This window comes from Pelophylax lessonae (assembly GCF_965119305.1).
Source record: "Pelophylax lessonae genome assembly, chromosome: 8".
In the NCBI taxonomy this organism is placed as follows: domain Eukaryota; kingdom Metazoa; phylum Chordata; class Amphibia; order Anura; family Ranidae; genus Pelophylax; species Pelophylax lessonae.
Window position 1 is genome coordinate 215,280,525 of NC_138775.1, and position 202,189 is coordinate 215,482,713.

Here is a 202,189-nt window from a genome sequence, read left to right on the forward strand (position 1 = left end):
TGATAATAAAATCTGGAAGCTGATTAGTTACTATGCACAGCTGCACCATATTGTGTGTGCCCCAGTTTTAGTAAATTCCCCCCCATAGTAGCAACCTTTATCATTGTTTCCATGATTATACCAACAGACTTGTCTCAGCTACACATTCGTTCATGTACATTTCTGAATATAAATGCAAGCAATAATACAAACATACAAAACTACCTGTAATGCACGTGCACTGCAGATTGTAGGTGGGCAGCTCATCCTTTAAACTGTATAGATGTGGCTAAATTATACTTTCCAACATAACTCCTTCTGCTGTATTCGTCTTCCACCAAAAACATTTCTTGTTTGAAAAACACATTACAGTACAAAATATTAAAGTGAATTCTTGAAAAAAAATGTCCTTTGTCAGGTTTGGGTTAAAGAATTATGTACAACAGCCCAACTACAGATAGCAAAATGTAATACCCATCTTTATTGGATGCATACACGAGTCCTGCAGCTTTCAGTAACAACAACTCTTAACACTGTAAGCCTAGGCCTGGGGTCTCCAACTTTTTTAAACAAAGGGCCAGTTTTCTGTCCTTCATTCTTTTGAAATTGTCCTTCCAGTATGTAAAATAGTGCCCCATCGTTGGTTTCATTGGGAGGAATATACTATCCATATTCCCATCGCACACACAGACATAGAACTAAATGGGTGCTGCAGGAACAACCAGCTGGGAACTGGTAACATCACAGATCAACGTAAATATTTGCCAGCACACTATGAATCTTCAAGTAAAGAGTTTACTACTGCTTTAATAAGGCAAATGAAAACCAACAATTATGGTTACCTAACCCAACACACTGCATAGTTAAAGAGAAAGGGTGGGGCATAAATTATTTAATAGACCCAAATCAGCATAAACAATAGCAGCGCCACCCAGAGTACCCAGCAGGCAGTGAACAGATCTTATTTAACAGTACTGGAGCTATGCTGCCTGCGTGTCCTAATGATGGCTTTACTAGGCCTTGACTGTTTGGGTGAACAGCATAAACAATGTAAAGAAAAAAAAAGAGAACGGCACGAATAAACTTAGTAAAAGGGGCAATCTCTAGAATGGATCTTCTGCTGGCTAAAGTTGGGGCCCTTAGAAGACCATTGGTGCACTACAGGTCATTTTTATATTCTGCAGACAGTAAGAGATGCACCTTTAACAAGGTAAGGTGAAACACTCAAAAGCCAGAGGGTGCATGGCAAAGTTGTAATACAATTGCACCAAGAGGTTGCAATAACATGATGTAAACTGATGTAGCACCCTCCTAGATAGGTGCTAGGCAAAGCATATATGTGACCCTGTTCTGCTTATCAGGAGGGTCTGATCTGTTAGTTAGCCTGTCTCGTGCTTCCAGGTGTGACCTGTTGAGTCTGGGGAGTCTCCCCACTGTGTCCAATGAGGGACCTTGTTGAATAGTGGAGGAAACCTATCCAATAGCACACCCAGATTTATTACTGTCCCAGTGGGTGGGCATTGCTGCAATGCATCCTGGGATTGGGAATAAATCTGGAGGGGCATGTGACAGGGTGTCTTTGGGCGGGAAGTCAGGTCCCAGGAGGAGTGTGATGGCTGTCTCTCTTCCTGCTGCCAAGGAAGATGGTCCAGGCAGTCAGCCTAGGGACCAAGGGTTGAGCTGTGCTACAGAAGGATCCAGTGCGCTGACCAAGTGGAGCTGCTGAGCAGAATACTTCTGGAAAAACAGTATCATGAGTACTCAAGCATCTGCTCAGGGGTCTGCCTAAGAGGGGGTACCACTCCAGAGAGGTCAAGGGGATCAAGGAGCCAGCTAACCCGGAGTGTTACAGTAAAGGGGGTGCCAAGTTGTAAAGCCCTGAAGATTAGGGGTTAAAGGGGGCGCCAGGAAGGGCCCTGAAGTTGCTCAGCAGTGCAGTCTACTATTAAAGTCAGCTACCTCAGGAAAGGAGTGTCTTAGGAAGCTAATAGGACTCTTTCTCAGTCAAAGGTGAAATACAGTAAGCGGCCTAGTCGTGACTAGCTCAATCAGTGTTAACCAGCATCAGTCAGCCTTAACAAGCATCAGTCCTTGCCTTGTTGTGCATAGTTCAGTTGCTGAAGTATCCCACTCATCCCTTCTCCTATCCAAGTTACAAATAAAAACCCAAAAACCAAAGTAACTGGACTGGTCCTCGTCTGAGGTAAAAACACTTGGAAATATGTCAGAATGGTCTACTGTTGCTAATGGTAACCCAGACAGAGATGGAGGGTATTGCCAGAAATGGGTGTTTTTTCAAACCCTGAAAATTATTGCAGTATTTCAAGCTTGTTTTTATCATACATGCAGCAAGCAAGTGCTGTAAAATGTGTATTTTGCCCAAAAAGGGTGTTTTTTTACTAACACAATATGACAAAAGCTTGAATTCTACACGTACAGATGCAGTAAGCAAGGGCTATACAATTGTGGATTTTAGCCCAAAAAGGGTGTTTTCAAAAACCCAGAAAATTATAGCTATATATAGCTTAAAATGCACACTGAATATGCTGGTGCACTGAGCTTGCATAAAATGCCCCCCCGCCGCCCACCTAACTAACAGACAGATAAAAGTATTTTTTCCCTGTCACTGGGATCAGGGCAGGGTAAAAAGATTGTGCACTGCACCCACACAACAAAATCTATGTAGACCGCTGTGAGTTCTGATTAAAGATTCTGTCCTCCTCCTATTCTCTCCCTCAAAGCAGCAGCCGTAGCCTTTCCCTAGTACACAACAAAATCTATGTAGATCACTGAGTTCAAGTTCTGATTAAAGAATAATGAATATGATTCTGTCCTCCTCCTATTCTCTCCCTCAAAGCAGCACCCGCAGCCTTGCCCTACACTAGATAGAGGAGAGTCACGTGCAGCGCTATATGACTCCAGCTTATATTGAGGCTGGGTCACATGCTGCACTGGCCAATCACAGCCATGCCATTAGTAGGCATGGCTGTGATGACTTCTAAGGGCACACCAGTTAAACACTTGTGGATTGGCTGCCCTGCATCTTTTTTAATGTGCCATTAAATTGCCAAACACCAAATTCGATAACGAACATACAGTAAGATGTTCGGATTCGGGTCCGGGTACCAAAAACCCTAAAGTCTGGTACGAAGCTGAACTTTACAGTTTGGGTTCGCTCAACCCTAGTCATTAGTTGATGTCAGTACTACTACTACTAAAGGGAAAGCTGGCCTAAAATACCTCTAATCCTAATGAGAGATTGAGTAATATAGATACCAGTAAACATGCCCCCCTAAATAGCAAAAGGGTAGTGTTCTGAATATAAGGCCTTAATTATCTTCGCCTGCAGTTGAAACTCAGAGCATCAAAGTATCCTTAAGTATGGCAAAAATGGTCAGCAATCAGTGCAAATATACTTGGTCTGACTAATGACAGGTCCTCTTGGCAATCCAAGTCTGTGATGTCTGTGCATAATGTTCAAACATGATTTGCTAGTGGCTGGCAAATGGACTTTGGGCATGTGCCTGCTTACCAATCCTGATGACCACAAACGATTATCCTGTAAACAATGCAAGTCGGTCCTTCGTCTAGCAATCAGGTCGAGACGGCTGTTCGGTCAGCTGGTGCAGCGGTCTGCCTGGCACCTCTGCTGTCAGCGATGATGCAAAGATACCCCTGGCGTGGCGGAGCAGAGTTCGCCCTATTTGAGCTGGAACAGCGATGGCAGTGTGTGGTCGCCTGGAGGAATGTAGGCAGCAATCCTCCAGACGGAGCAGCAGACCAATGCTCACTTGATGGATCCTGGGAAGCAAGAGAGCGTGGGCCTGTTCAGCAGATCCCTCTAAAGCCTCTCCCATAATTATCCCCTGTATAGGATGGCCTGCTGGGAGGTTTAGTCCATGGATAATTCAACAGTTCAGCGATGGCTGTACAGAGAGGACTACAGTTCCCAGGATGCTCTTCCCTAGGCTCAGAAATGGGATGCAGAAAACCTGAGCCAAACACTAGAGGGATACAGGAACAGTCTGAAGAAATGAAGGATAAGTCTGTAATATCAGATAACCGTAGTCCGCTCCCAGCTACATTAAATAAAGTGAATCAAACACAATTATAAGCGATGTGTCTCCAAGAATCACCTAATGATTAGGTGCAACCTATTATAAGTTCCACATCAATATATTAAGTGTCCTAAATGTGTCTCTCAACTAAAAAACGTCTGTGAATTCCACAGAAATAATCGACAATCATGTGACAAGTAAACCCACCAATGCCAACCAGACAGTCTCTTACCGAGTCATGAGACCCCCAAATTATGGGTGGTCTAGTATGGCATTAAGCTGCCTAAGTCTTGCTGCATGGATTCCTTAGCATAGAGGAGACCTGCTACATATCTCTAGCGTGTTTCGCTTGCATCTCTCCCTTTCAGCTTCGCTATAAGGCTCAAACGAAAAGATGAGACCCCAGATAGTGTAACACCGCCAAGTATTTTAATTTGAGCATAAAAACAATTCTACTTACAAACATCAAAAAAATCTGAGTATGTATCTCTTAAAACAAACACCACTGGTGCTGGCTGCAGACAGGTGTGGGTGATGTTCGAACAAGCCGTATCCTGTCCTGATGTACGTTTCATTTAAACAAACATTGTCATGGGAATGTAGGCCGCACATTTACCCCCTCTTAAATATAAACCATGAATAAAAATACCAACACAAGAAATGGTAATAAAACGGCCGCGGCACCTTTAATGGTATAAAAATAATTTATTAATACAATCTTTATTAAAATTCAATAAACAAACAGATATTAAAACTTTAAAATTCGAATATACATATCTCTCGCTCAGTCATAGAACTCGAGTGAATATCCTCAAATAAATAAATTAATCAGAGTCCCCCCTTTATTCAAGGGTGACATAACCACATAACAGGTGCTGCGACAGGGTGGGGGGGAGGGGAGCTCGCCAAGCCGTTCCAGATCAACTGCGATGGGAGTCTTTACGTGATGCTTTATATAGCTCTTCTTCCACGTGATGAGAATCTTCCAGAAAGGCACGTGTTTCCCACCCAACTTATCCGCACGTGTTTCCCACCTCAATTCATGTGACAAGCCTGTAAAGGCTTAAAGCCAGAGAAACACAAGAAATTATTTTCTCTTACGTCCTCCGACAGTCGCCGCCTCTTCATATTCGTCACAATGGGGTATTAGACTTTGCTCCGAAGGAGTAGCTAGGCAACAGAATATGTTAACATTAAAGCTTTTAACATATCCCACCCACAGGGGGTGGTCCCCTCAGTCAATACCCTCCTACTTCCTGCAACCATATCTCAGTTTCAATGTCTAGCTTGTCAGGAGTAGCTGGATCTCTCTATGCTGGGGCTTTTTGCCTCAGCCTTTCTCTTCTTTTTTGATTTTTTGTTTGAGTTTTTTTCTCTCTCTTTACTTAGCTGTTCTTTTTGTCAGCGTTAGTTAGTTCTTCTGATGAAGAGGATTCGTGCGGGCTGGGTCTCGGGCTGATCCCCCTGGTCGCAGGTCGTGGGTCAGTGGCTTCCCAGCCTGCCGTCGAGCGTTCAGCCAGGTAACGCTCCTGGCGCAGTGAACGACCCATCCCTGTTCGGTGCAGGGATGATTGGTGAGGTGGCTACCTCACTGGACGCTGTGCGGTTTCTTAACCCCGATTTTGTGCGTCCTGGATGCGACTCTCCCTGCCTCATGTGCAGCGGCTTGTTCGCCTGTGCGGGTTCCCCACGCCATTATGAGGTAAGTGTGTCTATGTGGGGACCTGTCTGTCAGGGGGGGTGTCAGTCTGGGACTGTGTAACCTGCCTCTGTTCACACTGTTTGTCTCCCTATCGCTCTGGCTGCATGCTGTGGGCTGCAGGGGGGGGGGGGCTGTGTGGCACTGTCTGTGTCAGCCTGTGTACAGTGTGAAGGGCTGTGTGCTGTGGGGCATGTTTTTGTCATGTTTGGGGCACGATACAGCGTGTTTTTTTACATGGGTGGTGTTATATGCATCACAGTAGTGGGGGAGTGGCGGTTTCGGCGCCAAACGGCGCCACTTTGCCTGCGCTCGCTCCAGCCGCATGTTTTCACTGCGGGCGGCCATTTTCTTGTAGCCTTCCATAGGCTTTAATAGAGCGCCCTGATTGCATCACTTCCTCTTTCCTGGGTGCACCGATCGAGGCGGCAGCAGCAGCAGGGGTCTCCTCAGGTTTTATCCTTCTGTTCCTTCCTATATCCATTGCCTGTGTTCAGTTTTATCCCTGTGGGGGTCTCCTTGTGCTTGTGTGTGTGTGCGGTGGGCTGCGCTCGCCGCGCTTGTTAAAGGGGCAGTTAACCCTTTATTCTCTGGCATATTTTTTGGGGCAAATGGATTCTCAGGAGGGCAAATTTCCTGCCACCTTGGTGGGAAGCCAGGGGACTGCTGTTTCCCCCCCAGGGGGGGATTTAGCCGAAGTGGTGGCTAACCTTGCTGCTCAGGTGCAGATGCTGGTGGTTGCTCAATCCACTAAAAGACCCAGAGTTTCTATTTCCTCTGATTCTGAGGGTGAAGGTGATGGGGCTGCTATGGCTGGGGTCTCCTTATCAGGGTCCCGTTCCTCCCTGGATCTCGTGGGGTCCGAGGTGGAGGCTGAGGTTGAAGGGGTTGATAATTCTCCCCCTGGCTCGCCTGAAGAGCTTGCAACCATGGATGAATTGGTTGCTTCTATAAAACAAACGCTGCGTTTGCAGGATGAACTGTGTCCTCCCGCGGCCTTAGCGGCTTATGGGACGCAGAAAAGACGCAAGACATCGCAGGTCTTTCCATGCACTGATGATTTTCAGAGCGCTGTTAAGGATAATGGCGCAATTTACGCAAACCTTTTGCTGTGCCAAGTAGGTTCAGGCTGCGTTATCCTTTCACGCCTGCCACTGATGAACGGTGGTGTGTGCCACCCCCGGTGGATCACGCCATTGCGGTTTTGAACAAATCCACTGCGATTCCTGCAGAAGATACCCCGGTGTTCCGAGATGCCACGGATAGGAGGATGGAGTCTCTTGCCCGTCATACTTATTCTGTTACGGGTCGATGCTTAAAGCTCTGTTTGCCTCTCTGATGGCAGCCCAGGCTGTCGCAAGTTGGACGCAGGTGCTTAGGCGCGTCCTAGTGGCTGATTCGGCCTCACCGGCGACATTGGATATGGTGGATCAAATCCATCAGGGTGTCATGTACCTGTGTGATGCGGACTTGGACTTAGTGCCGTTGGCTGCACGTGTACAAAGCGTGGCGGTGTTGTCTCGCCGCCTGGTTTGGTTGAAGTGTTGGTCGGTGGACCAATCTTCGCGCAAGACCTTAGCCAATCTGCCTTATGATGGATCTCGCCTTTTTGGGGAGTCCTTGGATACGTTGATGAAGGGGATCACGGGCGGTAAGAGCACGCTCTTGCCCCACTTCCCCAAGGCTAAGGGGGCTCCTGGTAAGAAGCATACTAATTTTCGGCCTCCTCAGGGGTCCTTTCGTGCCTTTCGGTCGCACTACAAGGGCAAACCGTTCAAGGGTCAAGGCTCCCAAAAGAAGCCGTGGTCTGGTAAACAGAAGTCCGGTCAGTCCGGGCCCTCTACCCATAACAGTGCGACCTGAAGGGGCGCCCTCACCCAGTTCTGGGGTGGGGGGACGCTTGCTCTTTTTTCTTCAACCCTGGCTGGCCCGCGTGCGGGACCGGTGGGTTCAGGAAATCGTTCGATCTGGCTACAAGATCGAGTTTCTCTCTCGGCCGGAGAGCAGATTCTTTCCCTCAAATCTTCAGCTGTCTCCGGAGCGTTTGCGGGACCTGCACCTAGCGGTGCGAGACCTGAGGGCTCAGGGAGTGGTGGTTCCGGTGCCTCATCGGGACAGATTTCAGGGGTTTTATTCAAATCTGTTCACCGTGCCCAGGAAGGAGGGCAAGGTTCGTCCAATTCTGGACTTAAAGGCTTTGAACCGCTTTGTGCGGGTTCGCAAGTTCCGCATGGAATCCCTGCGGTCGGTGGTGGCTGCCCTGGTTCCGGGGGAATTCATGGCCTCCATCGATCTGAAGGATGCGTACCTTCACATCCCGATTTTCGAGGGTCACCAGAGGTTCCTTCGATTCGCCATTGCGGAGGATCATTACCAATTCGTGGCGTTGCCTTTTGGTCTCGCCTCGGCTCCTCGGGTTTTCACCAAGGTGCTTGCTCCCGTTCTGGCTTTGTTGAGAGCTCAGGACATCTCTGTCCTGGGATATCTGGACGACATTCTGGTTCGGTCTGCGTCCAGCCAGGGTCTGGAGAAGGACCTGTCCGTCACGATGCAAACTCTACAGGAGTTTGGTTGGACGATAAATTTTCCAAAGTCGACGTTGAGTGCGTCGGTTCATCTTCCCTACCTGGGAATGATCCTGGACTCGATCCAGGCGAAGGTCTTCCTGCCGGAAGACAAGCTCGGGACTCTTCAGGAGGAAGTCAGGTCCCTCAGGGAGAGTCCGTGCTCGTCCCTCCGGACGTGCATGAGATGTCTGGGATTGATGGTCTCGGCTTTCGAGGCGATTCCCTTTGCCCAGTTTCACAAGCGGGGTCTCCAGGCGGAGATCCTGTCCAAGTGGGACGGGCGGCCGCAATCTCTGGATCTTCTAATTTCGTTGAGCTTTCGCAGCAGGAGGGATCTTCTGTGGTGGCTCCAGTCCCCGATGGTATCGGGGGGCAAGTCCTTTCGTCCTATCTCATGGACAGTGATCACCACGGATGCCAGCCTGTCGGGCTGGGGTGGTGTTCTGGGCGTTCTGTCCGCCCAGGGAACTTGGTCGGAGGGGGAGTCCTCCCTTCCGATCAACATTCTGGAATTGCGTGCGATAAATCTCTGCCTTCGTCGCTGGACGGACCGACTGCAGGGCTGTCCGGTTCGGGTGCAGACGGACAATGCCACGGCGGTGGCCTACATCAACCACCAAGGGGGCACCAGGAGTGCCCGAGCGGCTCGGGAAGTGGCCGACATTCTGTCTTGGGCCGAGACTCATGTCCCGGCGATAACGGCAGTTCACATTCCGGGGGTGGAGAACTGGCAGGCGGACTATCTGAGTCGCCAGACCCTGGATCAGGGGGAATGGTCTCTCCACCCGGCTGTCTTCCAGATGTTGTGCGCGAAGTGGGGTCTTCCAGATGTGGACCTGTTCGTGTCTCGTCTGAACAACAAGGTGAGAAGGTTCGTGGCAAGGACGCGCGACCCTCGGGCAGACGCATCAGACGCGTTGGTAGCCCCGTGACATCAGTACAGACTGATGTATGCGTTTCCACCGATTCAATTGCTGTCCAGGTTCCTCCGCAGGTTGCACTCGGAACGCAGCACGGTGATTCTTGTGGCACCGGACTGGCCTCGCCGGTCCTGGTACGCAGACCTCGTGAATCTGGCGGTCGACGCCCCATGGCGTCTACCTCTTCGAGACGATCTCCTGTGTCAGGGCCCGATATTCCATCCTGCTTTACAGTCGCTGGCTTTAACGGCCTGGCTGTTGAGACCGAGGTCCTGAAGGATAGGGGTCTCTCCCCTGAGGTCATTCACACTTTGATCAACGCGAGAAAACCTTCCTCAGGGAAGGTCTATTACCGTACTTGGAAGGCCTATTTTGCCTGGTGTGAGTCCAGGGGGTTTTCACCTCGCACGTACTCGGTTTCTCGAGTGTTGTCCTTCCTTCAAACGGGTGTCGACCAGCGTTTGGCGCTGGCTACGGTCAAGGGTCAGGTGTCTGCGCTGGCCGTTCTTTTTCAACGTCCTGTGGCTTCTAACTCCTTGGTTGCCACTTTTGTTCAAGGAGTGCGGCATCTGGTCCCTCCTAGGAGGGAACCTCTGCTTCCTTGGGACTTGAATCTCGTTCTATCTGTGTTACAACGTGCTCCCTTTGAACAGATCAGGGAGATATCGTTGTCCATGTTGTCCAAGAAGGTCGCCTTTTTGGTGGCGATCACTTCGGCTCGCAGAGTGTCGGAGCTGGCGGCTTTGTCCTGCAAGTCTCCGTATCTGGTCATTCACTTGGATAAGGTGGTCTTGCGACCTAATCCTTCTTTTCTTCCGAAGTGAGTTTCGGCATTCCATCTCAATGAGGATATTGTCTTGCCTTCGCTGTGCGCCAAGCCTACACATCCGAAGGAGGTGAGGTTGCACTCTTTGGATGTTGTTCAGGCGATAAGACTGAGACTGAGACTGAGACTAAGACTGAGTCTTTTCGCAAGACGGATTCTTTGTTTGTCCTTCCGGAGGGTCCTCGGAAGGGTATGGCGGCGTCGGCTTCTACCATCGACAAATGGATCAGACAGACCATTGAACAGGCATATGCTTTGCAGGGGAAAGTTCCTCCTGTGCCTGTGAAGGCGCACTCTACTAGATGTCTGAGTACGTCTTGGGCCTGTCGTCATGGGGCTTCTGTGGCCCAGGTGTGTAAGGCGGCGACCTGGTCGACCGTACACACTTTCACAAAATTCTACAGAGTAGATGTTCAGGCATCGGCAGATGCTTCCTTTGGCCGCAAGGTTCTTAGTGCGGCAGTTCCTTAGGGTCCTTTTGTTTTGGACCCCTGGCTGTTGGGATACGTTTTTATCCCTGGGTTATTTGTTTTATCCTGGGTTGTTGCTCCTGTTGAGCAAGTTTTTTTCCTGTTGCCCAGCTGGTGTCCTTACTTTGGTAAGGTTCCTTTCTTTGATGTGGAGACTGCGTTGCCTTGCGGCGCGGCTGCGTTTCCCACCCCTCATGTTTGCACTGCTTTGGGACGTCCCCATTGTGACGAATATGAAGAGGCGGCGACTGTCGGAGGACGTAAGAGAAAACGGAATTTTTGTAAAATCTTACCTGTAAAATTCCTTTCTCTGAGTCCTCCGACAGTCGCCGCCCCCGCCCCTCTTTTGGGGTTTGGTTGTATACTCTACTGCTATTCCACTGAAACTGAGATATGGTTGCAGGAAGTAGGAGGGTATTGACTGAGGGGACCACCCCCTGTGGGTGGGATATGTTAAAAGCTTTAATGTTAACATATTCTGTTGCCTAGCTACTCCTTCGGAGCAAAGTCTAATACCCCATTGTGACGAATATGAAGAGGCGGCGACTGTCGGAGGACACAGAGAAAGGAATTTTACAGGTAAGATTTTACAAAAATTCCGTTTTTTTTTTTAAAACAGAGCTGTGGCCACCACAATCCCATGTAATGGGCCCTTAATTGTGCCCACTCGCCAAGGGGATCAAGTTCATATAGTTATGTCTAATATTTAACACCTGTGCAATAATATAAAATCAATATGGGGAAGCAGCGCTCTCTCAATGTATACCCATTGGCTAGATAGATAAAGATGTAATAATAGCACGCTAAACCTCTATTACCTATGTAAAGTATGTACCCAAATCAATGTGAAAACACTGTGAATTATTAATACTAAAGATCAGCAAAAAGTATTAAAGGATAAGTCCACCTTAAAACTAAAATCCCAGCATCTATAGATCCCCACGTTCTAACACTAACCTATCTAACCCTGTAAAGAAAACAAATCAGTATACTTACCTTATCTGAAGCCGATCCAACCCGATCCTAAGCTGAGCTGAGCCGCGGCTTCGCTGTGGAGGCGGGTGCAGAAGACACAGCCGACAATGGAAGCCCCATAGTAACTCTATGGGTGATGTCACATCCCATTCATTTCACAGCTGTTGTCGGACGTGCCCTCTGCAGAGCTTCCGCCGCTGGAGATCGGGTCGGAACGGCTTAAAAAAAGGTATGTATACTGATTTCTTCTTTACAGGACTAGATAGGTTAGAGTTAGAACATGGGGATATATAGATGCAGGGATTTTAGTACAATAAAAATGTGCAAAAATACAATAGGATTCCAAAAGTTTTTAAAAAAGTGCTCAAAACATTACAAATCTTCTGTAACAAAAGGTGCCAGTGCTCAAAGTTCTTATCCTGCTGCAATGCCAATCCACGCCAATCCACTCTGTGCAAGTCTGTGCCCCTCTACCAATGGGTGCAAATTCACCAGATGTAATTGATCTCCTTTAGCCCATGCCAAAAAAAGATCAAAACAGGCTTACCACAGCTCCGTAATGCAAGGCCTAGCACCCTTCACTATATCCCGTCTTCCCCCCACACAAACCAGATACAGGCTCACATACATAAAGGGGCCAAAGCAAAAAAGTAAATTCATTGTGCAAAACATTTTATTGAAAACTTGCTTGTCTGGCACCCAGGAGTCATCTGCTAGCGATCAAACAAATGCTGCCTGCTGCTCCAGTCCGTGAGCCGATGGTGTAATGTATGCTGACTCGAAGACCAGAGAGGACCTAATCGCCTGAGAGCTTCACTCTTTCCCTGTTTTCTTCATTAACCTTAACCCTTCTTTTCTGTATTCTGCAACAGACTACCAATATGACAAAATCTCAGTCCTGTCCTGTAACAAGCTAACAAGCTCTGTCTGACACCAGAAGTCTCAAAAAACATAGCTATACAATAAAAATGCATTGCGGAGTAAGACTAAGTCCCAGCAAGACTCCACCTAGTATAAATTCACCCTCCAAAAATACAATTCCTGCCTCCACACTGCCAAAAAGACCTTTTTTTTTACACTCTCATTAACACCCTCTCACACAGTCCCTGTCAAGTCTTTTGTAACTCTCTACTCATCCTTCACTACTTCCACCTACTAACTCGCTCACTGCTGAAGAGATTGCAAATCACTTTAAATATAAGACCGATATAATTTGAGATGAGATCTCCACTGTAGAGAAAAATTCTCCCATGCTATGTTCACCTGCATACTCAATGTTTTCCTCATATAACCCTGTTAATATAGAGGAGGTCACTCAAATTTATTTTTCTAATGCCCACCTAACCACCTGCTCCTAGACCCTGTTTCCTTTCAAATACTACAGTCACCATCTTGCTCTATCCTACACACTCTAACACACATCTTCAATCTCTCCCTCTCTTCTGGCATCTTCCCCAACCCTCTAAAACAGGCACTGGTCACCCCCATACTTAAACTACAGCTAGACCCACCAATCTTAACAACCCAATCTCCTAAAGTGTTACTAAACCCAGGACCCAGCATTCACTATATCATGTCTCCCACAGTACACAGAACATGGACATGCACGATTTACTAACAGGTAAAACGAATGGTCACTATTACTCTAGAATTTCTTTGCTGCCTTTAAAAGAGTTGACCATGCACTCTTCCTCAAAAAACTCAATTACCTTGGTCTCTGTGACTGTACTCTTCATTGGCTCATCTTACCTATCTCAGAACTCTACCTATGTCCCAACTCTACCTCCTCCTCATCTCTTCCTTTTTCTGTAGGGGTCCCCCAAAGTTCTGTCTATGGACCTCTTTTATTCTTGATTTACACTTCCTCGCTGGGTCATCTGATTGCCTCCCATAGCTTCCAATACCATTTCTATGCCGACAACACCCAAATCTATCTTTCTCCCCCTTAGCTCAACGAATCTACTCAAGAATATTACAGATATATCAGTATTGATGTCACTCTACTTCCTAACACTCAGTCATTAAAAAACTGAGTTCATAATATTTCCTTCCCTATGTCCCCCTTGCCCTGACTTCTTTTTCGAGATTGATGGCAGAACTATCAGTCTGCTCCCACAATCCGGGGTACAAAGAGTAATCCTGGACCCTGAACTCTTCTTTTGGCTCCACATCAAACCACTGTCCAAACCTTGCCGCCACAACCCCTTCAAAATGCGCTACTACCTAACCAATGACACCACAAAGCTTCTAATTTACTCCCTGATTAATCTCCTGTCTGGACTATTGTGACTCCCTCCTCATTGGATTACCTTTACTTAGGCTATCCCCATTCAGTTCCTCATGAATGCTGCTGCCAGACTCATCCACCTTACCAACCGTTCAATGTTCACTAACCCTTTCTGCCAACCCCCCCATCGGCTTCCACTTACCCAATAAATAAAATTCTAAATACTAACAACAACTTACAAAGCCAGCCATAACTCTTACCCCCGTTACATTGCCAACCTTGTCTCAAAATACCAACCAAACTGTTTTCTACACTCCTCCAAAGACCTCCTGCTCTCTAGCTACCTTGTCACCTCCTCCCATGCTCACTTCTAGGACTTCTCCCGAGTCTTTCTCATTATCTGGAACTCCTTACCTCAATCTGTCTGACTATCTCCTACTCTGTCCACCTCTAGGCAATCCCTGAAAACCCATCTCTTTAGAGAAGCCCGTCTCCATTTAACAACTAAACTTTTATTATTTTCCATCAGCTTATCCCGTACCTTTATTAACTTTTGTATCACTTGACCCTACCTTTAAGATAGTAAATTCTAGCCGGGCACTCTGATTCCTCTTATATTGAATTATAATTATATTATAACTGTACTGTTTGCCCTCATTTTGTAAAGTGCTGTGCAAACTGTTGGCGCTATACAGTGTAAATCCTGCATAATAATATATAATGTCAGGATCAGAGGGGTAAACAGGTTCTTGGCAGTAAACTTAAAATTAGTTTTATGTGTCAGTAAAACAGAAAAACATCAGACTTTGTCTTCAGCTTTAGCTCTGGTAAGACAGGTAAAGCTTCCCATCTGTACATTATACAATCCCATATGTAAACATTCCAGTGTTCCCAGCTACAGAGCACACAGTGTTTCAATGTCCCCATTAGAGACAGGCTCACCAAGCAGGTAAATCTCAGACTCAGACCAAGCAGGTAAATCAAGTCTTTCAGGTTTGCATCATATCTCCTCTCTGGGCACGACACAAATTGCTAATCAGCCAAACAAATGGTAGCAACTCAATGCACATCTAGATGTGGAGAAGACGACTTGCTGCAGTCTAAAGTCGTGCTTCAGAATAAGGAAAAAAGGGTATTTAAGGGACTTCGAACGTGACATGGTTGTTGGTGCCAGACGGGCTGGTCTGAGTATTTCAAAAACTGCTGATCTACTGGGATTTTCTAGCACAACCATCTCTAGGGTTTACAGAGAATAGTTCAAGAAAGAGAAAATATCCAGTGAGCAGCAGCTGTGTGGTCAAAAATGCCTTGTTAATGTCAGAGGTCAGAGGAGAATGGGCAGACTTTTTCCAGAGAACAGAAAGGCAACAGTAACTCAAATAATTACTAGTTACAACCAAGGCATGCAGAATACCATCTCTGAAGGCACACCACATGGAACCTTGAAGCAGATGGGCCACAGCAGCAGAAGACCACACCTGGTGCCACTCCTTTCAGCTAAGAACAGGAAACTGAGGCTACAATTCGCACAGGCTCACCCAAATCGGACAATAGACGATTGGAAAAATGTTGCCTGGTCTGATGAGTCTTGATTTCAGCTGCAACATTCAAATGGTAGGGTCAGAATTTGGTGTAAACAATATGAAATCATGGATCCATCCTGCCTTGTATTAACAGTTAAGGCTGGTGGTGTAATGGTGTTGGGGATATTTTCTTGACACACTTTTGGCCCCTTAGTACCAAATGAGCATCGTTTAAATGCCACGGCCTACCTGAGTATTGTTGCTGACTGTGTCCATCCCTTTATGACTACAATATACCCATCTTCTGATGGCTCCTTCCAGCAGGATAATACACCATGTCACAAAGCTCAAAGCATCGGCGGTCTGGGATGGGGGATCAGCTGTAAATCTTCTCTCTTCTTCTCTCTCTCTTATCTTTATTCAACTTTTCTCTCCTTCTTCTAGCGTCTATATTGACTACCTCTAGCCTAGTCTAAGCATGGAAGCATAGTGTTCCTCTAATTAGTACTGGTCATTTTTGTTCAGTTTTACAGAATCAGTTTTTTTAGTACTCCCTTCTTTTTTTTTCTTTTAAGAATAATACATGCATAATAGTTCTGAATTACCGCATATGCAAGTATCATCTTTACAATACCTATAGTGAGTGGACAACCCCGAACCATCACAGAACAACCACTTTGTGCTTTTCATACATCTGCATCTTAGCCCTCCAGGTAGAGTTGGTTGTGGATAGTCACTCTAATATTGTTAAAGTGATTACAAAGTCTTGTTTTTTTAAATAAAAAATAACAAACATGTTCTACTTACCAACTCTGTCCAGTGGATTTGCACAGGACAGCCTGGATCCTCCTCTTCTCGGTTCCCTCTTCGCTGCTCTTGGCCCCTCCCTCCTGATGAGTGCCCCCACTGCAAGCTACTTGCTATGGGGGCACCGAGCCGAGCTGCAGCTCCATGTTTCCATTCCGACACAGGGCTGCCATTTGGGCCGGGCCCGGCCCCCCCATCTCCTGATTGGCTAACTGACTTTGATTAACAGCCATGGGAGCAAATGGCACCACTGCTGTGTTTCAACCAATCAGGAGGGAGAGTCCCGGACGGCCAAGGGACTCGTGGACATCACTGGATAGAGACCTGGCTCAGGTAAGTATTAGGGGGTGCTGGGGCAGCTGCTGCACACAGAAGGCTATTTATTTTAATGCATAGAATGCATTAAGATAAAAAAACCTTCTGCCTTTACAACTCCTTTAAGTTGTAGTGTTTAAGTTGCGGTGTGATCAGCATACCTGCAGTGTGATCAAAGCATGGCTTTGTCATTTCTCAATGTAACACTGTTGTTCGATATTCATTTGCACAACTTAGTACTTTATTGTTTGTCTAAACCTCTTTTCAATCAAAACTATTGGAAAATATCCGGGTGCAGCTGTGCATGGTAGCCAATCAGCTTCTACCTTCAGCTTGTTCAATTAAGCTTTGACAATAATACCTGAAATCTGATTGGTTTCTATACTGAGCAGCACCTGATTTTGATGAATGATGTACAATAAAAGCACATATTCTATTTCCAATAATGGTATGAATTATTCCTGGGGTGCGTATTTAAAGTCGTCTATCTAATTTTTCTCTGTGGTTTTGATTGATATCATATAATCTACTTGCCCTTTCCCTCAGAAATAGTGGACTATCGGAAAATAATTAAAAGCAGTGCAGCAAACCTGTTAAACTGGTCCTTCAGCTTATAAAAAAGAAATCCAATTTCTCATTGCAAAATGCAATCTGTTTAATCGCTCCATCCTAAATTGTGACCTATTCAATCAAGGCTTTAACTGTGTTTTCAAATCTGTACAATGTTTAAACCTTCAATAAAAACAAAAACCTATTTTTTTTTTTTTTTTTTACAGATTCATTATGTCTGCTCAATCACTCAGAAATGATGGCCTGTCCATACAGGGTTAATAGCTGTGATGTAAAACTGTTGATTTTTCAAGATAAGTCATTCTGGAGAATTCAATAAAGCTCTAATGGTACTTTTCTGGCAGTAGATTCCTTAACCACTTGCCGACTGCCTAACGATGATTTACGTCGGCAGTCAGCCCCTCACAGGCAAAGCGACGTAGGTCTATGTCGCTAGCCTGTGAGGGTCTAGTGAGCGAGCGCGCGCCCCCGGAGGCACGCTCCCGCTCGGTCACAGACCCCCCTACCCCCCGCGCGAGTGACCGGCGGACCCGATGTCTGCCGGTCACTCGCGATCGTCGGTTACAGTGGGAGAAAGGCAGGCGGCTAATGTAAACAAAGCCGCCTGTCAGTCTCCCCTGTGTAACAGCACAGATCATATGGTCCTGCTATGTAGGTCCGTTGATCTGTGCTGTTACACACACAGCCACATCCAATCACAGTAAGAATCACGCCCCTAGGGACACACTTAACCCCTCCCTCTCAAATAAAGTTAACCCCTTCACTGCCAGTGTCATTTTTACAGTAACAGTGCATATGTATAGCACTGATTACTGTAGTAATGTCACTGGTAACCCCAAAAGTGTCAAAAATGTCAGTCAAGGGTCTGATCTGTCCGCTGCAATGTCGCAGTCCCGCAAAAAAAAATCGCAGATCGCCGCCATTACTCGTTAGAAAAAAAAACAATAAAAATGACAAAAATCTTTCCCTTAGTTAGTAAACGCAATAACTTTTGCGCAAACCAACCAAAATACGCTTTTTGCATTTTTTTTTACCAAACATATGTAGCAGAAAACAAATTGGCCTAAAATGTTAAAAAATTTTGAGTTTTACATTTTCTTGGGGGGGGGGGGGGGATTTTATATAAAAAAAAATGTGAAAAATATTGTTATTTTTGCAAAATTGTCGCTCTTTTTTTGTTTATAGCGCATGATCAAAAAATCGCACAGGTGATCAAATACCACCAAAAGAAAGCCCTGTTTATGGGAAAAAAAGGACGTTAAATTTGTTTCGTCGCACGACCACGCAATTGTCCGTTAAAGTCACGCAGTGCCGAATTGCAAAATAGGCCCTGGTCAAGAAGGGGCTAAAATCTTCCGGGGGTTAAGTGGTTAAAGGGGTTGTAAAGGCAGAAGGTTTTTTTTTTTATCCTGATACATTCTATGCATTAGGATAAAAAACCTTCTGTGTGCAGCAGCCCCCCTAATACTTTCCTGAGCCCCATCTCGGTCTAGCGATGTACATGAGTGCCTTGGCCATCCGGGACTCTCCCTCCTGAATGGCTAAAACAAAGCAGCGGCGCCATTTGCTCCTGCTGCTGTCAATCAAAGTCAGTTAGCCAATCAGGAGAGGGGGCGGGGCAGCTCCGTGTCTGAACAGATATACAGAGCTGCTGCTCGGCTTTGGTGCCCCCATAGCAAGCTGCATAGCAAGGGGCACTCAACAGGAGGGATGGGCCAGGAGAGCCAGCGAGGGACCTGAGAAGAGAAGGATCTGGGCTGCTCTGTAAAAAACCAACTGCACAGAGCAGGTAAGTATAACATGTTTGTTGTTTTTATAGAAAAAAAAACAGACTTTACAATCACTTTAGGAACTACCTGCACCTAATTAAAGCCAGCATATCAATAGCATTACTGACTGTAAATAGTTCTTACTACCACCACATTAAGAACCTGTTACCAATGCAGTGACAAATTCTATTATCTATTAGCCCAGAAAATGGTTATTACTGGTTTCCAAGGTTCAGCTTCCATTGTTTCTAATTGGGTTAGGATTCAGCATTTAATTTTCTTAAATTTGTGAACCCACCCCTAAATCGAACCCCAGCTGAATGGCTCACCACTACCTAACACATAGGCTGAAAGGCTTTTCCCTGTTTTACTGCAAATTTGAAACCTTTTCTATATTCTTCTACTCTCAAGTGGAAAGTGTCGCAAGAAATCTTTAGTAATGTTGGCAACTATGAATTTACTTTTCAAAGTTCCCACAAGTAGCAAGGAAATCCATATAAATAGTAATGAAAAAAAGTGTGAAATTTTCCCTCTATAGCACAGGTGTCAAACACAAGGCCTGCGGGCCAAATGTGGCCCCCCAGGCCATTTCATGTGGCACTCGCTCCTCTTCTGCGGCACTCCCCTTGTCTCTGCCCCCACCTTATCTCAGTAGTCGGCGGCAGAGAGGACAGAACTCCTTTGTCAGATCCTGCACTCCTCTGTGCAGCTGCAGAAAGGCTCATCTTTGCCCACCCCCCTCTCTTCTCAGCAGTCCGCAGCAGAGAGGAGGGTGGAACTCCTCCTACAGATCCTGAACCTCTCTGTGAAGTCGCAACACCACCTTGCCTCTGCCTCCCCTGGTCTCAGCATTCAGCAGACTCTGGAAGCTGACTCCAGCCCTCCTCTGGTTCTCCTCCAGACCCTGCACTTTTTCCCAGATCCACCCGCATCTTCTTCCTGGCAGCAGCTTAAGGTTAGAGGGTGCATTGTGATGTAAGGAAGGCTGGGTGACTCTTGACTTCTAATGGTGGGGGGCTCTTAACATCCCATGTAAAGGTGTAAAAGGGCTTGAGGTGCTCTGGACATCTAATCTTACAGATATAACCGGCCCTTTAAGGGCAACCATAATGCTGATGCGGCCCACAATGAAATTGAGTTTGACAAACCCTGCTCTATAGTAAAAATCATAAATATTATCTTCAAGTGGAATGAAGGAAAGAAGGCCTGAAGGTCCCAATGCCATTAAAGTGCTTAGTACTGAAAAACATACTATAGGCCCAGCAGAAAAATAAATCTTGGTTCACTGAAGAAGCCAGATAAGTCATTGAGTTCATTACTATGTACTGTATGTACAGTAGCTATAGTCATAACCTGCAAAAGTTACATCAGGCAGAAACATGCTATCAATAAGTTGCTAATATACACAACACCACCCAAGTCCTGTTCCTTGTCTAAAAATGCACCATGCCACAAAGCTCAAATCATCGGCGGACTGGGATGGGGGATAAGCTGTAAATATTCTCTTATTTTCTCTCTCTCTTATCTTTATTCAACTTTTCTCTCCTTCTAGCTTCTATATTGACTACCTCTAGCCTAGTCTAAACATGGAAGCATAGTGTTCCTCTGTTTAGCACTGGTAATTTTTGTTCAGTTTTACAGAATCAGTTTTTTTAGTACTCCCTTCTTTTTTTTTTTCTTTTAAGAATAATACATGCATAATAGTTCTGACTTACCGCATGTGCAAGTATCATCTTTACAATACCTATAGTGAGTGGACAACCCCGAACCATCACAGACAAACCACTTTGTGCTTTTCATACATCTGCATCTTAGCCCTCCAGGTAGAGTTGGTTGTGGATAGTCACTCTAATATTGTTAAAGTGATTACAAAGTCTTGTTTTTTTAAATAAAAAATAACAAACATGTTCTACTTACCAACTCTGTCCAGTGGATTTGCACAGGGCAGCCTGGATCCTCCTCTTCTCGGGTCCTTCTTCGCTGCTCTTGGCCCCTCCCTCCTGATGAGTGCCCCCACTGCAAGCTACTTGCTATGGGGGCACCGAGCTGAGCTGCAGCTCCATGTTTCCATTCCTACACAGGGCTGCCATTTGGGCCCGGCCCCCCCATCTCCTGATTGGCTAACTGACTTTGATTGACAGCCACGGGAGCAAATGGCACCACTGCTGTGTTTCAACCGATCAGGAGGGAGAGTCCCGGACGGCCAAGGGACTCGTGGACATCACTGGATAGAGACCTGGCTCAGGTAAGTATTAGGGGGTGCTAGGGCAGCTGCTGTACACAGAAGGCTTTTTATTTTAATGCATAGAATGCATTAAGATAAAAAAAACCTTCTGCCTTTAAAACTCCTTTAAGGTGTAGTGTTTAAGTTGCGGTGTGATCAGCATACCTGCTGTGTTATCAAAGCATGGCTTTGTCATTTCTCAATGTAACACTGTTGTTTGATATTCATTTGCACCACTTAGTACTTTATTGTTTGTCTAAACCTCTTTTCAATCAAAACTATTGGAAAATATTCCGGTGCAGCTGTGCATGGTAGCCAATCAGCTTCTACCTTCAGCTTGTTCAATAAAGCTTTGACAATAATACCTGAAATCTGATTGGTTTCTATACTGAGCAGCCCCTGATTTTGATGAATGATGTACAATAAAAGCACATATTCTATTTCCAATAATGGTATGAATTATTCCTGGGGTGCGTATTTAACCACTTGCCGTCTGCTCACTCAAGCACTACTGCGGCAAAGTGGTTCGTTATCGTCTGGCGACGTAGACCTACGTCGCCAGACACTCCCCTTTCTCGGCGGCGCCCGCACGCCGCTGGAGGCTCGCTCCCGCTGTATTCAGTCACAGCGGGAGTCGGGCCAGGGGAGGAGCAGCGGCGATCGCCGCTGCTTTTCCCCGATCGTCGGGGAATCGAGTGTAAACACAAGCGGGCGGATCTCCTAAGTGACAGGCAGGGACAGATTGCAGGGTTCAGCATAGCTGAACCCTCGATCTGTCCTTGTGTCACACAGTCACCTCCCCCCACACACGTTAGTAAGCACCAGGCATACATTAACCCCTCCCTCTCCAATAAAATTAACCCCTTCCCTGCCAGTGCCATTTTTACAGTAACAGTGCATATATATAGTGTATGTATAAATTGGTTCCTGCGCTATCTTGGGAATATAGTTCAATTCTTAATGCTGCACCACAATACTGACACTATAGACCAGTCTAGATTAAATGGAAACGGGGGAGGGGGGGGTGCGCTTCAAGAATAAATTATAAATTGATTAATAAAATAAATGTAAATATTAAATAATAATTAATTAATGTGAATATTAAATAATAATTAATTATCATAAATATTATCTTCAAGTGGAATGAAGGAAAGAAGACCTGAAGGTCCCAAGGCCATTAAACTGCTTAGTACTGAAAAGCATACTATAGGTCCAGTAGAAACGCAGAAAAATAAACCTTGGTTCACTGAAGAAGCCAGATAAGTCATTGAGTTTATTACTATGTACTGTATGTACAGTAGCTATAGTCATAACCTGCAAAAGTTACATCAGGCAGAAACATGCTATCAATAAGTTGCTAATATACACAACACCACCCAAGTCCTGTTCCTTGTCTAAAAATAAATAACATTATATGTAAAGAATAAGAGAATGATGACAAATTGAGGTATGATATACTCTATTATATGAAAACTGCTATCTCTCAAATGTAAATGTTAATCACCTCCTGCATTCTAGGATTTTTATCTAAACCTTTTTTTTTCTCATTACAGACATGGGCTGACATAGTTTCTAGAATTTGGTGATACAGAACAAATATTAGTCCACTATTTTGATTTCTTTGTAATAGGTATATTTAGGCGTTCAGTACCAAGTGCAGAATTTGAATTGCATCAGAAAATACCTGGATGCATGTGAACCAGGGCAGGTCACAGGTGACTGCGACCCACAGTGCTTGCCTGTGATTGCTGCTCATTTAAAGGGACCACTTTTTGTTCTGCTCATTGCCTGTAATAAAATGTAGTTTGCTGTCTTTTGTTGAATTTTCCACCAGTTCCGACTTTTCATCCAGCAAGGTTTGTTCATATTTTATTAGATATGAGAGTAAAATCAGCGCAACACAATGGATATATAAACTGAAATTATTGTGAGGTGAAATCACAATTAATTTAAAGTAAAAAGAGTAAAAATAATGTGCTAGTGCTAATAAAAGTGCAAAAATTGAATATTAAGTGTCAAGTGAAATCAAGCGGCTGCTAGCACTATAAATGCTTCCACTGGATATCTAAGATCATTAGTGAAGAGAAGTGCAACACCACTTAAAAAGAGGTGAATGTTAAATGTGCAACATTATAAGTGCAAATAAAGTGAGGAAGTGCCATACATAGATATACAAAATCACAAGTCATATGAATATAAATTGTGCATAAAAAACATTGTTCATTAAAAACCGCACAAGAAAAATATATATAAAAAAACAATTAGAATATTCAAACTTATGCAAAAATCCCAAAACCTTGAATATATATAAAATTAAATATATGAAAGTCCAGTGCAAAAAAGAGTCTTTGTGCAAAAAATGGCAAGATGTGGACTACAAAAGCCAGAAAGTGCTGGTGCTTCAGAGTGAAGCTTCAGAAATCAAAAGTCCTCCACCACACACAATTGGCTGCTCACCTCGCGTTCTGACCCCTATGTTATCAGTGGGTCAGAGCAAGCTGTTCTCAGAAAGGGACACAATCTTGTGGATAATAATCAGCCAATATCCTGTGAAATGCGATCTCCACACTCACTGTCCTTAGCGATTTCTCCAATACGAGACAAAGAATAGGGACAAATTTAGTGCTCTCTGTATGTATAGCTTTATTGGGGCAAAAAATACAATAGATATCCAACTCTTATTTTCAGGCACAATAAGCTGTGCGGGCTTGATAACATGATCCTCTCAATAACGAGATGCAGAGCGAGGAGACATCCTATAGCAGGCTCCGTCCCCTAGACATCCCCCTAGATGTCCCCCTAGAAGTGACTCCACATTTATACAATTTTGTGGAAAATTACGGCCATTGCTGGTGGGAGTTCCCCTGTGAGGAAACAATTTTGGCGTCCGGACGTCATGGTTTTGTTCTTTGTTTTATGTTTTTGTCTCGTGTCGATGTCCCTTTGGAAAGGTGATCCTTACATTTTTTGTATTATAGTGAGTTTACACACTATCCGGGTCCATTTCGGATCAAATTGCAACAAGTACTGTATTTTCTGGCGTATAAGACTACTTTTGAACCTCAAAAAAATCCCCCAAAAATGGGGGGTCGTCTTATACGCCGAGTATAATATCTCCAAGGTAACCCAAGTATAAATAAGTATTACCGGTAGATGTAATCTCTCAAGACACTGGCTGTGTGGGAATCCTGTACCGGTATACCGTATGTACCGTAGCTTCGGCTACATACAGTGTACCGCACTGAGCCAATCAGGGAGAGCGATGTATTCTATTATTGAATGCAAAGCCTGCTGGGATTGGCGGAGTAACATCAGCCCGCCTCTCTGACTCTGCCAATCCGAGCAGGCTTTGCATTCAATAATAGAATACATCGCTCACTGTGATTGGCTCAGCGCGGTATACTGTATGTAGCCGAAGCTACGGTACATACGGTATACCGGTACAGGATTCCAGCACAGCCAGCATCTTGAGATTACATCTACTGGTAATACTTATACTTAGGGTACCTTGGAGATATTATGAGAGATTACATGTATTACAGTACTTGGGGTACCTTGGAGATCTATGAGAAATCTGATGTTTTTCAATGGTGTTGCCTTGCTTCGGAAGGGGGTAGTCTTATACGGCGAGTATAGCCCAAAACCTATGTTTTAACTTGAAAATTAGGGGGGTTGTCTTATACGCCCAGTCGTCTTATACGCCGGAAAATACGGTACATGCACTGCTGTGAATTATTTGCTATTTTGAAGATTACTATTCTAATTTATTAAAGTAATTCAATAAAACGTATATAATGAAAGAAGTAAGGATTAATAGCCGATAGACTTCTATAACTCAATTACCCAGCGCAATGGATATATACAAAAAATGTCACAAAAAATTAAATGTTTAAAACCATATATTAGTATAGCAGCTGCTATTAATTGCACATAGATCAAATAATGAATGTGTGAAATATTTCAAAAGATCAGGTATCCCCTAAAAGAAACAAATCCACACTAGTAGCGTTAAGACTAAAGACCCGTACACACTATACGAAAATCGGAAGGGAAATTTCGTCCGACGAACGATCTGTCGATTTTCGGATTGTTAGTATAGTGCTTTCGACAGCCGATTACGGATTTTCTGGATGTGCAGGCTATAAAATGTTTATCGTACATCAATACAACGTCCGATTTTCGTTTAATTAGTACAGTTTTCATCTGAAAAAAATCTTAAGAGCAAGACTAGGCATGCTCAGAAACGAAAGAACACATACAAAGCAATCCAACACATGACATCACTTCTGAAGTTGAATTCGTATGGGAAAATTTGTATGAAAAAAACCTCTTCACTTTCCACATGAGACTAGCATGCAACAAAAAACTTAGGACAGATCGTTCGATAATCTGAATATGTGTACGGGGCTTTAATCTCTCAAGTCCAACTAAATTCAAATACAGGAGGTCAAAATTGGCAATACTGCAGTCAGTGGGCAGGATAGGTGAAACAGTCCTCCGTGCTCAATATTCAAAAGAGTGTACCTTCAACGCACCTTTGTGATCCTCCTAGGTAGTACTCACTTACCAAATGTACACTGCGCCTTTCAAGGGGGCCTGTAGATTTAAATGCTGGCGTGTCTCCAAAGAACAGATCCTTTTCTCAACAGCACCGTACCCAGGAAATGGTCCACTTGCCACAGATCACCAAAATTGTACACCGACTCTCCAGATAACTCCCAAACCATGGAAGTACCATGCGATTAAAAGGGGGGACTCATAGTGTAAATCCTAAAAAACTATTTATTAAACACCAAACCCCACTCAATATACATTGCACTCACATTTCATATGTAAACTAAAGGCGTAGCATAAATATAAAGCACCCTTACTGCCATGTAGTCAAACACCGCTTGTATCCCTCTTGCATCCCGCGGCGGAGTTCAGGGTTCCAGGTGTGACGTCAGACGTTTGGGTTGCCAAAAAAAAAAAACGCTTATATTTATGATTTGTCAATCTGTTATTATTTTGTCAACATTATAGCCATCTTTAATTCCTGTGCTTTCAAAGGAACCTTTTTTTGCTGTTGGGTTTCAAGCTATGTTGACAGGCACGCAAACGGTGATATACAGGTTCCAAATTACCGCATATATTGCCATTTTTTTACGTTATTTAAAATATATTGGGGTGGAGGCAAGGGCCAAAATTCGAGTTTGTAGCCCATGGATGCATCTTTCTGGACCCAATCATCTGAAACATTCTAGGACCAGATGGCTGCGAAGGCCAACAGAAATGCCCTCTGGGGAAAAGGAGCACTCTTTCCCCAAATGACTTCCTCAGTGAAGTTGCTCAGGGAGTTGCCAAAGGGGCATTCCCCCCTAAAAGAGCATATGCAAGAGGGGTTTCTTGCATTTATGCTATGCTGAACAATATTTGAGCCAAGGGGTCCATCAAATTTGTACAGAAAGGGGGCTCATTTTGAATATTTGACTTATAATATCTGCTAGCCAGTCAGCACAGTATGGTCACAGGCATTAGCTCCAGTTGCTGAAGAACAACAGGATCCATCAGGATGAAATCAGGATCCTAGGAACTAATCTTGGAGCAAACAGCTATGGTGTGGCAGATGGAATGTTAGCAATAGCAGTCTGCAGGGCAGGACCTGAAATGGAGAATAAGGCATAGGAAAGGCTTCTAGCCTTTTTACACTAGTTGTTTAACATAGGGAAGTCCTCAACAGGGACAGTCAGAGTCCTGTCAGGACAGGAAATTCATGGGTCCACAACAGGGTCATACCACTTCTTTTTAGAGTATTGCTGGTCAAGATGTTTACTTTGGAGGAGCAAAGACCTTTTCCTGATTAAGGCAATCGCCATACAGGGCCAAGTGCAATGGGAAATGCGCTGGAAAGGTCCTAACCTGATGAAGGCTCTTTAGAGAACCCAGGCTAGTCACTTTAGGTGTAGATGATGCAGACAGCATTAAATCTATGCATGTGCAAACTCCATCAATAGGGACCAAGATGGTATACTTAAATTTTGGAGTAATGTCTTCAAACTGTGACTCCTTAAACAAGTAAAGGGCACTCTCCCCATTAACCTCGGTGGACTGTGTTGAAGCAATCACAGCCTCAGAGATGAACTCTGGAGAAGAAGGGGTGAAAGCACACTTGTGGCTCCTGCCTTCTGTGTTAGCTATCATGGCTGTAAATTTTCATATTAATGTAGACATAATATCTGAGAATTCCTCCCTCCCTTAATCTCTAAAACACAGATTTAAAGACCTGTCACTGTTTTACCACAGCCTTAGAAACTTTCCCAAATTCTTCTATGCTCATGGTTTGCAATTTAGTTGCAAGACAAGAACAGGAATGTGTCCCAAGAAATGTTTGGAAATGGTGGCAACTATGAATTTACTTTCAAAAGTCACCACTTGTAGCATAAAAAGCTATATTATTAATATATTGATGAAAAAATATAAAACACATTTTTTTTTTTTAGCTAGTAAATGTCATAAATATACTCCTTGAGAGCAGTGAGGGAAAGAAGGCCCAAAAGTTCCAAGGCCATAAAACTGCTTAGTACAGAAGAAAATACTGCAGGTCCAATTATAAGGCAGAAAAGTAACCCAATATTTCAAACCCTTGCTCGCAGTGGAAGCCCTACAAATCACAGAGTTTTTCCTTTTATCTGCATAACATTAGTCACAACATAAATTATATTATCAAGACTTATCAAAACTAAAATTACAACAATACAGCGCTTGCATCATATACAACATATAAAAAAACTGAAATTCAAAAGTCCACAAATGTCCAATAAAAATCAATATTCCAAAGAAAATTTCCATATGAAGTGCTTTTGTGCTCCAATCTTCTTAAAAGTGCTAGAGTGCTCCATATAAATTCACTCCGTGATGTGACACACACCCCTTCTGTGTCCCTACTTACCAGAGATAATGGATTCCCAGCTTTTCAGCCTGGGAGTCAGACAGGCTTGATTCTAAGGATCCAGTCAAGAACTCCAAAGTATACCTCTCAGATAATCCAGATATTCCTCAAGTTCAGAACAGAAAAAAAGGAGCCAATAGTGAAGTATTGTAGGTTGAAGTTTTATTGCATAGTAGAAAACATGCTTACAAAACAGATGATATGTAAAATGCAAGGATACTTCCACAAATGCCGTAACCAGCATGCGTTCCACGGCAACCGGAAGTGACGTAGTTAAAGCTCGGAACCGGAAATTACGTCAACTCGTTTCGCCCTCCCACCGGGCATCATTAAGGACCTAATTTCCAGTAGATGAAGACCTAGAATTTAGATCTTATAATTATTATATAGGCTTTATATAGCGCCGACAGTTTACACAGTGCTTTACAACTTGAGGATAGACAGTACAAATACAATACACTTTAATACAGTAGGAATCAGAGGGCTCTGCTTGTTAGAGTTTACAATCTAAGATTAGATGTATACCATCGATTTCATTGCTTACAGTATAATATACTAAGGATTCTACTTACTAATCGAGGATAAATGTGTTGTAACGACATCACTTCCAACTTAGTGCACGTAGCTTAAAAAACGTTATTACAAGAAGCAAAACCATTATAATATTCTCTAAACACGAATAATAACAACTAATTTGAATATTACTAGTTCAATAGGTACCAAGGCATACTAAAAATAAAATTAAATGAAAATAAAAATAATGGCTGTAGCACCCTACAGGTAGGTGCTAGGTAAATGTATAGTGGGCCTTGTCTGCCTAACAGCAGGGCTGTGATTTATTTAGCTAGGGTGTCAGGGCTTCCAGATGTGCCTGCTGAGGGGAAAAGTATCCCCACTGGCTCCTGTGAGAGGCTTCTCATAGGGCAGTGTGGGAAGCCCAATCAGGGGACACATCCCAGCTTGTAACTACCCCAGAAGGCAGATTATGCTGCAAAGGATTCTGGGAGTGGGTATAAGTTTGGGGGGAAGTGCGTGGCACGGTGTCTTTGGCGGGAGCAGAGTCCCAGGAAGGAGAGTGCAGCTGTCTCTCCTCCTGTCTGAGGAAAGTGGATGTCTCGGGGTGTCGCCTGAGTATCCAGAGAGTGCTGAGTTGAGCTGAAGGGATCCGGTGTGCCGAAAGCCTGCGGAGAGCGAGAGGGGTCCAGTCCCAGGAAAGCCTACACAGGTCGTGAGTACTAAAGATTGCCCCTGGGGTCTCCCTGAAGTTAGAGGGGACCACTCCGGAAGAGGTTCTGGGATCCAGTGTCAGCTAGCTGTAAAGGGGGTACCTAGGTTGAGGACCCTGAAGTTGCAGAGGAGATACATAGTCAGTGGACCCTGAAGAGTTCAAGGTTAAAGGGGGCACCTGTAGTTGGGCCCTGAAGTGTACAGAGTGTGTCAGTTAAAGCTACAGTCATACAGAATTCTACAACATACTACCTCAAGCCAGGCAAGGCGGAGGAAAGTATTCAGTGACTTTCACAGTACAACAGCGTCAGAAGTTCTACAGTTCTCAGTCCTGGATCTTCTGGACTACAAGTCAAGGATTCAGCGAATCAGCACTTCTATTGTTCTACAGAGTGTTCTCAGTGTTAGTAAGCGTTGGCTGGCGCCAGATGGCATCAAGGAAGCGCCAACGGGCATTTTTCAGCAGCAAAGTCCCAAATGTAATTTGTTGGAACCTAAAGGAGTATCCCACTCATTCCCTTCTCCCATCCCCTTAAATTCAATAAAAAAAAACACAAATAAAGATGCCGGAGTTGACGCTGCTTCAGTTCTCACACCCAAGGTAACAGCTCACATGGGCTGGAGAGGTTACCGGTACTGATGGCAGACCCACATCAGGCCATAGGCCTGGAAAACTTGCTACGTAATATAAATAAAAATAAGTTTAAACATAAAAATTTAAATAAATAATAATAAAATAAAAATTATAAACAAAAAATAAACAAAAATAAATAAAAAGTAGGGACACAGAAGGGGTGTGTGTCACATCACGGAGTGAATTTATGTGGAACACTCTAGCACTTTTAAGAAGATTGGAGCACAAGAGCACTTCATATGGAGATTTTCTTTTGAATATTTATGTTTTATTGGACATTTTTAGACTTTTGAATTTCTGTTTTTTCATATGTTGTATATGATGAGAGCGCCGTATTGTTGTTTTTTTACGCTTGTAGAAAAAAGAACAATAGTTGTAGGACTTTAAATTATTTAAATGACTTATTATTTAAGTCATTTACTAGATATCAAGATAATGTGGAATAACTGAATAATAAGTATTTTATTAAATATTTCATGGTTTACATAATATAAATGCAAATAAAAATGGATATACACAAGTCAAAAAGCAGACATGGAGTATATAAATTCATATAAATTATTTTAAATAGTAATGAATATAGTAATAATAATAGTAATAAATACATCTGTCAAAAAATCATTATATAGCATAAACAACATGTAATTGATCTCCAAATGGTAAGTCATCATATCTTGTAGGCTCTACGCGTTTCGTGGCTTTATGTCCATTCGTCGGGAGCTAGTTAAAAATTGGATCTGTAAATGTACACTATTGGAATGCAACAATCTCAAATACATATAAGGAATATAACAGATTGCTCCGAGAATATAAATATAAGTATAAGATCCATCTACTTACTATAATAACCCAAGGACTCTGGGAGGAAATCAGACCACCCCAGTAGCGACTGTCTCACCTGGGACTGAGGCGGGTATTGGCTGAGGTCAGCAAAAAAGGGGGTGGGGAGACGGGGGGAGTTGGTGGAGTAGCCCCGCAGAGGGGGCAGATAGGGGCACCACCAGGGTTTCCAAAATTGTGAGCACACATTGTGACTAATTGATCTGAGAAATAAATAATAAATGAATTCATAAATTTAAGTAAAATATTGGTTTTTAATAATGTGTGATTATTTAATATGAAGATGTCATTTAGCGGAGAGGAAAGTGGTCATATGTGTGGAAAACACAAGAAAAAAAAAGGCCAGGGGATCTTCCACCATGTGAAAAAAAATAAAATAAAAATGAATGCCCAAAGTGTAGCAGGTGATAAAGGAGTGAAGGAGAGAAACCCGAAATGAAGATGAGGCAGAAAAAACCTCAAAGAAATAGAGGAGTATTAAGCCATACCAAGTACCCAACAAGTGAGATTTCACAGTGAAATGTGCTGTATAAGTAAAGTGAGCCAACTTACCAAAGGTAGAGAAAAGTGGGGAAAAGAACTGCATGGAAGACAACAGATGCAGACCGACCAGCTGGGAAAGACTGAGAAAAATAGATGGTGTCCTGGCCCCTCTCAACTCAGACTCCCACTGACCAAGGTATATTCCCGCCAACGCCATGTAGACGCACTCAAATAGGTCGGGGAGGGATAATCTCATATCCTGGCAGTGCCTGAGACGAGACACCAGCTCAAGTGAGGTGTCAGGAAGATGGAAAAGGTTTCCCGGACAATGCCATACAAAGAGATCGCGGGTGAGGCAACTGAACATGATGCCGATGCATCATGTGACCACACCCCACCCACATCCCGGATGAATGCAGAGACGGGGCGGGGGAGGGTGTGCCAAGCCGTGCATCGCAACCCTGAGAAATAAAGGGGATAAGAGCCTCCCTAAATAAACTTTTAAGAAGGTTGGTGTAACGGACCGTTTCAGCAGACAAGGGGTTAAAATCCGTTTAGGCGATATGCCCCTTTCTGAGAGACAGGCTCAGCTACTTTCAGGACACCAAACTCCCGAACTGGATACAAAATAGCACTCCAACCTGGAACCTCACGAATAGCTGCTAGCAGACGAACAGGAAAAGCATACATCAGCTTACACTCCTAGCAATCAGTCTCCGACAGCATACAGTGAATCCCCCCAAGAACGAGACAAAGCTCCGTGTTGTGGGTCAAGCAGTGGTATATTTATTGAGGGCTCCCTGCCCCTGTATTTATGCAGGTCTCCCACCTGCTGGACACTCCCCTAGGGGACCAGATGGAAGACTGTAACACAAACAGACATGTATCACATTACAGACTCACAGAAGACATTCCTCAGGAGGGGGCTGCTGGAAACCATCCCCCTCTCTAGACAAAAGCACTCAGTTTAAATCAGTAGACATTCCTCAGGAGGGGGCTGCTGGAAACAATCCCCCCTCCCTCTCTCTGCAGCTAAAACTAGTTTGCACAGAGACCTCCATTAGCCGCATGGTTAGAGAAACACAAAAAGACCAAAAAATGCATAACTCCCAGTCTACTGAACAGAACCCCTACATTCAACCCATCCCCAGATAGCCTGGATCTGAGCGCTCAACATATCCAAACAGCGCTCAGATGCCACAAACAGTCAAATTGCCATGGGGTTTACGTTTAGCCTGGGCTGATGAGAGGGTCCATAGTCCCATTGCAGGAGGCGAGCAACCAGGCTTCTCCAACGCCCAGTGGCGAGATTGGTCTCGTCACATCTCTCCCCCTTTCCAAAAAGACTAACAGGGTACCTGACCTCCTGCCGGTCAGTGCCCTTGTTAGTCCAGCAGTTCACCCACAAAACAGAAACAGCAGTACAGCCCACCCAAAAGAACTGGCTACTACACCTGGGTAGAAGAGAAATTTGTCCATGTCCAGGTGCCTCACCTTGGCTGTGTGGGGGACTGGTAGACTGCCTTGGTGGGTTGCTGAGTGGGCAGAGACCAGCGGTACTCTGCCCTGGTGCCAGCGCTACCACAGAAGTAGCCTGGTTGGAGACGGGTTGTTGGAGGGGGAGACCGCCTGTCTCCCCTTTAGATACACCACCATGCTGCTGTGGGGGAAGACCGACTGTCTTCCCTTTGGCTAAACAGCCCTGTTGCTGGGGGTCAGGACCGACTGTCCCTACCCCCTGTGCTGTGAGTGCAGAGACCACAGTCCCATCTGCACTGTTGGGGGGCTTACTGTCTCCCCCTGGTATGTTAAGCTGCTGCTGTGGGATGGAGACTGGGCTCCCAATTCCCAACAAATCAAACTGTCCATGGGGAGAGGGGGTAACAAGCTCCTCTCCCAAATATACTTCCAGCCCCTGGGGAGGGAGACCGTCTGTCTCTGCTCCCAATACAGTGTCCTGTTGCTGGGGAAAGGAGACTAGGCTCTCTGTTTCCTGCAGGACACTCTGCTGCTGTGGGATGGAGACTGGGCTCCCAATTCCCAACAAATCACGCTGCCGCTGGGGAATGGAGACTGGGCTCCCAATTCCCAAAAAATCACGCTGCCGCTGGGGAGGGAGGACACTGCTCTCCTCTCCCTGTACTTCACACTGCCTTCCCGGCATATAATTCTGCTGCTGGGGGGCAGGAACAACTACCTCTGCCCCCTGTAACTCAGCCTGCCGCTGGAGAATTTATTCCCAATAAATCAGGCTGCCGCTGGGGAATGGAGACTGGGTTCTCCTCTTCCCTTAACTGTACCTGCTGCTGGAGTTCCTCCCAACATGCCAGCTGGCCCTCTCTCTCTGCCCTGTCTAGCAGAGTCCCGAACACTAAGTTCTTCACGAACCGCTTGGATCTCTCCAGTGGATTGGGTCCGAAGAAGTTCAGCCGTAACCACACCATACGGTCATATTCTTTCAGAGAATATCTGTACTCCACTGCTGGTTCCATCCTGTTGCTTTAAGGGTTGCTGTACTGAGACATGCGTTGCCCCCAACTTGTAAATCCACGGAATGGTGTCTCCTGTAGCTGTCCTTCTGGCTGTGGGAACGATCCCGCCGCTTGCCACCAAATGTAACGGACCGTTTCAGCAGACAAGGGGTTAAAATCCGTTTAGGCGATATGCCCCTTTCTGAGAGACAGGCTCAGCTACTTTCAGGACACCAAACTCCCGAACTGGATACAAAATAGCACTCCAACCTGGAACCTCACGAATAGCTGCTAGCAGACGAACAGGAAAAGCATACATCAGCTTACACTCCTAGCAATCAGTCTCCGACAGCATACAGTGAATCCCCCCAAGAACGAGACAAAGCTCCGTGTTGTGGGTCAAGCAGTGGTATATTTATTGAGGGCTCCCTGCCCCTTTATTTATGCAGGTCTCCCACCTGCTGGACACTCCCCTAGGGGACCAGATGGAAGACTGTAACACAAACAGACATGTATCACATTACAGACTCACAGAAGACATTCCTCAGGAGGCGGCTGCTGGAAACCATCCCCCTCTCTAGACAAAAGCACTCAGTTTAAATCAGTAGACATTCCTCAGGAGGGGGCTGCTGGAAACAATCCCCCCTCCCTCTCTCTGCAGCTAAAACTAGTTTGCACAGAGACCTCCATTAGCCGCATGGTTAGAGAAACACAAAAAGACCAAAAAATGCATAACTCCCAGTCTACTGAACAGAACCCCTACATTCAACCCATCCCCAGATAGCCTGGATCTGAGCGCTCAACATATCCAAACAGCGCTCAGATGCCACAAACAGTCAAATTGCCATGGGGTTTACGTTTAGCCTGGGCTGATGAGAGGGTCCATAGTCCCATTGCAGGAGGCGAGCAACCAGGCTTCTCCAACGCCCAGTGGCGAGATTGGTCTCGTCACAGTTGGAGCACAAGAGCACTTCATATGGAGATTTTCTTTTGAATATTTATGTTTTATTGGACATTTCTAGACTTTTGAATTTCTGTTTTTTTATATGTTGTACAGTGGGTACGGAAAGTATTCAGACCCCCTTAAATGTTTCACTCTTTGTTATATTTCAGCCATTTGCTAAAATCATTTAAGTTCATTCTTCTTCCTCATGAATGTACACACAGCTCCCCATATTGACGGAAAAACACAGAATTGTTGACATTGTTGCAGATTTATTAAAAAAAAAAAAACTGAATTATCACATGGTCCTAAGTATTCAGACCCTTTGCTGTGACACTCATATATTTAACTCAGGTGCTTTCCATTTCTTCTGATCATCCTTGAGATGGTTCTACACCTTCATTTGAGTCCAGCTGTGTTTGATTATACTGATTGGACTTGATTTGGAAAGCCACACACCTGTCTATATAAGACCTTCCAGATCACAATGCATGTCAGAGCAAATGAGAATCATGAGGTCAAAGGAACTGCCTGAAGAGCTCAGAGACAGAATTGTGGCAAGGCACACATCTGGCCAAGGTTACAAAAAGATTTCTGCTGCACTTAAGGTTCCTAAGAGCACAGTGGCCTCCATAATCCTCAAATGGAAGACGTTTGGGGCGACCAGAACCCTTCCTAGAGCTGGCCGTCCGGCCAAACTGAGCTATCGGGGGAGAAGAGCCTTGGTGAGAGAGGTAAAGAAGAACCCAAAGATCACTGTGGCTGAGCTCCAGAGATGCAGTCAGGAGATGGGAGAAAGTTGTAGAAAGTCAACCATCACTGCAACCCTCCACCAGTCGGGGCTTTATGGCAGAGTGGCCCGACGGAAGCCTCTCCTCAGTGTAAGACACATGAAAGCCCGCATGAAGTTTGCTAAAAAACACCTGAAGGACTCCAAGATGGTGAGAAATAAGATTCTCTGGTCTGATGAGACCAAAATAGAACTTTTTGGCCTTAATTCTAAGCGGTATGTGTGGAGAAAACCAGGCACTGCTCATCACCTGTCCAATACAGTCCCAACAGTGAAGCATGGTGGTGGCAGCATCATGCTGTGGGGGTGTTTTTCAGCTGCAGGGACAGGACGACTGTTTGCAATCGAGGGAAAGATGAATGCGGCCAAGTACAGGGATATCCTGGACAAAAACCTTCTCCAGAGTGCTCTGGACCTCAGACTGGGCCGAAGGTTTACCTTCCAACAAGACAATGACCCTAAGCACACAGCTAAAATAACGAAGGAGTGGCTTCACAACAACTCTGTGACTGTTCTTGAATGGCCCAGCCAGAGCCCTGACTTAAACCCAATTGAGCATCTCTGGAGAGACCTAAAAATGGCTGTCCACCAATGTTTACCATCCAACCTGACAGAACTGGAGAGGATCTGCAAGGAGGAATGGCAGAGGATCCCCAAATCCAGGTGTGAAAGACTTGTTGCATCTTTCCCAAAAAGACTCCTGGCTGTATTAGATCAAAAGGGGGCTTCTACTAAATACTGAGCAAAGGGTCTGAATACTTAGGACCATGTGATATTTCAGTTTTTCTTTTTTAATAAATCTGCAACTATGTCAACAATTCTGTGTTTTTCTGTCAGTATGGGGTGCTATGTGTACATTCATGAGGAAGAAGAATGAACCTAAATGATTTTAGCAAATGGCTGCAATATAACAAAGAGTGAAAAATTTAAGGGGGTCTGAATACTTTCCGTACCCACTGTATATGATGATAGCGCTGTATTGTTGTTTTTTTATGCTTGTGCACAGCTGTGCACAGCTGCTGCAGACATCTTTTCACCTGTTCATCTGTTTTCACCTTCTATTTGATATCCACCATAGCGCGAGTATTAATTATTTTATTTTATATTATATTATCAAGTCTGACTACATTTAAGCTTATTATTTGATACATTTACAGGTGTCTCAATTACATTGGTACTCAGGAAGACAGTACAGCGATATTGGGCACAAGCATTATGCAAATGTAAGCTTTTGCAAAATTCTGCACTGAATAGGACCCAGCACATGGCACAGTACATTGGATTGCTAAACAACCTATTGGGATGCACCCAGCCTTACACTATGGGATGTGATGAAGGTGTTCCTTGCTGCTATTGCTGAATTTTGGAAATCACATCTTGCGGGTGACTCAAATCAGAAGCTGTAAGAACACCCTGCAGCAACAGGTTTTTCAGTAATCCCTACTGATCTGCACTTTGTGGTTTCAATTTTATATTTATCTGTTTTTTTCTACCTGTCACCTCTCGTGACAGGTTTCCTTTATTTGTTTCACAATGTAAAATAAGTAGTCCTCTTTAACTTAACCGACTGTACTGTACATTTGGATCTGTTTGGCTACTATGGGTTACTGCACTTCATCATTCTCACTCTTTTGTCTTACTGAATGTGTCCACATCTCTTAGCAGACACATACAGGAGGGTAGGGTCAGATTCTTGTAAATGATCAAAAAAAGGTGGTGCTTTTTTTTCCTGGCAACATTTGTTTAACACTTATCAACCGGAAACTCATAATTTCAAATGACTTTACCATTTATATCTTATAGCATGAAAGTCAAACATTGTGAAAGATTGTGTCAATAGTTTAGTATAGAATATAACATGAAGCCAATGATCTTTAGCATAAGTCAACATAAATCAATATTATAATATTTAATACTCCTTACAAAGCACAGAAATCAGTGTCACAAAGCGAGAAAAGGTCGCATGTCTGCTGATAAATTGTTCAGATTGTCTGCGTATGTTAGGTTTACCAGTTGGAAACGTTTCGTAAAGACAAAGCACGGTATTTTCAATGAGTACTTTTGAAAAATTATGATAACGGTGTTTACCTTGAAGTCATTTCTAATGTGACCTTCATATTTTACACAGTTGATTTTCCATATGTTTATTATTGTATGAAATGTATATATTTAGAGATTAGAAACTAGAAGGAGCTCTACATTTGACATAGTTTCAGCAAGCCTCTGAGATAAGTCACATATGGAACTCATGGAATTAATTGTTTTCAATGGGTTGGTCAGCTCACAGACATACAGTGGGTATGGAAAAGAATTACCCCCCTTTATAATAATCACGTTGTGTTGCTTTGAAGCCTGAAATAAAGACAGACACAGTTTTTGTTTTATCCAGCTGTATTTAAAAGTGCAACTTATAACTTCCAAGTGAAAGATATAACACCAACATGTCAGAAAAAAAATAAAAATAAATAAAAAAACAGAATCACTGAGCTGGAAAAAGTATCACCCCCTTGTGTCAGTATTTTGTTGAACCACCTTTTGCTTTAATTCCAGCCTTTAGTCTGTTGGGAAATGTCTCTACTAATTTTGCACATCTAGACTTTGCAATATTTGCCCACTCTTCTTTGCAGAACTACTCAAGTTCAGTTACATTTGATAGTGACCGTTTGTGGACTGCAGTCTTCAACTCATTTCACAGATTTTTAATGGGGTTTATGTCTCGGCTTTGACTAGGCCATGCAAGGACAGTCACCTTTTTCACCTTCAGCCACTGTGTGGTTACTTTTGCTGTGTGCTTTGGGCCATTGTCATGTTGGAAGGTAAACCTTCTTCCCATTGACAAATTTCTGGCAGAGGGTAGCAGATTTTCCTTGAGAATTTGATGGTATTTTTCCCCATCCATTTTTCCTTCTATCCTTCTATCCTGACACGTGCTCCAGTCCCTGCTGCAGAGAAACACCCCCATAACAGGATAAAACTACCTCCACGCTTTACTGTAGGAATGGTTTTTTTTGGATGGTGAGCTGTATTGGATTTCCACCAGACATATCGTTTGGTGTTGTTGTCATTCAATTGTAATCTCATCTAACCAGAACCCCTTTTTTCATGTGGCCTCAGAATCTTCAAGGGGTGTTTAAGGTGGTCAGATGAGACTAAAATTTAGTGATTTGACCTTAATAGCAAATGATATGTCTGGTGGAAATCCATCCAAATAACACCATTCCTAAAGTAAAGCACTGAGGTGGTACGGCCTGTTACAAAACATACTAATATAAGTGCTAGAAGTGCTCCAAAATGTCCACAAAGTGTGTTAAAGTGCTTGAAAATGTAAAATGCTTCAAACAAATCAAATGGTGTGGGGTTCTTCACTCCCCTTCTTTGTCCCCACTCACGAGAAGTAATGGACCCTCAGCTATTTCAGTCTGGAGGTCAATAAGGTTTAAACTGGTGAGAAGAAATGCCAGTACACCTGCTCGATGCTGCCACACTGCTGCTGTACACCGACTTGCAAAGGGTCTTTGGGGCTCAAATAAAATAGACAGCCAACATAGTGAAGTCCGTTTTGAAAGATTTATTGTGCATATCAAAAAATGTACTCACAAGAAATATGTACAGAATCAGCTTGTAGATGAATAAACAGAGCTCTTCTGGGAACGCCGTCTAGCATGCATTCCATGGAGGACAGGAAGTAACGTCAATGGTTCAGCCTAACCGGAAATACATCAACGCGTTTCGCCCCACCTTCCAGGGCGTCATCAAAGGACATCACTTCCAGTACTCCAGCTTATTATATTTATACAGCCCAGAAGTAACCTCACCCTATCCAAACACCAATCACTAGTGAATAAACTGAATAATTAGATAGCTAAGGTAAAATCCATCACGTCCTGTTTACATAGAAACTGAAGAACGATTAAAATACCCTCTACCATCAAACATTAGTAATATGATGACATACAGATTCCATATAAAACAACTACACATATGCAAGATATTAAATTGAATAAGATAAAAAAAAACTAAATGACGCATAATGAAAAAGAAAAAAACGAAAAAAAATGAAAAATAAGAAAAAAATGCAAATAATAATAAAAAAATCAAGATAAAAATAAAAATAGAATTGAAAATAAATATAAAATTAAAAAATAATTAAATTAAACAAAGATAAAAAATAATTAGGAATAAAAAAGAAAAAATAGAAAAACAGAAATAAAAATGAAAATAAGAATCTGAAAATAAACTAAAAAAAACTCTTGATAAAAAGCAAATTGTGTCTAAATCTATAATCAAGCCTAAAGGGTAAGGAGTACCCAACCAATGTATCCATTGTGTTTCATTCTAGGAAATCAATTTTTTCAAATTACTACCCCTCCCTACAATCTGATTGTGCAGTCTTTGTATAATCAACCTCAGATTTATTAAAACAATGTAATATAAAAAGATCTAAACTATCCAATCTATATCCATTCAGGTGTTCAGGTAGGCCCTTGTACCTTATAAGTCCTTATCGGTTGTCCAATTTAATTTTCTTTACATAATTGGACATTTAAAATGAAAGTAGGTCTTTGTCGACATTCACTTTGAAGGAAATATTAACTGTACTAAATGAACGACTCTGATCCTTTCGTAAATGAACCCTAATGTGTTCATAGAAGTAACTCAATATTGAGCCCTACGGACTAAGACTAGGATGCCATTAAAGTTCATGTGTGTGTAAAGGCAGATGTCCCAATACTTTTGACAATATGGTATATATATATATATATATATATATATACTATATTGTCAATATATATATATATATATATATACATATATATATATATATATATATATATATTGTTCCAGACAAATCTATACTCCTGGCTGTACATCATTGTACTATAAAAGAACGGGTTTATTCACACCAATTGCGTTGGGACGTTGTCCAGTGCAAAGACAAGGCACCCAAGCGACGCAGCTACTGGTATGAATCATCCCCCAGTAGGGGATACCTAGACCTAGTTTAAAAATATTTTAAAAGTTTAAAAAAATATACAGTGATTTTAGCATTTGCAAAAAATCTAACTAAAAAATATGGCTGCGATATGGCTTTCAATAAATCTGGCAATGTGTAAAACCACCAAAACTATTTATGTAGAGGAGTTTCAGCAATTTGTATTTCCATTTTGGATAGAGTATGGTGGGGGCTTATAACCCCTGTCATATTTTTTTGCAACCTGTCTGTGTCCTGTTGGGGATATTTCTTTTTGCATCCTGTTCCATAGCCAAAACAGAAAGTGAAAGGAAATCCGAAAGTGAGGGAACCCCCTGTTGTCACCAGGATCTAGTGTCACTACCGGAAGATTTCCCCCCTGTTCTCCATAACAGAGACACAGACACAGACAACAATACCAACCCGATAGGTGTTCTCTCATCCCTCTCCGCTCTATCCAAAACTAAAATACCAGTTTTGCCTTTAGTTATAGATTAACTACATTTACACATTAGCAAATTTTGCATATCATCGAAAAATGCAACAATGACACACCAAAAAAATAAAACCCACATTAATATGCTGAACAACAATTGTATGAGAATGAGATATGTCTTAAAATGTATATAATGTATATGTACTGTATATTTAACGTATACAGTATCTGGTGAGTTTGTGCTGCCATCTATTGGTAACGTGAATTTTTTTTCTACATATGCTTAATTTTATTTTTTCTTTGCACTTGGCACGTAAAGATTTTTGCTTGAAAGCATGATGACTGCACCCTATTTGTTTTTAATGATAACCAATTTTAAAATCTGATTTTTCAAAAGTAAATAAGACAAATTTTTTCAATTTTCCTTGCACTATTTACATCCAGCATAAAAAGGACAATATACAGTCCAAACCATTAATAGTATTTAGACATATGCAGAACTCAACTTTATATACTAAGCAATCTTATGAAAGGTTCTTGCTCCAAATTCTGTAATATTTTCATATACTATGTTGCTCTCTATTCTTTAATCAAAGCATATATCTAGCTCCAAATTTTTTAGATGAATGCTAAAATGAAATACTCACCAGATCTACTGACCCCACAGTGTAACAGAGGCCAGGTCTCGCTTATTAATAACACTCCCCAATCTTCCCCCCTTTTACCCCTGTACCCGATACAGGTACAATTCTAGGGTGCTGGTCACTGGTGATGATAACAGCAACCCTGTACCCACTACAGGTAATAGGGGGCACAGTCATTATCTGATTTATGGGACCACTGCACTGAAGCCCTGTCCCCTTTTGCCAACACAACACAGTTAAAGTGGTAAACCCATAATCAAAAATGTAATATATTGCAACTTACCAATCATTACATGGGGTTGCTGCATTCATTTTCTTTCATAGGCGTTTTTTCCTCTGTTTTCACCTTGTGACATTACAATGCCCATGTGTTTTCTTATACAGAATGGGTATCGCCATTTTGTTCCTCTCTGACTCCGCTGTGCGTTGGTTCATTTTCTCCCTCTCCGAATGATAAATTCATCTGTTGGATGTTCTCAAGGATCATAGGTCGAGTATGGTGTAAAAGCAACTTTTTGGTGTTCATTTATTATTGTTACCAATTATGACAAAATATAATTGTTCGATTGTGGTGATATTGTTCCTTAGTGTGATACTTCCCCGATGAAGAACATGTTGGATAATTCTTTTTTTTTTTTTATATTTCTTTATTAAATTTTTCACATATTCCAATTAAAAGGGCAAAACAAAACATTACATCCCTCCAATCACTGGAGGAATGTCCTTACAATACACATTTAAACATTTTACCCGTATCCCTTTACCCATTTTCCCCCTTGTTTATTTTCCCCTATAACCCCTTAAACCTCTATCAATCCTTCTCCTAATATTTCTTTATATTCTTCTGTCTCTTTAAAGCTCTGCCGTTCATCCCAAATTTCTAATTCGATCCTTTGTTCCTCCTCCTCCCAATTCCTTAGAGACTCTAGTTTTCTTGTTTTTTCAACTCTGATCACCCATTCTTTACTTGATGGGGGCTCTTCTTTTTGCCATTTTAAAGGTATTAGGCTTTTAGCTGCATTTAATAGATGGGGCACTAAAGTTTTCCTATAGTGTTTTACTGACATATTAGTTCCATGGAACAAACATTTCCAAGGATCTTCCGGAATATGTTTTTTTGTTATTTTTTTTATCAAGGATAAGACTTCTTTCCAGAATATTTTAATTTTTGGGCAATTCCACCAAATGTGTGATATTGTCCCAATCATCTGGCACCCTCTCCAACAATCTTTAGATCTTTCCCTTTGGAATCTACCTAATTTATCGGGAGTGATGTACCACCTAGCAAGTAACTTATAATTAATTTCTTCGGTATTAGAATCACTCGCAGATCTATGTACGAGCTGTAGGCTTTTTTCCCAGTTAATGTCCTCGCTGCAAGGGCCAAGATCTCTTTCCCAATGTTGGATAATTCTAATTGAAAATTTACTGGGGAAATACCATCTCTGATGTAGATCCTCTGTAATCTGTATGATAAACCTCCATAACATTAGGGCCCCTACGACCAGAAAGTCGTGTGACTTTGCCATGACTTTGATGCGACTTGAAGCAATGCCTGTGTAATCTATGGACCTCAAGTCGCATCAAAGTCGGACCAAAGTAGTGCAGGGACTACTTTGAAGTCGCACAGAATGTTTATCCTTATGTGTAATTTGTGTGATTGTCGACAAAGTCCTATTAGAGGCTAGTGTTTTAAATTTGATGTTTATGTAACAGGGATGGTGGCAACCCATACCTGTATTTGAAGCTATACAACAATATTCTGCTGTCCATTCCCTGACATCCTCCGGATTGTACATGGCCTATGCTTACTCCGATCCAATTCTAGGCACTGCTATGAATATTGTGCTTACACAACGCCCATACCCCGGGATGAACGGAAATGGTACTATGCCCAAATAATGCTCTATTATGTGCTTTCTTTTTGAGTTTGTTGAAAGACATTCAATCATCATTTATACTGTCCATAATTTTATGTATGTTTCTTTGGTGTGGATTGTTGCCAATTGTAAGACAGATGCACATTTACTGTTCTTACACATTTCTGTATTCCATTCTTTTTTCTCAATAAAATTGTTTAAATTGAAAAAACAAAAAAACAAAACAATATTCTGACACCAGAGAATGTTCTGTACATTTACAACGCTAACATGACAATGCTAACAGCAGAGACCAGTCTGTATACTGACAGCACTAACAGCAGAGATACTGTATATCTGTACACTGAGTTTTGACAGCAGAGGCTGGTCTGTACTCTTTATAAACAGGATGCCTCTGTCAGTACTCCTGAAACACAGACCTTGTCCCAGTGTTTATTTTGACCAACAGGTCAGACCTCTGTTGTGACTGAAAGCAATGGCAGTGGCTCTTTTTATACTGGAGCTGTTGTCAATGTTGTCATTTTACAGTCCTTGACCCAGCTTATCCAGCAAGAGGACCCCTGGCATGAGTATACGTGCATTATAGGGCAATGGAAACTACAGCATACATACTTGCCAACTGTCCCGTTTTTGCCCGGACAGTCCCGGCAAAAAGGAGCCTATCCTGGGTAATTTACATTGTCCTGGCAATGTACTTATTTACACTTTGCACTTTATATTTACATATTACATTTTTTGTATGGTCACACCTGAGCACATTTGACACTTTAGAATTGCAGGGAATTGTGAGGAGAATTTTAAACTTTAGGCAGAAGTAGTGCAGTTGAATGGGAGAATTATTCCAACTCTGCTACTTTGGCCTTAGGTTTAAAATTCCCTTTTCAATTTCCTGTAATTCTCTCTTTATTGAGTAGACCCTATAATCTGTTGGTAAGTAGGCGGAGAATAATTATGTGGAGTGGGCTGAGCTTCAGGTAAGGGGGTGTGGTAAGATTGATAGCTGTGCTGCAAAGTGTCCCTGGAAATTTTTTTCAAATATTTGCAACTATGCAGCATACAGTTAGGCCCCTTTCACTCGAAAAACAGAAGGGGATCTGTCCTCCTCCCTCTAGGTTTAGGTGGATCGAATATAACAGTCCTTAATTGTAGTGGATGCATTTGTTTTCATTGTTCAGCCCAATAACTTTCTGAGCAAGTACAGAAAATAACTGTTGATCTTGTTGGAAATGCATTGTGCCTTTCACTTCCTGTGAGCTGAACTGAAAGCACAAAAATATTATCTTCCTAGATGACAACCATGGATCCTTCCAGAGATACAGTGGAGTTAGTGAGCATGGGTACCCTAAGACAAGGAAAAGTCAACTAATTTAGCCACCATAGTTAAGCACTGGTAAGCTGCAAATTATTTTTTTTTAGGTTTAGATACACTATAAAACTTCACACATCATTATCAATCAGTACCAATACATCAATATCAAGTAGCCCCTAAAATCCTATATCTGCTTATCTGCTTAGATTTACTAAAACTGGTGCACGCAGAATCTGGTGCAACTGTGCATAGTAACCAATCAGCTTCTAAGTTTAGCTTTTTCAGTAAAGCTTTGACAATAAAACCTAGAAGCTGATTGGTTAATATGCGGAGCTGCACCAGATTCTGTGTGCTCCAGTTTTAGTAAATCTCCCCCACAGTGTTTAAGCCCTGGTTCACATTAGTACTGCTTTAAAGTTGCGCTACTTCCCCACGACTTCAAAGTTGACTGTCGGTGCAGTTTCATGTTCGGCTTTCCCAAATCTGTGCGACTTTTAACAGATGTCAAGACGCACTGATGTCAAGACGAACCTTTTTCAAAGCAATTTTGCAGAGGTTTTATTGGTTCCATTGCCACAAATAGGGTGCGACTTGTCATGTGACTTTGAACTGCGAAGTTCCATGAGAAGTCGCACTGGTGTGAACAAGGGCTTATACTGGAAAAAGCTTGCAAAGCAATCTTTTTTTCTCAGAATAATTTAATAATTGTAGATGAAAAGTTATGAAATTGTATCTAGTAAAAGTCTGAGTGTACCCTATTATACAAATGTGGCTTATTTAAGTCACACATTAGATTAGGTAAAAACTCACTGCCTGCAGGTATGAGATACTCCAGTGATCACAGATCTTGGCTGAAAGTACCTCTGGCACCATTCCTGAGATTACATTTGAGACACATCATTGATTATTAGATATTCAAAGGAAACCTGCAGAAAGAATTATATTCAAAAGGGATATGCACTGCCTTTGCTGACTGAAAGGTAAGAATATTGTAAAGGTCACAATAATTACTTTATACAATTTACTTTTTAGGTGACTTGCACACGGATGTAATCCTTTATTCTTGTTGACAGAAAGATCCAGAGTTAAATTGATCCGTAAAGACCTTGTTTAGTGGCACGTAAAATCCTCTTCTAGCTCCCAGAGTGTTCTGTTTTGCATATCATATAATATTATTCGAATAGATAATCTTGGTGCCTTTTCGTTGCATTTTATCACTCCCTGCTCTTGAGAGATGTGGGTTATCTTGCTGTTTTCCTTGCTTTTGGGAGTATAATGGAGTTTGTGATGTCATTGACTAAACTATTCTGCTGGCCATGTGGAGGAGATAAGATGACAGAGGGAAATTGAGGAAAAGAGGAGAATCAGGCTTCACTACAAGGGAGAGTATGGAGCTCCAACTTTGGCTGGGTTTTGGGAGCCTATGGGTGTGTAGCACCCTGCTCCTAAACAAGGGCTACTATGCAAATTTAGTTTTTGGCTAGCCTGTAGACAGATAGTCAGATAAAGTAACTCAGACTGATTGTACAGTTTATATCTGGTCTCTCCCTGAGCTCAGTCAGGTTGTGCATTTCTCACTGTCGCCAGTAGGTGTCAATGGTACCACAGGCCAGTATTAGATAGTACAACTAGATTGAGTTATAAATATTTACATTTCTTTCAGCCAGCCCAGTAGAAGGTTCTTGGCCACGGTGCATTCTGGGAGAGGACACATATTTGGGCAGGGCCATGTGATCGCTCTCTTGCCTTGGGGAGGTGCTGCCGAAATGAGCTCTGCATGTAGGTCCAGAAGCCTGTCTGGGACCTACTAGTTCTGAGGTGGTCCTTAGGCTATCTTGCCTTGCATGGAAGAAGCCAAGCCAAACTGACAAGGCCCAGGGGGGGAACCTTGCGGGAGAGAGCCAGGATAAGGGTTGGTCTCACAGGAGGGCATGGTGACTCGTTTGGAGGATGCACCTAAAAGGAACAATGTGCTTACATTGTTGCCAGGTCGGCTTAAAGGTTCTGACACTGTGAAGCTGGATCTTGTTCTACATCTGCAAATGTGTTGGCTGTATACCCGGGTTGGCTTAAAGGTCCTGGTACTGTGAAGCTGTACTTTTTCTGGATTCAAGGAGTCTGTAAGTGATCTGCTACTGGTATCTAAAACCCCTCTCTCCTACTACCTTCTTTCAAGTTCCACATTAGAGTTTTGAAAAGATTAAAAGTGACTGTCTCCCAATTTCTGTTCAAAACTCCCCATTATCGCCATACGCCATGGACTCAGCCCTGGGGTAAATGCTAGCTCGCTCCCTTTCTCTTGACCCTGCCTTTAGAAGACCCAGGGGAGCGCTATAGGTGATGTTACCACTCCTGGAATTCCCAGCCAGAATAGAGTCAAAAGAACTAAGTTCAAAAAAAGAAGGCAGGTTAAATGGACTTGGGCCTATTTAATCTAAGTACAGCTACACTTTTTCATGAAGAGAAAACTGTTCCTAATCATTATTTAAAGTTTGCCCCATCATGCCCCCTTAATAAATTCAAGACCTTTATTGACGTTCATAAATAGGTCCGGAAACATAATGTTCAGAGATACCTTATTTCTAACCCTTTTCGCAATGAGGCCATTGTGTCATGTGAGTTTCAGCATACTACACTATCCAATGCTTCTCTATTTACGCCCCTGGCAATTCAGATCCTTTAGATGGAGTTTTCAGGGATCTAGTATTGAATGATCTAGAGAAAATGATTGTTAAGAAACAGAGAATGGATCTGACTTTCAAAAAAGGACTGGATGCGCTTAAGAAGCGCAATGATATTATAGTTTGTCCTGCTGCTGACAAGGGAGGAGGTATTGTCATCTTGGATCATGACGTTTGTATCAATGAGATGAATCGTATTTTGTCCAATAGAGATACATACCTCCTCCTTTGTAACTGGACTCAAGGGTACAAAAGGGAATTACAAGTGATCGTAAAATAAGAAAGAGAGATCATTCTCGGTTCCAGTGGCACCCCATATTCTGGATATACTATATATTTTTTACTGAAGGTGCATAAAAACCCCCTAAATCTACCAGGCAGACCCATCATTAGTGGCATCATAGATAATGTATTACAACCCTTGGTCTCTAGGACTACTTCTTATTTGAAGGATAGTACTCAGGTAATTATTACTCTTGATGAGGTTATATGGAGAGATGGGTATATATTGACCACTGCTGTTGTGGCCTCTTTATACCCCATCATCTCGCACCGGCACGGAAGAGAGGCCGTGGAATATTATTTGGCCAAACATTCTAGTATTCCCCTCTCACAACAGCAGTTTGTACTCCAACTAGGGATGCACCGAAATGAAAAGTTTGAGCCGAAACCGAAAATTCAGGATGCCCTTGGCCGAAAACCGAAACCGAAAATGACTTTTTTCCCCCAAATGATTTTAAATTAGATCAGCAGTGGTGAGTTGCCTGTCATTCATCTAACAGCTCCACATACATAGTGGGCCAGCTAGTTCAGATGACGGCGTCCTGTGCAGCCTGCAGGAAAGGAATTGTGTATGCCTGTATGGCTGGAGCAATGCTGCAAAAATGTATGTTGTGTTGTGACAGTGGGACGCCACCCATACCAGAACACTCCAATCAGCGATCTGGTTTTCCAGAATGCTCGTCTGACTTCTGTTGGACAGACCTATCAGATTCTGCAACCTAAAGGGACGTTCGGCCAAAAACAAACTTACTGCACATGTGCCATGTGTTCCAACATGGCCGTAATGCATTGCAATAGGTTTCCTAATGTGACAGAACATGTAGCAGCGGCGGACATTTCCTTACACCCACGCAAGACTTGAATTGTATATATATTGTAACAGAAAATGCTGTGAATCGCATACTCCACACAGCGGTGTGTGGTGCAAATTCCAAGAAGTAGATAGTAATAAAATGTGAACAGCAATATTCAAATGAAATATAACAGCATTATTCGCATACTAGACAATGCTCAAAAAAATGTGCAAATAATGCAACAGATCAAGAATAAATTCTTAATAGATGTGCAAATATGACAATAAGTGCTGAAAAATTGATATAATAATTTGATACCCATTTTTCAGCACTTATTGTCAAATGTGCACATGTTATGGTTAGGAATGTATTCCTGAATCTGTTGCATTATTTGCACATTTATTTGAGCATTGTGTAGTATGGGAATCGTGCTGTTATATTTCATTTGATTATTATCAACTTTTTGGGATTTGCATCACATATGCGTGGAGTATGCCATTCACATCATTTTAGAAAGAGAGCGCTTTAATGGGAAATTGCATTGAAGAGTTATTGCTGGACCTTAACACACTGTGGGAGAGAGAGAGAGAGAGATTGCATTGAAGAGTTAATGCTGGACCAAAACACACTGTGGGGGAGGGGGAGAGAGAGAGAGATTGCATTGAAGAGCTAATGCTGGACCGAAACACACTGTGGGGGAGGGGGGGGGGGAGAGAGAGATTGATTGCATTGAAGAGTTATTGCTGGACCTAAACACACTGTGGAGGCACAACTGCAAGCAATGACAGAGAAATCTCTCTCCAATGGCAAGCTGCACTAGGCTGTGATTATACATTTCATCCGTTCTAACTACCCACGCTTTTGGAGGAGAAAAGGGGACAAGCTGTTTTTTACACAATCAAGATATCCACGTTACCTTCCTCCGAAGCGAACAACACATGAAGGGAGGAGGTGGGTGGACCGATTCAGCAATAGGGTTGGAGGAGGATGCGCTGTGCATTCTGGGTCCCTCTCCCCCAACACGTCACTGGTTGCTAGACGCTAGTCGGCTGGTCGTCTAGCAACCCCTGTAAATCACAATGAAGTGCCGGCTTAGGATCGCAGCGGTCAGCAGAGATACCCGCAAATGACATGGAAGTGAAGGGCTCACTTTTTACTGATATCAGCGGCCATACATTTTTGGCATCCTTATCCCCTTATCGGCCGAAATTGGATAGTCACATTTTCGGCTGAAATTTCGGTGCACCTCTAACTCCAACTCCTCGACTTTTCAATGAGCCACAATTATTTCTGGTTTAATGGTTCATATTTTTTACAGGGCCTAAGATTTGCCATGGGCACAAAATTTGCGCCAAGCACGGCTAATCTATTTATGGCCAAATAGGAGTAGGATGTCATCTATGGCCAACACAGACCCGAGTTGGTTCTGTGGAGGAGATACATAGATGACAGAATGGGGATTTATATTACCTTTACTCCTTCATTGAACAACGTAATGTAAATGATAGGGGCATAGTTCTCCAACATGAGACTAGTAATGTCGAAATTCACTTTTTGGATCTCAGAATTAGAGTACATGATGGCAAGTTGGTTACCTCTACCTTCTTCAAGGCCACAGATCGGAATGGTTTTATAGATACCAATAGCTGCCATCATAAGTCCTGGTTAAAGTCGGTACCTTCTTCAAGGCCACAGATCGGAATGGTTTTATAGGTACCTTTAGCTGCCATCATAAGTCCTGGTTAAAGTTGGTACCGAAAAGTCAGTTTCTCAGACTAAAAATAAATTGTACCTTCCAGGATCACTTTCTAAGGGAAGCCAAGTTCCTTAAGAAGTGTTTCCTTTATAAGGGCTAGAATTCTGGGGAATTAGATTGGTTCATAAATGAGGTAAAATTAGGAATAGAGATGACATTTTAAAACCTAGAGATAGGACAAATGATTCTGAATTTTCTTCCAAATTTTCATTCTTTACTACTTACTCCAATCAGCATTTTTCCATCAAAAATATTTTTAAGAAACATTGGAGTGCTTTAAAGAATGATAGAATTTTAGGCCCTTTACTTCCTGAGGCACACATAGTTAGCTACTCAGGTTACAAATAGCACCAAACATAGTTAGGCCTCCTGAAAAAAAAAAAAAAAAAACAGTTTTTTTTAGGTACTTAAAGGTTTTTATCCATGTATGAAATATGAGGTTTGCAAAATCAATTGCCTCAAAAATAGAAAATATCCTTCTTTTTGTTTTCCATAAATGTTTTATTGAAAGGACAAGTTGCAAGAAAGAAAAATTAGTTCAGTTGAACTTTCTTTTGATGTAATAAAAAAAGGTAACAATTATAATAGCATACATGTTGCAAAAAGAAAAAGGTTCAGCATTTCTCAATTGCCATACATTTCTGCAAGAAAAGTCTCTAACTTGCCTTTCGGTCATACTAAGTTAGAAACTTAATTTTTAAATTATAAGGTGTACAGGAAAAGGATTAGGTAAAATGAAAAGAGGGGATAGTGGGGATTGGGTGAAGGAAGGGAAGAGGAAGAGGAAAAAAAAAGGGTGGAGGGGAGGGGGGTTGAGGTTTATCTAAAGTCAGGTCAAGGGTTATCTTTGTGCTTGGTATAGGCATATGATAGCTTGAGCATATTCCCGATATCATATAGTGGTCTTAAAGTTGGACCAGCAGGACCACGTGACTGTAAATTTATGTAGTCGCTAATATGCAATGTGGAAAATATCCTTCTTTTTGTTCCAATACTACTTGTTCTGTTCTCACTACACGTATGCCCCAGGCGTGTGCAGCTCAACATACAGTTAAACCTTTAATCCTGCAATAACCAGTCCTTTTGTAACTTAAGGCTTTATTCCAGAGATAGAATAGTGGTCACAGGTTACAAGTCAGAATAGATATGCGAATAGGATTATGAATATGGAGTCAGGACTGATTAGATAGGATTGAGAATATGGTGAAACTGGAAATAAACAGACAAAGCATACAGTCAGTATACAAACATTAACAAACATATGCATTGAGTATATAACTGACAGTTCTGAGCATACCAGCGATGCTACAAAGGGGGGTTCAGAAATCTTCCCACAGGAACCTCAGATGCTGACTGGCTGTCTCTATGAGGTAAATCTTAGAATGGAAATTCTCCTCAGAGAAGGGTTGAACTAATCCAGCAATAGAGTACAGGAAGTACCATAAAGTGCTGTATAACAGTCTATGTCACAGTGGCATCTTGTGGACAAGATTGGTAATACAAGTTCCAATAGAATTAATTACTTCCTTATGCTGGAGGCATGAAACTACTTCTCATGTTATTAATACTTTTATGACATGCTTTATGAAGAACATAGTATATCTTATTACATGTCCACGTGGGCTACACTACTTAGGTCGAACTGTACGCAAACTTCAAGTTAGGTTAAAATAGCATCTGGCTATCATACGTAAAGGTTTCCCAAATCACAGCCTTTCCAAACATTATGCGATGTGCCACGGAAGGGATCCGAAATTTAATCCTAACTAGAGAGGAAGCCATATAAGGAGAGATATTTCTAAAATCGAGACCTGGTCGATTTTTTCTTTAACCACTTTACCACCGGAGGATTTTGCTGTCTTCCGTCCAGGCCACTTTTTGCGATTCGGCGCTGTGCGACTTCAACTGACAATTGCGCGGTCGTGCGACGCCGTACCCAAACGAAATTTACGTCCTTTTTTTCCCACAAACAGAGCTTTCTTTTGGTGGTATTTGATCACCTGTGCGATTTTTACTTTTTGCGCTATAAACAAAAAAAGAGCGTTTATTTTGAAAAAATAACAATATTTTTAACATTTTTTTATATGAAATTCCCCCCAAAAAAGATGTAAAAACCAATTTTTTTAAAAATTTTTGGCCAATTTGTTTTATGCTACATATGTTTGGTAAAAAAAATTGCAATAAGCGTATTTTGATTGGTTTGCGCAAAAGTTATTGCGTTTACTAACAAAGGGAAAGATTTCTGTCATTTTTGGTGTTTTTTTTTTAATGCGTAATGGCGGCGATCTGCGATTTTTTTTGCGGGACTGCGACATTGCGGCGGACAGATCGGACCCTTGACTGACATTTTTGACACTTTTGGGGGTACCAGTGACATTACTGCAGTAATCAGTGCTATATATATGCACTGTTACTGTAAAAATGACACTGGCAGGGAAGGGGTTAATTTTATTGGAGAGGGAGGGGTTAATGTATGCCTGGTGCTTACTGACGTGTAGGGGGGGAGGTGACTGTGTGAGTCATGGACAGATCGGATGTCCAGCTATGCTGAACAGTCCGATCTGTCACTCCCTGTCACTATGGAGATCCGCCCGCTGTGTTTACACACAGCGGGCGGATCTCCAGACTCGATCCCCGACGATCGGGTAAGAGCAGCGGCGATCGCCGCTGCTCCTCCCCTAGCCCGACTCCCGCTGTGAATGAAAACAGCGGGAGCGAGCCTCCGGTGGCGCGCAAGCGCCGCCCAGAAGGGGGAGTGTCCAACGACGTTAATACTACGTCGCTGGACGATAACAAACCACTCTGCCGCAGTAGTATTACTGTGAGCGGTTCTAAAGTGGTTAAAGACATATAGACCCCACGGCTTGATCATTGAATGCGACACCGATGCCTTTATTAATAATAGCTAGGACTAGGTTGTTTAAACATTTTTTGTTGAAGCTCAACTGATGTATTTTGGAGTGTTTAGTTCTGGGTACCATATATGTCTAGTGTAACATTAGAGGGAATGGTCTAGTTTTTTTTTATCATTGTTTTTTCTGAATTATATATATGCTTTCTAACCACAAGATGGCAGTAGTATCCTGTAAATGGTATTGGCATATTAGCCTTATGATATGAGGTGATTATATGCATCGTTTCTAATTTTATAGATGTTTTTAATTCACATCTAAGGCTGGCCATACATTATACAAATTTCTTACAATTTTCTGTGCAATTTTCTTTAGATTTACCTTCAACTATGTAGTACAAAGGCCTGCCTAATTGGATACAATTAAAAGTGTTGTTTAGATTTGACCTCATATTATGTGGTTTTTGGTAAATCTAACAGAAAATTGTACAAGAAAATTGAACATGTATGGCCAGCCAAAGTGTTGATTTTGCCTGGTTTCCTAATATAGCCTTGTGGAGCAGGACACTGATGCTTGTGTGTCATTTTTTGTCTTTTGGCTCCAATACAATAGCCGCCGGTGGCAGGTCGGACGTAAATTCCGGCCTGGACAGAATTACTACTCTTCCAGTTATGATGATATTTCTGTTTCCAGCGCATGGTATAGAGCAGGGGTGTCAAACTCCATTTCATTTTTGGGCCGCATCAGCATTATGGTTGTCATCAAATGGCCGGTTGTATCTGTAAGACTATATAAATTTATGCAGGGCCTTTTTTCCCAGAGAATTGATGCAGGAGCTCAACCATGCCCCCTAACCAAACCACAACGAATGATAGGTGTGCCCAAATTGCACAGTGGGAGGATCTTAAAGGGGCAATAAATACCAGGAGTGCATTATGTTAGAAATTCAGGAATGACCAGATGTACAGAGTGCAGAGTTCAGGGGTGCACTACGTACAGAGTGCAGAGTTCAGGGGTGCACTACGTACAGAGTGCAGAGTTCAGGAGTACTCTATGTACAGAGTGCAGGTTTTAGGGGTTTGCTATGCTCAGTGTGCAAGAAACAGCTCCCTTTCACTGGCTGTTCACATCTCACTTTCACCCCTCCCTCTGCGTGCGAGGGCCACATGAAATGGCCTGGAGGGCCAGATTCGGCTTGTGGGCCTTGTGTTTGACACATGTGGTATAGAGGCTTGGAACGCAATTATAGAATGGTGGTCCCCTCCAGCCCATTCCCTATATATAAAGGAAGTGACAGCCAGTAGACAGGCCCCTGACGACATTCTGCTTGGACAAAACACGTAGGGTGCAGCCTGGATACTACAAGTCACGTCACAGCATGTGCAAACCATGGCCATCTTGTTGGTTAGACACCATTAGGCATTTGTTACTTGACATGCTCCTTCTGGCATCTTCATGCTCCTCCAAACACTCGCTGCACATACACACAGTACGGGGAGCCAGGCACATGTGGTGGGTGAGGAAGGTTATGTCAGCAGCGCTCTACTTGGATAAAGGGAACAAGGCTCTGCAGTGTGATGTAACCTCTGATTGGCAGAGTGTGTGGTGGGTGGGGTGCAGTGTCCAAGCAGCCGTAAACAGTGGAAGGGGTGCCTGGGGGAAGCCAGTTCTTGTTCGGAAGTGTAGACACTGATTGGGGGACATTCCCTTCCACTCCCACACACACAGTAGGCAAATAAGGCAGCTAAGAGGCCCCTCACCAGGGGTACGGCAGCGCAGCGCACCCAACTGCGGTGCCCCTGACTGATGTGCACTCTAGGCAGTCACCTACCTTGCCTATAGGTAGCCCTGGCTACATCATAGAGATATATTAATGATAACATTGTACTGTATTTAAATGCAAACATCCATGGAGGAAAAAAAATAGATTTTAGTGACAAATATATATATATATATATAGTATCTCACAAAAGTGAGTACACCCCTCACATTTTTGTAAATATTTTAATTGTATCTTTTCATGTGACAACACTGAAGAAACAACACTTTGCTACAATGTAAAGTAGTGAGTGTACAGCTTGTATAAGGCCCCTTTCACACAGGCGGACTGTTCAGATCCACCTGTCCGGTTTTTTGGTGGATCTGAACGGATGCCCCATGCATCTCTATGAGGCCTCGGATGTCAGCGGAGACATGTCCGCTGACATCCGATCCGATCTGACCCTATTTTCCATCCGTCCAGCGGATCGGATGGGATCGGATGAGAATGGACAGGCGGTCTGTTCTCATCCAATTCCCCCATAGAGAACAGCGGGGACCTGACAGCTCTGTCTCTGCATTCGCCGATCTCCCACTGAGAAAAACGGAGCTGCCGAAGGACTCCCCTGTGTGAAAGGGGCCTAACAGTGTAAATTTGCTGTCCCCTCAAAATAACTCAATACACAGCCATTAATGTCTAAACCGCTGGCAACAAAAGTGAGTACACCCCAAAGTGAAAATGTCCAAATTGGGCCAAATTAGCCATTTTTCCTCCCTGGTATCATGTGACTCGTTAGTGTTACAAGTTCTAAGGTGTGAATGGGGAGCAGGTGTGTTAAGTTTGATGTTATCGCTCTCGCTCTCTCATACTGGTCACTGGAAGTTCAACATGGCACCTCATGGCAAATAACTCTCTGAGGATCTGATAAAAAGAATTGTTGCTCCACATAAAGATGGCCTAGGCTAAAGGAAGATTGCCAAGACCCTGAAGCTGAGCTGCAGCATGGTGGCCAAGACCATACAGCCGTTTAACAGGACAGGTTCCACTCAGAACAGGCCTTGCTATGGTCGACCAAAGAAGTTGAGTCCAGTGGTACCCTGTGAAGCTCTGGTGAACTCCATGCCCAAGAGGGTTAAGGCAGTGCTGCAAAAAATAATGGTGACCACACAAAATATTGACACTTTGGGCCCAATTTGGACATTTTCACTTAGGGGTCTACTCACTTTTGTTGTCAGCGGTTTAGACATTAATGGCTGTGTGTTGATTTATTTTGAGGGGACAGTAAATTTACACTGTTATACAAGCTGTACACTCACTACTTTACATTGTAGCAAAGTGTAATTTCTTCAGTGTTTTCACATGAAAGGATATAATAAAATATTTACAAAAATGTGAATGGTGTACTCACTTTTGTGAGATACTGTATATAAGAGCACATACCTGCATGTTAAGCGGGAAAATTGCACCATGGCCTCCTCTGATGTTGTTGCAAAATTTGATTAAAGGCTAAGTTCTCCTTTGTGAAAAAAAATAATAAATGCACCCAATTTTGCAGGAAAAAAATGCCTTTATTTTATTTTTCGCAGAAGAGCATTGTACCCATGATCAGTGGATAACTGGTGCAAAATTAGACTCCTGCAGACAAGCCCTACCGCTCTATTTGAAAGCTGAAATGATTGTGAATGAACTATGATGGTGCTCACAAACACCCTCACACAGTTCATTGAAAACTACAAGCCCTCTGCCGTGGTGGTAGTTTTCTCATTCACAAATTCCGATAAATGATGACGCAGCTGTGCAAGCAGAGCCCCGCACAGCAGTTCTGATTTTGAAATGTGACAGCAGGTGTAGGAAGGAGAACCCCAGCCTTCTGTCACGTGGTGATTCTGGCAGAGGGAGCCATGTGAATATAAGCATGTTACATGTTACACCCCAATAACAGATGTACATATAACATGCTCTTAAACGTGAACTCATCCTTTAACCTTCATCATTCTCCCAGTCTTCCTCCTCTACATCACCCCAGTTATTTGTTGCCCTAACAAACTAAAAAAAAATTAACATTTCAAACAATACACTGTAAAATCAACATAGGGATGCCGCACACCCACAGCTCAGCATGTGACATGGATGGATATGGCCTCAGTTCCTCCGTGACCACTCCCCCTAATGAATTTAACTCCACCAGTGTGGCTGCGGGGCAAAGAATACCACCACTATGATTCGCAGCCAGCTTTGTTGACTTTCCAGTGGGATAGCTCAGGCAGGTTCAGTCTCGTGTCCAAACATGCCTGAGCTCAGTGGCAGCCCATCCATTGGGGGCACAGGGGCCCTGCCCCCCTAATCTACATGCAGGGTGCCGGACGCATGGATTCCAATGGGTTTTTTTTTAAGCACTTGATTAGAGCCAAAGGCCATAATAGGCTTCAAGAAAGGGTGGGCTCAGGGGGGCCTGACCCATGGAGGAGACTGAGGGGGAAGCCACCACATGTCAGTCCAGGGACCGGGGGGGGGGGTGTGCGGACTGGAGCTGGTGCGGTCCCAGGGGGGGGGGGTATGGTGCCCAGGCTGGAGCTGGTGTGGTCCGTCTGACCCCTCCCCCCCTGCCCATAGAGCACTAGCCGCCACTGCCTGAGCTCATCACTGGTGGCCTGTGCCCCCTGGTGGTCAGTGTCTGTGCCCTTCTTGGTTGTCATTGAGAAAGGGCACCCTCTGTGGGGTACTTTTTCTGCCATCACTTTTCTAATATCATTTCGAATATCATTTCTAACAATGCATCTGTGTTCAGATCACTAAAAATAAGGCTTTACTAGCTTATTTTTACGCTCCTAGGAGCTACTTATGAGATTTTTTTATTTCTGCTTCTAAAAGTAATTAGTGTTATCCTATCTGTCCATGCACATTATTGTAGGCTAGAAATGTTTTTCAAGTTTCAGCTTCTAGGAACACAAAAAAAAACACTTTTTTTTTAGTTTTTGGGAGCATTTTGCCAGCAGAAGAAAACGCTGAATGTTCCTAAATGCTTTTTATTTTTTTTTATTTTTTTTATTCAGTGAATACCTGGCTCAAGGGGCGGGCCAGCAAGTCAGCCGCTGCATCCCTAACAATGGATGACTCATCAGCTGTCACTGGGATTCCCCACTGAGTGTTAACAAAATAATTGCCAATAATTTGAGAAATAAAACCACGTGGGGGTCCCCTCCCCAAACCCATACCAGGCCCTTCTAGCCTAGTATGGATTTTAACTCCATGCCGAAATTTAAAATAAAATGTTGTGGGCCCCCCAAATCCATACCAGGCTCTTATCCAAGCATGCAGCCTCCTGAACCATACCAGGCCACATGGCCTCAACATGGGGGGGGGGGGTGCCTCTTCCCCACAACCCTGGGCAGTGGTTGTGGTAGTATGCGAGCAGGGGGCTTATCAGAATATGAAAGCCCTGTTTAACCAATTCCATACCCCCTTCCTTTTAACACTGTTGCATTTTGATTGACTGTACCTAAACAAAATTTATGTCATTTTTTTCCCCACAAATAGAGCTTTCTTTTGGTGGTATTAGATCACCGCAAGGTTTTTTCTTTTTTGCTAAACAAATAAAAAAAGACTGAAAAGTTTGAAAAAAAAAAAGGTTTTTTTTGTTTATGTTAGAAAATTTTGTAAATAAATATGTTTTTTCCTGCACTGACGACCACTGATGAGGCCGCACTGGCAGGCACCAATTAAGAGGCACTGATGGGGGTGGCACTGATGGGGTGGCAATGATGATGAGACACTAATATGCAGCACTGATGGGCACTGATAGGCAGCACTGATATGCAGCACTGATGGGCACTGATATGTGGCACTGATAGGTAGCACTGATATGCAGCATCGATGGGCACTGATAGGTGACACTGATGGGCACTGATAGGTGGCACTGATGGGCACTGATAGGTGGCACTGATAGACGACACTGATGGGCACTGATAGGCGGCACTGATGGGAAACGATGGGCACTGGTGGGCGGCACTGATAGATCGCAATGATGGGCAGCACTGATAACAGGCTCCCTGAGCACTGATTGGCATCCTTGGTGGCCATGGGTGGGCAATCCCTGGTGGTTCTAGTGGCATACCCCAAGGGTCTGCACTGGTAATCAATGCACGCAGAGCAGCCTATCCTGCTGGACGTCATATGACGCCCGGCCGGGATGAGACAACCACTTTGCGGCCGTCATTTTACTACTTGACAGTTGGGAAGTGGTTAATAAGGGCCCCAAGATCTCGGCCCCTCTTATGTGAATGATTATGTGGTACATTGTACCCCTAGTCATTCACCAAAAAAGTGTTAAACATAAATAAAAACACAGAGACATTTTTTGGCAAGTCCTTCATTAAGAAAACAAAAACAATGTCCCCCAAAATAAGTCAGTCACGATGGATGCTGACCCGAACAAAAAAAAAAAAGCTCTGCGCCCGATGCTTGCTCCTGCTGTCTGACAGCTCTGCCACCTCCATCCACTCAATAAACTAAGGGGTGGGGCTACCCGATCATTTCACTGGGTGACCTTGCCCCCTTGTGACATCATTGAATGGTGCATGCTGGACTGATGATGTCACAAGAGATGGGCCTTGGGTAGCTCTACTACTTTGTTTATTTAGCAGTGGGAGGTGGCAGAGCTGTCAGACGGTGGGAGCTAGTGTCGGGTAGACCTTTTTTTTTTTTTTCAATTCATTGGCGGTAGCGTCATCATGATTGAGGCTGGATTTTCTTCAGGGGACATTGTTTTTTGTTTTTTTTTTAAAAGGACTTGTCAAAAACTGTCTCTGTGTTTTTATTTACATTTGACACTTTTGTGGGTGATTTAGTATGAGGTATATAGTGCCCCATACTCATGGACTGGGATCTAGGGGCCCCCTTGGCAAGGGGGGCTTCTATATTCTGATAACCCCAACACCCACAGGATCCCACAACCACTGCCCAGAGTTGTGGGGAGGAGGCCCTTGTCCCCATCAACTTAGGTACAAGGTGCTTTGGGGGGAGCCCCCCTCCCCTACAGTTCCCCCCAAGTTGAAGGAATGTGAACTGGTATGGTTCAGAGGGGTGCTCACTTGTCTCCTCCTTCCTGGCCTTATTTTTTTTATTTTGGAGTGGGGTTCCCCTTAAAACCCGCTGCCAGTGGAGAAGCCCATTGACAGCTGATGACCTTTTGGTTGTTAAGGATGCCGCGGCCGGCATCCCGACCCCACTAATTAACAACCAGCTTTTACTGCAACCTGATTGGGCAAAGCTTTGCCCAATCAGGCCGCAGAATGCACTGTGCAGTGCACAGGGCATTTCCTGGGCGTTTGGTCCCTGCAAATTTGGATGTTCCCTAAAAGGGTCTAACAGCCAACGTTTGGGCCAAACTCATGCTTGCGCCAAACCGTTCACCCAACACTATATATATATATATATATATATATATATATATATATATATAGATATAGATATAGATATATAGATATAGATATACAGAAAAAGAAACAAATTATGACCAACCCACAGGGGGTGGTAAATAAAGCACCGACAAAACAAATCCCAGAACAATCAAACCCAACAATGCATACCAAAAAATTCAAGAAAATTGATTTTTATATTTTAGATCAAGTTTCTGATTTCTGCTATTTGGATGTTCAGACATAGCATTATAGTTTTTAAAATATTTGCAGCAAGCCTATTAGAGACAACATAGAGACAAAATAACTGCCATTTCTCTGGCTCCAGACTAATTCCATAACTTTTGATAGAGGACATAATCCACTTTTTCTAACTTGGAAAAATATGCAAGAGATAAAAATTCATCCACACAATACATATTACTGGGTTATTTTTAAATGTTACAGTATCATGCTTTGGTGAAACTTAGAGCAGCAAATTACCCAGAGAAGGTTTATATTTAAAGCAAAACTGATTAAATTGATAGTTTGGTGATAGTGGTGATATTTGGGTTATATTATTTACACATAAATTCTAAAGTGCTCTTTAGTTAATCAAATTTGTCATTGTCACATTCCATTCTGTGCTCTCCACTCTTCATATTTTTTTCATAATAAAACATGATAAACAATTGTCACTAACTCCTCCTTGCTACCTTATATACATAATGATAGAGACCATTGAGTTCATTGGCTCCTCTATATAATGTTATCTCTTGGGAGGCCAGGACCTTGTCCTAGCTATAAAAAAAAAATGATTCTTTTCACATGTTCTATTATATATTTGTAAGTCATAAGAACATAAGACAGGATTTGTTTCTGCATTCTATGGAAATGTAAGTATTAATAGTTTTTACTGGGCTAAATGACTAATGACTAATAGATGCATGATATTAGATATATCTAATATATTGAAAATACTGGCTAGCATAAATTGACTGTGAAAGCTTAGTATGGAAATAGATATGTTGTCATTAACAAAAACTGATCCAACAACTAGTGGCACCATTTGTTGCAATGATAAAGCTATAGAACTTGCAATTATTCAATTCTTATGATAGAAACATCCATAAACATATGTGAATAAGTGCATTTTATGAATTTAATGGGGGATGATAGAATTAATCATGTTTTAGAGGCCTCTTTAGATTCATGCTTGGTTCATTGCTTTAAAACAATCTGATGTTGATTTACATATTAATTTCATTTGTTTTATATGTTATACTGTTGAATTGATACTTCTGATCTAATTATGTGTGATTAGTTACTATCAGTGGCGTAGCGTGGGTTTTCAGCGCCCGGGGCAAGGCAAGTAATTTGCCCCCCCCCCAACCTGCGGACTTTTAACACTCCCTGAGTACCTTCCTACAATATTACTGACCAGCCTGATTCCTACACTGACCACTACACTAACGTACCTGATTCCTAAACTGACCACTACACTGACCTACCTGATTCCTAAACTCACCACTACACTGACATACCTGATTCCTAAACTGACCACTAAACTGACCACTACACTGACCTACCTGTCCACTACTACTACACTATCCATTACACTACGTTGACCACTACAGTGTAGTGGTCAGCATAGTGGACAGTGTAGTGTAGTGGTTAGCGTAGTGTAGTGGACAGTGTAGTAGTGTAGTGTCACTGTCTACACTACACTATACTGTTCACTACACTACACTACACTGCACTACACTGCCCACTACATTACACTGCCCACTACACTACACTGCCAACTACACTACACTACACTGCCCACTACTCTACACTACACTGCCCACTACACTACACTGCCCACTACACTACATTGCCCACTACACTACACTACACTGCCCACTACAATACACTGCCCACTACACTACACTGCCCACTACACTACACTACACTGCCCACTACACTACACTGCCCACTACACTACACTGACCACTACACTACACTACACTACACTACACTGCCCACTACACTACACTGCCCACTACACTACACTGCCCCCTACACTACACTACACTGCCCACTACACTACACTGCCCACTACACTAACCATTACAGTACACTGTCCTACCTACAGTATTCCTATACTGATCACTACACAGCGTGACCCTAACTGCTCTCCCCTAACTCACTCTGTCTGGCTGCTGACTTACTTGAGATCCAGGTTTGAGGAGAGGAGGAGGAGAAGACCTTTGCGGTTCACATTCAGAGGCGGAGGCGGGACTCACGTGCGCATGTGCCACCCGGGATCTCAGACAGGCCAGGCCCCCTGCCACACATTACCCTATTCGCCCAATAACAGGGCGCAGCCTGACAGGGGACATGGCAGCCTGGAGTGCGGGGACACCATAAAAAAATTATGACAGAGGCAGCTCAGGAGTGAAACGGCGACGTGGGATTTCGTCCCCCTAAATTTTGTGCCCGGAGCCACCGGCCCCCTCCGCACCCCCCACGCTACGCCACTGGTTACTATAGTAATCTTGGAGGACATTTGTCATATTGTGGAGCACAAGCAGAATGGTAGAGATTTTTTTTAAAAAAAATTGTCACTTTTTTTGTAATAATTGGTCATTCTCTTTGGAGGATTGTTTTGTAAACTAAATTTTGATGTAGTAAAGGAAACTGATACAATATAATTGTTAATCCAGTATGTACCTTTGAATATTCTTTAATATGTTATTTCATGAAGAGTTGAAAGGATATTTTTATATGATCTACAAAATCATACAGCTCTGTGCTGACAACCTGGGGCATTTAACAATAAATCTGAAAATTTGATTTTCCCTCCAGCTTACCTGTAAAATACCTTTTCTTGGAGTACATCAGGGGACACAGAGCAGCCATATTAATTACTATCTGGGTTATACGCCACCTATAGGTGAATGGACACTGACAGCCAAAAAAAAGGAAAAGTCCCCCTCTATACAATCCCTCCCATACAGGAAGTACCTCAGTTTTGTAGCAAGCAATAAACATCCCAGACAAGAGAGGAGGAACCTCTTTGTCCCATGATGTTCTTGGATGTACTCCAAGAAAAGGATTTTACAGGTAAGTTGTAGGAAAAATCAAATGTTCTTTTGTGCATCACGGGACACAGAGCAGCCATAATAATTACTATCTGGGACATCCCAAAGCAATGCACTTGAGGGGAGGGGGACACTAAATAGGAAAAGACTAAAAAAACATCAGACCGAAAAGATCTACATAGCTGCCTGCAGCACACTGTGGCCAAATGCAGAATCCTCCCGGGTCCTATCATTCACCTGATAGAATCTAGTGAATATATGTTTGAAGACCAAGTAGCGGCCTTGCAAATATGAGCCATAGAAGCTTGATGGCGAACTGCCCAAGAAGCACCTACTCTTCTGGTAGAGTGTGCCTATACTGGAAAAGGTGTAACCTTCCCCTTTAAATCATATGCCTGGATAATGACCTTGCGAATCCACTGAGAAATTGTAGACCTAGATGCTGCCTGCCCTTTCCTGGGCCCTTCTGACAGCACAAACAAAAGGTCGGTCTTATCTTGATGTAAGGTCAAAAATGGAAAGAGCCGATAACTCTGATACTGTTGTAGCTGAAGTTACTGCAACCAAAAAGACTAACTTTCTGGTCAAAAGAACTAGAGGAATATGCCGAATGGGCTCAAAAGGCTGTTTCTGTAGAACCGCCAGGACCAAATGTGAATCCCAAGGACACAACGGTGGCCTAACTGGCAGAAGCATACGTAGCACCCCTTGTCTTTGAAAAAAGACTGACAAGGCTAAAATTTGACTTTTAACCACTACTGGACTGAAAGGATTTGCCCCCTTAATGACCAGGCCATTTTTTTGCGATTAAAACAATAAAAAAATATTTTTCACATTCTGCTACATAACATTCCAAAAAAAAATTTAAAAATCTAAATTTTTCATCCTCTTAGGCCAACTGGTATTCTGATACATATTTTTGGTAAAAAAAAATTGCAATAAGCGTATTTTGATTGGTTTGTGCAAAAGTTATAGCATCTACAAACTAGAGGAAAGATTTATGTCATTTTTATGTCAGGATAGGATGTGACCCACCTCCTTCTAGGCTGACTGACTCTTAGTGCCCCCCTGATAGTTGATATAGGCCACAGCCGTGGCATTGTCAGATTGTCCACTAACCCTGAAATCTGGGAGTCCAGTACCTTAATGCCCGACAAACCGCTCGAATTTCCAGGATATTGATGGGGAAGCTCCTTTCTAACCAGGACCATTTCCCTTGGACAGTGTCTTTCTCCAGAACTGCTCCCCAGCCAGAGAGACTGGCATCTGTAGTCACCTTGCAGACTACTGGAAGAAAGGATTTCCCGCTCTCCAAATTCCTGGCTACCAACCACCAACATAGACTCTGACGTACCCCATCTTCCTTAGCAACCTCATAATAAGACGTGCAGAAGGATACTTTTTCCCTCTTAAAATCCGAACCAGATCCTTCAGGGCTACGACCTTTCTTGGCAGCAAAACACCTTTGCCTGTACTGTGTCCTCAAGGAAACCCAGATACTCTAGACTCCGAACTGGTTGCAATGCTGACTTTGCCAAATTCAGTATCCAACCCAGACATTCTAAGAACTGAACTGCCCAAAACACATTCTGTCTTAGAGTAGACCGGTCTATAAGTAATAGATCCTCCAGGTATCCTATCACTGCCATACCTTGAGACCTTAGAATAGCCAATACTGGAGCTGGGTTTTTGTGAGCACTTGTTGAGCCGTGGCTAGCCCGAAGGGCAAGGCCACGAACTGAAAATAGCGGTCTTCTACCGCAAAGCGCAAAAACCTTTGATGGGCCTGAAAAATTGGCACATGAAGGTATGCACCCTATAGTAGAATGTGAAAAATATTTTCATTTTTATCCAAACTGTCGCTCTTTTTTTGTTTATAGCGCAAAAAATAAAAATCACACATGTGATCAAATACCACCAAAAGAAAGCTCTATTTGTGGGAAAAAAAGGACATCGATTTTATTTGGGTACAGCGTCACACGACTGCGCAATGTCCGTTAAAGTAACGCAGTGCCGAATCGCCAAAATAGGTCCTGGTCATTAAAGCGGAGTTCCGGCCTGAAAAAAAACAATTTTGATAAAAATACCCCCAGGACAGTCAGGGCTAGTGCATTTCAGAATGGATAGCCTCTGAACTGTCCCAGGTTGCACTTACCTTTTAGAAGAAATACTTACCTTGAAAATTTCTTGTCCAGCGCTGCCATCTCAGGTGTGGGCAACTGAAGCCAGGTCGTCCTCTTCGGTCCCAGAATGCCCTGCACTTGCGCCGCTCATCAGTTCAGGCGCAGGCGCGTAATCCCGGCACCACATCAACCCCCTCCGGCATGCACCCCTGAAGAAGCCATAAGTGAGTCCTGTTCTCTTCACACACTGTGATATAGAGCAGATTGGGAAGGGGAGGAACCCCTTTAATTTGAGGGTAGTGTTACCATGAATTACTTACTATGGTGTGCAATATCAATTTTATGTCATTTTTTATGACTTATATTTTTTAAACTGTCTATGGTCAAAAAAAGTAATATTTTTTACGATATGTATGTCTATTTATAATAGCATTGAAGGGGGAGATTAACACCTAGAAAGTCCCAGTTTTCCAATTTTTTAGGTCTCTATCTCTCACTGGGATGTGGTGTTGACAGGATTGGCCAGGTCATTTGCTTATAGAAACCCTGACATATACCCACCAAAGTGAAAAGCCTCCGACACACAGAGATAAAACAAATCATGTACCTGTGTATCTGCATCCCCGTCTTCTCTTCAGCCTTCCAAAACACACAAATCAAAGAATATTTCTTCAGCAAGTAGGCAGTGGGGATCTAACAGCACACACTGCGGGGGGATGAGTATAATCTGAGACCTGAGTGGAAGGAAAGGACACAACCCCCTCTATACTCACTCATAGGAAAACATGCACAGCTAATGCTGTCATTCACATTCTTTGTGCTAAAGGCAGAAACAGGGCCTTCTTCTGAGATACTGCGGTGTTGGCATAACCTGTCAGAAGTGAGGTATTTAGAGAGCAGAGGACACAGAATTCACACTCTGTGCTTTGGATTAAGACTTATACACACTATAGAGGCATATGCTATGTTCATTATTCATTTCTGAGGTTTACAACCACTTTAAGTAGCGATGTGACTACATTTTCAGCAGGAAATAAAGTACTAAAATTGTTCTAGACAAGTTAAGGATAGTCTGGAGAAGTAAACTGAAACTTGCTTTAAACATAATATCAAGAATTTAAGTACTAGGTTTGTCTCCTGTACAGTGCTGTGAAAAAGTATTTACCCGCTTCCTGATTTTTCTTTTTTTTTGCATATTTGTTAAACTTTAATGATTCAGATCATGAAACAAATTTTAATATTACTCAAAGATAACCTAAGTAAATACAAAATGTAGTTTTTTAAATGATAATTTCATTTATTAAGCTAAAGCTTAATATTTAACAAATCTTGGCCTTTGTTAAAAAGGAAAAAAAAAAGTGAAACCTAATAACTCGTTGTGCCACCGTTAGCGGCAACAACTGCAATCAAGCATTTGCGATAACTGGCAATGAGTCTTTCACATCGCTGTGAAGGAATTCCGGCCCACTCTTCTTTGCAGAGTTGTTTTTAATTGGAGGGTTTTCGAGCATGATTGGCCTGCTTAAAGTCATGAAGTCATGTCACAGCATCTTAATTGGATTTAGGCCCGGACTTTGACTAGGCAACTCCAAAACCTTAATTTTATATTTTAGTTTTTGAGCCATTCAGAGGTGGGCTTGCTGGTGTGTTTTCAGATTTTATGTCCGACTGCATAACCCAAGTGTGCTTGAGCTTGAGGACCGGATATTCTCCTTCAGGATTTTCTGGTAGAACGCAGAATTTGTGGTTACATCAATTATGGCAAGTTGTCCAGGTCCTGAATCTGCAAAGCAGCCCCAGACCATCACACCACCACAATGTTTGACTGTTGGTATGATGTTTTTTTCACGAAATGCAGTGTTAGTTTTATGCCAGATATAACAGGATGCACACCTTCCAAAAAGTTCAACTTTTGCCTCATGAGTCCACAGAATATTTGTCCAAAAATCTTGGGGATAATAAATAATAAAAATGTTTTTAATGGCAAATGTGAGGTGAGCCTTTGTGTTCTTTTTAGTCAACAGTGGCTTTCGTCTTGGAACTCTCATGGCATGGATGCCATTTTTCTCAGTCTCTTTCTTATTGTTGAATCATGAACACTGACCTTAACTGAGACAAGTAAGGCCTGCAGTTCTTTAGATGTTGTTATGAGTTCTTTTATGACCTCCTGGATGAAATGTTGTCCACCTGGAGTAATTTTGTTAGGCGGCCACTCCTGGGAAGGTTCACCACTGTTCCAAGTTTTCTCTATTTGTGGATAATGGCTTCCACCCTGGTTCACTGGAGTCCCCAAGCCTTAGAAATGGATTTGTAACCCTTTCCAGACCATTCTCATCTGCTCTTGAATTTCTTTAGATTGCAGCACAATGTGTTGCTTTTTGAGATCTTTTAACGTGCTTTACTTAGTCAGACAGCTTTTATCTAAGTGATTTTTTGATTCAACAGGTCTGGCAGTAAGCAAGCCTGAGTGTGGCAAGTTAAATTTAACCTGTTACTGCCCAATCTATAGCCATATGACGGCTACAGCGCTTGCTTACTTTGCGTCTATTGACGTCCTCCTAGAATCTCGCTTCCCGCGGCCTTTACCCTGTGATCAGCTGTGCCCCATGACAAGTGATCACGGATGTCAACCCAAGCTGGATATTGGCTGTAAACATGAGGAGAAAAAAGGCCAATAACCGGTTTGTGTTAAAGGGACATTGGCACTGATAATCAGGGCACTGATTATCAATATCCTGATTATCAGTGCAGTACGAACAGTTCACACTAATGCTGCCCATCAGTGCCCACCAGTGCTGCCAATCAGTGCCCACCAGTGTTGCCAATCAGTGCCCATCAGTGCTGTCAATCAGTGCCTCCTCATCAGTGTTACCTATCAGTGCTGCTTATCAGTGCTCATCAGTGCCATCTATCAGCAGGCCTAACAGTGCTGCCTCATCAGTGCAGCTTATCAGTGCCCATCAGCACAGTCTCACCAGCGCATATCAATGAAGGAGAAAAGCTACCTGTTTTGAAAAATTTTATAACAAACTATGAAAAAAACCCAGTGGTGATCAAATGCCACCTTAAAGAAAGTTCTATTTGTGTGAAAAAAATGATAAAAATGTTGTTGCGCAGTGCTGCATGACCGCGCAATTGTCATTCAAAGTGTCACAGCACTGAAAATTAGCCTGGGAAGGAAGTGAGAAAAAGTGGCCAGTAGGAAAGTGGTTAACTCAGCTTTTAAAATAAAATCACAGTTCATTCACGATTTAGCAGTGGGGTGTCAATTACTTCACATATGTTCAGACAGATTTGGACATCTTTTTTTCCTTAATAAATGCAAACATTTAAAAACTGCATTTTATATTTACTCAGGATATCTTTGGGTAATATTAAAATTTGTTTGATGATCTGAATCATTTAAGTGTGACAAATACTGCATGCAAAAAAAAATCAGAAAGGAGGGAAATACTTTTTTGCAGCACTGTACACGATTGCTTGTTCAAAATTCAGAGATCCTAACACAGGAATACTGGTCACACTATATTTGAAGGATTTATAAAACAAATGTAAAGCCATTTTCTGACATGTAACTCATCTCAGATCTGTAGTAAAAAAAAAAAATATATAAATTTATAGTGCCATGAGAATGTCACTGCAGGCACACAGAGGTTCTATCACATGCCTTGTTTTCAGAGGCACTACTATGGGAAGGCATTATGGAGCAATAACTCCCCCAGGGGAGCTAACTGTTTAAGTTTGGTATAGCAGCTACAAATCTACCCACTTTTTGTACCTCCAATTTCCTAGCACTCTCTTGCTTCTCATTTTTATGGGAAGAAAACATGAATTCTAGTGTAAAAATACTCATGCATCTTTTTTCTTTGGTGTTTGATGCACATATGAGGAGTGGCCGGGTCTCAGGGGGTGCTGGGGTGGGCTATGCCCTCCAGATTTCACTTGCACTCCCCGACGCCAAGGAAAGCTGCCTCCCGTCACTGAGCTATAACCATTTGTGAACAAAATAAACAACTGTGGTTTGTTAGTAGAACAGCCCGGTGTCCTGGCAGCCAATCCACATGCTTGCTCTACCCCCCATCATGTAGAGGAGGAGAACAGAACTTTCTCCTATAGACCTTTTGCCAGTGCCCCTCCTCCCAGCCTTCCCCTATAGCTGCATTGTGACTATGAACTCTGATGCAAAGAAAGTAAGGAAATTCTTCAGACTATGATTCAATGTTGGGAGGAGGCTCTGGGAACCCTGATACAAGAAAGGGAGGTTCTGGGAACACTAATAAGGAAGGGGAGCTTTGGGAACCCTTATGTAAGGTGGGGGTCTGGGAACCTTCATTCAAGGAAGGGGTGGTTCTGTAAGTGTAGGTAAGATGAAGCATGCAAGGAGCCAAGCGATGTACCTGGTTGTGTAACTACAGTATTACCTTGGTTTGCGAGTAATGTAGTATACAAGCGTTTTGCAAGATGAGCAACATTTCTATAAAAAATTGTAACTTGATAAATGAGCGCAATTACACTCACAATATACTGTATATCTCGCGTTAGGGAGTCTGGTGCTCATCCATGTAAAGCTGCTGGTGTATACAGTAAAGCTGCTGGTGTATACAGTACTGTATATGCTCCGGGGGTGCTGGTGGCTCCCAGTGCTTCCTGGAGAACTCAGAGACACCCGGAGGACTCCCAGCTGGGTGGGGAGGGCGTAACGCGCATTTGGAGCACCCGGAAGTGTCAACAGATCCCAAGTGTCTCTGAGTTCTCAAGGAAGTGCTGAGAGCCATCAAAAAAAGGTGCACTCCTTAAAAGTATTAAAATAAAATTAAATTAATAAACTCCTCTAGAGTCCACTAGCGGCGCTGCAAGTATAAGTTCACCATATACTGTGTATATAAGTAGATAGACCAAAAAGTCCAACACCAAAAGTGTAAGGGTAATCCAGGAAATAACAGTCCAATCGACAACCAATTGTAGTATGTCTGAACTCCTGAGGGTAATAAGGATGAAGGACCTCCACCTCACCACGGTGTACACCCCGAAGGAAATGCACTTACCAGAAGTGGCTGAACCACAGGCTCATAGTGATAAGACCCTGCCAAGTCCTCCTCAACCCGAGTTTTCTCCAACTAGCAAGCAGGCTGGTATCACCACTCACAAGGTGTACATGTGAAAATAAAGCGTCATAGGCACATAGCGTAACCCCTCACGCCCTCGGTAGAAGTCCGCAGTGACGAAATGCATTAGGGCGTGAGCACGCGGTTTCTATGGTTACCGGTACACGTCAGACGCCGCACCCGGAAGTTCCCCGCCTCGGTACCCGGCGGTGTTACATGATCGGTGCTGGGAGAACGACTGCACGGTAACAGCTATTACCCATGTTGATTATGCTTTTGATCAAGTCTTAACATGTGAGTGTAATTCTTAAAGAGTTTGGTGTGATGTTGAAGTTTTAAATAAAGTGAAAACGGGGTTACGCTATGTGCCTATGACGCTTTATTTTCACATGTACACCTTGTGAGTGGTGATACCAGCCTGCTTGCTAGTTGGAGAAAACTCGGGTTGAGGAGGACTTGGCAGGGTCTTATCACTATGAGCCTGTGGTTCAGCCACTTCTGGTAAGTGCATTTCCTTCGGGGTGTACACCGTGGTGAGGTGGAGGTCCTTCATCCTTATTACCCTCAGGAGTTCAGACATACTACAATTGGTTGTCGATTGGACTGTTATTTCCTGGATTACCCTTACACTTTTGGTGTTGGACTTTTTGGTCTATCTACTTATATACACAGTATATGGTGAACTTATACTTGCAGCGCCGCTAGTGGACTCTAGAGGAGTTTATTAATTTAATTTTATTTTAATACTTTTAAGGAGTGCACCTTTTTTTGATGTTATTATTTTTATAGTGGCAGCTATCCGATATATATTGTCCCTCATTGTAGTTGAGAGTGCATTTATGTACCTAGTGACAATATTTTTATCCTTTTCTGTTTGATTATTTTTGTGCGCTGGGTGAGCAGAATTTTATTCTTCTCCTAGTTCATTAAGTGCTGAGAGCCACCAGCGCCCCCAGACCTCTGGCCACATACAGTAATGTATACACCAGCAGCTTTACTGGATACACCAGCAGCTTTATTGTATACTGTACACCAGCGGCTTTACATAGATGACTCCTTAATGTGGGAAATAGTTTTTAAAATAGTGTAGTTCCACTTTTTTTTACATTAAAGCTGTGATCCTTCTACTGCTCACATTTTCCCCAAATATCTGGCCCCGTACTGTATACACCAGTGTTTCCCAACCTTTTTCAGTCAAGGCACCCTTTAAAAATTATGGACAACCTCGAGGCACCCTCCAAAAATTATGGAAAGTCTTGAGGCCCCCCATTCTAAAATGTAAAAAGTAATCTAAAATATTTACATAATAAAGCAACATCCACACACTTGGGACACCCAACATTAAAAGGGGAGTTTATTCTTCCAAAGCAAATACATTTTTGCAAACTGGTACTGACTAGTATTCCAGTGTTTCTCTTCTCCCTCTGTTTTTCTCCCTCACTCAGCTAATAAGACCCCAGCTCTGGTGGAGAGGGGCAGGGGAGGGTCAAAAAAAGATGCTGTGCAGGCAACTTACATCCTCCTTATGAAATGATGATGTTATTGGTTCTTAGAACACCAGCAGCTACATGGTCGTAATGGTGCACAGTGAAAACCTGTGGCTTTTACTAACTAAAAGGCGGGATTTATCCACACGCCGTCTTGTAAACAATTTGATGGGCAATTTTTAGGTATTTTGCCAGGGCAGCCCTAAAGAAACCCCAAGGCACCCCAGGGTGCCTGGGCACACTGGTTGAAAAAGGCTGGTATACACCATACACTTTATACTGTACTGTATTTTGTCTTGCCCTAATTAATTTTATATGAATAAATGGTTGTGGAACGAATCATCTGAGTTTCCATTATTTCCTATGGGTAAATTATCTTTGATATACGAGTGATTTGGATTACAAGCACGTTTCTGGAACAAAGGATGCTCACAATCCAAGGTATTACTGTATATAAATACACTCGGTGAATGAAATATTATGCAATATCCAAAAATGTTGTGCTGTATCTTTATATTTTAATCATATACCATTATAAACAAATATATCCACCCCAAAGTGTAAAAATCATGATATATAAGTCCACTAAACAATTCAATATATATTTTTTTTTTCACACCAAGGGCAAAAAACCAAGAATCTAATTTCAATGTATAACCAATGACTACAGTGAGATTCACTGACCAAATGTATTAAAATCTAAACCTTGGACACCCAGAGGTTAATTCACCAATAAATAAATGCTGCATGAATTTTTACTTTAATCACTTAACCACTTAAGCCCCGGAAGATTTTACCCCCATTCCGACCAGGGGGTATTTTGCGATTCGGCACTGCGTGACTTTAACGGACAATTGCGCGGTCGTGCGACGCTGTACCTAAACAAATTTGGCGTCCTTTTTTTCCCACAAACAGAGCTTTCTTTTGGTGGTATTTGATCACCTGTGCGATTTTTTGATCACGCGCTATAAACAAAAAAAGAGCGTCAATTTTGCAAAAATAACAATATTTTTCACATTTTTTTATATGAAATTCCCCCCCAAAAAAAATGTAAAAATCAAAATTTTTTAACATTTTCGGCCAATTTGTTTTATGCTACCTATGTTTGGTAAAAAAAATCGCAAAAAGCGTATTTTGATTGGTTTGCGCAAAAGTTATCGCGTTTACTAACAAAGGGAAAGATTTTTGTCATTTTTGTTGTTTTTTTTTAAACGCGTAATGGCGGCGATCTGCGATTTTTTTGCGGTACTGCGACATTGGGGCGGACAGATCGGACCCTTGACTGACATTTGTGACACTTTTGGGGTTACCAGTGACATTTCTACAGTAATCAGTGCTATACATATGCACTGTTACTGTAAAAATACACTGGTGGTGAAGGGGTTAACTTTATTTGGGAGGGAGGGGCTGTGTGTATCCCTAGGGGCGTGCTTTCTACTGTGATTGGCTGTGGCTTGAGCTGTAAGGACACTGATCAACTGATCTACATACTAGATCCGTATGATCAGTGTCTTTACAGCGAGGAGAATGACAGGTGGCTTGTTTACACAAGCTGCCTGACATTCTCCCTCTCCCTCGCCGATCACCGAGTGACCGGCGGACATCGGGTCCGCTGGTCACACGCGCGGGGGGGTCCGTGACCACGCGGGAGTGGGAGCGCGCCTCCAGGGGCGCGCGCTCGCTCCCTAGACCCTCACAAGCTAGTGACGTAGCCCTACGTCACTTTGCCTGTGAGGGGCTGACTGCCGACGTAGATCGACGTTAGGCAGTCGGCAAGTGGTTAAGGACGGAAGGTTTTACCCCCTTAATGACTAGGCCATTTTTTGCGATATGGCACTGTGTTAATTTAACTGACAATTGCGTGGTCGTGCAACCCTGTACCGCATTAAAATTGATGTGCTTTTTTCCCCACAAATAGAGCTTTCTTTTGGTGGTATTTGATCACCTCTGCGGGTTTTATTTTTTGTGCCATAAACAAAAACAAAAAAGAGCGACAATTCTGAAAAAAAAAACAATATTTTTTACTTCCTGCTATAAAACATATTCAATCAAAAAAAATGTAAAAATCAAATTGTTTCATCAATTTAGGCCAATATGTATTCTGCTACATATTTTTGGTAAAAAAAAATCCCAATAAGTGTATATTAATTGGTTTGCACAAAAGTTATCACATCTACAAACTAGGGGATAGATTTATGTAATTTTTATTTATTTTTTACTTTTTTACTAGTAATGGCGGCGATCATTGATTTTTAGCGGGACTGCGACATTGCAGACAGATCGGACACCTAACTGACACTTTTGACACTTTTGAGGGGACCAGTAACATTACTACAGTAATCAGTGCTAGAAATATGCATGGTTACTGTACTAATGACAGTGGCAGGGGAGGGGTTAACACCAGGGGTGATCAAAGGGTTAAGTGTGCTCAGAGGGGGTGCTTTCTAACTGTGTGGGGGTTGTACTTATTAGATGAACACAGAAACCTGTGTTCTTAAATAGTAGGAACACAAGATCCCTGTGTTTATCTGTGACAGAACCAGGGCCGGTTTTAGATAAAGTGTGGCCCTGGGCAAACCTAAAAGTGGGGCCCCAAATTTTTTTATATTCTACCAAAAATATAGGCGCATTTAATCATTTAGCCAAATAAAACATACAACTACATGAAAATATGCTTTAATTAAATAACATTAAATAGAATAAATAAGAAATCAAGTGAGCTTTTGCACACCTTCACAAATCAGATCACCCTAATTCCTGCACTATCACACCTCAGACCACCCCAATTTCTGCACCTTCACACCTCAGACCACCCCAATTTCTGCACCTTCACACCTCAGATCACCCCAATTTCTGCACCTTCACACCTCAGATCACCCCAATTTCTGCACCTTCACACCTCAGACCACCCCAATTTCTGCACCTTCACACCTCAGACCACCCCAATTTCTGCACCTTCACACCTCAGACCACCCCAATTTCTGCACCTTCACACCTCAGACCACCCCAATTCCTGCACCTTCACACCTCAGGTCACCCCAATTCCTGCACCTTCACACCTCAGATCAGCCCCTGGTAGGCCGGCACTGGCAGCAACAATTTTATTCAAATCAGGATTTCTTCTGCAAATAGGCTGGCATCAGAGTCAGACAATTACCAAAACCAATGTCATCATGACACATGATCAAAAAAATGAGGAAAAATAAGGATTTCTTCTGCAAATAGCCTGGCAGTGACATCATCAGATCAGACAAGGCACTGGCAGGCATTGTACTAGACTAGTACTATGCCTGGCTGCCAGTGCCAGGCCAGCCTATTTGCAAAAGAAATCCTGATTTGAATTAAATTGTTGCTGCCAGTGCCAGTATATTTGCAGAAGAAATCCTGATTTCTTTGAATAAAATTGTTGCTGCCAGTGCCAGCCCAGCCTATTTGCAAAATAAATCCCTAAGTAGAAGTCACTCCTCTCTCCAGTCCTCCACTTACCTTGGGTGTGCTGTGCGGTGTGGCTGCAGAGTGTTCCCGCTGGACATAGTACAGGAGATGGTCAGAGACTGCAAACATGATACAAGAGATGGTCAGAGACTACGGACCTGATACAAGAGATGGTCAGAGACTGAGGACATGATACAGGAGATGGTCAGAGACTGAGGACATGATACAGGAGATGGTCAGAGACTGAAGACATGATACAGGAGATGGCCAGAGACTGAAGACATGATACAGGAGATGGTCAGAGACTGAGGACATGATACAGGAGATGGTCAGAGACTGAGGACATGATACAGGAGATGGTCAGAGACTGAGGACATGATACAGGAGATGGTCAGAGACTGAGGGCATGATACAGGAGATGGTCAGAGACTGAGGGCATGATACAGGAGATGGTCAGAGACCGAGGGCATGATACAGGAGATGGTCAGAGACCGAGGGCATGATACAGGAGATGGTCAGAGACCGAGGGCATGATACAGGAGATGGTCAGAGACCGAGGGCATGATACAGGAGATGGTCAGAGACTGAGGGCATGATACAGGAGATGGTCAGAGACCGAGGGCATGATACAGGAGATGGTCAGAGACCGAGGGCATGATACAGGAGATGGTCAGAGACCGAGGGCATGATACAGGAGATGGTCAGAGACTGAGGGCATGATACAGGAGATGGTCAGAGACTGAGGGCATGATACAGGAGATGGTCAGAGACTGAGGGCATGATACAGGAGATGGTCAGAGACTGAGGGCATGATACAGGAGATGGCCAGAGACTGAGGGCATGATACAGGAGAAGGCCAGAGACTGAGGGCATGATACAGGAGATGGTCAGAGACTGAGGGCATGATACAGGAGATGGTCAGAGACTGAGGGCATGATACAGGAGATGGTCAGAGACTGAGGACACGATACAGGAGATGGTCAGAGACTGAGGGCACGATACAGGAGATGGTCAGAGACTGAGGGCACGATACAGTAGATGGTCAGAGAGTGCAGACGTGATACAAGAGATGGTCAGAGACTGCAGACGTGATACAGTAGATGGTCAGAGAGTGCAGACGTGATACAGTAGATGGTCAGAGACTGCAGACGTGATACAAGAACTGGTCAGAGACTGCAGACATAGTACAGGAGATGGTCCAGAGACTGCGGATGTGATACAAGAGAAGGTCAGAGACTGCAGACATGATAGAATATAGAAGGACACTAGGGGGGCTGGAGAGCACAGGGAAAGCAGATAGCACTGGAGGAGCTGAAGGGCAAGGGGGGGGGGGGGACTGGAGAGAATTAAGGGGGGGGTTTGGAAAGCATTGCAGGGGGGTTGGAAGGCGCAGGGTGTGGATAGCACTGGGGGGGGGGGGTTGGTGGGCAGGGAAAACCAGGGGGATGGAAAGCATGGGGGGGGGGCTGGAAATCACTTAGGGGGGAGCCAGGGAGCACAGGGGGGTGGAGAGCACTGGGGGAGCCAGAGAGCATAGGGGGAGATGAAAAGCACTGTGGGGACTTGAAGAGCACGGGGGGGCTAAAGAGTACAGGGGGTTTAAGAGCACTGGGGAGGGGGGCTACGATCACTTGGGACGGGGGCTACGATCACTGGGGAGGGGGGCTACGATCACTGGGGAGGGGGGCTACGATCACTGGGGAGGGGGGCTACGATCACTGGGGACGGGGGCTACGATCACTGGGGACGGGGGCTACGATCACTGGGGACGGGGGCTACGATCACTGGGGAGGGGGGCTACGATCACTGGGGACGGGGGCTACGATCACTGGGGACGGGGGCTACGATCACTGGGGAGGGGGGCTACGATCACTGGGGAGGGGGGCTACGATCACTGGGGACGGGGGCTACGATCACTGGGGACGGGGGCTACGATCACTGGGGAGGGGGGCTACGATCACTGGGGACGGGGGCTACGATCACTGGGGAGGGGGGCTACGATCACTGGGGAGGGGGGCTACGATCACTGGGGAGGGGGGCTACGATCACTGGGGACGGGGGCTACGATCACTGGGGAGGGGGGCTACGATCACTGGGGAGGGGGGCTACGATCACTGGGGAGGGGGGCTACGATCACAACACTGGGGGGGGGGGGGCTAAGAACACGGGGGGGGCAGTAAAAGAAGTTGAATAGGAGGGGGACGGGACAGCTCAGCTGCATATAGAGAAATTGATATTTCCATATCTCTCCTGCAGCCGCAGAATGCCTGCAGAAGGGAGGAGAAGAATCCATCCATCCAGCGGCATAAGGAGACATCAAATCCTCTCTATATGCAGCCGAGCCGCCCCACCCCCCTCCTATTCAGCACAGGCTGCAGTGGCAGTCACTTACCTTCTCTCCCCGCAGCCGCCGCCCCCCCCCCCCGCGAGCAGCCCGAAGTCGGGCTGAAGGAGCTCCCATCTACGGCGGCTTCAGTGATCATCGGCGGCCGCGCGGGAAGGAACACACAGACACACACTGACTACTTGACTTCCGGACCGGCTCCGCGGCCAATCAGCCTTCTGCTCAGGGGGGGGTGTGACCCACACCCCCCCTGAACAGAAGGCTGATTGGCCGCGGAGTCGGTGTAGCTGGCAAGTACACCGGGAATGTCTTCTAGTGTCTGTGAGTGAATCTGATGACTCTGAGCGCTGTCATCAGATTCTGCCCGGTCCGGCCCTGGCTGACAGTGACACGGGGCCCCTGGACATTCGGGGGCCCTGGGCATTTGCCCAGTTTGCCCCCCCCTAACGCCGGCCCTGGACAGAACGGTGGTCTGCCTTGTTTACATAGGCAGACCACCATTCTGTCTCCATGGGGAGCGATCGTGGGTGGCCAGCGGACCTCACTTCCGCTTGACCCGCTGATTGGCTCCCCCTCTGGCCAGGCAGCCCGTGCGCGCCCCCCACTGTCTATTACATGAAACGGCATACTGGTACGTCATTTTGCATAATAGAGCCGACCTACCGCCGTAAAACTACAGCGGCTGGTCAGCAAGTGGTTAACCGGTTGCCGACCGCCGCACGACTATATACTGCGGCGGTCAGCCCCGGCCAGGCAGAGTGACGTAGGGGTATGTCACTCGCCTGTCACTGACTTGTGAGCCAATTGCGGGCGTTCACTGACAAGTCAGTGCGTGTGACTCACGATCGCTCCGGTGAAGGGAGAAATTCAGGCGGCTACTGTAAACAAGCCGCCTGTCATTCTCCCTGGTGTAAAAATGAAGATCAGACGGTTCTACTATGTAGGACCGTTGATCTCTGTTTTTACACCAATAGCCATGTCCCTTTACAGTTAGAATCACGCCCCTAGGACACACTTAACCCCTCCCTCTCCAATACAGTTAACCCCTTCCCTGCCAGTGTCATTTTTGCAGTAACAGTGCATATGTATAGCACTGATTACTGCAGTAATGTCACTGGTAACCCCAAAAGTGTCAAAAATGTCAGTCAAGGGTCCGCCGCAATGTCGCAGTACCACAAAAAAAATTGCAGATCGCCGCCATTACGCGTTAAAAAAAAAACCGCAAAAATGACAAAAATCTTTCCCTTTGTTAGTAAACGCGATAACTTTTGCGCAAACCAATCAAAATACGCTTTTTGCGATTTTTTTTACCAAACATATGTAGCATAAAACAAATTGGCCGAAAATGTTAAAAAATTTTGATTTTTACATTTTTTGGGGGGAATTTCATATATAAAAAAATTTGAAAAATATTGTTATTTTTGCAAAATGTACGCTCTTTTTTTGTTTATAGCGCAAAAAGTAAAAATCGCACAGGTGATCAAATACCACCAAAAGAAAGCACTGTTTGTGGGAAAAAAAGGACGTCAAATTCGTTTAGCTACAGCGTCGCACGACTGCGCAATTGTCTGTTAAAGTCACGCAGTAAAAAATCGCAAAATACCCCCTGGTCTTTAAGCAGCCAAATCCTCCGGGGCTTAAGTGGTTAAAGTGGTATTAAACCCAAACCTGAAAATGTAATACATCGCAGCTTACCAAGCCTTAGATGTGGTAGCTGTATTCCCTTTCTTTTTTTACCACTGTTTTCTCCTAGTGATCTGGCCAGTAACATACCTCCTGTAGAGGTGTGTACAACGGAAATATTTGTTCTGTTTCATTTTAGATTAATTTGTAAATTATTTTGTTTCGTCATATTCGTTATGTTAGAATGATTCATTTTTGAAATTTGTTTCATATGTTCGGAATTGTTTTGTATATTCGGATTTGTTTGCGTATTCATGTTCCAAATCGATTCATTTTTTCAGAAGTGATATCGAAAGATTGGCTTTATTCATTTGAATGTGTTAATTTGTTATTTTGGGAGATTACCTATGCACTTTGAGTCACCCCTGCTAGTCCAACCCACAAAGAGAAATGGAACGACCTAATTGGTTGATATCAACTGGAGTCATGTACATCCGAACGTAACAAACAAACCAAATCAATTTTGGATTAATTTATTATGTTACGATTTGGAGATTCTGATTAATCCTCCTCCATCCAACCCAAACACAATAAGTAGGGATCATCAACATATTTCCCTTTTATACTTTACTGTATTAATTGCAATTTGTTTCCATTTCTAATGTGTTTTTTTATAATAATGAAAAATGTTAAGGCAAAATAAAAATGAAATGCGTCTGAATCAATTTGGATCATTTGTTAAAAGAAAGGCCCAAACTATCGCGTCATGTCAACGGAGTGAAGCAAATGAATAGTAATTAATTTGTTGTTTTGTTATAATTCATTTTGGATTCACTGAAATTTGTTACTATTGTGATTTGAAAATTCGGATACAGCCAAATCTCCGAATAACAACATTTTCGTACAAATTTTGATTCATAACGAAATGCATCACACATCCACCTTCATTAGAGTGCCTCCAATCTGGATGAAGGAGCACTGGGGAACCTTTGGACAGCAGCATTGTTAGTCTGGGGGGAGGGGAGTGTTAGATGTACTAGCAGATTTAGATATACCAACAAACTGAAGTCAAATTCCAGCTCACACTGCAGTTACACAAGCAGTTACGGCAATATTTTTTTCTTATGGTATAAAGGTTTTACATGAATAAGAAAAAGGTGATCATTGTAAGCACCCCTGTCAGTGGTAAATGGTTTGTCTCAACACTCTAAACTGCTACATTTTCAGGAGAGTTTGTTCTGTTGAAATAAAAACTGATTTACTGGCCAGATGATCAGGTGAATATAAAGGGAAAAAAACAGCCTACCAAAAAGGAAAACTAATGCAGCCAACACATCTAAGTATTGGCAGGCTGCAATATAATAAATGTTTTCTTTTGGGTTCAATACCACTTTAAAATAATCCATGCTGTTACTATTGCCATCCTCAGTGTTGGATTTCCTGGGCATTCATGAGGATGAGAAGAGACCCCATCATACTAAGCTGTTAATTTCTTATTTATTGTATTAAGTTAAGAAAGAAATTCTTTATTGATAGAATTCTCCTTTGCCACATACGGTGTCCTCATGGGAGCACACTGTTAAGGCTGCATTACCTATATACAAGTTGACTTATATGAATAGAAACTATCCAGAATAATCAGTAAACTCTCTGCTTATATCTCCTTTGGTTTATTAAAGCCCCCTTTCCTTCTTATTTCCCTTCCTTTCCTTCTTCCCTCTTTTTTTCTTCTCCCCTTATGATTTGTCTGGTATGGACCACTCAGATTTGATCACCCACTAGGTATAGTACATCATGGTTGCTGTTTTGTGCTCATAGGTATATCTTTACTGTTGTTTGGTTTTATTTGCTGTTTATACCATGTGTATCATTAACCACTTCTGGACCGGAAGATTTTCCCCCTTAATGACCAGGCCATATTTTGGGATTCGGCACTGCATTAATTTAACGGACAATTGCGCGTTCGTGCAACGCTGTACCTAAATAAAATTGATGTCCTTTTTTTCCCATAAATAGAGCATTCTTTTGGTGTTATTTAATCACCGGTGCGATTTTTATTTTTTGCGCTATAAACAAAAAAAGAGCGACAATTCTGAAAAAAAAAACCAATATTTTTTATTTCCTGCTATAAAACATATCCAACAAAAAAAATAAATAAAAAAAAACAATATATTTTATATTTCCTGCTATAAAACATATAAAAAAAACAATATTTTTCCCTTTCTGCTATATGACATTCTCAAAAAAAAAAGTAAAAATCAAAAATGTTTTAACATTTTAGGCCAATTTGTTTTCTGCTACATATTTTTGGTATAAAAAAAAAATCGCAATAAGCGTATTTTAATTGGTTTGCACAAAAGTTACCACGTCTACTAACTACGGGAAAGATTTATGTCATTTTTATTGTTATTTTATTTTTTTTTACTAGTAATTGCGCCGATCTGCAATTTTTAGCGGGACAGATCGGCCCCCTAACTGATATTTTTGACACTTTTGGGGGGACCAGTGAGATTACTACAGTAATCAGTGCTAAAAATATGCACTGTTACTGTAATAATGACACTGGGAGGGAAGGGGTTAACATTGTGGGTAATCAAGGGGTTAAATGTGAGCCTAAGGGAGTGATTCTAACTTTGGGGGGGCGTGGCTTGTGAAATGATCATAGAGACCTGTGATCCTTTATAGAAGGATCACAGGGGCTCTATTATCATTCCTGGGAGAAGAACGGTCAGCTGTGTTTACAACAGCTGACCATTCTTCTCTCTCAGCGGGGAGTGATCGCGGGTGTCAGGCGGCAATCGAAGCAGTCTGCCTCATGTATCGGCCTCCCTGCATCCGAGTGGGGGTGGTAGCTCGCCCCCTAGCTGCCTGCACGCAACCAACGCAGGTCTACGTCGGTTCGCGCAGGAGGGTCGCACTGCCACAGGCCTGGAAGCGGTTAAAGTGTTAATAATCCCACAACAGTAAAATCAGTCTGTATATGCCGTAAAGCATGCTTGTTATACTCACTGTGGAACCTAAGGGGTTAATTTTCTGCATTGTGTAAAACGGCTGTTTGATCCTGTATGCACAGATCCTCCTCTTCTTCCCCTGACTCCAAAACAGGTCTGGATAAGACAGGGTCTATGAAATTATGGCACATGCTCAGTTTTTTCTTGGGAGAGGCAACTGATCAGCACAGGGCCAATCAACACTGTCCAGAAAGAGGGTCAGGGGTTCTGGATCCTGATAAGACAGCTCAGTGCAGTATGAAAACTCCTCCTATAAGCTTTAACTAGGCACTGCTAGAAGTCACAAGACTGCTATATACTACTGATGAGAAAAGGTATTTAGCAGTTCTAAAATGATTGCATTTCCATGTTGGGTGTACTGTGGGAGACAACAAGATATAGTGAATGCAGGGTTCTGGGTTCAAGAAATTCTTTAAAAGAAAAAGCATCTTGTATCTCTCTCAAAAGTATTAAAGTCACAAAAAAAAAAACATGCCTTGTTTACCAAATAAGATAAAATTTTCTTTTTTTTTTTTTTTTTTTTGCAAAATTTAGCACTGAATTTTGTGATTTTCTTTTTTTTGGCGTTATCTAGTTTTTTCACAGACTATAACATGCCAGAGTGAGATCAATGAAGATGATGGTGACACACTAATTGTGAAACTTTCAAAACATTTTAGTGTTTTCATTCATAAAATGATCTCCCTCTGGTGCAATATTAAAATGATTTACATTCCTGAACTAACAACTTTGCATTATTACATGGATAAGATACCTTGTTTTTACTTACTGCCCAGTGAAAAGTTCTCCTGATTTTTATTTTCTACATTGTTAAAAAATCAAATATCTCTACAATGAGATAAATGCCTAAATTTTTTGTGTGTGAATTTTTTACAATATAGCTTTGTTGTTATTTATCTCATATATTTTTTATTCATGAATTGGCTGTTAAATATTTGCATGCTATAAGTTATGCAAATACAGTAAGTCATGTGGCATTTATGACATTTATATAATACATTTTAGTGAAGCCACCCTCTACCTTTCAGTGCTGTTCACCTTAACACGTATCTAAAATAAAAATATAAAAAAAATATATAAAAGCTTTAAAAAAAAAAGAACAAAAAAAAAAAAATATACAAAAATAAAAAAAACTCGGAGCGGCAGGGCTGCTACAGATTTGACTGGCTGGATATAGACTTAGTACCGGTCAGAAAGCACTTTTAAATGTGAGTTGGCATTTGTTTTTGTACTGAATATGTTTTAAACAAAATAAATATGTTGCGCAATGATAGTATTTCTCTAATTATGTGATTGAGTGGTAAAGGAGAGGTAAATAATCTCATCTTACTGTAATATGGAGGGAATATATCCCTTAGATTGTAAGCTCTAATGAGCAGGGCCTTCTGATTCCTTTTGTACCAAATTGTATTCTGTAACTGTAATGTCTGCCTTAATTTTGTCAAGCACTGCACAAACTGTTGGCGCTAAAATCCTAATAACAAATATATAACAAAAAGTGCAGCCCTGTCAAATATGGGACGTAACGCATGCGAAGGGGGAGGGGCCGGTGACGTCACCCGCCATCCATTGCGGTCGAGACCGCTGTGTGTAATTCGATCTGCTCATCACATGCACTTGTATAGTGCTTTACAAGGTAATTTTATGATTTTATGCTATGCTCAATAAAGTAATTTATTGCGGTAATGCACTATGTCCGGACGTTTTCCAATGGACCTGTGACCCGCTTTATGGACCTGTGATCTGTTACCTGTGAGCCTTATTTTCTTAAGAAGAGGAATACTGATCTGATCTATATTGGTGATATCCTTGGAGAAAGTTTTTATGTCTTACTAGCCCGTCTGGTGACACAGGGGCTAAGTGTGAGATAAGAGGCTAATGAGACTGAGTGGAGGATTACCAGCACATTGAAGAGCACTGAATGTTTATATTTTGTGCATGCTTCACCATAATTTGCACCTGTGGACTGCTCTCCTCGATATCATCTTCATAATCCATATTTGACAGCGCTGCACTTTTTGTTATATATTTGTTATTGGGACTTTTGGTTTATTGATCCTTTAGTGCATAGCCGCTTTCTATTATTATTTTATACAGTTGCGCTGAATTTTTGATTTATTATTATTTATGTAAATCCTGTATAATAATAACATATATAAAAAAAAGCTTAAAGCGGAGTTTCGCCTCCCCCCTCCAAAAATTAAGTCAGCAGCTACACATACTGTAGCTGCTGACTTTTGATATTAGGACACTTACCTGTCCTGGAGTCCAGTGATGTTGGCACCGCAGTCGATGTTTCCATCAGCTGTCGGGTGCTGCCACCGCCATTGCCGCTAAGGGAACCCGGCAGTGAAGCCTTGCGGCTTCACGGCCAGGTCTCTACTGCGCATGTGCGAAGAGTGCTGTGCATTCCTACTGGCTCGGTGGCAGAGGAGGGGGCAGAGTTTCCGAGGGACGGCAGCACGGCGCCATATCCCAGAAGTGGGGAAGGGTACCTGTCAAAAACAGGTACCCGTTCCCCCCTCCCACCTGAAAGGTGCCAAATGTGGCACCGGAGGGGGGGGGGGGAGAAAACAAAAGAGCGGAAGTTCCACTTTTGTGTGGAACTCTGCTTTAATATTAAAAGTGATCTGGTGAGTGTACAGTTTGGATGGTGGAGGATCTCACACTATTTGGTGGTGAATCACAGAAGAATGATTAAAGCACCAGCAATTATTGTTTACATTTTCTAAAATTGTGGATGCGCTTATAAACAGATAACACAGCAGTGTTTATATTTCTGTCTTATATTGAGCACAGTGTTAGCGAGGCTATTGATACTTGTTATTGACAAAAATATATTGAAGCTTAGCAGTCTTTAGATGCAGTGACTACACCTGTTTTCTTTTTCTGACCAAGAACATTTTCATAGATTACAAAACATACCTGTTGATCTTGGATTTTCAGTATTCTTGCCACTTCCTGTGAGCTGAAATGGACGCACAAACTCCTTGTGTAAACTACTGGTCCCATCAATTCACCATGCAATGGTAGACATGTTTGAAGTCAAGCCTGTGTTACAGCCAGGGCTCCTTCCATAGAAATAGTAAACAAACCATGAAAGGACAGGAAGTGTAATTTGCAGGACAAGGCTTCATTCACGTGAACATAGTCCATCAAAGGTTAACGTCAGTGTACATTAGCTGCAGAACCTCACAGACTGAAGATAAGGGAACACAAGAGGGTGCAAAGTGTACCAGTAGGAAATCCTTATTAGATAAAAAAGATAGAAGCAACTCACTCAAAACGATGACAGCCAATGCTTATCATAAATATCATCAAGCCATCAGCTCAGATGTGCCCCAGGGATCTGTTATTCCAGGCAAGAGTGCTCTATGACCCCTGCCAGCCATGAAATGGAAAAAAACCTGGAAGTGGAACTACCTTGGAGCACAGGGCAAGACTTGAAATAAATCGCAGGCAGATCAGCCGTGAAGAGGGAAAGGCTATGCGTTTCAGAGCCTCACAGCTCATTTCTCAATTCTAGGTTTCCTATTGCTACACTTTTGCAATCCCTTTACATAAAATATGTGCCTAAAGTACTCATGTTTAGATGGATACAATCATTCTAATGACCTAAGCATGTATGCATTTATGCATTTACATGCATTTACACACGTAAAATCTGCTGATATATATTGCCCTAGGTTCTGCTGTGTCCTACTTTTTTTTTTTGCACATTTTTGTTTGTGGACGCAGCTGTGTATATGGCCATATTGATTCTTATGGGCCATACACACTATAAGATTTTCTGAAGACTTTTTCCTTTAGACTTACCAAAACCATATAATATGAGGTCAAACCTAAACCCTTTCAATTTGTATGCAATCTGGCAGGCCCTTGCACTACATAGAAAAGGTAAATCTAAAGGTAATCTAACCACAAAAGTTGGATAGCGTGTATCCAGCTTTAGAGTGCTGCATTTAGATGTGTACAAAACTATGGTCTGCATATATCTAAACACGGTGTTTTAGATGCGGGTGTGAATGAGCCCTTAACAGGTACAAATAAAAGGAAAAGGCCTGATAAAAGCAAACTAATGCAGCCACTACATTTAAGGACAGGCAAGCTGTAATATATTACAATTTTGCTTTTGGGTTTAGATACTCTTTAAACTAAAACCAAATTAAGCTACTGAATTGATCATAAACAAAGTAACTAATCATTCTGCAATAGTTGGGCTATCTAATGTGTATTTGTGCCTTTAACAACTATCTTTATAAGATATTATTATAAAAAAAAATAAAAAAAAGCCTATTTCATTTTCTATTTATTTTATATTTTTCACAGATGAGAATGATTGACTTAGTTTTCCTCATTTTTGGAGTGCTAACCACACCTGTTGCCAGTTACAGCAATGGGTTGGTGTCTGCCGCATGTGGCACCATGATACCAAACCATAGAAATACTTCGTCAGACACAACAGAACCACCATACACAGTGTCTGCTTCTAACTATTCCTATAGTCCCGGAGATCACATCACAGGTATTAATTCACTATTCATTATTAATTCTGTAAAACACCAACATTGTTTAGTTAATGCGATACAAAATAGAAAATTTACATTTCAACTAATTTGTCAAGACACAGTCAAGTAGGCAATTTGAGAAAGAATTGATACATAGCAGAAACCATAGCTTCACCATCTACAGGTCCCAAACACCATAGTGTACCGGTTTATCTTTATTTGCTAAGCTGTCAGGGGACCCAGGTCTGCTTTATTGCCTTAAAGTATTTCTAAATGGAAAACTTTTTTTAAGGATGTGTGACCAGGCACCAACCTCCATGTAAAAACTTGAAATCAGTGTCCTTCATTCTCATGCTTCCATAGTTGCACATTACTAATGATACATTTATACCAGAGTATTAATTGGTCATGGCAACTATATTTGAGAGGTTGACTTTGAGCTGGAACACATCAAAGAACCACGGTTGTGCAAGGATTAGTTAAGCCCTAAAGTGGGGAGCAGATAATTCTATGTGTAAGGACAGTGATTTTTCACTTAGCTTATTGAATGAGATGAAGCTGTGCTTATTCAATCATGTGAGCAATTTTTTTTTAACATTTGTAACTAATTGGCAATTCAAAGTGAACATGCTCTACCTCTTTGTGAAACAATCACATAGCGAGAGTTGAGTTGGCCATACAAGGCTCTGTTTTTTTTGTTAATTTTTTTTTTTAACGAAAAAACATGAACTGATTTCTCCATCCACATATCCGAGGTGGATGGAGAAATCCTCTCTGCTGTGTCCTTGTATTCTGACAGTGAGACTCCCCTGACATCAGGATACATTGATCAGCACATGCAGCCAATTGACTGCGTGCACTGATCGATTGCTGGTTTTCCAACAGGAGCATTCGACAGAAGCCAGTCCTTAGAACAGTCTTGAACAGAAAGGGCTACACACAGATTGAAATTCGGCTAGTCCATGCTGAATTGGCCAAATTGTAATCCATGTATGGCCATCTCTCCTAAATAGTCATTTTTATAGGTGTGAAATCAACAAAGGTCTAATACTTTTTTTGATATAAAAAGGAAAAAGGAAAAGTAGTGCTTTAAACTAGGGATCGACCGATTATCGGCAAAGCCGATGTATCGGGTGCCGATATGCACCCTCCCCGATATATCGGAATCGGCCCCTGAGGTTACCGATATTGCCGATATTTTGGGAAAGTGCATGTACCGGAGTGATGCCTGCAGCTAGATGTATCACACCGGTACTGCCGCCCATAGCCGACGGTCGGCTGTCTTGTAATGACAACCGATGCAGCTGAGAAGCCGCTCGGCTGTCTTTACAAGGAGTGGGAGGGGACGTCCCCCCCCTCCTGCCGCCTTCCGTGGCTCGCCTGGGTCTCCCGTCCCACCGGGAGACCCAGGCAACCAGCCTGCACGGCTGCTGAAGACCCGATCAAAGCCGCACTCTGCTCAGGTCTCCATGTAAAAACCCGGAAGTGATGTCATGACATCACTTCTGGGTACTCGGTGCCAGATTAAAAAAAAAGACAGCATTCAAAATGAATGAATGCTTTTAAGTGCAGAGGAAGGACCCCCAGATCCCTCTATAAGAGTACCTGTCAAGTGATTAAAAAAAAAATTAAATGTACAAAAATATGGGCCAATATCGGCCAATATCGATATTCAATGGCCGAAATATCGGCAACAAAAAAACAATATCGGTCGATCACTACTGTAAACACACAGGCAGAAAGTTAGATTTCTGGGGATGTTTTGTACATAAATTCATTAAAGAATGCCCATTTGCCATATAGCAATTTAGCATTTTGTAGCAATTATAGGTGTTTGTTTAATCTTTGTTTAGCAAATGAGGAGTACTGTTTTAGGGCTCTTTCAGACGGCCGCTTCGCTTGTCCCCAAATCATCCTATTTTTTTGCGGATGATTTGCGGACATAATGTATGTCAATGGCACTGCGGATGTCAATACCATCCGCTGACATCCGACTTTCTTCCTTTCAGTTCTGTTCCGTTTTTTGGAACGGAACAGAACCCTATTTTTTCATCCGTTCAAAAAACGGAAAGGAAGGAAAATCTGATGTCAGCGGTGTCATCCGCTGACATCCGCAGTGCCATATACTTACATTATGTCCGCATATCATCCGCAAACGGATGGGATGATTTGGGGACAAGCGAAGATGCGGGCATACGGAGCGGATGACACAAATGTCATCCGCGCCGTGAAAAAAAAAAAAGTCCCGCAGCGGACAGAAACAGCGGAGCGGCCGTCTGAAAGAGCCCTTAAAGGTTTCAAAATGTAACTGATGTAATTATGTTTGTTTTTCAATCCCAGTTTCTCTAGAGGCAAAGAATGGATCAGTTTTCAAAGGCTTGCTCTTGCAAGCTCGATCAGTCCCAGGGGATGAAATTGTTGGTCATTTCATTGAAATAGATCCCAATACTCAAGGTCTCACGTGTGGTAGCAATGTGAGTATACATTAAATATATACATTACAACTTAGATGGATAAACTGTAGAGGTTTGATTCGCAAACTTTCAACCCAAGGATAAAGATCTGTATTTTAGTCACATGACTGTTTGAAATGTTATAAAAATGAAGGTCCCTTTTTTTAAATAAGGATTCTCATACTGAGTACAGTATTAGCTATGTGAACAAAAGTGGTATCAAACCAAAAAAACAACATATTGCAGCTTACCAATACCAATCTTAGATGTGGTCACTACATTAGCTTTCTTCTTTATGATTTATTGCTTCATGATTACCCAGTCATCTGGCCAGTAACAGACTTCATGCCTTAGGATGACTCCACTCCACTGGAGAAGCGATAGAGACACCTTTGGATGGCAGCTTTGTCAATCTGTGGATGCAGTGTACAAACAGATACAGACAAATTTACACCTTTGCCTATATCTATCTACCCAATACTCTTTGTACACAAAAATGCCGTGCAGTATAGGCCCTTACCCCTGTTAGAGACTAGTAAAAAACATTGGGATAGAAAAAAGATGGGGCTTTACGGGCCAGTGGGAGTAGGAGGATCAGAAACAAAACCAATTGTAAAACCAAAAATACATTTTATTGATATAAAGAGTAAAAAACAAGCATGGGCTACCATGCATATATACTGGTAACAGACTGACATACAATAATAAAATCAAACATGTAACGTCACTGGTAATATAGAAACATATCCCATAAAGGGATTATAGCCAAAACAAAGCCTGTATAAGGTGGAAGATGGGTCTCAAGCTGGATTCGGTCACGGAAGGTCCCCAGCAAGCCGACGCGTTTCGCTTAAGGCTTCCTCAGGGCCTGAGAGACCATAACAGACCGATGTTTCCTTCTTAGCAGTGACTTGTGTTAAGCGACAGGGCTGTAGCGATACAGAGGCTGTCCGGAAGATATTGCTTCCGTATTCACCATACAAAATCTATATAGACATCAAAGACATATTTCTTGCACTGGATCCGGTATATTGGGTCCCAACTGTGTCATCAAGAGCAGGGCTTCTGGGGATAGCTCCACTGTAGCCTCTTGGGGTAGGTTACCCCTCAAAGGGTGGATGTCCTCTCCCTGGTTTATTCGTCCTTATATGTGCAATCACCCCCAGATATAATAAATCTAGTATATATATTGCAATAGTTTGAGCTGGGCGCAAAGCACCTTTCTCTATGCAGTTTATCGGAGGTATATCCCCAGCCTAAGGGTCCTTGATGGCGACAGAGTTGACCTCTCCTCAGTCTAAAGAGTGCTCCAGGCAGGAAAAGAGGACCTATATAAGCATATATTCCAATTAGGTGGACCAACGGTCCGGGGCTGCCCAAGCCCTCTGTGTTTCGTACGCTCACCACCTGCCTCATACTCATCAAATCCCATTTCTAGATGATGTGCTGGACAAGTTGGAAAGGCTTTTTTGTAGGAGGGAGGATTGAGTGACTTGACTCTTTTGTCTGAAATCTGCTATTTTCTTTACAGTCTTGAAACATTTTTGAAAAACATTGCAATTCCTCTATTTGGTAGATTGCTGAAGATCTATTCCAGCCTCTCAAATTGACTATAGTTATTTTTCAAAGACTCATAAAATCTATTGAATTGAATTATTATTTATAGACCAGTTCTATCTGGAAACACTAGGCTCTACTATCGAACAAATCACTCTGTCAAATCACACGCCTATTACCATCACATTTTATCTCTATGCTAATGTTGATAAATCATGGACTTGGCGCTTCAAGGACAGTATCTAACATGATAGTTGTAATTATCATGATAATTACAATACAACTGATGATGATGTGTTAGCTGCTGTTGCAGACGCCAATAAATCCTATTTTGAACTCAATGTTGCAGCACAAGTGTCAGAAGGCTTGGTGTGGGAAGGGACATAAAGTGGTCATTAGAGGAATCCTCATTTGCCATGGTTCTAGGCATAAAAAGCAGAGGCTCAAGGAGACGCATCAACTACTAGCAGAGATTGGCTACTAGAAAATAGACACCAACATTCTCAGACTTCTGAATAAGAGAGGCAGTCGGAGGCCTTAAAGGAAAACTTGTCACATCACTTGGATCAGCAAATTCTAAAGAAAATTAGATTTTAGGTGCACAAATTCTTCGAGAGTGCCAATAAGGTGGGCAAATTGCTTGGCAGAGCTTTACATAAGAGACAGGAGATCTGTTATGTTCACAAATTCACTTCTCTCTTAGGCCATCCAATTTACCAATGTAAAAAAGAAATAAAGATATGTGCTAGCCTTACAAATATACAAGTAGTTCAAGAAAATACAAAACTTCAAATCAAATAATTGTATCACATCCATAAATTAAACTTAACATGTGCATTTGATCATAGTACCAATAAAGTCCAAAATACAGTATATGTGTATGTTTCCAATCACCGTGTTTGTGAAAAATATAACTGGGTGACAATATCTTCTTATACACAATGTGCTCCACCACATGTAGATAAATTCCACACTCACCAGACTATGCAGCCTACAAAGCAACCTGCAAACAGTGGGAATTACATCCATGATGTGGAGGAACTGCAAACAATCTGCTTGTTAAGTCCACTGTTAACTGTTAATTCTCATTCACCAGAAAGGAACAATTAAAAAGCCCAGAGGGAATTTATATAGTGTAGTATACTTTTTAATATTGCAGGAATTTTAAAATGATAAAATGTGCATTTACATAAAATAGTGCCAGGAAAGGCAGCAACACAAAGAGCTCACTTGCCAAGGACTTAGCCCAGCACCACCGCTCGTAATCACAGAGCTGAGGTACGTTCCAAGAAACCAGAAGTGATGTCGGAGATGTCAGCGGCTTAACCCTTAATGCATTCCATGCTTCGGGTGTCTTAGGGAAACAGGATTTACCATTCGACCCAGATCCCACAATAATTTGGTGATTGTACAATTTGATACTGAATGAAGCTGCACAGGCCCTTCAAGAACTTAGGGATCACAATAAACAATACTTGAATCCAGTCCAATGCCCTAAATTTTCCTCAAAGGTGATCGCTTACCTGGAGAAGCCAATCACTCCTGAAGAAATTGAATTCACAAATAAAGAACTCCCTTATGGGAAAAGTCCAGGACCAGGTGGATATGATAATACTTTTTACCATAAATGCTTGACCCTTTTGACCCCTCACATGTGTAGATATCTTATTCCTAAACTAAATGTAATGGTATTCCCCCTGAGGCTCTTACGACCTATATAACTGTTATTCTAAAGGGAGAAAAGAACCACACCCAGCGTGAGATCTTTTGATTTGTATCTCTTTTGAATATAGATGTAAAAATTCTTGCTGGTGAATGGACTCAAACCCTTGCTCCCTGGTGTAGTGCATTTTGATCAGAGAGGGTTTATTATGGGCAGAGAAGCTAGAGATACTGTAACTCATTGCAAGCTTTACATTTGACTCACTAGGTGAGAGCCCAGCGCTCACCTCCTCACAGTCTTCTCTTGACCGCTGATGGTGAAAAAGTGTTTGACAGGGTAGACTAAGTTTGAGATAGAAGCTTTACTCTGTAAGATCCTGAGGAACCCAAATATACATGTAAGTACCGTGGGGTCCACGGAGCATAAACTATCTGCTTATGCAGATGATATTCTTTTTTATATCTTAGACCTGCTGATTTCACTCCCCAACTTAATATCAGAGTTACAAGTATCTGGAGTTTTGATTTTTCAAAATTGAAAATATTACCTCTACACTTGTTGACGTTTTGATAATGCTACACGTGCTGATGTTTTTAATCACGTTTGAATCTTTATGGTCAAGCTGTTGACAGATAGTATACCACTATGAATCCTCATACGATCCTGGACCAGAATAGCTCCCCTATGGCCTTACTGTATTTTAGAGAGTGGGAAACTGAGATGGGATGTACACTGTCAGAGTCTCAGCAGGTAACATCTTAAAATGTATACATACCTCCACCATAAGCTCTAAAATGCATGAAACCAATTATAAATTACTAACAAGGTGATACAGGGTGCCTAAGACTTAAGCCTTGGCATAGCCCTGAGGTTTCGGACAGACGCTAGAGAGGCTGTGGCATGCAGGCTTCTCATCTTCACATCTGGAGGGACTGGAAAATCATTTTGGACTGAAATCAGACAGTTGACTTTGGGCATTACCACTTTCCAGATGACTCATCACTATGTTTGGTAAATGCCATTTTGGCTTCTGTTGGGGTTTATAGAAAGAATGTAATACCTCATTTACTAAATGCCGCCAAGAGTTTGATCCCACTCAAACTAAAAACAACAATGGAAACAACTGTGGACACCCTCTGTTGCAGAATGGATTAGGAAAGTAAATTCTATCATGGAAGCTGAGAAACAGGTACACGTTTGTCAAGACAAGCATGATGTTTTATAAGATGTGGGTCACTAGAATGCCTTTTGTGTCTTTCCAAGCCAGCCATATGGCCCGCAAATAGATGCTAATTGGAGAAACTGATTTTTCTTTCATTTCTACTGCTCTAATGCCTGATGTGCAATATCTGGTATTGTTATTGATTCCAGCATTGACCCCTCCCAGTTTTTATGGGTTCATGTTTTTTTGGTTTTCCTTCCCTTTCCTATTTCTACTCCATGCTATTTTCCCCATACTCCCTTCATTTTGTTCTACTTATATGTCTTTATGGCGGTGTTTTATACAGAGGTTGAATGTGGAATAGTTTACATACTGCCTTGCTATTTCTGGATATATAACACTTGGCTTCTTTTGTGTAATGTCTGCTGGGATTGTACTTTTCACAGCATTTTCAATGTTTTCATAATATTTACTGATATGATATATTGCTCATTATCATATTGTGCATGTGATGAATATGTATGTTACTTATATCATGTTTTTCTGATTTATCATCCTACTTCTTTCTCCAACTTTTGTATTTGTACTTCTGTATATACAAACTGAAATTAAAAAAAAAAAGGTTGTGTGTATAATTTTTGGGTTCCTATATAATGCCTTTATTTTTTAACATCTTAGGCATTATGTTACCTACTCATCTAGTTTATTTACTCAGACATTATTTTAACAACCGGAATGATAAGATATGATTGAAATGCAATTCACAAAGAAAAAAGGTCCTTTTATTACTCGTTATCAAGGTATAGAATTATCACCTCTTTCAGAGTGACATTATGACACAATTACGGAATTACCTGATTCTTGCTGCATTTCCTCATTTCCACAATATCATATTATTGCAAGACCCAGAAGAAGAAAGAAGCATGCAGGTGTAGTTTGTACACAATTTTTTTTTTTTTTACACTTTAACCTCCCTGGCGGTGGCTCGGTGTGGAATTTCAGTGCCATTAGCGGTAACCCCGAGCCACAATCGGGGTACCACCAGGGAGAAATCGCTGGATCCTGGAAGAGGTTACTTACCTTGTCCCCAGGATCCCACGATGTATTCCGGCAGTGTACGGCGGCCAGATCTTACGCCTGATGCTGTGTGCCCCGGCTTCCGTACCCTGCGAGCGCCGCGTCGCAGAGGGTGGAACCGGCGGCAAATTCAAAAAGTGAAACACACTGATATATTGTAATCCTATTGGATTACATTACTTAATAAAATAAATTGACCTTAGTTTGCCCCCCAGTGCCCTTGCCTGCAGTTTTACTGTATTATATATATATATATGTCAGTGAAACTTATATATATATATATATATATATATATATATATATATATACACAATATATATACACATATATATATATATATATATATATACAGTATATATACATATATGTATACACATACACACACACACACACATATATACATATAGACTTTTACTTATTTATAGTTATTTATTATATTACAATTTATGATTTTGTGTTTCAAACTTTATCATACCCGAGATGTTATAAAGAAGAATGCACAGAAAAAAAAATCATATGTAAATAGTTGGTTTGGGCTGCTCGTCCTTAAGAATTACTAGCAAAATAATGGTACTGCTTTCAGCACCTAAAATTGGAAACAATCATACCGCCAGGGAGGTTAAGGTTATCAAAAAGTTTGCCTGACATGAAAAATTAAATGTCTCTGAACACCAAGCAATGTAGTAGAAATGGATTGCTCCATGTCACAAATTTAAAGTGTTTTTTAACCCAGAGAATGTTCCCATGTCTAAAAGAAGGGGGCCCTGTCAGTGGTTCATTTTATAGGGGAAAGGATTTACCAAAATGCTCTGAAAATGTGTTAAAATAATACCCAAAATTTTTATTTTTTTTTACAGAAAAAAATAAAATAAAGTCTGTGATGTTAAAATAACACCAGCTTAACATACACATACAGTATCACGTGATGAGTATGCAAAAATGGTTCCAGCTTTTGTGAATTGCCTGTTTTAGTAAGGAAAATAACGAACAGTAAAATAAGAACAGATTAATTACTCTCATAACACTAAACTATGTGAATTGGTCCTATACAGCAGTCCCATTTTGGTACTATTTGACAACATAAAATATATGGATGCAATCATTAATACATACAACATTCAACTTTGAGGCAACCTTGGCGAAAATTTAGCAGTTTATTGTTCCTTCAGCTGTACAAAGGGAATGAAAAAAAAAAAAGAAGCTTTTGGCAGATCATTCAGTAGCACGTATAAACCCCATATGGCAAGCTGGTTTTTATGTATTTTTTAATCTCTGTGTAGTTCAGTAATGTGCTTACCTGTAAAATTTTAACATATTTCCTTTGACAATGTGAAAGTAAGTTATCAATATTAACAGCAATGAATCTAACTACACAGGTCATATAAACCAGCCAGTTAGGTTGCTGAGCAAGGGTTACTGGCAACGTCTGAACTATATTATTTTATGGGAGTATAGTTTTGCAAATGCAAATGCTAAAAAACACTGCAAAAGTCATTCTACAGCTACAGCTTTCTACAGTTAACACTACTGGTGTTTTTATAAAGTCCAGTGTGCATGAGGCCTTATGGTAACAAGAAAAGTATTTGTCGCAATGCTCAAGACATAGCAGTAGCTTCCAACTTTCTGAACCCCCGCTTATTTATCACTGCTGCATAAAACATTTGTTTCTTTTCAGAATTCATCCATTAGCCACAAAAACTCAAGTAATAAAACCAACATCACAGCTTTGTGGGTGGCACCATCATCACATGCCAGTGTTCTTTTTAGGTGAGTAGTGAGTACCATGCTAATAATTCTAACCTAAACATTTTACTGTTCGGGAGGAAGGGAGGCCAGGAATAGAAAAAAGGTTATAATAACATATATGAATGTATTGGAATGTACAACAGCTGATCATTTGCTATTGGACACCATGAATATTTCAAATTTATAAATGAACATGAACTTGCTTTACAGTTTAAAATTTGACAGTAAGGTATTTTGCATGTTTCGGGAAAATACTTTTTGATTTTTTAGTTAATGGGATTAAAAAAAAGACTAATTTCATAAGTAGTGCAATTAGCTATGATGTGACAAGTACAGTAAACCATTTTAACCATTTAAATCAAAACCTATCCTTTACTGATCTGAATAACAGAACAATAAATGGGATTAAGTAGTATCTACATGTTACTTGCTACATTGAATTAGAGTGACAATAGATGGCCATACAGTATGTTTTCCTGTGAACAAAGGAAAATGACACATTAGCCTATAATTAAAAAATGGTTTGTCTTGTAACTGCATGTCTTGTGGCTGGGGCGATGGACATTGGAATGGAATGGATGGAATTGGTCAATTAATGCATTCTTGTTTGTCACTGATTATAGGTAAGGGTCAGCTCTCATTGACAAGTATTTATATAATATAATATAGATTAATATATAATATATTATATAATATAAAAAGTTAAAATGTCTCTACTTGCACCAACAAGCACTTCTGAGGTGCCCCTTTGGGGAAACCTACACTGGCCAGTCCTCCCCTAAATAGTGAATCAGACTATAGTTCTGAGTTAAATAGAAAGAAATTATTCAGCGCTCACATCTAGCAAAAAATGGTATGTATGCAGCTGAACACTGGAATAGGTCAACCCTATCAATACCCAACACAAACAATAAAATCAAATAGGTTCAGCGCTAAAATTGCATACAATAAATCGCAATACCATCAAGGTGACTCTCAGCCAAACATGTCGACCACCAGAGCTTGCAGTGTGTATGTATAGCACAGGAGATCGGGTTTTTACAGGAGTCCATCTGGTTATTTACCCTGACCTAAAGTGCAGTGACCTTTAGTGGTCGAGTGATGGAGGTGAGAGGCTTGTACTAACTTTGGTGATGGATTCACATTTCAAGTGGTGCCTGCATTCATCTTAACAGCACGGGTCTCCTTAGTACTTACTTATGAAGTTGGAGGAACTACTCTTTAAACCTTACCACTGATATATGGACATTTTTTGTATACATTTAGCAGATATTGCGATTTATTGTATGCAATTTTAGCGCTGCACCTATTTGATTTTATAGTTCTGAGTTACATTTTATATTTATTATTAGAAATGGTATACAAGAGTACAAGTTTCCAACCACTGATGAGAGAAATACTACCTAAGCTGAAACTCATACATGGGAACTTTTGAAAATGATAATTCCTGAGAATGGGGGCAAGTCAAGGGGTGGATTTGTTGGATTGGTGGGCGGGGCTAATTGCAGTGCATAGTCCACGTGGATTAGCCAGTACAGTAGGAGGGGTTAAACTTGAATTGCATGTATTAAATTAATAGGAAAGATCATGAAAAATGTATTAAAAATAAGATCAAGTGGACTTATTAGAAGACACCCGGACACAGCTGTTGCACACATATTTAGATATGTGTGCAATGATAGATATTTTCTCCAATTACAAAATGATTCAGTTGAGATTCTTACATGAAACCTTCTATACCCAGTGAGACTGTAAGACTGATTCAAAATAAAAAAAGAGACGGTGCTGTATGCCAAAAGTATAGGCTGACTGACGAAATATTTATCTATATGGTGTGGGAGTGCAGCAAGATTAGGCCTTTGTCGTCACTGGTCATACCGGATAACTTTCATCTCCCTAATGTGTGTAATCCTGAGGTGTGTCTTCTAGGTGTAATAGAGAATTATGAGATGAACAATGCTACTAAGAAATTCCTGAGGGGACACTTCTTTTACTAATTATATGAATATTGATAGCAACACAGTAGATATGTATTGAGACTTTAGGGAAATCAGGTGTGGAAAAAATGAATCAAAGTTGATTAATCAATACTGCCTTTCCTTAAAATAGAATAATGTATGAGGCTTGTGGATGCCCAAAAAAAAAATCACTAAAATTTGGTTTAAATTAGTAGAATTCTTGGATACCCCGATGGATAGGTTGAGTGTAGATGATATTATTACATAATATTTATTTTTTAGTACATTGATAGTTGGGTGTAAAGTGAAGTGGCCCCATATCTATCAGACGTCGTTAACCAGGACATGAAATCAAAGTCATAGAATTCTGCTTTGAGATAAAGTAAAAAAAAACGAAAAATAGAAAACACAAAAAAACAAAAAAAAACCCAACACTTTAAGGAAGTTTAGTTTGCTTCTTAGGCCTCTTTCACACGGCCGTTCAGTTTTCTTTTTCCGATCTGGTGCTTTTTTTTTTTTTTCTTACACGGAGCGGATGACACTTGTGTCATCCACTCCGTATGTCCGCATATCATCCCATCCGTTTGCGGATGATATACGGACATAACGTATGTCTATGGGCACCGCTGACATCCGATTTTGCATCCGTTCCATTTTTTAAACGGAACAAAAATAGGGTTCTGTTCCGTTCCAAAAAATGGAACAGAACTGAAAGGACGAAAATCGGATGTCAGCGGATGGTTATCCGCTGACATCAGCAATCCCATAGACATTTATTATGTCCGTAAATCACCCGCAAACGGATGGGGTGATTTACTGACATACGGAACGTCCGTGTGAAAGAGCCCATAGTGTTATGTAACTAACTAAAGAAATAAACAGTAAGAGCCGGTTCACACTGGGGTGACTCAAAGTCTCCCCGACTTTGAGCCGCCCCGTGCAGCACGACTTTATCACGGCTTGCAAACGACTTCTATAATAGAAATCAATGCATGCCGCTCCGATGTCGCCCCGAAGTAGTGCAGGAACCTTTTTCTAAGTCGGAGCGACTTGAGTCGCTCTGATTAGAACGGTTCCATTGCACAGATAGGCTTTGCCGGCACTCGCATTACAGTACGAGTCAACTCCTTCACCGCCAGTAGCCGAAAATGCTTCTGCACTGGCAACAGTCTCTACTGTGAAGCAGACATTTTCCCTTCTAGCACACACACTGATGGTGACTCTGCCTGTCCCTAGGCAGACCTCACTGGCACTCTCGCTCCTACGCCCTGAGCTAACTCTTTCAGGAAATGCTTGTGCACTGTCAGCTTTTCCCACTGTAGAGCAGATATTCCCCACTGTGACCCAACACTTCTCCATACTGATTGCCTCCCTCCTGCAATCTTAATGGTATCTAACAAAATCACTAACAGTCTCTTTTACTGTTACCTCTGACTGTTGCCAGTAGCAACTGCTGCAATATGGGAAAAAGTCCTTTACAAGCCCTTAAATGTAGTGCAACACTTGGAGGAGCTGCTGGAATTCTGCCCAGGTTTTTCCCCTGTGACAGCAAGGCCCACAATCTCAGCCATACTTTCCTCCAATGACCAGTCTAGGGATGGTATTTTTGTTGTTTTTATTTTCGTGGAACTTGGATAGGGATGAGAGAATTGAGTGGGATACTCCAATAACAGAAACTATATACAATTTGATGGCAGTGGATTCCATTCTTTTGGAAAAGCTGTAGTAGAAACCCTTGCTTGTATTAAACAGTTGACTTAGAATTGAGGTAGAAACAGTTAAATGCAAATTCCTTTCATTAGAGCCCCTTCAGAACACCAGCCAGTGTCCCCTTTAACAAGCTCACAGCTAGCTTTCTCTAGCACCAGAGGGGTGGCAGCAGCCCAAAAGTCTCTAAGGTCCCTCAAAACCGTCTGTACTCACACAAGGCCCAAGGAAAGCTGGTTGCCTCCTTCCAAATTCAAAGCAGCACCTTTCTCCTGTGATACCAGAGCAGATCTTCAGCAGATAGCCCTTAGCCAGCTCTCTGGGGTCCAAGCATCTAGGCCCTCAGGTTGCCCAAATTTACCTATCAAATTTAGCTCCACAAAACACAATGAGCCAACTCTAAATCTGTCTACTAGGTGCTGCTCAGATGACCGCAGCCCTGGATCAAGAAAGGTCTCAGTAAAAATAAGGGGGGTAAGGGGCGACACAATTATTAGGACTTTTTTTTACCTTCGTGCAGGGAAAAAAAATGTCCAGCCCCTACAACCTTTTTAATTCTATAAAGTTATGCATTCTGCAAGTCATCCCTGACCAAGTCATTTGCAGTGTACAAAGGTTAATCCATAAGTATCACTTTGACGTATTTATTAACTCATAAATACATACTGAAAACTGTTTAACTTTCAATGTCCTTTTCTTGTTATCTAATTTTAACAGTCTAAGGCATTGGACATTGCACACGAGTAGAAGAGATTGTTAGAAAGACAATGGTCACGCATGTGTTATGGGTTTGCACAAGCACATGCTTAAGTACCCAGCATTATTTATATGCAAAATCTTAGACTTATGTTTAATAGTTACATTTCATGCCCCAGAGTATGTATTGGATATTAACGTAATGCTGATTCTGTGCTTTATATGATGATAAGGTGCACTAAATGTGTTCAGATTCTGTACTGTAAAAAAAACTGTAGTGTCCAAAACACCCTGATTGCTTGCTAGGATATAAAGCACACATGCACCAAACAAAGGAGCATCTCCTGTTTGTATTACAGCATGCATTCACAAGCAGACCACATAAAATGATGTACAAGACAAACCAAATTTGGCATATACTGTAAGCGCATGTGGCTTGTGATATCACAGCAAAGCTTGTGCTATTCCTATTTTTACTTCTTTCTGTGTTTTATGGTCAGATTTTGTATTGTCACAATGCTCTTTATGCAGTGCTGTCCTGCAGGAAATGTGAAAATTATCTGATGGAGGTCCCACAAACATTAGAAAAAAATATCTAATTTAGGTACATCCTTACTTAGCAAGCATATGAATAAAAGTACATGAGGAAGGCAGCGCATGAACCACTCCGGGACGCAATAGATAAAGGAATCAGGTGAATATCCAGTATAGAAAGGGTTAACAGTTTATTGGTATTGATAACCGGAAAACAAAGTACATAAAATGCTTACATCCCCCTGGGCTGGAGTGGACAAGGGCACCTGACAGCAAGCAACACGAGTGCGAAGAGGTCAGTCTCCCAGGACCCGCGCTGGTGCAGATTGGTAATTCAATTTGGTTTGAGGTGCATTGATGCAATGTCATATGTGCATTTTCTTAAGTAAATCAGAACTTATGAAGTAATGCTACTATCAAATAAAAATTAAAGGGAAGGAGATTAAAATTCCCAATCAAATTTCATGGAAGTGTGATGTCCAGAGGAGATAGTTTTTAATCTGTTCACCTGGCCACACATTCTTAAATCAACACATGTGCAATCTATTAAAGGATAAATTTACCTTTCTAAAAAAAATATATAAATTCAAATTTTTTTGCAGACAATATGCATTTATTTATTTATTTTTTGTTAGGAGCCTGTAAAGAAATGCACCAATGATCAGAGGATCGTGGGGGTAATGCCATGCCCAGCAGACTGTTTGAGTGGCTGTCTGCCCATACTTCAGATACAGGCCGGCAGGTACACTCGAAGCTCAATGAACTACCTAGAGTGCTCAACAGCTCCCTGGTACCTAATTGAGAACTACAAGCCAACAGCCACAAGGCTGTCGGTACTTGCAGTTCTCACATTCACAAATACGGTTGTGTGGGCGGGCCCAGCACGGTCACATTTTCCTTAGATTGTGACAGTGAGCTGGGGGAGAAGGTCTCCTGCTTGTTGTCACATCAGGGGATTGGGGGAGTGTGGGGGCCAGTGCATCTGTAACATGTTACATCCTGAATATCATCTGTAACATGTTACAAAAGCTGAACTTGCTTTAAGCTTATATTGAGGCTAGTCGTAGGAAAAACATGTTTTATTGCGTGTTGCTGCAACACGTTAACACGTGGGTATACAGTATATGCCTTGTTGTGTGCTGCTATTCTTTTAAAATGAAACCTCAATAAATTATATGATGTTAATATACTTGTGTTATAGTGCACCTCAGCACCATGCATCATGGTCTGCACCATTGCCAAAAATAGTGCTGATACCTTTCAATAAAGCATACAAGGGTACAAAGAGACTTCAAAGAATATATATGTCACATAATTAAATAACTTTTGTTTAAAAGAAAAGATTGTAATGTAACTGGGCTACTTCCCAATCTGCAGAAAGCAGAACTCCAGGGAAAAAAAAACAAATATCCATGTAGTAGGGCTCCCCCCTACTTTTGTTTTTGCATAGCCTACCAAGAAAAAAAACCTTTAACTTACTTAACTCCTTGCTGCCGCATGCTTACAATTCAATGCAACCGGTCCCCTTTAGTCTGCTCCATAAGGCGCTCTGGGCACAGCTCTGATATCATCAAGTACAATGTTATGATGACCATTAGTCCTGTATTGTAAGTGAAGACATTGAGGCATCCCCCCCAACCTGGAGCATCAAAAAGAAGAGGTGAGAACTAGACATGTGCAGAACAGAAAAACACTTTATGTTGCTAATTTTGTTTTTTGGATTCATTTCAGAATTCATTTTATTTTGTTTTGTTTAGTTTATTCATTTTCTAACGAATTCCAAACTTTTAGAACGATTTTAATTTGAATCGGTCAAAACTGTATAGACCGATCCCAATTCTGTGTGAATAATAAATGGTTGTTAAGGAGTGGGCTGGGAAGCAACTTAACAACCAATGACTCATCAGCTGAGGTTTCCCTACTGACAAATGAATGTAAACAAAATAATGCCGCCAATGAAAAAACAGATTGCCCCCCCCCCCATCCATACCAGGCCCTTCGGGTCTGGGATGGATTTTAAGGGGAACCAAAGTAAATCCACCATCAACCAGGATGAAGACGGGAATACTCCACTGCCAGGACATTTTTTTCTTTTCCCTGGAAATGAGATTTCTTAAGGAAAAAAATGTGCTTAGTGTAATGTGATGATGCATAACATTATCTCCAATAGCCACATCCAAATTTTTTTGAGCATTGTAGTTTCTGATTAATATTCAACCATCTTAACAAAACACACCTCTAGATATGACACAGCCAAAGCGAGGTGGCAAAGTCAAGTCACGCCCTAACCCTGAGTGTGCAGAATTTGAATCCATATACAGTAGTTTATTAATCACTTCTAGACCAGAAGGATTTACCCTCTTAATGACCAGGACAATTTTTGCAATTTGGCACTGCGTGACTTTAACTAGTAATTGAGCGGTCATACAGTGCTGTACCCAAACCTTTTTGTTTCCCTACAAATTGAGCTTTCTTTTGGTGGTGTTTGATCAACTCTGCGATTTTTATTTTTTGCGATATAAAGGAAAAAAAAAAAACGAAAATTTTGAGAAAAAATTAAATTTACTACTTTTTTTTTTTTTTTATAAAAAATATCCAATAAACTCAATTTTGTCATACATTTAGGCAAAAATGTATTTAGCTACATGTCTTTGATAAAAAAAAAAAAAATCAAAATAAGTGTATATTTATTGGTTTGCACAAAAGTTATAGCGTCTACAAACTATGGTGTATATACTGGAATTTATACAGCTTTTTCATTCTGACTGCCATCTCATTTCTTGAAGTGCTAAAATGGCAGGGCAGTACAACCCCCCTTCCCCCAAATGACCCCTTTTTGGAAAGTAGACACCCCAAGGGATTTTCTGAGAGGCATGTTGGGCCCATTGAATATTTAATTATTTTTGTCACAGGTGTTTGGATAATGTTTGAAAGTAGATACCCTAAGCTATTTGCTAAGAGGCATTTTGAGTATTTTGCAGATCTCGCTTTTTTGTCACAAAGTTTTGAATATATAAAAAAGAAAAAAAAATCCTTTCCTTTCTTCATTTTCCAAAACAAATGAGAGCTGCAAAATACTCACCAAGCCTTTTAGCAAATACCTTGGGGTGTCTACTTTTCGAAAAGGGGTCTTAGGGGTGAGGGGGGGTTTCATTTCATGGCCTCAGAAACTTTGATAGGTAATGAGGAGTGAAACCAACAATTTACGCCTTACAAAGCCTGAAGGTGGTGATTGGGTTTCGGGTTCCTGTACGCAGCTAGACTGCTCAAAAAGTGTCACATATGTGGTATCTCTGTACTCAGGAGAAGCAGCAGAATGTATTTTGGGGTGTCATTTCTCATATAGCTATGGTGTGTTTGAGCAATATATCATTTAAGTGACAACTTTGTGTAAAAAAAAAAACAAACAAAAAAAAAACACATTTTTGCTATTTTCCCAAAACTTCTGGCAAAATAAAAAATATTCCATGAACTCAACATGCCTCACCGCAAATAGTTTGGAGTGCCTACTTTATAAAATGGTGTTATTTTGGGGAGGGCCTCCAAAACTGTGATAGGTAGTGGGAAAGTAAAACACGCAATTTATGCCCTTAGAAAACCTGAAGGCGGTGATTGGTTTTCGGGGTCCTGTACACAGCTAGGCTCCCAAAAAGTCTCAAACATGTGGTATCCCTGTACTCAGGAGAAGCAACAGAATGTATTTTGGAATGTCATTCCACATACACCCATGGCATGTGTGAGCAATATCATTTAATTGACAACTTTGTGTAAAAAAACAATGGTAATTTTCCTGAAACTTGTGGCAAAGTATAAAATATTCCATGGACTCAACATGCCTCTCAGCAAGCGTGGGGTGTCTACTTTCCAAAATGGTGTTATTTGGGGGGGGGGGGTGGTGTTTAAACTGTCCTGGCATTTTATGCCCAATAATAGAAGCTTATGCCACACATCACCCACACTTCTAACCACTTGAAGACCAAGCCTTTTCTGACACTTTTTGTTTACATGAAATAAATATTTTTTTTTTACTAGAAAATTACTTTGAACCCCCAAACATTATATATTTTCTTAAAGCAGAGGCCCTGCAGAACAAAATGGTGTGTGTTGCATTTTTTTTATCACCCAGTATTTGCGCAGAGATTTCCCAAACGCAATTTTTTGGAGAAAAAAAAAACACTTTTTCAAAATGTAATGCACAAATACACTATTTGATGCCCAATTGTTTGGCAAAATATAACAATAATATATATATATATATATATATACAGTGAATTGCGAAAGTATTCAGTCCCCTTGAACTTTTCGACCTTTTGCCACATTTCAGGCTTCAAACATAAAGATATAAAACTGTAATTTTTTTGTGAAGAATCAACAACAAGTGGGACACAATCATAAAGTGGAATGAAATTTATTGGATATTTCAAACTTTTTTAACAAATAAAAAAACTGAAAAATTGGGCGTGCAAAATTATTCAGCCCCCTTAAGTTAATACTTTGTAGCGCCACCTTTTGCTGCGAATACAGCTGTAAGTCGCTTGGGGTATGTCTCTATCAGTTTTGCACATCGAGAGACTGAAATTTTTGCCTATTCCTCCTTGCAAAACAGCTCGAGCTCAGTGAGGTTGGATGGAGAGCGTTTGTGAACAGCAGTTTTCAGTTCTTTCCACAGATTCTCGATAGGATTAAGGTCTGGACATTGACTTGGCCATTCTAACACCTGGATATGTTTATTTGTGAACCATTCCATTGTAGATTTTGCTTTATGTTTTGGATCATTGTCTTTTTGGAAGACAAATCTCTGTTCCAGTCTCAGGTGTTTTGCAGACTCCATCAGGTTTTCTTCCAGAATGGTCCTGTATTTGGCTCCATCCATCTTCCCATCAATTGTAATCATCTTCCCTGTCCCTGCTGAAGAAAAGCAGGCCCAAACCATGATGCTGCCACCACCATGTTTGACAGTGGGGATGGTGTGTTCAGGGTGATGAGCTGTGTTGCTTTTACGCCAAACATAACGTTTTGCATTGTTGCCAAAAAGTTTGATTTTGGTTTCATCTGACCAGAGCACCTTCTTCCACATGTTTGGTGTGTCTCCCAGGTGGCTTGTGGCGAACTTTAAACAACACTTTTTATGGATATCTTTAAGAAATGGCTTTCTTCTTGCCACTCTTCCATAAAGGCCAGATTTGTGCAGTAAACGACTGATTGTTGTCCTATGGACAGAGTCTCCCACCTCAGCTGTAGATCTCTGCAGTTCATCCAGAGTGATCATGGGCCTCTTGGCTGCATCTCTGATCAGTCTTCTCCTTGTATGAGCTGAAAGTTTAAAGGGACGGCCAGGTCTTCGTAGATTTGCAGTGGTCTGATACTCCTTCCATTTCAATATTATCGCTTGCACAGTGCTCCTTGGGATGTTTAAAGCTTGGTAAATCTTTTTGTATCCAAATCCAGCTTTAAACTTCTCCACAACAGTATCTCGGACCTGCCTGGTGTGTTCCTTGTTCTTCATGATGCTCTCTGCGCTTTAAACGGAGACTATCACAGTGCAGGTGCATTTATACGGAGACTTGATTACACACAGGTGGATTCTATTTATCATCATTAGTCATTTAGGTCAACATTGGATCATTCAGAGATCCTTACTGAACTTCTGGAGAGAGTTTGCTACACTGAAAGTAAAGGTGATAATAAAAGATTCAGCGCTGAATGAATATAAAACTGGACCAGCAGCTAACACTCAAGTGTAATCCAACACCCTCAATGAATAAATAAATACTAGTGTAGCGCAGTCCGGTATCTGAGAATTATGACAATTAAATAAATTCTTAAAACGTCACAAACATTTTTAAAATTGTATAATAGTAAAAAAGTTCATAAAGGTAAAATTCAAAGATGATAGGAAGAAAAAACACACAGTCCACTGGTGATCCGGTGAAATAGTTAATATGTGTGACTTGAGTGCTCATAAAATCCCTTCACCCGGCATTCTCTGCCTCTCACCTCCAGAACTTGACCCCACAGGGTCTAAAAGCATAGATCAATCTCCACGATGATCAGCCAAAACGATATTAACAGGACCAGATCGATACCTCCAGCATACCGATGTCTCAAAACCACAGGGGATAATCTTTCCCAAAATGCTCCACAACATAAGGGTAAAAAGAAACAATCTAGTGCTCTCTGTTGCGGTAATCACATATTTATTGCTCATAGTATGATATTGCACTTACATTGTGTCCCGGTTTATTTAGCAAAATGATAGCAGAGCATGCAGCGTGCTGTGAGGTGTCTGGCTTCCGCGTTGTATGACCCTCATGAGCAATAAATATGTGATTACCGCAACAGAGAGCACTAGATTGTTTCTTTTTACCCTTATGTTGTGGAGCATTTTGGGAAAGATTATCCCCTGTGGTTTTGAGACATCGGTATGCTGGAGGTATCGATCTGGTCCTGTTAATATCGTTTTGGCTGATCATCGTGGAGATTGATCTATGCTTTTAGACCCTGTGGGGTCAAGTTCTGGAGGTGAGAGGCAGAGAATGCCGGGTGAAGGGATTTTATGAGCACTCAAGTCACACATATTAACTATTTCACCGGATCACCAGTGGACTGTGTGTTTTTTCTTCCTATCATCTTTGAATTTTACCTTTATGAACTTTTTTACTATTATACAATTTTAAAAATGTTTGTGACGTTTTAAGAATTTATTTAATTGTCATAATTCTCAGATACCGGACTGCGCTACACTAGTATTTATTTACTGAAAGTAAAGGGGCTGAATAATTTTGCACGCCCAATTTTTCAGTTTTTTATTTGTTAACAAAAGTTGAAATATCCAATAAATTTCGTTCAACTTCATGATTGTGTCCCACTTGTTGTTGATTCTTCACAAAAAATTACAGTTTTATATCGTTATGTTTGAAGCCTGAAATGTGGGAAAAGGTCGCAAAGTTCAAGGGGGCTGAATACTTTCGCAAGGCACTGTATATATATATATATATATATATATATATATATATATATATATATATAAAACTAAAGATAAAATGCTTTAAACGTGTGCACGCCCTTGCAGTGGCAACAAACTATGTACATTTTTAAAAGCCTTTAAAGGTTACCACTACAGAGGAGGTCTACAGCAAGAATTACTGCCCTCGATCTGTCACTTGCGGTGATACCCAACATGCATGCTGCAATTGCTGTTGACATATGACACCAGACCGTTGCATGTATTCACCTTTGGGCGCAAACACGGGGCGACAGGGGTGCTTGAATTTTTTTTAAAAATGTTATTATTATTTACATTGCTTTTTATTTTATTTTGACACCTTTCCTTTCATTTTATTTTTTTATCATTTTTATTGTTATCACAGGGAACTTAAATATCCCCTATGATAGCAATAAATAGTGACAGGTACTCTTCCTTTAAAATAAATTGGCGTCTATTAGACTCTAGATCTCTCCTCTGCCCTTAAAGCATCTGACCACACCGGCGGAAGGGGAGGGGGGCGGCTAGCAGCTAATTATCTGCTAGGATGGCTGTAAAAAACAAGAAATTGTGCGGTATACCCACCATTAGACCTCCCAGCATCCACTCACTTCTAATGATTGGCATACATGCAATGATCTTTTTTGACCAGCCCCATAGGCTGAACGAAAAAAAAAAAAAAAAGAACATAGCAGATTTCTCCATTCACATCAATCGATGTAGATGAAGAAATCTCTGCCAAGAAAAGTGTTAAAAATATATTGCGAAGCATAGGGGAGATCCGCCATCTGTGTCCACCCCATCCCCTATGCTTTTCCATATACTGTATGTTCTTCTTTTTAACTGCGCTGCAATCATTGATTTACGTATATGCTGAGAGCAAACTCTGTTGCTATCAGAATAAACAAATCAGTGATGCAGCTGATGGGCATACCTGCAATGCAAACAATGGTTAGCAATAAAACACAGTAACAATAAAACATTACATTATAATAGCAAAAAGTACAGTAGAATGGTGGTATCTGCAAAGAAAATTATGGTTAACAATGAAAAACAGTAACAATAAAACATTACAGTATAAGAGTATAATATAAAGTACAGTAAAATTAGAAAGAGTAGAAAAGTAGAGTAAGAACATAAAATTACCTCAATAAAACGACAACTATTTTTGGATTTTTTATTATTTTTTTTTTTAATTTAAAAATAATTTTTTTTTTACACTTTTCTTTACACTTTTTTTGTTACCGTAAAAAAACTGTTCCAGGCTAGGGTCTCTCAAAATGTGTGAAAGTGTGCCCTAGACTGTGCCGTGCTGTACCTTATACTAATACTCTACTAGTGTCTGGTAGCGACGAAAACAGTCCCCGATGCAAGACCAGGTTGGCCAGCGTGACGTGAGTCACTTTGGTTGGGGGGCTTGTGGAACCCAGATTGCTTTAGGGAGCTTGGGAGACTCCTTGTCCAGCTTCCCCAGCCCCTCTTATGTGTAAGTCACCCTGTGTCTATTAGAGGCACAGGGTGACCAAGAACCCCAGTTGGGTCTGCACTAATCAGACTCGCTGCACAACCACACTGGACTCAGCATTTGGTGTTACCCCGGTTATCCTGGGTTCTATATGTGTGGTTTGTGTTGAAAGAGTGAGAGGCTCTTTCACGTGGGACAATAATATTTCTGGACAATATCCCTCAGGAAATATATAAAGATAAATGGTTTGACTTAACAGATTGCTAGAATATTGCAGGAGTGTCTCATAGACCCTGGCTAGTGGGGGGGGGGGTTTGTTATTGTTAAGTACCTGCATCCCATTGTTCTTCTATTGTTTCTGTCTGCCTTAAGATAAACTTATTATGGGATGTATATGTGTATGTGGATTGGCTGCTAAGGGGGAGGGGTTGTCCCAGAGTGTATATCTGTATGTGCACGTATTTGAATAAACAGTTTGATTCTGGTTGACTCCAAAACTTGTACTGTCGAGTTCTTGGGGTAACTATAGCCAGATTCACAGATCCCGGTCGGGGGTGTCCGGATTCCGTCACAGCCAGGACAGGAGAGACAAAAATAGCGGGTGTTACACCTATATCCTTGTTTTCTATTCAATAATATAAGCCAAAAAGTCCAGTGATTAGTGTGTTAAAAGTAAACAGAGAAGCAGCACACTGATTACAAAAATTAAAATATACATAAACACAAATAATTGGTGCACATTCTCTTTAAGTAAGTGAAACAGTAATCAAAAGTTTAAAATCAACATATTTTATCAAAAATATTTCCTCAATTGAAATAGTGCTAATGTAAAATAAATCCCCAGGTTAAATCTTTTAAAATCTTGAGTCTTATAAATAAACTGTGCCAAAAACAACTCCACATGTGTAAGCAGGTAGAGTTTTATGCAGCCCCAGCTGGGAAGGTTAGTGTTAATGGTAGTTCCCAGTTCTTTCCTAGTGTGCTTTTTTGGGTCCAACCCACGAGTTCTGTGTATTAGAAAAGGGACAGGCGTCTGGACATGAAAGAGCGTGGCCACTGCTAATGTTTGTGGTACCATTGCCAAAGTCCTGCTAGCCTTCTGAAATATATTGAGACTGGAGTGCCTGTTAGTGAACACCTGGCTTTAAGGGCCCTCTACAGCATAGGGGGATTGCTGGGACCTGCAGTCCACCTTGAGGATTTAAATCCTGGAGACTACCATCATGGCCAGTTATGTACTTTTTTTCTGTACAGGTATGCTGCGGCAGTCACAAGCCTGAGTTAGGGATTAGGGATGTTAGGAAAAGACTTACTATTGTTATCTGAAATGACAGCCCTGGTCAGTTAAACACATTGGAGTATGAAGATAACAGTACAAAAGGTATTAAAGTAGGACGATACACGTGGTTACCAAGGGTAACAAAGGTTTCTCTAGTAGACGATCATAAGAGTGTACATGTGGAAGGTGGGATCGTTTTTTACAGGAAGAGTTGTTGTTGGCACTCTCTCAGTGAGCAGGTCCTTCTCCCATAGCAACAGGAGCAGATCAGCACTGCAGAGGTCCTCAGCCTGTACACAGGTACAGAAGAGGTAGAGTGAAGCAAGTGCACGTATAGAGTCTGTGCTAGGTGCATGGCAGGGTCCCATTCCGTTACTGGGAGTGAGGTAGCGGAGATATGCTGGATTGGGTAGAGAGGACATTGGCTCTGCGTGTCCCTCCTAAATGCATCAGTGACCATGGTGGTGTATATTAATGTCAAGAGAGTTTATTAGAATTTATTCATCTGTGCAAGTAAAGGTACCCTAGTTGTAAGGAAGTGACCCTATCTAAAGTGCCTAGTGTAGCCCAGAAAAAGCTGGAGTAGGCCTCCTATGTGACCCTAACTTGATGCCCAATGAGGAGGGAAACATGGAGGATATGACAACCATCCCATCACCCTAGCACCCCCACCCCCCATTACACACGAGTGCCAACTTCTGTGTGACACACCACCAAATTTGCCCAGGCTCCTAACCAGATGATTATGATCCATCAACCTCCATCAGGAATGAACAAACCTAGAAACTCAAAATTCCCATGGAGACAACAAAAGGATTTGCCACATAGTGTAGTGCTAATAAAAGCGCACTGCATTTAGAACTATTTTACATGTATTATGTTGATTTTGACCTTTTGATCATTGTGTCACTTACTTAAATGGACTACACACCTATTATTTGTATTTATATTTCTATTCAATTCAAGATATGCATTAAGTAAATAGAAGTCCAATAGTTCAGCTGTTAGTTAAAGTGGAACTATAGGCAAAATAAGAAAATTACATATACGACACAGTTTATAACTAGTATCAACTACTTGTGTTTCTACTGTAGGTATCCCTGCATTTTAGCTTTATTAGGTGTTCATCCTGTAAGCAGATCTGTTAATTTTCCACTTCTTTAAACAGTATGACAACACTGTTCACTCTGCAGTAACATCACTGCAACGTTGTCACCCTGTGGTCAGAGCATAGGTGTGCGCAGCCTATTCCATTAGGGAGTGCTCCCCAAAACTCAAGCACACATGCCTTTACTCTGCAGCCTCAGCTGAACTGGACAGTGAATGAATGGGAAGTGCTCTGTGCGAAGCAGCTTCCTGTTCATTCACAAACTGTGGCATAGCAAACACAGTTTTCTATGCTTCAGTTATGAATAGACACGGTGAGAGAGTGTGATCACTGTGTTCATTTAGAAAAGGAAGAGGCCGGTAAATTACATATTTACTATCCATTTCCCCCACTCTACAGAGTGGTCTTGAACCATGGACGTCCGCAGGTAGGGGCAAGGGGGGGCAAATGCCCCCTCCCCCCTGGAATCTCAAATTCCCCTTTCAAGTGGTTGTTAAGCCACTTTATACCATCCTGTCTGGTCTGTTTAATTATCCTATGTGCCTGTGTGTCTGTGTATGTGTTTTAAAAAAATAAGCCGTTCTTTACCAGTTTTCAGAGGGTCGAGCACCGCTCACGTGACCCATCAGCTCTCTCCTATCCCCGTCTGACAGCTGATTGCAGCGGGTGGGGCCAAGGATTCCTCACTGATGTCAGTTGGGAGGGGAGGAGGAGGAGAGGAGGAGAGAAGCGGAGGGTCACATGAGCGATGAGTTGCGCTCTGATAACTTGTAAAGAATGGCTTATTTTTATAAAACACAGACACAGGGGCACACAGGATTATTAAACAGATTGTACACAGGATATGGAACTTTAAATGAAACTACAGCAGCAAGAGGGGGGGGGGAGCAGGAGCAAACAGGTAGGGAGAGAGGGGGGAGAGAGGACAGAGGAGGACAGGAGGGCTGCGGATGTCGGAAGCACGTAAGCTGACCACGCTTTCAGGGCTCAGCAGCCATTATATACCATGGTCAGTTTATAGAGGGGAGGACATAACCAGGCAGGATAAGCCAGGTATTTCAGCACTGTGCTGTATAACATGCTTTAAGGGAACAGGATCTTTTTTTTTTTTTAGGTAAACAAATTATTTAAAAATAAATGCTGCTGTTTGCTCTTTAAAAAAAATACTCAAAATAAGTATATGACTAAGCCCCTCCCCTCCATGACATTGTTGAAAAGGGGCGGAGCATGGGTGACCTTAAAATGATGCCCCCTCCCTGAAAAAAGTTCTGCGGATGCCCATGTCTTGAACATTGATTATATTGTTTTAAATTGATTTTTTAAGTAGCTACAGCACTAGGTTTTAATTCTGTTGGAAAAAGGATAAAATACATGAATAAAAGCTGACTGTTGTAAGTGTGAAGTATGGTTGGTCACAATCCCTGTTGTAGGGCTTGTCACAATCCCAATCCCTGTAGATATCACTTAGACAACTAGGTCTAATAACAATCTGTAATATCCCTTCATAACCAGGCCATTTTCCTGTTTTTAGCTCTGTGATACTTTTTTTTTTTCTATTTTAAAAATGTTTATTTTTTTTTAATTGAAAAACTATAAAAATAAAACACACAACAAAAAACGAGACAACAATTTCAGCCACGCAGGGCTCAGTACAAAACAAAATCTTCCGCAAAAAAAAAAAAAAAAAATTCCAGCCCCCCAATTCGGGCACCACCCCAGGAAGTATTTTCTCACTGTCAAATACTATGTGTTCCTCAAGAGCGAAGATCATGCACTTACATAGCAATATTATGACCAAAATACACCGAAAGGAAGAAGAAACACTTGAGAGGGGATATGATATCAATGTACAAATACCGTACTGGTGACCCTAGCATAGGGAACAAACTATTCAGTGAAAGGGAATATAAAAGGATTCCCGGGCATTCACTGAAATTAGAAGAGAAGCGGTTTAACCTTAAACTGCGTAAGCGGTTCTATGCCATCAGAACAGTATGCCTATTAGATGGGCACCTTGACGACCACTACATACAGGGGTATACAATGTATTTTGACATGAAAACACACACACACTCATCATAGGTTGAACTGGATGGACTGGTGTCTTTTTTCACCTCACTATGTAACTATGTTACATCTCTTATTATATAGGTATAGGCAATCAGAGCACATCCCCTCAGGGGAGGGCATCTCAAGCTAATGCAGACCCAGGAGCAGTGGAGGGGACTGGCATCAGGTAGGGATATTATATTGCTAGGTGAGGAGGAAAGATTTGCAGTGGCCTGATGCTCCTTCCATTTCAATATTATCGCTTGCACAGTGCCCCTTGGGATGTTTAAAGCTTGGGAAATCTTTTTGTATCCGGCTTTAAACTTCTCCACAACAGTATCTTGGACCTGCCTGGTGTGTTCCTTGTTCTTCATGATGCTCTCTGCGCTTTAAACGGACCTCTGAGACTATCACAGTGCAGGTGCATTTATACGGAGACTTGATTACACACAGGTGGATTCTATTTATCATCATTAGCCATTTAGTTCAACATTGGATCATTCAGAGATCCTCACTGAACTTCTGGAGAGAGTTTGCTGCACTGAAAGTAAAGGGGCTGAATAATTGTGCACGCCCAATTTTTCAGTTTTTAATTTGTTAAAAAAGTTTGAAATATCCAATAAATTTTGTTCCACTTTATGATTGTGTCCCACTTGTTGTTGATTCTTCCAAAAAAATTACAGTTTTATATCTTTATGTTTGAAGCCTGAAATGTGGCAAAAGGTCGAAAAGTTCAAGGGGGCCGAATACTTTCGCAATGCACTGTATATATACATATATATATATATATATATATATATATATATATATATATATAAATAGGGCTTACCTTTAGTGATATTTATTTATTTATATATATTTAAGGGAAAAAAAACACCAAAAATGTTTGTACTTGTAGTGCACAGTGGATTTGCCTTTAGTAAATAAGCCCATTGATGTGTCAGAGAGGAGCTGGGTTGGAATGGTTAACACAATGATCCTGCAGTCAGTGAAAATTAATGAATGGTTCATCAGCTGCAGATTCATTCATTACCCATTCATAGATTGCTATAGTTCCTAACAATGTAAACAGTAATATGTGATTTTTGTAACTGGTTATTACAGCGATCATATGCTACAGAGCCGCTGAGATTGGCTTGGTACACCGTGACTGTAAACCAAGCTGTCTAATGTCAGTGGTGTTCCTGGAAGATTTTCTAGGAAGTAATTTATTTTAATTAACCTACTCCACCTTTTATAGTATTGCTCACTCCATCATGTAAAGCTTTAAAATTCTGTGAATCTGCATGGACAGCATGGAACAGAGATTAATAAATAACTGTCCTCAGATTAATAAATAACTTACATAATACATGTATCCGCATTCACCTCTTTTTACATCAGCTGGAAATCAATGCAGCAGTAAAACACTAATTAAATAAATGCCTAAGATAGTCCATACATTCTTTGTACCTTTAAACATATTGCTATCTGCCATCTGATAAAACAGCTTTATATTTGTCATTAAACGAACTGCTTCCTATATTCTTTCCCCTGCTGTGTGCAAGGCTTTTCTCCAAGCAAAATCATTTAACATTGTAATTTCTGATTTCAGTCATGAGACTTCAATTGTGGAACTTTCTTTGTGAAAATGTTTATTGTCCAACAGCCATGTTGACCCTCTTGCTACAATACTTTGAGTCAATGACCTGCAAAATAATTTTAGTTAAAGAGTTCAGACTATACTCAGAATTTCCTGGTTTGTATACCTGTTGTGGGTCAATGCCTCACAAAATACTTAAGCTAGATGATGGGCTATCATTTTCAGAAAAAGTGTTGTTTGAGAAGCCCTGGGATGCAGCTGGCAGGTGTTGATATTTCTGTAACCAAGATAATATTGAGAGCTAAAGCTGAGTCAATGCAATATTTCCCACAGCTAGATCCATTTGAAGGATTTAAAAGCTTTTCCTCTGTTGTGACGCTGAGATGTTCGTAAAAAGGCGTCGGACTTTGATGTAAGTGCTCTTGCCGGGCATTAAACCTTTCTATTCTGCGTGAATAACCATAGGCAGAGCCTTCATTAAGCGATTAGCGAGACGTTTGGCAATAATTTTGACACTGGCTTTTAGTAAAGAGATAGGGCGGTAAGAAGAGAAGAGTGTCAGGTCTTTTCCAGGCTTGGGAAGAACCACTATACAAGCTTCTGACATGGACTCTGGCAATCCAGAATGATGGCGACAGGTCTTTAAAGCAGTTGTATACTCAAAAAAAAAAAAAAAACCCTGCAGGAGAAAGGCATAAAGAGCTAGTATGCATCGCATACTAGCTCAATATGAAATACTTACCTTAAAACAAAGCCCCAACACGGTCGCCCGGACACCGCTGAGGGAGCCGTCATGTTCCCTCGGCTTTTCTTCCGGGTTCAGCGGCTCTGGCGCTTATTAGTGGCCGGACCCGCGATTATGTCACTCCCGCGCATGCGCACGGGAGTTACCTTCCGGCACGGAGCCGGCAAAGAGCTCTGAAGGTCCGCTGGACTGCAGAGAGTGGATAGCGAGCTGGGATTCCTCCAGGGTGATTGGGGAATCAAATTGTACCCTCAAGGAAGAAGAGAGAATAGGGAACTCTATCTTGTCCAGGTAATGGATCAACTCATCAAAAGTATAGGTCACTTTGGAGGAATAATTGGTCTTGCAATAAATGGCAGCTCTGGGGCAGTTGTCAGTGTATCAGACTAATCAATTATAGTGGCTATGGGGTTTGCTCTTTGGCAATCCATGCTAGAAGCCTCCAAGTTTTTTCTCCCTGTTCCAAAATGCATTATGATTGATGCAGTAACTGTTTTTGGGTGGATGCGATACGCAGCAACATTACTTCCCTAAGGGCCACTTGGAGATCAGAGTAGGCATGTGGATCCTTCATACCATCATACCGAAGCTCAAGCCATTGCACCCTGTCTTCTGCTTGGTCCAGATCCCTGCGGAGGTGTCCAATAGTGACCACACAAGGCGGCCTTGAAGGTGTCTCAGAGCATGCCCCGGAAGGATGAAGTCACATTTAAAGGCCAGAATTAACTTAACCTATTCTGAATCTAGGGTTCAAACACAAGAACAGCAATCCAGTAACAGGAAAAGTTCCACCAAGCTTGTTCCGGCGCCAACATCAATCACAACCGCAGTGAGACTGGTGCGTGATCAGATATCAGAACAAGGTCTTTGATTATGCTTCCAGCCCATAGCAGGGAAAACCCATAAGGGGGAAAAGTCCAATATAGAGCAAACTCATATATTCACTCTACATGGCTGCTTTATTCCCATGCCTACTAAAGGTACGCAGCAGGGCATTTACTTGCTCCACTGGAAAGGGAGCCCACTCAAGGCCTACTCAAAACTGTAGGTTGCACAATATTTTGCCCCTTCTCTCTCCCGTGCAGGACTGAGCTCACATGGCATGGCACATAATACTGTATATACAATATATCACAGCCATGCCAAAATGGCCACTCAAATTTCACAGAATTTTAATGCTAAAAAGTAGGCACTGGCTTCCTCAAGATGTCTTCCCAGTGCAGAAGACAAATCAATCCTTCACTAGGCTTCCCTAGTGCACAACAGCAGTCAGATGACTTTTCTGTGCTCCATACAGTAACACCTGTTCTAAAGCGGAAAGGGAGAGTCATAGAAGCCAAAAGGGATCGTGTCTCACCAACAGTAATGAGAAGTAATAGATAAATACTCCTGTTTCTCATCTATCTACACCAGGAGAGAACACAAGCAAGGAAACTATCAATACAGAGGTCAGAAATGAAAAGTAGCAGCAAAGAAAATGACAAAAATCCTGAGAACTATAGCAAGGTCAAACACATCCTCATCTCCATCTAAATAATGGCCCCAGTAATTTTGGCATAAATAGAAAAGAAATGATTGATAGTCCAGTATATTCTGTAAAACAGATTTAGATAAACAATTTGTTACCTTTGTTGAAACACAATAAACATATACATCGAGACAGTATGAGGGCATGCCACTGGGAAAATGGTTGGAAAAAGAACAAAGTGCTCACGTATGTGTAGAAAGTTTGATTTTTGTGTGAAGAAAACTTTTAAAGCTTTCTCCAAATTTTGGTATTCCCAGATTGGGTTCCATATTTTGAAATACAAAGTATGGGCATGGCGCTGTCTACTGGAAAATATATAGATAATGAGACAGGAAAGGTATGTATAAAGAATGCACCCAAAAATAAATAAATAAATGAATATCAAAACTGCACAAAGCTAAATATCACAAAATAAACTAAAATATGATGCGGCAATAAAGGTGCAAACCTTATGAGGTATTTAAATAAATAACAAAATGCAATATATAAAGTGACTAGGTGCAAACAAAGAATAAAAATTAACGGGTCCAATAAGGTGCAATGTGTAAATGAAATGTCAAATTTGGGTAGATAAAGTGACCAGTGCAAATAATTAATGAGATCCAAAATAAAGTGACTCAGTGACAGCAAAAATTGTGTTGCATTAATCTGGTGTGTCAAGACTGATAAAAGTAAAATGAACTAAGTGACAAAAACTGGTGGTCCAATAAAGTGACAAAGTGATGTAATTAGTTCATATAAGTGACAAAATTCTTCATGTAAAAAATACTGGAAGCAACCCCCGTGGTGGGTGGTAGGTGAGGTGTTCGGTGACCCCTAAGGCAGGTAGCCCACTCACCGCAAATACCTACCCCACACAGGGGTGAAGAGCGGGTATATAGATATAGAAGGTATCCCACTTTACATGAATGAAATTATGTTTGTATAAAGTCTCCTTATCCATTCATAAACTGACAGTCTGACACTCAGTAACACTCAGTTTACTATGATCAGCTATCAGTGGACACAGGAGCCATTGGTAGCAATGCCTCGGTCCACTGTACTACAGGGAGGGGGCCAGTAAACACATGTTTACCAAGCCCCCCCCCCCCCCCAAGCCCCAGCTTCACCCGAAACCACCTCCCTTTCCCCGCTAAACCTGACAGCTCACCGGAGTGTCAGGCAGCAGCTTCAGGCAGCGGGAGGGAAAGGGAGGGATGGATGGATCAGGGGTGTGGGGGCCGGTACAGGAGGGGGGGGGGGGGAAATTGGCCTGGCAAAGGGGACATGCTAAGATCCCCTCTAAGCCTCTGCAACACCTGAAGCTGGTGGGGGTGGCAGAGGAGGGATGCCTGCTTCTAGAGGTAGCTACAGGGATTGGGTTTTGGAGGAAGGGAGGGGGGTAAATCAGTGCTGGGGGTGAAAAAGGGGGATGAAGGGGCTAGGAAAGGAGAGTGGGTATAGGCTGGGGACAGGGAAGTAGCAGCATGGGGGGGGGGGTAGTCACATTTTAGGTTAATAACTCTGATCTCAGCGGGTTGTAATCCGCTGATCAGAGTTATAGAACTGTTTAGCAGAGTCTGCTGAACAATTCTGTTATAATTTCATGTTCATTGAAGTGACCATGAGCTTATAGTAGAGGGAGAAATGAGGTCTGTACACTGCACGGACCTGGCAGCAAAAGGGTTAATAGGAGCAGAGGTACTCCTGAAGAGAAAGCCAGGGGGCTTGATATTTTTGTTACCTGTTTATGCTGCATGCAACAAAAACCCCTGCGTGGGCAAGTTTGTGAACTTTACTTTAATCTGTTTTTAAAAAGTGGACTACCAGGCCCCTAAAACACAATTCCGACTTGCATGGACTTCACTAAAAAATGCATCTACCATTGAGTCTAATCACCCCAATGTCACAATACATATACATACATACATACTGTGCGTATATATGTATGTATTTCAACCTTTTATAAATGGACCCAAGAGGTTGCATTTTTAACAAAATAATTTTGCTGATTCATTTTAATCATCAAAGCTATGGTGTGGATAATCTATATGCCTTTCCTATTCTTTCCACAGAGCAACATTTGTCCAGACACGAAGCAAATACTGGGTGGGAGTTGAAAGTCCTGTGCTAACAGTAGGTGTAAATTCTGTATTTAATGTATCTTTAAGTAGGAATAAAACTAGATGCATGGGCCTGTGGGCAGGACGGGGACCACGGAGCGAGCAGCCTCAGTGGCAGACAGAGGCTGCGGTCACGTGAAATCAGTATTAAGGCAGTGCTCAAGGTTAAAACCAAGACTCTTCCAGGAGCACAGTTGTCTCTTTCTAATCCGTGGCCAAACTTCTAAATTGTTAACAGTATGGACACACTTTTGTTAGACTCCCCCCAGGTGTGAAGCATTTATGAGCTGGTACAGCAGAGCTTGTACCAGTCTCCAACAACCCAACAGTCCTGTCACCTCACTCCCAATGACTATAATCCATATGTTGCTATTGGATACAAGAAGCTCAATATTCATAAACACATGCTTGTTCTCCTTCCGAGACCTCACTTCATTACTCGTGACTCCTAGGTCCCTAGGAACTCCGTGCCGGGAGGATAGTCCAAGTAGGCGGGGAACCAGTCGCCAGTAAAAGGGCCGAGCATCAAACCCCTTAACTCTGTCTCCCATGCCATGTCACCAGCTTACTGGCTTGTTGTGTGCTTAAGCACTTGATATAAGTATGGTAGCCATTAGCAACAGCAATATAGCTATTAGCTTCCTTAGGACAGCTTTTCTGCTTGTTAGACCTCTGTACTGTATATTCTCTAACTTCTCCCACCACCTTAATTAAGCACTGTTCTTTTAAAACACCATGCATGTACCCCTTTAATGACTTAAGACCAGGCAGCTAAACTGAACAACAAACCCAAACAGAATGGATGGCATCCTGGCAGAGAGGTAGCTTACATCTTAGCAGTTCAGTCCCCAAAGAGCTCCTGATTGGTTCCGTTCCTTTTTATATGTTTTGTCCAGCAGGGAGCAGAACTCTTCTGAAAAGCCCGGGAAAACCTGACCAGCAGAGGTAACCCTTACTTACCAAACAGCAACACCTCTGCTGGGCAACATTAACTAAGCAGTACAACTTACACAGCTGAAAATACATTGAACCCCAAAAAGTACTGAACATACCTACTACAGAAATATCTCAGTCATCACCTGCTTATAGACCCAATGTATACAATATCCAGCAATGAGCTCTTCATATTGCTTATGATTACAGTATAATAGCTATAACACAGGGGTAAATGCATGGGAGTTTACATCCACTTGTATTTTAAAGGTGGACCATCTTTACCAAATATTCAATCAATTCACTAGGACATCCGTAGTGGCCCACTGTAGTGGCCCACTGGTCCATTTATTGGCCCACTGTAGTGTTTTAAAGGATATATTTTTTTATAGATAGATAGATAGATAGATAGATAGATAGATAGATAGATAGATAGATAGATAGATAGATAGATAGATAGATAGATAGATAGATAGATAGATAGATAGATAGATAGATAGATAGATAGATAGATGCACATTTTTTGCAGGTAAAAATCAGGCTCAGACTCATTACAGCTGTCTGCCCATACCTCCCATACAGGCATACAGTTACTGAAGGCAAAAAGAATCAATGAACTACGAGCACTCAACATTGTCCTCACAGTTCATTGAGAAAAACAAGTTGTTCGCCACAGTGGAAGAAGGTATTTGTAGTTCATTCATTCACAGAACTCTGTGAATGAATGGCACAGCTGTGTGGGTGGAGCCCCATCGTGCCACACTGTCTTTAAACTGTGACAGTAGGTGTGGGCAGAGGAAGGGGGGGGGGGAGATCCCCCATCCACTGTCATGGGGAGAGAGGTTGCTGAACACGTTACACTCTAAATATGGGTGTAATATGCAACGTGTTCAGAAAGATGAACTTATCCTTTAAGCTATGTGTGGCAAGGCTCGCAGCACGGGGTCCAGTGTGTCCTCGTTCACTGTTTCAGATCCGAATTAGGTCTGAATTTTCGCCTGAATTTAGACCTGAAACAGAGCTAAAGACACATAGGACCCTTTTGTAGTGCGCTCCGTGGCCGCCCCAGAGATGTGTGAACCTGCTCCATAGAGAGCCGGTCACACTCTCCTGTCATGCGTATTGGAATGTGGGGAAACCGCATCCAGTTAGCAGTTTACCGGATGCTGCTTGGTTTGACAAGATAAGATGCTTTCTTGATATAAGTGTGCATAATGTGTAATAATGCTGTTAACGATAAAATGTAAAAATATATCATAGCTCATAAGCCATCCATTTATCCTTGGTAAAATTACACCGTCTAAATAGCTTGAAGACTTATTTATTTAAACCAGTTTCCATATGACATTTACTATTGGTTTAAAACTATGTATGGCTTACTTATTGACAGTATTAAAGACTAAATTCAAATTTTTCAGTAAATGGCCTATGCAGTCATGGAGCCCTAGCAGATATTCAGATATGAAAAAAAAAAAACTGTGCAGCTTTGTTATATAATGTTAATCTTTATTGTCAAGGATGTCTGCCCCCCCCCCCCCCAACACTATTCCCACCTCGCAAGGGTAACACAAATCGTACTTTTACTATAAATTGCAAAATATCGTTTTGGGTTATACACGAACTATATAAAATGTTATTCAAAAATGAAACCTTTAAAACCAAACATTGAATGTTTGATTTACATGAAAGAGAGATTTAGAATATTTATTCTCTTAAGCTGATCAGTCTCAGTAGCCATACCACGCTGCATTCCTGGGCAATTTTGGAGTCCCCAATTATCTACAAAAAAAAAAGTTGTTTTTTTAAAGGCACATCACTTCCCACTGAGCAGATATTCACAACATTTTCATTACAACAGACAATAACATACATTAATAGCATACACAATGGCAACAGTAGGTCTGCAGAAAAGTCTTGCTCATCAAAACGATTTTACTGGATACATCATTATTCTCAAGCTAAAAGAATATATGCACTAGTGCAAGGGTCTTCAAACCATGGCCCTCCAATTGTTCAGAAACTACAATTCCCATCATGCCTAGTCATGTCTGTGAATGTCAGAGTTTTATAATGCCTCATGGGATGTGTAGTTCCACAACAGCTGGAGGGTCGTAGTTTGAGGATCCCTGCACTAGTGTTTCCCCATCTTTAATCTTTAGACAGGCTAGGAACCCAACACTCATGAAAATACATATGAGGACAAAGAACAGCTCAGTAGAGCATTTCACATCTTTTGTACAGTATATTATTCTTTTTTACAGTAATATGTAATTATTTTCTGACTTTAGAACATCAATAGTCCTAGCACATCCAGCAGTCCGAATGCTACTGCTCCCTCAAGCACTGCCACGTCTTCAACCTCATCTGCAACCTCAAGCACTGCCACATCTTCATCCTCATCTGCAACCTCTATTACCTCTATTTCTCCATCCACTCATATAACCCGGGACACCTGTGGAATCCAGAAAATTTGTCTCAGCAGCCCTTCTGACTGTGACCCCTCCAAAACCACTAACTGCCACTTCATGTCTTCAACCAAGATAAGTGATGGAGGCTATCACTATGAGATTAGTGGGCCAGCCGCTGGATATGTAGCCTTTGGATTTTCAGATGACCAAATGATGGTGAGAATGACCTCATTCTAACATTGTATAGCCATCTGTGTCATGTCTTCATATTATAATTGTGTGTAACAAAGACAACACCTCCACTGGTAAGAATCCACAAAAATCTAATTTTCTCAGTGAGACGTAAAACAAGGGTTTGTTATTTCTAACATATGTATCAAATTATTGCTTCATTCATTTCTGTGTTTTATATGATTTTTTTTTTCTATTTTTGGGATAGAGTGGGGAAGAATTAGAACTCCTTTCAAACCATTACTGTTATCCAGGGCTCTGTTAAGGTGACTTTCGGGCACTTTCTGTCCTGTTGACAATGGTTTCACTAGATAGGTACTGAGAGGCAGTGGCGTAGTGTGGGGGGTGCTGGGGGGGCCAGCCGCACCGGGCGCAAAATCTGGGGGGGGGGGCGCAGTGTCATGCTGCCATTCAGGAGCCTGCTTAGCCATCCTGAACAAGCCCCTGCATTGACGGCAGGACTCGGGAGGCAGGAGGTTGATATTAATGCCAGTACAGCTCCGGATGGAAGGCGGGACTTCAAGTTAACTCGCAGGTGATTGGTTGCTAGCAACCAATCACAAGCTGATTGGAAAAGTTGTACAGATCCCGCCCTCCTTCCAGAGCTGTCCTGCTTCTGATGTCAGCTTCATGCTTGCTGCCATCCATGCGGAGCTGTCCACTCAACTGCGGTCTCCTCTGTGAGTAATTTGGATTGTGGAGGAAGCTGAGGGTGCTGTGAAGGTGGAGCTGAGGACAGGGAGTTGAGGACAGGAATCTGAAGATGGGGGATGGGAGGTAGGGCTGAGGACAAGAATCTTAAAATGGGGGATGGGGGGGGGCTGAGGACAGGAATCTGAAGATGGGGTAAAGCTGAGGACAGGAATGTAAAGGGGTAGTGGGGGACAGGAATGTAAGGGGGTAGTGGGAGACAGGAATGTAAAGGGATAGTGGGGGACAGGAATGTAAAGGGGTAGTGGGGGTCAGGAATGTAAAGGGGTAGTGGGGGTCAGGAATGTAAAGGGGTAGTGGGGGACAGGAATGTAAGGGGGTAGTGGTGGACAGGAATGTAGAGGGGTAGTGGGGGACAGGAATGTAAAGGGGTAGTGGGGATGAGGACAGGAATGGAAAGGGGTACTGGGGATGAGGACAGGAATGGAAAGGGGTACTGGGGATGAGGACAGGAATGTAAAGGGGTGGCTAAGTGAAACCAGGAATGTAAAGGGGTACTGGGGATGAGGACAGGAGTGTAAAGGGGTGGCGAAGTGAAAACAGGAATGTAAAGGGGTACTGGGGATGAGGACAGGAGTGTAAAGGGATGGGGGGGGGACAAGACCAGGAATGTAAAGGGGTAGGGGATGAGGACAGGAATGTAAAGGGGTACTGGGGATGAGGACAGGAATGTAAAGGGGTGGGGGGTGAGGAAAGGAATGTAAAGGCGGGAGGGGGGTGATATAAAGGGGGCTAAGGACAGGAATGCAGAGGGGGGCTGAGGACAGAAATGTGGAGGAGGAGGGGCATGATATAAAGGGGCATTAGGATAGAAATGTAAGGGGGGGTGATGACAAGGATCTGAGGAGAGGGGGGATATGAAGGTGGGCTGAGGAGAGTAATGTGAAGGGGGGTGGTGATGTGCAGGGGGCTGAGAACACTGATGTAATGACAGGATTGTGATGTGAAGGATATGAGGCTAGCTTTATAACATTGCTACCTGTGTTCTGTATCTAGGCAGCCCATTAATTTCATTTTGTGTAATTGTCAGTATAGTAATCAGGTAGGTCTGTGTAGGAGTCAGTATAGTAATCAGGTAGGTTAGTGTAGGAATCAGGTAGGTCTCTGTAGTGGTCAGTGTAATTGTCAGGTAGGTCTGTGTAGTGGTCAGGTAGGTCAGTGTAGGTGTCAGTATAGAAATTTGGTAGGTCAGTGTAGTGATCAGGTTGGTTAGTGCAGGAATAAGGTAGGTCAGTGTAGGTGTCAGTATAGTAATCAGGTAGGTCATTGTAGGAATAAGGTAGGTCTGTTTAGGGATTAGCTAGGTCACTGTAGTGGCCTGTATAATGGTCTAGTAGATTTGTGTAGGGGGCGCAAATTACTTACCTTGCCCCGGGCGCTGACAACCCACGCTACGCCACTGAGGAAAATCTTAACAGGGACCCAGACAGAAAAGAAAATCTGGCAGGAGTTCTAACCTTCCCCTCGTCTACCTAATAAAAATATTTGTGTAGTACCACTGAGAATAACCCAGGTTTCCCTTACCTGTTCAGAGCCTGCCAGACCCAAACACCAGTTCTCAGACAAACACAGGCTCAGTCTAGGAAATGTCTTTTTGTAGATTTATTGCAGTGCTTTAAACAGAAGAGAGGAATGAAGGTATACTCTAAAATGCAAAACAGGGGTAGCAAGGTAGATTCTTGAGCAAAAATCCTTTAACCACTTGCCGATCAGCCGCCGCACATATACTACAGCAGGTCGGCTCTATTACGCAAAACGAAGTACCCATACATCGTTTGGTGTAATAACCAGTGGGGGGCATGCTGATTGGCCAGAGGGGGAGCCAATCAGTGGGTCTGGCGGCCACAATGTCCACTGACCACCTGCGATCACTCCCCATAGAGACAGAAGGGCGGTCTGCCTATGTAAACAAGGCAGACCACCGTTCTGTCACAGATGAACACAGGGATCCTTTGTTCCTGCCATTCAGGAACACAAACCTCTATGTTCATCTAGTGAGTCCATCCCAGACACAGTTAGTAAGCATCCCCTAGGGACACACTTAACCCTTTGATCGCCCCTGGTGTTAACCCCCTTCCCTGCCAGTGTCATTACTACAGTAACAGCTCATATTTTTAGCACTGATTACTGTAATAATGTCACTGGTCCCCTCAAAAGTGTTAAAAGTGTCAGTTAGATGTCCGATCTGTCTGGCGCAATGTCGCAGTCCCGCAAAAAAAAAAAAAAAACCTGATCGCTGCCATTACTAGTAAAAAAAAAAGAAAATAAATAAAAATGCCATAAATCTATCCCCTAGTTTGTAGATGCGATAACTTTTGCGCAAATATACACTTATCACATTGTAAAACTGTTGGCGCTATATAAATCCTGTATAATAATAATAATTGGGATTTTGTTTACCAAAAATATGTGGCAGAATACATATTGGCCTAATATTTATGAAAAAATTAGATTTCCTAATTGTTTTTTTTATTTATTATTGGCTGTGTTTTATAGCAGAAATGAAAAAATAATGCTTTTTCTTTTCTTCATAACTGTCGCTCTTTTTTTGTTTAGAGCGCAAAAAATAAAAACCGCAGAGGTGATCAAATACCACCAAAAGAAAGCTCTATTTGGGGAGGGGGGGGGGATAGGAAATCATTTTTTTTTTTGGGTACAGCATCACACGACTGTGCCATATCGCAAAAAATGGCCTGGTAATTAAGGGGATAAAACCTTCTGGTCCAGAAGTGGTTAATACAAGCCTTGGTTGGAGGTAGAGGGGATAGGCATATAATCTAAGACCAGTGGTGGGATTCAAAAATTTTAGTAACCAGTTCCGACTTTCCCAGTAGAATGACCAGCATGCCCCCTTTTAATTCAGAATGACCAGCAAGCGCCCTTTCAATGCACAGTGACCAGCGTGCCCCCCTTTCAATCCACAGTGACCAGCGTGTCCCCCTTTCAATGTACAGTGACCAGCGTGCCCCCCTTTCAATGCAGAGAGACCAGCGTGCCCCCTTTCAATGCACAGTGACCACAGCATTACCCCCAATGATTGCAGAGTGCCATAGCATTGCCCTCAATCATTGCAGAGTGCCACAACATTGCCCCCAATCATTACAGAGTGCCACAGCATTGCCCCCAATGATTGCAGAGTGCCCACAGCATTGCCCCCAATGATTGCAGAGTGCCCACAGCATTGCCCCCAATGATCATTGCAGAGTGCCCACAGCATTTCCCCCAATGATTGCAGAGTGCCCACAGCATTGCTCCCAATGATTGAAGAGTGCCCACAGCATTGCCCCCAATAATTGCAAAGTGCCCACAGCATTGCCCCAATCAATGCAGAGTGCCCACAGCATTGCCCCCAATAATTGCAGAGTGCCCACAGCATTGCCCCCAATAATTGCAGAGTGCCCACAGCATTGCCCCCAATGATTGGAGAGTGCCACAGCACTGCCCCCCAATAATTGCAGAGTGCCCACAGCATGCCCCCAATAATTGCAGAGTGCCACGGCATTGCCCCCAATAATTGCAGAGTGCCCACAGCATTGCCCCCAATAATTGCGGAGTGCCCACAGCATTGCCCCCAATGATTGCAGAGTGCCCACAGCATGCCCCCAATGATTGCAGAGTGCCCACAGCATTGCCCCCAATAATTGCAGAGTGCCCACAGCATTGCCCCCAATGATTGCAGAGTGCCCACAGCATTGCCCCCAATAATTGCAGAGTGCCCACAGCATGGCCCCAATGATTGCAGAGTGCCCACAGCATGCCCCCAATGATTGCAGAGTGCCCACAGCATTGCCCCCAATAATTGCAGAGTCCCCACAGCATGCCCCCAATAATTGCATTGTGCCCACAGCATTGCCCCCAATAATTGTAGAGTGCCCACAGCATTGCCCCCAATGATTGCAGAGTGCCACAGCATTGCCCCCAATGATTGCAGAGTGCCCACAGCATTGCCCCCAGTAATTGCAGGGTGCCCACAGCATGCCCCCAATAATTGCAGAGTGCCACAGCATTGCCCCCAATAATTGCAGAGTGCCCACAGCATTGCCCCCAATGATTGCAGAGTGCCCACAGCATGCCCCCAATAATTGCAGTGCCCACAGCATTGCCCCCAATAATTGCAGAGTGCACATAGCATTGCCCCCAATAATTGCAGAGTGCCCACAGCATGCCCCCAATGATTGCAGAGTGCCCAAAGCATGCCCCCAAAGATTGCAGAGTGCCCACAGCATTGCCCCCAATAATTGCAGAGTGCCCACAGCATTGCCCCCAATAATTGCAGAGTGCCCACAGCATGCCCCCAATAATTGCAGAGCACCACAGCATTGCCCCCAATAATTGCAGAGCGCCACAGCATTGCCCCCAATAATTGCAGAGTGCCAGCGATCCCCCCGCGAGACCCCTGCACTTACCTCTCGGACGGTCACACAGCTTCTCTTCAGTCCCCGGCTCCCCGCATTTCCGAGTCCTCAGTCCTCCCGCCTCCTCATCCAATGGCACGGAGTTTGCCTTTTGGCCAATACGGAAGCGGGAAGACCCGCTCCCTGATTGGCCAGGAGGAGGATCCAGTCATCGGTTCTCTGCAGGCTGTAAACCGAGTGCTGAGCGATAATCCCATACTTCTCTTTTAATTTCAGGAACAAAGCCACTTTGTAAAATGTGCTGCATTCCTAGGGGTCAAGTCCAATGCGGTGCATGCCACCTTGTGGACGTATCTCTTTAATTTACAGTTGACATTTTTACTGAGCACTGGGAGTACAGCTATCACTATACTTCTGATGCTCAGACACTGGAGCTTCTAGTCTCAGCTCCAGCAGATGCAGAGTCTAATGCAGCCACTGTGTCTTTCCTGCCTCTCCCCTCCTCCTGCCCAATCATAGGGTGCTTTGTAAATGGTGAATCCATTCACAAAATACAAAGCCTTCTGTGAATGAACAGCAGAGGGGAGGGGGTGGGCAGGGACGCGGTGTGTGCATAGACAGCATCCCTCTTGTCAGAGCGCAGAGAGTGTAGTGATAGCTGTACTCCTGGACCTCCATAAAAGTCAGTTTTACAGCATCTCACAAAAGTGAGTACACCCTCACATTTTTTTAAATATTTTATAATATCTTTTCCTGTGACAACACTGAAGAAATGACCCGTTGCTACAATGTAAAGTAAAATCCTCCGGGGCTAAAGTGGTTAAAGATTATTAACGTACTGAAGACATGCACACGAACAGGCAGTTCAGTGTAACTGAAGTGTGCAGGTTGACTGGCACATGTGTTTCATTTGCGGCATTTTGCACCCTCTAGTGGCAAGAAGTTGCTCTGCATCAGTTAATTTATACTGCGGATATATTACCATTTGCCAATTTTGAACTTAATGACTTCAGCTCCTGAAGATTTACCCCCCTTCCTGACCAGGCCATTTTTAGCTATATGGCATGCGTGCGACGCTGTGCCCAAATAAAAACATTTTTTGTCCTTTTTTTCCCCACAAATAGAGCTTTCCTTTTGGCCAATATGTATTCTGCTACATATTTTTGGTGAAAAAATCCTAATAACCATTTATTGGTTGGTTTGCGCAAAAGTTATAGCATCTGAAAATGATGGGATGTATTTATTGAATTTTTATTTATATATTTTTTTTACTAGTAATGGCAGTGGTCAGCGACTAGTAGCGGGACTGTGATATTGCGGCGGACAAATTGCACACTGACACTTTTGACACTTTTTTTGGGGACTATACTGACACTGGCTGGGAAGAGGTTAACATCAGGGGCAATCAAGGGGTTAACCGTGTGCCTATCTGGTTTTTACTGTATTGGGGGAGGTGCTTGTACTAGGGGAAGGCATAGATCCCATGCACAGGATCCATGCCTTTTTTACCGACAGAACGTCGATCTTCCTTGTGTACATAGACAGATTGCTGTTCTGCCTGTTTCCTGAAAAATCAGTTCCCGCTGTGTAGAATCCCAGCGGGAGCGGCCAATACCGGGAAATGCAGGATATAACATTATATATATATATATATATATATATGTGTGTGATCCTGCACAGTGCAGCCGCCCTGTAGCAGTAAAACTGCTATAGGCCGGTCGGTAGGTCGTTAAGGGAATTCAATAGCAAAATTTGTTTACCAAATGTAAGTTGCGCTCACCTTTCTTTGTGCACTGGTGCACAGTCCTCTTGGAACAGGAAGGGGACATCCCCAAACTGTTCTCACAAAGTTGGAAGCATGCAATTGTCCAAAATGTTTTGGTATGCCGACTCCTTAGGAGTTCTTTTCACTGGAACTAAGGTGCCAAGCCCAACCTCTGAAAAGCAACTCCACATCATAATCCCCCCCCCCCCCTCCACCAAATGATTTGGACCAGTGCACAAAGCAAGGTCCATAAAGACCATAAAGACATGGAGCACGTTTGAGGTGGAGGAACTTGACTGGCCTGCAGAGTGTCCTGACCTCAACCCGATAGAACACCTTTGGCGTGTGAGACAGGCCTTCTCGTCCACATCAGTGCCTGACCTCACAAATGGACTTCTGGAAGAAAGATCAAACATTACTATTGACACACTCCTAAACCTTGTGGACAGCCTTCCCAGAAGAGCTGAAGCTGTTATAGCTGCAAAGTGTGGGCCAACTCAATATTGAACCCTATGGACTAAGACTGGGATGCCATTAAAGTTTATGTGCGTGTAAAGGCATCACACACTGTTCTTTGTGAATGGAAAATCAGAGGTAGGGGGTGGAGGCATAGCACTGAAACTGGGGTCTGCCAGTCATTGTTCCAATCCAGCAGAGAGCCAGTAGTGCAGCTCCTGATGTACCTACAAAGGACTATACAGTTAAACATACACCTAGAAAAAAAATATATATAGCTTATGAAAAATAGTATTATTGTTATCATATCGCATACATGTGAAAATCGTAATTTTTGGCAATAAAATTACTTAAACCCTCAGAACATTATATATTTTCTGAAAGTAGAGGCCCTGTAGAATAAAAGTGGGGGGTGTCATGGCGCTCTTCTAATATCCCAAGGTGATACAAGGAATGTGGGTGGATGGGAGGGGGGGGGTTATGGGGCTGCGTGGGGGGTAACAAAGTTTGGTACTGTAGGGAAGCTATAGTCCGCGGCAGCCGGCTGAAGCGTGGAGAAGCCCTGAGAGATGCAAGAAAGGAGAGAGCGGCGCCAGCTTAGTATAGTACAAGTTTATTTAACACTGTTAAAATTGGTGACTCACTGTCCGAGGTTGGGTGAGACCGGTACACAAAGACTGTTAGGGTCATCCATCTTCCTCTTCCAGGATAGTGGTCATAGGAGAAGGTGGTGAGGTTCCAGAGGTATAGCCGAGCCGCTGTGGGGCTGCTAGTTGTCACTGACCGCTGCGGAGCATGCACAACAGGGCTCCGGCTGCCGACTTCTGATCCCTGATGACATCACTTCCTGGCAGGAGAAAAATAGGGGTTGCACGCGTTCAGAGCATCCGTGCTCCTTCGTCAGGCGATCGACTGACGAAGGAGCACGGATGCTGTTGTGCATGCTCCGCAGCGGTCAGTGACAACTAGCAGCCCCACAGCGGCTCGGCTATACCTCTGGAACCTCACCACCTTCTCCTATAAAAGGTGATAGTTGCAAATTTTTATGTCACGTGAATTTGCTCAACTGTTCCCGCTCCAGAAAAGGCTGGAGAGACAGGGAACCACAGGAAGAGGGGGGTGCCACCTGCAGGAGGGGGGGCGGGGGGGAGGCACCGCACTGCCGGCTCTGTGGAGCTGTCGCATCACTTTCAAGCTGGGACCGGCTTGTGGTTATGGTTAAAGGTTCACTCTATGAACGTACTTAGTACGTCTAAGTGCCGATCCACACATATGCAATGTCGTATGTGATTCGCACCGCACTGCTATGCAAACCACATGCGATGTCTGCACGTTGCAAATTCAGCCATACAGATTTTATGGCTGAATACGCATCGCGTTTGGACCAAAGTCGCACAGGACCTTTTTTTTTTTTTTGGTCTGCACCAGAATCGGATTGCATGGGTGTTCACACCGATTCAATCCGATTCATTAACATCAAGAAGGAAGGTCGGGACTGAGAGACATAGACAATCTATCAGAGTAACAAATGCATTTATTGATGTCAGCAATTGTACACATAGTCATAAATCAATAAGATAAAAACTCAAAAGTATTGCATAAAATGATAGGGATTGCTCAGATCCAGTGTTAGTAAAAATTCATTTGCAGATGTTAGAGTGGTTAGATGAAATCACCACGGATAAAACCATGTTGCAACGATGTAAAGTTAATATATTGTGATTGAAACTTCAAAAATCCGACGCGTTTCGTGGACTTATAATGCCACTTCTTCAGGAAGATTGTTGGTTTCATAGGTTGCGATTGATAAGCCTGCTCACACAAGAGGTAGAGACATGGGGCCAGAGGTCTCCCACGGGAGCTGAGGGAACATAAGGCAGCGGGCAACGGCAAGGGCACCACACATCGGGAGATATGGGCTGAGCTAAATAAAGTAAAATGGTGCATGTGAGCAGCAAAGAAAAAATGTATATAGTGATAAGAAATAATGATGTTGCACAGTATACAAACTCGTGCAGTTGTATAAAATATATTATGTAATATATACATAGTGCTGCTTATCAAGTTAGGAAATATACTAATAGAACAGTGGTACCCAAAGGAATAGTAATAAATAGTGAAGTATGAGCCAAAGTGAAAGGTAAGTAACGGGATAGAAAAGGGAGCACCAATCGTGAGGACACACAAGGGGTGAGTTGGAAAGTGTAAACCATTTGAGGAGGTAAGGAAGTGAGAACTAGGGAGGGAGAGGAAAACCAAATCCAATAAGAATATGAAAGAGGGTGAGGAACTAAAAAGTGAAGGATTAGAATAAGTACCAAAGATCACAGCCCAGGTTTCCGATGGGTGAGTCACAAGGCATCGCCTCAACATGGTGTCCCCAGCGTCACGCCAGTGCATACAATGGATCAACATGAGGGTCCGGACCCCAGGCGAGCCGGCCCGCAGGTGATCCGAATGCCCTGAGAGTGGATATATATCGCCGGCGCTTGGCGCCAAAAATGACGTGTTGCGTCGGCGTAATGCGTGGCGCCGATGCGCGGAGGTCACTCCCACCCGATCCCCCACGCCGAGAAAGGCGAAGGGAGAGGGGGAGGGCGTTCATCGGGTATCGCAGCTCCCGGGGAGAACGACAGGCAACCAGTCAGCCATGTCAGAATTGACAGTTTGCACTGCAATATACGAACTTATCTGGGGTAGTAGTTAAACCTGTATTGACACCCCCAACGATTCGCAAATGGCAGTGTGAACTGCCTGCGAGTCGAGTGTGATGCAGTGGATTCGCAGGGCATATGTGTGAACCAGCACTAAAGAGCTAAACTGGATATTATTATTTCTAATAGAAAACACAAGATACATTTTTAAGAGAGACAAATGAATTGGATTCAGTAGAGGACTAGTGGTCACTGTATTTTGTTTGAGACTCTGAACAATTGTTGTGCCTGTATAATCATCACCCTGTGATGTCAGCACTGTTGTGTTTCTGTGTTTCAGGGAAATGATGATATTTACATCTGTGGGATCAATGCTGCGGGTCAGGTTCACATTCAGCATGCGTTCTCTGAAGGAAGAAGTCGTCCCCAGATCCTAAATCTGGTAATTTCTGCTTTTTACATTCCTTTGTCAACAAGCATAGAAAAACATTTCTTTGATGCACAAAATGTCCCAGTTTTCAGATCTGATTACAATTTAAACTCTACTGCTTAAAAAAATTAAAGTAACACTTTGAAAACACATCAGATCTCAATGGGGAAAAAATCTCATGCTGGATATCTATACTGATATGGACTGGGTAATGTGTTAGGAATGAAAGGATGCCACATCGTTTGATGGAAATGAAAGTTATTAACCTACAGAGGGCTGAATTCAAAGACACCCCAAAAATCAAAGTGAAAAAATGATGCAGCAGGTTAGTCCATTTTACTGATATTTTATTGCAGCAACTCAAATGGTACTTAGTAGTCTGTATGGCCCCCATGTGCTTGTATGCATGCCTGACAACGTCGGGGCATGCTCCTAATGAGACGACAGATGGTATCCTGGGGTATTTCCTCCTAGATCTGGACCAGGGCATCACTGAGCCCCTATACCAGTGATGGCGAACCTTGGCACCCCAGATGTTTTGGAACTACATTTCCCATGATGCTCAACTACACTGCAGTGTGCATGAGCATCATGGGAAATGTAGTTTCAAAACATCTGGGGTGCCGTCTCGGCGGCAGGCTATCCTCGGTGTTCCCCTTGTCGAGAGGTACGCGGCAGGGCTGCCCTCTATCTCCGGCCTTATTTGCTATCGCCATGGAGCCGTTGGCGGAGGCGCTCCGCGTCTCCCCCCACATTCAGGGCTTACGGGTGGCGTGGCTGGAGGAGCGGGTGGCCCTGTACGCGGACGACCTTCTGCTGTTTCTGGGCGATGCTGGTCCCTCTCTGGGGGGAGCCCTGCGGGTGTTGAATTCCTTTGCAGTTGTATCGGGCCTGAGGGTGAACTGGTCCAAGTCACAGCTCTTGGCCATTGACCCTGGGGCAAAGGCTGGGGCCCCCCGGGATTTGCCCTTGCAGTGGGTGGAGACATTCACCTACCTCGGGGTGCGGGTGTCTCGGGACCCGATGGACTTCATTGCTCTCAACCTAGACCCGGTGGTACTGAGCCTTAGGGCCAGACTAAGGGCATGGGAGCGTCTTCCCCTTTCCCTCTTGGGTAGGATCAACCTTGTAAAGATGAAGGTTCTCCCTAAACTTACCTACTTGTTTCGCCATTCCCCTTGCTGGATTCCGAGGTCCTTTTTTTGTCAACTTAACAAATTGTTTTCTGGCTTTCTTTGGGGCGCTAGTCCTCCCCGGTACAAGTTTGCTACACTTATGCGCCCTCTGTCACAGGGGGGACTGGCGTTCCTCGATTGCCACAAATATTTCCTGGCATCTCAGTTGGTCACCGCAGGATGGTGGCTGAGCCCGGAGGCGTCTAATTCCGCTGTTGTGGTGGAGGCCGCGGTGCTGGGATCGGTGGAGGCCTTGACTCATCTGCTCTTCAGGGGTCCTCGGGCCCCTCACAGTCTCACTACCTCCATGGAAACGACACTCCGGGCCTGGCGGCAGGGGTTGTTGTTGGAGGCTTATCCGGACACCACTGTCTCCCCCAGCGCCCCCTGTGGCTCAACCCCGCCCTGCCCCACCTGTATGGACTGCCGGACCCGGTTCTCTGGGCTAGACGCGGCATTAAGAAGATCTCGGACCTCACAGGTGATCTCTCCCTTCCCTCCTTTGCGCAGCTGGCTTCGGATCGTAACCTCCCGTCCTCCTACTTTTTCCACTTTTTACAACTGTCTCATGCTTTTGGAGCTCAATTCTCTGGCCCGGACTCCCAGCTGGTGCAGTCAGATCTGGAGAGGGTGCTGCGTCATGATTGCTCTGCGCGAGCGATGTCGGTGCTGCAGGCTCATCTCCTCCGTGTCTCGTCTCCGGAGCTCTCTGGCCTTCACGCACGTTGAGCCCGGGACGTCCCGGACCTGGACTCAGTGGATTGGTTGCACATCTGGGACTCCCCCTTCGCTATTCTGGTCTCTCTCCGGGATCGGTTGGTGCAATACAAGATTGTCCACAGGGCCTACCTTACCCCACATCGCATGAATAGGATACATGCCTCCCACTCCTCGGAGTGTTGGCGTTGTGGCCATGCCCCGGGTGATTTTATGCACATCTTCTGGCAATGTCCTGAACTTCTATCGTACTGGTCTGAGGTGTTTGCGGTGTCCTCTGCTGTCCTGGGGGTCCCGGTTGCCCCGTCTCCTCGACTGGGTCTTCTGGGTCTCCTGGATGACATTGTCCCGAGGGTGGCAGATCGCACTTTACTAGGACTTTTACTCTTCTACGCTAGGAAAAATATTGCCCTCCGCTGGAAACAGAGATCCTCCCCCACGATTCCTCAATGGAGGGCTCTGATAGACGCAGCCATCCCACTGTATCGTGATACATACTACCATAGAGGTTGCCCCAAGAAATATGATAGGGTGTGGACGCGCTGGCTCGAGGAGTCTTCCTCCGCACTGCTGCTCTCACGGCCCATGGGCCCCTAGCTCACGGTCTCTCTGTACGGTCGCCCTGGCGTGGCTGCTGCGATTGGGCGCTTTCTGTGTCCTGACATTTGATTACTGCTGTGTAGTAGCGGTGTTACAGTGTAGATGTTGAAGTATCATGTATAACTATGCTTGCTTACTGTATTGACCCCGCCTGTGGCGGGCAGCTCACCGGTACTTGTTATCCCTACATGTTTCCTTGAAGAGTTTCCCGCACCAAGCTCTGTTCTGTTTTTGTTGTTGTGGTTTTTTTGTGCATAACTCAATAAAAAGATTTTCAAAAAAAAAAAAAAACATCTGGGGTGCCAAGGTTCACCATCACTGCCCTATACAGACTGAGGTTCAACCTGGCATCATCGGATGGACCGAAACATAATGTGACAGAGGTGTTTTGTTGGATTTAGGTCAGGCGAACCTGGGGGCCATTCAATTGTATCAATTCCTCCATTCTCCAGGAACTGGCTGCATACTCTCGCCACATAAGGCTGAGCATTGTCGTACACCAGGAGGAAACCAAGACCCACTGCACCAGCGTAGGGTCTGACAATGGGTCCAAGGATTTCATCCTGATTTCTAATGGAAGTCAGGGTGCCATTGTCTAGCCTGTAGAGATCTGTGTGTTCCTCCATGGATATGCCTTCCCAGACCATCATTGACCCACCACCAAACCAGTCGTGCTGAACGATGTTACAGGCAGCAAAACGTTCGCCGCGGCTTCTCCAGACACTTTAACGTCTGTCACATGTGCTCAGGATGAACCTGCTCTCATTTGTTAAAATCACAGGCCGCCAATGTCAGACCTGCCAATCCTGGTGTTCAAGGGCAAATGCCAATTGAGCTCCACAGTGCCGGGCAGTGAGCACAGCACCCCCTAGAGGACGTCTGGCCCTCAGGCCACTCACATGAAGTCGGTTTCTGATTGTTTGGTCAGAGACATTCACACCATTGGTCTGTTGGAGGTCATTTGGTAGGACTCTGGCAGTGCTCATTCTGTCCCTCCTTGCACAATGGAGCAGATACTGGTCCTGCTGATGGGTTAAGGACCCCGATTCCACCATATTGTGCCCACATCCAACAACCACTTGTAACATGGGGGACCAGTAGCTGTAGATGCGTTTTCAAGTGATTCACGGTAGTTAGGAACTATATTTTAAGGGCCTGGTAACTCATTTTTATTAAAAAGTAAATAAAAAGTCTGTAACATAAAGGTTTCCCATGCAGGGCTTCTTCTCCTGCTAAATACACAAACAGAGAATGCTAGCACACCTGGCTCTTTAGGTTGGTAACCCTGATCATAGGTGCCTCTGTGCAGACCGCTTTACTCTAGCGTCCACAGCTCCGCTCTGCCCTTAGTCCTCAGGCCATTTATTGCCTCTTGCAGATACACACTCTGGCTGCCACCTGCAGCCTCTAACTCCTTGAGAGGATGGGAATCCTCTTGACTCCCATGCACAGGCCTCCTGTCTGTTGGGTGGAGGAGTCTCCAACGGGAGCCCTGAGGTATTCCTAAGCCTCCATTATATGGGCTGTGTACACCTGAGCACACACCCTGCTGGTCCTGCACAAAACCCAAACACAGGGTTTGAGATTCTGTCCCACCCAAACACTATGGAATCTCCCAACTACAGAGCCCCATCCAGGTATACCATAACCTGGAAAGAGCTGCAAAAGCAGTTTTCTCCACTATACATCTACATGCTGTAGTCCTGCACTGAGCCAATGTGCACTCCCTGTTTCCTTTAATACTCCTGCAGTTCCGCACTGGATTACAAGTAGGGTTGCCACCTCATCCCTTTAAACCAGGACACATATTAATTACACAGGTTCTGAGGCTAATATAATGTACATAAGGCACCAAGTGAGTTTAATTGCCACCTTAATCAGCCACAGAACTTGTGTAATTAATGTGTGTCCTGGTTTAAAGGGATGAGGTAGCAACCCTAACTACAAGGCAGTGGGGACAGCATTTATTGACATTCTAGTGGAACATTGTCTTTGCTGTCACCTGTTCTGAGAAAGTGACATAGCAGCAAATTTGTTGAAAGATTAGCTGCTATTTTTGTAAGAGGTAGTGGCGATGGGTTAGAGCTCTTGTCAAGTAATTATTGCTGTGTCTTTGCTACAGAGATCCACTCTTCCTTTTCTGGTAGGCATTGTCATTGGAACTGAGAGTAAAGGGGAACTTTGAGTTGTCACTAGAATAGAAATTGCAGGGAAACTGTCTAAGGGGGGGGGGGGGGGGACACTTCTTTCATTGACAACTGTCTAAGGAGGGATTTTCCATACATTCAAGATTTTTCATTTTCCTTCCTGTTATGTACTGTATGTCAGTGCTACCAAAGGAACACTGCAAGTAAAAAAAAAGTTTTTTTTTTAACTATTTACTGCTCTATCCAAAACAAAACGTACTGTGCTAATTTGGCATTAGATAAACTTTAAGAAAATAAATGATCCATGCACGTGTTGCATTTTCTCTGTGTTTTCTGCTCCTAATAAAGAAAATGTCAGAAATGCTTACTGCAGAATTTCAGTGATGTCAACTTAACGGTGGACTGTTAAGAACTCCACACTGATATATTTTCTGTGATTTGTTCCCTTTGCCAGACTAATGTAGATGCCAGTCTTTTGTCATACAGTGGTGGTGTGATACAATGTGCGTTCTCTTCAAAGAACCAAATCTCAACACAAAGGCCCACAGTGCAATCTCGGTCCAGTAACAGTTCTGATGTTTACTATGTTCTATTTTGCTACGGGTCCTCTCTTAATGGTGAGTATCATTTACATTATAACACACAATTAGGCCAAATTAGGATAGGTTCACACTGCTGCAATAAAATTTTGATCCGACTTTTAGTGCAATTATGTAGCACTACATAAACTAAGGTTTCTATATTCTATAGGGAAAAAACTCACATTGGAATCTCACCAAAGTAGTACAGAAACCTTTTAAAAAATTGCTCTTTGCAGAATCGCATTGCTTTGAATGGACACCAGAGAAAACATAAAACCAATAACACTCACGCAGTACTTGCTGTCCCTCAGCACTCAAATATATCACTTGTTTCTCTTTGGTACTGGCTCTACCGCACAACCTGGTGCGATCTCGGTCCGTGTGCGGGATGACGTCGCATAACTCTGCCCTGATGTGTTTCATCTATCCAACCTCTTCAGCGAGTGCTCCCTGATATACAGGAGAAGGGTGGGACTTTAAATGAGGTTACAAGATTAATTGTACCTCCATCCCTAATTCGGTAGCAAAAGGAGAGGGGTTTGGGACTTTTAATGAGGCGTGTGACCAAATAAGACCATATGACCAAAAAATGTATCAAAATATAAATTTAATTGTATACCATGGATGATAAAATCATGTAACATGGCAAAGACAGTAGGTAGCATCTATATATGGTCCAACGTGACCAAAGCATATTAAAAAAGGACAATGGTAGATACTGAGGTAACAATATAAAATGAGTTGGTTATAAAAAAACAGAAACATTGTGGATCATGGTACAAATTCATAGAGACTGCATCCATAATGCTCTATGCGTTTCGTGTATCAACACTTCTTCAGGAGCTGGTACAATCGATTATCTACAAAGAGATGTGCATGAAAGTAACAATATATCTAAAAATATATATAAGCGCCTAAAATGAGCAATGTCTACCACAATTCATCAATTGCTTACAAATCTGTCTAAGCTGATGCCTCATGGAACTTATGAAGGAGGGTCCTCTGGTGCCATCTGACCCGGGAGCTGAGGGAGCAATGCCGTATGCACGTGTGGTAAAAAGACAGGTGTGCAATATAGAAGCCATTATTCAATTTCCAATAGAGGGATAACAGTCTCCTCAAAGGCCAGTCCAATATTGTTTCTGAGGATATGAAATGAGTCTTATATGATAATACAGTAATGTATATAATATAGTATAATATATTGGCTAGATGGCCAGTATTGAGAGACTGGTAAAATCCCAAATCCAGAAGGAGATACAAGGAAGGGAAAAGGACAAATGCTAATGATTGTATAAGAGCTTGAAAATAATAATGGTGACTGAAGAGTGAGAGAGGTGCAAGAGAATAGATAAGGAAAAGATATGTACCCAGGTGGTGTAGAGAAAAGTTAAAAAGAAGTGCGGTAAAGTGAGTACAAGGTGGAAGCCTAAAAAAGGGGAATAGGAAATACGTGTGGCCTGCAAATAAAGGCAGGTCACTGGGGTGGGAAGGTGGAATGCACAAGAAGTGAGTGATAACCATGAAAGTGAACATTGTGAGTAAACACCAAAATAATTACCAATAGGAGCGAGTGATTCCATGCGAGGGATAAGGAAACAAATATATCCAAGAAAGGTATAAAGTAATGATTCCCCAGATGAGGGGGTAAATATATACCCCCTGCAAATGAAGTTACCTGCCAGTGGGGGCAGGTCATTAAGGTAAAGAAGTGAAATGAAAAAAAGGTGAGTGATGACCATAAGGGTGAATAGAGTGAATTAACACCAAAATAATTACCAATAGAAGCAGATGGTTCCATGCGAGGGATCAGGAAACAAGTATGTCCAAGAAAAGTGCACAGTAGCCGTTCCCCAATTGAGGGGTTAAATATATACCCCCTCAAGACGTGCATCAGGATACTCCCAGCGTGTTTCATCTATCCAACCTCTTCAGGGAGTGCTCCCTGATAAGGAATCCCCTAATGAAACACATATGCATTTCCCAGAAAGAGAGTGGCCTTATGCCAGGGAAGTAATTTAGTGCAAAAAAGGAGGCTACGTCTGCCTGAAGCTCAGCCTGAGATTGCTTGTCCTGTCAGATGCTCTCATTACGGTGCCATCTCTAACGTTGAGGAGATTGCGAGGAAAAGTAGATGGGTATTGTAATTGGAGCATTATCGGAAATTACCATGGGTTTGATAGTGGTTTTCAAAATGTAATCAAGGTGAGCATGAGACACACAAAAAAAAAAAAAAATCAGACATGGAATAGGATAGAAGCACAGAAGAGAAGAAGCTGTAATTCCGACAGTTGTGGTGTTGGAGACGCAAGGCATCAACAAGTTGGGCTTTATGAAGACACTGTTTGAATCTCCTCAGGTACAGGAAGAAGAAATTAGAGGAGCCCTGGGATAAATCTATCAGGGGATCCAGGGCCACCTTTAAATTTACACCCAGAATAATCTTCCCTTCAGCAAAGGGGGAGATATCATCCAAGTAGGTTCCAGGAAGGTACGCTGTGACGCATTTGGTAGGTGCAGATTGTCTACCAATCCTGCCGCACAGTAAGAGATACCTGCCTAGCAAGTCACACAACTGATTCTCAAATTTCCACAGTAGGGATCTGCCCAGTAATAATGGAAACACCTCAGGAGTTGGAATTATTAGTATAACTCTGATATGAGGTAGGAAACCTAAAATCCCTAAGCACTGGATGCTTAGTGGGGGTAAAGTAAAGCATCCTCACCCATTCCTGAAGGACTCGCAACCACGTTTCATGAATGTTCAGTCCTCTAACATTTAGGGATAGTATTTCTACCATGCCTGTGTCGGTAGCAGCAGAGAGAGGGGCCTAATGGAGAAAGGAAGAAAAAAAAGTGAGGTTAATACAAAAGGAGAGGGGATAGGTTAGAAGGGAAGAGAGAGAAAAGAGAAAATAGAAAAGAGGTTGGAGAGAGTGGAAGAATAGAGGAGGAGGAGCTTCAAACGCAAAGTGGAAGCCTGTCTATGAGGGAGAGTTGTAGGGAACTAGACAAAAGGGACTAGAGGTGTCAAGCAACAGGACATCGTCAACCTACCAGGGGAAGAGGAGTATTCACTAATTGAGATTGGTGGCTAACTACGGGTGAGAGCAGAGGCTGTCAGCCAGTCCAATAAAATTCACCAGTTACATTTTCAGAGACTGGGGGATAGAATTAAATGCAGTACACACATTTCATAAATGGATCTTAAAGCCAGAGATTTGCTACTACGGTTCAGCAACTGAAATGAGTATTTAAAATCAGCAAGACAGAGAGGACTAACTCCATCAACCAAGTTTAGGATGTATATACTGCACAGGGGACATGTGCATCATAGGCATGTGAGAGGAGCGTTAAAGGCTCAGGCTATCCACATGTTGTAGGAGTCCCAACGCGTCTGCTGAATAGCCAAGAGAGGCATCAGGTAGCCAGAGAGACTGTAGGACTCTTTAAGAGTGCTCAACTAAACTAGACCAGCAATTTGCGTCCCTAAAGGGAAGCACCATATTGGACATGAAGTTACATAGTTACATAGTAGTTGAGGTTGAATAAAGACATCAATCCATCCAGTTCAACTGTACGTGTGTGTGTGTGTGTGTGTGTGTGTTTATGTGTTTGTGTGTGTGGCCTGCTTATTTCCCATAACCCCGGATGTTGTGATCTGTGAGATGCAAGTCCAAGAGTCGCTTAAAAGTAGCCATACTCCCCGCAGCTGTGTAACGCTCCTGCGTTTTATGTATGATGTGGATTTTCAGCTGCAGAAATATTCCACTTCAGTAGTCATGTAGAGAAACGCTGAGACACCAATCCCAACTCCCAATGACTCATCATGTGTGGATGATCTCAATTCAGCAAGTAAATACACAAACTCAAGATGTTTCCTAGAGTGACTTATGTATATAGTAACACAGTGATGATAGGCTGAAGAGACAGGTTGGGTAGAGATGGTAGATGACAGACACTTGAAAGGAAATGTTCTTGAAAGTAAGATAGTAGCAGATGGGATGCAGATAGGTTTAGCAATCATGTATGGTAGCAGATGACAGAGTAGCAGGTGGACATACAAGAGAGATCAACCCAGTGCAAGAACAGGTGGTAGTAGGCTCAAGAGCTAGCAATCTTAGATAATGCAGATGTAGTAATAGTCCTTAGTATGCAGAGCTAGATAGTGTAAGCTTTGGTATGAAGGTTATAGAGGTTTCCCCTGTGGGGTACTTATCACTAATAGCAATGTAGCAGAGGAGAGGTTCGGCAAGAGCGGATGATCCGGTAGCGGGATACAGGGATCAGCGCAGCGTGGTTCCGACAGCGAGGTATGCTTGCAAGCATGAGAGCTTCAAGACAGGTTTAAAGCAGGTTGAACGAACACATGTGAGTGAGAGCCGGCGATCTAAATAGCCATCCAGTCCGGCGCTCAGTGATGACAGCATCAGTCTTAAAGGTGTATGCGCACCTTACCAAAAGAGAATGGTGGGGCGCATACACTTATGAAAGAGTAATTAGGGTACCCAAAGGTACCAGAACATTACAGTACCCCCCCCCCCCCTTAAGGCCGGCTCCTGAAGTCCTCTGGAGCTGGTTTGTCTGGGTACTTCGCATGAAAATTGCGGATTAATCTAGAGGCATGTATGTCAGAGGTGTTTAGCCAGGTGTCGTCTTGGGGCCCATAGTTCTTCCATCGAACCAAGTACTGAAGTCTTCCTCTGTGGATACGAGAATCCAGAATCTCTTTTATCTCATATTCTTCTCCACCTTCAACTTGTACAGGAGGAGGAGGTGGGATAGTAGGCCTTATTCCTTGGTCAGGAACATGGGGCTTCAGTAGCGACACATGGAAAATGGGATGTATTTTGAGGTCTATTGGCAATGTAAGCTGTACTGCAGCTTTTCCAATAAGTTTCTTGATTGGGAAAGGTCCCAAGAACAGAGGTCCAAGCTTTTTGCTAGGGATTTTCAGTCTTAAATTTTTTGTTGAGAGCCAAACGAGGTCCCCGATAGCGTACTGAGGAGAAGGTCTTCTGCGAAGATCATAGTACTTCTTTTGTTGACTATGAGCGTGTGCAATGGTAGTATTAAGCAAACCCAGCGAGTCCTTTATTTGGGTAAGATAGTCTGAGGCTACTGGGTTATTTGAAGGAAGGATGCGTGGTGGAAGAATAGAGGGATGAAACCCATAGTTCAAGTAGAACGGACTCTGCTTGGTCGTACTGTGGGTTGCGTTGTTGTAGGCAAATTCTGCCAGAGGGAGAAGATCCACCCAATCATCCTGTTGGTAAGAAGTGTAACAACGTAAATATTGCTCGATGCATTGGTTGACTCTTTCAGTCTGTCCGTTGGTCTGCGGATGGTAAGGAGAAGTGAGCTTCCGCTCAATCCGTAGTATGTGACATAGTTCTTGCCAGAACTTGGAAATAAATTGTGATCCACGGTCAGACAGAAGAGTTTTTGGGATACCATGTAACTTAAAGACATGTTTCATCAGGAGTTCTGCTGTTTGTTTGGACGAAGGTAGTCTGCGAATAGCAATGAAATGTGCCATTTTTGTCAGATGGTCCACTGACACTAAGATGGTATTAAATCCTTTGGAAGGAGGTAATTCTACTATAAAGTCCAAGGACACAACTTCCCATGGAGTTTGGGGTATTGGTAGACTGCATAGTAGACCGGATGGTCTCGTAGTGTCAATTTTGGACCTGGCACAGACATTGCATGAAGAGACGAATTTTTGTATAGATGTTTTCATGTCAGGCCACCAGAATTGCCTGGTAATCAGATTAAGAGTCTTTGTCATACCCATATGTCCTGCCATAGGCACATCATGCGATAATTCCAAGATCTTGGTGCGTATGGTAGGTGGTATGTAAAATTTGTCGTTGTAGTAGAGGAAGCCTTCTGCATCAGTATTTAGTTGTGGTGGGGGTGAATCCAAACTTATACCATGCAAAACCTCTTCCTTCAAGGAACGGACAACTCCAATAATGCGTTTGTGAGGTATTATAGGAACGGAAGGGATTTCGAATTAGTTTTCTTCAGTTAGTCGTGATAGTGCATCCGCCTTTTTGTTCTTATCTGCAGGTGTGTAGGTCACTAGGAAGTTAAACCTTAGAAAGAATAGTGACCATCGTACCTGTCGGTGAGAGAGAGTTTTGTTAGTCTGAAGATATTGAAGATTTTTATGGTCTGTGTATATAAGTATTGGTAATTGGGTGCCTTCGAGTAGATGTCGCCAATTCTCCAGAGCCAATTTTATAGCAAGCAGTTCCTTTTCACCCACGGGGTAATTTACCTCTGGACTGCTTAAGGATTTAGAAAAAAAGGCGACTGGATGAAGTGGTGAAGTGTGAGTTGGTCGTTGGGAGAGTATTGCTCCTACTGCCATGTTTGACGCATCTACTTCCAGAATGTATTGGAGGGATGGGTCTGGATGGCGTAGTATGGGAGCAGAAGTAAACCTTGTCTTTAACAGGTGAAAAGCTTTATTTGCTTCATCTGACCATTTGAATGGTTTTTTAATGCTAGTGAGCTGTGTGAGGGGTCTCACAATGGCAGAGAAGTTTCTGATGAACTTCCTGTAGAAATTCGAAAATCCAAGGAATCGCTGTAGCGCCTTGCGTGTGGTTGGTGTAGGCCAATCCTGAATGCAGGATATCTTACTCATGTCCATCTTGATTCCTGTTTTGGATATGATGTAGCCTAGAAACAGTACTTCTTCTTTATGAAACAAGCATTTTTTCAGTTTCACATAAAGGTTGTGTGCAAGCAATCTCGATAATACTAGTCTTACATGTCTTATGTGTTCAGACAGGGATCGTGAATATATAAGTATATCGTCCAGATATACCACAACACAGACATCTAGTAAGTCTCTGAAAATATCGTTTATAAATCGTTGAAAAACTGCAGGGGCGTTGCATAGCCCGAATGGCATTACAAGATATTCGAACAATCCGTATCTGGTTCTGAATGCAGTCTTCCACTCGTGTCCATCACGGATTTGAATGAGATTGTATGCTCCTTTCAGGTCCAATTTTGAAAAATAGGTAGCTCCACGCACCTGCTCAATGAGCTCAGGGATAAGCGGTAGAGGATAGCGATCTTTTATTGTAATAGCATTCAATTGCCTATAGTCGATGATAGGCCTGAGACTTGAGTCCTTATTGCGGACAAAAAAGAGTCCTGCTGCTGTGGAAGAAGTGGAAGGTCTAATAAAACCTTTTTTCAAATTCTCATCCAAATAGTCTTTGAGATGGGAAAGTTCATCCTGCGAAAGAGGATAAACATGACCGAACGGCAATTTGCTATTTGGGAGTAGATCAATACTACAATCATAGTCTCGATGGGGAGGTAGTGCTTGAGCATTTTTCTCAAGAAAAACCTCAGAGAGATCCTGATAACATAGTGGTGCAATCTCATCTGTCACCACAGACAGGATCTTCCCGGAAGACAGGAGGTTACACGTACCCTCGCAATAGCAAGAGAGGAAGGCCAGGGTCCGTTCCTTCCAATCTATGGTTGGTTGATGTGTGTGCAACCAGGGAAGTCCCAACACAATGGGAAAGTGGGGTGAAGGTATTAGATCGAAGGTAGTGGTCTCCATATGAGACCCGTTAGTAGTGACTAGGAGTGCCTGTGTCTGATCAGTGATCGGACCAGAGGATAAAGGAACACCGTTAATAAGACTCACTGAGACAGGTTTAAGTTTAGAAATAATAGGAACTTTATTTAAAGCAGCAAAACGTATGTCAATATAATTTCCACAAGATCCTGTGTCAATCATGGCCTTAGTAGTAATCCTGTTCTGGTCCCACTGTAATGTTAAGCAAACAGAAAGGTAAGGGTTAGTAATTGAAGTTGTCAATCCCCGTAGGAGGACATGTGAACACTCACCCTTCTTTTTGTAGACTAGGGGACAGACGTTTATCTTGTGATCCGGGGATGCACAGTACAAGCAGAGATTACCAGATCGTCTTCTGGCTCTTTCCATAGTTGATAGAGGTGGGCGTATGGTTCCTACCTCCATAGGAAAGGGGTCAACGGCCGAAATCCGAGAAGAACTGGATAATGGCATTCCCATTTTCTCAGCCTTTCTTTCTCGTAGTCTTCTATCTATGGTGATACTGAGTTGTATCAATGCATCCAGGGTTTTTGGCAGATCCGCTCGGGCGAGCTCATCTTTAACGGCCTCTGAAAGGGCAAACGCTAAATTGGGTTTTCAGAGATGCATCATTCCATTCTGAATCAAGGGTCCATCTCTTGAATTCTGCGACAAAGTCTTCCACAGGTCTCCTACCTTGTTTCAAGGATCTTAATTGAAGATCGGCAGTACTCTGCCTATTGGGATCATCATATAGGCTAGTGAGTTCTGCTAGGAACAAGGCATAGGAGTTGAGAAGCTGATCGCTTTTCTCAAAAAGAGAGTCTGCCCAGGCCCGAGGATCGCCTGTTAGGTAAGAAATAATAGTACAAACCTTAATGTGATCAGTAAGGTAGGTACGGGGTTTTAGCAAGAAAAGTAACTCACATGCGTTTTTAAATTCACGAAATTTTTTGCGATCGCCTGTAAATACCAAAGGAGGATTTATTTTGGGTTCAGGGGACTGAGCAGTGGTAAGTTGTGTCAGTCTAATTACCTGCTGCGACAGAGCCTGATTGTCTTCTTTTAATTCAGCAAGTGCGTGTATTAACACAGTTACTTGCTGTTTTAATTGTGTCACCTGAGTGGTTATTTCTGCTGAATCCATTTGAGGTTCGTTCAATCTGTAACGCTCCTGCGTTTTATGTATGATGCGGATTTTCAGCTGCAGAAATATTCCACTTCAGTAGTCATGTAGAGAAACGCTGAGACACCAATCCCAACTCCCAATGACTCATCATGTGTGGATGATCTCAATTCAGCAAGTAAATACACACACTCAATAAGATGTTTCCTAGAGTGACTTATGTATATAGTAACACAGTGATGATAGGCTGAAGAGACAGGTTGGGTAGAGATGGTAGATGACAGACACTTGAAAGGAAATGTTCTTGAAAGTAAGATAGTAGCAGATGGGATGCAGATAGGTTTAGCAATCATGTATGGTAGCAGATGACAGAGTAGCAGGTGGACATACAAGAGAGATCAACCCAGTGCAAGAACAGGTGGTAGTAGGCTCAAGAGCTAGCAATCTTAGATAATGCAGATGTAGTAATAGTCCTTAGTATGCAGAGCTAGATAGTGTAAGCTTTAGTATGAAGGTTATAGAGGTTTCCCCTGTGGGGTACTTATCACTAATAGCAATGTAGCAGAGGAGAGGTTCGGCAAGAGCGGATGATCCGGTAGCGGGATACAGGGATCAGCGCAGCGTGGTTCCGACAGCGAGGTATGCTTGCAAGCATGAGAGCTTCAAGACAGGTTTAAAGCAGGTTGAACGAACACATGTGAGTGAGAGCCGGCGATCTAAATAGCCGTCCAGTCCGGCGCTCAGTGATGACAGCATCAGTCTTAAAGGTGTATGCGCACCTTACCAAAAGAGAATGGTGGGGCGCATACACTTATGAAAGAGTAATTAGGGTACCCAAAGGTATCAGAACATTACAAGCTGCCACCAATTGTGAAAGAGTTCCCCATTATTACAGGGAAGAACCCCTTACGCAGCTTAAGGTTAAACCGCCCCTCCTCTAATCTCATTATGTGGCCACGTGTCTTCTTGCACTCCTGGGGACTAAATAGTTTTCTACCTATGCTAGGATCGCCATTGAGGTATTTGTGAATCAATATCATGTCCCCTCTCAGGCGTCTCCTCTCCAAGGAGAATAAATTAAGAGCTTGTAATCGCTCCTCATAATTAAGGTACTCCTCCAATCCCCTTATTAGTTTAGTTGCCCTTCTTTGGACTCTTTCCAGTTCCAGCACATCCTTTCTGAGGATTGTCGACCAGAACTTGACAGAATACTCCAGGTGTGGCCGGACCAGGGTTTTATAAAGTGGTAGGATTATAACTTTATCTCTGGAGTATATCCCCTTCCTTATGCATGCTGCAGCTTGACATTGCATGCTATTACTTAGTCTATCTTCCACTAGAACCCCCAAATCCTTCTCCATTCTGGATTCCCCCAGATTTTCCCCCCCTAGAGCATAATTTGTGTTATTGTTTTTAGCCCACAAGTGTATTACCTTACACTCTACATTAACTCTCATTTGCCACGTAGTTTCCCACTCTGTTATTTTGTTCAGGTCATTCTGTAAGATTTCTATATCTTGATGAGAAGGTATTGCCCAACATATCTTTGTGTTATTCGTGAAAACTGAGATTGAGCTGATTCCGTCCTCTATGTTATTGATGAAAAAAATAAACAAAATTGGTCCCAGGACTGAGCACTGGGGGCCCCAGTTACCACTCCAGACCAGTCTGAGTAGGTGTTATTTATCACCACACTTTGGACATGCCCATGTAACCAGTTTTCTATCCAAGAACAAACCTTGAGGTCGATGCCTGCAGACCTAAGCTTGTAGATTAAGCGTTTGTGGGGAACAGTGTGGAATGCCTTAGCGAAATCCAGATACACCACATCCACAGGTCTAGCCCTATCTAGCTCCCAGCTCACCTCCTCGTAAAATGTTAGCAGATTGGTTTGGCAAGAACATCCTTTTGTGCACCCGTGCTGATTACTGCTGATGATACTGTTGTCCTTAGCAAATTCTTGGATGTAGTCCCTTATCAACCCTTCCAATAATTTACATACAATTGATGTCAGGTCCCTTACCTTCTTTTCAGGGCATTTTTGATTGTACTTCCTCCTTCTCCCCCCTCTGTGGCCGCAGCCACCGACATCACTTCCACCTTTGCATTGCATCCTGGGAGCTGTTTGTCATCACTCCCAGGGGGCTGGAATCAGGAAGAACTCCCAGAACACTCCCTGGAATCAGGAAGAAGGACACAGCAGATTACACTGTGGCTTCAGATGCCCACGTCTAAGATGGCCGCGCCCAGACAGCGTTTTTAAAAGTGAGATTTTGACTAAAATCCAATACCGTACACCTTGTAAGAATGAGAATAGCGGTCCTGTAAAGGGCGATGGATTAGTATTATAGGGGTATTTTTAGTTAAAAAAGGTATTTGAGGCCGGAACTCCGCTTTAACCTTCTACGATGAAGTGAGTTGCCATCTAGATAAAGGAAGGCCTGTGGATGTGGTGCATCTGGACTTTGCAAAGGCATTTGACACAGTTCCCCACAGATTCTTACTGTATACCTACGCAAGGTAGGTATAGACTGTAGCCCTGCCTCCTGGGGAGTGGCAAAGTGTACGCACATCCTCCTCACTTCTGCTGCCCTGAGTGTTGTCCAACCCACTTGACACAGGTTCTGACATATTGAAGGATTAGACACTACCAGATTGTGGTAAAAGATCAAATGTACTCGTCTTTAACTTGGATTTTAAAAGAATGAACAGTTTCAATAAAACATTCAATATAAAATATCAATAATTCAAGGGAGATCCTGAATCCTCAACCCAGAATTGAATGTGATTCAGCATTCAGGATCTGAAAGCACAACCCCAAAGCATCAATATAAATTGCTATAATATTGAGGACTAATGCATTAATATTCTGCCAATAGATTATTCTTCAAATATAATACAAGAGTGACCACAAAATCAGTGCTTTACTATAATAGAGACTAACTCCAAAATAATGCTAACTTATCTCAGTAACTCTAATATCCTGAACTAGGCTATAAATCAGAGTGAAATCTGTATGCTATAGGGGGCCCCCTTTACGTTAGATTGCAAGAGTCTCCTGAATGAGCAAGGCCTTGCTAGTCTTCCCAGCAAAGGTATCCACAGCCAATCCAGGGAAAGTATTTGTAATCCACGGTAAAGGTGTTCATCCACTGTAATCCACTATAGGAATAACAATTAACTGTAATCCATACTGAAGGGGGGGGGGGATTAGTTCCTGGGCTCAAACAACTGATACCCAATCTAGAACTGGTAAGGTGGGGTGAGGCAGTCTGATCTGCCATGCACAATTCAGCAATGCAGCGTCCTATGGCGACCGTTATAAAACTAGCTCAGCCTTCTGTTTGAACTGCGATGCAGACCCAACCTGGCTCAGTCTAGTAATCACAGTGTATATTTTAGATCGGATCTCTCTCACCCAATATGATGGATTTTGTATCCCGCGGTCCACACCACCAGCGTCCCACTCTCCTCAGGAGCACTCACAGTCTCTCTCTGAGCGTTTCTCCACTCAGCCCGCCATCGAGCTCTGTCCGCACACCGCTCTCTCTCTTCCTGGTTTCTGTCCACTAGGCCTCGGGCCTATCCTTTTCTGCACTCTGCAGCAGCTCTTCACCTCCTCACAGCGAGCTGTCCTCGAGGCAAGAGAGCGAGTATTGGTCACGCCCCCTTTCTATAGACACTCCCATCTGCCCCTCCGAGTCACAATGCTCCCTGGGAGGATAGTTCAGTCAAACAGATGATCCACGATCTTCACTCCTCCCAGAACTACATCTCCCATAATTCAAATGGTCCGCTGCCTTGTAGAAACTTTAATAACAAACAGAACAGTCTGAACAACTCCAGATCAAACCTGAGACCAGGCTACAGGACCATAGGGTGAGTACCTGGATAGAGAACTGCTCCAGGAGCGAGTCCAGTGGTGATAAATGGGGAGTACTCGGATTGGGCAGGTGTGGAAAGTGGGGTCCCCCAAGGATCTGTCCTGGGACCAATCCTGTTTAATTTATTCATAAACGATCAGTATTTGCAGATGATGCTAAACTAAGCAGGGCGATAACTTCTATACAGGATCTGGAAACCTTACAAGCAGACCTAAACAAAATAATGGGGTGGGCAACTACATGGCAGATGAGGTTTAATGTTGAAAAATGTAAGGTGGGCGTCAGACTTGGGCGTCAGACATACGAACGCAAGGTACTCACTAGGGGGGGAACCTCTGGGCGAATCTAAGATGCAAAAGGACCTGGCGGTCTTAGTGGACAACAGGCTTGGCAGTGGCATGCAATGCCAAGCCGCTGCAAGCAAAACCAACAGAATACTGGCATGTATAAAAAAGGGGATTCACTCCAGAAATAAAGAGATTATTCTCCCACTCTACAAGACTCTGGTCCGGCCACACCTGGAGTATGCTGTCCAGTTCTGGGCATCGGTCCTCAGGGAAGATGTGCTGGAACTGGAGAGAGTCCAGAGAATGGCGACAAAAATAATAAGGGGAATGGAGGATCACAGCTATGAGGAAAGACTACAAGCATTGAACTTATTCTCTCTGGAGAAGAGATGCTTGAGAGGGGATATGATATCAATGTACAAATATTGTACTGGTGACCCGAGCATAAGGAACAAACTTTTCAGAGAAAGGGAATACAATAAGACACGTGGCCACTCACTAAAACTAGAGGAAAAACGGTTAAACCTTAAAACACGTAGGGGGTTCTTTACTGTCAGAGCAGTGGGATGTGGAATTCTCTTCCACAAGCAGTGGTATCAGCTGGGAGCATCAATAGTTTCAAAAAACTATTAGACGGGCACCTTAAAGACCACAACATACAGGGGTATACAATGTACAGTTAACATCAAACACACACACATCATAGATTGAACTGGATGGACTGATGTCTTTTTTCGACCTCACTAACTTTGTAACTATGTAACTATGTAAAAATAAAATTATTTGAGACAGAAGTGGTTGAGGAGCCGAAGCTGCCTGTTCCTGTGGGTATGCAAGGGCTACCATGGCTATATTGAAAACGAGATAAAACATAGTAAAAATGAAATAATGACAACATTTCAAATCGCATTGCACAGGACACTAAACGGTATATGAACTGGAACAATGAGGCATTCGCAGAAGCAGGTACCTGCCAGTAAAGCATGGAAGCTTTAAATACTATGCACAACTAAAATGGAGAACATAAACATTTATGGTCAGGGAGAACAGTGCAACCCCTAAGGCAAGTATCTCCTCAGCAGCAAAACCAGCTACAGTAAGCCATATTCCCAGATCTTAACAGCAGAAAGAGTGAAAGTAGAAGATCTGGTGTGGGTAACTGTCGACATGCAAACCCCACTAATGACTGCAGGGCATAGAGTACAGAGCTCAATAAAAAAGCACATGGTAACATAACTACAAATAGGGAGAACACAGCAACGGGAAGGCAGAGTACGGAGATCAGTCCCAGGTGGGGGACAGGTAGGAGGTGGGGGGGGGGGGGAGTGACACTCCACCACCAGCAGTTCAGTCCTTGCCAGGGTCATGCATAACTGAGATGTAGAGGGAACGGGCAGTCAGCAGATCATTGCAAACAAGGTTCCAAAGACAGAAAACAGAAAGACAGCTGTCGGATTGAGTGAGGATGCCCAAGGAGTAAGAGATTAAAGAAGGCAGGAGTTGGCTGCGGATTCCTACTGCTAGCATAGTGCAGTCAGCTCAAAGAGAGAAAGGGAAACAGACAATTAGGGCTCTTTCACACGGGCGTTCCGTATGTCCGTTTTTCATCCCATCCGTTTGCGGATGAAAAACGGACATAATGTATCTCTATGTAAATACGGATGTCATCGGATGATCATCCTCTGACATCCGTTTTTTGTCAGTTCAGTTCAGTTCAGTTTTTTTGAACGGAGGAGAACCCTATTTTTTCTTCCTTTCAAAAAACGGAACGGAAGCAAAAAAACGGATGTCAGTGGTGTCATCCGCAGACATCCGTATCTACATAGACATGCATTATGTCAGTTTTTCATCCGCAAACGGATGGGATGAAAAACGGACATACGGACCGGATGACACAAGTGTCATCCGTGTCCATAACAAAAAAAAAAAAAAGGACCTGATCGGGCAATAAAAAAAAGGAACGCCCGTGTGAAAGAGCCCTTATGCTGGCCATAAACTGGTAGATTTTCAGATGAAAATATTTGTATGAAAATTCTTTGTACATTCGATGAATGGCTGAATGCCTTTGAAAATTGAAAATGTCCAAAAATATGTTCAACTGAAAAAAGCTTTACATTCTGCTCCTTTGAATTTTCCTATTACTGTGGTCGAAAACAAATGTTCTTAAAACTATTTTTGGAATAAAAATCTATATGTATATGGCCAGCATTACTTACGGTCAACTGGTGAATAGATGGTCGTGGCTTTTGCAAACCTGGAGTCAGGGTTTGTGTCCCCTGGGCAGAGGAGAGCATGGAGCCTCCTGAAGCTAGCAGAACCTGGAGCATTATCAGCGCTGTGGCAGTCCTGTGGTGACCGGATGGGAAGTGTTCACCCCAGGAAAATACAGCCAGTTGGGTACATTGATAGTTTCGGCACCCATAGAGATCGAAAAGTGCAGGCAGCTCGTAAAGGGAATGTAATTCAAAGACAGTGCATTCCTTTCCTATTAAGATGTGGAACTGATGTCCCCACCTGTAAAGTGCTCCATGGGTTCAGATGAGATTTAGGAGGGGTTTCAAGGCCCTTACAGTGAGTGTTGCCTTGGAGACATCAGGCAAAAGGGTAACTTGAGCTCCATCAAACTCCAGGCACCAGGCACTCTGCAGCATGTTTTTCTTAATAAAAAAAGTGCACTCTGCACAGCACTTTACTAGGGCAGGAGGAGGAATTACTTCTGGGACCAAATACCCTGTGCACTCTGTCCAACCTAATGGGTAACTTAAGGGAGACCACTGAATCAGATGTTGTTTCTCCTTCAGCGGTTTTCTCTATCCTTTACTTTCAACCATGCAGAGGCAAAAGTCTGCTGGTACTGCACCTGTGTTCTCTCCTCAAAATCTAGTCGGGAGAAGAACTATACTATACCTAAGGTAGTAGGCAAGTTTTCCACTATGGTTGCCATGCCAGGAACCTGTTGCTTAAGAAAGTCCTCCGTTTTCAGAGCTTTAATCTCCATAACCCAAGTGCCCAGGTCATCTTTAATGGGAAAGGACCCGAAGCAGAGACAGTAGTTCTGGGACAGCCTGCACAGGGACTACTTCCAACTGTTGTGTATCCGCTGATTGTTGCTGGGTAGAGGGGGTTGGCCAGGTAGGAATAGGTATAGGCGAGGAAGACCTCTGGTGTAAGAGAGCTGTGGAACTTTTAGATGCAGGTGCTGCAAGGATGCTAGGACTTAGAGGCCCAGTGAGGGAGCAGGAAAAGTTGAGAGAGAGTTAACTAAAGTAAACTCTTCTATCTGTAGCAGGTTTTCCAGGCATGATATGGGTCTGCCATTGTTACCTTCAGCCCATTTAAGCTGAATACCCAAGTGTGAGAGTTCAGACAATGACCATTCCGGCATCTTTGGTTTGTTTTGTTTATTTTATAATGGGGATGGAACAAGGGAATGAGTGGGATACTCCTCTGGCTCAACTAGGTAAAACTGGGACACTTTGCAGAAAATTGCCTCTCAGCGCTGTCTTGACGCCAGCTGAATGCCGACCAACGCTTACGGGCACTTGAAAAATGCTGTCTTGCTGGACTGTGCTAGAACTTGGCTTTGAACCCTCTGGTTAACTCAAAAGATCCTGGACTGTAGTAGGACTTGACTCTTGACACTGCGTTTAGCTCAAAAGTCCTGTGAACAGCTCCCTACAGCCCTTCACTGGCTGAGGTATCTCCTTGTAACTGCTTGTGCTGCTGCAACTCTCAACACTGTACACTGCACACTGTACACTTAACTCTTCAGGGCCCAACCGCTGGCACCCCCTTTACACTTTCAGGGTCCTCTCACTAGGCACCCCCTCTGCTCTTCAGGGTCCTCTCACTAGGCACCCCCTCTGCTCTTCAGGGTCCTCTCACTAGGCACCCCCTCTGACACTTCAGGGTCCTCTCACTATGCACCCCCTCTGACAATTCAGGGTCCTCTCACTAGGCACCCCCTCTGACACTTCGGGGTCACACTGGCACCCCCTTTACCGCTAGCTAGCTCCTGGATCCCTTGGAACTTCACCAGAGCGATCCCCTCTCAGCTAGGCAGACACCCAGAGGCAGTTACAGTACTCACAAACTTGGAATGCTGTCCTGAAACTGGGCCCCCTCAACTACGCTGGTCCTCGGCACACCAGATCCTCTCTGCAGCTCAGCTCTCTTTGTACTCTCAGGCAAGCCGCCCGAGAAACCCAATCCTTCTGACAGGAGGAGAGACAGCCATACTCTCCCTCCTGGGACTCTGCTTCCCCTGCGTCATGCACTCCCCTCAAACTTATACCCACTCCCAGAATCCTGCGCGGCAGAATCTGCCTTTCCGGGGACAGATACAAGTCTGAATGCGCCACTGATTGGGTTTCCTCCGCTGCCCAATAAGAACCCTCTCATGGAGCCAGTGGGGAGTCTCCCCTCTCAATGGCAACACTTGGAAGACATGACAGTCCAGCTGAAAATCATGGCCCTGCTGTTAAGCAGCCAAGGCCCAATATACTTTTGCCTAGCACCTACCTTGTAGGGTGCTACATATTATTTTCAGCCAAGGAATCTGTCCTCTTGGCCTCTGATCTTCAACTGCCATGATGCTGCACATGTGATCAGTTATGACACCAGCCATTTGATGGTTTAACAGTTTGGTTGACAGTACAACCAATGTGACAGTTACATTCCCACAGATCTTTGTGAGAAAGGGGTCTGGAGGAAGCTTTATGTTTTCCCTGTTTGGGCATAGAGGAAAGTACCCTGAGTAAATGGTTGTAAACGGGTGAAAAGCCTGGTTAGCTCTTCACCTCTTTTCACCTCTGTGTCTGCTCCTCTCTATAATCAGGACACACACCCTACATTTATTTAAAAAGTGAGAATTAACCCTTCTAGTACTAAAACTGTGTGGAAACAGTTTCAGCACCATGGAAAGCACTAGTAGATTAACTTGCAGGGTAAAGCCTAATTTGCACAGATACTGTGCATGTGAGATGTGGTGGGTATTTGCCAGCAGCTGCACTCACCTAATCAACTACTGTAATTAGGGTGAGTGTGACTGCGGGTGACAGGACAAATTTTGTTGAAACTTAAAAATGACTTACTTGACTATCAATTGTTCACTGGGCGAATTGCCCAGTAAATGTTGAGTTGATATACCCTTTGGAATTGGAATCTTGTGTAGCAGGATTTCCAGGCATTGGGCCTGATGTGGGTCTGCCATGGTTACCGTTAACACCAACAGCACATTTAAGCTGATTGCCCAAGTGTGAGATCTGAGACAATGAACAGTCCGGCATCTTTGGTTTGTTTTGTTTATTTTATATGGGAGAAGGGAATGAGTGGGATACCCCTCTGGCTCAACTAGGTACAAATCGGGACACTTTGAAGAAAAAATGCCTTCTAGCGCTGTCTTGGCACCGGCTGAATGCCGATCAATGCTTGCCGGTGCTTGAAATCACTGACTTGCTGTACTGTACTGAAAACTGACTTCTGACACTGTGTTTAGCTCAAAAGTCCATGACACGGTTTCCTCCAGTCCTTCCTGACTGAGGTGGCCTCTTGTAGATACTGCTGCAACTCTCAACACTGTAACACTTTAGGGCCCAACTGCTGGCACCCCCTTTACTCTTCAGGGTTAAACTCTGACACCCCCTTTACTCTATTTCTCCACCGGCTAGCTAGCTCCTGGATCCCTCTGACCTTCTCCGGAGTGGTCCCCTCTGACTAGGCAAACCCCCAGGGACAGTTCACAGTAATCACGACTCAGAATGCTTTCACACTGGATCCTTCCTGCAGCTCAGCTCAGCCCTGTATCCCCTCAGGCCAGCTGCCTGGGATACCCGATTCTTCCTGACAGGAGGAGAGACAGCCATACCCTCCCTCCTGGGACGCTGCTTCCCGCCAAAGACAACCTGTAATGTGCTCCCCATAGATTTATACCCCTCCCAGAATGCTCTGCGGCAGAATCTGCTCTTCCAGGATGGATACAAGCCCTGGTGTGCTATTGGTCAGGTTTCCTCCACTGCCCAATGAGAGCCCTCATTGGGACACAGTGGGGAGACTCCCCAACTCAACAGGCACACCTGGGAACACATGCCAGCCTAGCTAAAAATCATGGCCATGCTGATAAGCAGACAAGGCCCACTATACTTTACCTAGCACCTACCTTGGAGGGTGCTACACTTGGTAGGAATAAAAAGTAAACAATACTTACTGAGCAAGAGCACATTTTCCTCCCCCCAGCAGACTGCAGTAAAGCTAAGTGACATCTCCATTAACTAGACAAATGTATTGGAAGCTAGGAGTATTTTTTCTCCCTAACAATTTTGTATTGCTGGTTTGGGGCTATCAGGTAGTCAATAGTTATTTTTTTGTGGAAGGTTTACTTTATACAATTTGGGAAAAAAAGCATGGACATGTTCTATGATCCTCCAAATCTATTGTTGAGGGACTTTTCCTACCAAGAGAATAATAAATGGTACATTGAAAAAAAAAAATCATAATCTTCATAAAAAGTCAGTAGGTGCAAATAACACATTTCAGGGGCTCAAAAATCCCCCTTTAGGGCTTGTGCTGGTGGTGATAGTCATTCTGGCACCTACACTGTCATTATAAACCACAACCTTTACAATCATCCACAATCATTATAATAGTTGAATTGTTCTGAGGACCTATGGGGCTATCCTGTTTTATAAGAGCACTGATTTCCAAGACTAGTAACTTAGCTAGATCTCACTTATCTTTGGGTCCAGCTCTGCTTCAACACCTATTTTATATATAGAGTATGGGGCAAGGCTAACAGGCTACATATATTGCCTCTAATAACCTAAATAAGGGGAAATTACAGTGGCATTAGAACAAATTATTATATTATGGTCAGGAGGACTAAAAATATAAAAATTCTAAACACACAAAATTGAATGAATTACAGTGGAAGTCCTCCAGGGCAAATGGGAGGCACTAAGGAGGTGGAGGAGCAAGAAGTCAAGAGTTGGGCATTATTTATTTAGCTTATTTTTATTGTTAGTCATGAATGTCTTGATTTAACAAAACGTGTCTACTCTTTCCTATATTCCTTAGGAGCGATTCAATTTCATGGGCCCAGTGTATTCACCAGTGACAGCAAAGTAAATCTTTCTGCAGTGTCCAACGTGACCCAAGTAGAACATGAGGTTCATGTAATGGTTAAGGCACATGGTTTGTAATAATGTTATTTTATTTTTCATGTCTCCTTTCCCATGAGTTATACTGTTAACATATTTTTTATAAGCCAAATACTAATGTAAATTAAAATTTAAAGCAGACTCTGCAGTAAAATGCAAGGACTGCTTATATCGTAAGGGCTTGCTTTCCCTCTAAAAATCACCTAATGTTAATAGTTCCAAAATGTAAATTTAGAGAAAAAGTTAGATACTTTTCTACCCTCATTTTATGCCTTCTGTGCTTAAGCAAGGACACCATCACGTTCCTTATAGCCTACATCCTGGGGAATGCAGAGCAGCAGAAATATCAGGAAAAGATGCTTTTGCATTGGACTGGTGTCTATTTTCACAAAATGTTGCTGGCTCTGCATTCCAGGAGACTTGCTGGAAGGACAGTCCAGCACTGCCAAAGATGTGGGTATGGTAAGTAAAAACCTAACTTTTTCTTTTATAGGTAAGTTTTGGAACTTCTAACATTAGGTGATTTTGAAAGGAGAAGGGGGTCCAGATATTTTATGTGAACCTTAAACTGTACTTCAAGGTCTGCTTTAATGCTTAATAATTCTCAGATAGTTCTACTGAATAAATACCAGAGTGTCTAGACATCAGGGTACTGTATGTCAAGACCTTTTAAGTCATGCAGTTTTATGCTTTAGAATGAAAGCCTTAGAAAAAAGATAGGCGATCACAGATATTTCACTGCTGGTTACTACTAGGCATCTGTGCATGAATTTAAAACACTGTTCTATTCTGCTCAACAGCATAGTGATCTTTTTTTTCTGTAAAAGTTTAATAATGTAGGCCAATAGACCCCAAATATATAAACATTTATGCTCTATAAAGGTAACAAAAATGTTGAATTAATTTAATTATATTGCAATTAAAGAGTAAAATATGTTAGAATACTATAAGCAGAATATATACAGTCAAAATGACTCTATTGCCCAGAACATTGTATTTTTTCTGTTCCTTACACCTATTGCAATTAATCGCTCGGATATATTGAAATTTCAGTCAATACCTTATGTTAGGGGTGGTAAAGGACATAGGTTATTAAAAAAGGTATTATTTTCTTCCAGATCCCAGTTGGTCTTGGACTTATAAATCTAATGCTATATTATCAAGTTTCCCAACTAGCCCCACTGACCACTGCATTATCTTGTAAGAGCAAACCTGATTAGGTTGCAATTGAAAAACAGGAGGTCCACCCCTATACCTTAGATAACCTAAAATGGAAATCTGTAAAGCAAAGGACACTTATCCTTGTCTCAACACTTTCCAACTCTCTAGCTGTATTTAACAATATCATGTTACCCCTTGGTCTTGACCACAAAGCTTTTCAATGTTGGTTAGATAAAGGGCTATATATAACAGGTCATTAATTTACCCCTAAGGGACTTTTCAAAATACAACATTGCCAAGATAAATTGTAAATGTCACCATCTAAAGTGTTTCGCTTTTACCAAATTTCCCATTATATACAATTGTTAAGGCTGAATCATGCTGCACCTCTGAGACTCACACCCTATGAATAATGGTGCATGCTGGACTTGGGTCAAAGGGGAGGAATAGCTATCATTTATAGGCTTCTGTTTGATAGTCCAAATAAGCTATCCTATATGATGGAAAAAGAGAATTGTAATTTGAAAAAGAGTTAGATTACTGACATAGATGTCACTCACTGCTCCTTATTTAAGGGAATTCTACATTTTTTGTTAACTGAAGCCAATGTTACAGTCCTAACAAGATGGTACTTGGTTCCCTATCGTCTTTCAAAACTATATTTTTGGGGGTGTCATCTTCAAGGCACCATGTACCAAATATGGTGGGAGTGTCCTAGACTTAGAGACTTCAGGAACAGGAATTTTGCTTTGCTGAGATGGGTCACTGGAATTTTGATACAGCAATCCCCTCATATTGCTCTTCTGATCAAAGAGATTGATAACATTCCTCGCAACTTACAGAGACTGAACTTTACTTTCTTAGCAGCTAAGGTGACTATAGCTAGATTGTGGAAGAAAGCCCAAGTCTCCTTGGCTCAAGCTAATCAAAAAAAATTTCTGAAGTCTAGCTCATGTAAAGATAGATAGCATATTGAATGATATTAGAAAGCAATTTTTAAAGGTCTGGGAGCCTTAGGCCCAAAATATGCACATTGCTTTATGATAGTACTAAGCACTTTAACTGGAGGCTATTGGAGGCTTCTGAGTCTTCTATATCTGTTCTTTATTTTGCTTCTGTTTTCATTTTCTTTTTCATTTAGCTTCTTTTTCAACTCAAAAACGATTTGATGCTGTGCAGAACATTTTGGATGTTAAGAACTGTTACCACTAAGAACATTGCGTTATTCTTTTGAATGTTCAATGATATAATGTTAGCGTAAATCTATGATTGTGTTATAAAATTCTATTCTTAAGTCGATTTCTATATTATAATTTCCCGATGCTTACCTGGACTTTTCGTACCCTGGACTGTATTTCTGAACAACTTAAATAATAATTAATTACAGTAAATACATTTTCTACAGATTGAAAGCATTTGTTCAGTACATAACTATTAACTGCTAGTATTGGTTATAGGTGCTCTTATGCTCATTGCCTGGATGACCACAGGAAGTCTAGGAATGGGTCTTGCCCGATACTTCAAAGTTGCGGCACAAAAACCGGTGTTTGGCAAAGCCCTTTGGTTCCAGGTAAACACAAGAGACCAATTTCTTTCTTTTTTTTTTTTTTTTTTTTTAATACAGGGTTATATTTAGAACAGGCATGTTTGATGCCGAAAAGGCTTTTGATAGGGTGGACTGGGACTTCATGAAAGAAACCATAAAAAGTCTAGGGATTGGCCTAAGAATGAGGCAATGGATAGAAGCATTATATAACAACCCCACAGCAAAAATAAAAATAAACGGAAGCTTATCAGAGAAATTTGGAATGAGTAATGGGACAAGACAGGGGTGCCCCCTGTCACCCCTATTGTTCGTGTTAACCCTGGAACCATTACTGGCAAAAATTAGACAAAATGTAGACATAAAAGGAGTGAAGGTAAATCAAGAAGAACACAAAGTCGCAGCATATGCTGACGACTTGCTTTTCATTGTCACAAATCCAAGGATTACTCTCCCAAATATTCAAGAGGAGCTTAAAGATTATGGAAAGTTGTCAAACTTTAAAATAAATCCAATAAAATCAGAGATTCTCAACATAAGGTTAAACACTCAGGAAGAACAAAGTATAAAAACACACTTCCCATATACATGGACAAAAGAAAAATTAAAATACCTAGGGATATATTTAACTCCTCAAACTAAAAAATTATATCAAGCTAATTATATGCCGTTACTGAATGAAATAAAAACAGAAATAAGAAAGAAATCAAATGGTCAAATCTCATGGATTGGAAGAAACAAGGTTGTTAAGATGTTTATCTTGCCAAAAATCTTATATACCTTCTCTTTATTGCCAATAAACATCCCCGCAATCTTTTTTAGGATAATTAGAAACCTACTGACAAAGTATATATGGCAGTGGAAAAAACCCAGAGTACAGTACAAGATCCTGACAAGAAGCAAAGCACAGGGAGGATTAGCCACCCCAGATATAGAGAGGTACTATAAGGCGGTAATTATTACACGAATGGTGGACTGGACAAAAATAGAAAGGAGAGAAAAAAGATGGGTAGAGATAGAATGTGCACAAAATAACAATCAGCTACACAAAACAATTTGGATTCCACCAAAATATAGGGAAACACAGGGAGCACATGAATTGACAAAAGTAGTTTATAAAATATGGGATGGAATAAATAAACAATTGAAATGGGAATATAACTCACCAATGATAGCATTAAACGGCACTAAATATTTCCCACCCGGGGAGAAAGAACAGGGGGGAAACTGGATAGGGAACACTCAATTAAAAGATATTTTACACAAAGGGCACATAAAAACACTTCAGAAATTAAAACAAGAAAATAATAATATAAAAATAGATAATTGGAGATATCTCCAGCTAAAATATTTTGTCAGCTCATTACCACAGCCGATTAGGTCGGAAAAAAATCTTAACAATATCGAGAAACTGAGCTACTCTCCCATGCAAAGGCATGGAGTGTCTCAGATTTACAAAATGCTGACGGAATGGCACAGTATGGAGAAACCTCCATATATAGGGAAATGGGAGAAAGAAATAGGAACACATTTGCAAGGACAGGAGCTAGGGACTGTACTGGGGATGGCCGGATCCACAGCCATAGATGTCAGTACTACAGAATTAAACTATAAATGTCTATATAGGTGGTACATCACCCCAGAAGTAATAAATAAATACCAACCAGGCAAGACAGATAAATGCTGGCGGGATTGCGGCAACATAGGTACAATTTATCATTTATTTTGGGATTGTCCCAAAATAAGAGATTTTTGGCTAGAGGTTAGACAACTGATTGAAGACATAACCGAAATAAAAGTGCCGGATGATCCATGGGCATGCCTATTTCACAAAACAACAATACCCTTAAAAAAATATAAAATGACCCTGGTCCCAACAATGCTGAACACAGCAAAAGGAACCATACCAAAAAAGTGGAGAGAAAAGGAGAGCCCGAAAATAAAGGAATGGTGTAAAAAGATAAATAATAACTATAATATGGAATACCTATGTAATACACAAGAGGAGATTCCAAGAAATATGATAAGAAAATGGGGGAGATGGAAAGAATTTAAAAAATCAACTAAATATATTGAAATAAGCAATTAGCATATCTACTATGGGGAGGCATTCTAGAGCGGAACGGCTGGCAAGGAGGGGAGGAATCCTGGGAGGTCGGGGGAGGGTGGGAAGGGAAAAATGTATATGTATTTCTTTTGTGTGCCTTTTTGATGCATAATTTAATTAAGTAACTTGCGATTCAAAATCAAATTGGTGGAACTCTGTATATTGAAATTTTATATGCAAATAAAAATAAAGTTAAAAAAAAAAAAAAAAAAAGAACAGGCATGTTAAACAAGTTAAAGGTGTGAATATTTCGTAAAGGTTCTTTCCTTTTTTTTTTGGCCATTATGCAGATGAGCTATCGGTAGATCAGAGTCAGCTGCTGAAATAAAAAAAAATATCTTCGAGGTCCAAGTAGGCTTTTAAAGCTTGCATTTGTGCAGTAATGGAGGCACTTCTCTGGATGAGATCCTCCTCAGCTTGTGGCATCTGTAGGGATATGCCTCTGCATTAAAAACTCCTCCTCTGCATCAACATCGAGAATGGAGCTAAAGCCTCCACAGAAGGCAGGTGTCCTTCTTTCAGGGATGCTATGACTGGAAATAATATGTCATGGTTATGGTCACCTGATTCTGAACAGACTCTGTAACATACGTTTATGGTAGGGACAGATTGATATTACCATGAGGATAGGGGGCCAAGCAGGCAACCTCATCCTCAGGGTATGTTATTCTCCGACCTCATTGATAGTGTTAGGATAGGGCTTAAAAGTAAAAAAGAAAAAAGAAAGACAAAAATGACATCACAAAATAAAAACAATGGACTGAGGAATATAAAGTAATGGGTATACATATATTTAAAAAAATATTTTTGATAGCTACCTATAAGGTAAATACAGAAAAGAACACTATGAAAGGCATACTCATAAAGCAGTTAGTGTGATATTTGACATACTGTGTGATATACAGCCTCTGTACTGTGCTTTATAATTAATGCCCACATTGGCCTCATTTACATTGGTGGGCAGTAAAAACATTCGGCTAAGCCACGTTTTTACCTGACCCCCAAATGCTCCCTCTTAAGCTGCAAAGGCAGCAGATGTGGGTGTTCACAGGCTGTAGCCACAATGATTTGAATCACAATTTATTTTTTAATCTGTTGTCGTGTTTGCAGGCAGTCCCAATCACCAAATGTGACCCATTCAGCTGAATGGGGCTGTGATGCAGTGTAGTAGGTTTTTATGGGTTAAAATCGGAAGTCTGTAAAATACCCTCAGAAGAGTGATCCACTGTGTAAATAACCACTATGTGATAATTATACAATACCAATCATACTATGTGATATTAGATGATATTAGATGATTAGGTGATTGTGTGATCTTAGATGTCACAACAATAGCAAAGCACCAGGATGCTCTGTAGAAACCCAGAAGAAAATGTATTGTGTGGCTAAAATTTAAAAGCCAGAACAAATCTAAAGTTTGTCCCCTGAGAACAAAAACATTTCAATGTATGCATATAAATACAGTATATGTATGTTTGTGTGTGATATACGTGTATATATTTCTATATATTCTATTTTTCTTTTGCAGTGTCATCAGGCTCTCATGGCTGTGACAGTGGTTGCAACAATAGTAGCTTTTATCCTGTCCTTTGTGCAAGCAAAGGGATGGGCCCATGTAAGTGCAAAATGTACGAATGTGCTTTCCCTCTGCCAATGCAGAAAAACAAAATCAATTGGAAACCACCACTTTTTAAACTTTGGACAGAGCTTAAGAAGATGGTAACTCAGGTTTGTGCTGCTGTGTCTTAGTGAGGAAATTTCACCTTATTCCCTATTCCCTGTCACCTCTCCCAAAAGACCCAAACAGGAATAAAACCCTTTTTTTTTTTTTTTTAATATTATAGGGAGAGTTAGGAACCCCTATCAGAATTTCATAGTTGTTTTTGTATTCCCACTAGTAAAATACTACAGAAATACTATGCTCTCCCACTACTCGGAGACTGGTTGCTTTTGATCTGGTGTAGGCTGGGATAGTTGTCAAATGTTATGTTGATGTAATGGCATTGTTTATCCGTTTATGTCTGTATTTCCATCTGCATTTCATGTTTTCTGTTATTGCTCCTTTTATTACCAATAAAATGTTTAAAAAAAAAATAAAAAATACTACAGAAAATTTTGAAAGAGGTTCTAACCCTCTCCCACTCCAAAAATAAAATTTAGGCTTGTACAGAGGCTTTAAGCAGGAATACAAACTGCTTGATAGACAGTCATGAGTGGGAGAATCTACAAATCCGAATAAACTATATAGCCAAACATTTTTGGACAACTAACCACCACACCCACATAAAGAATTAGGTCCAGGTTCGCTACTACAATAGGACTGAGGTAAATCCTGTGTGTTTAAGGCAGGCCATATATGATGCCTTTTTTCATCCATGGGTTGCAGTAAAGAAAAACACTCAAGACGTCCGGTCAGGATAATACAACCACATTCCCGCCGTCAATCTGTTATAGGGCGGGTGGGAAGTGGTTAAGAAACTGACTTACACTATATTGTCAAAAGTATTAGGACACCTGCCTTTACACACACATGAACTTTAATGAGATCCCAGTCTTAGTCCCTAGGGCAGCGTTTCTCCGGTCCTCGGGGCACACTAACAGGCCAGATTTTAAGTATTACCTTGGGGAGATGCAGACTAGAATACTGCAATCACTGAGCAGCAAATGATATCACCTGTGATGTATTTCAGTTTTCTTGCAAACCTGGCCTGTTAGTGTGCCCCGAGGACCGGAGTTGAGAAATACTGCCCTAGGGTTCAATATTGAGTTGGCCCACCCTTTGCAGCTATAACAGCTTCAACTTTTCTGGGAAGGCTGTTCACAAGTTTTAGGAGTGTGTCTGGGAATGTTTGACCATTCTTCCAGAAGCGCATTTGTGAGGTCAGGCACTGATATCAGTTGGATAAGAAGGCCTGGCTCGCGGTTGAGGTCAGGACTCTGTGCAGGTCCAGTAAAGTTCCTCCAATGCAAACCTGCTCATCCCTGTCTTTATGAACCTTGCTTTGTTCACTGGTCTAAATCATTTGGTGGAGGGGGGATTGTGGCGTGGGGTTGTTTTTCAGAGGTTGGGCTTGGCCCCTTAGTTAAAGCGGTAGTATCCCGCTTTTTGACACTTTTACCTACAGGTAAGCCTATAATAAGACTTACCTGTAGGTACAAATAATATCTCCTAAACCGGCACGGTTTAGGAGATATTTACAGTGCATGCAGCCGCTCTCGCGAGCAGCGCATGCGCTCTGAAGGTCCGGGGGGACCTTCAATTAATTTGCCGGGAGCTTGCCGGAAAATCACTCCCGCGCGCATGCGCGGGAGTGACGTCATCGCGGCTCCGGCCAATCATCGCGCCGGAGCCGTCTCTTCCGGCCAAACACCGCGCCGGAGCCGCCGAACCCAGAAGAGACGGCGAGGGATCATGGCAGCGCCCGTAGCGATGTCCGGGGGTCCGTGTCGGGGCTTCGTTCTAAGGTAAGTTACACATAATGGGCTAGTATGCGATGCATACTAGCCAATTATGCCTTTGTCTTGCAGGTTTTTTTTTTTTTTCCAAGGGTTTACAACCGCTTTAAGAAGTCAGCATACCAAGACATTTTGGACAATTTCATGCTCCCAACTTTGTGGGAACAGTTTGGGGATGTCCCCTTCCTGTTCCAACATGACTGTGCACCAGTGCACAAATATGGTACATAAAGACATTGATGAACAAGTTTGGGGTGGAGGAACTTGACTGTCCTGCACAGAGTGCTGACTTCAACCTGATAGAACACCTTTGGGATGAATTAGAGCGGAGACTGCGAGCCAGGCCTCCTTGTCCACATCAGTGCCTGACCTCACAAAAGCGCTTCTGGAAGAATGGTCAAACATTCCCATAGACCCAGTCCTAAACCTTGTGGACAGCCTTCCCAGAAGAGTTGAAGCTGTTATAGCTGCAAAGGGTGGGCCAACTCAATATTGAACCCTACGGACCAAGACTGGGATGCCATTAAAGTTCATGTGCGTGTAAAGGCTGGCGTCCCAATACTTTTGATAATATAGTGGATATTATACATAATAACAATTTTACAATAACTATAAATACAAATGCCATTTTCTTAGTAAGGCGAATAGTTTCATGTTATTCTACATAACTTTCCTGACAATCTCTTCATTTGATTAACAGCAGCAATTGTTTTCATGTTTTTAATTATAAAATTATTTTTGAAAGGATTAATAATTAGTGCTAAAGAGTTTATGAACTAAATTTTTAAAAGTAAAGACAAAAATGCTCAGTATACCAAATGCACTATATTTACCACAGAGGTTTTTTTTTTTGTTGTTATCTTATTTAAGATTTTCTTACTTCCTTTGTTTAGGGTGCCAATACGCATGCCATTATCGGGTGTATTGTAATGGGTCTGACATTTATCCAACCATTTGTTGCTTTCTTCCGACCATCGCCTCAAAGCAGCAAGTGAGTAATCTCTGGCCATTACCATTAAAAAAAAAATCATGACATAGAGTTAAAGCCCAGTTTGGTACAAGCATTTTTTTTATTAAAGGGGTAAGGGTAAAATTTATCCTGACAGAGGTTCTAACACAGGGTAGGCAACCTTAGCACCCCAGCTGTGGTGAAACTACAAATCCTCTGCCTCATGGAGTCAAGCCTGTGACTGTCAGTCTTGGAATGCCTCCTGTTTTTTTTTCACATTTTCTACTGAAGAATCAGCAACTTTTGGTTCATGGAATTATGGTTGTCCACTTAGTTTATTGCTTTTGACATATCTTATAGCCACTTCTGGAAGGCCCATGTATTTACGTTGCTACTTTGACGTTAAATACCAGGCAGGGTTATGGCAGCAAATAGCTGCCATAACGCCTGTATTTTTTTTACACAGTGGGCGGTCCGCTTTAACATAAAAGTATTCCCAGCGGCAGGTTCGCCACAGGATGACTTTTATGGAAGGCAGGAGAGGTGCCCACCCCCCCTCCAGCCACTTCCTGATCATTTTCCCTGCTTACTGGAGCCCTCGGTAGCAGGGAAAACCATCCGATCCCCTCTCCTAAAGGGCAGGAAGTCGAGTGAAGACAAGATGGCCCCCGCTTGACTCTATGCCCTTGGAGGACCAGGATCACTTCCTCCCAACGGCCTTAAAGGACCAAAATTTTTTTTGTTAAATGTAATTGTGAGATCTGAGGTCTTTTTGACCCCAGATCTCACATTAAAGAGGTCCTGTTCTGCTTATTTCTATTACAAGGGATGTTTAAATTCCTTGTAATAGGAATAAAAGTGATCAAAAAACATTTTTTTAAAAGGGACAGTGTAAAAATAAAAAGTAAAATAATTAAGAAAAAACAAAAAATTCAAAGCACCCCGTCCCTCCGAGCTCGCACGCCGAAGCGACGCATGCGCAAATCATGTCCACATATGTGTTTAAACCACACATATGAGGTATTTCCGCGATCCTTAGAGCGAGAGCAATAATTCTAGCACTAGACCTCCTCTAGACCTGTAACTGGTAACCTGTAGACATTTTTAAAGCGTCGCCTATGGAGATTTTTAAGTACCAAAGTTTGTCGCCATTCCACGAGCGTGCAAAATTTTAAAGCATGACATGTTAGGTATCAATTTACTCGGCGTAAAATTATCTTTCACATTATAGAAAAAAATTGGGCTAACTTTACTGTTTTCTTATTTTTTCATTCAAAAAGTGTATTTTTTCAAAAAACATTGTGCTCGTAAAACCGCTGCACAAATACGGTGTGACATAAAGTATTGCAAAAATCTCCATTTTATTCTCTAGGGGCTCTGCAAAAAAAATATATACATATAATGTTTGGGGGTTCTAAGTAATTTTCTAGCAAAAAATACTGATTTTACTTGTAAACAAGTGTCAGAAATAGGCCTGATCCTTAAGTGGCATTATTATTTAAAAAAATATAGGTGGGTTTAATTTAGCATTGGGATCCTGTGACACTTTTGCTTATTTCTCATTAACCGCTTGCCGACCGCCGCAAGTACATATACTGCGGCAGTCAGCCCCGGCCAGGCAAAGTGACGTATCGGTACATCACTAGCCTGTCACTAGCTTGTGAGCCAATAGCGGGCCAGCACGCGCCCCCGGAGGCGCGCTCCCACCCTGGCTCGTTCCCTAACAAGTCCCCGCGATCATCCGCCGTGAAGGGAGAAAGGCAGGCGGCTAATGTAAACAAAGCCGCCTGTCATTCTTCCCTGTGTAAAAATGGAGATCATACGGTTCTACTATGTAGGACTGTTGATCTCTGTTCTTACACCAGTAGCCATGTCCAATCACAGTTAGAAACATGCCCCTAGGGACACACCTAACCCCTCCTTCCCCAATAAAGTTAACCCCTTCCCTCCCAGTGTCATTTTTACAGTAACAGTGCATATGTATAGCACTGATTACTGTAGTAATGTCACTGGTACCCCCAAAAGTGTCAAAAATGTCAGTCAAGGGTCCGATCTGTCCACCGCAATGTCGCAGTCCCGCAAAAAAAAAAAAAATCGCAGATCGCCGCCTTTACTCGTTAAAAAAAAAACAACAAAAATCTTTCCCTTAGTTAGTAAACGCAATAACTTTTGCGCAAACCAATCAAAATATGCTTATTGTGATTTTTTTTTACCATATGTAGCAGAAAACAAATTGGCCAAAAATGTAAAAAAATTTTGATTTTTACATTTTTTTTGGGGGGGGGGGGGGGATTTCATATAAAAAAAAATGTGAAAAATATTGTTATTTTTGCAAAATTGTCGTTCTTTTTTTGTTTATAGCGCATTATCAAAAAAATCGCACAGGTGATCAAATACCACCAAAAGAAAGCTCTGTTTGTGGGAAAAAAAGGACGTCAAATTTGTTTAGGTACAGCGTCGCACGACCGCGCAATTGTCTGTTAAAGTCACGCAGTGCCGAATCGCAAAATAGGCCCTGGTCAGGAAGGGAGTAAAATCTTCGGGGCTTAAGTGGTTAAAGAACATACCAAATCTAAAAAAAAAAAAATTTAAAACAAAATATTAAGTTAAAATTTTCAAAATTGTGCATTTTAGGTTTCACAGAATTTAGGCATAAATGTGTTAGAGTATAAAATTAAATAAGTGCGCAGGATCAGTAGTGTGAATAGCTGCAACCTTCGAACCAAATGGTGATAGAATATGTAGAAAAGAAATCAGGTGCGCTAAAATTCACTGGTGTCACAAATCAGGAAAAGGTGTGACACTATAATGAGTGTCCCCCATATACCTGTGATGTGTTTCCAAAATTGATGTGCACTTGAACGGGTGTACAGTAAATACTATACACCCTGGTGCATATACTTGGGTGTGTTATGGTGAATAGGTGATGATAAATGGATAATGTGATACCAACATAAACCAACAAAGTGCACAAGTAATTCAAAGAAAAAGTGTCCAATATTTCAATGGTTGCCACCTCAGTGTATAGTCCATATACATATAAAAGTGCATAAAGTCCCAATCGTCCCCTCACAGGCTAAAGTAAAGTCCACTCTGTGGGTTCCTCTAGATCCGTGGGGTGCAGATGGGTTCCACCACCTTTGTGGGGATTAGCCCCTTACCATAGAGAAAAGAGGTTAAGGATGGATAATCAGCCCAGTAGTGTCATGGGAATTCAGGGAGGTCACCGTGAAATAATCAGATAGTAAGTGTGGCCTCTTACCAGATCGCTCAAACCAAAAGGCGACTGTCTCACTGATCTTTCGGTGTCTCAACCCAATCCCGGTCCACTCTTGTTCTGGGTGTTACTCTCCGCACAGGTGAGGGCTTCCACGTGTATCTCACAGAAACAGAATTAGACCATAGCGCAGTACCTTTGACAATTTATTAAAACAAAAGTATCCAGTGCACTTACAGTTAGATGTTAACTAATGGACACAGGAAACCGATACCGATATTGGAGAGGCCGTGGCTGCCTGCAGTGCGGTCCTCGGCAACTTGCGATGACGATGCGGCGCTCCTCTGTGACACGTTTCCACTAAACAGTCGTCTACGGAAATAGGAGTAAGCCAGCACCGCCATCATCCGCCCTTAAGTATCCTGATGTATGCCGAACTTCCGGTGTCTGCAATGTATGTCTTCCCCAGTGCACACAGGAAGTGACTTCACACTCGGGTCTGCCTAGGAGACTTCCTGTCTTTGAAGAGGGTAAACATCCGGGTTAAAGGCCGGGGATGTCAGTCTTCCCCAGTGCACACAGGAAGTGACTTCACACTCGAGTCTGCCTAGGAGACTTCCTGTCTTTGAAGAAGGTAAACATCCGGGTTAAAAGCCAGGGATGTCACCGTTCTACTGAGCCTATCAACAGCTGAATTTTAGGCTAAATAGGACTTGCAGCGACCGGAAGCTGGGTCTTAAAGAACTGAATGTATACATAAAAAAGGTAATCCAAAGCACGATATTCCATTCCGCTGTTTTGCAATACAGCGGTGGAACATACTCTGCTAATTAGGTAACATACACCAATTAAAATCATAAAACAATAAAACAATATAAAAATTGCCTTATATTGTATCTTAAGCTTAATAGGCAATGGGTAAAAGCTCTAAGAAAATATGAAAGCCAATTGGGACTAATTCATCCGACTAATCGAATAGAATGTCCCAATGTAGGGTGGGGAAGATGTTATGAGCGACTATTCTAATGGATCTGGTACGTGTTCAGCTATTGTTGATAAATGCATTAATATCCAGATCTACATTATGTCCTAAGGGGCGGGAGCTCTTTAGCTGATATATCCAGAAGGTTTCCCTTCTGGATATGGTCCTCTTCAAATTGCTTTCTCGCCAGTGGGGGGTGTATTTTTCTATTACTATCACCTCCAAATCTTGATGGTTTTTGTGGTGATGTGTGGCACAATGTTTAGATAAGCTATGACCTGGGAAGCTTTTCCGGGTGTGTTTGCCAGATGTTCACAGACACGGATATTGGCTGTCCTAATGGTCCTGCCTACATACTGTTTCTTACAACTGCATGTCACGAGGTATATGACCCCTTTGTTGTGGCAGGTGATAAAGTCTTTTATGGGGAAACTTTCTCCAGCGACGGTTGACACAAAGGAATTGGTTCTCTTGGTTTTGGCACTTCTACAGAGATTGCAGCTCCTGCAGGGAAAATATCCCTTCAGGTTGGGGAAGAACTTAGGAATCGGAGGTGGTTCTACAGGTGTCCGGGCTATTGTTTCTTTCAGGTTTTTAGCTCTTCTGAAGATCATCTGTGATCCTGTCGGAAAGACTGGGCCAAGGATCTTGTCCTGCCTTAGTACGTTCCAATGTTTACGAAAAATATGGTTCATCCACCTATAGTTGCTCGAGAACTGTGTAACGAAGGCGAAGTCGAAACTTTTCTTGACTACTTCTTCGCTACGTTGAATAACCAGTTCTTCTTGTTTGCAATCTTCCAAATCCTTCATTTCACTCTCTAGGGTTTTCCGATCGTATCCCTTCTCTATAAAGCGCTGTTTCAAGATCCCCGCTTGTGTACAGTAGTCGGAGCGTTCCGTGCAATTCCTTCGTATCCGCCTGAATTGCCCTCTGGGGATGGACTTTAGCCATGCTGGATGATGGCAACTATCGAGGGAGATAAACCCGTTTTTATCAGTGGGCTTGTGGTAAGCACTTGTTACAAATCCATTTACTCTTCTTAAGATGACCAGATCAAGATAGTGTACTGCCTCCGTACTCCAGGAATAGGTGAACCTAATACCCCAACTGTTACGGTTAAGGTTTACCATAAATTGATGTAAACTCTCCTCATTTCCTCTCCAGATGAAGATGGCATCATCTATGTAACGCCGCCAGAACAGCAATTCCTGTATCCTGTCAGAGAAGATGTTCCTGTCCTCCCAAAGTGCCATAAACAGATTGGCGAGGCTGGGGGCAAATTTAGCCCCCATCGCCACGCCTTTCTTTTGAAGGAAGAACTTGTTCCCAAAATAGAAGTAGTTGTGTTCCATGCCGAATGTTAATAATTCAAGAATGAATTGCCTCTGCTGGAGTGGAATCTCATGGGCCTGGTCTAGGAACACACTGACCGCCTCATACCCCAGGTCATGAGGAATGACCGTGTATAAGGACGTGACGTCCGCGGTGACTAATAGAACATCACCATCCACTTCTAAGTTGGTTATCTCCTGTATACACTGGGAGGTGTCCTTCAAGTAGGCCGGGGTATCTCTGACCAAAGGTTGCAGGAAGAAGTCCACATATTTGCCTATTCTGGATGTTACGGAGTCTATTCTCGAGCAACTATAGGTGGATGAACCATGTTTTTCGTAAACATTGGAACATACTAAGGCAGGACAAGATCCTGGGCCCAGTCCTTCCGACAGGACCACAGATGATCTTCAGAAGAGCTAAAAACCTGAAAGAAACAATAGCCCGGACACCTGTAGAACCACCTCCGATTCCTAAGTTCTTCCCCAACCTGAAGGGATATTTTCCCTGCAGGAGCTGCAATCTCTGTAGAAGTGCCAAAACCAAGAGAACCAATTCCTTCGTGTCAACCGTCACTGGAGAAAGTTTCCCCATAAAATACTTTATCACCTGCCACACCAAAGGGGTCATATACCTCGTGACATGCAGTTGTAAGAAACAGTATGTAGGCAGGACCATTAGGACAGCCAATATCCGTGTCTGTGAACATCTGGCAAACATCCGGAAAGGCTTCCCAGGTCATAGCTTATCTAAACATTGTGCCACACATCACCACAAAAACCATCAAGATTTGGAGGTGATAGTAATAGAAAAATACACCCCCCACTGGCAAGGAAGCAATTTGAAGAGGACCATATCCAGAAGGGAAACCTTCTGGATATATCAGCTAAAAGCTCCCGCCCCTTAGGACATAATGTAGATCTGGATATTAATGCATTTATCAACAATAGCTGAACACGTACCAGATCCATTAGAATAGTCGCTCATAACATCTTCCCCACCCTACATTGGGACATTCTATTCGATTAGTCGGATGAATTAGTCCCAATTGGCTTTCATATTTTCTTAGAGCTTTTACCCATTGCCTATTAAGCTTAAGATACAATATAAGGCAATTTTTATATTGTTTTATTGTTTTATGATTTTAATTGGTGTATGTTACCTAATTAGCAGAGTATGTTCCACCGCTGTATTGCAAAACAGCGGAATGGAATATCGTGCTTTGGATTACCTTTTTTATGTATACATTCAGTTCTTTAAGACCCAGCTTCCGGTCGCTGCAAGTCCTATTTAGCCTAAAATTCAGCTGTTGATAGGCTCAGTAGAACGGTGACATCCCCGGCTTTTAACCCGGATGTTTACCTTCTTCAAAGACAGGAAGTCTCCTAGGCAGACTCGAGTGTGAAGTCACTTCCTGTGTGCACTGGGGAAGACTGACATCCCCGGCCTTTAACTCGAATGTTTACCCTCTTCAAAGACAGGAAGTCTCCTAGGCAGACCCGAGTGTGAAGTCACTTCCTGTGTGCACTGGGGAAGACATACATTGCAGACACCGGAAGTTCGGCGTACATCAGGATACTTAAGGGCGGATGATGGCGGTGCTGGCTTACTCCTATTTTCGTAGACGACTGTTTAGTGGAAAAGCGTCACAGAGGAGCGCCGCATCGCCATCGCAAGTTGCCGAGGACCGCACTGCAGGCGGCCACGGCCTCTCCAATATCGGTTTCCTGTGTCCATTAGTTAACATCTAACTGTAAGTGCACTGGATACTTTTGTTTTAATAAATTGTCAAAGGTACTGCGCTATGGTCTGATTCTGTTTCTGTGAGATACACGTGGAAGCCCTCACCTGTGCGGAGAGTAACACCCAGAACAAGAGTGGACCGGGATTGGGTTGAGACACCGAAAGATCAGTGAGACAGTCGCCTTTTGGTTTGAGCGATCTGGTAAGAGGCCACACTTACTATCTGATTATTTCACGGTGACCTCCCTGAATTCCCAAGACACTACTGGGCTGATTATCCGTCCTTAACCTCTTTTCTCTATGGTAAGGGGCTAATCCCCACAAAGGTGGTGGAACCCATCTGCACCCCACGGATCTAGAGGAACCCACAGAGTGGACTTTACTTTAGCCTGTGAGGGGACGATTGGGACTTTATGCACTTTTATATGTATATGGACTATACACTGAGGTGGCAACCATTGAAATATTGGACACTTTTTCTTTGAATTACTTGTGCACTTTGTTGGTTTATGTTGGTATCACATTATCCATTTATCATCACCTATTCACCATAACACACCCAAGTATATGCACCAGGGTGTATAGTATTTACTGTACACCCGTTCAAGTGCACATCAATTTTGGAAACACATCACAGGTATATGGGGGACACTCATTATAGTGTCACACCTTTTCCTGATTTGTGACACCAGTGAATTTTAGCGCACCTGATTTCTTTTCTACACATAAATGTGTTAGAGACAATGAGAAATGTGATACCAAGGTGGTTTTTGGTGAGTTTTAAATTAAAGGTAAAATTTGATTTAAATTGCTCCTGAGGCTTATAAAAGCTCCTTTAAACTATTGGAACTCTTCTTGCACCATAAACAGCCGTATATTAGCCTAATTATTTTACACTTTTTCCCAGAATGAAAACAGACCTCAACAAAAAAAATTAAACAAAAAAATGAAAGCAACAGTACATAAGTATCAATTAACTAGACAAAAAGGGATGTTGTAAAACAACATAGATACTGTTTAAAGAACATTAAATAAAATAAACAGCAACTAATCCACCAAACCCTGAAAAAAAAATACCCTCTAAGAGTCGATCCACACTAGCGCGACTTGTCAGGCGACTTGTCAGCCTGACAAGTCGCTCTCCCTCGCGGTCCATTGACCGCTACAGGACCCGTTCTAATAGGAGCGACACAGGTCGCTCCGACTTAGAAAAAGGGTCCTGTTCTACTTCGGGGCGACCTCGGAGCGACTTGCATAGACTTGCATTATGTGAAGTCCATGCAAGTCGCTCCGAAGTCGTGGTGCATGGTAATGCACAAGTTGCCCCCTAAGTAATACAGAGTCCAGCCGCCCTAGTGTGAACCGATTCTCAATGATGAAAAAAAGCTTTTTTTTTCTCCAAGAAGAGCATAATTCTGCTCATCTCTACTCGTGGGTCACAGCTCTGAAATTTTTGCAGATGAGTTTCCAGATCTTTCCTTCTGCTTTTTCTTGTAAGATATTTTAGCTACATTATGGACAATCATATAGGAACACTAAGACCACAATCATATAGGAACACGCACACAGTATGTGACAGATCTGAGAAGTGACTGTAGTTGCGTATGATACCTAAAGCTAATTCCTTTCCTTTTTTTGTCAACAGGAGATTCATTTTTAATTGGTCCCATCGAATCAATGCCTTTGTGGTAAAGATTTTGGCAGGTTAGTCAGTAGTATGTGTTTGATTGGAAGATTCTGCTATTTAGAGGCCGAAAGAAAAAAAAATAGTGAACAGGACAGTCGCAGAAAAATACTCTTATATTTTTGCACTTATGTTATAGGAACTGACATGTAGCATATGTAATAAAGTGGTAGACAGCATGTTTTGTTTTAAAGACCACAGCTCTTTGAATATTATATATTTACTTGGCCTAAAATAATGTAAAAAAGAGGGAGCCTGACTTGCAAGCCATATTACCTAACGTGGTTGTAGACCCTTACATACCCAGTGAAGTGACTAGCCTCAAATGATACACAGAGATGAAACAAATCCTCTTACAAGTTGTACCTGTTTATCTGCAGCATATCTCCTCTACATCCTTTTTAAGCATACATTTTAAACAGCACTTCTGAGCTTCAGGAGGCAAGGGGGTTGAGACCTGATATCACAACCTGCACAGCATAGCACAGAGAGCTGAGGATTAATCTGAGACCTGAATAAAGGGAATAAACACACCTAACTCTACACAGTCTCATAGGGAAACATACATAGCTGAGGCTTTCAGTGACCTGCTGTATGCAGAAGAAAGGGGGGGGGGGGGTGTTAGGCAAGGCCGCCTCCCGGCATTGTTTTGTGTTGGGATAAATTATCTGAAGTGACTGCAGATAGCAGAGAGAAGAGAGAGGAGATAGAAATCACACTAGGAGCTTTTGATTGAGGCAAGTACACACTATAGAAGTGTACCCCTCTTTTGGGGGGTTATGAGAAATGACCCTCCTCAAACAGGATATGGCGCTAAGCCTGTAGGTAAAAAAGTGAACTAGAACCTTCGCTAAGTGGATTTGATAATGAAGTCGGCAGTGCCTCCACCCAGGACAGTCCTCTGTGAACAAAGGGGATTCTTTTCCTGGGAAATGAAACAGGAATCTAATAAAAGTGAGCAGATTAACTCACAACCAGCATATAACATTAACCACAAGCATATAGATGCACAACAGTATGGAAATAGTTACTCATTACATAAGAAAAAATTATTTACAAAAAGTGCAGCGCTAAAGTAATTTGAATAATAATGTGGCAAGTGGAAAACCACAAAAAAACATATACAATATAAGCAAAATAGTGTCCAAAATACTGAATAAAGTCCCAAAACAGAAATGCAAATGAAAATGAATCCGCATGCAAGGTGTTGAGGAGAACAATCCTTTTCAGTGACACCCAGGGAAAAGTGAAGGATGGGGACACCTCTGTGCTCAAGTATCACAAGCAGCTTACCAGAACTCCTTGGCTACTCAATTTAATGAGACAGCCTCTCCCAGCAAGATGTTATACCAATGTCACCAGCGGTTGTCAAGCTCCAATGCTTCATAATCACTCCATCATATATGCATGAGTATATAAAAAGAATGAAAGCCCATAGCGTAATTCCGTAACATATAAAATCCAATTTATTAAAAGAATACTACTCACAATGAGAAGGTAAAAAACAGGTACATAGAACAGTGCGGCGTCCCGCAATTGTCCAAAGCAGCATCAAGCAATGTAAAGCAGCCGGCTCCGTAAGGGGGCGTGTGGACTTTGCGTCTGGAGTCGCCAACGTTTCGTCATCAAAAGACTTTGTCTGGGCCCAGATGTTTTGGATGTTTGTATTTGAAACAATCAAGGTACTCTCGACCTGAATCGAAATTCAAGCGAGCTATTTTGTTTCAATGCATTACATCCCATGTCACATTCTATGCAGCAAACACATCTTATGGACAGCAAAACCTTAGCGTTGAAGAAACCATGGTTCCAAAAAGAGTTTCACTCCATATACTCTAGTTATAATTTGTATTCATAAATCCCTTCCTTGCATATTTGATGCAGTACACACTGATTCCAATGGCAAATTGTGGTCTTAAAAGCATGGCACCAGAGGTATGTTGTGACAGCTATTTATATACCCCCATTTTCCACTGAAATACTCTACGCAATTCTGGAGAGGCTCCCCCCCTTACTGCCCAGCCATATTATTAATCTTGGGCAACTTTTCCCCATTTTGATGAAGGGTCTCTTCCCCACAACCCTGATACACTGGTTGTGGGGGTACAGAGGTTGACTTATCAGAATTTGGAAGCCCCCTTTAACAAGGCAGCCCCTGGCCTTGTGCCCTTTGCTATAACACTCTTGTGCCCTGTAAATCGTTGTGACACACACTCCTGCACCGTGCCTAAACTCTGCACGATGTGCGTTATGCACTACTAAGCCCTAAGCCCTGTGAGGTATGCACTCCTGAGCCCTGTGTGATGGGCACTCCTGAGCCTTGTGTGATATGCATGCCTGAGCCCTGTACGGAATGCACTTCTAAACTCTGTTCCATACTCACTCCTGAACCCTACACTCTGTGTGACATGCACTTCCGAACCCTGCACTCTATGTGATACACACTCCTGAGCCCTGCGCTCTCTGCTAAACACTCCTAAAACCTGTAATTTTTGCAATACGCATTCCCGAGCTCTGCACCCTGTGTGATATGCACTCTGGAACCATGCACTCTATGTGACACACAACACTCTGCGCCTTCTGCTGCACACACTCCTGAATCCTGTAATCTGTGTGATACACATTCCTGAACACAACAACCTGTGCTTTATTCACACCTTAACCCTGTACTCTCTAAAATATGTACTCCTGCCTCCTGCCTTGTACTTTATGCACACCTAAACCTTGCATTCTCTGCAAAATGCACTGCTTAACCCTATTCCTGAACACTGCACCCTATGCTTTATACACACCTGAACCCTGTTTTCTATGTGATATGCATTCCTGACCCCTGCACTCTGTGTGTAAAGCACTCACGAGCCCTGTGCAATACACCATTGTGAACCATGTGCTCTGTGTGTTACACACACTGGAAACCTGCATTTCTGAGTCTATCTTGCATAATTCATAATCCTAACAACTGCACTCTGTATGCTGGGCTATAAATGACAAACTCCTGACTGCACACTTTATACTGTATTTTACATTACACAGCCTAAAGTGTTTATTGTCCCAAAAGTTGTGAAGTAGTCACTAACTATTTTATAAATTTCTTCTTTAAGGTAGGCTGAAAAAGATATGCAATGGAAGATTGATATTCATTTATTTTTTTGTGCTGAGGTTTGTATGTGTAGCACTACTCCAAAGGGAGCTGCTGAAGACGGGTTCCCCTGGGTTACCATTAGCAACAGTAGACCATTTAGACATATTTCCAAATGTATTTACCTTAGACAAGGACCAGTCCAGTTTCTTTGGTTTTAGGTTTTATTAGGAACTTGGATAGGAGAAGGGATGAGTGGGATACTCCAACTGAACTAAACTATGCACAATATACTGGGACGGCCTGAGAAATGCTGATTAACGCTGAGTTAACGCTGGTTAACACTGGTTAACGCTGAGTAACACTGTAGTTGAGCTAGTCACGGCTAGGCTGCTTGTTTCAGTCCGTCATTAGCTGTGACGCAGAACTGAAGTAATTAAACTGTGCTGCTGAACACTTTAGGGTCCATCCTGGCACCGCCTTTGTTCCCAATCTTCAGGGTTCACTACACGGCATCCCCTTTACTGATACACTTCCTGTGTGAGCTAGCTCCTTGATCCTCCTGACTTCTCTGAAGTGGCCCCTCTCTTAGGCAGACCCTTAGGCAGAACTCCTGGTACTCACAATACTGTTTTTCCCAGCAGTCTCGGCCAGCAGCTCCACTTGTCAGCACTCTGGATCCTCTGCAGCTCAGCTCCACACTTGGTTCACTAGGCTGACTGCCTGAACCACCTTCCTCACACCTGCAGGAGGAGAGACAGCCGTACACCTCCTCCTGGGACTTTGTTCCTGCCAAAAGACACCCTGTCACATGCTCCCTCCAGAATTATAACCAATCCCAGGATGCCCACCCACTGGGACAGCCATAAACCCTGGTGCACTATTGGTTAGGTTTCCTCCACTGTCCAACAAGCTCCCTCATTGAATACAGAGGGGAGACTCCCTTAGACCTTAAACATATGTGTTTACTAGTCTCAATTGTGGCACCATATTGTGTTGATACAATGACCCTTGGCTCTATGTGCAGTGTCTACAGCAAGTAGAGTTGGGTTTTATTTAACCTTGCACCTTCAGAATGGTCCCAATGCAATTTGACCACAGCCACCATGCTGTACTGATCCACTACTCTCATCCAGGACCTGGGAGGGAGCTGAGTACCTGCCCCTATTCTCTGAGAAAAAAAAGCCCTCTGTAGGGGATCTATGTTGTGTAGCACCACCCCCGCAGGAGCTGCTGATTAGATTATTGGGTCTACGTCCTGCCTAACAACCCACAGAATTGGCTCGAACCCTCCCTAGGCACAACTGACCCAGAATAGGACTGGAATACCAAATGGCTACACAGATTGGAATATAACACTTCAATAAATAATAATGACCTGTTACCTCTCTCCAGCTGCAGTCCTTCTGGGTAATACAAGGTGACCACACACAAGCTTGCTTTTAAACAGGAAAGTTATTTACTGTGAATCAAATAAACAGTTTCGATACAGTAAAATATGACTTTGTAAAAGGATATACTAATTAATTAATCAAAGATAAGATAAATACTGTGATATCACTCCTCAAGGGCACATTAATTGTTTCAGGAAATGTCTCAGAGCCTATAGGACCGCCATCTTAATCACTATTATACTTTTGGAGATAAGGCTCAGCATTCAGTTAGACACAGTATCAGAATGTCAGACCTATCTGAGTCCGCTGTTTCTTCTCTATATCTTCGCTAGCAACGTTGGTGCACTCGCAATTTGTAATCCACATTGAGGATGGGTGATCAATAGAGAGAATGGCAGCAAACAGTTAGTAATCACCGCGGGGTGTCTGTGCAGGATTGCCGGTAAAACTTCTGTGAGAGATGTACTGGGCCACCTGGTATATTGCCTTCTACTACTCTAAGGCTAATCCTGACTAAAGTTACTTCTTTGATAGATAGAGTCAGTTTTTGGGCAGGTGCCCTCTCACCAACAGGACTGTCTCCCAGGAAGCCTCCGCTGCTGTCTCAGTCTCCGGCCTCTGTCACCAGCCGCGCTAGGTATTTGGGGTGGATGAGTCTGGTCTCTGTAGAACATCGATGGGACCTCCAGGAGGGATCCTCTACTGGAGATGAAACACTGCAACTTAGTCACTTAAGGCCCAGGAGTTTCGGCCTAGCATACAACATCAGCCCACAGCACTGGCATTCTGCTTGTCTCACTGTGTCTTTCCCAAGAGAGTGAGCCTGGCTCCTCCCTTCCTTTATAAAGCTTCCCCCAGAAGGCTGTGCGGTGCAGCAGTGCACCCTGGTATTCTCAAAGCACTATGGGCGATGAAGACTGCTCAACTTCCTGAAAGGAAAATAACATCAAAAGACATTCCATAGCCGCTGCAATGTGTCCTTTTGGCCACTAGATGGAGCCGAGTTCCTCTCAAATGTCAAGCAGCAGTCTTTTAGAACTTGTATAATGGAAGACCCCGCTACACACTCCCCCCACTTGAGAAACTTTGGTCCCCAAAGAGGACAACAGCATGTACTCCAGTGCATATGTTGGCAGTACACAAAAAAAAACATTAACATATGCATAACAGGGAATCATCTTCCTTTTCATAAGCAGAGTTCAAACTTAACAACTGCATATTACAACACAGGTTCGACATAGGAACCTCCCACCAATTGTCAGGGGAGGGAAGGTAATTCTGTTCACAGACCCCTGACACTTGAGTGGCTTGTACAGATGTGCCTGGGGGTGAGCTAGGGTTGTCCTCCACCAAATCTGCGGTGGCAGAACTAGGCTGATCAAGAGTTCGTTTGGAAGTAAAGATAGCCTCTTCTGAGCATTCACCCAATTGGTCATAGGTCAGTCTTTTGGGCGGGTGAATGACTCTTCTTTCCCTCTGTTCTTTGGGATGCACGATCTCAGAGGTACTAGGACCAGCCACTTCTGGGGATTCTTCAATGTCCTCCTCCTCATGTTCCAACACACAGGAATCTGATGCTTCAAGAGCGGTCAGTTCTTCTTCAGAGGAAGGTGCAACCTCCTCCTCAGGATCTTCATCATCAACTACTTCTTCTGGAAGCATGTGGAAAGGTATGAATTCGGGGGCTTCCGCCCGAAGGGTTCCTCTGTCAGCCAATTCGGATGAAGACAGGGAGGCAGGTGTGGGTTCTGGTAACTGAGACGACCACATCCAGTCAGGTACCTCCTCTTCATCTTCCAGATCTTCAGATGGAGAATTTCCCTCCCTCACATCTGGGAGTGTCGACTGAGATCTGGTGACTGGTCTGGACAGGCGAGAGGTCGAAGGGGTCTCTGGCGAATCTACGACAGGAGGCATGCGAACTGCTTCAGAGAGAGGCAGTAAATGGTTCCTATGCCAAGTCTTCAATGGACCCACACTTCCTTCAGGCCGAATTTGATACACAGGGAGGTTTGGTAGTTGCTTGCAGATAACATAAGGTTGGGACTTCCAGCGGTCTGCCAACTTGTGTTTTCCCGGGACACCCAAGTTCCTCAACAATACCCTGTCCCCTGGTTGCAAATCTTGGATCCGAACTTTTAAGTCGAAATTCCTTTTATTCCTCAGTCCACGTTGATCAGATGTGGCCTGAGCTTTATCATAGGCCGATTTCAGACTCTTCCGCAGTCGGTCCACATATCCCTTGTGCGATGCTGAAGAGGTGTGATCGGGCGAGATGCCAAAGGCCAAATCCACTGGCAATCGAGCCTCTCGTCCAAACATTAGACGATAAGGGGAATATCCAGTAGCATCATTGACAGTACTGTTGTAGGCATGCACAATGGCAGCTACATGTGTGCCCCAATGCTGTTTCTTCTCTGAGCTTAAAGTCCCCAACATGTCCAAAAGAGTCCTGTTAAATCTTTCCGGCTGGGCATCCCCTTGTGGATGGTAGGGAGTAGTTCTAGTCTTTTGGATGCCTAACAGATCTAACAGTCTCTTGATCAGTCTGCTTTCAAAGTCTCTTCCCTGATCTGAATGGAGGCGTTGTGGTAACCCATAGTGTACAAAGAACTTTTCTACAAGAACTTTGGCTACTGTAGAGGCCTTCTGATCCCTTGTTGGGAATGCTTGGGCGTATCTGGTAAAATGGTCTGTTACCACAAGGACATTCCCTTGGCCACTCAGATCAGGCTCTAGGCAAAGGAAATCAATGCACACCAGTTCCATGGGTCCCTGGCTTTGCAGATGGCCCATTGGGGCTGCTTGACGTGGCAGAGTCTTCCTTTGTATACATCGGACACAAGAATGACAGTATCCTTCAACTTCGGCCCTCATACAGGGCCAGTAGAACCTGTCTCTGACAAGCTGAAAAGTTCTTTCAGGTCCCAGATGGCCATGATTATCATGAAGAGCAGCCAGAACTCTCTCCCTGTATTTAGCTGGTAAGAACAGTTGCCACTTCTCCTCCAGATCTTCAGATGGGCCTCTTCGGTAGGCCACCCCTTCTCGGATCTGTAACCGGGTCCACTCTCTATGCAACAGACGGGCCCCCTGAGGAGAGTCGGTGAGAAGCAACTCAGGGCGCTGGATCTCCAAGGCTTCCAAAAGAAGTTTTCCCAGAGGGTCTTCCAGCTGCTCCTTCCTCAAGTCCCTTTTGGACAGCCGGGGTAAATCTTCCCCTTCAACCTGGGTCACCCTGCAATAGTATTTGGGTACTCCGACAGCCGAAACCCCAATCTCTTCGGCTCTTGATCCTCCTCTGGATCGAAGTTCAGTTCCCTGATATAGGGCACGCACCCCTTCTGGAGCCAAATGGGTCCATTCTTCATCAGGTTCGTGTGGTGCATGCAACCTTCTGGATAGGGCATCTGCATCCCTGTTCCCGATTCCTGGCCGATACTTCAGGCTGAAGTTGAAGCTAGAGAGGGCAGCCAACCATCTGTGTCCTGTTGCATCCAGCTTAGCTGTAGTCAACAGATAGGTAAGGGGATTATTATCCGTCTTGACAATGAATTCAGCTCCGTACAGGTAATCTTTCAGTTTGTCGACCACTGCCCACTTTAAGGCCAGGAATTCAAGTTTGTGGGTAGGATAATTCCTTTCAGCAGGTAGTAGACTCCTGCTCACGTAGGCTACGGGTCGCAGGTGGCCCCCATGTTCCTGGTAGAGTACCCCACCCAGCCCATCTCGGCTGGCATCGACATGTAGTTCATATGGTCTCGTGGGGTCTGCGTAGGCCAACACAGGGGCAGTGGTTAGATTCTTTTTCAACTGAATGAAAGCCCCTTCACATTCTGGGGTCCACTGATCCTGGATGGACTCCTTGGCCTTCCGGGGTCCCATGGTGGACTTCATTGGCTTGACCAGTTCAGGAACGTCATCTTCTTCGTTCTTTAGTAACTCATTGAGGGGTCGGGCAATCTTGGCGAACCCCTCTACAAACCTCCTGTAATAGGAGCAAAAACCCAGGAACGACCGAAGTTCGGTCACATTTGTAGGTCTCGGCCAGGAGGCGACAGCATCCAGCTTGTCCGGGTCGGTGGCCACCCCTTCTTCAGACACGATGTGGCCCAGGTAATGGACCGAGGACTGATAGAATTGGCACTTCTCAGGAGAAAGTTTCAGGCCTTCTTCATGTAGCCTCTTCAGGACCTTTTCCAACCTCTCCTCGTGTTCTTCCAAAGTTCTGCCAAACACGATAACATCATCCAAGTATACCAGTACCTCTATCAAATTCATATCTCCAACGGTCCTTTCCATCAGCCTTTGGAAGGTAGCAGGGGCCCCTGACAATCCCTGAGGCATGCGATTGAACTCAAAGAACCCCACAGGGGTGATGAAGGCTGTCTTCTCCCGATCTTCAGGGTGCATGGGGATCTGATAATACCCACTCTTTAAGTCCATCACACTGAACCACTTCGCCCCTGACAGGCTCTGTAGGGCGTCTTCGATTCGAGGAGTGGTATACTGGTCTGGGATGGTTCTTCTGTTCAGTGTTCGGTAGTCGATACAAAGCCTCAGAGATCCGTTTTTCTTCCGGACTACCACTATCGGAGAAGCATATGGGCTCCTGGATTCTCGAATAACCCCAGTCTTCTTGAGTTCCGCCAGCTGCTGACGTAGATCTTCTAAGTCACCTAAGGGGACTCGCCGGACTCTTTCTCGGAAAGGTTTGTCCTCACTCAGGCGGATCTTATGAGTGGCACTCCTGGCGCATCCCACGTCGAACTCAGCCCTAGAAAATATTCCTCGCCATCCAGCAAGTTGTGCCTTGGCCCTCTTCACCCATTCTGGTGGGAGGGCAGCGTTTCCAGAGCAGAGCTCTTCTATAACATCTTCACCCCTTCCCTTCTCTTTAAGATCAGATGGGACAACTGGGGTAGCCGGGTTAACTTGGCCCAACAGCACTCTGGCCGGTACCTTCACCGGTGTAGTAGAGGTGTTTCTGACACTCACTAAAACCCTTCCATGGTTTTTCTGTAACACCTTCAAAGGGATCACTTCAGGGATTACTTCTATCCCTCTCTCCTCTTCCTGTGGACCTGATTCAAAGATGATAAAAGGGCCCGGCTGTTTCCATGTGAGTTTAACGGAAGCTTTCAGACAAGCCACCTCTCCTGGCTGCAAGACCTTTTCCGTTCTGTCCAACTTCCAGAGTCTTCCAACTCCTTCTGCAGGAGTCTCTTGCTCCAATACTAATCGTTGATAGGCCTGCCGTAGCATGGGGTGAATCCTTGGCGCTGGAGCATCCTGTCCCTGGACCAGTTGTGTCAGGAGGCGCCTTACTAGGTCAGTGTTGGTCCCTACGATGAGAGAGCTTTTGTTGGCCCCTGGCGGACGAGGACAGACCACCGCTAGGGTGTCGAAGGTTTCAGCTTCACCAGCCACTGATGGGTCAAAGGTCAACTTGATTGGCAGATACCCGTCATAGGGAAAACTTTGAGTCCCGATACCCCATATCTCCAGATCTTCCAACTTCTGCAGAGGTAGATGGGTAAGGTGTTTATCATAGAAGTCTCTATACAGAAGAGTCACTTGGGCCCCAGTGTCAAGGAGGGCTCTTGTGTAAATTCCTTCTACCTGGACAGAGACTACAGGGGAAGGCCCGACCAAGTTAGTTGGGAATTCTCTTGAAGTGGCCTTGTTGTCTGATTCAGTTCTCTGCACCCAGGCTCTTTTCTTTTTTTTTCTTCTGGACTTCAGTCCCCTCTGGGCCCGGTGTGCATTGATTTTCCTTCTCTCAGTAGCCTGGAGTATAGAACTAGGGGCGTTGTACCTGGATCTGACTCCCTGACTCAGATTCCCTGAATCATTGAGTCTCTTGGATTCCCTTGAAACTGGCGGGCACCCGGTCGACTCCTTCACGGGTGCCCTCTGAAGTTTTTCCGCTGGCTTGCGAGGTTCTGAGGCGACATTTCCTGGGCTGGGACATACTCCTCTAACATGTCCTACTCCCCCACAGTTGAAACAAGTTAGCGATCTCCTAGGTCTCGGTTCCGGGTCTACTCTAAGGTTAGAAGGTTTATCCGGCTTCTCTGACACGTTCCCATCAGGTAGAGTAGATGCCTGACTAGTCAGGATGGACACCATTTCTATCAACTGGGACACCTGGGTCTTTAGGAGTTCAACTTGCGAGTCACTTTCTTTTGCACTTATCACTCTGACACGAGCAGTTGAGTCAAACTGCCGACTCTTCCTTTTGTTGTCTAACATGACCTCTTCTTCTCTGACCATTCGGATCAGGTCAGGGTATTCCAGAATGCCACCATCTTGGCGAGTTCGCAACAGTATGGCAATGGGATCTAAAGGTTGAGCCCCTCTCAGCACCTGCCGTGCACGAGTCTCATCTACCTTCCGGGGGTCTATCCCTTTCTTTATCAAGATCTGGTGGATGATCTTATCTAGGCGTCTAATAAATTCGGACAACTTCTCTTCCTCTTCTTGGTAACAGTGGTCTAACTGGTAAAGAAGTTCAGCCACGTTCTCCGTCCGACCAAATACATCTTGTAGAATGTCTAGATAATCCTGTGCAGTACAGTTCTTTTTGCTTAGCTTGAGATTACGTACGGCCTCTAGTGCAGGTCCCTTTAAACTTTCTGTGATTCTCTGTTTCTTGTGCTGTTCTGGTACCTCCCACTCTTCCAAAGCCTGAGTGGCGGTATCTAACCACTCTTCAAACCCATCTTCTGTCGAAGGCACAGGCTGTTTCCCAGAGAATGTCCTGAGCTTCCTATATTCAGTCATCAGATAGTTTGGGGAGTCCTTACTACATTTTGCTACGATTTCCCCGAGAACAGCACACAGTTCTGAGCTAAAGGTAGACAAAGGTGGTGACTCTGGACTCCCTTCTTGGACACCTTTTTCTTTGCTGGATCCCCCAGGAGTGGTGGATGAGGGACCTTCAGTAAGGACTTCTGGATGTATTAAGAAAAGTTCTGTTTGGTCAGTAGTCTTTACACTGGTTCCCTTAAAGTAATCAGGGACCCCCTTTCTCCACTCACACAATGCATACGTGTGTGGAACGGTGGTGTCTGTCTTTATGTCAGTCACCCAGAATTTCCTGTCTGTGGACAGTGCCCTTAAAACTGGGAGGAGTTTTTCCTCAGTCCAGACCTCTCCCTTGATTTCAACCACCAGGCCATTTTCCACTACGACATTCTCTTCCCTGCACCACTCGGCTGCAGCGGTAGGATCCATTTCTGCGTTGAGGGGGATTCTGTGGCTGAGAGGGTTGTGTTGCAGGACTGTAGATGATCCCGGACGAGCCCCCACGTGTAGCACCACCCCCGCAGGAGCTGCTGATTAGATTATTGGGTCTACGTCCTGCCTAACAACCCACAGAATTGGCTCGAACCCTCCCTAGGCACAACTGACCCAGAATAGGACTGGAATACCAAATGGCTACACAGATTGGAATATAACACTTCAATAAATAATAATGACCTGTTACCTCTCTCCAGCTGCAGTCCTTCTGGGTAATACAAGGTGACCACACACAAGCTTGCTTTTAAACAGGAAAGTTATTTACTGTGAATCAAATAAACAGTTTCGATACAGTAAAATATGACTTTGTAAAAGGATATACTAATTAATTAATCAAAGATAAGATAAATACTGTGATATCACTCCTCAAGGGCACATTAATTGTTTCAGGAAATGTCTCAGAGCCTATAGGACCGCCATCTTAATCACTATTATACTTTTGGAGATAAGGCTCAGCATTCAGTTAGACACAGTATCAGAATGTCAGACCTATCTGAGTCCGCTGTTTCTTCTCTATATCTTCGCTAGCAACGTTGGTGCACTCGCAATTTGTAATCCACATTGAGGATGGGTGATCAATAGAGAGAATGGCAGCAAACAGTTAGTAATCACCGCGGGGTGTCTGTGCAGGATTGCCGGTAAAACTTCTGTGAGAGATGTACTGGGCCACCTGGTATATTGCCTTCTACTACTCTAAGGCTAATCCTGACTAAAGTTACTTCTTTGATAGATAGAGTCAGTTTTTGGGCAGGTGCCCTCTCACCAACAGGACTGTCTCCCAGGAAGCCTCCGCTGCTGTCTCAGTCTCCGGCCTCTGTCACCAGCCGCGCTAGGTATTTGGGGTGGATGAGTCTGGTCTCTGTAGAACATCGATGGGACCTCCAGGAGGGATCCTCTACTGGAGATGAAACACTGCAACTTAGTCACTTAAGGCCCAGGAGTTTCGGCCTAGCATACAACATCAGCCCACAGCACTGGCATTCTGCTTGTCTCACTGTGTCTTTCCCAAGAGAGTGAGCCTGGCTCCTCCCTTCCTTTATAAAGCTTCCCCCAGAAGGCTGTGCGGTGCAGCAGTGCACCCTGGTATTCTCAAAGCACTATGGGCGATGAAGACTGCTCAACTTCCTGAAAGGAAAATAACATCAAAAGACATTCCATAGCCGCTGCAATGTGTCCTTTTGGCCACTAGATGGAGCCGAGTTCCTCTCAAATGTCAAGCAGCAGTCTTTTAGAACTTGTATAATGGAAGACCCCGCTACAGTTGTTACTGGCTAAAGTGTTGTAATATGAGTTATTTAGTTATTTATTTCAACATTTGGAGTCATAAGAAAAAAACAAGTGTAATTCTCTCTTTCAGTGGCCAACCTTTTCCTGGGACTGCAATTAATAGACCACAAACTTGGATGGATGGTAAAAGTGATGGGAGGGTTCACTGGCTGGTGGGCACTATTCTTATTAATCCTTGAGATAAATGCTATGCTGGCTCGGAAAGGTATGCAATTTTTGTACTGTTATCGTAGTATGATGTAATTACTGTCATATGAAGAAAATTTTTAAAAATTAAGAAACCTACAACAGACAAGATGGTTGTATTTTCTAACTAGGAGAGAAAATTTAATTTCAGTGGGAGCAGCCGGATTACTGTCCAAGCCTTTCCCACAGGGTTCACCCTGCAGCTAGGCACACAGGCTCATTGGCATTTTTCTTCAATGACCAGTCTAGGGGTGTTGTTTTTATTTTTTGAGAACTTGGATCGGGTTGAGGGAATTAGGTAGGATACTTCAAAAACAAGAATTTTGTGCACTTGAGGACTTACGTATTTTTCAGAACAAGCTATGTTAAAGCCAGTGTTTGTGGTAAATGGTAGACTTTAAGGTAGTAGTAGTAGTTAACTGTAAATTCCTTTCTTAGAACCACAAAAGCAGATTTCCTTTAAGTAGAAGAATAGATGGACAAAGCTCTTCAGGCAGCAGCCAGTTTCCAACTTGCATAGACCAACAGCTGACTTTCTCTAGCACCCGAGGGGTAGCAAAAGCACAAAGGCCCCCAAGATCTCTCTAGTGTCTGTACTCACACAAGGCCGAAGGACAGCTGGTTGCCACCTTCCAAGTTCCAAGTGACATTGATACCAGACCAGATCTTAAGTGAACAGCCCTCCTTAGTCAGCTTCTAGTTCCAGGATCTCAGCATTCAGGCCCTCAAGTTGCCCACCCGAGGCCTCACAACAACAGACATAACAGCAGCTTTGCCTGGGAGGGAAGTGTGCCCTCCAGGCTTGACTATTACTCTCTGGGAAAAGACCCTGAGCTCAGTGTGCTCACAGAATATATACAGTCTCTTAGCATACCATCAGAGCCTGCCTCTCAGGCATAGGCCAGGGCTGTATCAATATTCATGCTTCCATCTGCATAGCTCCACACCTAACATCCAGAAACTTCTCGAGTTCTCCAGATGCAGAGGGAGCTATTAGACCAGACTGGCAGCAACTGAGCCCATTGATCAGACCTGACTAGCAGATTGTAGCTTCACTGAGTACAGTAAGCAAACTATGCTTTTACCTAAAAAAACAGTCACAGGGACTACAGTGTGGAAACTAAATTTGCATATAAAAAACACACACTAATCTAACTATCCAATTACTAGCATCTATCTAAGAGGGTGCTACATCTATGTATAGTCAGATGTGGCAGACCTTTATGACCAAATAACCCTATACCACCAGATTATTACAGGTATGCTCATATCTGATGCAGCCCTAATGAAAATTGAACAGCATATGGTCAGTCTTCCCTGTATGCTGTTTTCTACTTTTATGGGGAGGTTAAGCACCAGAAATTAGATGTATTGATCGGTCTACGCCTACAACACCAGTCCCATTATACATTCATTAATTGATGCTATTCATATTCATAACAAAGAAAAACTTTGGGCAGTGATGTAGATGGAAGTGATACTGGCAGGGTGAATCAGTAGTATCTACCACAGAAACGCAAGTGCATTGGACCCCACCCTGGAGAGGTGAGCAAACAAGGGATAATTAAGAGTAGTGAACTCCGCGCTTATGGAGTATTGGATATAAATGGAAATATTTAGGCTGCAGCCTCCCTATAATATAGTCAGAAGACTATATAATGTAAAAAAGTGGGAGGTAGGGAATGGCGCTGTCTATTTAGTGAGGTAAATAAACAATGGAGTGCCAGGTGGAGGTGGCAATAGATAAATAGTTGAATGAAATAAAATGGTAGGTGGCAATAATAAATATAGTGTGTAAAAATGAATATGTAAAAATTGATGCGTGAGTCAAAGTGACATATGCATGTACGTCTCTATAAAGTGACGTGTGCAAGGATGATCATAAAAAAAAAAAGGAATGTAAGAGCAGGTAATGGTATTAAGTCACAATGTAATATATATATACGTCCTAATAAAGTGAAGTGTGCGAATATGATCATATGTGTAGACTCAACAAGATGCATATAATATATAATATTAGAACCGATAAATAAGTGCAAATACATCCAGGTACATCAGTGAATCAAAGTGGCACATCTCCAAATAAAGTGACATATGCTAATATGACAATAGATATAAGTCTACCAAAAAAATTAAACAAATGTATAGGTGCCAATAGACCAGAAAAAATGTGCAAAAAAAAAAAAAAATATATATATAAATATATATAACTACAGGTGAAAAAAGGTATGCAGTAATACAATGTAAATATAAAGTGGCTGGTGCATAAAACGTCCAAATATGGTATATACCAGTAGCAGCAAACGTGGTGAAATATCTAAAGAAAAAAGTTCTGTGGTGAATGTACAATAATCTATTTGGAGTAAATGGTGATAGGTGATGAAAAACCGTCCAGAAAGTGTGAATATAATAAATAATAATCTTCGTGTAAACTATACACTATAGTAAGTGACCCCGTGGTGGGTGGTGAGGTGCTCAGTGACCCCTCTGGTAAATTGCTACTGGTATATACCATCTTTGGACGTTTTATGCACCAGCCACTTTATATTTACATTGTATTACTGCATACCTTTTTTCACCTGTAGTTCTATATATTTATATATATATATATTTTTTTTTTTTTTGCACATTTTTTCTGGTCTATTGGCACCTATACATTTGTTTAATTTTTTTGGTAGACTTATATCTATGGTCATATTAGCATATGTCACTTTATTTGGAGATGTTGCACTTGCCACTTTGATTCACTGATGAACCTGGATTTATTTGCACTTATTTATCGGTTCTAATATTATATATTGTATGTATCTTGTTGAGTCTACACATATGATCATATTTGCGCACGTCACTTTATTAGGACGTATATATATATATATTACATTGTGACTTAATACCATTACCTGCTCTTACATTCCTTTTTTTTTATTATCATCCTTGCACACGTCACTTTATAGAGACGTACATGCATATGTCACTTTGACTCACGCATCAATTTTTACATATTAATTTTTACACACTATATTCATTATTGCCACCTACCATTTTATTTCATTCAACTATTTATCTATTGCCACCTCCACCTGGCACTCCATTGTTTATTTACCTCACTAAATAGGCAGTGCCGCCCCCTACCCCCCACTTTTTTAAACAAGGGATAATGTTTACTAAAGGAAGGGTTACTGTTAGAAGTTTTGGCAAGGGGTGATTGTTAGGCATCACGCTACCATGCTGGAAGCTTTACACCAGAAACAGCAACCAGCTAGCAAAGCCATTCTTTACATCCTTACCCCCAGAATCACAAAAATAAGTCACTTTTTCCTAACAAACAAAATTTATGGTGGGTGCAGCCAGATCCAAACAAATAAAAGTAAATTGAACCTGCACCTGTACCATGGTAAGAAATGTTGGATGAATTACAGCAAGTATCCATTTCTAGCTATGACCTGCTGTGGAAGAATGGACAGAACTATGTTTGACGTAGAAAGTGCAGAACTCCAAAATTGGCTAGATTCCCCCTGAGCAATACCAATGTATTAAGGGTTTATGCACATTAATATTGTGCTAAGGGAGGCTAATTGTGGCTGGGGGAAAGGAGGGGGGGTCAACTATGTTTTTCCCACCGAAAGGAACATTGTGATGCTTCCAATAATGTTCCAATGTACTTTAGCTTTTATGGAATAAAGGTATTAAACTGTGTGGAAACATGTAGACACTCAATGGAGACACTCTTTGAACATTTAAACCACGACTCTAGTGGCTACAATGCACATAGCAAATTGCTGCATTTTACCATGGGGGGGGGGGGGGGTAGTAACCAATCAGCTTCTAACTTCAGTTTGTTCAGTAAGGCCCCTTTCACACAGGCGGACCGTTCAGATCCACCTGTCAGTTTTTTTGGCGGATCTGAACGGTCACCCCATCCATCTTTATGGGGCATCGGATCTCAGGGGAGACATGTCCGCTGACATCCGATTTGATCCATCAAATCTGGACGGATGGAAACCCTATTTTCCATCCGTCCAGCGCATCAGATCGGATGGGATCGGATGAGAACGGACCGACGGTCCGTTCCCATCCGATTCCCCCATAGAGTTGCATGGGGACCTGACAGCTGTCTCTGCGCAAACAGCGCAGAGACACAGCTGTCATCCTCCTGCTCAGCGGGGGATTGGCGGATCGATCCCCCGCTAAGATAAACGGACTCCGTCCGACGGACAAGATGTGTGAAAGAGCCCTTAAGCTTTGACAATAAAACCTAGAAGCTGATTACTAGTTACTATGCACAGCTCCACCACATTCTGTGTGCACCAGTTGTTGACTTATCACTCATTTATATTCCTTTGTTTAGCCTAATCAAATAACAATTTAGTGCTGCTCTGCTTTTGAACCTACACATAATAGTTACAGGTAAATGTCATCTATACAAATGCCCTGTTATCATTTAGGCACATACCTTAAAGGGTTAGTTCACCTGAAATGGTGACCTAACACTGGACCTCCTCCCCACTGTACTTACCTCGTTGTGATCCTGAGCTGTCAGAGCTCCAGCAAGCTGCTTCCCCAGTCCAGAGATTTGAGATCCCTGCTGCTTTCTCACCTCTCCAACCAGCGCTGCAAGGACTGATCAGACAGACTCTGATTGGCCAGCGCCGTCCATGGACCAGTGAAGTGGTTTGCACGAGCCCTGACAGTTCAGGATCACTGGAGGTAATTACAGCAGGGACCAGGGGTGGGGTCTGGTGTTAGGTCACCTTTACCATACCTCCCAACTTTTTGAGATGGAGACAAGGGGCACCTATTAGCAAAAGTATATAGGCATAGGACACACACCCTGCCACACCCCTTAAAAGAGAATTATAAAAAAAAAAAAAGGAATAGTTAAATCCACAAATGTTTTTTTTACCACTATTATTCCTTTATACTGGCTTTTGAAATTTACAAATGCAGCGATTTAGAAATTGGATAAAAGGTTTAGCACAGGGAAACACTTTTTGATAAATAAGTAGTGCATTTTATATACAACTATACAGATCAGACCAAAGTGAGGGACAAATGAGGAAGGAAAGAGGGACAGAGGAGATATGTTCCAAATCAAGGACAGTCCCTCGAAATCAGGGACAGTTGGGATCTTTGCCTTTACAGAGGTATCCAAGATCTTTGAAAGTTCTATTTAAATGTTGACTTCAGCAGAGAAAGTCAAGCTCTGACCTGCCCACTCACAATTGATGCAACTATTTTACTGAGAAAACAACTGTTAGTTATGGGGGACAGGAGGGGGTAGGCCGAAGCTTATCTTTGGCTTCTGAAGTCAAGATTTTCATGATAGCATACATTGAGGTTAGAAAGTTCTTGGACATACTGTACCCAAAGGTGCGTGCGGGCACCTAAAGGGCCAGCTATCTAGAGATGTTACTAATCATTTCACACAATTCATGTCAACATATAATTGTGTCCTGATAAAATGCAAACTCATTCACAATTTTATAAACATCACGTCTTCAGTTTCTAATCATTTTTTTTTTTTTAACCCCCTTAGAAATGAAGAAATCAGCAGACAAAGGAGATACACAGGCCTCGGTAATAACATTTTGACGTCATCCTGTTCACTTTAAATTTTCGTAAAGTTAGATTACCCAACCATAAAACACAGAGCTTATGCAGCTTTCTTTTTAAAGCACCAGTAGTCCCTTTTTTTTTTTTTTTCTGTTGCAGGCCATCAGTGACCTACAACATTAGTTTCCTGCTGGATAGGAAGAGGCCATATATGTATTTTATTAAAACAAGACAATCTTTCTATACTCTAGTGTTCAGTATCCATATGTGTTTTCCGTGTTTCTGGATAGAAGCACAGGTGTAATAAATGATAACACTTAAAGAAACATACCAATTATATTTTAGGTATATGTGAACCCTGTATTTCACAATGTTGTGGGATATAGTGCTGGCATTCAATAATAACCTCTTTGTTCTAAGTGCATGCAAATATGCAGCTTGTTGGCACATTTGGGTGCAATAGCGGAAATAGTGTTGTGCTGGTGGCAGCAGCTCTTGCTCGCTGCTTACGATTGGGAGCTTTCGGATCATGTGACCGCCAATCACGGCAGTCACATGACCGTAAGCCCCGCACTGCATTCTAAACTCCTTAAAGGGCTTGCAGGTGACGGCTCTGAGGGGTTAAAAAAGAACTACAGGCAATTTTTTGTTTTCAAATGAGGGTTATAACCCCTGTCAGATTTTTTTTTCACTATTTGTGTCCTGTTTTGAAGATTTCTCTTCACTTTCTATACCATAGCTAAACAGGAAGTGAGAGGAAATCTCTACAAATAAAGGGAATCCCTTGGGACCCCCAGGCCGCCAGAAGTAGTGCCTCTATTGGAAGATTTCCCCTCTATTACTTTTCTGGAGAGAACCCAAAATTTGGATTTTCTTTACCTTTACTTTCAACAAATCAGGACAAATAGAAAATCTCCTTAATGGGGGCACAGACAGTAATAAAAAATTACAGGTGTTCTAAACCTCTCTCCTCTTTCTACAAATTAAAAAAAGTTTTGCCTTCAGGTATACTTTTAGCCTAGGTTCACACTGAATGTGTGTTTGAAATCGTGCAAGTTCAGCTAAACTCACACAATTTCAAACCGGCATTTCAGTCCGACTTCGGGGGTGATTTAAGAGACATCTGTGCGGGTTTATGTACAGATGTCTATTGAAATTGCCCCTGAAGTCACCAAAAGTAGTGCATAAACTTTTCTTGGGAATCGGTGCGACGCCGACGACTTGGCCGGTGCCGTTGCCGGAAATAGGCAGCATGTCAAATCGTCCCGATGTGAACGGGGCTAAGGCCTCATGCACACTGGATGTTATCAAAAGGCCAGTAAAAAGCTGTAGCTGTAGAAAGAGTTTTTGAGCATTTTTTAGTGTTTTTCAACTGTAGCGTTTTTTTATCTTTTTTTTAGCAAAACTATACTCCCACAAAAGCTTATGGCTCAAAAACGCTGATAAATGACAATAGACTTGTTTTTTGGCGTTCTTCAGAATTTTTAAGCTTTTATCAGTTGGAGTGTTTTTACAGCTGAAAAACTCCTCTGGCTGGGTTTTTTCCCAGCCAGAAAACACCCCTTCCAAAAACTGCTGATAATAGCCAATGTGTGCATGGACACATAGGATAACACACTGGGGAGTTTACTGGCTGCAGAAAAAAATGTCTTAAGCCAAAAACAGCAGCTGTAAAAACGTCCAGTGTGCATAAGGCCTAATACTCTGTAGGTTTTGTAATGAAAACAAAAACCGCTGGATCCCTTTGTTGTTTGCTTTTATCAGCTGTTTGTGGCTGTTTTTGAGAAGATGTTTGAGGTTGCTCATCTGTTATGCTACATGTACACTAGCCTACCCTGTCCACGGCTGCGGGAAAACACAAAACGCAGCAAAAATGCAAAACACATTTTCCCGCGGCTGGTGGTCAAAATGTTCCTATCATGAATGTGATTCTTCCACGTTCAGGAGAGGGAGGTTTAGCCTCACCTAAACCCGGCAGCTCCTAAATTCTGCTAAAAGTCTATGTGTACATGGACACACAGGCTTTTATGGATTTGAGTTTAGGAACTTTGGCAAAAAAAAACACCAAAAGCTCAGAAAGTTACGTTTGGGAGCTGCCAGTGTACATGAAGCCTAAGGCTCGGTTCACACTAGGTCGCTCCGACTTAGGGGGCGACCTGTGAAGGCGCGTGCAGCGCGACTTCGGCGCGACTTGCACGGACTTCATAAAATGAATGTCTATGCAAGTCGCCTCCAGGTCACCCCGAAGTAGTACAGGACCCTTTTTCTAAGTCGGGGCGACTTGTGTCGCTCCTATTAGAACGGCTCCTGTACTACACAATGGGAGTGTGACGGACCGCGACTTGTCAGGCTGACAAATCGCCTGACAAGTCGGATCAATGTGAATGAGATCTTAAACTGTCAAACTAGTTGTCGATAAACAAGAAAGGTCAGTTGATTGCAGCAGGTTAGATGAAATCACGGCTGCCTGTAGTATACACTGCAGGATAACAATGCTTCTGCAATGATAGGAGCTAGTTTATTAGCTCTGTCACCTTAATAAAGGAAGGTCTCAAAGTGCCGATACTGGCAGGATTAACTGGTGTTTTTCTTAAGTCTAAGTTTGCCTTTTCAGAAAAAAAAAAAATGAAAAGGTGAACACTAAACACCCTCGCCACACCCAACCACCACGTCTAAGAATTGTAAGCTGCTATATATTCCATTTTTGTTCTTGGGTCTAGTCAGGGCATTTTTTTCAGCTGGAACTTGGTGGAACTTAGAGCCACCACCTCTGGCTCAGGCCTTCTGCTCCCTGCTCACCACTATCACTTGTAAACGCAGAATTCTGGCTTCTGTGTTTACAAGTTACAGCTTGTCACCCAATGGTACCCACAGATCTGATCTCCTGAGTGGCTCCCACTGAATGTAAGATGGGGACAAGGGAAATGCAGGTGCCTGGGGCACATTGCGGATGCCCTCACTCCTACTGGAGGCAAGTGAGAGAGGCAGAGATCATCCAGCCTAATAAAGGAACAGTAAGACATGTGGAAGATGGTGAAGGAGGGGAGAAAGTGAGATGTGGATGGGGGATACAGGTGTAAGCAGCTGTGGAAGATGGCTGAACTCTGCACTCTGTGTGTAAACCACCCCCAAACTCTGCGCTTGGTACCCAATGCACTCCTGGTATTTAGGACCCCTTTAAGATCCCGTCACTGTTAGTGAAATTTGACCACACCCACTATTTGATGCGGTATGGAGTGTGTGTGTGGGGGGGGGGGTGGTTTGGGGGTCATGGTTAAGTTCCTGCACCTATTTTCTGAGAAAAGAAAGCCCTGGGTATAGTTATCCTTTAAAATACAAAATAAAAGCTGCCCACAGCATTCTACTGTTAGTCCAGGGCAGAGGACGAAGCTTTGATACCCTGGGCTTATATGAAGTGGGTTAAATATGCTGGGCAAAGCAGCATAGGGAACCAATCACTTGAACTGCAGTGTTCATGATATAATAAAGAGCATCCTAAAAGTAGAGAGCAGAATGACCTAGAGGTGAGCTCAGTCTGCTGCTTTCCCTTTCACTGTCTAGTTACAGGTATAAGACCTGTGACTTGTAGAAGGTATTCACCACGTTAGAAAAAAATCAGGCCTCCTGACCAGCCAGACAGGGCTCAGTGGCAGAGCTGTGTAAATCTCAGAACTGGATGTACAGAAGTACAAATCCTTTGGCAGATAAAACAGTTTCCCTGGAATTCAGTATTAAATTGCAGAAAGAAAAATTTCCCAAAGAGGTTTCATTTAGCCATCTGTTTTTTTTTTTTTTTTTCTGTTTTAGGCAAAGTACGAGATGTATCTGCTGGTCATCTACCTGTGTGGAAATCTTGCCTTCCTGATTACACTCCTTGTGGGAATTGGCCAATCATAGTGAAGATGAATGGATATAGCAAATAAGAGGTTATTGAACTTTTTTGCAAAATATTATTTGCAATACAGAGGATGTAGAATGAGTGCATTTTCTGTACATAGGGAGACATTTCTAATCATGCAAAATCACAATCAAATTTGGTACTCTGAAGTGGAACGGCGGCCAGCCTATTGTCTTACAGCAGTGATTTATTAGCAAGTTTTATTTATTTTGTAACAATTTTTTTACCTTTTTGTTTAAATGTTGACTGACTGCTCACACGTGTTAATATGCACTAACAGAGTGTGTGGCCTAAAACTACAAAGATTTATGTTAATAGGTGTGTCACCACAATGGAAATGGCTGTTTAAACTGAAATGCAAATGTATTTGTAATAAACATGGAGTAAACTACAGAAGTGAATGTGTTGCTTTAAAACAAAAAGTTATATATTTGAGTCCACCAGAAAGAACTGTGTTTATTTTCCTGATTCATCCTCTTGTACTAGCTGCAACCTATGAAAATTAATAGTATCAACTCAAATCATAAAAAAAGATCTGTTGGGCACATTTTTAGGATTTAGCTGGAAATGCTTTATCATATATTCCAGCCTTTTTCAACCAGGGTGCCTTGAGGTTTCTTCAGGGGTAAAATTACCCAAAAACTGTATACAAGCCATCAGGGAGGTGAAGCCTGCATTATAGTTACACAAAGCGATGGAATTTCATTGTACACCATTAGGACCTTTTAGTCACTGGCATCCTAACAACCAATTACATCATTAGTTGATAAGGAGGATGTCGGTCACCTGCACAGCATCCTTTTTTGAACCTTCCCTGCCCCTCTCTGTCAGCACTGGGATCGCATTAGCTGAGTGATGGAAAAAATATGAGGGAGAAGAGAAACATTGGACTACTAGTCAGTACCAGTTTGAAAAAGTGTAAAGAATAAATCACCTCTAATGTTGGGTGTTCTACGTGTGGGGATGTTGCTGCATTATGTTAAACTATTAGAATTGTTTTTACATTTAATAATGGTGTGCCTCGAGATTGTTCATACTTTCAAAGGGTACCTTGTCTGGAAAAAAAGGTTAGGAAACACTGATTAATAAGTATTAAAAGAATGAGACTGCAATGACTATTGACCACTTCAATAACAGGCACTTTCACCCCCTTCCTGCCCAGGCCAATGTTTAGCTTTCAGTTCTATCACACTTTGAATGACAATTACACGGTCATGAAGCACACAGGTTGAGCTGGATGGACTATTGTCTTTATTCAACCTCACCTACTATGTAACTATGGGCCTGATTCATAGTACGGCGAATTGGCGTTTCGGCGTGATTTTGCGAAGCGGCGATTATTTAAGTCTGAAATTGGCATTCAAAGAACGGCGGGCGGAAAATAGCGCCTAGTGTGAGATTCATTAAGATGCAATATGGTCAGAGCGCGACTTAAAACCACGCCAGCTAAAAGCTCGACTAAAGTTTAGCCAAATTTTCCCCTGTACCCCCAAAAATCCCAAATCACTGTGGAAGGTGTGGAAGTCAATTTGGAGATGACTTGCGTTTAAAAAATCTCAAAAACTGACTTAGAAAGAGAGATATCTGCGAAAGTGTGGAAAGGTTAAACAGCTCCTCCAGCCGCGAGCTGCGAACTCGCGAATGTGCGCATGCGCAACGTCAAATTGGCTCAAAAAATTTCGCCAGCGCGATTTTGGGTCAATTTTTTTTTGAATACCGCTTGCAAATCCGCTGTCTCGCCCATAGAAAATGGCAAAAACCGGCGGAATTGGAAAAACATGCACACTTCCAACAAGGGATCCTTTAGTAAACACCATCACATTCCATACACCTTTCCTGCTAACTCCGAAATCATAGCAGTCAAATCTACAGTGTTTATATAGAACCTCCACATTCTCTGAAAAAACCCACAAAATATTACATTGGGGAATTGGTCGTCAGATAGAAAAAAAATAGATGTAAAACATATTTCAAAGAA

At 42.7% G+C, this 202,189-nt stretch overlaps 1 protein-coding gene across 1 annotated transcript; it reads left to right on the forward strand.

Moving 5' to 3' along the window:
* Positions 1-70,181: 70,181 nt before the first annotated feature.
* LOC309562229 (putative ferric-chelate reductase 1) lies at positions 70,182-200,299 on the forward strand (the record flags this gene model as incomplete). Its single annotated transcript, XM_082266353.1, has 16 exons — positions 70,182-70,364; positions 86,550-86,745; positions 89,069-89,202; positions 96,316-96,407; positions 120,077-120,137; positions 123,346-123,681; positions 133,978-134,079; positions 139,161-139,323; positions 159,250-159,366; positions 161,951-162,063; positions 165,672-165,758; positions 168,493-168,590; positions 177,471-177,529; positions 190,645-190,779; positions 196,297-196,337; positions 200,121-200,299. 16 exons carry the CDS (start codon positions 70,182-70,184, stop codon positions 200,208-200,210), a joined length of 2,007 nt encoding a protein of 668 aa, XP_082122479.1. The 3' UTR covers positions 200,211-200,299.
* Between the last annotated feature and the right edge of the window lie 1,890 nt (positions 200,300-202,189).